The sequence below is a fragment of the Pezoporus occidentalis genome, unplaced genomic scaffold, assembly GCF_034315485.1.
Source record: "Pezoporus occidentalis ecotype Australia unplaced genomic scaffold, CSIRO_AGI_Poc_V1 ctg100, whole genome shotgun sequence".
Classification (NCBI taxonomy): Eukaryota; Metazoa; Chordata; class Aves; order Psittaciformes; family Psittacidae; genus Pezoporus; species Pezoporus occidentalis.
The window spans coordinates 1,922,282-2,205,737 of NW_026912780.1; the positions used below are offsets into that span (position 1 = coordinate 1,922,282).

The 283,456-nt window shown below is 40.5% G+C and overlaps 3 protein-coding genes and 1 long non-coding RNA gene across 4 annotated transcripts; 2 read left to right on the top strand and 2 right to left on the bottom strand.

The window, feature by feature from the left end:
• Positions 1-5,074: 5,074 nt before the first annotated feature.
• On the bottom strand, positions 5,075-160,241 carry NELL2 (neural EGFL like 2). The gene is made up of 20 exons (XM_062612647.1): positions 159,755-160,241; positions 159,451-159,579; positions 137,948-138,098; positions 123,990-124,163; positions 123,791-123,887; positions 119,808-119,880; positions 119,550-119,632; positions 118,400-118,528; positions 117,021-117,123; positions 97,024-97,115; positions 94,122-94,224; positions 91,004-91,132; positions 76,959-77,084; positions 47,989-48,111; positions 45,311-45,406; positions 22,363-22,503; positions 12,289-12,482; positions 11,159-11,335; positions 8,795-9,019; positions 5,075-5,872 (listed from the first exon to the last, which is right to left on the bottom strand). The coding sequence occupies exons 1-20, from the start codon at positions 159,807-159,809 to the stop codon at positions 5,822-5,824; spliced, it is 2,451 nt and encodes an 816-aa protein (XP_062468631.1). The 5' UTR covers positions 159,810-160,241; the 3' UTR covers positions 5,075-5,821.
• Positions 160,242-203,767: 43,526 nt separating this feature from the next.
• LOC134160579 (prolactin-like) lies at positions 203,768-210,386 on the top strand. Its single transcript, XM_062612725.1, is given in 5 exon segments — positions 203,768-203,803; positions 203,911-203,953; positions 203,956-204,017; positions 205,386-205,568; positions 210,011-210,386. Coding segments are annotated over 5 exon segments (519 nt in total). The 3' UTR covers positions 210,206-210,386.
• A 7,670-nt stretch (positions 210,387-218,056) lies between these two features.
• Positions 218,057-239,624, bottom strand: DBX2 (developing brain homeobox 2). The gene is made up of 4 exons (XM_062612557.1): positions 238,736-239,624; positions 225,647-225,742; positions 220,867-221,054; positions 218,057-218,705 (listed from the first exon to the last, which is right to left on the bottom strand). The coding sequence occupies exons 1-4, from the start codon at positions 239,592-239,594 to the stop codon at positions 218,385-218,387; spliced, it is 1,464 nt and encodes a 487-aa protein (XP_062468541.1). The 5' UTR covers positions 239,595-239,624; the 3' UTR covers positions 218,057-218,384.
• On the top strand, positions 238,360-248,578 carry LOC134160492 (uncharacterized). Its single transcript, XR_009963562.1, has 3 exons — positions 238,360-238,847; positions 247,498-247,573; positions 248,493-248,578. It is a non-coding gene; the product is annotated as an uncharacterized LOC134160492 (long non-coding RNA).
• The last annotated feature ends 34,878 nt before the right edge of the window (positions 248,579-283,456 follow it).

Below are 283,456 nucleotides of genomic sequence, written 5' to 3' on the forward strand. Positions count from 1 at the left end.
TCCTGGCCAGGCAGGCATCAGCTGCAAGGCAGTATCTACAGGCATCTCCCAAAAAAGGTCCTGTAGAGGAAAAGCTGGCCATGGGAGAGGGCTTGCTATCAGTTGACTGGGGTAGATTCTGCAGAGCCATATGGCCATGAAACACGAAAGCAGTGGAAGGGCTGCGCACTGAGGGGGCTGTGAGCACTCACATGCTGCCCATGGCCTGTGCAAATGAGGCGAACACTAGATTTTTTCCTTGGAAAGCAAATAAAGGGCTTGGCTTCTTGCCTCTTCCCAGGGAGAAATACTTTTAAGACAACAAGAACTTTTTGTTCCTGACTTGAAGGCAGGTCTTACCTTTCCTGGGCTGTGGCTGCACACGTTGGGGTGATAGCAGAGCTCCTGGGACAGTTCTAATCTTACTCCTGCATCCCTCTGGATGGACAAACCACTTGACTTGCGAAATCCATCTAAGGCAGCCAAAAGATGGGGTTTAGGTTTCCAGAGGAACCAGTTTAAGGTGGGTCATTCTGGTCACAGCTTATGGAAGATCCAGCTACACATAGCTAATACCAGGGCAGGACTGCATAAAGACACTTTTAGCTAGGGTTCTACCACCCACCAGACTGGAGCCTGCAGCTTGTGGTGCAGTGCCTGCCTTCAAAGTGAGCCAGTCCCAACCTTGGGGGAAAAAACAGTTTGCATTGTGGCTGTCCCAAACATTTTTTACATTTTTACCAAAGGCACAAAGAAAATAAATTGTGGCCCACTCAGATGAATGAAATATTCAAAAGCAGCATCAGCTGAGGAGCTTCTTGTTCAGAACTAAGATCACCAGGGTTTACCCCTCTTCTTGTTCAGATCAGCAGCCATTGAAAGAGGGACAGGAATGAGTTGGCATCGCTGGGATCTTCTGCTTTGTTCCCTACTCCCCTCGATGAAATTGTCCTACCTCCCCACCAAAAGTCAGTACTTTGTTTCTGTTATTCTATTTAGGATGCTCTACCTGTGGTGATGCAGTTCTGGTTACTTTGGCTTTCAAATATGACTCAGTCTTAAAATAAGCCCTTAAACAACTTTATTTAATGGTTCCAAGCAACACTGCTGATACAAAAATGACATCCTAGGAGTTACATTTGAAGTCTAAAATGGTAAAGTGAGATTAATGATAAAAGATTTTAAGACGAACGACAGTTATTGAGTTTGGCTCTCATGGATGAAATATTACATGATCAATAGATTATTATGGTTTGTAGTAGTTAAAGTTTCATCTTACAGAAATAATCTATGAACAGATAAGTAGGATATAGGGTTGCAAATCTCTTGTTACTGTAAACAATGCCTATTTGGCATTTTACAGACTGTGTAAACTCTGGCAATAAGAAACTACTGATTAGCGCAGACCTAGATGAGTAATTGATTTTAACAATTGATTTTTTATTTTTATCATTTTGCATTAGCACCATACTGACAAAACCAAAAAACCTGAAATACACTGACATGCTCGTGGCTGTTCACATGGCTGACAAGCAGCCACAGACCTCTGAGTAAAGGGGTTTTTAGCACTGTCTTTTTCATTTCAGACTCTCCCCAAAACACTGCTTCTTACCCAAAAATCCAATGGTAATGCTTTGTCTTTTCTCCCAGGGCAAACACTTGGCAGATAAAGCAAAAAGAAGTTTTAAATTTTTAATTAGAAATTAAAATAGCAGCAAAAGAGATGGCCCGGACTGTGAATTGGCAAATACGGCTGTGACTTGGACAGAAGACATGACTGCAGTGGGCTTTACTGGGGCACTTCTCCACAGGTCACCCGCTCAGGAGATGCCAGAGCTGCTCTAGTTTTCTCATTCATATTACTCTGAAATATTTTCTTTCCATAATTGGCAATAGCTATCTGGTGATCTTTAATTATTAACTGGTTTGGGGACAAGTTAAACTGCACTTGTCTGTAAGTAAGATTCACTGTTAAAAAGAACTTAGCTGAGCCCTACTTTAAAGCTACTGCTATTTTTATCTGAGAAATCAAGGGAGCCCCTGACTGTTGAGAGGCTACGTGAGCTGAGCTCCATCACTGTGCTGCAGTGAGATTCTCTTTCAGTTCGGAAGGGCCCACTGTCCTGGTTTCAGCTGGAACAGAGTTAATTTTCTTCCTAGTAGCTGGTGTAGTGCTGTGTTTAGGCGTTAGTTTGAGAACAATGCAGATAACACACCAATGTTTTAGTTGTTGCTAAGTAGTACTTACCCTAAATCAAAGCCTTTTCAGTGTCCCATGCTCTGCCGGTGAGGCAGACCCATTCAAAGTGAGATTCACCATGTCCATTGAGGAGATGGCACCCATACACATCCTGCATTTGAAGACAGCAGGAAGATCCAGGCTCCGTGGCTCATGAGGTTGTGCTTCTCTGAGGTGCTCCAGGGTGAATCTGCTGTAGCACAACAGCAGTTAATGGCAAGACCCTAGGCTGGCACTGGATGAGGACAGTTTTACAGCACTCCCTGCAGGAACTTCTGCCTTTAGGCATTCTACAAAAAAAGGGAATGGCTAGGATTACAGTTAATGACCATGTTTCACCAGTTGTGCTGTTAAAGGTGGAGCTCCTACAGAAGCAAAGATGTCCTTAGACATAAGGATGACTGAGGCCAGCAAGCTGCTCTTGCCTATGGCATATTTGTAAGGAACTGAATTTGCAGCTGCAGTTAGCTCCCTTTTCAACGTTTTACAATACTGCTGCTTTTTGTCAGCTTGTTTCACTGTAGCATTGAATTCAGCATTGTAACTGAAGACATCTCTGCCTTTCTATCTGTAGCTCTATTAACTTAGGGCAATTATTCTGCAGAGAGGTGACAATTCCTTTATGGAAGTTATTGAATTCTGGTACTGCAAACAGTGCATCAATAATGAAAGGCCAGTAAGAGAGCACAACGTACCTGCATTGTTCAGAAATATGATTTTGTCTTTATGGACTCTATCATCTGACAGATAATTTAGGCCTAGAAATTAGACATCAATTTTTAATAATATTTAAATTTACTTTCCAAGGAAAATTAAAAGCATGAGCTACTAATTACAGGCTTGAACGAACAGGAGGAAGATGGGGAAGAGAGGGTGAAAGGGAATGAAAACAAGGGTCACTGAGATGTCTCACTGGAGTTTGCTGACCTTTAGAACTCCCAACTGATTAAAAACCTTGAACATTGATAAATTAGATAATATTCACTCAACCCATTCTCATGTTTTATTTAGCAGAGACTTTCAGCTTTGTTCAGCAGTATGACTTCTGCTTTTTACATACATGTAACACTGACTGTCTCTCCAAGGACTCGATTCAAGTTTTAACTATTACACTGTGTCTCAATTCCTGGCTTTTTAGCCTGCTGCTTATTGTATTGCACAGTGCTTCACAAACAATAGCAGAAAGATCCTACAAGGTCAGTGTAGGCAACAAAAGGAAAGAGTTGTTTTCCATCTATACACCATTTTATATTTGAATAAAAGCTGGGATTAAATACCAGTATTACTCTGCCTTTGAGAAAGGATTGAGAAATTTTTTTTGTCTATCCATGGATGGACCCAAAACAGGGATGCTTACCACTGTTCTGCGGCTATCTGCCTTCTCTCTAAGTGCTCCATAGCTTTCCCTTAGAGCTTTCAGCAGCCTCTGTCAGAGCCTGAGGATTCTGCCTTTGAGAAATGTTTGCTCTTTTCGAAAAGAGAAGTCTGCTCTTCATGCATGTCCTGTGTCTATCTTATACCTATTCTTGAAAGAAATTGATGTGCAGCTCCTAAATCATAACCCTTTCTGCTAAACTTTCGCTCAGAAACAGGCATGCAGCTGCCCCTGAAATCCACTGAAGATGTGCCTCTGTGCCTGAGAGGAAACCATGACCTCCTGACAATTACTATGCAGGCAAGAAAACACTGTACAGAAAGCAGCTTCTTTTTCAAGGAGCTAACACCCTTCTTTAAAAACTTTGATTGCAGCTTGCCACAAACTGGACAATACAGTAAAACCCTTGAGTATCTGTTATTTATGGACAAGGTGAGGAAAAAGGTGTATTTAGTCTGAAAACCTTCATAACTAATGGTCCAACGTAGACTATCCATTTGGGGCTTCTTTTGCACATTTTCAGTTTCTTGGTTTTGTTTATTTGTATTATTTACATTCAGTGGCCTAGCATCTCTTGTATTCCCAGCTCCAAAAACATACAGTACTCAGCAGACATGAAGGCACAAGGGAATATCTACCAGATACATGCAATTGCATGGCATTCCTTTGATCTTCGGCTGTACTGGAAACACTGTCAAGTAGCATCTGTTTGCAGGAAAAGAATTCTGTTTGGTATAAAACATATACATTCGCTTCTTTGTAACTTAATAATACACAGGGGTAATATTAATGGAAGTTTTGCTTGTCCAGGTTGCATGAAAATCTACTGAACTGGTAAGAGAGATGTTGAAGAGTAGCAAGGCACTTTGAAAAGAACATGACTACTAAAGCAGTATTCAAAGGATGCTGTTATCTTGGGCAGTTTCCTCCTCTCCTGTTTTGCCTCTACTCTTTATAACACGTTCCTTACAAATTCAGCCTTTTCAGCCTGTAATTTGCAAGCACTGCTTTATTCTTTATTTCTCTTCCAGAATAACCAGCTTTGGTCATGTAGCCTCTTTATTGTCCCAAGAGCGCAGAAGCGAAAATAGGGTTGAAGTGAACCCCATGCATTAAGATACTTTACACAAACAACTAAAACGGCTGTGGAGCTTACAGAACTCATGGTAGCTGGAGAAGATCCCCTGTAAATGTGAAGAGATGTAAGTCGCACAAAACCGGTCTGTACCCACGCTGGGTGACAGCATCCCACTGGCACACAGGGTCTGAGCTTTAGGCACATGAATTTGTTGATCAATCCACTGTAATGACTCAGATGCATGAATTTACTTAATGTGTTCTCAGAATAAGAAAGGTAAGACACGACAGGCATAAAGCTGTGCTGGGCAGAAGCTCCCATGCCTAGGCATGCTGGTAAAGAAGAAACAGTAACACACATGAAAATCACATCCTTGAAAAGGAAAAGGAGCCCAAGCAGAAACTTAACATAAGAGAAATATTTATTTAAATTTGCACAATAACGAGCTTATACTGAACAAATTCAATCAAGAAATAATAGTAAGTGCAGTAAAACAAGGAAATATTGATGACTTTTTCCATCAGAAAACATTAAGAAGCCATGCCTGTGCATCACGGGTTTTCTTTTTGATTTTTTTTTAATTTTTTTTTTGTTTTTACAGTAACTTCTTTTTTTTTTCAGCTCACATACTGTACATACCATATCTTAGCTGCTAGGTTCTTTATTCCTGAAGGCTTCGTCCTTTTACTCAAATGCCTGCTAAATTCTGCATTAAGCAATCAAACACATTTGTGCAGTTCCAAATAAGACTAGGTAAAAATCTCTGTATCTGGTCAAGTGTTAAGAGTCTTAAAGCTTTGGAAGACCCTCTAAAAGCTCCTAGTTGCTTTTGGATCTTGACATCGTTATGTACAGCGTCACAATGTGTCACTTCACACTAACCTAAATATTCTGCACAATGATGCCAGACAGACAAATAGCCAGAAGATTTGGGCCTAACCTCATACAAAGGTATACACATCTGAGCTTGTCTTGAGTCCCATAAATTTCACTCTGATTCAGGTAACTGAGTTCATCACATATCTGCACTTTAGACGGACAAACCCAATCTAATTTTAGCTTTAATTTTGAATAATTTTTGGTCTAAAGGTCTTTATTGTGAAGCAAAATTCTTCAACCAGAAACTGCTTGTGAGAGATGGTTGTTGGTGTCACAGTTCCTGAAGGCACTGTGGGTCCACTGAGCAACAGACATGGCCATTCTAAAGGGATGAAAAACAGAGAGAAGAATTGAAACAAGCAGCATTTAGGACAGAACAAGTAAATTTAAGAAGCTCAGCCATTTGAAAACACCCACCGGATTTGAATGTACAGACTTGTAAAATACAAGACATACAGGTTCTGATCAGATTCATGACACTGTTGTCATGTCCTTCCCTTACCCAAGGGAACGGGCTACTATGATTCCATTAATTGCTTGATTTGCTGTGGTCTGTATCCCAGAGATACAACAATCAAACTGAAAGAAGCTGGCATCACTGGAGGAAATGTCCCCAGCATAAAGGTATCAGGCATCTGCTCAAGTACACAAAGCTGTTGAAGACAGGTCACTTGGGAGTTTTATTTAGGTCAGGCAGAAGGGACTCTGGATTTTATTTAGCCCTGAATGCTTCAAGTTAATACATCCTGTCTGTAAAACCAGCAAACAGTAATCCATAATTTTTTCCCTGATACTCCAGATATTCTTCTGAGAATATTAGCAATTAAGGGAACAGATTGCCCGTGGACATCATTCAAGTACCAGAGAAACTGTTTTCTGCATCGCTACTGCTTCTTAAATCTGATTCTTACAATGCAAATAACAGATGCTACAGGACATTAGACAATCCTACTGTCCATCTTCTTTACTTGCGATTTGAAATGGTTTTGTGGCTAAGTCAGCTTTAACTGATGCCCAGGTTTCTGAATTCTTAAGGGATTTGTGCAAACCTATTTTGCTATAGCATGCTTAGAGAGGCTTAGACCAGAACTTTGACCTCCCATGTAATGCTCTGCAAGAAGAGACTGGGGTGACACAAGACGAAGGAAGAGAATGATCCAAAATGGGCACACAATTAACCTGATCTGGAGGGAACAGGCTATTTGCATACAGAACTACAATATTAAAATGCTGCCAATATGAGCAGATAGTGTATTTCAAAAAGACAACTGTTCTATAAAGAGAACTGAATAAGATTTAGCTTGCTGAGAGACAGAGATACATCCACTGTTAAGCAGGTTCACACCTGAGCCAAAAACTGTGTGGTTTGGAAGAGTATCTGTTTTAAACTTACATATGTTCACAATGCAGTGATGGATTTTAGTCTGTGTATGTGTTTACACTGAATACAAATTAGTTAATGCTTAAGGTTAATTCTTTGCTTAAGAGGAAAGGGCAGATGGGAGCAGTACACAGGTGGTCATCAGCAGAACTGATACACAGCTTCTGCATTGCCATTGATTAGCAGTACAACAATGAGAACACACTTCCAATCACTGAATCTCAAAAGCACTTCAGAGAAGAATCACACCTATTTGTTTTACAGATGGGAAAACAGATGCACATCAGCCTCAGCAATTTGCCCAAGCAAAAAGTAACTTCTAGCACTGGAGTTGGTATATGCCACCAGTTATATACCCCAAAAGCATGGGCTTCTGCACATAAGCTTGTTTCAGCATCCTTTGGACAGCAGCTAGCTTTCTAACCATTAGCCACTCTGCCAAATCATAGAATCAGAGAATGGGTTGGCTTGGAAAGGACCTTAAAATCATCTAATTCCAACTCCCTGCCACGGGCAGGGATGCCTCACCCAGACCATGCAACCCAAGGCTCTGTCCAGCCTGGCCTTGAACACTGCCAGGGATCGAGCTTTTACCATTTCTTTGGGCAACCTGTTCCAGTGCCTCACCACCCTTCCAGTAAAGTACTTCTTACATCTAACCTGAACTTCCCCTGTTTAAGTTTGAATTCATTACCCCTTGTCCTATCGCTACAGTTCCTGATGAAGAGTCCCACAGCATTTTCTTCTAATCACCATGCTGTTCTGACACCAAACCAAATGCCTATGCTTACTTGGTGCATAACCCTTCCCTCTTGAAAGGGACTACGCCTCAACAGCAACAATTGCTGTTGCGCACAGTACTGAATCAGGCAAAATGGAAAAAGAAGGTGGCACCTGAAAGCTCTGCTACATTGTCAGTTACTCCCCATCTCTCCCAGAAGGAGCTGTTGCAGTTAGCTTATTTTTTATGAGAAACTTTTCAAAGTAATCAATCGTACAACATACTAGAGTTTGGGAAGTATCTTGCTTGGGAAGGACATAGACTAAGGACCAAAATCAACTGTGAATTTCAGTAATAATTAAAGATCTGTGGATGAATCCTACTGTCTCTCCCTGGCTACTGTGGAAACACTCTTTGTCATTCTTCAGTATTTAATGGTGGAGAAAACAGTTCACCTTGCAGGCTTATTCTGAATGGAAGGATTTATTTTAACCTCCTTTTGCACCTTTAGAAAGAGATGCCAGAATTCACAGCCCATAGCCATTAACTTTTCTCCTCAGACAAGGAATTCCTTTGACTACAAAAACTATAAAGTGTTTTAAACATTGTTATATTATTAATGTTATTATTAATATTAATTTTAAACATTATTAATAATTTTATTAAATTAATATATAGCTAATTTTAAAGCAATAAAGGTATGTAACCATATAACTAGTCCCTTAATTCTCAAAACAATTACTATTCTCAAAATACAATTTGATCACTTCTGGTGATGCTATAGTAAGTATCACGAAGAACAATTTATCGTGTGAAGCCTGGCCTTATATACCTATGCGTTACTGCATATGTTTCCAAGATAGCATGGAGCTATATAGTAAGAACTGCAATCAAACTTGAATTGAGCTATCCTGATGAAAAAGCAAAGCTCACTGCTGTGTCTACAGCGCACTGAACCATGATCTGTTGGCCTGCTTCTGACCTGCTAGCACATTAAACCATCCTTCTAGCACACACAAGAGTAAAGTTGACTAAGCTGAACACTCTTACTCTGCTGCTTTAAAACAAGTGTAGACACCAGCTGGTCACTGACCAGACTTGCTGGGAAGCAAGTATCTCGGCTTAACTTTTATGCTCTTTACCTTGCACTGGCAGAGGGTGCACTCTGTGCCATGCTTAATCCAAGAAGATCCAGTGAAGCGAACAACATTGGTTTCATCCAGGCAGGTTTTAGTGATGTCATTGCGAATCGTGTCTGCTTGGCAGGGGTCACTGACGCAATGCGGGCAGCACTCGTTCTCAGGGAGGACACTGAATTCACAATCCACCTCTGGGCATGGCAAAGGCCAGCAGTCAACTTCGCCTTGCTGTTTACATGTTTTATAAGAACAAGAGAAGATTATTAGCTCTTGTTTTGTTTCATCATCCAGCCATCTGAGTCAGCATTATTTTTCTTAGCCAGCTAATTTTGCCCATCTGGTCCTATTCAGAAGTCAGTGCAGAGAACACTGGTATTTGAGAGACACAGCAAGTTGTGTGCATTTTCTGTGTTCTGTTCAGGAAGTGTATTAGATTTAACTTCCTTCAATACACTCTACATCAAACTGCAGCTGGCAATTCTCCACAAATATCATGCGATGCAGAATATGGACCTGTCCTTGTGAAGTCCTACTTTTGCAAGTGACAGAAGCCTTAACAGGACTGCACTGCAAAACTGCTTCCAAATAGCAGGTTTCACCTTGTTGTTACTTCTATTCTGACTGTTCACCACAAAAAGCCTTCATATTAAGCTCCGGATGGGCTAAAATTGATCTTTCACAGTTACAAATGCATTGGCTGGAATATGTCAAGTATGTCAAGCTGCCAGCAGCTCAGTGTAACAAGAAACACCAGTGTGTTTCCACCGAGAAGACCTCCGCCAACTTACTATCCATTTAGGATGTTACAACCAGAATACCTGAACTTCCAAACTTAATCACACTTCCTGCATGATGGGTTTAGTACAGCCAGGGTATGAAAAGGTCAGAGCAGAGACTTGTGCTGGGCCAGAATATTCTTGGGGGAAGTTACTGTACTCCTGTACATAAATCTACAGATGTCTAACTGTTCACATCAGTTACTAGAACTTGGGGTCAGCTTCTCTTCAACTCTGGTCAAAGGCCAAAGTTTCAGATTTATTGGTCAAAAGAAAGACTTCACAGAAGTCATTAATGAATATTTCTTCTGGAACAGGTCCATCTCTGACCTTCAATTTATTTAGCTCATTTGAGCACAGATTGAGTAGTCTGTATTGAGGTGGGGCAGAGAATTTGTGCCTTGGAAAGAAGTTTACGGATAAAAACTGTACCTAAGGTTTGAGAATGAGGAGTTCAGTATCTCCACAGCAAAAGCTGAAAAAAATTCCCAGGGATTTGCGATAGCTCCAGATTTACTCTTCTTGTTCTAGAAAGTATTGTCAAGTTACTTGTACAAAATTCTCATCTGGGTGAATTTTCCTCTTTTTGAACCACAGGATAGTTAGAATGAAAGCGATCTTTAAATCCATTGATCTTGATATTTCAATTTATGTTTGCAGTGATGGACAGTACAAGGAGTAGACACTCCTGTCACTGTACACTGTCACTAAAAAAAAATCCTTGACAATTGAAAGAAAGCAGGCTTTAGTTACAGATGTAACATCTTGAAAAAAAACCCCATCTATCGAGATCCCAAACTGTAAGTTGTTTTGGTTCGTTTTTAAGACATTTAATGAAGCACTTGGGAATCCATTTCATTGAATTTTAGCAATGGTAACACTGAAAGCACAGTGTCTACAGAAATTGGTTTCTGGCTGTTATTCGTGATACCCTGACAAGGCAAAGCTGCTAGATGGACTAAGATTTACATTTGGAGATGACCTGTGATAAAAGCTAGTTATTTTTATCTTGGGATTTTTTCCATCCTAGAAACTTCCTGAGTGGCATTATTCAGGGTAGTTTTTGCTCAGACTCTGAAACGCAGGCCTAGGAAAAAGATTACAAACTTTAACAGATTTTATTTTTTTCAAACCTCATTTCACTGTTTAGAAAAAGGCATCAAGTTGCATTATTTTTTCTGTTACTAAAAATGCCTGAATGAATAAACAAATTTTAGTCTATCAGCATCTTTGAAATTACCAACTGTGATAACAAATACATATTTAGAATTTCCTTACTCAGCTTCATCGGTCTTTGAATAAGTGAACACATGAGTGCTGCCGTGTAGGTGCTATATCCAAATGACCTCCACTCTTTGCTAAAACAATCTTCATGATTGAATAATTTATATTACTCCTATTGTGTCAAAATGCATTTCTGACTGGAACTTCATAATACTGACTAAAATCCATGAAAAACAGATTTTGATTATACACATACTCCAAGGGAAATTAAATGGATGCTAATGCATGAAAATTAACTATTCACAGATCAGAATATCTCATACCCTTTTCCCCTCACGTCTCTCCTGCTGTAATCAAGGAGCCTTACCAAACAGCGACACTGCTGACAGTTCTGTATCCAGGATTCACCACTGTTATAGGAGAGCTCCCCGCTCTGATGTAAACATTGACTGCTGAGCCTTGGGTCACATTCAGGACAGCAAAAGAGGTCAACAGTGGGATTTTCACAGTCACAGACCATTCGTCGGCACATCACATATCCATTCTGTTGTTGGAAGACAGACATAGAGCGATGGCAAAAATTCACAAAACTCCAGCAGTGCTTGCACCAAAATCTGATTTTTTGGCTTGACTTTAAGCCATCAGCAGCTCACAAGTTTTTCCACTATACCATTTCTTTGTCAAAATACAATTCAAACAGAACAGAAACCACAATGCACACTCAAAAGCTGCCATAAATTTACCTTGTTGTCTTACATATATCCTTCATACAACCAATCTTCAGGCAGCTCTCCCCTAAGGTGATAAAACCCAAGGGTGTCTTCCCCAAGGGTCAAATTTTAATGGATTGCACTAAGTTTATGTCATTCTCATATGGATGATAGTCAATTCTAGCTTTAAACTTCCAGATCAATCCCTCCCTTCTGTAATTATTCACACAAGAAAGATGATAGGTAATCTGAAATTAAATTAATGCTCATGAAACCTGAGCTGCTGAAATGCTCAGGACTTTGTCAGCCATGTATTGGGCATTTATTCTGCATCAGCATTTAGCTTGTGATCAAGCCTCCCACAGCAAACATTTGAGAAAGTTAAGCTGAAATACTCTGCAGATACAGAACCTACTTCTATTTGCAGCCATCTGGTTAAAGATACTGGCATCAGTCACCAGCTCCAATATGTGTCTAGACAGACAGCTTCTTTGCATGAATATGCTGCTACTCCCACCCAGAAAACATGGGTGGCATCTCTGTTAACAAAATAACACTATCGTCTTTCTTCCAGTATCATATAATAAACTTCATGTGGAAGTTCTGCTCATGCAGGTTGGAGAGAGCTCTCCCCAAAAACATATATAATATATAATACCATTTTTCTGTAGCACCAGATGCACACCTGACAAGGCAGCTAGAACAGGAATTTCACTTGAATCACAATGTTCTTCCTTTCATCCCCAGTACCATCTTGCAAGAAGCAGCTCCTTCGATTTCTACTGACCTGGCATGAGCAGACAGAGCACCTGTCATTCTCCAGCACCCAAATCTGACCGTTGTGTTTGATTTTGTTTTCATGGATACAGTCTCCTGTGCAGTTCTTGCCATGGGGACATCGACAGTCGTACCCACCATCCAAGTTAAAGCAAACAGTGTCATTGGCACAGCTATGCCTTCCAGTTCCACATTCATCAATGTCTGCAAAACACACCATGTAATGCTCTTAGACCACATTCAATTAACAAAAATGTTCTTGCAGCGCTCAATATAAATGATTCTTGGCCATTAAGTCTTCAGTGGAAAATTAATTTGCACTTCACCAGAACAGGGAGAAATAACTTACAAGTTCACAAAAAAATATTCGAGTCACATCAACTTTTGAGTTTTCCTGTACACCTTTCTAAGTGAAAGCCATTAGGTAAGGTAGTTAGAATGAAGAAATCACAGGCAACATAAGAACAAAAATAATTCTTAGCTCCCTAAACATTCATGAGACATGTTTAGTGCAACAAGAAAAGCTGCAGAATTTTCTTTTCAAAACCTTTTGCTGGCTTTGGCTGGTACCTTTGAGTTCACTTGCTGAGAAGTTAATGTGAAAGGTGACGTCTGACCTGTAAGCTCATTTAAACTAGCACACCATGCTTTAAGTTGCATCATTTATCAGGGTGCGCAAACTAGAATATTTCAATTATTCAACTTGCAGTGACATCTATAGCCCTTGTGTCTAGCACAAAAAATAAAGAAAAAAAAAGAATGTCTCCAGTGAATACAAGTAAATGACTTCAAAACCATCATATCTCAAAGAATTCAAGAGTACCTTTAAAGGCCTAATTCATCAATTGTGCCCTTGCACGATTATTTTGCAAGGGCAAACTAGCAGCAAACACTGCCTTCTACTTGGATAGTCTTTATTTAGTGTTTTCAACTGTCCATATGGAGAAAAGTCATCTGGGAAAAGAGCTTTGAAAGGGCATGAAGTAAACAGTTATAGGCGATAAAACATGGAAAATACTAGAAAATACTAGATCTATGGTGACTGTAAATATTGATACACTGAGTTCAACTCTAAATACAATTTCACAACAGTCTGGCACAAGCTTTTAATTAGAGTTCATTAAAAAGTAGCACTGTGATATTTAAATGTCCAACAGATCAGCACAAGACAAAATAAGCAATATGGTCTTGCATGTATCTTTCACCATGAAAATATAATAAACCACTCAGCTTTGGGTTCAATAATGGAAGTGAAACCTCCAATTCACTTCAAGCACATTCAGTTTAAAGCAAAACAACTCAATTATCATTTCAATTCCAAGTGTGGCTGCAGTTAAAAAAAAAAAGTAAACAAGTCATTAACATGAATATGAATTGGGATGAAAAACAGCAGGGAAATTATTAGAATTCCAGGGTATAAATAAGCAGCATTGTAGGTTTCCTTCAAACACTGCGTGCAGTAACGGTAGCACCATCTCAAAAAAAAACATATTGCAAAATTACTAGGGCTTATGGGAAGGATGAGGAAAATGTCATTTGAGAAGAACTGAAAAGAAATGGATTGTTCATCTCTAAAAGAACATTAGCAAGAAGGGATATAACCAAAAAAATAATGAATACTCCAGAGGAGACATGTTGAGAGCTTTTGTTCTTCACATTGCCAAATGCAGAAGATAGGGGACAGTGAATGAAACTGAAAGACAACAAATTTAAGCCTGATAAAAGGAAATAGCTTTTCATACAATGCATAAACAAACTATGACACTCACTGCCACAGAATGTTAAGAGGGGAAAAACAATTGCAAAGCCAAGACCCTACAAGGCTAGCAAGAATATTCAATCTGCGATGCTAAATTGCATTGCTAATTGCAAGATTTTGTAAGAGATTACATTTCATTCATTAGGGTCTATGGTGTCCTTATTTACATATGAGATAACCCAGAACAGGCAAATCATCTCAGATCTCCACATCTTCTGCCTCGTTAAAACTCTGAAGCATTTGGAGTCAGCCACTGTCCCAACAGGGCAGAAGATAACTGGGATCAGGAACCTAATTTGGTGTGGCTGTTTGCATGGACCTGAACAGCTGAAATGTCATAGGCACATCAGGCAGGGAAACCCATGCAAACTGTAAGGACACCTAGTTAGTGGAACAGACAGCCCTGTGGAGGCTGTCCAATCTCCAGCCTTGAAGGCTTTTAGACAAGAAGCTAACAGGAATGGTCTGAGTGGTGCTGGTCTGGTCAGTGCAGAGGAATGGACAAGCTGCTCTCTCCTTCATCTTCTCTTAAGTCCATACTGAAAGCAATACAATCTACCAATTTAAAACTAAGATCTTCATATACTCTGTCTAACTGGTTTTAGTTATGCAGTATAGAGAACAAACAAATCCTATTTAAATATAATGATTCAAATTTACAGCAGGATTCTTGGCTATCACTGAAGTAATTTTTAATAAATTACTTCCCTATATTTGCATTCATTTGTTTAAAACACTCTTTTGTATGAAGCTTTCACACAGTCTGTGTCATAAAGGAGTAATACATCACTTCTCAACAACCTGGCCACTTAACTGAAAGCAGCCATACTTGGACAAAGTTCAGCTGTCATGTAAATAAGACCAGTTTCCTTTAAGCAACAAATGGTGACCCTATAAACACAAAGTCTGCATTTGGCATTTATGTACAAGAGCATTTCACAATTTTCCCATGAGAAAAAGGCTTCTGGGGTTCGTTTTCCAACATGGTAGTGGTTAGTGCACTGTTACAGAAAATAATTGCTGAGTTTATTCAACAGCTCACGAAAAATCCCAACCTTGTTTTTTTCATAGAATCATAGAATAGTTAGGGTTGGAAAGGACGTCAAGATCATCAAGTTCCATCCCCCCTGCCACGGGCAGGGGCACCTCCCACTAAACCATATCACCCAAGGCTTCGTCCAACCTGGCCTTGAACACCGCCAGGGATGGAGCATTCACAACCTCCCTGGGCAGCCCATTCCAGTGCTTCACCACCCTCACAGGAAAGAACTTCTTCCTTATATCCAATCTAAATTTTCAATTGTTTGAGCCATGAACATAAATGTTCTGGATAGGGCAATTTAAATATCCCTGGTCAAAGCAGGAGCTATTTACATTTTGAAGCTAACCTAACCAGAAACAGCAGTGTGTTTATAATGCAACAAGAGAAACACAGAATTTGCTTGCACCAAATTCTCATCTGCACTATTTATCCACATCAAACTTCGGGCATTATCTGCAAAGAACATGCACACAAATCATGCATACCAAGCAAAACTTTGCTCAGCTTTTTTACTTTGTATTTGTAATGGATGGTGAATTAACTTACTGATAGCTCTCCAATTTCCATAACCATATGGATAGGGGTACACTAGCCCCTTGGATTACAGGCTGCATATTTCCCATATATCCAGCCACAGAGGCATGTTATCACTCTCATATTTGTTTGGGAGTTTGGGGGGGGGGGGGGGGGGGCTTGTTGTTTTTTTTGTGGTTTTTTTTGTGTTGTTTTTTTTTTTCTTTAAAAAGCACAACAAAAACCCCAACAAATAATTAACTTCAGGCTATTTGCAACACACTGCTTAGGAATCAAGCAGCTTGAATGTTATGACATGAGAACATTAAGTCTCAAAAGACTTGGAGGTTTGCCTCAGAAAGCAACAGAAACAAAATGTAACCAGTTATCTAGTGCTAAATTGAGGATCAGGACTTATTTATCTAACCTACACTAAAAATTACTGCAGATATCATCCGGCACATATTTTAAGGATTTTCCTTTTCTTACCATGATCCCTGGATCAAACTTAATGTCGCAATGAGTGCCATGCGATGAGGAAGCAGTGATACATATTACAGAAAGCTAAGAGTTAATTGCATCTCAAGTAATTTCATGCCTACACAGGAAAAATATTGGGCACTAAAGCCATAAAAAATGGTGACAGTGCCTGGAATGACTAAATTCTATTTGCAGTATCTGAGAGACTGCAAAGGCAGAAAACTCCATAAAATTGGGAATTTCAATTGCCCCACCAGGTTGTGACCCAAGGCTGTATTTAACAGATTTACTGAGTGTTTCTTGGAACAGACAATCAAAGAATCCCAAAGGAGCAAAGCACCATTTGGCTTGGCCCTGTGCAGTGCGAGGGCTCTGATTCAAAATGTCTCTGCTGAGCAACTACTCTGTGTTGGTGACCAGCAGCAACCACAGCGTATGCAAGTTCAACATCCTCAAAGAAATTCAAATGGCTGCAAAAAGGAATCTCTGTGGTGCTTAGTTTCAAAGAGGGTATTATGTTAAAATGATGAAGTTTAAAGATGTATTAAAACTATCAACCAAAAGGAGAATGTTTTCAGAATGAAAGAAGATTGTTTAACAAGACTACATTGTAGGTTCAGAGTAAATGTATACTACATAAAAATAAATTAAATAAAAAATACAAATATATATTTAATATATTAAAGGGGGGATACATTTCATATACTGTAATACTTTTATCCAAAAACTTCATGCACTCCCTTGCATAATACATGCTCTTAAAGGGATTACGTACAATGGAGTAAAACAGGTTGTTGACTCACAGGTTAATTAGTAAGTAATAAAAGGCAGCCACAAATGGTCAGGTTGTCACAATGGGGAGCTATCCCAGGGAAGTTCCCCAAGAATCTGTGTCAGAATGTGTACTGCCAAATATACATAGAGATCTGAGGGAATGGACGAACAGTGGGATGAAAAAGACTGTTGATAAGAAAGTATTAAAACAAAAAAATTGACAGTGAAATATAGAAGCATTTCATTATACTGACTGACTAAACCATATGTCAGATAAGATTCAATTGTAAGGTGCATGGGGAAATACCCATTCAAAAAATCAAATCAGTCTTTTAGATCTGTTCTGGATAGAGATCTTAGAGCTACTGTGGATATCTCTATTAAAATGACAGCTCAATAATGTTTTGGGAATAAAACCCCACAAATACAACATTGATAGCAACAGACAAGAAACCTTGTAATAACTCACAAGGAACATGAACAAGGCACAATTAGAAAAAAAGAAAACAAAACCTGTGTACGCCTTGCTAGGAAGTGACAAAGAGCTCAAAGATCCATTCTAATATAGCTGATGGAAAGCTGCAATTTTCCCTCCTCTGATGAGCTATCCAGACTTACATTCAGGATGTTCAAATAAAGCCCAAAAAGGTTTCCCTCAGACATTATTTTCTACCAGAATCATTCTGGTATCAGTTAGAGTGTCATCTGTGTAAAGAAGAGACGAACAGCTGCATCACTGAGAAATATGCTGCTGGAAGAGACAGGCTGGGAGGGTGGAATATTCCTTTGAAGCAACTGAAGTTTCCCAGTTACCTTAGCTCCGAATCATTAGCTCAGGAAGGTGACAACATCAGGATATCTGAGTACTTTTTGCTTCAGGCAAAGAAGGAAGGAGTGAAATTGACAGTGAACCCAAGATAGTCTGAGCAGAAAGCTTGGTTTCTGTTCTTTTCTGTCCTAAGTAAATCTATTGACTGGTGTAATTATTCTTCAAGGAGAGAATAATTTATTTATGACATCATGCAAGCCAACTGTCAGAGTGCTTAACAGATGTGGAAGATGAAGAGCTGAGACTTCAGACAGCAGTAACACCAGCTTCACAGAAACATAGTTTCCTGATACAACAAATGTGTTCCAATTGCTACCTTACAAAATATAGTGGTCGAGTTTCTGGTTTATTAGTTCTCTTATAAAAGAGGAGAAACTCTGCCAACTTTGTATTCTGCCCATGCTCCAGAATATTTAAATACTAATGTGACTCTGTATGTGTCTTCTGTTTGGCGATGCTTAAGTTGGGTTCCCAAACTCAATAATGAAGCCTTAATGCCTATCACCCTGTTTGGGATGGATGGAAAACAAAAAAGTTAATTTATTTGTTGACCTTTTATGATCATGAATAAAAGCAAAAGGATTTTGATTGAGCTTTTGAGAGCTAGTAAGATTTCCTGCTGGAATAGTGATTATTTCCTGTCTCCTTAAGTGCTGTCAATAACAAAGATTCTGTTAAACATTGCCAACACCACAGAAAGATCTAAGTGTAGGACTATGAACTGACAGCGGTTTTCCAACCACAAGAAATTTCATGCACTAGTTAAAATACTGGATGTTCCGTGACATAAATTCAGATATCCTGACAGTCTGAAATTCCTCTGCTTTCCGGATCCAGAGCCATGGATGCTGAAGTGACTATTTTGGACTTCGTTCATTCATAAAGGCTGTGGAGGACACTGAGGCTTGTAATAGACCTCCATCTTGTGGAAAACATTGCTCAGGTAAAGCCCCAGCACTCTGTATTGTCAGGCAGCCTGTTCTATCACACAGAGAAGGAAGCGATTCTACTTCTGGATGCAAGACAGCAGAAGAAAAGCATAACAAGTCATTTCAGACCAGAAATCCTAAACTGTGAGTTAACCCTTACAAGTAAAAAGATCCAATTTGAACTGGGCATTCTGGATTGATGCTTTCCAAACCTTTCATTTGCACCTGTCTCAATTAAGGAATGTGCTACCTGCTGAGAGTGACTGTATGTTGATCTCATATTCTGTACCAACAACAGCTGGTATCCCCCAGATACTCTTGGTAAGTCCTAAGGCGCTGCATTAATTAGATGAACTATTCTTCAAATGCGGAAGTATGCAAAATGTCCACCAACAGATGATGAGGTATAACCTTCACTATTCTGATACAAACCAATAGAGCCTCCCTTCAACTGATTTTGGAAGCTTTTAGACATTAAAAGGGACAAATTTAAAGGAATCGGGATCTTACACAGCAGCAGAGCAAATATTAACTGGGCCTGAACATTCTTATTTTAGGATTTTGCCCTCAGAGGTTCCAGGTTTTTAACACAATGAAGCATGAGGCTGCAGTATCTACTATCTTAGCTTAGCCCTCTCTTATGGAATGGCACATGAGAGACAACCTTCAGAGCACCAATAAGATCGTGTAAAGAAACTATAAAGAAAAGCTGCAGGGAGCAAAGAGGAAGGTACCAGGTAATATAACATGCTGAATGTTATATTTATATATGTATAAAATTTAAGACTTCCCAAAGCCATGCAATTATGAAAGACTAAGTGGCTGATCTTCACCACTTTTCTGGAAATACGAGGATGTGTAATGCAATTCTATTTCCAAGGGAAAGGCAGCAAGTACTGCATTTCCCATCATTCCTCTTGGTAACTGTTATAGAGACCACAGGTCTACCCAGGTGTACAATGTGAAGCAAAACCCAGCAAAGGAATCTCTAGGTCTTCCATTGCCTGTAGGTACAATAAAATGGGATTATGAATTTTTGCATTCAAGTACATTAGTCAAAATACTCAGTATTCTCAGATGTGGCAAAGAAGCAGCAGTAGCCAAGGTCAATATATGCGTGAAACAGGCAATTCAGCAACTATTATTTCATTATTAAGCACTGGCAAAGTCTAATGCTACCAAGGAGTCCACCTCTAGGAAGGAATATTTAGTACAATGTCCTAATGGGACCATTTTCTGCAAAAGAGGTAGGTGCAGTTTTGGTATTGTTAAAATGAGGTTTCTAAGGAAATGCTCCTGTGCCTCTGTGATCTTAACAGAGGTGTTTCCACCTGAATTTTTAAAATTGGATGCTTTGCTCTAGAAAACAAGAAGCTGACTAACACTGATCACAGAATTGCTCTCTGTAGTACTATCAGCACATGTCCAGGGGACACAAACAGAAAAGGATTTGAGGCAGACCATATAGAAAAGTCAAGAAAGAAAAGATTTGAACCCACACTTCCTTGGCTTTTAAAGGTTTTCATCACTAAAGGAGGGAACTTTCTTCAAAGCAAGCCTTTAAAAAGATGAGTCAAAGACAAGCCTATTATGCACTCTTAACAATACTTTGAAGTAGTCTTCTCAGAAAGCTAAAGGGACGAGCCCTCGAAGAACATTTAGTAATCCTCCTAAGATTTAACTTTTTTGTTCCACCAAGAAATCAAGCTTCTCTTCTGTGCAGTTTTGCACTGCTCCTTCTACAGATGTGCAAGCTGTAGCACTTGCATGATGCAAAAGCTTCAAGAGGACACTGGTCCTGGGTATACCAAGAGGCTCATACAGTACCAAGATTTGAAATCTGAGATTAGTATAGCCTGAAAGCTGCTCCCCCATTACAGTGAGTATCTAAAAGACCATTCAAAACAGCTCAATCTGATCAGGTCTAACTGGGGATACTAAAGAAGTGACAAAAGAAAACCAATTTTCTATGTCTTTAAATCCAGCAGAGGAATCTCTCACAGTGGAAAAGTCTGACAGCAGAATAGCCGACTGCTTTTGTGCTGCTATGCTCTGCTACTGGAAGTTCAACCTTCCTTACTGCAACCTATTTTAGGCTGTATCTTTATACCTTTTAAGGTTTTATTTTGTGTCTGAGACACAATGTCCCAGGCTTCAATCCAATAAAAAGTGATGTAGTAAAACTAATAAACTATCTAACCTTCCTCCCCGTCTCAAGTTGCTACACATTCCAAACTTTGGAGCTGCAATCAATCAGATTGAAAGTACTCTGCTGTTAGTGACTAGGGTTATCAGCAATGCGTATAGTTTCCTGGCATCTGTGATTTAATTCTAATTACTTATTATCCTCGGTGTATGTTTAATAAAGAGCTGTTGGTGCTTTGTCGAAAAGGTCAAAACATTCTAATAATTGCCACTTCTGCATACACATAGCAATCCCAACATTTATTTTTCCTTGGCTTTCCATTTGCTTAGAAATTGCTGCCTAATTGTTACCTGTTTGCACACATCTCAACAGAGTCACTTTGTATCACGTGTATCTCTTGAGATAGCGTGTGCCAAACCATTATCTTCAACTAACAAGACAAATGTTATATTGATACTATAGACAGAACTTGGGGTATTGAGGATATTTCCATAAATGCCTGGGTAGACTGTTACCTGTGCTGCAAGTGACAGAATGGCAACGTTATAATCAGAGGGATCGCAACTTCTTGTTTGCACGTTCTTGCCTAACACCTGGCCAGCGAACAGTGACATTTGGTTAGTTCTTGACAAAGAAAGCTTGACTTATGAAAGCAGTGGCTGACTCAAATTGCTGATTCCTCCTGAGAATACAGGCTTTCAGCTGTGGTGAAAATGTGTTGAAATAAAGTATTGATGATGGGGATACTGAAAAGGTCATCTCACTCCCAGAGAACTGTCTGTGTGTCTGCCTTAGTGAAATTAATTCAATTGCCTTCCCTTTGGGACTGATGCAGCCCACCAACGTGAGTTTGAACAGCAAGGTAGGAAAGATTACACTGTGTGAGCACTGAATATTTCAGCACTGAGAGACAGAGGGGAGAAAAGTGCCACATTCTGCCCTTAGTCCATGGCAAAACAGAATGGTTTGTTCTCATTTAAGAGCAATTTATTGCCTCAGACCTAAGTCCACTGAGCTTCCCAGTCTGCAAGGTTGCTCTTCAAACTGCAAGCTTCTACAAGCAGTTAGCTTATGCACAGGAAGAGCACCACAGTTATTAACATGGGAGGGAGGGGGTGTAAGGGCTTCATAAACATTCTTTGCAATGCAAAATATTTTCATCACAGACTATTCTAATGTACACAAATGAAGTGGAAGAACTGAGGTCTGGATCGAGGCCCATTTCTACATATAAAGAATCTGACATATAAACAGGTTACTGTGGAGTGGCAGATTACAATGAGTCGTATCAGCCCATGGGAAATCACAAGGGTCATGCACAGAAGCAGATGCAGGGCCAGAGAAACTGCATTTTAAGCACCATGCCTGACTTCACATGTTATCTTAGCCAATCATAGAAATGGCCACTAATGCTCCACCTGTGTGTTAGGAATACTCACACTTCATATTCTTTTGCTTTTTGTTACGATGCTTATTTAGACTAATATTGCTTTGGGTCAAGGTTTAACTTCCACTGATACAATGTCCAAGACAATATTTGACCAGCACCGTCAGAGATACTAGACATTACTGTAATGCGAGTCATAACAATACCCCAACTTTAGATACTGACCTTCACAGGATTCTCCACTTGGTGAAAACATCCCATTGTCATGGTAGCCGTCTCTGCATTCACAGTGGTACCAACCAGGCAGGTTAATGCAGTTAGCACGACTGTCACACTGAACAAAGCCATCTGAGCATTCATCAATGTCTGTTTAATAAGAACAACAAAAAAAGAGAAAATTCACACAGAGGAAATTGCTATATTCACCTGATGGAAGAACAATGTCTCTGGTATTTCTGGGTTTCACAGAATACCAACGCTTGAATTTCCAGAATTATTTGCAGTAAGGTTTTGAATCATTTCCATAAAAAACTTGGCTAATAGTGTAGGCCCTGCCAACAGTGGAGGTTCTGCTAATCCCCATTTACTGTTTACATATTAGCAACTCATTTTGTCACAACACATCATAGGTAATCTGACATCTGTGAAAATTGCCCACAGTGTGAAGAAAGGAATTGGATCCCAGTTCAAATAACAAGATGTTAACCCTCTGAGAGGTGCAGGCAGCGCAGCCTGATAAACAAACATCGCTTCTAAGGGCATATCACAACATTAAACACGCTGGTCCGTCCTTATGTTTTTGGTGACACCAACTTTAGATTAGTAGGGCTTTCTTCTCTTGTGGAGTTCCTGTTGACCTACACCAGTGCCTCTGACTCTCAGCATAACTGACTGCAGTCTCTTCTTTTACTATCTAAGAGAAGAGCTGGGATTCCAAACAAATGCTTAGACCCTGAAGATTACATACAAGACTCCTCTTCTTAATAATACTCCTCCTCTTAATAATTCTTTTGGGATGTGTGGTGTTTTTTTCAAATATCGACTTCCACTGACTAAACTTTACAGTAATAATTCACCATAGAATGGATTTCTGGATGCACTTCCTAGATCCAAAATCCACCAAAGCACATCCTGCGGACACCTGAATTTATGGACTTAGCAGAGATGCAGAGAACTCTGGGACATGTTCATTTCCAGTGGCTTCAATTATGCAGTAAGCCATGTTAAGGAACAGGTATGAGTATGAGTGTTTTTAAAAGTTAGGGAATGTGAGGAGTAATGGAGTCAAACAGGAATAAAACTGTGTCCTCCTTTACCAGATTCATCTCACTGTCATTTTGTTTTATACCAGTGGTAGCATACCTACTTGAGCAGCGAGCTGACCAAGAGGTGCTTATAAAACTAGCACAGAGGGATCCACAACACATGCAAACTGCCTTCAGAAACAACAAGCTCTAAACCATCCCACCATGAGTCTGAATAATGAATAAACCCTCAGTGTACTGGCCGTTCTGTCCAAAGTAGGGATATAACCCTTCTTTAAAAGGTTGAATCTTTGAAAACAAGTGGAAACTTTGAAGCTAAGAACAAATTAAGCCTCAAACTCTTAAAAGTACCTCAGCAGTTGATCTAATATCCTCCGGGAAGCAGATATGAAGGAGAGGGAGGTGTGATGTGACTACTGAGATATATGTAAAGTATGTCAAAATTCTGCCCACAGTACTTGTTAGCTCCCATTTATGTCATCTGTTATTTTTGTGAGAGAAAGTGTAAACTGGCTAAGAAAATAATTTGTGAGCTGCAATAAGGTAACAAAACCCTTTTCCGAGGATACTAATGTCTGCATAGATAAAGGTATACTCACTCCAGTCCCTTATGAAGCCTATTCAAACACAAATTTAAACGAAAAAACACTGAAGCCTTCTTTATCCATCATAACCACTTTTATCCACATTTGATGGTAAGAAAATTATTAGCTATGTGGGGGACACCTACACACATCTATAAGGTATCACTCAGTCACCCACATTTGGTTTTGAGTTGCATTTTTCGTATACATGTCGGGGGTAGGTGGTATGGGCTCTGGGTATTTTGTTTACATGCCAAATACCATCTCCCTGGAATTTCTTTGGAATAACTGTACAACCATTTCATGAGTGTATTGGTTCCTAAAAGCTTTACAGATACTTGATGAAATTTCATTAGAAAATTTGATCATTACATCTCAGTCTAATTTTATATCAACAGCATCTCTAAGTAGGTGCACCTGGTCTACACTACCAATATTCTCGATGATGAAATTTGCTACTACTCCTGCTGGAATATTGCACCAACCATATATTTTCCCACTTTCTGTACTGCAAATTAAGTCATCCCTACTGGTTGAAAACAGAGAATTTTCAACTCCACTGTGAATTCCAGGATAATCATCTAAGTAGTCCTGCTGCAGGACTGAGAAATGCCAAACCTTTACAAACCTTCTGCTGTTCAGTGTGTCTTTCTCTAAATCAGTATAAACTCTGGCCTTTTTCTTGTGAGCAGCCAGGAGCCAGTGGGACCTCAGAGGTGCTTGAGAGATCAGAGGAAGATCAATGAAAATTATGTTACTGTAGTGAGAAAAGGTTGGTTTGCAGTCTGTGCTTTATCTACTGCTATTCGCAAATTACTTAAGAAAAAGGATGGGAGAAGAAGGTAGGACTAAGATCCAGGTGTTCCCTTACCACTAGGGAATATGCTGCCTGGGAGACAGCTTGCCTGGCAGAACAGAATCTAGGTGACCGTGCTAAATGCTTGGGATCACCTGGTCAGCACAAGGTAGCTTGTTAAGTTTGCCAAAGATACAAGTCCAGAAAATCAATGAAGCATGTAAACTCAGAGGTTGAAAGGGAAGAGCTGTCGTTCAGACTTGATATGAATCTCCATACAGCCTACTTAATAACATGCATTAAGACACTGGATGGCACAGACTTCTTCCATGGGAAAGTGGAATGCATTTATTGGTGAAGAAAAGAGTGGTCAAAGTAACAGATATGAATTAAAGCCTGTGTTCCTCTCTTCAGAATGTTTCTGAATCTGTAAGCCTTTTAATTATAAGCGCAGTATTGCAGGCACAGGCTGAATGTGTTCTGATGAACTCCCATACTGATTATTCAGGGAAAACAAGCCTTGAATTTCACATCAGTATCGGTAAACTGACAACAAAAGAGGCTTTTCTTGCATTTATTTGCAAACTAGCTGACAAACCTAGATCACAAGAAATATTACTTGGGATGAAATGCTTTTACAGATGCCAATAAACAAAGAAATATATTCTTCTGGTTTTGTTATGGCTGCACGCAAAGTTGAGTGGAGTTATACAAGAAAGCCTACCATAACAAGCATGGGTGGAAGCATGCTGCTGGTCTTGAAGAAACACACTATACTTGGCAGATAGTTTGCCTGAAAGCACTGCATTGGAACCATTGCGGCATTGATGCTGAATAACCCATTTCTCCTCACATGATTTTGCAGCAAACAAAAGAAATCCAAAACAATTCCCATCACCACCTACATTTTAGGCAAGCGGCAATTTATAGCATGTGCTAGTGGGTTTCAGAATATAGACAGATGCTCCTTACGCACAGAATTCTGTTTTAAATCTCCCAGCTAATGCCGATTATTAATTCTAGCACAGCCTTGCTCTGTAATAGGACAAAATGTAACTGCTGCAACATTGTTAAACAGGAAAGCCCAGCAGAAATGTCTTGCAGAGCCAAAGCACTGATTTCATGGAAAATTTTCTTGACATTTGGATAAAAGGATTTCTATTTTCAAATGGGCATAGCATGGCTCAGGAAGTGCTGCAAAAGTATCTACAACTGAAATTATCTTATGAGTATGGGAAAAGCAGCCAGAAATAATTTTTCTCTGTCCTATGGTGAAACCTTCTCTGATGAATCATCTTGCAGCTGCTCAGTAAGAGGTGTGAGCTGACAAAAGAAGGAAAACTGATTGAAGTTTAGCTTGGCTAGTGGCTATGGTATATCAGTGGGCTATATGGAATATTAACAGCACTAATGAAGTCCTGTTTGATGCTGTACTAGAAAGGCATGAAAAACAAAATATTACTCTACAGAAGGATGTTACTTTATATTTTCACTTATGAAAAAAGTTTAAGTACAAGAAAAGAAGGGAAATATATTTTTCAGTAGCAGGTGATGACATTTTTAATGAAATAGACAAAACACATTCTAAGTATGCAAGTTCTGCTCATTAACTGGCTATAAGAAGCTGTGACAAAGTAGGGGAGAAGAAAAAAAAACATGGATGTGGCATTTTTTTCTATTTTTCTCTTTCCCTTTCACCTAAAGAGCACAACTGCACATGGCAAATCGGAAACACTGATATGAGTCTCCAGCTTTGGAACAGAAAGTAATACCAAGACAGCCACTGGCAGGAACCTTCACCCCAAGGTGGAAAGCAGCTACAGAACTGCACCGAAGCACTTCAGCACCGCCTGCTCTGGCTGTGCTTCCACCCTATGGCATCTGCATGGCAGATGATTTGTGATTTTGGTGCTTGAAACACTGTGTCTGGAGAACATCCCCCCCTGGCCCCATGAAACCGGTGAGCCCACAAAACACCAGGAACATGGGGACTCTATTTACCCTATGTAATTCATGGATGCATGGCAATACTGTACATTCCTTACTGCTGCAAAACAACCGATTATTACACAGTTATGTCACACATGATTTGATTTTCAAATATTCAGGTTTTCTCCTGTGCATTTTATTTACACTGAAATCAGTCAACCTGCTTATTTCCATATTTTGCTACTCATTTCCCACCAGAATAAAACTTTTTTGCTACCTGAAGCCCCATCTAACAGACACACAGTCACAGGCACTTTGAAAGTAAGTACTGTATACACTTAGCTCACCTTGCCATGAAACTATCTTGCTCTTCCAAATCACCTTCTTTATACCTCAGAATCATTCATTACCTGAACTGTGGCAACAGTTTTAGCTATTATACCCCTTGCTCTTGGGGAGACTGAGAAAAGTCTGCTCCCTGAAGAGTAAAATAAGATCATTAGCAAATTATCCACTGGTACAGTAAGAAAAAAGGAAAGCCAGCTGTCAGATGAATATTATTAAAGAATTTCTGTATTATAAGAGCTTTTGAAGATTGAAAGTGGTATAAAATTGCCAATTTGAAAGATAGCAGCACTCTTTCATCCAGCAATAGGACCAGGCTCTCTCTAATGTGGTCAAGCTGCACTCAACAAATAACCATGGCGTGGGGGAAAAGAGGGGGTGTGTGTTCTATCATTTTACATTACTCACTTCATGACTGAAATATTAAGCATTAAATCCCCCTCTCAGAAAAGGCTGTATGCCACTATCAAGCACAAAGTTACAGAGACACAGAGCTCCTTTCTTTCATAAACTGCTTGATCCAGGCCAATACAAACCAAAGGCCCAGTAGCCCTTTCCTGTCAAGAAGGCAACACCACAGACTGGCAGCTGTGAATGCTTAGAGTTTAATTATTTCCATCATGGAAGTTTTTCTGGGACAGTATAATACACGGCATTCAGCTAAGACTGCCAATTAATGCAGACTCCCAAATGCAATAGTCTGTCCCAGTGCTAATTGGGTTATTATCACTGGATAGAGTTATAAAGATTAATGAGCAGCCAGCAACCTCCATAATATTCAATCACTACTCGCTAAATTTTAGATCTCATTTCAAAGGCAACAGCCTTTCCAGCCTAACGCTAACCTCCAAAGCCACCTACATCACAGCCCTATCTACAGTATAAATAAAGGGCAAACACTTAAAGAAAAAAAAAATAGAAGTAGATCATTGAAGAAGTGCTTAGGAGACTGAGGCTGTTTAAAAAGATAAACGTGCTTTTTTCATGGGTACATCTGGAACAGTCAGACTGAATGTCTTTGCAAATGTCATGTTTTCAAGGATGTTATGTCTGGCTTGGATATAAAAGACCTTGTCCTAACTATTCAGACTTATGCTCAGATAATGCCCAGTAGGATTAAGATGATGTCTGGGTTACCTGATTTTACTAACTACATATGCAATGGGGAAAAGGCCTTATTCAGTAGGACAAAATGAAAGTTCACTGTACTGTATAATGTATCTGCTGTCAAAACTCAATTTTCTGGAGTGGCTTTGAAAAGGGTTCATTATCTCTACTGCAAGTTCTAGAGTCCCATCTCTCACATTTAACAAAAGTGTTTGTGTTGGTTTCCATGTGACAGCACATTTCTAATGTGATGATACTTGAAAAGACCCTGCTGTTCAATCAGGTCTTTGATTTGTGATCTTATGCAAAAACAGGTATGTAAGAGCCTGAAACTAGCTCAATATGCTGGAGCTATCTTGTTGCTAATACAGAGTATCAGCTTTTGGGATTTCAATCCCACTACATTTGCATATAGCACATGTATATAAATATCATACAGCAAAATAACAAAACCAAGAATACAGAAGCTGAGACGGCTGAAATGATCCAGAAAGATATCAGTTATGCCAGAGAACTGAAGTTGTTTGGAATGTCCTTTAAATCTGCTTTATAAATTCTGATCAGCTCCTTTTTTCTAGACGCTGTCGCCAATTCCCAAAGGAACTTTCTTCCTTGGTCAATAAAAGTCCTAGAGCCTGATTTTGTTTACAATCTCACTATGATTTGTTCAGCTCCCAGTAACTCTTCAAAAATATGGTATTATATTGTGAGTACTGGGACATGCTTTTCACTGTACAGGTTCTCTCATCAAAGTCCCCTTTTAACTATAGAATATCCTTGATTTTAAGTGCGTCTGCATCCCAACGTTTCATTCAGTTACAAGCTTAAATCATGAAGGCCCAGACTACAGCTGGTATGTGGAGCACAGCAAAGAGAAGAGTCACCCACAGTTTTACCCTAGCATAACACGGTTCTGTGAGCAAAAGGACTTCCTCTACACAGCAATTAGAAACATCAGTTACCTTAGATAGACCCTTCAGAGAGGAGTGAAGACCATAGTCTTTCCCCTCCCTACTCTCCTGGATAATTAATTAGGCCTGTGTTGGGAAAAAAATATATTTTAAATGCCTTTGGAGCTGCTGTTTCTATGTCTAAATAGATCCAGTAGAAATTCTGGCTGAGTCACCCTTTAACCATAATCTGGCTCAAACTGCAGGAAACCAGAGCTGGGGCTATAAATGTCGTGTTAAAAATCGCTTCAACAGGTTGAGTCAGTGCTGGAAATATGCTCTTTGCTAAAAATTTCCAACTGTCAGCTGGCATGAAAAAATAACTATTGTTAAAACAGGCTTCTCTTTTTTTTTTTTTTAATCCTAGCAAGACCATGATTGCAATTTTTAAAGTACCCTGTCCATGGAAAACCAATTTAGTTCTATTAATGAAAAGGAAGCAGAATGTGATTGAGGATGTAATACAGAATTATAGTTCATTAATTCCTCAAGTATGTAATTTTCCAGACTCCTGATCCCCCATTGATTTCTTCACACCCCCATAGGTCCTGCTAAATGCCAGCAAAAAGAAATTCAGTCGTGTTGTTATTTCATGTGTGGCAGTAGCGGCACTCCAAAATTAGATAAAAACGTTATGAAAAGGAATTTTCCACTGACTGCTTCACCATGCAGCCCTGTTAATAATTCTTTGTTGTCAAAAATTGATCAATCACAGGCCCCATCTATAACTGAAACTATGACAGTCTCTCATTACACACCCAATATCATCAAAGGATGTGGTATTTGTAACAGTTGAAGACGGTAATTCAGAACATCTAATTAGCCATGGTGATCTAGGCGCATCCATGAACAGTGTTAAAAAATAGAATATAATTTTCAACCAGATTTTGTCAAAACCATTGTACCAATCCCTATTTGAAAGAATAATTGAGATGTATTGGGCCTGTATTTCTAGTCATTGACAAAGATGTGGTTTTGCTTTCACTTTGCTCATCATTCTCAGTACAGTGCCTCATCCTAATTGTAACACATGCTTCTGTTTCCCTGTTACTCCTATGTTGATAAAGAAGTAATGATTTTCTTCCAGATAGCAAAAGAAATTTTATACCTTGAAATACACTAACAAATCCATTTTAGATACTTACTACTGTTTAAAATTACATAGCTCCATTTGCACATGTTAGAAAAATAGGACTAACTAGTGCTACTCACTAAAGGTCTCTGTAAGAATAGCCAAGTCCTAAACAAAAGAGAACAAATTTGTCTGAAAAGAGAAGAGCCAGTTTGGCCAGCTGTTCTCTCTTTTCTCATGGTTGGGAAGGAAGGCTTTACTTGCCTTATACTGACCAAAGATCTTGAGTTTTCTCAAGTAAGAGTCAAGTCGGTTGTAACCATGAATTATGTTTTCTACATATATGAATCAGTGATGCAACTAGCACATTCTCAGCTTAGTTTGGGTTCAGCTTTGCAAAAAGCTGCTTCAGATCAGCTCTGGTATCAACTACAGCAAATTTCTAAGGATTTAGTTCAGAAGCCATTTAAGGAAAACAACCAGAAACACCCACAAAGCACCTCAATGCATATTATATACATGCTGAAGTTTAAAATATTCTTCCCCATATTTTCATACAGTGGCTTCTTACCATGACTCTCGGCCCATAGACCAGTGACCATTAATTTACACTGCTGCTCCTGAAGCGTAAAATCATGTAGAGATTGTACCAAACTGCTGAAGCACAGAACATGAAAAAAACACTGTTCCTTTGCTTGGGCTATAAACATATCATTGGCATATATCTGCAGAGACTGCAGACTCCTGCATGCTGACAGCAAAAGGAAGGACTCCATAGGGACATGGAGCTATGATTGGCAGTGTTATAGATTTTAATTCCACTAATAGTTGAACAGTTCGCAATTCATAAAAGAGAGAGCTTACAGTGAGTGATGAAGGTCATCTCTATCTCCCCTATATAACTGAAGGAAATTCTATTATAATGCTGCCCAACTGCACTATTCACATTCTATTTATAGCCCACTGTATTTTAAGAACCTAATTGAAATTTTAGTTTTCATGTTTAGCAAAGGAAGTTCTTTCCCATAGCAAATAACACTCAAGTAGTGGATGCATTTTGATGATTTTAACAAAAAAAAAAAAAAATCCTGTCTCCTCAAAGCCTTTTTGTAGCTTTCTCTTTTCCCTGGTTTCTTTTTTGTGTTTTTGTTTTTATTTTTAAGCTGCTAAGTATAGGATGTGACTTTGCAACAAGCTGAAGAAAATACAAAGAGAAAAAGATAAGTACTAGTATACGGCTCTTCAGCAGAGAAAAAAATCTTTTGTTGTTTAAAACTGACAGGGACTCTGAAGGAGGAAAGAAGTGAGAAACTGTGTCAGGCAAGAAAAATGAAAGAAGATGCAGAATGTTGAAGTAGCAAAGCATCTTAATCAACCAAACAGAAAAGACGAGGTGAGTAGGATTCATGCCTAAATCCAGAATGTTCATCAAAATCAATATGGAAATTTTTTTCCGTAATTTCTGTCAAATATTTAGTTTGTGAATAAATATAAATTAAAATATAAAGCAAAGTAAAACATCCCAGGCTTCTGAAGTCACCAGCCCTTGTCTCAGTGCTCATTTTTGAGCTTTTTTTACCATATCTGAGAAAAATTCAGGTGATAACGGGATTAGAGTCACCTCCCTTCCAGACACTTGCAGCCAAGCAAAACTCATCCCATTCGCAGGACCCTGGCTTTCCACTTGACTTGCTGCAGATCCCATAGACAACTTTTAAACTTTTTCTGCAATTTAATGAGCTAGCCATTTTAGAATACGGCCTTTTTGAAATTCAAACGAAAAGCATCTTCTCAGGTTTTATGAACTGACTGCCCTTCCCACTCAGAAAAAATATAAACTCCATGTCTTCTCTCAGCTATTGACATATTGAACAGAGGAGCAAGGTGAGCAGAAGTTAGATGGCCTGTATCTTATGGGGACTCCTGCCACTGACTTCTTATGCAAACCCTGTCACCTATTCAACTTTCCCCATGTGTTTTGACTTCCACATCTGTAAAGTAGGGAGGAAATGCTTCTACCAGGTCCTATTTTTTGTACATAAACAACTATGGGTAAAGAAATTTAGGTAACAATGCTGACTTGGCAAATACCCCAAGTGATGATGCCAAGGCATGGTTTGTGGAACAGTAACACACTGGGAATCAGGAACTAGAGAAGAGACCAACATCTTCTGGGGAGAGGTGAGAAGAGCATTAAGCTGTAGAGATGGAGGCTGCACCCCTTGGCCTTTCTCTAGTACTTTATTTGGCAGCACAGACAGAACACAGAGGTCACAAGGAAACTCACTGATAGTAATTTATGTCTCTAATCGTTTCAAACAGATCTCACAATGTAGACCACAACTGCTGCTTTTTAATAGTCTCCTGTGTAGTTCTACTGCACTGTAAGGATCTTTAATTTTTATGGATATCTGAAAGATGTAATTAACTTCATATTATTATACATATTCAGAGAAAATATTTAAAGAGAGGAGCAAGAAACTGTTTTTTTATATCAGCACACTGAATTTCAGAATCTTACTTACAAACAGCTTACCTATGTCATATACGCCATGTTTGCTCCCATGTCCTAGTTGTAAATGTCTGTTTTTCTGTAGGCTGAATTAACACTTAGAGCATTGTTAAAATAGAGCATTCCTTGCAGGAATGGCTCGTTGTCCAGGGGTTAGCTGAACACCTCCCTACTACAGTTTCTTAGACTGTCAATCATATGAAGTCTTGGCTATTACCTGGGCATAATTAGCTGAAGTTTGCTGGCAGGACTGTGGACCCATGGAGAGAGGAGTCCACGCTGGAGCAGGTTTGCTGCAGGACTTGTGACTCCATGGGCGACCCGCACTGGTGCAGTCTGTTCCTGAAGGGCTGCACCCCATGGAAGGGCCCCATGCTGGAGCAGTTCATGAAGAACTGCAGCCTGTGGGAAGGACTGACGTTGGAGAAGTTCATGAAGGAACTTCCTGACAGACCCCACGCTGGAGCAGGGCAAGAGTGTGAGAAGTCCTCTCCTGAGGAATAAGGAGCGGCAGCGACAGCATGGGATGAATTGAACACAACCCCCATTCCCCTTCCCCCTGTGCCACTGAGGAAGAGGAGGCAGAAAAATCAGAAGTAAAGATGGGCCTGGGAAGAAGGCAATGGTGGGGAGAAAGTGTTTTAAAATTTAGTTTTTAGTTCTCATTACCCTACTCTGATTTAATTGGTAATAAATTAAACTAATTTCCCAAACTGATTGTGTTTTACCCATGACAGTAAATGCTGAGTGATCCTTCCCTCTCTGTCTCTCCACCCATGAGACTTTTGTTATGTTTTCTCTCCCTTGTCCAGCTGAGAAGGGCAGTGATAGAGTGGCTTTCATGGGGACCTCGCATCCAGCCAGGGTCAACATACCACACATGTGGTGGCAGCCTGGACAACCTGCAGTTGTAACCTATTTCCTACCAGATTACTCCGCAGACTCTACATAAGGTTTGTAGTTAACAGCTTTGCCAGCTGAGTAAGACCCTCATCAAATCTGTGTTGCTCCTCCTGTTCATTCATGAGCTTTCATCTTGCATCTGGATAAATTGTCCCCTTCCTTCAACCTTCACCTCTTTCTTTGAGCATATTTGTTTTAGACAGAGTGCAGGACATGCCCTTTGCCACCTACAGTCCCTGGGAGCAAAGCTGCTGCTGCATCATGCATTCCACACACTGCTCTCTCTCCTACCTCCAGAGGACTTTGGCATCAAAGGAAATGGCAGTTAAGAGAGGTACGGTCAGAAGAGTTAAAATCTTTGCCTTGAGTTAGCTTCTGACAGTGTTTGTTTCTGCCTATGTTCATAAGCACAACTGAAGCCCAATTTAAAAAGTGGAGATTGCAGTATTTGCCTCTTTATTGTTCATTGTTCCTTAAGACGTTATATTAAACGCTTTACAGTGATTTTAGACTTGGGCGAAGCCAACATATCATTCATTAATCCATTTAAATATCTTGATGCACAATAGATGATGCACTTTCAAGTGCATCACACTTGAGATCTTTCCTGGGTCTAAAGCCTCTTTTGCCATCAATCCTATCTTGACTTTTTTCAAACCACTGTGTGCCTATTATTTCTAACAGTACAAGCACTAGTAGCAAGTTGGTTTACTTTTACAGATGTTGGACTGGAAAGCTCTTCACCTATACTACTAATTAGATATGGGGGAGGCAGATGATTTCTAAAAAAAAGCTATGAACACATTGCACGTTACAGTTACTTCAGCTAGACTCAAACTTCATGGAATTCCTGCTCACCCAAGGCCTGACTTCAGAAATATGTGTAAGAGTGAGCATTACAACAGCTTGCCTTGTGGTCCTTTTATTCCTTAGGATTGGTCAAAGATATCGAAATAGTCCTGACCACCAATGGTAAAGAATCATTTTTGCATCAGCACAAATGGGTATTTTAGAATGACTCATTACAACTTGTTCTTAGCATTCCCTAGTAGAAATAAACAAGAGAAACTAGATCAAATGCGAAGGAAACTCATCAAAAGTCCATAGCTGTGTATATGATGAGAACTATATCAATTTTTATCAGTTGAATACAAGGGCCAGTTTTAGTGAAATGAAAGAATGAGAGGTAGATCAGTTGGGAAAACAGTTGCTGTTTATCACATTTGTTTAGAAACCAAAACAGATGAGAAGTATGGCAAATAAGATGACCACTAATTCTGAATTGAAGAAAAGTGGTTGAAACCCAATAATACTTTATATATTTAATAAAATACCTTTGGCTGACTACCAAAGACCATAACTAAGTAATATAAACCATTTCATCAGCAGAACCCGACAGGACTTTCAGTATCAGTTTTTCAGTAATACCCATACAGCTTCAAGCTGTGAGGTATACAAAAAATCCCCACACACCTCACTCAGTGTCCAGGGTTCAGCTGTAACAGTTATTTTTCTTCTTCCTAGCAGCAGGTGCAGTGCTGTGGTTTTGACTTTAGCCTGAGAGCAACACTGATAACACACTGATGTTTTAGCTGTTGCTAAGTAATACCTACTCCAATCATGGACTTTTCAGTCTTATGCTCTGCCAGCGAGAAGGGGCACAAGAAGCTGGGAGGAAGCAGAGACAGGACTACATCACTTGCATTTATTGGTTTTGGTTTTTTTTCCCTTCCCTTTTTAGTTTTATATTCTCTCCCCTTGTTATTTCCCTTATTATTATTATTATTGGTGGTAGCAGTAGTGATTTGTATTATACCTTAGTTACCGGACTGTTCTTATCCCAACCTGTGGGAGTTACATTCTTTCATTTCTCCTCCCTGTTCTGCCTGGAGTGGGGGGGGGAGTGCTAGTGGCTGCGTGGTTCTGAGTTACCAGTTGGATTTAAACCACAACACTTAGACTTGGGGAGCTGAAAAAGCATGAATTCAAGACCATAATTTGACTCCTTTTTCTCCTCCTCTCTTTCACCAGATGGATCATATGAGCAAAGCTTCTGACCAGAACAGAAGCTGTGAAGATGACAGCTCCTAACCTCATGATTTTATGTAAAGCGTATCAACAGGAACACATAAACAAAAACACAGGAACCAAAAGCTACTTTGCATTCTCTGATCTAGAGCTGCCAAACAAACTTTTCCTGAGACTTTCCAGGAATTTCAGGTTTGACAGTATAAATTAGGCCTGTCTGCCTGGAACAGTCTCTCTTACTGAGGCTATTTCCCCCTATTAATCACCAGTAAGAAGCAGATGCAATACACTGTGCCCTAAGCAGTACATCGGAAAACTGTATTAACCAAACAAAACAATGCAGAAGCATGTAAGCAGTGCAGAGGACCAAATTTCTAGCATTACTGTTCTCAAAAACTATTTATTTAAAATTGAGGCAAGCCAGAAAAAGAAATAAAAAAGAATAGATATGCTTTCCAAGTACTGAAGGGACTTGGAGGCACCATCAAGGTACTGAATTAGATTGTTCACTGGGGCACAGTGGGGACCAGTATGTGAATCACTGCTGTTAGGTACTCTTTGCCTATAGTAGCTCAGAAGGCAAAATATGATAGCTTTCACTCTGGGCACCAGGAAAATTACAGTAAGTTGACCATGCAAATTACTGTGTGGATTTTAACCTATTCCATACTAGTGCTTATTCAAATCTCAAAAGCCACCTTATATTTTGAAAACAGTAAAAAATTTTGCAACTGGAAGCAGTGCACGGATTCTAGCAATCAGATATACTGGTATGGCTTTGTAAGGAAATAACTCATACAGTCATATCCTGCTAACTTCTCCTCAAGCCACCAAAAAAATTCTATGGAAAGACGCTTGTTTCACATTGCATAGTCGTAGTTCAGTGATAGGACTGCAAAATACAAATTATGTATTTCAAAATTCATTATTAGGGTTCTGTATCAATTGAAAAATTATCATAGTGACATATTAGTCTTTTTATGTAGAATTAGCTGTTATGCTTAAAGAATACATAGAAATTGATAATATAGGATGCTTCCCATAAGTTTGCCCATGATTCTACAATTCTGTTTTTCCTGCAGCAAGACAGCATTTAAAATGGAATAACAGAATAAGAGGTGGCATCACTAAACATACTAGTTACTGGCTTTATCTCAATAAACCAAGGCCAGCTCAAGCAACACTGTTCTTGCCTCTGAAATCAGTAACTGACATGCAAAATAGCCATTTTTGAGAAGGCCAAGACTGTAACACAGACCACTCTTTATGAGGTCTGTGCAAGCTGGGCAGTGACTTTATATAACAAAGACACAAGTTATAAAGCAAGATGTTTCAGCATCCTCAGCAAAATCATTACATTATTTTTAGCAGCTAGGTCCCATCTTTTTCTGCTGAAATAGAAACCAGAGAAAATATTAATTAAATGAAGGCGAGTGCAGTAATTCAGAAATGTTTTCCTTTCAGAGATTCAGCTCCTGAGAACAGGAAGTACAATTCAATATTTACTGTTAAAAGTTTAGAAGTTTAAACAGGATACTGAGAACTCTGTCTCCATCTACAATACAGCTATAGCTGGAAAGGACAGACTTACCAACCCAACATGCTACATACCCATATTTCTATAGGACACCTGCCAAGGAAATGGAGAACACTTGGAAGGACTCAAGGAGGAGAAATGGCAGTGGTTCCCCAGGGCTAGGGCACCAAAATCCAGCGACAAGCTGGGTATGTCAGCTCCAGCATCTTCCTCACTCTCTTCCTCCCACCACTGTGTTCTGGGTTACACCAGGACCTGATACCAGCCTCAGCACTGCTGCAGGGCTGTAGCAGCATGCAGCCCAGCATGCAAGCTGGATCTCAACAGTTTACAAGCCATAATCTAGCTTCTCTGGGTTTTGTCCTGGATGACTTTTTTTGCTTGCACCAAGGGAAAAGTTTTGAATAGCCTATGAACTTTGAAAATTACTGACACTGAAATGCCAGACTTGAGTTACTCCAAAAGACCTGCCTTTGAGATGAGTTCCTACTACATACTGGGGCCTACTAAAATGTTTTACACTGCAAATCATGCTCAAATACTATTGGTTTGTAAAAATTGTATCCAGGCCCTAAAGATTAACTCATCATCTTATTGCTTTGAATTGAAGTCAGCCCTTTAATGTAATGAAAACATTTCCTGCCAGAAGTACGTCCTAAGTCTCAAACCTGGGAGCCTCCCCAAAAATGGGAGCCTGAATTCTCAGGACACTAGGATCCAAGCAAGCCAGGTGGGTTATGAAAGCTAATGAACTATGGAAGACAATACCTAGGCATTCCTACAGCTGTTGCTCTTGACAGTCCATGCCTCTGCCGCCTTCAAGTTAGCTTCACTTTGCTCTTGCTGCCTGCTCTTCCTCCATTAAAAGGTCCATGAGCCACTTAAGAATTTCAGAGCATAACATGATTAACCCTGTATACTTTCTACTCAAGGATTTACTGTGTTGTTCTGATTTACCTCAGCATGCAACTGGCTTCCCCTTGTTAGACTATGAACTATTGAAGCTTTGTGCAGGACCTTGCATCCTTGCACTGCAAATTTGAGCCTCTTCGTATAATTGTTGCACATCCCAATCCAACTATCCATAATTTATGTCTTCATTGTGAAAATAAAACCGGACAAAAGCCAGATTCCTGAGTTGTTAGGAAAGTTTTGATACTTTCACATCTTACAGAGAGTTTTCAGTAGACTGGAGCCAAGAAATTTTAAGAATTCTTCCAAAAGTAATTCCAGTTCTTACAGAATCGGTTCAGTGCCCTCTGGGTTTAAACTGCCATTTGGGTCACAGCTTTAGCTTCAGAGCCTACCTGGCCACAAGCCGATTGTGGTTGTTTTAGCTGAACACAACGGATCAAGAGCTTAAATGGAAGCAGTTCTCTTATGATGGTAAAAGTACTAAAATACTTTGGTTTTGCAAAATCAGCAAAGTTAACAAGCTGTCTGGCTACTCTGGCAAAGCCTTCTATTCCAATAGCAGTAAAGTTATTTTCCTAATAACTGGGGTATCAGAATTAAAAGGCTTTCACAAGCTTCCTTTGGCACATGAATAATAATAGTCTTCAATAATCTGAAGCCTGCTATTACCATGGTCAATGCACATGAACAAATTAATTTGGATTTGCTGAAAAGACCAATAGTCACGCATGTTAATTATTTAGCTTATATAGAAAGTGGCACAAAACTCTAGAGATCTGGTGTATAACAATTTTTGCCCAAATTACTTGCCTGAGTTGTGTTTCAGTAATCTGAGCTACAAATGTTAAGCACAAAGTTACAAAAATGTGTTTTAGAAACATCAACACCATTTTCCTTCTCAATGAAGTACTCACAACACCCACACTATTTTTCTTTGAGCTTTCCACACATGGGGAAAAAAAAAGGAGGGAATAAATAGAGAAGAGCCAACTAGTACATTTTCATTAGTTTTGGCTATTTCTGATAAGAGATCTGATACGAGGGGGTGATCTCACATAGCTGGTGCTCATTATTTTTTTCATAAATTCAGTTACCCATTTAATTAAGCTGACTGTTAGTAATAACATATGGCTGAATGAACATAGAATCTGTAAGTTAGGCTTTTTCTCAACAGTTCCCTTCAAAGGTGACAGCTTTGTGTGCCAGTTTATCTTCAGCAGCTTGCCATGGATTGTTGAAGAACAGGTGGACATGATTCCTGTGATATCCAAGGAAAGTTCACTATTAGGAAATGCAAGTTACAGCCATACATCCATAGAAATACCACATACTTCCAACCAACCTGTTAACAAAAACTACACCAAAACACTAGTAGTAGTGAAACTCTGCTATGTGATCACATGCATAATCAAAAGCAGTCCAAGGGAATACTCAAAGCACAAATACTCAAAAGAAGATGACAAGGAGCAAAAATGCAGTAATCGTGTATACATGCACTAGCAGATATGCATATATACTAGGAGAACAAATGCACTCTTAAAGCTCTGTCACCAAATTAAAGGAGAGTTACAGTAACATCAAGCAGATCTAACACAGTCATCTTGTGCTGGATTTTAAAATAACACTTTTCAAATACAATTTAAGACAGCATTGAAAAATGCCATTGCAGAATTAATAACTTTGCATTCAAACAAGGCAGCATTGAGTCAGGTATTTTGAAAAAGTTTAACAGGCACAAATATTTTTAGATTCCCTTGGTAGTCTCAGCTCTTTACAATGCAGAAGGTTGCTCTACTGGGTTAGCCCTTGCTGTGCTTTGTAAGACTTGAAAAACTATTTAACACATAACCCCCACCTCCCTAAGCCAATAGCTGCATTCCCAACATGAACAATGCCCATACCTACATCCATTGGTAACAGAAATAGGATTTCTCCCATATCTCGCTTTTATGTCCTATTACCAATTTAAAAAACAAAAAATCAAAAAACACCAAAAAGTTGCTAGAGGTTGATATATCTGCATGATTCTTTCATCTCCTTCTCATTCCAGTGATCCATTTCCACAGAGCATTGGCCATGATTAATCCAAAAAGCTTCCAAGAGATCATTCTGAGCTGTTGCAATAGCTCTGTTAATTGCAAGGCACTCCACAGTGAATATTTCTTCTCATGGAAGTACCTGACTAGCAGTAGTAGTTGATTCTCCTTCTCATGTTTCTGAGAGACGTGGCTCCTACCGACACTAGAGAGCACTTATTTGAAAGCAAAAAATTTCATGAAACCATTAACATGTTTAAATACACGGGATTTTAACTCCCTTTGCAAAAGCTGCATGAGTTTAAGGAATCTGACATAGCCTTTCTATGGCAGCTGATAGGTGAAAAGAGTTACAGCTGTGCCTGTAAACACAAGCTTTTGGTGATAATCCACCAGAACTGCAAAAGCCGCTCTGAGTTCTGTGTGAATGAGTTTGCCCTGAAACCACATTTCAATCTCAGGATAATTCAATCAAAAGACTTTTGACCTCTCCCATCAGAAGCAGGCTTTCTGCTTCCTACTCAGCGGTGCCCTGTTGATCACTGCTTCCCCTCCTCTCTGCTCCATTAGAAGGCTTGGAGGAGCTCTTAGTCCCATCACATAGCACAGTAAATCTCCCCAGCCAACAAGAGCACCAAGGAAATAGGCCAGGTCTTTGTAGACAGCCTCATCAAAAATGTAGGGAGATGCTCTGAACACCAACAATTTCAGCTATTTCAGATCTGGTTTATTCTTGTTCTTGGTCAATGGCCTGTCTACAACACAAGCCTGGCTCCATAGGCAGAACCTAAGTATGGACAGCATCATCCCTCTCAGGAGTTAGGAGGAACACAGAGACACTAATCAAACGTGCAAGGATCAATTCTGGAAAGCAGATGGAAAACAGTGAGGTATTCAGGGCTTTCTCCATCCTGGTCTTTACTGCCAAGATCTGCCTTCAGGAAACCAAAGTTGCCAAGACCAGTGGGAAAGTCTGGTGCAAGAAAAATTTACCCTTGATGGAAGAGGATCAATATCTAAACAAATTGGAAAAAAAACCAGGTTGATTAAACCTGACAGGATGCACCCAGGAGTACTGAGGGACATGGCTGATGTCATTGTGAGGCCAACCTCAATTATCTTTGAAAGGTCATGGTGTCTGAGAGAAGCTCCTGAGAACTGGAGAAAGTCAACTATCCTTCCTATCTTTCAGCCTCACCTCCACCATGGAAAGCTGATGGTATCCCACTGGGTACCATTTCCAAACACATTAAGGAGATAAGGAGATTTGGAATAGGCAGCATTGACTGAGTTATGAAGAGGAAATCATGCCTTACGAACCTGATAGCCTTCTAAAATAAGGTGACTAGGCTGGGGAATGAGAGCAGTGGATGTTGTTTATTTTAACCTTAGTAAGGCTTTTGATGCTCTCATAATACCCTCAGACAAGCTAAGAAGTGCAGGCTAAATAAATGACATGAGGTGGAGTGAAAACTTGCTGAATGGCTGGGCTCAGAGGGCTGTGATCAGCCATACAATGTCCAGTTGTAGGCTAGTCACTTAGCAGTATACACCTGTGTAAATAGTGCGTACTGGGCCAGCTCCGTTTAACATTTGAACAAGAAAGCAGACTGCTCCCTCAACATGTTTGCAGATGATACAAAATCTGGAGGAGGGCTGGCTACACCAACAGAGCAACCTCAACAGGCTGGAGAAATGGGCCAACAGGAATGTCATCAAGTTCAGTGGATATGCCAAGTCTTACAGCTATTAAGGAACAGCCCCAGATACCAGTACAGGTTGAGGACTGGCCAGTGTGAAAGCAGCTTTGTAGAAAGGATATGGATGTCCTGGTGGACACCAAGTTGAACATGAGCCAGCAAAGTGCCCTTGCAGCAAAGAACAACAGCCTCCTGGGCTGTGTTAAGAAGAACATTGCCAGCAGGTCAAGGGAAGGTGATCCTTCCCCTCTATTTCATGCTGTTGAGGTCACATCTGGGTGCTGGGTCCAGTGCTGAGCTCCCCAGTACAAGAAAGACATGGAGAAATCAGCACTGTGAAGACGATTAAGGGACCAGAGCACCTGTCATACAGAGGCTAATACAGCCGAGCTATTCAGCCTGGAAATGAAAAGCCTGAGGAGGATGTTATCAATATGTATAAATACCTAACAGTGTTGTGGGAAGCCAGATGCTTCTCAGTAATGCTCAGGAAGAGGACTAGGGGGATGGGAAACTGCATTTGAGCATCTTTTTTTTTCACTGTGAAACAGTGAAATCACTGAACAGTGGAATCAGCTGCCCAGAGAGCTTGCGGAATCTCCAACCCTGAAAACACTCCAAATCCAGTTGGGCACAGTTCTGAGAAAGCAGCTCTATTTGACCCTGCTCTGAGCAGGGAGATTAGACAAAATGATCTCCAGACGTTCCTTACAACCTCATCCTTTCTATGACTCTGAGAAAGGATTTAAACAGAGCTATTAAAGGCTTTTACAGAAGGAAACAGTAAGAACTGGTGACTGTATTTTCTAGGTTATTCAAATATAGGGTGTGGATTCAAACTCCTGTTAATTAATTCATAGGCTCAGCAGCTAAATAAAACATATATTTCTATATATGCTTATGGTAAGTTAAAATTGCCAAGATTCTTCAATAAGCAGTTTTTAAATATATGTAACATAAACAGAAGTAAGTAACATGAGATTTAAAAATAGATTTGGCAGCTTTACATCAATCCATAACTAAAGATGTCTGTCTAGAAAAGATTACATCACCTTTGTAGATACAATGACTCTTCAAAAAGTTAAAGCTTCCAGCAGAAATTATTTGTAGTGTGAATGTCTTGAATCACTTCAAGCCTAACAAGAAGTACCTTTGGGAAACTCAGCTGCAGTCACTGGGAGTGATATGTATTATCTGAAGCTTGGGTTTTCTTTTATGGCTGTATACAGCCCCATTTTTTTGACAATGCAGTCTCAGAACAAACCAGCTTTTCCTCTTTGTTGACAGAACAGTCCTTCCATTTGCCACTCTGACAGCATTTCAGACCGTATGTTTCAAAGCCATGTTCAAGTAGATTACAATCCTACTCCTGCACATTAATATCCAAATGAAGTAATCAGGCCCATACCCCTGTGGCTGAAATTATTTCACCCTGTGGCATTAATTATTTCACCCGTAAGAAAAAATACAAAGTTCAGTGGAGGACTACCAGGACAGAGAAACTTCTCCTGCCAAAGCTGATCTACAAAACTGGTTTGGGGCTGGCAAACTGGCTGAAAATCATTATAGGAATATCACTAGCTGTGGACTATCAGGTCACTGCCATACTAACCTTATGTTATACTGAGATCAGATATTCAGAAAAGCATCAGATCTGGTCCAAGTCTCTACCTGCCCTTCTATAAGTTTGTGAGGGGCAGGAAGGGCAGTTAGGCCAGCAGTCCAGCTGCTTGTGAAGGACATTTGGGGCTGAATGCACTTCAGCTAACTTAGAATCATAGAATCATAGAATAGTTAGGGTTGGAAAGGACCTTAAGATCAAGTTCCAACCCCCCTGCCATGGGCAGTGACACCTCACGCTAAACCATGTCACCCAAGGCTCTGTCCAACCTGGCCTTGAACACTGCCAGGGATGGAGCATTCAAAACCTTCCTGGGCAACCCATTCCAGTGCCTCACCACCCTTAAGATAGTTTAAGGTGCCTGAACTTTCTGAATCAGGAACAGTGTCCCTAGATTCTCCTCTAAAGAAGAGAGCAGAGAGAGGACTTCCAAGGACAATTCCAAAAAGCCAGTGAGATCTCTCTTTGAGAGTGGCTGTCAATGTTGACTATACAAGGAGAGTAAAGCAAATATGCTTCTAGTCTACACATTTCGGGCAGGAGTTATAAAGCTGGAAAAGATGAATGTGAGCCTTGAAACTATACACATTATATTTAGTTGACAACAAGAGAATGCTGCAAGGAGCATATAAGACAAATATTACTAAAACAAAGTAACTGTTTTAATACTTGAACATTATCTTAGCACACAATTTTTTCCAAGCAAAAACACAACAGTGTTACATTGAAGAGACCCTGGTATCCTGTACCACATTATTTGCAGTCTGTGAAACAGACAGGAATACTTGAAAACTTGCTTTTTTGACATTATTCAAAAAACAGATGAACAATCAGGATACTGCTTTTCACACAGCATCCCCCTTGTGCACTGTGGTAATATCCGCTCAAATACAGAAGAATGAAAACAATCACATTTCTCACCTCTCGAATGGACAAGATAACACAGAATTCAGATCAGTCTGTGTTTTTCATTAAACTGGACATGTTTACAAGTCAGATGAAAGCAATACTTGCTCAAATGACCTGCTTTCCTCTGTTTGGAAGATTTATTGAAGGCAATATAGAACCGCAACAACAGTCAATCATAGGTGGCAGACTGCCCTTTTATTAGGCATACCGAAGCCAATTAATCTAAGTGAGCTTTCTCTCCCTCCTGGAGGCATGCACAGTTAAAATGCCTTTAAAAATACTGCAACAATAAATAAAGGTGCTGAAAAAATTCATTTGAACTTTGAGAAACTATTTACAGGAACTTAAGATGCTAAGTATTAACATTCTGCATACTCTGCTGGGCAATACAATTTGACTAGATCCAAGACTTAAAAAACAAAGCTCTAAAACAAGACTTTATGGTATTGCCATCCTAAGGGATAGGAGGAAGAGAAAAGAATGCTTGCGAAAGGAGGCAAAAGCAGTAGGAACAATGAAACCTGCCTTAAAACTGAATAAAGAAGGCTGAGTTAATCAGAACTCTTCAAATAAGGTTGAAGGTAAGGTGGGCTACTGAGCCAGTCACAAATTTACAGCATAGAATTAATCAATTATTGGTATTTATTTCTAGATGTCATATTATCAGTGATTTATAGGAGCTACCAAAGGCTATTTGAGGTGAAAAGCAAGTCTATAATAATCTTATCAGTTATGAAACATCAAAACCCAAGATGTTTTAAGTCATGTTCTCATTTTTGCAGTACATGTGCTTCTAATTAGAACTGCTGCGATACATTCTCTTGGGAGGCATATAAGAAAAGTGAGTAACTTTTTAGTAGCAGCTTCCTCTTTCAGGGCACACGTTTAAATAATGTTTTATTCTTGGATTACCTCAAACATCCTCCTTGGATTACCTTCATCATAAATTCAGTTGTCACCTTACCAGTTTCACAGCTGAGCCCAGTGAAGCCTTGTGGGCAGGCACACACATTGGAAGCGATACAGGCTCCTCCATTCCTGCACCCGTCTTTGCAAAATGCTGCAAAATACAAAATAACAATGTATGGGTAACAGAACTACACTCAGCAACCACACAGGTTGCCATGGGCCACTGGCAGGCTGACATGAAATGCGGTCTGTACAGTAATATGTGCAGAGACGGCCTTCTCCTTAAGGATGGAGGTCATTAAGAGATGGTTTATGCCCCCCCCCCCCCCCCCGGCCACACTGACCAGATGGGCTGACAAGCTACAGAAGGAGATTAGCGTAAATCTTCTGAAGACAACATCTTACATATGTGCTCCTTCGCATGCACAGAGAAGCAGTGAAAGGCAGCATCTTCCCTAGGAACAGACACTTCCTAAGGCAGTGCTGGTCTTCTCTGCTGCCCAAATAAAGGCCTGGGCATAATAGACATAACTGAATGCTGGATTGTCTGGGTACCTAACCCCTTGATTAAGCAATTACATTGAAACAATAGTAATTCTGTCTCAAGGGATTCTGAAGAACTTTAAAACTTTTGCTATTTACAGTTTTAAGTCAATCCCTGGATTTTTCTTTGGCACGATGCAACCTGAGAAGCTGTGCTTACATATTCTGGCGCAGCATTCTCCAGATACAGCTGTGAATATGCGTAAGCTTTAAAGAGTCCCCTCAGCAGACAAAGAAATGTAACCATTCTGAGAGAAAACATAGCTGCTGTTAAGTGCTCTGTTTGCATCTACAATACAGAATCAGAAATTCTCTGGTCACAAGAAACTGCAGGTGTAACTACGCAGATGGAGGTCATCACCAACATGAAGAGTTGCTCCAGGGCACTGGTCTAGCCCTGCACTTGTAAACCAGCCACGGGAGGTGCCAGGCTTCAGGTTGAAGCTGCTCTGTGTAACAGCACCACTGATGAGGTCTTAAGGCTCATCTGAGAGAGAATATGAGTGTTATCGATTTGAGCTTTCCGCCTCTCAGTTTCCAGGCACCAGCCTTGTGGCGTGAGATCCCCAGCACTGAGTGAGACATCTAAGCTCCCCAGTGAGGGATGACATGGTACACAGGAGCACAGCTGGCAGCACCATGCATGAAAAGCTGCCAAAGGCATGGGGACAAGAGGCACATCCAGGTCTCTCTGAAGGACACTGGCATCTAAGCAAGGGCTGCAAAGAAGTACATTTCTCAGATTGCCATGAATGGGCTCAGAGCTTTCTCCTGCATACTGTCTTTTCTGTACTGAAAAAGGAGGGGGGGGATGCGCTTTTCTTTCACAGCACAGCCAGGTGCCCTCTGAAATGTCACACCTGCATTCAGAGTGCTTATTCAGGGAACAGAAGAGCTGAACGCACTGCTTTTAAGGTTAGGCACCTTCTCTTTGACCCGAAATCTCAATTACATTTTTGTAAGCTGACACATCTCCAGCAGAAGGATTGAGGAATACTCCCAAGCACAGCACAGGAGTAAGCTGCACTGGCAGAGCTCTCTTCTGAGAGGAGTTGCTCTGGGTTTCAGCCTCCTCAGGCTAAGACATTTTACCTTTCGCAAGAGGAGGGAGCCCAGCATAAAAGGGCATATTTGCAGGCATCTCTCCCTCTACCCATCGGTTTGACTGGAAGCAGACCAGGTTTTGTTTTACAAAGTGCTCATTTATGTTAGGAATATTTAGAAAAATTATGCCGTGACTCAGGTGAGGGAATCTAAGTACTAAGATCTAATCAGGCTTAGCAATTAAAGAAATTGTGGGTTGCTTAGCTTTCATAATACACATCAGCAAAAGGTATTTATGGGATATTACCCATGTTAACTCCATCCCCTTAGGTTTTGACACCTAACAGATCAATAGGACTGAGGCACAATTTCAAGAAACACTGGGTATGCTATTGCTGCAGTTGGACCACTTCTTGCATCTGAGCCCAATGACCTGCAGCTACACTACTTTTATTTTCAAGCATTCTCCAAATCCTATGTTCAGAGCCTGAGGATTTCCGAGGATTTGGGCCCAAGCTAAGCATCACCTCCTCTGATATGAAATGCAATGGAAATAAATGCAGCGCTGTATCTCTGGGTAAACATCTTTCTAAAACTAGAAGTATAACTTTGAACACTTACAGTGAACGAGAACATTAGAAAGCAAGGCACCACCTCACGTGCAGCAAAGGTTTTGTGCATGTATGTCTACTGCTTTTCCCATTTACAGTAAAAAGGCATAGCACACCAAACAAATTTCAATTCATCCAAGAAAAACAGCAAGTGATTGACAACACACAACATAGATATGACAGTGCAGATCTGACAGTGTTTTCACAGCTGTAACTTTGTTGGTAACTTTGGGCTTTCTTGAATAGTGTAGCATGTATAGAAACTGTTAAATTGACACAGAAATTAAACATAATTGCTTCAAATTTTAGAGCATACTATCTATGTATGCATCATTCTCAAATTACCGTGAACACTCCCAAATGCAAAGTCGTTTTATATCTGTCTGTGAAGATCTTCCTCCAGGGGCAGGACCTAAATGCCTAGCCTAGCACTTTGTCTGTCTTCTTCAAGGCATGTGCCCAGATTTGTATCAGCTATGACAAAGCACCTCATGCAGTACAAGACTGCCGAGCCCTGGGGTTTTCAGCAGCTTACCTTTGCAGATGGTACCATTTCCCGTGTAACCTGGCTTGCAGACACAGTTGTGCCCACCGACAGTGTTGAAGCAGAGAGCATTTTCGTCACAGTTGTGCTGGTTTGTTACACACTCATCATGCTCTAGAAAGAAAAAAAAAGAATGGGATGGTCCTGAATTTTTAAAACACAACAAGATAAAAGCTTTGCATAGGCTTCCATATTAAAAAGAGATAAATACAGTAGTAGTTATTGACAACAGGGCTATATGAGCATGCAACCATGGGATAGCCACAGTATGTATTTTTAGCACATACTAGCATGTGATAACTGTGCTGTAGCATAATTCCACTTCCATTAACAGGGAGCCACCATCATTATACTTTCTATGTGGGCTACAGTGTTCTTGTAAACATTTGCCGAAGAGCCAGCCAGCATACTGAAAATCCATATGCTGGTTCTACTATGTAATTTATTCATGCAGGTTTATCTTATGCAGGATTCACGGGGTTTCCTTCAGAAAGCTGACTAATGCTCCAAACTGCAAAAGATACGGTTAGCAGAAGGCAGGACTTCAAAACATAGCCCGTGTTTTCCATCCCTTTGGTGCATATGCAGCACTTTATTTAGATGACCCCCCCCCAAAAAAAAAACCAAAGGTCTGCCTGCTGTTCAAGGGATTTTTGGTATGGCATGTCCCAGCACCAGAGTGCGATGGATGAGACTCCTCACTCAGGTGTCTAGATCTAGACTTAGACACACCAGGAAATACCCCTTTTGGGTAAACGGAAAGTCTGGACAATATGGTGTTGTGTTAATTTGCAATTCACTGCTCAGTCTGAAGCAAACAAACAAAAAAGTGTGTTTAGGTTACTAAACATTTTAATGTTTCCGTTTGTGGTATTTAAGAAATGGAAAATGCGATTTCAAAATAAGATGCCCTAAAATATCATTTCAAAATGCTACATGAAATGCTCTGCTATTTTCAATATGCAGTATCTTAGTCTGTAGTCATCAAAATGAAATGTTTCCATTTTCTGGAAATATTCCTTGCATTTTCTTCAAATCAACAGTATCCATCATTCAGTGCCCTGAAATTTTAATTTCAGGAAAAGCAACTGTTTCTGGAACATAAAGGCACCTAATTTCAATCAGCACACACGGACTAACCTGCATGTGAGGTTTTCATAGTCATCATTTTTCCCAAGATTTAGCAAATTTTATTATTGCAGCTTATGCTGGCTCTGGCTATCTGACACAAATCTGGAGTTGGATCATCTTTCTTCCCCCATTTTGTGTGTGTCATACTGCTCTGAATCCTCCCCTTCATCAATAAAGAGAAGTCTGCACATACCTCACAGACTTGTCAGGAAAATTAATTTCTTAACATTTTCAAATCACTATGGAAGTATTCAACTTGCTGTTTCAATACCGGCCAGAAACTGTAAGAGTATAAAACTGACAGAATGGCACATCTCTAATCCATCCATCCATAAGTTGTCCTCTGGTAATGGCAAGAACCTATTGTTTAAAAGGGGGGGAAATTCACCTCAATGTAGCTAATCAATTTGAAACACTACCTAGATTTAGATGTTTGGGGTTTTTTTTGTGGGTTTGTTCTTGGTGCTGTTGTTGAGTATTTATTTGGTTGGTTTTTAATAATACTAACATAATATTCCCCTTCTAAACAAGTATTTATGTGTCTCTGACATCATCAGCAATGCCCCCTCAATCCTCAATCTGGAGGCACCATTTACTGAGCCGAGTCCCTCACTGGATGCAGCGGAGCACAGGCTTCAGACCTCTGCCCTGAAGCATAAGATTTAATTACTTTGCTCTCAGCATGAATAACTGAAATTGTTATTGTTCACCAAATGATCCATCACTTTTAAAAGCCAATTACAATATTTGACTCCAACCTCCTAATACAGTGAAATCTCTCGCGGTGGCTGAAACAGTACTTATGCTAAATCAGTCCACAGAATAAAAGAAAAATAAAGCAATGACCACACAAAATAGGCAAAAAGTGTTATCTGTACAGTAATATCATCCTGTCTTGCTCAGTTTGTGTTAGTCTTATGATCTTATTTAAATATGGTATGACATTCAAGTATTAAATATATACTACTTTCTCATTTATAAAGTTTCTGCAGTAACATACAACAGGAAAATAACTATGGAAATGTGTGAAACATCATGCACTCAGCAAGGCAAAAAAATCTTGCAAAGCCATTATCTTTGTATGTTAGAAGGAAGAGTCTATACAGCAATACATCACATTGATAAACGCAGCTCAAATCACTGAATTTGACAAACTAAGTGTATTTAGTTTCCTCAATGAGGAAGTGCAGCCATCCACCCCATGCCTTAGGAATTCAAAAGCATCCCTGGCACATATGGCAGCTCTTTACTATAGATAAGGGTATATTAGAGGAAAGCAGGCGATCACAGACTGTCACGCTAAGAGGAACACCTCTATGCACATGGCTGGAACAGCTCTGAAAGCCTATCAAGGCACCCACGGGTAGGGCAAGTGCTCTGGCCTCAATGCCAAGAAAACTTGGCATTGGTATTCTAGTCCAAGGTATTCACCATATTTATAATACCTTGCATTACCAGGGGCCTGAAGACCATTTGCACAGATGTATGTACTTCATATAAAAAGATGAATGTCACACCTGAGTGTGCCCTCCTAACTGTTACTCTGGTATAAAAAAAACTACTGAGTCTTTAAGATGGATTTTTCTTAAAGTGTACAGTATCAACAAAATTAATTTTCCATCAGCTAAGTAATGGGGCTTGAATCAAAGATAATATGCTTGGTTTCCTACTCTACACAAGAACCTTCAGTATCTTATCCTCCTGTAAGAAAAGTTCACAGAAGAGGCTTGCTAACAATTCAGGAGGCTCGAGCACATAATCCAAACTGTATCAAAACAAACAGCACTTCTGCTTCTGTGGTTATCTGCTCAAACTTCAGGTCTATTTTTATTTAAATCAAAGGGTAGCAACTCATTAAAAATTCAGAGATCTGATAAATGATTCTTGGATTGAAGATTACATGTCATTTTTTAGGAGGAAAATGCCTTGGAGGAGGTGGAAATTTTGTGATTCAATGAAGGAAGCAGAGATTTCAAAATTATAGGAATGGAAAAAATCAGCAAAAAAAGAATCAGGATGTTTTACAATACATATGGATTTGTCAATCTATACTATCTGAGCTTAGCTTCAATAACACACTTAAAACCATTTAAACATAACACTTCATATTCATTCCCACAGAGGTGCCAAACAGAGCAGTCACCCTACACTGCAGGCCTGGCTCTTTTATGGACTAATTACAAATGGTTAAACTACACTCAAAAAAATCCTGTACACAAAGCATCTTACTACATTCACTCTTCCAGCATATGGCACACTATCCACACCAATTTAAGGAGACCATCAGAAGTGACTTCTTCTGGAATTCTCTATTAGTAACAAATTGGACTGTCTAGTTTTATTAAAGATAGAAATACTTATTTATAATAAGAAGGGTGGTGCTTCTTTGGTAGTTCTTCCATTAATTCATGCATATCACTTTGGTTGTTTTTTTAGTCAAGCACTTGCTAAGTCACCTTAAATAAGCAACACACTGCAGAGACTGAGTTCAGCAATCTTATATATCAAAATAGGAACTGTAGAAGCAGATAGGACCATGCCTTACAAAGAAGCAAAAAAGCTTAATAGAAGAATCTCTTAAAGAGAACCATTAATATGATTTTTAAGTTCAAAAACCAGTATATAAAAATTATTTGCTTTATTCAGAAGTGTCAGTACTGGCCAAATGTATTTCTTATACTGCAATAAGAACACTGAGGTCATTTTTTTCAAGCATCTTTAGAAATTATGTGAAACACATTTAACAAAAGTTTTATATTATTTCACTGAACACCATAATGAAGATGCAGAGAGACCAATTACAATAGTATTACAGAGGCAAAGAAATAAAAATTACTTTTGCAGAGAGATTTTAATGCTTAACAAACCTGAATTTGCCTAAACATTTCTATAAAGACCAAATGCACTAGATTCAATGATTACTTCTAAAACCTTATTATCTAATATATCTAAATTCCATTTTACACTGTTCAGGACTCTGTGGTCAGCAGTGTTAAAAATTAATAAAATCTCTGTTCTGGGAATCAACCAAAGTTCTAAATACGGTATTTATATTGACTAAGCTATCTCTGCAATAAGGTCTTTCTTGATAGAAAAAAAACTGTCAACTCCAAAATTTGCTCCATGGTAATAACAACAGTAAGTGAATATGAATATTCCATTAAATAGCTGTTACGACATAAATGACTCAGAGATGCAAAAAAATTATGTGGCAACATAATTATTTCACCTATGCACATTTGGGTGTGCAGCAAATCAACTGTTATACATACACATGTATATGCACATACAGTAAGGGTGATGTACTACACTTCAGTTTGTTTGGAAATCGTACTCCAGAATATTCCATATAGTTTGCTTGACAAAAATGTTGTTACTTCAGAAGGGTATCTAGAGTGAACTACTGCATCCTAGGGAAAAAGAATGCTGGCATAAACTGGTAGGAACCCACTAGATCCTGTGATATAGGTCAATGCAGTGACAGCTGCGGATCTATCTTACGAAGTTCATTATCTGTGTAGAGATTCTTCCAGAACTCAGTAAAATTTAATGTGCTGTCCACAAGCTGTGCCACCTGCCTCTCCTTGTTCCCTTAGCACTATGCCACATCCACATCACCCCCTAACCTTCCTGCTGTGTATTTCATGATTAAAAATAAACAACAAAAGTCCATATAGTTCCTACTTGCATATTGCAAGCCTTCCCAATATTTGCCTTGAGCAAATTCTGCAAATATCAAAGAAAAAAAAACAAACAACCAACACAATTCAATCCAACAGCAAAAAGGAACAGTGACTGAGTCGCATCACTTACTTGTGGATAAAGAACATTATGGTGGCAGTTTTTCTGAGCCATTCGTTATCACCATTGGAAAAGAACTGACACACTTAAGGCACAGAAATGCATAAAAGTTCCCCAAAATGAAAATAAAATGCACCCTTCTAGTTGTAATCTTGTAACACAATGCAACAGATACTAATTTCTGAGTGAATCGGGATTAAATTAAAATAATTTAAAATAGAGAATATATTAGCTATTTTCTCCTCTTGAGGTCTTTGCAGTCTTGAACTCCAATTACTTTTGGCCTCCTGTTTCCTCACCACTGATTAGGTATAGATCTGTAGAACAATGGTGCCAATCTGACCATCGGACATGGCAGTGAAAACACGTAAGAGTTACCTGAATTATCAATAGCTGACACACTTAAATGCCCACTTGAGTTTATCTTAATTAAAGCTCATACCATTCATGTACAAGACAAAAATTAGTAGTAATTATATGGGTAGTTTGGAAGATTTATTCCATTAAGATCATTTGGGAAATGACAGATGGTTCATTTCTTTAAGACTTCATATTAACTAGTTTAAACTCTAATTGGCAGGGTTACTTGAAGTCTCAGTATACGCACACCAACTTTAAAGAGCAAATGCTGTAAATTTATTGAATTATGCTATTTGCTGGAGCGCATCCAAAGAGGGGCAACAAGCTGGTGAACGGTGTAGAACACAAGTCTTATGAGAAGCAACTGAGGGAACTGGGGTTGTTTAGCCTGGAGAAAAGGAAGCGCTAGGGTACTTTATCACTCTCTACTACTACTTAATAGGAGGTTACAGCAAGCTGGGTATCAGCCTCTTCTCCCAAGTAACAAGAAATAGGACAAGAGGAAATGGCATCAAGCTACACTAGAGCAGCTTTATATTGGATATTAGATATAATTTCTTCACTGAAATGGCTGTCAAGCACTGAAACAGGCTGCCCAAGGAAGTGGTGGAGTCACCATCCCTGAAGGTATTTAACGGATGCATTGATGTGTTGCTTAGGGACACGGTTTAGTAGTGGACTTGGCAGTGTTAGGTTAGCAGTTGAACTCAATGGTCTTAAAGGTCATTTGCAACCTAAAAAATTCTATGATTCTATGTTTTCCATATATTTATGCTAAATTTTTGGATTAACAGTCCCAATTCAGGTATGCCTCAATTCATTCTTCTATAGATATTCCTTAATTCAAATGCAAAATGGAACCCATGCTTTAATTACTCTTAAGAGTTACCATCACACAGTTTACCCTTAGTTAATGCTGAAGTCATTAATTAATGACCACTAGCAGTTGTCCTCTGTTCAAAGATGGGGATATGAAAGGAGAGATCTTCCTCCAACAGTCTATTCACCACTCACCCTCTTGATTTTCACCTTCATCCACTCCCATATATCCATGCTAATCTTGGTCCTCATTTTTTAATTCTTTCTGCAGTGCAGCCTTAAACAATAATTTCTGTAGATCTATGTCCACAGTTTTCCTACTTTTTTCTCTTAATTATGTTGATAATAAAAATAGTTCTGGCATGTGCATGCTCTATTTTCAAAGTCTGTTTAGAAACCATTCTGCTTGCTGAAATGTTGTTTCTGTCTGTAATTACCAGTCCATTGTTGTTCTTCAGGGAGAACAGCTGCCATCATCTCATCCAGATGCCTAATCCCTTTTATCTATTAGCTTATTTGCTTATTCTATACATGCTGTTAATATGAAAAAAAAAGGAAAAACAAGAAAACATTACAGAAGCCTTAGGAAGAAAATCCTTTTTGGGATACAGCCAAAGTCCAATGTTCCCTTTCATATACATTATGAGAAAGCTCTAGGACTGTACCTTAGTTGTACTACCAGGAAGATATAACAGGGGGACCTGGTTTCAGCTGGAATGCAGTTAATTTTCCTCCTAATATCTGGTACAGTGGTGTGTTTCGGCTTTAGTCTGAGAACAATGCTGGTAACACTGATGTTTTAGTCTCTTCTGAGTAGCACTTACCCTGATCAAGGGCTTTACACTCTCTCATGCTCTGCCAGTGAGAAGGGGCACAAGAAGATGGGAGGGAGCAGAAACTGGACACCTGACCCAAACTAGCCAAAGGGGTATTCCATACCACAGCACGTCATGTCCAGTATAGAAACTGGGGGAGTTTGTCAGGAGGAGCCGATCACTGCTTGGGGACAAGCTGGGCATCAGTCAATGGGTGGTGAGCAATTGTATTGTGTATCCCTTGTGTAATTTTTCTCAGGGGACAGGGTTTACTCCTTCCTCTCTCCCTATTTCATTTTACTATTATTATATATCATTATTATGATTATATTTTAGTTTAATCTCAATTATTAAACTGTTCTTATCTCAACCCACGGGTTTTTACATTTTTTTTCAATTCTCCTCCCCATTCCACTGGGGAGTGGGAGGGAGTGAGCGGCTGTGTGATATTTAGTTGCCAGCTAGGCTTAAACCACAGCACAAGGAATATATATTACTAGCAATTATTGATATAGGATTAAGAGCAGCTGAAAAAACACTTGATCAAGAGAAGGAATGAGCAGTGATTCTGTGCTTGCATCTGCCTGTGAAGGTAGGAGGGCTTTGAAGCAAGCGCCGAGAGAATGCAAGAGAGTGCGCAAGAAAGATCCTGGAACCAGAAATCCCTAGAGAAATACTGCATACCCATATGTAAATGTAATTTAGAAAAAACATGAGCCATTCTAATCATAGTAAATACTAGTTTTTTGAAAACTTATTCTAAGAAGATTTTCAATTTTAGATTTTATTTTACAACAGACTGTCATCTAAAGTAAACTATTTCACTCACCAAAGCATCACACAAGAAGCACATACCTTCTGCCTCTACCCTTTAAGACTTTTTTCTTTGCACAAAGTCTTTTTTCATTTTTTTTTGTTGTTGTTATTCCTGTTCTGGGGTTTCCTTATTGACTGAAGAAATACGTAACTCTTACCTGTAAGTCCCTTCAAATTGTTCACTAGTAATTCTGCATTTTGTAGCTCTAATGGATTTTATGGCTCTAAGCAGGGTATGCTCTCCCCAAGGACTCAACTTGAAAAGTGTAACATATGACTTGAATATTGACCAGTCCACCATTCCTTCGGTACCTGCACACCAAAAAGTCCGTGCCAAGATCTCCTGGAACTCAGGGAAGACAAAAATATTCTCGGTCTCAGCCACAACAGACAGGCTGATGGGTAAAGTACATATTTCAAGGCAGGCCTACCAACACCCCCTTCACCTTCCTCCACACCTGCTCAGAAAATCCTTTCTTAAACCCACCTAAGTGTTATCATCTTCAAAATGTGTCTTGTAATTGAACAATTACATTTCATTGAACAAGACATGTTTTTGCAAAACAGTCACACTCCTCTCGTGGGGGCTTCTATTGTAGTATTAATCAGTGTTACTTCATGTAACATCCTGTGAATTTTTACACTTTTCAACCAGTTAGGCAGAAGAAATATAATGAGGAATATTGAATATGACAGCTAAAGTTAAAAAGCTTTAATTTATCTCCACTTCCCTTCATGTCTGCCATTTCCTATATTCCTTCTTGAACAGAAAAGTTTAAGGAAACATTTTATAAAGCATGTAGCATAGGCCTAACTGTTTCCCCTAAAGGAAAATCTGTAACTCCCACTGATTTTAATGGCAGGACTGTAATGCAAATGCAAAATTATTTTGAAAATCCCACCTTAATAGATTTCAATCTAGACATAAGGTCTGTGACCTTGTCACCCACTTCTTTCTTGCCTTAATTCAAACTGATCTCTTAATATCTTGGCTCTTTTACCACTGACATTTTAAAATAAGGTTTCCATCTTTAAAAAGGTATTTCATCATGTAGACTTTCTCAATGAATTCATCTTCTTCTTTTTTTTTATCGAACCAGATGCATTATTTGTTCCTAGGTAAATCTTTTTTTTAGAATTCCAACTCGTATTTTACGCAAAACCTCCAGGCACTTATGATAAACTGATGCTTTCAAAATCTTCTATTATGTTGTCAGAAGTGACAATGATAGCAAATTCCACATCCATAGCAGTGTTTCCTACTTTATTGCTAGTAGAACAGCCAGACTAGAGCTGTAAATATGCTACTCCAATCTCCTCAGCCAACTGAAAAATGTTTATTTTACTGCTTCTCCTAATGCCAACTCTTTTAATTTACTGTTTCCTTACTAAAAGGCTCCATGTTATAACAGGTCTGCCACCAGCAAGAGACACGTTGGATATTTGGCCTTCGTCCTACACCTATTTCAATTATACAAAGAAAGCAGGAAAGTGGCTACCTGACTGCTGCTGAAGCTCCTAACTTGCTGCCTGTTCTTGTATTTCACTAGTAACTTACAGACCATCTACATAACCAGAGGGCTCCACAAAAGCACCTCTGAACCGTTTTCAGCACAAGAGGTAACAGAAGGGTGAATATACAGCGGGACAGGAGAAAGATGTCTCATTAATCACGTACTAGCCAAAGTTGGTTTGATAAAATACAGGCATACTCAAAGCCCTCTAGACACAGATGGTGCCCTTCTTCTATTTTCTTTGGGATAGCATCATGACCAGGGTTTGCCAACTCATTCCAGGGGCTCCTGGGATAATCACAGTTACAACATACAGCACCATTATCTAGGACAGTGCTTGTCAGGTGAAGAAAATTAGAGGCACCACAGTGGTGGATGCAATGCTGCTGTTGCTTTGATCCTGCTCTTGTCCGCAGAAATCTGGAGCAATTTACTTAACCATAAGTACTGGGCAACAAATGGGGTTTCTGAGCTCTTATGCAGCAGGGAGATTTCCTAATGCATGAGATGGTTCCTCTTATTTCCCTCGCGGTACTGTGACACAGGCACTCAGATGACTCACTGGATATCAACTAGGACAGTACTATTTTTGATAAGACAACTGTAGTGCTTTAGCTCTATAGGGAGAGGAGGCCTTCCTTAATTGTTGCTCACCTGATTTTGAAGAGGGTTCTTTACTTGAAAACTGGGAAGAAGGTATACTTCGGAGATGGTAAAGCAGAAGAATACTGATGTTTTGCCCTTAGGTCAGCCTTGATACCATCTCTAGTGATGCTCCCCATTTTCCCTAAGGCACATCCTCCCTGACAGTTTATGAAGGCACACCAAAACAGCACAAATGTACACTTCACAAACACTGCACCTAAGCCACCTTTCCTGGAAACAAACACACCTGGAGAGAATGGTACAGCCAGTTCTCATCATAGGATAGTGTCAGGGAAAAGCTAACATACATATGCATCCTTGGAAGCCAGGAAGCCCTCCCGGCTTCTGCAGTTTAGATATAGCCCTTGATGCCAGGAGACAACCTGCAGAGCTATCTGTGCTGCTTCTAACAAAAGCCAGCACAGCATAGTAGTGGAGATGCAATGAAACTAGCTTTTATCTTCCTTTCATCACCTGTGTGGTAAGAAACTCAGCATTGGCTGGCTAACTTGTTTCATGGGTAGATTTTCTAGCCCACACCATGCTTCTGCTGCCACAGTTCAACCGCTAATATAAACCAAGCTTACAAATAACTATTTCTGTACTTACATATATGGATACAAATGTGCAATTTTATAGTAACAAATTAATATTTGCAAAAGCACATTTTAGTAAACTTTAAAAATCTAAAAAATTCTTCCATCAAATTAGCTGTCCTGTTTAAAAACACTATGAATTGCTCTAATAAGCAGAACCATGGATGACGTTAAGTCTTCATTATTGTTCAGGTCTCAAATATTCAAAATATGAATATTTGAGAAGAGAAGAAACATACTCATATGAAAAATAGAAAATGGAGAAGAAATATGAGAAAATATGAAAATATAAGAAAATTGAAATACATTCATATGAAAAACAGAATCAAACCACACAGTTAAGAAAAAAAGTAAAATCTAACCAGATATTCCATATTCCTAATGATACTGACATCCAAGGATGATTCCAAATTTGTAATCCTACTTCCTTTATAGAATCATAGAATCACAGAATAGTTTCGGTTGGAAGGGACCCCCAAAGGTCATCTAGTCCAACCCCCCTGCAATGAGTAGGGACATCACCTAGATCAGGTTGTCTAGAACCACATACATCCTGTTCTTAAGTATCTCCAGCAATGGTGCATGCACCATCTCTGGGTAACCTGTGCCAGGATTTCTTCCTCTCATCCAGCCTGAATCCCCCTCTCAGTTTAAAACCATCACTCCTCATTGTATCACAACAGGCCATGCTACAAAGCCTCCCCCCATCTTTCTCATAGGTCCCTTTTAAGAACTGAAAGGCCACAATAAGGTTTTCCCAGAGCCTTCTCTTCTCCAGACTGAATAACCCCAACTCTCTCAGCCTTTCCTCACAGGAGAGGTGCTCCATCCATCTGATCAATTTTGGGGCCTCCTCTAGACCCCCTCCAACAAGTCCACATCTTTTCTTTACTGAGGACTCCAGAGCTGAACACAGTTCTCCAGGTGGGGTCTCACCAGAGCAGAGGGGCAGAATCACCTCCCTGGACCTGCTGGCCTCGCTGCTTTGCACGTAGCCCAAGGTACAGTTGGCTTTCTGGGCTGCAAGTGCACATTGCCTGTTCATGTCCAATCCTTCATCCATCAGTTCCCCCAGTTCCTTCTCCTCAGGTAAACTCTCAATCTGTCCATCCCCCAGCCTGTATTGATACCATGGGTTGTCCTGACCCAACTGCAGCACACTGCCCTTTGCCCCGTTGCACCTCATGTGGTTTGCATGGGCCCACCCCTTGAGCCTGTCCAAGTCCCTCTGGATGGCATCCTGTCCCTTGGGCATGTCAGCTGCACCACTCAGCTTTGTGTCATCTGCAAACTTGTTGATGACACACTCAATCCCACTGTCTATGTCACTGATGAAGATATTAAACAGTACTGGTCCCCTAAGTACTGACTACCCCTATAAGGAACATTTAAAGCAGTGTTCCCAAATCTGACAACTTTTTGGGACATGAATCATCAAGCACCAAAATAGAGCTTCTTTACATGTCTCCTCTTCAAAAAATTCAGGATTTAAACTGAGATGCTGTGAAAAAGTTTGGAAGACTTCAAACTAAGATGAAGCCCACTCCATGGAAGGTGTACTAAGTGAGTAAACACCGGGTATTCAATCAGATTGGAATATCCATTCAGGCTACCACCAACCACAGTGTCTATTTACTTCCCAAACATTAAAATGATGCAGACAGAAGTTAAGTTGAATTCTACATCCATTTTCACTTCTGAAGAGCTAGGAACAAGGTAATAAATTCTTCCTACCAAGCATATGCACACTCTGAACTTATTAAAAACACAGGAAAATATGAAAACAGGTTACTCTTGATGGACCCCCACCTTTCCAGAAATCAATCCTCTTATGTTAAAAATAACTGGCCATTTTTGCCTGCTTTGAACTTTGTGAAACCTTTATCTTCTTTTTTTTAATTGCACCATCATTAAAAGATTCAACTACAGGTTTCCAAACCCTGAACATGAAAGTTAACACTGTGTGACAGCTGGTATGTTCTAAACTCATCGCGTTTACTGTCTGTAACAGGGTAAATGACACAATTACCTGCTGTAATTACTGTTGCTGACAATATATTTTCCCTAGTGATTGGTCTGTGTGACTCAGAGCTGCTTATCTTTGTCAGTCCAGTCTAAATCTCCATTTCTATGTGACTTGGACATTAACTTAGGAAGTATTTACAAATTAGTTTCAGTATCTGCACAGACAGATATTTGGGATAGTATAACTTCATTTTTCACTGCATGATTAAACAGTCTACCACTCTAATATGATTTTGCATTAGAAAATAAGTATTCACAATGAAATTCTGTTCCCCATGTAAATTAAATGCACAGTTCTCTTATTAATATATTGGAAGGCAAACATATTTAAACAGGTAAGTAAAATGAAGGAATAAATTGCAAATAAATAAGTACATTGACATTTCACAGTATGCTCACTCCCAAAGAAAAACATGAGGTAAAAAAATAAGTGATAAAACATTAAGATACTTTATTCTCATTGCATTCTTGTGACAATTTTAAAGAACACCTACAAAAGACAACAGTGATTTTTCATTTGGAGCGGCGCGAGTTACAAGCCAATCAATCCAGTTGACTGCAAGTGTTGACCAGCATACTTTTTACTTTTAAAATATAAAGTAGATACAATTCTTTGAACCATTTTTCCTAAGAATATACTAAGATGATGTGAAAAGACTGCAGCATATAATGACAGTAGGAAACAGATACAGTCTTTTTAAGATGATTTGGAAGCTTTTCAGGAAGAAAAAATACTCCTACAAAAACTCCTACAAACCATTTAGGTAGAGCAGCCTCCTATTTTACTGCTAAACTTGTTAACAGAGCTCCTGGATCTCAAGAGAAATATCAAGAATATCAAAGTTTTTTGTTATTTGATGGGGAGGGCCTCAATTATTGCACATCTGACTACAAAAATTGTAAAGGGAACTGATTTCAGGAGAGTAAATTGATTACACTTTTGAAATAATTTCTGCTTTCAGTTTTCTAGTTCAGTCTTGAAGATGCCTCAAAACCACTGGTGTTTCCTTAAAAAAGAAAAAAAAAAAAGCAAGACAGAACATTTCTGTATATTGAAAATGCCCTCAGGAAAAATATCAAGTATCCTTTACAGAAACAGTACTTTCAGAAACACTGCCTCACAACCTGCAACTACACTCACGAAATGGAAATTTCACCCAAGAACTTTAGGATTATGTTACACAGGAGCGCACTGTAGACAGCAGTGCTTCCCTTTGTATCAATGTGACTTTCCAAATTAAAGATGATGATTTGGCCAGTGTTGCTTGGGGCATCAGCAGAACAAAGCCCTATGGATGGGTTCCAATATATTTTTTCAGTAGGTGCTATTTGTTCCTCCTTGTTGGCCCACTCTTTCTGAGTGCTGTAGAGAGGTCCTGCCAATTACTCTGTCTTTATTTAGTTAGATGAGGAGGCAAGCACAGACAGAGCAAATTCAGGAACCAAAACTAGTTTTAGACAAAATTAGAAGGGCAGAAAAAGCATGAATTTAGCTTCCACGTTATGCATTTGTGCAGGACCAGCCACAGACTGGCTTCAGAATCATCAGCACATTTCACTGTGAATCATAAGTTATATGTGGAACCGAAAAGATAAGCCTTTCTTTGGGATTACGCATAGGAACACAGGCACCAGATGAGACAGTGAAGTGGATAAGCCCATATGTTTACTTTGCACATCAACACATTTCAGGGTAGATTTCAGCATAATTCTATGTGCAGAGAAGGACTACCAAGGATTCAACTCATGGTATGGTCAAGGGGTTTACACCACAATCAAGTCCACTACTCAAACCAGAAGTAAGGCCACTACTCAGGCACACAGCCAGAAGAAAGGGTTGCAACTCATAAAGCTACTTCTGAATTATCCTGGCTGTAGAAATGAATTTCTTATTTGAAGAAGCACTCTGACACAGCAACGTACATCTGGTTTTGTAAGAGTCATCAGTCCAAAAGACTGACAAAAGGGAGTCCTGCTGATAAAGATTTATTGCAGAGACAAACCTAGGAAGGACTTGTCAAAGAAGATGACAAATACTAAATTATAATGATTGACAGCATAAAACATGAGTTAAAGAAACAGTTTGCCATTTAGCATAAAGCAGCTTAATCTCTTATAAACATTTCATGAAAAACAAATGACACTTCTAAGTTGTTTCAGGAGTCAATGACTACTGGACATGCCATGTGGCATGCAGTGAGAATCAAATGATAAAGAATTAAAAGTTTCCATGCTCACAGATTGTCTGAAATTAAATAATTCAGGGATTTGTCAGGATCTGTCCAAACAGGAAACTTTCATATTCATTCAAAGAAAAATCTTGCAGTTAGAATATTAAAAGAGGAGGCTTTGAAGTACTGGGCAAAATTAAAAAATGCTTTGTCTCCTCTTACAAATGAGGACAGTTCTCTCTTTTACCCTCTGCCTTTTCTTACACCCATGTTATGTTAAGTTTGGATTTTTTTTTTTCAACAGTAGAATGCAAAAAAACAGACATTATAACCGTATACTATCAACTGTATCTACCCTTAAAGCCTGTCTAATTTATAACGTGGCTATAGTCACCTTGATTTTATAGAATCATAGAATAGTTAGGGTTGGAAAGCACCTTAAGATCATCTAGTTCCAACCCCCCTGCCATGGCCAGGGACACCTCACACTAAACCATCTCACCCAAGGCTCTGTCCAACCTGGCCTTGAACACTGCCAGGGATGAAGCATTCACAACCTCCCTGGGCAACCCATTCCAGTGCCTCACCACCCTAACAGTAAAAAACTTCCTCCTTCTATCCAGTCTAAACTTCCCCCCATTTAAGATTTAACCTGTTACCCCTTGTCCTATCACTACAGTGCCTAACAAATAGCCCCTCCCCAAAAACCCCATAGCCCCCCTTCAGATACTGGAAGGCTGTGAATGTGTAGAAAACTGCTGACTTCACTACAGCACGACCACATAACCTTAAATAACCCCACTGTTCCTTTTTAAAAACTTGCTTCACACAGTCGCTCCAGTCTCTCACTGACCTTGACTGGAGCCCCTCTGAGAACAGGCTATACTCTCCTCGCATGAGGCAATCACCAGCTGGCTCAGACATGATGGATGAGACATATCCAACTTTCTTCATTTCTGGCTTGCTCAATGAAAGATCAGCCAGAAAGATCCTTACAGCTTCAAAGAAACTGTCCTCAAGGTTACCTACTGTGTTTCCTGATCTTTTCAACCTATCTTTCATAGATTATCCACAGAAAAATGGGCCAGGGAAGGTCCACTTGTGAAAGGTTGTCATGTTGCAGTTAATTAATACCAACCATCTTCTCAGTACCATTCCCACAGTCAACAACTACCGTCCAGCATTGGGATGAACAGATGAAGTTTTAACCAGACAATACCCCACGTAATATTCAGTCTCTTGTACTTAAACTCTTACAAAGAAAAACTGCATCTGTTTGGTTGCTAGTAACTCTGAGTGTAATTCAGCTCCAGATTTAGATATCTAAATGCAGTGTCTACATGTGTGTTACTAGGCAGGATTCCACTGCATAAACATGCACCAAGCTAAGAAGTCACATCTAGCCTGGCACCTCATGGATATTCAAGACATCAGCAAAGGCTCTATGGGAAGAATGTAAAAGCAATTGGAGAGCAAGTAGGACACACCACAGTATCTAAAAAGGCATTACTAAGGTTTATAACTAGGCAACCAGATCTGGCTATAGACATCTAAGTTCCTATTTCGGTCAGTGTAACCTACAGAGCTCAGTAAGTGTAAATTAGATACCTAACATCAGATCGAGTTGCCCACACATAAGGTGCTCAGATCCATGAAAAGAGGTAACTTACTCCACTTGCACCCAGCAAAACTCAAAAAGCTTACCTGTGTTGGATCTGCTAATCCTATGATGACTGCTGCCTAGAACCTGTAAATGGACAGCTGAGTTGGGTCCAGCTGAATCCTTGACCTCTGTTTATTAGTGTGAGCTTACATGAAGACATCTACATTAGGGTGTCTTAAGTTCAAACTGAATTCCACCTCCTGTGTCACCATAAGTAAAATTCTAACTTGATGAGTCAATGTAATTAGCTATAGAAATGAATAATTCATTCAGTGCTGTATGGTCTGATAGATTGTCTATTCTTACAATATACTCTGCTAATTTTTGCTATAACCCTACGTACATCTCTAATTTCTAATCATATTGTACTGACACAGCACATAACTGCATTGTAGAAGCTGTCAAGGGACACAGGGTGCTTGGAAGCTGCAGAAGGGTTCAGAACACTGAGAAATGGGAGGTACACTGTCATAATACTGCAAGATAAATATTAAGCAATGTTAATGTTTGAAAATATTGTCATTTCAGAATTCCTATAAAAGAAAGCTCTCATTCTTTTCTGAGTTACTGTTTCAAACTGAGTATATTCTCATTGATACCTGCACACTTTTATATATTGAAAAACTCCTCATCACGCTAACAATGCAAAACACATTCCTTGTAAAACAAAATAATCAATTCTGATGTCAACTTTTACAGAAGGACAGATTTTAAACAGTATACAGAAACTGCAGAAACACAAAATAGTTAAAGCCTTGGTTTTGATATACCTTTCATCATCCTCTATTATGAAGGCAAATAGGTAATACAGCTCTATAATGCATTGATAGACATATAGATATACACACACATACACCAAATACATATATATTGAGTAAAAGAAATATTTCTGTAAAATAATTAGGCATCCAATACTGAAGATTTTGTCAAAGGAATACATTTGCTTTTTAACAAGTCAAATCATATTCTACCAAGGACCCTTTAAAATGTGTTAGATTTTGATCAGCTCAGAAATCAATCCTGCTATAATTGCATAGCCAGATGAACAGTTGTTATGATCTGGGTCTGTAACCAAGGAGGAAATAGAACCGAAAAAGTATCCTCTAGGAAAAAAAAAAAAAATAAGGTCTCATTCCAAGCTGAAACAGCCTCCAAACTAAGTTGCAACGATAACCTGATTCAATCCAAATAAAGCATAAATGAGTTCCGTTGTGTAAGATATAGCAGATATATAAAAAATGACTTGTGTTGTTATCTTAGTCATGCAGTTGCATAGCAACAAGCTCAGTCTGAATGATCATTCCTTTATTAGCTTTGTGAATTATCTTACAGCTAGAAAGTGGATATTGGAGAGAATTTATCCTGAAAGAGGATTGAGAGCTTCATGTAGGCTGACATACTATAAAGCAGAATGGAAACTGGGCCAAGTAATGGAAATCAAAATCAAAAAGGTTTTAAATTAAAAATGCTCTGTGCATTCAAGCTGGCTTCTGGGGTGTTTATGACTAACACCAACCCTGACAATATAGCTGGACACCATTGCCCCAGTGGAGTTTGGATTACACTGTGTGATAATGCATGTTCATGCATATTACTTCTAATGTAATTGGGGAAGGGGTCACCAAAATCAGGAATGGAAAAGACAGATGGTTCATCTTCCCCACACCATTATAAATCCAGAACTGTATGTTTTCTCTGATGGTTTGCTGACTAAAACATTTCCTTACTCAAGTATGTCACTCCAGCAATGTTAAAACAAGCCCCTGTCAGTACGCTTGTTTATAGCTCTGTCCCTTGCACTATACTGTACAATTATTCTGGCTTTATTTAAGCATAGTCAATGAACTCAGCTGTTGTACCAGCTGAAGAGTTTGAGGAAAACTTGAAATGTTGCTAAATTCATCAAAATAAGTCAAGGGAAATAAAGAGGAAGAAATTAGCTTTTTTTATTGTCATCATGTCTCCCATTGCTGTATTTTCAAGTAACAAAGCTAGTATACTATAAGCATATGACTAATCTGAGGTCACAGACTTTCTTTTTACCTTCTTTGCAGCAGTGAAGGGAAAAGGGTATACAGCAGTGCCGAATAAAGTTGCACCTTGTGCCATATTTAGTCACTTACTAAAGTGGCCTCATTTACCAACGTAAATGAGCGCTATCAGCTCTTATTACCCTCAGGACGACTTGTGGATGCTCTTGTGTGTCTGAAAAAGCAGGACAATTTTATACTGTTAATTAACTGAGGACAAATGTGCAGCTTTAAACACAGAAGCTGGATGACTTCATTTAACTCTGAATTACATCAGTCTTACAGTAGCTTTTCCTCCATGGAATCCAAGGCAACTATACCACTCTTAGAAGAGGCTGGTGCAGGTGCTACAACACAAACCACATTCCTTGCATGTAAACTAGATTTTATTCTTCATTTTAAATAAGGAGAGCCATTCCCTTTCAGTTCTCAGAATGCACTTGTGGGAACTGAAATGTACAGCTGGATCAAAAATAACTAGTAATACGTGACATTGTAAAATATCCACACTTCAAAGCTAGCTGGAATCCTACCAATGTACAGTGATGCAAACCCATTTCCTCCCCCACGTCAGAACCCATCAATTAACTTCTCCTGAATATCTGAATGTACTGCAAATCTGGAATTTTACCTCTCCTGTGTCCTAGGGATTAAAGGTGGATTCTGCCTTCAGCATCCTCACAAGCAATTCAACAAAACTTTTTCTCAAGCATCCCTGCCACTAACTGTCATTTCTGCCACACAGTACAGGAAAAAGAGACTTCTCAGACTGTTGATGTCCCAAACAACTGGCAGATTTAGAAGTCAAAAACAAACCAGTAAAATCTGCACAGAAGCCCACAGGCAAATGAACTTTTATGAACCTGAGTTTCTAGATGCCAAGAGGAATCATTCATCCAAAGTGTGGCAGAGTACTATGTTAATAAAAAACCATGTGTGACAGGGAGTATATCCCCCCTCCCCCCCAAAAAAAAAAAAAAAAAAAATAGCTGTATCTTGCAAGAAGCAGAGAGTAACAACTGGGCAGCAGCAACCCCTCTGATAACCTGGGGATATGAACCATAAAGAGTATATGAGTTGCATTATTTCAACAGATCCCAGTTACTGGTATTTCAAGTCCATCCAGCTACCAGACTGATGGTTCTCATAGTGGGGGCATCTGCACTTTAGGGATAAAGATGGGCTGCATTAGCATTGCAAAGACACTGCCTCTGTTTCCTCAAAAGCATCCTCAGAAGAACTAAGTTGTAAACAAAGCATTAATGAAGGAAAAGGAGGCAAGACCCAACTGTCGCTGTTTGTCTGTCACCATACAAAAACAAAACAAATGAAACCCAAATGGATATGAGTTTATTTCCTGGCTGATAGGATAGTGAAAACTGAGCACTGACACATATAAAGCAGATCTTTTTATCAGATGTACACAACTAATACTGAGACTTTCAAAGATGGGGAGAGAAGAGAAAGAAGCCCATAAAGGTAACCTCAAATTCTACTGAAGAGTATTACCATACTTTTAACACTTCATGTTCCAAAGGAGTGGAGAAAGTTCTAAAATAAAAGTCTCCCACTCTCTGGAGAACATCATTAGCCCATCACCTCCTGACCCAGTGCCAGCATGGGGATAGAAGCGTTCCAGAGATGTTTCTTTAAAATCCTTCTTCATACACAAACACATACTCAAAAATCCTACCATGTATCAATGCTTATCTGAACACCAAACCAACAGGTATTTTTCTTAAGTGGGGACGTTGCAGTAGCATTAGCTAAAATCCAAGCAAATATATAGTTTATTTATAAGCCACAACTATCTACAATGATGAAACCAACCAGAAGAGGACAAAAGTTTGATTGCTGTGGGCAAAGCAAATTTAAAGTAAATCACAATGATGTGGCCTGTTAGAAAATCAAATTGAGAAAACATTTAAGGCTGCATATTTCAAAAAGCCAAGGATAGGTGAGAGACTACCTGGTATATGAGTGTTGAATGGGATAAATGTGACTGTTTTCTATGCATTATGTCGAGGTCAATTTGTTTGTCATCCAACAGTGTCATTAAAGAGCAAAAAATATGGGTTAGACGTGAAAAGCTAATGGCAGAAAGTACTGGCCACTGATCTGCAGCAGTGCAGACCTTTCCCCTGCATTTTCCCCTTTACAATTGAAACTGCCAAGTCATTATTAATTAACATTATTGTAATCATAATTCCTGCCTTTTGCACATTCATCATCATTATGCAGCTAATGTGGAGTTTTCTCCTTAAACCTTTCCCATATGTCAAGTCAATCTCCCCAGACTCTTAATTATTTTAATGTTGATCTCGGAATTCCTTCCAGTTTGCAACAGATTTGTGGTTTAATTTGATTTGAAAAATATTCAGAGCTGCCAGCATTCAAAAGAATTAACATTTCAGGTGTCACTCAACTTGCTACCACCATGCTTCCTGGTAATTGATGTGGAAGTAATTATCAGACTTCAGTTTACAGTGAGACTGTAGACTTCAGAAAGAGAAGAAATTAAATGTTGCTGAATGCATTGACACCATTTTTAGAAAAATGTTAGAAAAAATCTCTGATACTCGTAAAGGCTTAGATGGGCTGGGGCAGAGGAAGAGGGAGGCCTAGCAAGGTCCAGCTAGAAACACCTACTTAAAGCCCAGTGAATTCAGCATATCTTTTGTTGCCTTGAGTAGGCCTTCCACATGGCAAAGTCAAAAAAATAAAGACCAAAGCCATTCATCCGTTCCACTCAGTCGTTTTACTTCTAAAGGAGTACTTCATCCCCCCACCTTTTTAGACTCTGAAGAACAAACCCTGCAAATATTCCCACCACAATCATAGAATGCTATAGAAAAACTCTCCTCAATTTTCTTTAGAAGTCAGAAAACAAACCTAGTAGCACAAACATGATGGTACCAGGTTGTAGCACACAATAACAGCCTCACAGACTTAGATTCTCCACCTATTTTGCCATTTCCTTTGGCTTCTAAGCTATTTCTTTCTAAAAGCAAACAGTAGCAAAAAAAAAAAAACAGCATGAGTTGGCTTAAGTGAAAATAAAAAGAAAGGACAACACTGTCTGGAATAGATTCAGCAAAATGATTATGAAAAAAAGTTACAAAGTCTGATGCAATTAAAATATGTATGTGAGCACCTAGCTCCACACGTGGGGGTGGTCTCAGCACTGCCATGGGAAAGGACATGTCTGCTCACGTGGCTGGGCCATGCTTGGAAGAAGTGGGCCACGATTTGCAACATGCCTGATATGCTTTTAATAATTAATCAGTTAAGAATTCACATGTATTTGCTGCCAAAGTACAGTGCAATTGTAAAACCTCAGTGCTGTCAGGGTACATAGCTGTAGATCACTCCTCCTTCTCAAAATAAAAGATGAGAGAAAAATAATTAAAAAAAGAAATACAGAATAGATAATTTACTAAGCTCCATAGATGACAAAATGTACAAATATTAACTCAAAGAATCTGGTTTATATACTAACACAGTCCATACTTCATATGTCCATTTTACATTCAGTCATTTACCATCCTACCTAGACCACACGCACAGGGAGAGTCAACTGAAGACACCATCCTAGGATACTTATGGAGAGCCCAACACCTCCCTCTCCAGTCCCATTAAATGTGAAACATATAAGAGCCCCTGGGGAGGAATTCTCTGGGTGGTTAACATGAGCTGCGCTAGCTTCCCCACATCACCTTGTGACTCCCACCCACAGGAGAGGCTGAGCACATCACCCACACTTCCATCACTTTTACACTGACTGGAAAGCCAAAACAAAACAAAAGAAAAAAAAAAGAAAAGAAAGTGTCCCATGAGCTTGCATAGAAACAGCTTTAAAAATCATCTGGGGCTCAGAAAATCCATGGCTTCTCCAGCCCACAGCATGCATCTTAATATGATCTACGGAGGATGCACTAAATCTCACAGGGTCTTTCTTCTGTTCCGTTTATGATGGGTTACTTAGACGGGTGAGTGGTCCCGAGGCAGGAAACTTAAAACAGCCTAAATGTGATTTACTCAGCCTAAATGTGATTAACCATCCACTGTGGTAATCAGAATTCCTCACTGTTAGAGCAAGTGTGAGGAAAAAGTGTTCTCATCTCTCATCTTCTAACTTCTCCCTTTTCCATTAAAAAAAAAAACATAATAAAATGGTGCAGGAAAGGGTATGTATTGTGCTGTTCAGAGCTCTGCTACCAGCTGTGGATTACACAGCAGCCTGAAAGACTGGACGTAACACTGGCTACATCCTTGAGTCTAGAAGGAAAACTCTTTTTTCCAGCCAGGAAAACAGCCCATGCATTTTTGTAACCCCAGGCAGAGGAAGCACATAAGTGTTACTATACCAGAAACATACTAAGACATTTAGATTTAATTGTACCTAATAGTGATGGTGTAGCAAACTGCTACACATAGAAAACTACCCCAGCAGAGACTCGTGCCTTTTTCTGCCCCCCTTTCTTCAGCTAAACACCATTACATTTCAGGTTCTGTGAAGCAAAGTGGAAAGGGAATGAGATGATACCAATGCAGGGAAAGCATGGTAGCCCAGGGCATATTTTTTATGCCTTTAATTTGCAGTTTGTGCACCCATCTGGCATATGGGTGCAGATTAGGACTCATCTACCCTTCTCATACCTATGATTGATTTCTGAACATAAAAATCAGTCACGAACAGAATTCTGTGTAAATATGGTTGTGACTAACTCAATCTAACCCTGTGAATCTTGCTTCCAAGATGAATACAAATAACAAAATCTGAAATTGATGTCTTCATTACATCCTTTGTTGTGAAAATAAAAACATCATTCAGATCTATTGTAAACCTTGCAATAAACATGCCAAGAAGAAACAGACTGGAGCTGCTTTGGAAGCAACTACATGCTGTCTAAATCAGTCTTTTGTGCCCAGGACTCTGACACAGATAGATAGCACAGATTTCTTTTGAAATGTCTCATACAAGAGAAAAACTCTTCAATGTCACTGATTTTATGTCTCTTTTCTATTTTGATCAATGACTGATAAATTATATATGTGTGCATAGAATGGAACAATAAGACGTTTTACATTAGTCTGCCAGCAAACTGTGTGGATATCACTCACATCATAACCTGCCTAATCAAGGTTCAGGTATAATTTTTCAACATCTCCTTCTTGTGCTTCAGCTATCCTGTGCAAACAATGACATATTACTGCCAAGCCCCAGAACATTTTTTTGCTGCTTACTAACATTCCCAAGGATGCGCTTCCAGAGCTGCTGGTCTAGCTTACAGTAAGTAAGTCAGCTATTTTATGCACAGCTATGGTTCCATAACTGGACTTGATTACACAGCATAGCAAAGAACAGTGTGACCTGAAATACACTTTAAAAATTTAACATTTAGTAACACACGGGGTCAGTTGGTGCTTATTTGCCTTATTCTTGTTACTCCTGAACTGGATTAAAAATCTTCCTCTTCTTCAGATTCATTGGTATTTCTGCCAGCAAGTTAAACCCAGAACTGTCAATGAGGCAAACAGAGGTTTCCCAAGAACTTTAAATTCTGCAGAAGACAAAAAAAGGGTTGAATAGCTAAATTTAGTTCCAAACACTGGCAAAAACCAAAGTGCATTGGACCTCCTGTACATGAGTACTGAGAGACTTGAACAGAATTGCATACTATATAACCGCAACAACGGAAATTCAGGAGCCTTCGGTTGTTTTTGTGGCATGCTTGCTGTGGCAAAGTGCCCCTAAAATACTCAGGATTGCCTCTGCACACAAGAGATGTCCCTGTGAGGCTTCTGCAGCATGGTTCTCATGAGTAGTTGGCCAGAGGCATCTTTACACAACCCTTCCGCAGAAGCTGAAAACTGATGCTATCAAAGCCGATGCTTCCAGCTACCTTGAGGAAAACAGAAAAGAGCAATGCAACAGTGATGTCCTACAATACCCACTTTTTGAACAAATTACATAAAACAGAATCTGTCCAATGGTATAAATGTAAACATATTTTGCATATCAGTATTTGAATTGGTTTTTAAATACCATTTCTTTTACAGACATCCTTCCCACTTTTCATTTTTGCCAGATGTAAACACCAGTTTTTTCTATGAACTATGGAATACATCAACTATTCTGTGCAGCTTCTACAATAAATCCAATTATTAGGACAAAAAAAAAAAAGAGTATGAAAAGCCCAGAAAATTCTGTTACGGACAGTGCACAGCCTTACTTTCACAGATATGCCAACTTAAACACAGTATTCTTCACAAACCCTTTCAAAAATATCTCCTTAATTTGCAGAGCTCTGTCTCTTTGGTCTATCATGACTGCTTTTCTCCTTACTGTCTTGCTTTTCTGCTAGACAAAAAGGCTTGGTTTATGCCCTTAACTTCAAGAACTAGTACCGTGATAGCAAGAAAATTGAGCTTAACCAAAATAATTCCCAGCTGTAGTGAATACGCTGTGAACTCGCAATGAACAGTGAGGCATGGTGGGCATGCACAAGAGGTATCTTGATTCTCAAAGTGCAAAGATTTCTATTTGCTGCTTTCTAAAATCATAAAAGGCAGATTAAACTGATAGAGCAAATGCAAAGTTGCCTGAGACAGGCTGAGATCCCTAAACACACTTCACTGGCCTTGATTCTGTGTTTGGAAAATACTTTTCTCTCTCAAGTCCTAGGTATCATTTGTTTAGCTGAAAGTCATTAAGGCTCCACTTCAATTAGAAATAAACAAACAAGCAAAAAAAAAAAAGACAATAAAGGGAAGTATAATGTTTTTTTCTTGTAAAAAACTTGCTTTAAAATACCACAGCATGCTGTAAGATAAAAATCATGCATATAAAAAGTCAGCTATACCCAAGTATAACAGCCTAGATTAAACCTCTTGGTCTGACTACAGGACAGGAAAGTACTGTCATTAGCATCATTCTCCCTCCCACTGTTATTTTCTTAGAATCATGGAATGGTTTGGGCTGGAAAGGACCTTAAGATCACCTAGTTCCAACCACCCTGCCATTGGCGGGGACACCTCACATTAGATGATGTCACCCAAGGCTGTGTCCAACCTGGCCTTGAACATTGTCACAAATGGACCATTCACAACTTCCTTGGACAACCCGTTCCATTGCCTCACCACCCTCACAGTAAAGAATTTTTTCCTCATCTCTAACTTGAACTTCCCCTGTTTAAGTTTGAACCCATTACCCCTTGTCTTATAACCACAGCCCCTTGTCCTGGGTTCAGCAGTAGCAGTCATTTTTCTCCTCCTTGGTAGCTGGTGCAGTGCAGTGCTGTGTTTTGACTTTCGGCCTGGGAGCAGAGCTGATAACACTGATGTTTTGGTTTGGCCAAGGACTTTGTGAGCCTCATGCTCTGCCAGGGAGGAGGGGAAGCCGAGAGAAAGCAGAGACAGGACACCTGACCCAAGCTAGCAAAAGAGGAGAGGTATTCCATACCACGTCATGCCCCAGATGTAACTGGGAGTGCCCCAGAAATTCTGGTAGACTGCAGGGTTGGAGGAGGTATCGGTCGGTGCTTGGTTGGGCTGGGGGGGGCGAGTTATCGGTTGGCTGGTGGTGAGGTGTTGTATTCTGTTCCCTTGTTATTTCCTTTATCATTGTTATTATTGGTGGTAGCAGTAGTGATTTGTGTTATACCTTAGTTACTAAACTGTTCTTATCTCAACCCGTGGGAGTTGCATTCTTTTTGATTCTCCTCTCAGTCCCTCCGGGAGTAGGGGGAGGGAAAGAAGGGGGGGGGGTGAGTGAATGAGCTGTCTGGCTGGGTTTAAACCACGAAGAATCCCTCTGTGGCATCTTTTTAGGTTGCCTTAGGATACTGGAGATCTCCATGCAGCCTTCTCTTCTCCATGCTGAGTAGACCCAATTTATTTAGCCTGTCCTTGTATGGGAGGTGTTCCAGCACCCTTATCATCCTCACGGCCCTCCTCTAGACTTGCTCCAACAACTCCATTCTTATTTTGCACTGATTTATTAACATACACATTTTTCAGCAATGTTCTGTAAACATGGTCAGTGTTTCTACTGCACAGAACTTTTCCCTGATTCTCAGAACAGAGCAAGTTTCTTAAACAGAGAGGATGCTAAGCAATCTAGTAGTTCAGAACTTCCATAGACTCCCTGTTAAGAGCCGCACTGACATACCCTCCCTACTGCTGTTCACTTTACCTTTTTGATTTATATCTGGGCAAATGGATGCACATGAAATTTTCCAAGATCAGGAGCCTTAATAGATGGCAAAACCAGCAAAGAGCAAAGCATATGCTGAGGAGTAAAAAACCTATGGCAGTCTTCTATACAGATATATACACTTGCCACCTGCTTTAATACAAGTGCGATAAGGTAAATGCTCTCAGTGTCGCTCAGACAAATTAAAACAAGCACAAAATGCCATTTACTAATCAAAGCACAACTTTAAACGTATACTGTGTTTCCTTCAATCTTTAAAACATAATTGACCTTTCACTCACTAGTTGTTAAATGGAAATATCATACAAGCGTCTCATAAGTCTACTCACACTTCAATAACTGACCAGTGCCTCCACCAGAGGTCCTTACACTAGTCAAGAACCAGAAAAAAAAAAAAAAGCAGTTATTTTGTGACATATACACTGATGTGAGGTTGCCGTTCGTGGAAATGCTACCAACCAATAGGCACTCCATGCCCCTCAGTGTCCAAAATTCACTGTAATTTAACTCCAGAAAAGCTCCATGTCCCAAATGACAGCGAGTGGTCTTGCTCAGACACAGAGAGTGACTGCATAATTTACAGCTCATCTAGCCTAGTTAAGTCTTAAGATTGAAATCTTATGAAACTATTTTGCTGCCTTTTGCATTAACTTTTCCCACCTTGATGAAGGGAAAGCTGGAAAAGAAATCATTTGTTTTGCCACCCATCAGGCTGATTTCACAGGAAACTATTATTTACAAATGTGAAGCCAAACTCAGTTTGCAATGTGATATCTGTAATGGATTTCCAACAAGTTTTACACCAGTTTGACAGTCCAGATATCCTGAACTACACTGAATTTCACAACAGTACCTTCCAGCAACTCCAAGGAATGCAATGTGCAGAGTAGCACGAAATACCTTTATTTATAGGCACCAAATGCCCTCGTGAAGTTGCTTGCCATGGTTTATCATTTCCAGAGTTCAATCAGAACAGCTAGTTAAGGGAAGCAAAGCAGAAAAAGTATCACAGTGATTTAGATAAAGTCAGTCCCAAAATAATCCCAACATTCGCACTCAATAGGTAGTGAAACAACTGCTTTACTCAGCTGAGAGTAAAGTGACCAGAAAGATACTGGTTGCTTCAGAAAGAACATGCTGCAAGCAGCCAATAACTTGCTCCTTCAAGAACTGGACTGCAGGAAAATAGTGCTCACCAGTGTATATGTGGTGAATGTCAAGTACAGGTAACACAGTAGGCACAAAAATCACACATAATGTGGTTTCAAATCCATCTCCCCAAGTGCTGTGCATGTTTGGGCAAGCAAATTGCGCCGGCTTATGAAGAAGCTGTTTCTGTAGCAAGACATACCATTGATGCTCAAAAATGCCAAGACATAATGAACAAAATTCAATAAATTTAGAAATTAACTTCACAGTGCTATCTCCACGTTCTGAATACTCTCATTCATTTATAATCAGCTTCACTGATAATATGAACTCCAAGCAAGTTTTACTGAATAAATATATCCTCTTATGGAAAGAGCTAATGCATTCCCCTGTGCACAGAAATTAGTGGTATTATTTTGTTCACATACATTTTTCTTCACTGAATGTGCCACATCTTTGAATCATATTCGCTTTATCTGTCTAGTAGGAAAAAACACATTCCTGCTAGGAACACATACAGTCAGCCTGGCTCTGATAAGGAAGGCTGCTTTAAATGTCCAGCATTCATTCCATAACCCTACAATATCTTGCAATAAAAGAAGACTAGAAGACAGAAAATCAGTATGAACCCAACACCTCCTCTACAGCATCCACTGGCAGCAGAACAAAAAGGGGAGATCCAGAGATAAGTCTGACCATGTTGTCCAGAGGCTCAAGGCAGGCAGAGCTCCTGCTCTCTGAACTCAGGATTCAGCTGGGGAGCCTCCCCAGTGAGAGACAGTTCAAATGAGGAAACCACCACTTCTAATATGCATCAAATTGAATGCTGTCAAAAGTTTTCAGAAGAGTAATCATATTCCAAGTGAAGTTATACTTGTGTGTCACATGAAAACTCAGTAACCCATTGCATTATTTCTGCTTTCTTATTTTTCCCTTCAGACTCCTCCTCCCTTCACCTTTTCCATCAACAGCCAGAACCATGCAGACATATGAGACCACCCAGACAGCCTTACAATTTCAGGAAAACAATACAACATATTAGCATGTTACAGTGCACTGTATCCTTGTAATTATTTTGGTGTTTATACTGTTTAACATTTCATGTAGACATTCTGTGGCTCTAACAAAGATTAACTTTAGAAGAATCCCACCAGTGCTTGCATATACCATCATCTTGTTGTTTCATTTCACAAATGCGCAGATCTTACCTGTACATGAATAATCATCAATGCGTATATATCCAGTTTTGCAGATGCACATGAAGGATCCTGGAGTATTTACACACATGGTATTCTCACGGCAGTAATGCCGTCCTTCAGCACATTCATCAATATCTGTCAGTAAGGCAAAGAGAAACACGAGTCAAATTCAGCAGCATTCTTCACAGTCTCAATACACTGCTATTCACTTCCGCCAGTAGTGGTTTAGACTAAAAAGTTACTTAAACAGCAATGCATTTTGGCAAATTTCTTTGTTTTCTCCATAGAACCTGTTTGAAGTGTTTAAACAATAGAATTAACATGAGCTTTCTGTGCACAGCTGTGAGTGGAGTTACAAAGAAGATTATATTGGCTTACATCTTTCCTTTTGAAGTGCCTATGATGTTATTTCTATGATTTAAATAAGAACAAAAAAACCTGGGGTCCTGAACAGCAGACCAACTGCCTCAGCACTGCAATGTCATCCATCATTGTACCTGTATAGTCACTGCAGTCATCAGTATACAAACACACTATTATATGCATAGTATATGCCTTTGATCTAACAGGTATCATTTGGGAAGAAACTCTAAGGAACATATTAAAACCTGAAGAGACACCTGAACTTATAATAAGCTTCTCTTGGAACTCTAAAGTAGCAAACTGGTAAATTTACTATATATAAACACATAAATCTATGTCTGTACGTATCAACATACATATGCATATCGGTACATATACACACATATCTGAAAGGAACCTGAAAGAACCTAATTTATATGAAGAACTGCTCTGACAGAAAAAATTGCAGCTTGATAAAATACTCGTTGGGGTGGAACACCTGCTGCAGTACAAAGTCATAGAGCAAACTCCAGACATAAATCACTGTAGGTAAGGAATTCAAAACCTGTTTGGTTCTGTTACTCTCTTGGGCTGCAAAATTAGATGCATTTCCTGTAGCAGGTTATATATCAATGATAAGACAGAGAAAACACCACAAATAACAAAAAAAAAAACAAACAAACCAACAAAACCCCCTGCATATGATTATTATGTTGTAAAGAAGAAAGCTATATCAATTTGGTAGTGCTTAGTAGCAGGCTCTTTCTGTAATACCGATGATAAAGACAGCATTTCTGAGGTGCTCTGCACATCTACTTATATTGTCATGCAGTGTGCCACTGAACCTTGGTACAAAAATATATTAAAAGTCAAAAAGGTGGATTGTTGGCTTCTTTATTTGTCTGGCTTTTTCTTTCCTGCTCATCAGTTTTTATTTCCTCCCTGTTTTCAGTGATGTTTACAGCTTCCAGAGTTGAAAATAAAACACCTGGATGGAAAACTGTTCCAGAGCCTGGTGACTGTTCAAAATAATAGACTGGATGTATAAACTCAAATTAAGGTTGACTTCTTAATGCTGTGATGCTAAATGTCAACAGTGTTAACTCCTGTACTTCTGTTTAGGTCATAAGCTTGTCTGCCATTTCTTCCTCTCTTCCCAATGTCTTTAAATCAATAGCTACTTGACAGCTGTACTCATTGCCTGCTTATCTGCTTTCCTTTATATTTCCAGAATAAAATTTGCCTTTCAGTACAAAACAATGAGATACACTGAATGTTAGCAATTCCACAGAAATTTCCTAATTTCATTCAGTTTTGAAAAAGCTTCTATTTCCCCGGTTTCTCTGTCCAGTGCAACTGTTCTGCTGGATTTTGCTGGAGAAGCTGTGGGCACTTGGCTACGAACAATGAAGGTGTCCACTCACTGAGCGAATGCTCAGGGTGGAGAGCCCAGTCCACTTTGCACAAATTCAGTTCCTTTGAGTTTCAATATACTTCAGCTGGTTTCCTTCCCTTCTTTTCCCTATAAGCTCTGCTGGCATGGAAGAATCATAGCTTTAGCAGGGTGCTGGCTCAGAAAAGTTAATTTTAAAACTTACCTATACCAATAAACGTCTATTTACAGTGGGCACAGTGAGCATACTAAGGCTCAAATCACATTTTGTGAGAGCCATCTCCGAAAGCAAAAAAAAAGTGAAGCTATCACAAGACTACCACAGAGGCAGCTGGTTTTGCACAGAAAGTGGGAAATGGCACAGATCTCCTGATGCACAGATGTTCTGTAGAAACATAAATGCAGAGTTCACAAAAGCAGCCAGCAGTTACAACATACGCCTCAGCTACTAGCACAGACTTGTGTCTTTCATAATTCTAGTTCACAACTCCATATTAAATTAATGGTGTTGATTTGTATTTATATAACAACATCAGTTTTCCAGTAAATTAGAGACCTTATGTTCTCGATGTCAACAGACTGCCTAGGAGCCAGCACTCTCAGAAAATTCTACTTAAAGATCCAAAGCCTCAAAAGCATTAAATAGAACTTTCTGAAAACTATATCAATTATTTGCCTTGGCATGTAAATACCCACAGGAGACCCAAAATGCTAATGGTTTTCATTTTGCAATGAAAAACTTAAAGCCAGAGCCACTTTTATTCAAACCTCCTAATTCAGAAGTGTTCAAAATAAAAGCTTTCATTTTGCCAACATACCACACATTGAGATTTTGCAAAATGTTTTATTTTTAGCTCACTTTATTTCAAACCCTCGCTTTTTCAATTGTTACAAAAAACAACCAACCAGAAACAAAAAAATCCCACAAACAAGACACCGCAACCGATCAGATGACCTTTGAAGTGTTTCATTTGAACAAATCTGATAATATTTTTTCTCAAACTGATTTGCAAAGACATTTTCCACAGTTTTTAAACCCTCACGGGAAATCAGAACTCTTTCCCACCCAGCTCTCTAGAAAGGCTACATAGAATGCAAAGGAAATAAGGTGATTATTACCGCTACTGTCACATTATTATATTACATTGGCACCTAAAGACCTTAATCAAGCATTCAAAACTCCCCTGCTCTACACTGTGGATGCACAGTTGATAAGCTGCTTTTACAAACAGTCTGCAACTTTTGCAATAAATCATATTGCCACTGGACACAAAAGATAATTAATACAAAAAGCGTAAAGTAGCAGTCAAATGACAACTAGTCATACGACATCAAGTACACTATGTGAATCCATTCCCTCCTTAGCACTCCATATGCAAGCTTTGTATACATTATGTTAAGGTATTACACATCAAGGAAGACTGAACTGGGGCAAGGAAAAAGCCCAACATCTGTTCTCTTTCAAAGCTACCAAAACAGAAGCCTTTTCATCCTGCTTACTGGTTGAAACACTGGTGTAGCTTTTTATCCACCTTCAGATACAAACGCACTAACTACAACAGAAAACCTGATGCATTTCAATATCTAAGGAAGACTACAACATTTATCTTCATTTTCTCCTGCCAAAAAGCCTAGTTAGCATATTAATGCACATTAATGTCTTACTGTTTAGTCAGTAAGATGCTAAAATCAGTTCAATAGGATGAATGCACCACTCCAATGGCTCTACGCAGTCAACAATAAAGACTTGTGTGCTTGAAGTTTGTGATGTGATACTGAGCCACCAGCTGTGATGTACAGACAACAATGTAGTCATGGAGATCATCAACCTGCTTTATTCCCAGTGGAACAGACAAAAGAGGCATCTCTGGGAAAATTGGTTAGTGCAAAAGTGTTTGGAATCTGCACTTCAATGATTTATTTATACTTGCAAAAACATCAAAACTGAAAAGTCTTCCTTTATCCCCTCAAGCACTCAAACAAAATTTATGCAAAACATATAACCCAGGAAAAGTTTCCCTCTACCCCTTCCTCCTGCACCTTAGTGAGTTTGCTTCCCTAGAGTGAAATTCACAGTTATGTTTTACAATCCCATTAGTAAGAAAAGATCTTGACCTGCAATCTACACATCATTGTTGACCAAAGCCTCATGCTAACAAAAAAGCTTCTCCTTCAGCCTCACTATCCATCATTGCCTTTATCCACCACAAAAGCCTGCCAGAACAAATGAGTCTGGTACTAAGTCAGTAAATCTGGGCTGTAAAGAAAGGAGGCCGTTTCCAGAACTATATGGATAGTGTCCTGCCTCCATCCATTTCCTTTAAAACTCAATGGTATCTAACATCAGTGATCTCCCTGATCACACTTAACAGTGGCATATGGTGAGCAGGGAGATGCTCTTGCAGGATTTTTGCAATAAATTATATTAAATACCTAAGAAGAGAGCAAACAGGAGCATAAAAAGCTTTATTTATAAATAAATATTTAATAAATGCCTGAACAAACGTAGAGCAGATTAGGCCTACAACTTCAAAACAAAACAAAACATAAAACCCCACATTTTTTATGTTAATGAAAGGTTCTGTCTTCACAGCCTTTAAATATGAAGCCCTATATTTACCCACTGAAGATGTTAATGGTTTTCCACCTGTCCCACACAACATCACCAGCAAACTTCCATCCTGACCCGAGGGCTTTACTGCTAAGAGCAAGGGCTTCATTTACCCATCATTCCTGTGAATCTTGGGCCTCTCTACTGGGAATCCCAAGGATGGATGCCAGTTAACAGTTGCTGTCATAAAGGATCTTCAGGCCCTTATTTTTATTTACTGACCTGACTCACACAGAAATAGACATGCTGGGAAAGGTTGAGACTTTCTCATCTGGTCCCTGATCTGAAGGGCATCACAAAATCAGCAGATGTTGTTCATTCATTAGGGGAATGAAAGAGTCACAAACAGTGACCGATCACAGCAACCAATGCAGTTGAAAAAGGTAAACATGGATTGAAAAGAAACACAACCTGTCCTGGACAGTGTCACAAAGGAAAAGAAGTTCTGTCCTTTTTCTTTCTGTTTTCTCTCTAGTGGCAATAGCCCTTCTTTTCTCACCTTCCTCTGACATCAAGCTTCTCTGCCATTTTCCTTCCTCACCCACTTTCTACCTGAGTAAGTTTGGTCCTCCCTCCAACCTTCCTCACCTTGTCTCTCTACCCGTCTTCAACCCATCTCCTCAACAGCTCCTCCTCCTCAAATAAAAGGGTAGACTATAACATTGATAACCATGATAACTGGCTTACCCATCTGTGAAAGTATTGGGTTTTTTTCCTTTCACCACCAAACACCTTAATTCATCCTCAGATTCTTCCTTCCCAGTTGCTCAAGTGTTTAGCTCATTAAAACTCCCCAGACTATTGGTCCAGTAAGAACGGAGTAAGTAGGCTCTCTCCCACTTCCCTGACCATATTTCCAAGCTCATATTCTCTCCATACTCTTCATTTCCAGCTACAGTGTGGTTTCAGTGCATCAAGTGCTTTAATTTCCACATTATCTTCCTATGCATCTGCTCTTGCCTATACCCTTTCTTATTTCCTAAGAGGATAAAATATGTCCAGGCACTGGCACAGCCCTCACTCCTTCTCTTCCCACTACTATTTCTAGGCTTTCCATCACTAGGCAAGCCTAGGGTTTAACTACTACTGCTACTCCAGTCAGTCACAAACCAGTCACTGCACTTTTGTTTTGCTTTGCTCTCTTAAATCAAGTTCAGCAGTTTTTCCAACCGACGTATTCCACAAAGGATGTTAGCAGCAACTTCACTCAAAATTGTGTATTTGCTCTGAATCTTCTGCACCATTTATTCCAGCTGACTGCACCACCATAGTTGTCAGCATCACTCATACCCTCTATAGATAATCTTTGACTTTCTTCTCTTGATATATATATATAGCCCTGTGCCTTTAGTGCTACCAATTACCAATAGCCAGTAAAAGCCTAGTTCCAACAGTAAAATTACCGAGTGGTCATATGTATATGATCTACTTCTGAAACTGGGGGAGGTTTAGTTGTTTGGGGGTATTATTTTTGCCTACCTTTCTGTAGTTGTGTATCCCTCCTCCCTGAAAAGAGAAAAGCACTAAAGACTAATGAATCATAACATAGCTAACCTTGTGCACCTACAGCAAGAATACACCCCATGTATTGAGTTAAAACATACAAAAATAACCTCAAGCATATACAAAGAGCAAGGAGAAAAAATAAAATAACCTTCAACCATGTGCTCTCAGAAAAGAATTTGGGCCACTAACAACTCACTGTAGCAATGCATAGGGATGGAAGAGAAAATGGGCAGCTACACGTGTCTATTGATTTTTATTGAATTACTAATGGACCTTAAGAAAAACTGGGTGAGTTGCATTATAAGTGTTAGCACCATTGTAGTTGAGATAATAAGAGGTTGTTAGATCTTGACTAGACTCCTAAGCATGAATTAGACTAAAAATAAATTATAATTATTGGATCTTCTCACAAGGTGTGTTTTTTCCTTGCCTATAGCTAAACTGCATAGGTAACACATACACAGATTATACACATCCTGGTGCTTGTCCCTTCACTTTATTTTAAATCTCTGATCTTTGCTTAAGTTTGTGATTTCTCTGTCCATCTCCTGCAGTCTGAGAGGGGGCTACTGGGACACAAAATACTCTTAAAATAAAAGCAAAGTCACTCAAGGTCTACATTCCTTGACAGAAGCTCTATATAGCTTTGAAAGGATGCAATACAACATTACAGCACTTCAAAAATATCATTTTTTAACAGTACAAAGAGCTGTTTTTATTTCAGCTTGCCCCAGTTTTTGGAAAGGAAGACAGATTGTTGAGATAAAACTGTCCTTGTTAAACATGCAGCAGGAGATACTGTTCAACAGCTACCCATGCAAGTGAGACTCTTGGAGGAAAATAAAATCTTCATCTCAGTCTCATGAAAACATCACTGGACACCACATACATTACATAGTTTATATATATATATATATATATATATATATAAAATATAAATATATATATATATATAAAAACTTAGGAAATTTTTGCAAACAAATATTGCTTGCCATCATGTAATGTTTTATTTGGCAAACCGCATCTTCTTACTACTTAATATCTTATAATTAATGCATATGGTAGTGTATACATGATAAAACAAGTAATTATATATAGCTATCTGTCAGACATGAAAGCATCCTGGGGCGCCTTTCCTTAGGCACCAAATAACTAGTGTGATGTACCGGCATACTGAGAATAAAAAGGATGTTGTATATGATTAATTAGTGAATTCTAAAAATCAGGCTTACTGAGACTCCAGTTCATGATCCATCCATCCCCCTTCAGCACAGCACTCAGTTAGAAATAGGTCTTCACATTTGAATTGCAAAATAATCTCTTTTTTTCCCCCCATTTATAACAGCTTCTCATAATTTTGAACTGGGAATGTCAAGGATTTAGAAATACTTGCCACTGTTAGTGTTTTTGTTTTCCCCTATTCTAAAAGGGGAATAAGGAGCATTTATGTTTTTATACAGAAATCAGAAATATGTATCAGATTCTTCTTAGGAAGAGGCAGCACAGATTGTACTGCACATGGGTATTTTAAAAGTCTTTGCTGGAAGACAGATGCACACATAGTACCTGTAAGCTGTGGTAAGACCCCTGTGGGTGGATTAGACTGCATTTGGGGTTTGAGTAGGAGCAGCACATTCCCGCAAGCTATCCATTAGACTACTGCCTATTCTACAGGAACAAGTACCAGTATCACAACTCAGCTGTCTCTCCAATGGTGCCACACTACTTAGAGGAGCATAACAGATACAGTCACTGCGGCTGCTATTGCTCTGCACTCTTCATAAAGGAATATTTATTTTAAGTCTGGTTTGGTTTAATGCGAGGCATTTCTGTGTTGTTGTTACAGCTCTTGGGAGCCAGATTCCACATATTGTTAAGGCGTCGCACTTTTAGACCAAGGTTTTTAAATTATGAAAGAAACTCAACAAACTGCCTGTAAGTACTTTCAGCACAGTGACAGCACCTAGCTCTTTCAGTAACCCCCTCCCAGCTCCTAGTGAAAACCGAAAAGGAAAGAAAACAAGACCAAAATGAAGACTTTAGTTTCTTTTCTTTTTTGCTTTCAGGTTGCTAACTTAAGCAATTTGCATGAAAAAATTCATCTTAATTTCCCATTTTGAACCAAAATGCAACGTATGCTTTTATTGCTGTGGAAAAGGGCTGCTCTTGGTACAATAAAGCATCTCCTGGCAGCACAGAGGAGTTTAAAAGTTTCCAAGAGGAAAATCCCTTTATATGATTAGTTTCAGCTTTTTTTTATCATAGTAACACAACTGTCTGTCCTGGGTATGGGTAGATGACAGAATCAGTGTGAACATACTGCCTGTAGAGGTAATTAATATCAAATAACACTGAATCACATCCTGGAATTTGGACACCTACAAACTATCCCACTGTTACAGGCGGCCGTACTATCTGTACCCCAGTATGCATTGCACTCTATGAAGTGGTGTCAGGGATACTACTTGCACACTTTAAGTTAGGAATATGCTTCAGTATCTTCCTGTGTAAGCACCGTGGCAGAGAAGGCCCACTCTGACACACACATTAGAAGTGGCTTGATAATTCTTCCTATTTAGATTTCTCAGTAACATAATGATGGAAATAAGATGACACTGCCTTTGCTGAGAAAAATTATTAATAATTGATACCATATTAATGCCATTTAATATGAATGGTTAATTTTAATATTAATAATGTTTAATTACTTTTTAATAGAGAATTGGAAATAACATTCTGCCCTCCTGGAGTGAAAGTTTTTCTTTCTGCTTGATTAGTTTTTCAACACAACTCAAAAATGACAAGGTAATGACTCAAACACTGCCAGTTGATGGAGATGGAAATCTTCATTTTCTAGCTATATGTGCTACTATTGGCACACCACACTTACAAAAAAGAATTTATGTATGAAATGAGAAGCTTGGATAACCTTCCCAGTTTCACAAAACTGACAGCACTGCAGAGCTCCTAAGTAGGACTCTCACGCAAATATATGGTGCATAGCTAGCAAATAGCCCAGTACTGGTTATTAAAAACCCAGAGGACTTAATAGAGTAATTTTTAATACTCTGGGATTTATCTCCATTACAGAAGTCTCTATCTCACTTATGCTCTTCTCAATATTACATTTGCTCCAAGAAGAAATATATTGTTGATTACTTGGCCAATATACTGCAACACATATCCTACTGCAATTTGATTATTACTGCTTCTCTTCTGTAAGAGTTTTCTTAACTGCAATCAGTAGAAATCAGACTTATTCCGAAAATATACTTTACTTTTGTAATTCAGTAGTTAAAAACAAGATTAACAGTAAGATTAACAACAGATGGTACTAACTAGGTAAGTGAAGATGTGCAATGTTTTTATTGTTGGGGAAGAAGGCTGAAGAATGCATTAGTATTTTTACCAGAAGGCAGGGATAAATTAGTAAATCTTTCCAAGCAGAATGCGAATGTACAACTCTGAGCTAAGGAAAACCTGATAGGGTCCAATGGAGTGGCACTTCCAGCATGCTTCAGATATCTACTCTGGAAAGAGACAATTCATCCTCTAAGACTGCCTATTTCCTTCTACTGATGATGACTCAAATCAAGCCAGTTTATTCAAAAGCAGATTTATAAACTGTCCCCTCAAGGGACAATCGTCTGCGAAGCTGATGCAATTCTCAAATGTAGATGAAGTCACTCAGTCTTTGGTCTCATTTAAGCTGCTGTGCTTGAAAAGGGACAAACATAGCAACAGCGGAGAAACTAGAAGAGTTAGGAGGAAAAAGGGTATATTGGAACGATAATGGTTTCAGAAAAAACTGTTTAATAATATTATATGGTCCAAAACTGTTAAGATAAGTTAGCTAGGTTGTGTACTGTACAACTAGTATAACTAAATTCCCCAATCAGAAAATAAACATTACGGTCCACACACCATAAGAAATAAATTTGTGATGTGGTTGACCCTGGTCAGCAATTCAGCACCCACCAGTCGCTTACTCACTACCCCCTCCAGTGGGATGGGGAAGAGAATCAAAAGAGCAAAAGTGAGGAAAAACTCATGGGTTGAGATAAAAACTGTTAATAAGTGAAGAGGGAAAGGGGGGGGGGGGAAGTGATTCAAAGGCAATCACTCTCCAGCTCTCAGCAACACAATGTCCAGCAAGTCTTCAAGCAACAGGCACCTTAGAAAGGTACCCTGTTTTTACTGCTGTGCATGATGTTGTATGGTCTGTGATATCCCTTTGCTCAGCTGGGCTCAGTTGTCCCAGCTTTTCCTTCCCAATCTCTTGTCCACCCCCAGCATACTCACTGCAGGGAAGTGAGAAACAGAGATGGCCTTAACACTGTGCAAGCACCGTTCCACAACAGCTAGAACATCCCTGTGTTATCAACATTGTTCTAGTCACAAATCTAAAATATCACAAATCTAAAAATCACAGCACCACACTGGCTGCTATGAAGAAAATTTACTCCACCCCAGCCAAAATCAGTACATGATGTAAAACAGCCTCTGCATCACACAAAACCCTCTTGATAAAGAAACAAATCACCTGTTTTTCTCAGCTCATGTTCAGTCCTGGTGCTTACAAGATTACTGCATTCTTCTGTCTTTTTTCTTGAGCCTACTCTCCTCTCTAATGAGCAATCCTTGGCAACACCTCTGAAGTGAAATCAGAGATAGTCGAGTGCTACTCTTAAATCAGAAAATCAGGCGTCAAACAATCCTTCCAAGTGCAGTCTCCAAAGGGTACAAGTAACACCTCCTTCTCAAACACTTCTTTTGAGGACTGCCAAAAGTGCATGACACTGTGCATGAAAACAGCTTAGGTTCAAGGAACTGAAAAGAACGCCTAAATCTGCCACCAGCAGGCTATTTGGAAACCAACCATATTTTATATATGGGTATATTTCATTCCTCTAGATGTATCAGAATATCTTAGTAGCCAAGAGTAACAAATTCCATCCTTCAAATCTTTTTCAGCATAACTCCACCACAAATGCAGTGGGAGTTGAACACGGTCTGAAATATATCCCAAAGGGTGATAATCAGTTTGTGAGCACTCCAGGTGTTGCTTTGGGCAAAACTGATTACACTTCATCAGAACATCTGGTTTTGTAAAGCGTTGATGTTAGGCTATACACCAAGGATGCTATATTCAAAAGCACCTGCATAATCCATACCTAAATTGCCCACAAGCTATCTCAAACTGCATAATAATCTGAGACAGAAAGTAGGTTTCAAAGTATTTGGAATAAGGCTTACAGCAAATAAACAAAGGAATCCCAATGTTCTAAGTGCTGTTTTTATGCAGTCCTTCAAGGGAAAACTGAAAGTGACATAAATATTAACAAATATTATTATTATGAAACAGAAAGGTATCCATCATAACAGTATCCAGAGACATCACGCAGCTTTGGAAAAGCACCGGTTCTTTCTAAGGCAGAAGCCAAACTCTTCCATCATTCAGATGAAATACATGCAGTTTTTCCAGACCCACACTGAAAGTAGCCTTGAATATTTTTATTTTTGCTCTTCTACCTTATGGAGAAGTTCTGCCAATGGGAGCGTCATTACCTCTGTTTAGTCTTTGAACTCTGACAGTACTGAGGCACAAATTGGGATTGTATTTAGTGAAGTTTGGCTCTAACACAGAATCAAGGCATCCAATTTTGCAGTGCATCTGAAGTTTGTGAAGTGCAAATATCGAAACAGCTATCATACCCACAGGCTCCAGCCATTACAAAAAGCCTTCTCTGAAAGTCTTTGTGTTAACTCGACATTTCTATGCTTGGCATTGCTCATAATTAAAGCCACGATAATGGCACAGTGAAGAACAGGTATGTGCTGAGAAAGGCAGGTAGGGACCATTTCAGCCTTTCATGATGAGAGACAGGACTCTGAAAAGACCTGGTGTTACGCTATTGCTATTGTGCCCTTTGCTACTACATTGTTTAATATTAAGGTAAGAGTGTCTTTCCACAGATAAAAAAAAAACGTCAGTGCTCAAAGAGACATTTGGTCTGGAAACAAGGATATAATACTAAATGCACAACTCTGAGGAAACAAGGATATTTCAAACCCTCCTGCTCCTGTTCCACAAAAAACAATCCCAAATTTTAATCCCTAACCTTATTTATTTCCCCTCCTTCCAGCATGTCACCTACACAGTCAGGGACAGACAGCCAAGGTCATGTTTGGACCTGTGTATCAAGCATACATAGTTCAAGCACAGTGTCTACTAGCAAAGCTAGGCTGTTTTGCCTGCTGAGTTAGCTTTGCCCTTGGCTGGGAGAACTTCATCTGGCTGGGACCCAATCTCATAAGTTCTGCTCACATGGGCACATCTTGCTAATAGGACTTACTTCTGTTGTCTCCAATGTAAGCAACTGCTCTTGGATCAGGCCTCAAATCATACACATTTTTAAGAGATAATTTAAGGCATCCAAGTATAGTAATATATTACATTATTATTTTTATGTAAATAATGCGTTCCCACCTTTTATTCACTTACACGAGTTTATTGAAAGCACTTAAGCAGATTGATAATTACCACCCAGAAACAATGCCATTTGCCCATATAGAAGTAATGGGGCCAAGAAATCTTCTCAAAAAGATCATTATCCTGAATTCAGGTACTGCACAAACTGACAAATCTACTCATAATACAAATACATCAGTCTTACATATGATAATCTACTTTGTCCTCATCTAAGTATTTCCTAAGTATTTCATCACCAATGCCAATCAAAAAGATGTGTCTGGTTTTTGCTTATGACATGCCTGGCAAGTTTCACACATAGCAACAGACTCTAATTTGAGTGACATGTAGAACACTAAGAGAGCATAACTTGGTTTTTCTGCTTTCTTTCAGCCCAGTAACAATAGAGATGAAGAAAAAAACCTTCTTAAAGCACCTGATTTCATCATAAGTCCATTGCTTCTGTGACCCCTTAGAATAGGAAATGGCTGATGAGTTCCCAGAAATGAGATCTGCAACCTAAGTTTTAGCATAGTCTCCAGGAGCTATGGAGTGGCTGATGCTGCAACACAGAACAAGCTATACATCAGGTCCTGATGTCAGATGCCTGCTGGGACATGATGAGGTGCAAGGAATTTGCTTCTGCATGATCTTTAGTTCTCAAAACAGGCTTCCACCAGAAGGCTTGCCACAAAGATTAAGCAGAGATGTAAGTGAATTTGAATTAATTACACACTCCTCTCCTGAAAACAGTCATGAATTCTCAAATCTAAATCTACAGATGATTGTTCTCTCTGACATTAATGTAGCTACTAACTCAAGCCGCAGGTATTAACTTTCATAGAATTCAGCTGCAGGAACAGTCTTGAAATGCCTTGATTCATCCCATTTAATTGTGCATTGCCAGAGAACAATCCACATATAAGACGGAGCTGCAGAGTACCTTAAGACTCTACTCACACATGCTGACTTTTATTTAGCAGGCTAAACCTGAACCAAACTGCTTATTAGTCAAAGGCTATCCTGCTTCCAACACTTAAGCTGCATGGTACGAATGGCCTGATAGTACACTAGTATTACATGTCTGCAGAACCAGGGTTTTCAGGAGGAAGAGCAACAGCTAGCACAAAAGCTAAGAGACTGCACAGAGGACTTTGGTTGTGCTGCTGGAGTGGGGATGTGGGTTTTTTTCCCACAGGATTACGCTAGATTGTAAAGGCACAAACTATAAAGGCTTCTCTTGTGATTAAGTAGCTCGCTGCTCCCTGATACCAAAAGAGCAGCTCAAACAATAAATCATTACTCAGTATGATTAACAACACTAGTGTCTAGTCTATAGCATTTACTTACTTCCTGGGGAGAGAATGGGAAAAGGCAGCCGTGAAAAGAGAAACTAAATGTTATACCTATGTGTTATTCAGATGGTTGACTTTTAGGTTGCCTGAATATCTGAATATTATGAAAAAAAATAAAGGGAAAAAATTTCCTATAGAAGCATGTTTCTAATTCAAGACCTGAGCCACACCAACTTGCCACTTTGACATTGATCAGATTTTTAATTTCTGTTCTTTTAAGAACTAAATTGAAAAGAGAATTCTTTTTGTTTATTAATAAGCTGCATACCTAATTCATTGCATTTAAGAGGTCTATCCCTTTGACAATTTATGAATCAATACATTCATCCCATGGTAATTTATACAGAGGAGTTAAGCATCTATACAAGGTATTACCTTCACAGTAAGCATTGTCTTCTCGAAGGGCTCGAAAGCCATCTCGGCAGCTACAGACAGCTCTGTCATCTAGGTTTCGGCAGACCGAATGCTCCATACAGCTATGTCCTTCAGTGCAAAAGTCATGGCCTGTACAGAAACAAATATGATTGAGAGTTAAAAAGAATCCAGGGATTTTAAAACATCCCTGTCAAAGACAGTCCTATCTTTTTCTCATTAGGTCAAAGAATACCTTTCTATTGTCCATGAGATATAGAAAACTAAATTGTATCAAGCATGAAACAGATGAAAAGAGTAGTAAAGGCCACAAGAACAGACTGTCTCTAGGTCTTCGATTCAATTTCAAGTTATGGCATTGATCTAAGGCAGCTGAATAGGAGGCTTACTTAAATCCCCTTACTGTCTCCTTGTCACTGTAAAGTACTTTTACAGGAAACTTCTTAATATTTTTTATTAATTTTTTTAGGACATTTATAAAAGAGCTCAATAGCTTGGACATTCGGTAGCTCATTTACAAGTGGCATCACTTCTTTTCCTACCACTTTTTGTTCCCAGGTGTATTTATAAAATCCTCCCACATTTAACGGAAAGTCTTTGATTAACATTGCCTTGTTTTGCTTTTCTCTTCCCCTTATCTTTTCCTTTCAAGCTCCACTGACTGAATACTCTTCCCTGATTGCGTCACCCTTTCCATTTCAGAGAAATTTATCTTTAAGATCCCCCCTTATAGCCATCCCTATTTCCTAGTCTCCCCCTTGCATTTTTCATTTGTGTCACCATTTTGAATTGTACCTTAATTACAAATTTTTAAGAATCCAAGTTCTTTTGCAGGCTGGAAAATTTAGATTGAACCTTTCAACTCAGTAGCTGTTCAGGGTTTTTTAATTCCTCCTGTTTGCTCTCATGAGAGCTAATGCTGCTCTGCTGCTGAACACCATTAAATCACCCTTTATTATGCTGAATTCAAGATGGTTGTAGTAACTGACTTGAAGCTTCTGTGATTTCCACATTGGTCTATAAAGTCTCCTTCATTGTTTTCCCAAGAATTTCATTTGTTTAAAGCTTCCTTCTTTAGGTGAAGCATCAGAATTGATCAAGCAGCAGTACTTCACTGTTGTTTTCCAGTAACTATTTTCTTCTCTCAAAACCTCCCACAGGAGAACTGGGGAATGTGGGTCAGGCTTCAGGGGACCATGCCTGGTGTAACAGCAACAGCTCCAGAAGGGAAGCTGGAATAAGAGACCTGTGTTGCAGCCTTACAAAATAAAAAACAAGTATTTGTTGACAGTAAGGATTATTATTTTTATCACTACACCTGGCTTCTGTTTCATGTTTTGCTATGAAAGAGCTTCTATCCCTAACTTCACTGAAGCTATGTTAAATGAGCACGTCAAGGACAACGGCGGAGTCTGCTTGGAGGTCAGGTCAGAGAGATGTTCTGCTCTTGGGCACCTCATGAACAGTACAAAGCAAGATAAACCAAGCAAAACAAGATAAAAGAAACAGAATAGCCCATAAAGGCAGAATGGTTGAGTACTGAGACCCAGAGACAGTCATGATGCAAATGTCAGAGACCTACAATGATATGAGAGGTTGATTTTATTCTTCCCCTCCTTCCTCCCACTGTGCATTGCCTCCCTGTAACCTAGAGATATATTACCTAGGTAATGTTACTTTAACGTTATTCACTGTCACTAACACAATGCTGTTATCTAACATAGGACATCAGGAAGCAAAAAGCTTTGCACTTTCACTAGCGTTAGAGAACCTTCAATACTCACTGATGACAGCAGAAGTGTGTGAGTCAAAAGCAACCTCTGGCCATGGCAACATCTACTCTTTGCTTTTTTATTGTCTTCCTCATTGAAGCCCAAGTTAATAACAAAGCAATAGTCTTATTTTTTGATTTCCTGGCCTGGATTGGTTTGTATCAGATTTTTGCATTAAATAGCTAAGAATATACATGTCATCCAGAAAGGGTTAGGGCATTTTTACTGATTTTTTTTGTTATTCTGAAGATTCTCAGCACTTCTGTTTCAGCTGTATTAATAAACAAAATACATGCTACTGAAGAATAGGATACAGCAGCTGCTTCTTTAAAGAATAAGCTCCATAGCTCATATGAGACCAAGCTAGCATGGTTCAGGGAGGATAAAATTGTTCAGAAAGCCTTCATCCAACATACATTAAAATTTTCCAGCTATACTAAGCACCAGAAACAGAATTCTTTTCTCTAAGCCACTGAAGATTTTATACAAATTATCATTTAAAAAAATCCTTTTTGACTGCAATAGACTTCAAAACCTGTCTTCTCTTAAGTTCTTTTCTTCTACTTTATCAATTTGCTTGATGTCATTAACCATACCCTTCATGTTTGCACTGAGTAGCATGGAATAAACTATAGATGCACTTGTCTTTACACCAAAGTATATCTAAAATCAGCCCAAGAGTCTAAGATCTTTTTTCATGCCAGGTATCGATTTATCTTATTTATCTACAGAAGAAACAGAGGTAGCCACTTGAAGATGCAATTGCTCATAGCTTTGAAGATACCAGTATTAGTCCAGATCAAAAGAGTGGGCTCAAGACACAGAGCCCTTCCTCCACCTCTCTCCTTTCATAAGGATCAGACTAGGTGCAACACAACACACAAAGGTACACAGCATACAAAAACACTCCCCAAAGGTTCTGCTTCTAGATGCAGACTACAACCCCAAAGAGGTGAACAAGTTACTCCAGTCTTGAAATAGCTGCATAGCACCAAGAGCCATCTCAAAGCATTTCAGAAAGATGTTGGTGAGCATGGATATTTCTCCAATATCATTTTGTTTGAACACTGGAATGCATGAAGGGTAAAAATCACTAATTATGTATATGATTTCTTTGAGTTTTCACCCTTTTTTGGCTAAGATGAAACACATTCTCAGAATCTATGCCATTCAACATTTACAAACAATTTTCAGTTGTCACAATGCAGATGTTATCTATTCAGCTTCCCAAAATTTAGTGATCACCATGTGTAGAAGTGTCCTATTCAAAATGATCAGAAAAAAAGTCTATATAATCAGTAAGAACAGAAAATTACAGTGAGTTTATATATATCCTGCTATTACCTTACCTTTACAGATTTTGCAGCAACTGTGAGATAAGGGGATCTGTTGAGATTCTGGGCAGTTCAAAGCTGTACATCTGTCCTTTGGAATACGCTGCATTTTGTGGTTCTGTTAAATTGAGGTAATCAATTAATGTTGTGAAATATGAAAGAAAGATAAATTATAACTTTAATGGAGTTTTAGCATTATAGCGCACAAACAAAAAACTGCCTATGCCAAACTTCAGGTGCCTTTGAAAGCCATTTGACAGGACAATGTCACACAGTAAAAGCATCAGGTACTCTCCTATACTCAAACCTTTTCAAGCAAGCAGAAGTGTGGCAATGGCTCTTGTTTTCTTATCTTAGATGCCAAGCAATTTGCCTCAGAAGTTTCTCTTGAAATTATGCTTGACAGAGTAACTATGGCTTCTAAGAAACTGAAGCAGCAGATTCCACTATCAAGGGTGCTCATAATGAATACTCTAAAGTAGCTGTTATTTATATAGCGAGTAAAATCAATCTTGAATATCTCTGATCTTCACACTGTGGTAGTAACACTGAAGGAAACCAGCACTGATTTCCTGTTAGGAAAGAGAGGGCTTCTCAGCTAAGTTTGGATCAGGCATCTGGAAATGTCCAAGGCCCTGAGAATATCTTCAGGCAGTTGGAGCAGGTCACACACAACCATTTCAGCATGACCACAGGAAATGCCTGCCTTAGCAATCCAGATACTGCAGATGTACCACCTTTAGGCTCCCTTGGGCCTTAATTAATGTGTCTTGCAGTGCTCTAGTCATGCTATGGCAAAGACAGAACACAAGGCAAACAACAACATGCTCCTTAGAGGCATCTGCCTTAAAATCAGAAATCTGGTTACAATATGAGCTCACTGAACTCATGACCCTATTATTTCTGCATGCAAGAAAAGTGCCTAAAATCATGCATATGCCGTTGCATGGGTTATTACTATTATGGAGCTACCATTTAATTTCAAATCCTCTTTTTAAGCATGAAATATAAAGATGAATCACAAACACAATGGCCAGTACCAAAATTACTGCTCAAACTTAACCTTAAACAATTTTGACAAAGAAAGCAACCTTAAACTGGTAATACTGAACCAACCACAGATGTGTTGTACACCAGGACAAGCAAAAGCCAGCAATCCCACAAAATAAATAATTAAAAAAAAATCCTTTGATAGAAATAATATTAATTGTAGTAGTCTAAATTGCATTTAATTCTTTTACACATTCTAATAGATAATTTTTCATTTACTTGTTCAGTAATAGTCAAGCAGAAAAGCGCATGCCTATAGGGAGGCACAACTGCAGCAGTGAAACACAACAAAAATTCTGTTTGGAATTACATGCAGACAAAGAGGAGAAATTCCCTGCACTGCCTTGATAACATCGTTATAAGCCTTCACGCATTAAATCTGTATTTGTGCCTTTCCTATTAAGTTTCTTTTCAGCTGGACTCACTAATTAAATCCTTTTATGGGAACTCCAGCAGTAATAAAATAGTGCCCACCTATGACTTCACTGACCAAACACAGTTTAGAGTATGTGGATTTTCTGCTCTGAATTATCATTCATAATGCTGTGCAGCAGCAATTGTATGTACTTCAGTCCTTGAAAAAGCAGCATTTGAATCTGCCAAAGTTGCTGCTTAATATTTCTACCAGGACAGTCAGCCTGCCCATCAGCAAATTACAATCAACAAAATACAGAGTAGCACAGCCAACAGAGGCAGTTTGTTCATACAGTATTGCACTTGCCAGCCGCAAAAAACACAAGGAAACATCACATAATATTTGATCCCTTCTAATGCAAGCAATTCTGTGATTACATTCATGATTCTATAAGTTCTGATGGTTGTTAATTGTATTTTAATTCATCGTAATTGTTAATCCATTGACTAATCATAGAATTCATGTCCCAGGTGTCATGTTGAAAATACAAGCTCACAGTCCTGGGAAGCATACAACCCAAAGTTATTTCTGGTCATCTTTTCCTTTCTCAAAAGGGTTTTAAAGCACCTACTCCAGGTATAAAGCTCACAAAGATTAAAATCAGCAGCAGTAAGACAACAGTCTACTTTACGTCTATTTTATGAAACACACTTTTTCATAACTGTATGAAAATTTTTTGAGATTTCCAGGAATTGGGAATAGATAGAGGCAGCATGGCCAGAGGAGCCAGCTCTGTCTGTGACCTAGAAATGCACATTCAGGTTTCCAACTCCATATCATGCAGTTCCCTAACCAGAAGGAATTCCTCCCCATCCCTCCACCAGAGGGGCAACATAAGACCCACTGCAACAGTCTGTTTAATTGTCAACCCACAGCCATTCCTGGGGTATATTTTCTCCTTAAAGTGCATTAGTTCCCTGAAACGCAATTTGGGTCATGCAGCTGGACAAGACTGACTCAGCATCAGGCATCTGTCCACAAATAAAACAACAGCCCTTTTCCACTTTCATCACTAGAAATACCAGACACCTGGTGTGCCAGCTCTCTTCCTTCTTTTTCATCTAGCTTTTCCTGTAAGAATTGTCCTGAATTCCAAATTAAGCCCTCATCACATTCATGCTTCTCCCTTATCTAAGCGCTAACATTGCACATGGGTCAATGGAAACATAAGGTAGTCTTCTGACTTTTTTTATTACTGATGATGTAGACAATACCTAAGGAGGAAAGAATGCAGCTTGATTGTCAAGCTGCCTAATCAAAGCTTACAGCTATGCAAAGTAAACTTGGTTGCAAAATCTGATGTGGAACACAGTAAGACAAAATAAACGCAGGACCCCTTAGATGATTTTCTGCTGCCATTTCCTAAGGTAGACCTGTCTGAATTTCAACAGTTTCTTTCAGGGACTTTCTAACATGCAAGACTTTTATTTTCTTTAACATCAACAGTCTTACCTTGCACTCAAACAGAACACAGTCCCCTGAGCTTGAATACACAGTTTCTCTTTGTCCTTCAAAGTACGTTCTGCCTTCAAATATGCACACGGCTTCAGTAAAAAACAAAACAAAACAATTTTGTGAGAAAGTGTTAGCACTCTGCGTATACAACTGATGCATTTTCTTAAAGATAACTGCATTTCAAAATGAAAACATTGAATCAGCTGCAAGAATATTCTAAACCCACCTGCAGGACTCGATGTCACAAGAAAAAAAAGTCAGAGGAGAAAAAAAAAAACCTCAGAAGAACCAAAAAGCACACGTATGGTGTACAGATAGCTACTGAGAGAACAGAAACTGTCCTAGGTCACGCCAAGGAAGCCAAGACTGCCTGCAACACAGCTCAGGGCAAAAAGTCAAATGGAGCTGTGAGAGCAGTGCAAGTGGCATTAATAGATAATCAGTTTCTTGAAGAAGAATGTTGCATGACAACGGGTGCTCACATATTTATTAGTCATCACAGTCCTTTGATGTTTCATCACCCTACACAGTTATTTAAACATTACATGTTTGCATCTTATCCCAGTTATTTACCATTACCTGCTAAAGCATAAAGTTTACAAATTTTATTGTACAGAAACTGACCTTCAGTGACTATCTTCCCCCAACAGAAGTAGTATCAAGTCTCCAATGATCAAATGACACAGTGACCCTCTTAGGATCAGTGTTTGTTATACCACAACCTGGCCTGGTGCCACTCCTGTGCCCTGCCAGTACCAGTCTTTCAGCAGCATGCCAACTCATCTCATATTGGACTGCTCACTGAAGTTCCTATGTGGTATTTAAGGGTTACATAAAATATCTTCCAGCAAACTTTGTTTTAAATGAGTCCGTTACTGCAATTACATTATGCAAAGTATGAAGGCTAAGTAATGTCACTGCTAGGTACAGAAAATCAGATGTCTCTTGCTTAGGACACAGTCAAGGCTCATCAAATAAGCATAATCATGAAACACCAAGAGTAGGTTACCGCTTTTCAAGTTCTAGATTACATGTTAGAGATCTAATTTGCTAATCATTTATTTGGAGATGTAAATCAATTATTCTACAATTCATCCACAGAGAGAGTTCTCGACTCTGCTTAAACAGACTACAATCTGTAGATAATTTTAAAATACCTAAAAGTACAAGAGTTGTCATTGTGTGACCTATATTAATTACCATCGCTGCTCTTATTTTCAATTCTCCTTCACTTTTTAGCATGCAGCATCTTGCTTTTACAAACTCCTTGTTACTTTGTCAGCATGTAAATGTCAACTCTTGGAACTGATGTTGAAAAAGACTTGATGGGCACAGTGACAAAGAAGGTTTTTTTATTCAAATTCCAAATATGAGTTATCATATATTATAAAATAGAAAGTATTTTGTGTGATATAAGGCTGCAGAGCACTTTCAAGCAGTAATATCACAGTACGTTGCAATGCTCCAAAACCTATGAATGTCAGAGTTTGCAGTCAGAGATAATAAAGTACAGAAAAGAGCCACAGAAGAGAGCCCTAGGGCTAACAGAAGGAGGAAGTTTGTACATCATCCACGAAGAAAGGTCAGAAAGAGTCAAAAAAGCTCAATACAGTGACTCTATCCTCTCCCAGAAAACAAGCTCTTCTAGAAGGATGTGAAAAAAAATCCTATATAAATCTTTACTGAGGACCAGCAGATCTGGAATTCACACAGGATGAGACAACCATGCAGTCATATATGTCACCTCCTTTGTATTACAGGCCACAACCCTAAACTGAAATACTCATATATTAAGCCCTTTCTTTTGCCTCATACATTTCAAGCTTCCAAGAACAACTACATGTGACAGGAAAAAATGAAGTATAGCAATGCTTTAGGACACACAATGGCAATGGACTGATAACACATCCTCATGTTTCCAACAGGCAGACCACACCTCTTCACAGGAAAGGCAAAAACCAACAAAATTGCTTTCATCTTGTCTAGGAAGAAAACGCTCTCCTGAAGCAAAACCACTCTTAACATATGAATAAGACCACCTAGGCATCTTAAAAATTATATATAGCTATACTACCTCAAAGCATAATCCACTGAATCCAGTCTGCTCATCAATGGCAACAAACCTCTGATTCTTCAGAGAAACTTAAAAAATAATGTACACAGAAAAAAACATCAAAAGAATACATCCAGCCTAGTGTGAAATCATGCAGTTATTTCTTGATTCCACCAACAGCTTTCGGAAGTCTTGGCATATACAATCCTTGCAACGCGGTGATGCAGTAATGCAGACACTTGCTGTCAGCAAGAAAATCAACTCCTCTCCATGAAGCCTTGGAAACAATAAAAAATTACAGACTCCAGGGCTCTTTGAAATGGCTCTGCCCAGAGAGCCCTTGCCCCTTTCCTGTAGGCCGTCAAGATTGCTTCCTCAAAGGCTAGAAAATGTCAGGAGAGTGCATGTGTCTAGACACTTGCCTGTGTGGGTCCTGGAAATTTCAAGCAGTGCTCACATCCCCATCTCCACAACCACAACACCCGGCCATCAAGCAGCTAAGAAAATTAGATGTCATTCAGTGAATGCCCTTAATAAACACTGGGATTTTGTCAGCAAGGTTATAAAGCTCCCAAGTATCAGGGACCTGCCTATACAGAGTGACCAAACTATGTTTAAGAAAAGAGAAAACCTAATCTAAGAAATGTCCAACTGAAACTAAACTGAAAACCTGTTAGCCTGAACAGTCTGAACACAAGTTTAAACATGTTTTCTTATGGACTGCTGCTCTCACTGACTACATTCAAAGGGACATTTCTCCTCAAAATCATCAAAATTGATGCTACCTGGATCATTTCTTTCCTACTAGCGTTCTCTAAAACATGAAGGATTCTGTATTTGGGCAGTTATGTCCATCAAAAAGCAGCAAGAGCTAAAGTACACTGAAGCTGTAATTCAGAGCACTATCACTTGGTTTTTCTCTCCTCACCTATGCTAATCTAAGCCAAATGAGTTTACAAAAACCAGACAGGCACTTCATATACACCAGTACCACTGGCTCCATGCTTATTTAACAAGAAACATACTAGTGGGTTTAGTGATGGTGTATGTTTGCTAGTACAGACTTTTTCTCCAATACCCCCTTACGTGCCTCTGTCTCTCCTTTTCTCCTGTCAGCCTGATCTTCTACTGCCCACATCCTGTTAGACAGCAAAAGATAAGTTTACGTCAGGCCACCTGAAGGCTTCTAAAAGCCTCACTCTAAGGTTCTCTGGTTAGGTGTGCATTGAACACACTTGGAGAGATTTCTAGAAAGTCAAAGCTACTAACTTTCTTCTGCCCCACTTTTCTCCTACAACAGCAGGGCCCATGTCCCAGGCAGTGTAGAACAGAATGTTTCTCCTGCCCCCTGACAGCAACTGTCACAACCAATACACATCCCATGACGGTGGTGTTTCATGTCTTTATTTTCCTTCAGAAATCAAGATATTTCAACAACATGAACATCTGGACTAGAACTGTGTAATTGGAAAGCCCAGAGAAGATTTAATTTCTGCTTGGCTAGATGCTTCCCATGATACTTTGATTAGTTTGTGATTGGTGTTTCTCCAGGGAAACATATCGTCTTTCATCTTCCTAAGCCCTTTCATTCAACAGACTGAGTCATAGTCAAGAAATTAACCAATGATTAGTTGTTCCAGAATTTGATAGTTATTGCCTACGTTGGATTTCATCTACAGCTGAATTACATCAACCATTTCCTTTTGCAATCACACTTCCACATTCCCCCAGTACCTAAAACAATACATATTATTCAAAGCACAGGTTTCTAAGAAGATGGAACAGGAAATCCACAAATCCTGCTATGAAGTTTGACTACTCTTCATCTATTTGTATACAGAAGTTGCTCAAATATTACATTGGCAGTCATCAGTACAGAGTCTAAAGAATTATTAGCAAGGTCTGCTTATATTTATGCAGGTGAGTGATAACATAACTATTCCCTGTAGTATTACTTAATACATTGTGATGACATGGCATCTTCTCCAAATTCATTCAGCAAAAGGAATACGATGGCCGTATTCACTCAGTGAATTAGCAACAGTTTGTCAAGCTATTACTTCTCTTCCACAGCCCTTGTTTCTTCCTGCTGGCCTCCAAATGACACTTTCCTTGTGTATTTCTTAGAATGGCTATGCAAAATCCATGACCCAGCTAACTCCTTCCTTCCATTCGCTGAGTTCACAGGTTGTCATGTAGTACATTTTCTCATTTATGTATTTATCACCTTTGCTATTTAGATTGCATATGCCTTCCTCTGAGGAAGTACACTTCCCAGTGGTATCAAAGCTGATTTTGATTCAGACTTATCGCCAACAGAAAGCAGGAAGTTTAGCACACTGGTGAACTCTTGAAAGTAGTTTATTTTCTTGTATTCATAGTTGCCGAATGAGTGGCAGATGTGACTTGAAGTTTTGTGAAATTTGTCAGTAATTTTCAATGTACGATATAAATCTGATGATAAAATCTATGTTGCTACATTCTTTGTTCACAAATGCTGAGTTTGGGGGTGGCGGGGGGAAGCATCCAAAAGAAGCATGCAAAAAAATAACCCTGCCTCATTCATTTAATTTTCCAGCCTCCTCCTGGGGCTCTCCTCGGTTATATTTTCTACTATTCAGAGATCAAGCCTTAGGCATTGTGTAAATTCCACTAATCCTACTTTGCAAGCTTACACGTTGCAAGACTGCTGTGTGGCTTTATCCTTTGAAATGCGCACAGAGATAATCATCACCTTTTCTGAACATCTCTCTCTTGACTGCCATGCCATTACTAGCATTGCTCTCACCCATTTCTCATTTATCTTTGCAGGGATTCGGCATTACTTTTTCTATGCTTATCTTCTGGAGAGCACAAACTCCTCTGTTACTGAAGTCAGCGAGGCTGGAGACTTGCTTTGGGTCATGCCATCTCCCTCAACAATGCTAAATTATTCCAGATTCCAAGCTGGAAAATATATTGCTAATTTCTCTAGTCAATCACTGCTCAAAAGCTGCATATATCTGCTTCTGCTTCCTCAGCCAAGAAAGGAAAATCTGATTTGAAACTTCATAATGATTCTGAATCAATTACTATTTGCATCTTATTTCTTGTTAGACAGAAAAGCTACGTATCTCTATCACACTGAAAACATGCAGTCGTTCTACGGTGTTCTTGCAATCATTTAAAAGCATCTGTGTTGTGAGCCACCTCCAAAAACAGTAACATGCTGTTCAATCACATTGGCAAGGAGTCAATCTAAAATTATAAATTCTTTCACCTACCTGTCATGTTTCCTATCTTTACATCAGCTGCCATGGGGGAATGACATAATTCATCTATCCCATGTGCTCTTGCTGGGATATCTTCTTTACAATACATCTGAACCCTAGAATGAGGGCTCCTTGAAGCATCTTTTAAGACTAAAATAAGCAATCTGAACACTGAAAAAGCACATCAAAATATGACTAAAAACTCTGTTGGCAGCAGTTCAGCTGAGGCAAACAGACCTGACAGATGAAGTAAAACTTTTAAAGTAGGCTGCCTGACAGGGAGTATGGGAAAGAGCTTGCAACCAATCAAAGCTAAGCAAAGACCCAATCTGGACAATGTGTTTGATGTCAGCTTCTCTTAAAAATGGAATTATTGCTATCATGGTAGCAGTAGTGCCATTTTTGGCATTTGGCTGCCATATTCAACCAATTCAGCTTGATTGAATATGGCAGCCAAAATATTTCCAATGATAGACATGCACGACTTCAGCTTTAGAGCAAGGGACCATATTCTGCTTATTAAACAGAACTGGAATATTTTCAACTCTAAACATGGGATTCTGAAAACTTGACTAACACAATCAAAATGCCCATCCATTTTATGCCAAATTACCTATGTTGGCCATTCAATACTCAAACAACTGTCACTACAAAATGCCAAACGATACAATGAAATGCCAAGACAAAAGCCTTACATGGTGTCAAGATAAGAAAATCAATTAAGGTTACTATTACATGAACACTGTATTACATTTATAAATAAGAATTAGAAATAGCACAAGTCTGCCAGACCAAAGGAACTCCAATGCAAACATTACATGCCCGCTTAATTCTCATAAAAGTGGGATTAGATATTATCTGGTGGACTCCTTATGTCAGCTATCTGCAATAATAGTGACACAGCTGGATTTAGTGAAGGTGCCAAGAGATATAGTATCAAATGCTGATAGTTACTAATGACGGGGTGCATGTCTGAAAACTTTAAGAGAAAAATGGCACAGTGTAGAAAACTAAGTAGACACCTCCCTAGAATGCCTTGTACTTCGTGACATGATAAAACTCACACATACACCCATCAGAAAGCCTCAAGTCACAGCATTCCATATGCAAGACAAAATCCAATTAATAGATTAGGACTGAGTGTTGAAAGTTTCTGAAAGTAATGAAAAACTGCTAAAGACCTATGCACTTTCGAGTCACTACGTAGAATCTGTGACAGCTGAATAGTTATCACCCATCAGCATCAACTTACTGCATAAAAAGAAGGTTGTGTTCTCCACTGCCATGTTGTAAAACCACCTATGGACATGATAAGGGAAGACACCTACTCCTGCAACAACACTTACACAGGGTAGCTGTTATTCTGCTCCACAGAGACTTCAAACAGGGCAGAGGTAGAAATAAAGCATTTCATTGATTGGGATATTTTGCCCAGATTTGCCATGAAAAAATAGAGTGCACCAATAATGCATTATTGTCAAAGACAATAATTTTCGCACATGACTACTGAGATAGCCGCTTTCTGCAGCCTTGTGGACACAGATCATGAGAGCATTTTCAATAAAAGATAAGTACCTGCATGGCAACACTTTCAATGAAACACTTTGACAGTGTTTCATTCAACAGCATTAAAAAACACCCTATACAAACACCAAAACTATTCAGTTCACCTCAAAATAGTAAATCTGGCATTTATTTGAGTAAAAAGAATTTGGAAGCGACATTTCCACACTCCAAGCATTTATAGCTACTTCCAACAGTGGTGGGAGTTTCTGACCAAACAGCTTGCCATGCTATTCAAGCACCCATAAAATACACCCATATATGAGTGACTGCCATGGACCCTACAGATGCTTCCATTCTCAATCAGACTCTCTTTGACTCAGCACAATTTTCACAGGCTCTTTGGTTAGAAATTCTGCACTGTGACTTTAATGCACATGCCTCCCTGGAGAAGGCATCCTGTGACCTGGCATCTTGTAGCTTCATTTCACCGTATTTAGTTTCCTATCAAATCCAAGTGCTTTCGCTCCCCATACAAATGGCAGCCCCTTGTTAACTTCGCTATTACAGTAATAATCACGTATGCCTTATATGCATAATGGCACAGCCCAGTCTAATGTGTTTGAATATTCCCAGGAGTGGATTAGTGCACAGGTGGAGCACCATATCTATTGCTGTTGTTAGATCTCAGTTCTTTCAAAGCACCTGCATCTAGCTGCATGCAAGGTTTCACACTCCCAACTTGTCTTCCACCCGTCTTTGCTCCCGTGTAATGAAATCTGCCTATCCCCCCTTGTCTCTCCTGGGAGACCCATCATCTTCCTCTTTCATTTCAGTAAGAATGACAGGATTAGCTGGCATAATCACAAACACTCCAGAGAACTCTACTTAACATTCTTAAGCTAAGTCCTTAGCATTAGTTCAGCAAAAGGTTTTCAACACAGACAGCAAGGTAAACACATTTTTTGAAATCTTGATTAAAGTCAATTATGCAAATGGTTTTCCAAATTTGTTATATGCTCACTCTTCACATTCATTATCAAATAGCATTTAATCAAAAAATCTAAAAAAATCTGCTGCTATCAATACTGTTGGAAATCTTCAAGACAACTTTAAATATAAACCTTTGTACATCTAACATCATGACCCTGTTTCTCAAGGCTGCCAGGAGTCGCTGTTCTCCACCGAGCATTCCCAAACAACACAACACTTCGTGCCTAAAGCCAGTTCAGGATTTGAAATAATTAAAATTGTAAAAGTAGCTGGAGCAGATGCTCACAGATTCTCCTTTGTTACAGCTAATTTCTCCAGAGTGCATCAGTTGATGCTCCAACTCAATAAGAAAAACAGTAAGCTGGAGTTCATAGCAACTGTTAATGTGACTATTCTTTTTTATTTGGGAACTACATCAATGAAAGAAATCCTTAGAGTCACTGATAATTAAGAAAAAAGTCATATCTATGCTAGTATTCCTATCATCTTCAAGTGGATCTTTCCAGATGTTAGACTCAGAGTTCACATGCTTGTGTAACCAGGTGTGTTTGTCTAAATGGAGCTGCAGTGTATGCCAGTCTCTAGGAGAGCTGCAATACTTTCATCTTACTGATACATCAGCCAACTCACTTTTTTGCCTCTTCCTTTGTCTACCACTACCACTATATGGAAACCAGTAATCAGAAAGTACAATTTAAAACCAGATTTCACTTTTAATTACTGCTTATTAACATTAAACCTGCATAAGGCCAAGTACAATTCTGCAATTTTAATGGCACAGAAAAGAAAATGGTACAGCTTTAAATGTAATTCCTTTCGTTACCAAGAATCTCAGAAATTACTAGAATAGGTTAAATAGTATTAAGATGAATTTTAAGAAAACCATTCCCAGTGTTTTTCAGTTTTTCAAACTCTTGAAAACACGAGAGAAAACCAGCAGTGTGCATTGATAAATTCTTCAATTTAATATATTTCATTAGCAAAGACCTTGCTTGCATCTATATCCAATACACCTTAACCTCTTAAACTCTAAACTGTCAAATCCTACAGAACAAAGGACAAAGCTACCTTACTACAAGTAATCAATAGAAATAATGAGTACAGCTCCTTAACTGAATTTGCTCACTACACCTCCTGCTTCCAAATCAAACATGGTCTGCTAAGAACTGCACTCAAGAAAAGCAGCATCTGATTTGTTTTGCAATATGACCTTCATGATGGGGGGGGGGAGGAGAGGGAAATATAAGGGCTATCATTCCAAGCGAGAGAGTTTCTTCTGTTCCACAAAACATTTTATTTCAACAGCTCCCTTAGGATTTAACAGACCTTGATATCTGTCCCCATATGTTTAGAAAAGTTAAGAGTTAAAAACATGGAATTTTATTGGAATTAATGAACATGGCTCTTGCTGTATACAATGAATTGTAAGCACAAAAAAAGAATGACTGGGACTTGTTTTAAACAGTACTGGTAAATAGCTTTCTAGATGATGAAAGGCTATTGCAAGGTACACAGAGACTAGTTTTCAGAGCAGAGCAGAGCAGAAGCCAAGGTGAGGATTTTTAATCTGTTTGCTCACAATGTAAGAACCAACCTGTTTATTCCATTGAGTTTTCATGGGACTCAAGAGGTCACACTGGAAAGGTGCAAACGTGTGAATGAAGATAGTTTAACTTTCATAAAAATTAGGATGTGATGCCTTTATTTATATGTCTATTTTAATTTTCTGGTTTTAAATGTATTTATTTATTCCCATATTTCTTCAGCGCAACCCTGCAATAAAGTACTGCAAAATTAGTAAAAGGAAAATGTTGTGGTTAGCTGCTTACACCAGACTACCAACTCTATACATCCAGAGCCACAGAAGACCATGGACAAGATTTAAGCATTCTGAAGTCATATGCAACTACTAATAAGAAACATGAGAACTTCAAAACTACCATATGCAGGATTGTTATCTCTTCTACGCTGTACTCAGATTTGATTTCTCATTTAGGTGTCTTAAGGATCTACAGAGTTTCTGGATATGGCATGAGGAAAACATCTACAAAACAAACTCCCTCTTTACAAGCCTATAAAATTTGCATTGAGAGGATGCTGCACTTCAGTGACCACAAATATAACCTAAAGAGACATCCTAAGGGAATAATACCTGAATTTACATCTCTCTATCAAAGTAATAATGATATAGAGAGAATCCCACCTGTTCAACTTCCCTATATTCAAAGTATTTGAAGCACTCACTCTCAGAAAAAAACAGGTATGTGCCTATTTTCCTGATGAGTTAAGTGTATTTTCTTGTTTTGCCTTCAGGAACTGGGGGAGAGAGGGGAACCCTAATAATTGAAACCAGGTGTATTCTGTGCCAACTTATTACATAAAACAATGATGTTACTGTAATACCATTCTAACTACAATATATAAGTATATACTGGAAATCATAAATGGGCAAGATAAAAATAATGCTGTTCTTCACCATAATAGGTTTTGACAATGCAAAAAAGCAAATCTAATTATATCTTCCAATTTTATTCATCTGTCAGGAAAAGAAAAAAGCAAAACTAGATATCAAACAATTTTAAGGGATTTTAAGCAAATGTCACCAATTTAAAAGAAAATGAAACCTGGGAAAATGGTCAAAATTCTACTTGAAAAAAGTTTGCATAAACGTTTTCCAAAAGCAAGCAGGAGAGTACCAGAATCTTCATTTACAAGCAGAAAGTTAGAGAAATACTCTCAGCAAGTAGAAGGAAAAAATACTAGTCAGCTACTCCGTACAGAAAGGCTTAGAATGGGCAACTACCCTCCCAAACAAATGGGCAGAGCTTTCTCCTTAGTGGAAACTAGTACCAAATAAAACCCTCCAAAAAGACACAAATTAGTAAAAACATTCTCTAAACTGGCAAAGAGGCAGAACAGTGATACATGGGAATCACCACAGATACAGTTCTGTGCCTGGTACTGTGAAAAGAAGTAAATTGTGGGGTTGGAACTAAATGATCTTAAGGTCCTTTCCAACCCTAACTATTCTGACTCTATGATTCTACGATAAATAGCAGAAACTCATCAAATAAAGAGTACTGCAACAATTGTTTTGAAGAGATCATGAAGAAGGTATGAGAAAGGACTGTTACACCATAGCTGATGAGATTTCAAAGTTGTGTCTCACGTGGGACAAAGTAGCTGTTATTTGAAGCCAAACATACTTTATGAGCTGACAGATGTAGAAACAGTGATCAATAACAGCCTGGACATCTATACATCAGGTACCTGCAAGTGATGGCTAAGAGAAGGAAACCATGCAGCTACTTCACTACATGTTCCCACGGAAAAACTTTCAAACTTCAGCAGTCCAAAAGACTGAAAGCCACTGGCCTGAATCATTATTTTTACAAAAAGACAAATAAAGGATAACACTCTCACTGAACCAACTTCATTTATATTTTACATCCCTTCCTTAGATTGGCAAAGAAATAAAGCCACATTATTATTGATGGTTTTGTGGTGGGGGCTTTTTCAGTATTTCATTTATTGACTTTCAGCCTCCACAACCTTCCCATTTTTTTATTTCACATGACAGGCACTGTCAGAAAACTGTACGTGTTGTCTTCTTTTACTCCCATGGCTCCCCTATGCCAGCTTTCCACCCAGATGAGCCTTCTCAACATGGCAATCCTGTTAGGAATGAGAGTATCAGATGCAAACTGCACAGGCCTCAACAAGCCACAAATCTTGGTTGGTTAGTTGTGTTTTGGTGTTTTGCTCTATCCAGCTCCAAGAAGTGCTTTCTATCTCAAACTTGTTGCTTTTCAGTGACCTTGTCCAAAAACTGCAGTTTTGGGGTTTTCAGCTAAGGAAAAGTTCTGCTCTTTCCCGAACATGTGCCTATTAAAGATCATTGTTACTACTACAGAAATTTGCAAGATCTACAGAGGTAAAGCTCCAGGCAGAAACTAGGACACTGGCTACAAGCTGCTGATTTGACAGTGTGCTCCTCATTGTGGGATGAAAGAAACCACACTCCAGTGATGCAGGTGCAGAGTGACAATGGTGCATCACTGGTGAGAGCAAACATACTAAAATCAGCACATAGCCACATGAACACCCACATATCCTAGGTGATTTCTGTAATTATAAATAGAAGCAGAGGGGGGTTTTAAGCTATTATTTCATAGCCACCTGACTAAGCAAATTCTAGTGAAATCAGCATTACTAAAGTCAGAATAGTAACTTACTAGAGACTGGAACACTGCCAGTCTGTCCACTCCCAGCTGCCTGAAAGCAAAAATATTCATACCTAACATATGTGAATGTTTCGGTTTCACTGGAAATAAACTAGAATAATAATGTGCTGCAGGTATTTTGCATTTTTGAACTCCCGAGTAAGAACATAATGAGAAAGAAATGGAAAAGGATAGGTTCTTTTCCCAGACAGCCTTGCCAGAATAGGTTATAAGAAGAGCAGGGAAGAGCACAGCATGGCTTACAGCAAAATTTCCCATGCAAAAAAAAAAAAAGTTTTTAATTCTCTACCACTAAAATTGCTAATATTGTTTCAATTTCTTCAATACAGATTGCTACACGTTCGGTGTAATGTATTTTAATGAATAAGGATTTTCTTAAGCATACTTTATTTTAGAATTCATTCCTCAGGCACCCAGTAAGACTAAAACTAGATGACTTTACCATTAACTGGAATTCTCTTCATACACTAATACATTGCCTCCAGATCTAGAGTCTTCCAGTGGAGTTCCATAATGCACGGGGTCCAGAGAAGCTAAAAAGGCACTCGCCTAGGAGGGAACCGTGCTTTGATGCATGAAAAGTCTGACTGACGCACAGTGCACTGACACCCCCAGTCCTCCTCTGCTAACATGGAACAATGAAACTCAAAGGATGTGGAGGAGGCGGAGGAGGAGGAGGAGGAGGAAAGGTAATGCAGAAGCAGAATATTCTGAGAAGTCCAATTACTGTGAGCTGTATTTCAATTTACAGAGAACGACAGGCATAGGAGGACCGTGTTTCCCGCTCAGCAGGGAACTGCAAGTGAAAAGACTCAGTGTTTCCTGTCTAAATAGAGGTATACTGCCTAACTTACAAAGGACAAAGGTCATTAGACACTACAAGCTCCACACCGAGAAGCCCCTGATAATCCTGCAATTGGATATATAAGAGCCACAAACCAAACATATTGCTACGGTGTAAGACTAGTTTGAAATTTTCTATATCTTTACCATGGAAAATAGAGTAGTGACTGAGCAGCTAGGGTCAAGGGTGAGATTGTCCTTGCCTACCAAAGCCAAGGGGATTCTTTCCACTGTCTTCATCACAGGAAAGGCTTCAGAACATTCTTAAAGCATCTCAATGTTCAGCTTCCCAAGATGTTACCCTTCCCAGAGAAGGCTCTGAGGAGATCCCAATGTGTGCAAACTACTGATGGAAAGGAATGAAGAGAGAGACAGACTGTCCTCAGTCATGCCCAGTGACAGGACAAGAGGTAATGGGCATGACTTAAAACACATGAAAATCCATTTGGACACAAGAAAGCAGGTTGTGTTTTTTTACTGTGAGGGTGACCAAACACATGCACAGGTTGCCCAGAGTGGTTGTGGAGTCTGCATCTGTGTAGATCGTTTAGTCCTGGGCAGCCTGCTGTAGGTGGCCACGCTGGAGTATAAGGGGGTTGGACCAGATGACCTCCAGAGATCCCTTGGTACTTCAACCATTCAGTGGGACACTGAGATTGTAGGAGCTATGCTGGATTCACAGATGATACATGCATCAATTATGCTTTTCCACTATAGCTTTGCAAATCTAAAATAGCATCACTGATTTTATTCAAGGATACTTTTTTTTTCCCTTGAAAAATATTTCTTTAGAAAAAAATGTGTCTAAATGAATATAAATACTGCCTTTCTTTTGAAGACACAGAGTTGCTGGAGAAATAAAAAGGTATAAAACAGGCAGTAAAGTACAGCGTTAACTCATCTCGGTAATACAAGTGTGCATATAATGCTTTTTATCTGTCATTACAATGGGATACTATCATTGTATGTTTTTCAAAAGCATGAGAAATAAGGTTGATGTGAATCATTTCAGCATAGAAAATCCAGAAAGCAGAGGCTAAATGGACACTGTTCTGCTAAATGATAAACAACATTCATAATTTCTGCATGTCGACTACAGCAGATTTTAATAAATAGCATGGCTCCAGGTAATAATCCAGTGCCGGCTACATTTCAGATATCTGCCAGCTCTGTTCTGAACTAAGCTAATTTATCTGATTCTTCCTAATTAAAAAAAAAAATCAAAATAATAGAATTCATGCGTTATTTACATTTGTATCTTGAAAAAGTCACATATAAATATTCATAATCGAAAAGCAACTAAGCTTTTGCATTAGCCAGAATGTGGCTTCTTCTTTATATTCTGAAGTGTGCATTTTTTTAAAAAGCTGTGATAAATGACTAATCATCACTTCACTGCTAAAACCTGCTTCTTCTTCCTCCAGTACCAATGTCTGTTCTGTCGTTCGATTATTCCTCTGCACTGCAGCCTCTTCTCTCTGCCACACTGAATGCAGAAGCTCCTTCAGCACTTGGTTGACCAAGGCAGGGGCTGTTGTGTCACCATGCTACTGATGGACATTACCTAAGCCAAGACAGCACCACTCTTTCTGCCCAGAAAAAAAGCTGACAAATTTGTGAAAAGGTGAAAAACTCAGTGAGCAGCACAGGCTTAAATCCATAATACTTCGAATCCACCTGGATAAATGGTGGATTTCAGAGAAAGGTTAATGAATATTCCTTCAGTTTTTAGGTAAAAATTTTGCACTCTTGCACATGGTCAGTTGCTGTGCAAATGAGAAGGAGATGGGCTTTCACAGCTCCTTCCCTCTGTGTCAATAGGCTACAAGGAGCCTACTTGTAGGAGCTTGCAGAAGAGAGTAGCTTTGGGGTTTAAAATCAAAAACAGTGCATCGAAAAGAATGCAACTCCCATGGGTTGAGATAAGAACAGTTTAGTAACTAAGGTATAACACAAATCACTACTGCTACCACCAATGATAATAATGATAAAGGAAATAACAAGGGAAGAGAATACATCATCTCACCACCAGCCGACCGATAACTCGCCCCCCCAGGCCCAACCAATTTTCCAACCCTGCAGTCCCCGGCCCTTCCGGCTCGGTTACATGGGCATGACGTGCTGTGGTATGGAATAAGGTGTCCTGTCTCTGCTTCCTCCTGGCTTCCCCTCCTCCCTGGCAAGCAAGGCTCACAGTCCTTGGTAAACATCTATGCTGAAAGTCAAAACACTGCACTGCACCAGCTACCAAGAAGGGGAAAAATGAGTGCTACTGCTGAACCCAGGACAGGGGGAAATAAAAACAGTGCATCATGCAGAGCAAGAGGAGAAAAGCCCTTACTTTTAATAAAAACAACAGAAGTTTCTGTAAGCTAACAAGACAGGTCTCTGCATCAGAAACCCATGCATGTTGTAAGAACTACCATGTCCATATTTGCGTCTTAATTGTTTTGTTCAAAAATCCTTTTGGAGTTATAAAACCCCTTTACACACTCTTTCTTCATGCTTGCTAGTAACAGGAGCATGAACCGATCCAGTGCAGTCCAGTGCTTCTCACACTTGCTTAAAATACTTGTGTTAGAGTGCAGATTTGGCTAAAATGCACCAGAAATCCATCAAATGCCCTGTTTAATAAAAAAAATCAAGTACATGGAAAAGTCACACCCTGCAGATTTAAACATAATGGCTCAGACTTTAACCTCCACTGATATCTGTTGGGATAGATTTAAATAGTTTGAGATGAGGTCTGTAAGTATCTATGGTATCATTGGGAGGAGGACAGTGATAATAAGAGAGCAATTTCTTCCTGGAGTACAGTCTTTGGTGATAGGAATTATTACTATAATGTACACCAGATGATGTACAAATATCACTTCATCTTTAAAAAAAAAAAGGTAAATATGAAAATCACCTGTTTTTTAAAAATGCACTGGCTCCATTTAAAATATATATATATATATATTACATAAGCTATTGGAAGCAAGGCCTCAGTGTTAATACACTAATAAAATGTTACTATAAAAATATTTGCTGACCCAGTACCAATTGTCTCAGCTAAGACATTGGCAGTCCTTCCATAGTTCACTTGAAATAAATGAACTTGTCCTTGTACTTCTTAAGCCAATTCTGTGGTCCAAAGCAATACTTTACAGGGTCACTAAGGGAGCTTAATCTCTCCCCGATTCCTATCAGCACCTATCACCACACAATGCATCTTTCTCTTCAGAGGAGAAAAGAATTTAACAATCTCTTGCACATACCTTCTCAGATAGGCTTAAAATTGCATTGGGGGTAGAAAAGAAAGTCGTCTCTGCCTTCCAGCTTCAAACAATTCTTCACAGGAAGTTCCCATTGATCTAAGATGTACGTTCTGATAACTGGACTGATTTCTGAGTTGAATAGCTTGTCTGCAGCTGAAACATATACTCAATACACTGGCCAATTTGTGTCCCTTGAAAAATGTTGCTTTTTTTAGCCCATTACAACTAACAGAAAACACAATTAAAATCTGCATGCATTGCCATTCCTTACACTACCAGCATGGACCTCCATACAAGGCAAAACAGAACAAGCTGTTTGAATACCCTCAAACAAAGGTACAGAGTTAGGGAAGAGCATCAGGGTTTAGGTTGGTTGGTTGGTTGTTTCATTTGGCCCACAAGGGAAAACAATGATGGTTAAAGATAAATCTACAACATTCCTTACCAGATGTTCTTCCCTGAACTAAACGTTTAAGAAAAACAGGAAGAGTCGGTAGGGCTGAAATTTCTCAATCGTTGAACGCCATCAAACAAGACACGTCGGACAGTGCAGCTTTGTTGTAAATGCTGGGCTGAAATTAAATTCCTAGGGCTTGGCAGCTTGGTAGGCTCTCACGAGCCTATTAGCATAAGTGCTAATGTCAGCACCAGGTTTAAAAATCCAGCGCTTTCCATTCCTAGCTGACACACATTACAGTAACTGATGGAAAGATTAACCTCACAACTACCTGTCTAAAAGTTCAGCATCTACTCTAATCGCCTGGGCTCCCTTTACAATTCATGGAAAGAGATATCTACCTCCAAAAGGCAACTCATTCCATCTCTTCCAGCTCCCTCTCAGCACCAAATGTCCTCTTGAGATGCTAATCTCTTTCACTGGTTATCAAGAGAGCTTAACTGATGATGTCCATAACTAACAAAAAAAACACAACAGGTAATGAAAGAGTAAATGACAACAGGCTTAAAAATGCTTGATTACAGTCTGCAATCCTCCATGCAGTCTGAGCATTAGCACAAATCATGGCACCGTTTTGGCCTGTATCAGCCAACATGCTCTGAAGCAATGCCAGGCATGGCTAGGGGGACATCACTGATCGGAGGCCATTTCCAGTCAGCCATCTGGATGCAGATACTTTGTTGGAGGGAAGCAAGTTTAGCCATGTAGGTGTGGGCCACATGTGCCACCTGGCACCACAGCCACAGAACTGTGCCTGCCCTATTCCATTTACCAGTACGAATGAAGCCCCTTCAGACTGTATTCACAAATCCAGTGTGCTTAAAGCCATGCAGAAGGAATCCATCCTCAGTCACTCAGGGGGAAAAAAGAACAAACCAAGTAAATCAAAAACCCTGTGAAGCCTGCTTGCTGGCCACTGTAAAAGCCTTAAACACTCTACACTTTCACTCTGCTATACCAGCTGCCATTAAATCAGATCCTGCTTGTTTCATTTGCGGTGGGTTTGTTTGAACACTACCAGAAGAAAGCAAGTGTGGAGGGAAGCACTCAGCCCCAGGTGAGACAGCCACAAAGCTGCCACAGCTACCACTGCCTGGGCAGTTCACACAAGTTTGGCAGAAACAACTTATCATCTGGTACATGGTACCACAAATACCAGGAAGGAAACAAGAGATATTCATAAGTGTTCTGTCTTGAAACAAATCCTAACCCAGCTAAAGAACAGTGTATTAGACATCACCTTTTCTCAGCAGTTATGACTGAAGTCCAATACTAATAATAGTGGCTCCTTGAGCAGCACAACCCAATTTGCTGCTTTTCCAATTATAAACCATCTGTGTTCACTCTACATAATCCAGTCAGATCCTACATCCCCTGGTACTGTTCTGAGAATTGAAAGAAGTTATTCTCAGAACTTATCCAAATGGAGGAACTCAGCTTTGACCCCTTGAGCAAGAATTGTGACCACTGAGCACACTGACCTCAGTCAAGCTCAGATCTTGAGGCACCAAAAAGACAGGATACAGCTGTCACATATTTACATGAGCTCAGCAACAACTCAGCAGTTCCACCAAACTGGTCTGGAGAAAATGCAAGGGTCCTGCAGTCTCCATGGCCTCTAACTTCCATTCTCAATGCTCTTTTCACTGGAATTTAACTACCTTGTCAATGGGACTCCAATTTATACTCTCCATCCTTTGGTTCCAGGGATTTGGCCACTTTAAAAAGTTGTTTGACTTTTTTAAAGGCACTTTAAATAAGCTAGATGAAATTAGGCATAATTTTGCAAAAGCAATTTTTGTTTATACTTTTTGATCTAGTAATTTTTCTGGTAGTTTCTCAAGAGAGTTTTATGTGCTCATATCAGTTATAAACTGCATTATGCACTGGCATCAAGTTAACAACAGTGGAAGCTAAAAGGCTTTTGGTAATATTAAAAATATCAAAAAGGCAGTATCAGAGTAAACTTCAAAGTGGCTGTACTAGCACTTGCTTTCAATTAATTGAAAGGAGAGTAGCAGTGCTGTATGACAAGGTCAGTGTTCATATGCTCATTCACATTTCTTGACCTTTATCAAGACTTCCAATAAAAGCAACTTCATAATAAGTCATACAATGTGAGCACTTCCCCATTAACATCTGGATGGTGAATTCCCAACTCAATTCACAGGCAGCACATTACAAAAACATACTTCAGAGGATCAGATTTTCAAACTCTGCCAACATGGCCAAAGATCCAAATAGAGGCTTGAACTCCATACATCCCACATCCCTGAAATGCCAATGCCCTGAGCCATCCAATATGCATGGAAATTCTGTGTAGCTGATTAAAAAAATGAAATATTTGAATTCTCATTTCCTCTCAGTTAGAATTAATCTACTTGAGTAAGTTAATAAGGTTTCATAAAATGGGATGGTTTGTGTAACTTCTAACACAATTAAATATTAATAAACTCCTGTGGGAGCAAGATCAATGGAGTACAAAACGCCTTCCTGAATTTTATCTTACAACATGCCATTTTAACCAGTTATATATTTCTCTGTACACTGTAAGAAGTTTTATACAGCAGTAGAACAGTGATGAAACCACAGAGAAAAATCTCAGCATTTACAGAATAAAGTGTGTGCATCTCATGCTCCATTTCAGGAATGGATTCCTCCATAGCCTAAAATAAATAACCATCACATATGGCACACACATCCATAATCAACCTAAAATATTTTATCTAGTCCATCTAGACAGTGATTAACCTAAAATATCCCTTCTCTGGCCCTATTTGAACAAAATCAAAATGATATAAACCCAAAAGGTAATCACCTATCTTAAATGACAAACTCTTTCCAGTTTCCTTATAATTCTGCCTGACCTTTTGTGAAAGAACACTGCTAGGTGTCTGGTTTTTGCTGGCTCTCTTGGGTCTAGTATGCGTTTTCTCTTCCTTTAATTACAGAAGAAGAATCATAAATCTGAACCTCCATTTCTAGCAGTACAACATAAGGTTGAAAGTACATTATTCTTGTGATAGAGGTCTTAGAAACACTGATAAAAACAAACACCAGGCAATTGTTCTTGAATTTCCAGCAGTTTGATCTAAAAGACAGACTATAAAAGCCTGCAGAAAGTTCCTTAATTTATCTTTTTTTCTTAAATATTGATAAGAAATTCCTGTGATTTAAAAACAAGATAAAATTAAATATCCTCACCTGAAAAATTAAGACCTTCTGGTTATCAATTTCCAAAAATATTTCAGAGAAGTCAAAGTTCCCTGATTCCTTAACTCAAACATTTCATTCCCTGACCAGTTCTTTCACTGACATGGTTACAGAAAGGTTCCTTTTCTGTACAGATTCCAAAATATTCATTGAAGGAAGCACCACAGTAAAACTTACATTGACATTCTTTGCAGCACTTGCCATCCACATATGCCAGGGCAAAGTTAAGCGGGCAGTCAGAGAAGGGGCAAATCAAAGCCTCACACTGCACGGTACCATTCTAGAAGAACAAAAGGTGCACAACCAGTAGTTATATTTAGAAAGAGCAGAAAAGTTCTCAAATACAGGAACTTAACGTCTATTTTTAAATGCAATGAACTCTCTAACGCTACCTAAAAATACTTTTTAACATGGTTCTTTTAATAACTACAAGAACAGAAACTATACCTTTAGAATATCATGCATACAATCCTTTAGACATATATGACGTGTTCTTTGAGATGATAATGATCAAATTTATTTTTTTTAGAGGCAAATCTATTTGGAGGTAAAACATTCTGCCAGTCAACAGCAAATTGACAGATCAGTGTGAAATAACAACCTCACAGAACAATACTCTGCCTTCTGATTTTCACATGAGAGACAATACATGCCTAAAAGGTAACAATTTCACAGCTGCAACAAAAATCTGAGACAAAAATACCTAACACATTTAACACTAAATTCAATATCTAAATAGCTATCGGCCAGATTTCATACCATGGACTAAGGCATCTTCTCACCAAACACAAAAAACTGAAAGCAAAATTAATATCCCTATGGAAATATAAAGATCAAAATCATACTGCGCTTAAGGAGAAACATTTAACAAATTACAGATAGCAGCAAATCAATCTAAGATGCAGTACAGACAACAACAGCCTTTTCACTGTTTTCTAATGGCCTTTGGATTAGGCATTTAAGGAGTTCAAGTGAAATTAACAAGTTTTACACAAATGGACAATAACAAAGATTCCATGATCTGGTACCAGACCATGCTATCACTTCTGCAGTTATGATACCGCTGGGAAACTTCCATCCACCTAACAAATCTTTTTCATTTGTGGTATAACAGAGCATGCATATGACCCTGCCTTTTTACTTTGTATTACTTACTGAGATGTAACCAAAGGCAACCAAAGGGAATCAGACGCAAGGGATCAGTTAAATAATTTGCTAAGAAAAAGGCTACCTTTATAGTGACGAAAAGCAGAAAATTAATTATCCAGAGAAACCGTTTGCAACTGAGTGCGTGGGAATAACATGATAGCTAAATATATTGCATAGCATCTGTGTATGGTGACATGAAATATAGGGGAGCTACATATGCTGGCACTGCTGAAATAATAGGAAAATACTTTCATTAATAGTATTCCTTAGATGCAGAATAGGTTTTCTTGCACTTTTTTGTTACTACCAAGGACACACCTGGAAGTTTTCTCATTATTTGCCTCAGTAAAACTGTAACCAGAGGAAACACCAGAGTTCCTGAGTCGCCACTCAAACTATAGCCATACCATGCAAGTGCAGTTCTTACAGCCATCTGTCCAGGATTCAAACTCTCTGTACGTCGTGCCTTTCATTGTGCAGGTCCTTTCACAGTAGCACTGATCCAACTTGTTCATCCTCTGCTCAGCTTGGGACAACTGTATTTATAATTCACAAAGAAGTTTTGAATTTGTAAATGGTTTCCACATTAGTATAAATGTGATCATCAAGCACGTAGACAAAATAATATACATAGGCAAATGCAGACAAAGACAATAAAACACTGCAAAATACACTATGATTAAACCATCAGTCATTCAGAGATGGGAATAAAGAAGCAAGACGCAATGCATTTCATCTTTCTTTAACATCAGGAACATCATGAAACAAAACAAGTAGGTCAAGATGGGTTTTGCCCATGATTTCTCACCTTTGTATGTGTGAACTGACCAAGACTCCTACTCTACATTAACTACTTACAGATATTAGATTATACACAAAAGACCTGAATCTGAAGAGAGGCAAAATTGAACATAAAGCTCAAAACCAACATGTTAGCAATTGTTTCTCTGCTTCAACCAAGGCATTTTTAACACTTCTGTATCAAATCAGGCAGGTAACAGCGTTCCTGCAGACATCCATAGAACTGACAGTTAAAACTAGAATACTTGTCTATGTTCACCAGCAGACGTTAACGGCTTTTGTGGGATATTCTAGGAAAAATAAAAAGAAAATGCTGCTTTGGATTCTTAACTCTTTCTCTTGCATATATTTTGCCTTAACATGCCTTTGGCAGCTCAGGTCTAGAAAAGTCCTGGACCAATAAGTCCTGCTGCAATAAGCATTATGAGCACAGCAACCTATTTCATTCTAGATTCATTGACTTGTTAGCCTAATAAATGTATTTTGAATATCTATGAGCCTTTTCCCTGCTCAGGAGTTTAGATTCTGTTCCCTATTAAAATATATGATTCTATAAATATATGAAAACACCAGAAAGCTTTCTGAACTGGGAATTCATACATCCAGACACTAGGCATAGATACATAAATACAAACATAGAAACATACCATGCAGGGATGTTCCGCACACTCACACACACCTCTCCACACATGCACAAATAATCTAAAAAACCAGAGTCCTCATTTCTCCCATGCTGTGACTCCGAGCAAACATTACCTTAGCTGATGTTTTGGCTAAAATGTCTTGCAGTTCCATAATTTTCTGCACAAGTCCATGGAAGTCATTACAAGTTGGGCATGCTAGAACAACAAAATATGCATATTAATAAAATACAGACTGTATTCACAATAGGCTCAATCATGTCAGAGTTGACAACTAATGCGGTGAAACTCAAGGCTTTAAGAAATCTTGTAGGACAGAAAGTAGGTACAAAGTACACCTCTCATTTTATGGCATAAGAATTAACAGACTTACTGCGATTAAGATCTGGGCATTGAGAAATAAATCCTTGAGGCATGACAAGTAATTGCACATCTTGCATTATGCCCTATGTGTAAGTGGAGAGAAAAAAAGGATACATTATTTATACCTGTCAAAATTAGGTTTTTCATTCACCATGCAAAGCATTAAAGCCCACACAGAAAAACTGCCTGATAAAAACAATATTTCTGAATATACAACTTCTTGCCTTGACCCAATGTAGTGATAGAAGAATAAACACAAAGTAAAATAGAAATACATACAGACATACTGCACTGTTTTTAAAGACATAAGAGTAAATGCCAAGATGTAATTACGTGGCAAGAATTTGGCGGGTTTATTGTTATTTTTAGTTAGCCATTTGAGAAAAACTTGAAAATGACCTTTAAAAGTAATCTGAAAAACAGTTGCAGTTTCAGTTACTTCAAAACACTTTTAAAATGCAAATCTCTTCCTTAACTATAACTGTCAAAAGAAGTGAAGATTAAAGGAACGTGAGTTAGGAAAAACACATTCATGTAAATCCTGTATGGTTTTGTGCTAGTTTTGACTGGGGTAGAGTTAATGCTGAGAAACTACATGTCTGCTACACTGCTGCAAAGTTGTATGTTGGCAAGAACTTGGGGGAAGTTTGGCATGAAATTCAACTATGCCACCCAGAAAGGGCAGGTTTCACCCAACAGAGTAGATCCCATGCTTGCAGGCAGAATTTACATGCACCCTTAACCTATAATTAGTAGACACTTCGCTGCTCTCCAAAAGCAAAGGCCAAATAGCAACTTCGAAGTCAGCCATCCTATCATATCATTCCAGATGTTCCTTTCACCTATGACTTTCTGGATCTCAAAAACTCCTTCTTAGGAAGGAAAGTAAAATAATTACAACACGTTTTAGTGTGCTTCTGAAGAGAATGTTTCATGACACTAAGAACACAATGCAAAAGTCCACGTTTCATCCACATCCACATGGCATTCAATACAGATGTTCCAAAAGTTGCAAAGTCAATAAAAAAACAGCAGAATTTTCACTTCAAGTGAATGACCTGGGGTGACTTAGCAACCTGAGTGACCTACAGAGAAAAGTAGGTGTCACGGGAGGGCAACTAAGAGGATACTTGAGTGCCATGCCTGCCTTTCTCCCTTAACAACACAGCTACAATCTAGGGCGATCAGAGGCTTCCCCTTGCTGCACAAGGAGCTGCAGTGATTTGTCAATTGTGAAAAAAACAGGCATGCCTGAGACAGGGCTCCATGACAGGACCTCCCCACAGTATGCTTTCTGCAAGTCAGAAGCAAAGACCTCTTTGAAGAGTGCATCAAAAAGCTCACTGTATTTATTTCTTCTCCCTTCCATCCCCAGCGTTATCAAGTTCCAACTCATGTCAATCCAAGTTATGGCACTTTCATGAAAAAGAGGTATGGTAGGGTCCAACCCATTCAAGTTTAAAACACTCTTCACTGAACACAGGGCAGTATTCAAACAATTTGGCTATTAACCACCAGTAAAGTTTCTCCAACTATTTGGGAAACTTTATTCATCATGTATCAGCTATTTGATGTGAGCTGGGCTCTGCTACTCACCAAAAATTCAGGAGCCTTCTTATTCTCCCAAAGTAACAAAAAGGAGCTGTGACACCAAGCCCACCTGGGCTCCCAAACCAGAACCTCCTGACAATTCATGAGAGGCTTTGCAAAGGCTCTTAAAAAACCCAGTATTTCAAATTAATACACCATTGCTGGATGCCAGGTACTGAGAGAAGTTACACAGTACCAGAAATCAGATCAGCAGAACTGCTCTCTCAGACTTCAGACCTTAAAGTGAAACGGGTACAAATATATCCTTGTGAATATGCCTGCGGCACATTGGTTTAGTGCAGTAATATAATGGTCAAAATCAAATACAGCCAAATAAAATCTTTTTCAGAGCTCTTAATGATCTTGACTACCTTGATTCCTCTGGACAATCCATTTAATCTGCTCAAAGCAGCCTGATTTTCAGAAATAGCTAAGCACAGGGCCCTCTCAAAATCACACCAGTAGGAGCTGTCCCACAGTGACTGCCTAAAAATACATGCTCTCCAAAACACTAAGAAGCACTGAAAGTCCTCATCTTCTAAACTGATAAAACCCCTGTACAATGAAGTCACATTTTCAGATGCAGTTTGACCACTGGTACTGTACTGTGCTGGAGAAATCACAGCACAGTATATTTTGGCTGTATCAAAGCTCTTTTAACAGCTCTCCATTTCTGTATTTCTGATAAGCTGGTTTACATTTGTAACCAAGGCAAAATTCTCTGTGCATTTTTGTTTAATTTTATCTTTCTTGAAAGGAAAGAAGAAAGGAAAAACAAAATACAGTCCACCACTGGAGTGTTCCTTTTTCTACAACTAATGAGCTTCTTTGCAGTGACTATGATATGGCAAAAAGAAGAATATCAACAAGTCAAAAACTGAGAAAGCACAAGAAAAACAGGAGAATAAAGATTTGAGATAGGTTTAAATAATGCATTAATATCTTCTGCTTTTATTCTTGGAGTCAACTGTTTATTTAAGCCAGAAATAAAATTTTGCAACTTGTTTAGCAGAAATCCTCTTAGTCTTTTGGAGGAAAAGGAAACACACATTGAGTTGAAAAAACAAAAACAAAGTCATGCTCCAGTTTCCAAATCTGAGCATCCCACTGGACCTCTGTACAAGGATATGTATTAGCATGTAAGTATAGGAAACTCTATTTCAACATCCAAAACCTGATTTTAGTACAAAAGCACAGAACTTGCTGTGAAAGCCATAACCAAAGTGGTTTACGCTGGGGAAAAACAAAAAACAAACAAACAAAAACCAAACATTTAACAGGACATATTTTAAAAAGCGATTGTGTCTGTGATCAACGTCATCAATTCTATTTTGCAGCTCAAGTAAAAAGATGCCTACTGGGAGGAAAATGGGACTGCAGTGTGGAAGGTATCCACAGGGATGCCATCATTTGTTAAAGCAGCTCCAGAGAAGACAGGCCAAATGACAGACAGTGGCTATGACCAATGTGTGCTACCTAATTGACTCAGAGGAATCAAAATTTACACTCCATTTCAACATAGCATTCACTTTCTCAATCTTGCTATACACCAGGTGCTTGCTATATATACATCTCTAAAGCAGAAGCAGTAAGCAAAACACATATACAAATATTCTTCCTGAGGGAAAAAGCATTTTCATCATTGATGGTAGTCATTCATTTCTAAGCAGAGAAGATATTGTGATGAAATCTAAATCCTACAGAGGAAATTAAATTGGACTTCCCTAGACTGTAGCGTTCTGTGACACACAGAAAAAAATGCATTTGTCTATGAAATAGACAATAATCTGACCATTTATTTCCTGGAATTCTGTTGCACTCAGCCATTTATATTTGGCTGCAGTTGGCTGTCACTTGGTGACACTGAGCCCTATACATCTGGCTCTGCAACTTTATTTATTGATGGAAACACAGCTCACTGCACCAGATAAGCTGCTACACAACGCACCATAGCCCTAAAAATTGTATTATGATTACAGAAGCACAGAATAGTTGAGATTGGGAGGCACCTACTGAGATCATCTACTTCAGCTCCCTGCTCCAGCAGGATCAGCCACAGCAGGTTGCTCGGGACTCTGTCCAAATGCCTTTTGAATATTTCCACAGTAGTCCTACTTCAACCAGCCCCATAGCAGAATTGTTTTCTTAAGTTCAGATGGAATCTCAGGTGTTTCAGTTTTTTGCCCATTGCTCCTTGGCCTGTAAGTGGCCACCACTGAGTCTGGATCCCTTACCTTCATTCCCCACACACTTTCAGGTATTTAAACATACTGATGAGATCCCTCCTGAGCCCTCTCTTCTCTAGGCTGAACAATCCCACCTCTCTCAGCTGTTCCTCATATGAGATATGCTCCTATCCCTTAATCATTTTCAAGTTCACTCTTCCTTTCAGGGAATGCATACCTTAAAATAACCATGTGCATTATTCCTTTGTCCCAGCCAAAAGGTTGTTCCCAAAGGTAAGTCCATGAAGGGCTTCTCCACAACTCTTTCATAAATTCTGAAAAGGAAGGAAAAATATAGTCCCAAGTTGTTATCATTTAATTTGCTCAGAGCTGGAATGTTCCAAATGTGAAAACTTCTTATAAAACATTTAACTTACTTATTGCAGTCCACATGTAAAATCAAGTGAGAGGCACTGATTGCTAAGGAAAGCCTGTGCCATTTATCATCTGCCAAAATGTATGGGAACACTTCTGTGTGGGAGCGATGACTGCCTGAACGATAATGCAACCTGATTTCATTTCGATGACCACTGCTTTCCAGCTCCAGGTACCTGTACCATAAATGCATCACCATGTCATGAACCATTCTTATCAGCACAGCAACATTTTACATAAGACAACTTCTCATTATCATGTAGGAACTATTTAGAAAAGGGGGAAAGACAAGTGAGGAGATACAAAGATGAAAGTAGATACTTTTCAGAAATACACAGCATCCTTCTCAGCAACACAAAATAGCAGGTTCCAACTTTCATGTAAGTACACAAGATTCAAAGCCAAGTATTTTTTTCCTCTAGCAACACCATTCTCCATAACACGATCTGATTGGAAATATAATTACCCTATTATGAATAATTGCCTCGTATCCTGAGGCACAGTGAGGGTCCTTTGAAGACATGAATGAACAAAAGTTTTGCGATAGGAACATCATTAGCCATTACCAGCCAAGGAAGTAAGCAAGAACTGAGACTGAACACTGCTTTGTTTGGGTTTGGATGTACTGTTAACATCTCCTTTCATTTTTGTAATGAAACTTCTCCAGAGAAATACAAAATCAATAAGAGCTAATTCTTCAGCAGAACTTCTGTATGTATATTTATTTGTTTTGTTAAATAAGTATGTGTATTTGTTGGGTGTATGTGTACATACACACATATGTATACATATGTATACATATATGTATATACATGGTAAAGAAAAACAGCATTGCAGCTGTACAATACACCAGGTTTGCAGATTGCAAAAACAAGCTTTGCTGGTGGAATTCCAGCAGATCCATTTAAAAAGCACCCCAAAACCGAAGTTGGTACTTAGTCTGACATGCCTGTCTCTTGCATATCTGACCTCTTCTGGGAACAAGCTTGACAAACCAAACCATTTGCCTTCCAATTACTAAGTTTCTCATTTTAAAGTTCCCCCTTTAAAAGCTTTTAAAACAAAAAAGAAAAACAGAAATTGAGATTTTCTAATAATCATATGCAACCTACAGCTAAAGTGCAAGGAAATAACGTAGTATGTGAGGAGATGCACAGCTGGGAGAACAGACAACTCATTTTTGTCTATTTTTGCTGCTGCATCTACAACCAGGCATGACTGGTTTATAATCTGAGTGCATGTGTGTTTTAGGGTGAGGCCATTAACTTTAACACTGTCTACATTAAAGAACAGACACGACAATGATTGCCATTTTTAAGGGTGAAGATGAGACTGAATCAAACCATCTTGCACAATCATCATCCCTAGGATGACGTTGGGCTCACTACACCCTCCTTCCTTCACGGCATTTCACAGCGGAACGTACCTAACAAGAGCACAAAACCAACTATCCTTTTGCAAAACTGGCAAAGGGCAATTTCTTCTTTGTCCCCAGTATTAACAAAGCATTTAACTAGAGTCAGCAATAAATTTTATAACCTGAGATAATTTACCTCATCATGGCCTAAAAATAATTTCTGCACTGGCAAGAAATATAAACTAATTGAAAGCCTGGCTGGAAAATAAAAAATGGGTGATACTGGCAAGACATCAGTCAGCTTAATAACCTCCTTCATAACTCAACCTTCAAGGATAAAAATAATGTCACTCTCAACCTAAAAGAGAAAGGGAACATTATGGAACTGGACTCCTCCAGCAACTTTTAAGTGTCTCCAACCAGTTGAAAATACAATTTGGAAGAAGAAAGGCAATGGATATGTTGAAACTTTATCTCCTGGTAACTATTACAAACTACACCAGTAGACACACAGTCAGTACAGAAAGTTTAAAATGAACACTCATGTTGCCCCTTGTGCAGGTAAGACAATGAAAACTCCGAGAATGAAACATGGATTTTGCAATGAAAAGACATTGCTGTAAAAAAGTGATGAATTAAGAACTGCTGAGAGGGGATGCTGACTTTCGATGAGGCTGCAATAAGCAAGGAAACCTTCCCACATGAAGCTAGGCAAAAACTGTGGACACTTGGAGTTTTGTTTTAACTTTATTTAACACACTGTTTCGAGATCCACAGAAAAACTCTTTGCTCTTTCATTTGGTAAACTAACAAATACATCCACCTCCCAAAGGCTTGAGATGATTGTTAGAGAAACACGCATCAAAATGGAAAACAAAATAATAGCCATTAGGAGGATTAAGAGAATAATTCATGTTTTACTGATAACCTGTAGAGACGGCAGCTAAATGCAACTAGAAAAGTGGAACAGGTGACACAATAGTGCCTGCAGCTTGAACTAACACCATGACATTTAAACACAGGGAAGTGAAAGTGAAGCCTTTTCACTTCATTTTTTTTACAAAATATTGTGCTTGCTTTTCCACTTCTCTAAATTTGTTTAACTGCCCGAACCTAAACAGCTCTGGCTCAGCCTTGTGAGTTCCAGAAGACGGCACAAGCCTCAGCAGGGACAAACAGACACAGCTAGAAAAGCAAAGTCTGCCCACAGTGAGGTTTAGTGCGCCATCTGTGAGGCTGTAACACTTGGGTACAAGCTTTCCAAAGGTCTGGAAGAGTCTTTGAGAAAGTAAGCTAAGCATGAACAAACACACCTGGATTTTTAAAATTCATTTATAGTGACAAAAGTACACACTCAGGATTCCTAATCTTTTGAGAGGAAAAGAGGGTGATCTTGGCTCCTAAAGGAAACAGTAACTGCAGAGTATTGCAGTCTTCTCCTAAACAAGAAATCTCATTACTGAAAAGTTTCAGGGGGACCTCATCAGCTGAATCAGTAGTTTCTTGTCCACACCAGCCCAGCCCACGCACTGGAGGGAGAGCAGCAGCCAAAGTTGTCCCATTATTAATGCCACTGCTGGTTCTCCCAACAGCTCCAATGCACTCTTTCCAGCTGCAAAAGGCAAACAGCTCTTAGAGTGAAAAATAAACACAGTACAACAGGAGAACCTGCTTCCCCTCTTACCATGATCTCTGTGGTTGCTTAATCAATACAAACCTACTTGGTTTTAAGCCCCTAAAACCCACACAAATACTTTGGGTCAAACAGATTTAACTTCACAGAGAGATATGTGCTTAAGTTTACTATCTGTGACATAGAGACAAGAAAATACCAACCTGAAAAAAAGGGTTGTTACTCTCTGTAGATCACTTTGTGCATGCAGTCATTGCAAAGGTAAAAGCCAAGGCCACCGTAAGATCAGATGCTCTGCTTGGAAATCAGTAAGCCAGAAACTCCTTATGTACTGACTGTCTGAGCCTATCTTCCTACAAAGAAATTTGTTTCAAGGGCCCCAAAGGAATCAGAGACAGAAAGCAGAGATGTTTTCTCTGCTGCCAGCACTATGGTAACTGCTGGATAAGAGCTGAGAGTCAGCAGGTCAGGATGTACAGTAAAAAGCTGGAGAATTAGGAGTTGAAACACCAGCTGGTCCTAGTGTACCTGGTAGAGGTATCTGAGAAGAGCAAGGTATGGCCCTTGCAGTTCTCAGCCAGTGTTGGTAACCCCAAGCCTTTGATGGCTCACTTGTTCATTTGGCATCCCTGCTCACACAGCAAACCCACGCTGCAGCTGCCCACTCTGACTCCAGGCAACTAATAATTTCAACTTCAATCTACAGCATGTAGACAAATATTTTAGAAGCTAAAGGCAAGATACCATGTTTGCTGCTTATGAATTTATTACAGGGTTTTCTTTAAAATTCTGCTACTCACATTTATAGGTATAGTGTTAAGAGAGTTCTTCATCACTTAGATCTACACTAAGAAAAAACAATAAAATTAAATAGGAGTATAGGAGTATGTACTGAAGAAAAAAAAATAAAATCCTTAAATCCATTACTTATAAAAATCTTTATCAGAAGATTTTTAAGACCAAAGTCCTGGCTTTTTCATTAGGTATAATTACATAAAACATCAAAACAGATCCTACTCAGTAGACCCTATTTATTGCAAACTATGGCTACAATAGCAGTAAGCAGTTCTGCTGGGTGTAGATTATGAAGATGTAAAAGCAATTCACGCAACACAGCCACCACATTACCACATTCAGTAATGTGTTACTTGCTATTTTCCATGGTACAACGACTGGGCTGTCAGCATGAGCCTTATTTTTTGTGTTTAAAAGTAACACTTTAAGTGTTCTGAAACATTAACTAGGAATTTTTACTGCTTGGTGCATTCCTTAGAACAATACAATATCAAAATATTCCCCTATGGATTCTAAATGCTAAGTGGCAACTGCACCATACCTGTGAAAACCTAATTCCCACCTCTTATTTATATTACTGCTTGGCCTTCACTGGCTTTGCCCTTTTCCCTGACTATCTGGAGCTCTACCTAGGCAACAGATGACTGGCAGGTTTGCCAGGGAGTGATAAATAATGGTCTTTACTGTTCAGCTTAAATTAGTAGCACCTACTGCAAATGCAGAGTGGGCAGGAAAGCCACCAATTCAGTTTCTGTCCCTTTCTTTCACAGAGTAGTTTTAGAGACAGAATTTTCTGACATACATTATTTTTGGTTAAAAATGTTCATTCATTAAAACAAAATCTTTTGAGAGAAACAAACATTCTTGCAGCAAGGCTTATGGGGTCCAGGATGAAATGCTTGTTAAAATGAGAGAAAGAGCAAACTTAAGGCATGCTGAAAGACTCTCAAATACTCTTTAATCCTGCAGTTTTTACCTATTTGAAAGCAGAAGCTGCAAGTGAAGACAGGTTGAAATCAGAAGAGAGTATTTCCCATATCAAACCAGAGTGCACATACAATGGAACAGAAAAACCAGTCTCCCAGGTGAACTTGATGAGGTTCTTCCATTACTTAGAAGTAATCCATCCAAAAGATTAAGCTAGGTACAAGAACAACCTGAATTCAGCAAGTTGAGATCAAGTCCTATGCCTCTTCTAATAAAGCCAGCAAGGTCCACTGCCTGGCCTTGAAGACAAATATTAACAGTGGTGCTCCACTTCAACTCACACCCACATGGGTGCTCCCTCCCACTTTTTCCCTGAAATGGGTGGTTTTTTAAATGTCACCTGTTGGAAACAGTTCCTGGCCAGTGCTGCTCCACAAACCGTGCCCTGACATCATCTGCAAAGGTGCTAAAAGCATGCCAAGGAAGATGCTAACAATTATGCAGAATAGACAACAGTAGGCCAGTGCTGCAGTCTGGGCACTGTTTTGTTTACTGGCTTAGCCCCTGCCAGGCACTGCCAACAAAGCTTTTTACTGCACTGAGCAAGGAGGGGAAGAGAGAATGGCACTGCTCAGGACACTTGTCTCAGATGGAAAAGAATCAAGTTCAAGTCCCTCTCCAAATCACGCAGAGCAGAGATTAACACTGCAAGGAAAAAGCCTCTGAAGCACCCCAGGCAGAGAGCTACCGAGCTCTTCTTCCAGCACAAAAGAGGTCAACCACTTCAGCTCTGCTCCCGCACAACACTGCTCATTGCACTGGATAGCTATGGAGGACAAGTGGGGAGGAGGAAGGTGTGTTCCTGATAAGCACGGGAGACAGAGCCCATGCTGGGACATGCATCGAGGAACACCTTCCATGTTGGAATGTTCATGGGAGAGAAAAGCCAGGCAGGAGGTGACTGGAAGGGCAGAGACACACCACCCATGCACATTCACCCACACAAAACCGCACAGTATCGCAGCTTCTCTCCAGCCAGAAAGAAGCCACAGCACAACATAGGTCTGTCACTAGTCTCAATTCAATCTACAGGATCCAGGCTCACAAGACCATTTGCTAAGAAGTTCTTGACCAAATCACCCTGGATTAGCTGGTGCTGCGATGATTTACATCAGCAGACAGGCTGGCATCATTTGATATAACAAAGTTACAGGAAGGGGTTTTTAAGGTGTGTGCATTACAATGATTTACATTCCCATTGGCAATCTTTCCCCCTTTTTTTTTTTTCTGGTCACAAAGCATAAACTAAACTGAAGCAAAAAAGCCCCAGGCAATAGTGACAAGGCATCAATCAATTTAATAATAACCCTTATAAACAACACTTAAAGAAACAGGTGATTGGTGACAGCCAACTAAGGGAAAATTGTGCCTGACAAGTCTGGTGGAGTGACAGCACTGAGGGACAAAGGAAGAGCAACTGACACCATCTACCTGGACTTGTGCAAGACATTTGACACTGTCCCATATGACATCCTCATCTCTGAACTGGAGAGACATAGATTTGATGGATGGAAAAAGGAAGTGGGTGGATGGTTACACTCGAGTTGTGGCCAACAGCTCAATGTCCAAGTGAAAACCAGTGACAAGCAGTGTTCCTCAACGAACTGGCATTGGAACCACTACTGTTCAACATCTTTGTCAGCAATATAGCAAGTTTGCCAATGACACCAACCTGTGTGGTGCAGCCAAAACACTGGAGGGAAAGGAAAGCATCCAGAAGGACACTGACATGCTTGAGAGGTGGGCCAATGCCAACCTCATGAAGTTCAACAAGGCCAAGTGTAAGGCCCTAGAGGTGAGTCGAGGCAAAATACAGGCTGAGCATTGAATGGATTGAGAGCAGCCTTTAGGAGAAGGACTTGGGGGTGTTGGTTGATGAGAAGCCCAACACAGCCCAGCAGTGTGCACTGCCAACCATGTACTGGGCTGCATCAAAAGGAGCATGACCAGCAGGTCAAGGGAGGTGATTCTCCCCCTCTACTCTGCTCTGGTGAGAGCCCACCCTCAGTACTGTGTACAGCTCTGGGGTCCCCAACATAAAAAGGACGTGGACTTGTTGGAGAAAGTTCAGAGGACCACAAACATGATCTGAGGGGTGAAGCAGCTCTCCCGTGAAGACAGGCTGAGAGAAGACAGGCTGAGAGAGCTGGAGGTTTTCAGCCTGGAAAAGAGAAGGCTCCAGGGAGACCACTGAGCAGCCTTCCAGTAACTAAAGGGCACCTACAAGAAAGCTGGAGACAGACTTTTTAGAAAGGCATGTAGTGACAGGACAGGGGGGAATGGCTTTAAACTGACAGAAGGTGGATTTAGATTAGATATAAGGAAGATGTTCTTTACTGTGAGGGAGGTGAGACACTGGAACAGGTTGCCTGGAAAAGTTCAAGGCCAAGTTGGATGGGGCTTTGAGCAACCTGATCTAGTGGAAGGTTTCCTTGCCCATGGCAGGGGGATTGGAACCAGACGATCTTTAAGGTCCCTTCCAACTCTAATCATTCTGTGATTCCCAACATTATCAAAACATTAAACTGAGTATAATATTTCCATTCAACCACACACTCAAGGATAGAAGTTAATCTCCTGAACCAACAGAAACAAGGAAGTTTTCTCTTTTGGGGTTAGAAGAAAGAGCCTAGCCAAGCTGTCAGTACCTACATAGAGAATCCTTCGTCCCATGGAATGAATCTTCTCACACACTAAAAAAGCAGTGAATATTACTTTTCCTTTTTTTGACACCTTTGATGAAAAACAAAAACTGCATGAAAAGAAGGCTGATAGGAAAAGAGTTTTAAATCACTAGAAGAAGTCAGCTCAAAAGCAACTGATAGTTATGAACAAATTTAAGAGGGTTCGTAACTATGGTCAGACCAATAAGAAACAGCAACTAAGACATACTACCAAAAAAAACCCAAAATACAGAATCACAACCCTCCACTCTTCCATCAAAGAACAGCACAGAGTGGTTTAAAAAGCAGAAATAAGCTACTGCTACTTTTGACAGAGGGAACAGCCATGTACACCTTTAACTTCTGAAAATTAATCCCATGTTATTCTTGCCTAACCTCTGCTCTGCAAGTTATTGATGGGAGATTTCCCTCAAACAAACCCAACATAACTCAACAGTATTGGCTTAAGTGGTAAATATTGGAAGTTATTCTCAGTGTAATGCTTTTGCAACAGATTTTGTGGCATCTGAGAGGACACTTCACACTAGCCCAGAATACAGACACTAATACACCAAAAGGCATTCCACCTCTATCTTAACGTAATGGTCAAGTGACAGAACAAACATCTCTGGCAACTTATCTCCTTGTACACTCAAGTCAGTAAGAAAGAAGTTGTTCCAGACAATTTCTTCCTAGATACTGAAAGGGGTCTGAAAGTGCTGTTCAGTGCAGTCCATTTGACAGCAGACAACCACAAGACACCAACAACTGTGAAAGAAAGTGCTAAGTAAGGCAGAAATTGAGTAAATTAGTAGAGATATAGAATTAAGTGTAAGGAATGTCTGTGCATAATATTCTATTGTTTCCAGTATTCTGTTTCAAGATATAAAGAGCATTAACTGAAGGAAAAAAAATGGTTAAACTACAATCCAGTGATTTCATCATTTAAGAGCCCTAATACACAGGATCTCAAGAGATATGAATATAACATTAGTTGCATAAAGCCATCTAACCACAAAGGGAGGAAAAGCTTTTATTACATATCTCCACTGTTGCCAATTAAATGAAAATATACGATGGAATAGTGAGACCTAACATATATTACAACTCCATTGCAGATTAAAATCATCTCTCTGCCGATTCTTCCATCAAAAAGAAAAAAGAGAGACAAATTCAGACGTGAAATGAAGAGGATAATACAGCTTAAACTGAAGGCTGAGAGCAAACACACAGCAAACAGCATTTAACAATGCTTCCACTTGACTTAAGGCATCATTCAAAATACTTATTTTGTAATTGTAAAGAACAATATATTTTAGGCAGGGAACTCTATGCTCTCAAGCTAAGAGAACATTTGTAACTTCTGCCTTTCAGACATATTCCATACATAAATCTGCCTAGAAAGATGTAGAAACTCATCTGAAGGATTACTGATGTGCAATATGGATTCCCTGACACCACAAGAGTTTTCTTGAAAGTATCGCCTCAAAGTATACCAAAAACTACCACTGCCTGAACGCCTTGATTGCTCTAGTCAGTGCAGAAAAAAGCAATCTCTGAAGAAGAATATGAATAAATTAGAAAGGGATAGTAGCAGGTATCATTTCAGATTCATTCACTTTAAGATTCATGGCCACGTTGGACAGAGCCTTGGGTGACATGGTTTAGCGTGACGTGTCCCTGCCCATGACAGGGGGTTGGAACTAGATGATCTTAAGATCCTTTCCAACCCTAACTAATCTATGATTTTAAGATCATTTTTAATAGATCTGATTATATTAAAACTAGAGAAAAACATATTCATCTTAAAAGGGGAAGACACCTTTGATACTCAACTAGGAAAAGGAAAAAAAAAACATTCAATAGAGTAGAAAAAGATTACTATGTCTGCAGAAAATCCTTTCAGGAACTACTTTTTGTGGTGACAGCAACAACTCAGGCTCAGCAAATGCCCAAGCCTCAGATTTCCATGAACAACTTCTGCATCTCTCTGATAGCCTGGGGACAGTTTTCAGTATATGATGTTAGATGGGAAACTTTGGGAGAGCAGTCCTGTCAACTTCTAAGACTCAAAGACTTAAGTAGTTGCATGACCATATCTCAGTGGAAGTATTCATTTTTTACGTTCCCCACAAGGGAACCAGCAAAAAAGAACAAAACAAACACACACAGAGAACAAAAAAAGCCCAGAGAGCTAGACAACACAGATTGAATCAGTAAACTCTGAATCATGTAAAGTATTTTAAGTATACAGTTTTAAAGAGAACCATAGAATTTAAAAAGTACCTGAAATTTAGGAAATGTCCTTAGTTGCTGTAAATTAGTGTATTTGCACCACAGATCCATTGAAAGACAGGATGAGTTTTTACTCTGATTTATCTGCATCAAAAGGAGCGTGACCAGCAGGTCAAAGGAGGTAATCCTGCCCCTCTACTCTGCTCTTGTGAGACCTCACCTGGAGTATTGTGTGCAGTTCTGGTGTCCTCAACATAAAAAGGACATGGAACTGTTGGAACAAGTCCAGAGGAGGGCCACAAGGATGATCAGGGGACTGGAGCACCTCCCGTATGAAGACAGGCTGAGAAAGTTGGGGCTGTTCAGCCTGGAGAAGAGAAGGCTGCGTGGAGACCTCAGAGCAGCCTTCCAGTATCTGAAGGGGGCCTATAGGGATGCTGGGGAGGGACTCTTCATTAGGGACTGCAGTGACAGGACAAGGGGTAACGGGTTAAAACTTAAACAGGGGAAGTTTAGATTGGATATAAAGAAGAAGTTCTTTACTGTAAAGGTGGTGAGGCACTGGAATGGATTGCCCAGGGAGGTTGTGAATGCCCCATCCCTGGCTTTGTTCAAGGCCAGGTTGGATGAAGCCTTGGGTAGCATGGTTTAGTGTGAGGTGCCCCTGTCTATGGCAGGGGGTTTGGAACTAGATGATCTTAAGGTCCTTTCCAACCCTAACTATTCTATGATTCTATTCTATGATTCTGTTTTCAAAAACATGTATTTCCCAAGCCAGTGAATAAGTGAACATACCTTTTTCCACTTTTAAATAAACATTTTGATTTTCTTGTACCCTACAAATTTTTACCCCAGAACCATTAATTGTTATGAAACCTCTGTAAAATAAAACATGTGAAAAGTCACTTGTGTGATAACTGATTATATCCTTCAGTTACTGTCACCTTCAGCCTTCCTTAACACCATACCACTCCTTGTTTCAGAAAACTCAGAGCTAGTACTGACTTCTGTAAGTTAAAGACTACAGCCAGGTGTGATTCTACCCCATAATGCAGCAGTTAATATTAGTAGCACAACTTTTTGACATCAGAGGAGATATACAAGGCTAAAGATGATACAAAAGAATGGAGTCAGCCTGACATTGCTCTTTCCCTTGCAACTATGATGACTGCTGTGACAGGGAAGTGTTTAAGAAGTAAAGGACTGTTACAGGCAAGTCCTCGATCAGAAGTGGGCAAGGTCATAAAGATGGAAATCTAGCACTGAAGAAGCAGTTATTTAATGTAAGGCATTCTAGTGCTTATTTTTAACTACATTCTCTTGTCTTTATTGTCATTCATCATAAAAGAAAATTAAAGACATAGGAGATACTACAGAAGACTCAGAAACGCTAGACTAATTCCAGTATTATCCACACCTAAGTCAGCCCTCATTTTAACAGCATTAAATTGATCAAACACTACTGTGGCACACAGACATCCTTCTGTACATCCTGGCAGAGAATAGACCAGAATGTGCTCATTAAAAGCTTAAAGGCACATCTAATTTAATAGCCACAAGTTCTTTCTGGCCTTACTTTTGTTGAGACTGATTTTACACCTGCTGAAGGTAATGAAGATTTTTCCCTGACTGTAAAGGGATCAGAATAGGCCTAACGTTTTTAAAACAAACTCTTCAAGTTTCTTTTTAAATAGGTTACCTAATATTCCCCCCAAAGAAAGCAATGAAATGTTCACAAGTAGTTTGTTCTTTAGCTGCCTCACCCAAAGCTGACCTAATGAGTGACTATTTGCCCAAATCACCTGGAATTCTTCTTCCTTTTTGATTACCCAAGGGCTTACAAGAAGATCCCTAAAACAACCATAAAGCATACATCCCTATAGAAAAATTGCAAACACTAGGTGTTACTTAAGAGAACACAGTAAGATAAAGAGGTCACATTGGCTAAAGTGGTGGTAGGAGGCTTCTTCCAGCAAGATATGAACTGGGTACTAGCTTCATTTTTCATACCTCTAACATTATAATATTAGAGTACAAAGGGTTTCCACAGTTACAAGAAAAGGGGCCTCAAAAACACTCATCAATGCCACAGTTGTATATTCACAGCTAAAATACCTATACACATAATGGAGACCTTCTGATTTCAGCTATAAACCCTGACAAATGTTTTCCCTTGCAGTTAAACAGTTCAAATTCCAATATGCACATAAACAAAGATGGTGAAAATGTAACAATAAAACCTGCAAATATTTAAGGTATGACAGAAATTTCTTGAAAAAGTATCAATGTTATCAACATATTGTTAAAAAAATCTAATCACCCATCCCTAAGAATATACCAATATAAAATAATGGGGTTTAAAGAGTCCTATTTGTCACCCTTTTACAACCGTATTATATATGGGCATAGACAGATGACATGGATGGACCAGATCCAAATTATATAAGCAGCATTATGTTTGTTTGGCCACTTGACCTGGACACCAGGCACTGTTCTAGCCTTGTCTTTTCTTTGCTGCTGCTGGAGAGAATCAATTTAATGCATTCTTGTTTGTGGAAGACCAATAGTGGGTCTACTTGCCCAGCTTTACTCACATCAGGAATTACTTTCCCAAACAATATCTCAAATTCTTCTGCAACCCTACAATGAAAGTTCATTACACATTATTTTTTGTAATTTTATCACTCTTCATGATCATTAAGCAGCAAGTGTTTTCTCCCAGCTCACCACCCTCCAACTTGATGTCTACTGAGTTTTTCCCAGTTATACACTAGACATTTTTTTGATCTTCTATATCATGTCTCTTTCTATATTCCATTCTGGGGGCCAGGAAAGGTTTCCTAGCTAACACTGCATCCCTTCAAAAGCCTATGGATATTCTCTTCTCCAGAGTCTGAGAGTTTCACATTGGTGACCTATTTGCCGAACCTCTGCAGCTATTTTGGCACATGAAGTTTTCATCTCTAATTTTGGTATTTCAAATATAGTTGCAATAGCCCAACTAATCTATGTTCATCCTTCAAATCCAGGAATAGGCTTTGTCAGGGCACAGGTCTCTGCAGACCTACCCTCTCATTTGAGACAGAATAAACTTTTACATAGGGTGTACACAGGGTGATACAGTCTGAGTTTGAAACTTAATCACAGCCGCCAAATTCTATCCCTTGCAAATTGCTCACTCCTGCAGATGAGAATTAGGTAACAGTTAACAGAAAAGCCCCATGGTGGTTCTATGGTATAACATCTGTAAACACCATCCAACAGACATTCAACTACCCCCTTGCAACACTTAAAGATGTTCTTACAAAGTGGGCATATAATGATCCTTGGGAATGTTTCCCCTTTTCTCTTCTTCTTTTTTGCCTGTTTTGTGTTGTTTGCTTTTTTTAAATAGGTAAATTGCAGAAGATGGGGCCTCTGGGAAACAGAAAATAAAGTAGAATTGGAGCATCTTCCAGCACAAATTAATTGTCACTATGCTGCTAATGACAACTTGTACAGTCATGTGAAAAACAGCCATTTTGCTTTGCTTGAACATCTGTCTTCACCTTTTGTTTCTTTTTTGCTATTTTGTATTGAGACCATCATCAAGAATTATTGGACTGTACATAGGGAAATAAAAAGGACTACGAGTCTCAAGCAGAGGTCATCTGTTGCTCATGCTAATGCCTGCTTAGAAAGTGCACATTTTAAACCCCCTTTTTATTCTGTCACAGAATCATAGGGCAGTTATCTTTAATAGCTGTTACAGACAGACACATAAAGAGTATCTTATTTCTCTAGCAGTTGTTATCCTATCAAAGGGATAATCCTCAAATGCTCCATGTTATTCACTTTAGCTTTTGACAACATTTTGAATAAAGTGCTCTGCCATTCATGGGAGGTGTAAGCCCAGAAATTTAGGATTTTTTGCCTTTTTTTACACTGCTTGCAGTGTTAAATACCAACTGGTGAAGAGGTGGATGTACTGGGCCAGGCTTTGTGAATCAGCATAGCTGTATTGATATGACAGTTTTACACCAGCTAAGCATCTGGTCCTTATGCTTATGAATAACAAGAGAGAACTGGCTTTTCATGCCCTCAGTTGCAAGAGACATTTAAAGTGAACAGCTGTTCCACTATCCCTTCACTGATTTGGACTTGTGAATTTTCATGAATCTGCACAATATGCCTACTATAAATATTTTCAAATGACCTATTACACAACAATTTTGCTCTAATTTATGCTCAATTTTTGACTGTGTTAATATACATTCCTTCATTAACTAGCATACAGATAGCATTACTTACCTGTGATCTAAATGATGAATAGAGAGAATAACTCCTGAATTCAAATGGGCTTGTTTTAAGGTCACCAGGATTGTGAATTCATATTTATTTCTTAACTTCTGAAAAAAGATTTCAGCTGTTTCTGGAGATGCCTTGACACTTCTTGAAGTATCTGGGGGGAAAAAACAAAAGAAACAGAAAAAACACTCATATAAAATCTTGTTTTACTTTACATCCCCAACTCAGAGAGCTTACAAAATAACAAGGCGCTTCTGAGGAGCACAACTGAACAGACAGGAAAAAGCAGGGACCAAGATATTTTAAGCACCAGCTTGTACGATCAATGGGATCCATTTCAGTGGAAGAGAACACATTTTCTAGGGCACCTAGAAAATTCTATGCTGGGTATGGATGGGTTGTTTTGTTTTTAACACAGGGTCGTAACCCTTCTACTTTCTCCGTGGATGGCCAGATGGTACCTTTAATATCTCGTCCAAAATGTGGACTGAGTGACAACACTGGGTATGAACTTAAGCTGTGAAGCATGACCTGGGCAACTTCTTAATGACTTCTACAAAAACATTATGCTTAATAGCTGTGCACAGTTAATTAGGAAAAAAAATAGAATTAAAAAGAGCAGCATCTCTTGGGTGACTCAATTTATTCGGCTTTAAGTAATAGTTATAAATTTACTTAAAACCTCACCATCATTAAAAATACATTGTTGCTAATTAATCACTATACACTCCAGTTGTGCAGCATGTTGCTGCTGCTTCTTGCACAGGATGTCATGAACATTTGTTAGAGTAATTACACGCACACAATTAAGATTTTGCTTATAAAACCCCACACACAACCAAGACGTGAAGCAACGTTTCTGCTGAATTTGCACAGAACATGCATAGAAAATAAAAAGACCCAGCCTTAAGCCCTCTAGAGAGAGAATTTACAAAATAAGATGTCAAATGTTAAAGAAACAATTCCCAAGGTTTTCTACAGTACATTATACTAGAAAAAAAAATAATATATATTTTTAATGCACAAAATCAATTCATTAGCATGTGTAATCAACTGTGTAGGAGCTAAATGAATCCACAAGCTTCTTGTCATTGCAATTTGACCACCCTGCTCTAACTCAGGGACACTAATTCAAGAACAGCAACAGCAGTAGAGAGCTAACTGCAATAGGTTCTCCACAAGGTGATTTTCTTTTGGCAGTGATGGATGCTGAGCTCTCAAGTACGCTTACACCACGGTTCTTAAAAACAGGTTTAGTCTTTAAGCTCTACCTGTGAAGACGCTACTCTGCATTAACAGCAAACAGTTATTGTGGTTCATGGACCAGGAATATCTTTTAATATGCATTGAAGAAACTAAACAACCTGTGCAACCCTGAAGTCCTAACCAAGCTCCTGCACACTGTCACACCAGGCTGAACTCAAGTCATTTTTGATGAAAATTATATCAAACACCTATGATATTCTCATTAGTAACTGATGAAAGAAAGTATATATACCCCTAACATTACACAAGGCCAGTTCCAGTTACACATAATTATCTATCTCCCCCTCCTACATGCACTTTTTTCTAACTGGAACTATTGGGATGCAAACACTGCACTACAGATGCCCAGCTCTTTAGCAAGGAAACAAACCCTTGCCATCATGTGGAGCTCTCCAGAGCCCTCCCAGTCCTCACTGCTCCAGTGGTGCTGGCCGGGGAAACAGAGTTGCCTCTCCACCCTCAAGAGAGGAATCTTTTTTGAGATTTACTCATGTCACCCCTGTGACATAGTAGGATGAGAGTTTTCCATCCTTTTACCTATAAAATCTTCTCCTAATATAATTACCTTATAATTATATTAATCCTATAATTATTCATCATGGCCTTAGACTGTCTTCTTGCGTATAGACAATAGCATCGAGATCTGATTAGATCATGCTGGAAGCCTATATATAAAGATTATTGTCACGTTACTTCTAGAGCATTAAACTGCCTAAACACATGGCCATTCCAGTTTGGTACTGCAAATAAGTCAGTTCACACTTGCTGCACCAAAAAGCTACACAGCCTTTTGAATTACTACTACTCTGATGAAGCACCAACACCATTTGCTCAGGGCAGGCACCAGGTGGATTTCTTAAAGAAAACGACTGAAGGGTCCTTGATCTATTAGATCCATTCTTTTTACACTAAGGCAACACTGCAAATCCTTCATTCCAATTGCCTTTGAACACCAGTGGTAGGTGCTTGACAGACCACCAGCTGTGCTCCATAAATACCGATTCAGGCTTGTTCTTGACATTTGGTTTCTAGTAATCATTTTAAGACCAGAGGAAAACACTTTACTAGAACTGAACTTCTTCCATAATAGCTTGCAAAATCAAACTGGTATATCTCAGATAACAATTTGTGTTTTTCAACAGTTACATAAAAATGTTATACTGTGAACATTTCTAATACACAAAACCAAAGGCATAAATCTTTTCATATTAGAGGCAAAAATAAGGAGAGAACTATTAGCTTGAAAGAGAAATTTGTCTCTAGCCATGATACCTGTGTATTGCATTTCCTTTCCTAGAACACTGTATGTGTTTGGTTTGACCACACCACAACACACAAATCCACAGTGTTAACACTCCATCTTTATAGAAGAATGAAGTTCAAAGTGACAACAAAAGAAACAAAAAAATACAAACTCAAAGCACATTGTGCTCATTGTCCAGGTCGAAGTTTATAGCATGGAAATGCCTATGGAAGGAATAACCCTCACATGGTAACACATGAGGCTGGGCTGAGATATTCAATTTAGCCAAAGTACTGAAAAAAAAAGAATACAACAAACTGAGGGAAAGAGGCTCGAGGAAGAGAGAATTAATTCATGCCATGGTTGGCAATGATAACAATTTACAAGGATACAGACAAACGTAGGTGCTGGTCAGCCTTCGGCTGCAACATCTTGTTATGAGGTGGATCAGCTGGCAACAGGCACAGAAAACCAAGTCTTTTAAGATCTAACATTTCAAAGCAATCTGAAAACTCCATGAAGAAACCCACTGACCATAGGACCTGCAGGAACTCAGCCATTCAGAGGACAAAGTTAGTGTTTGTCTCTACCCTGTGCTTGCAACAGCCCTCACAACTAGGACATCTTCTCCCCTCAGGGACAATCTGCAGTCAGAGCTTTGCAGCAAACACCTAAGAAATGCAAGTGTTCCCTGAAGGTGTCAAGTGAAGATATTTTCACTTCACTCATGCTCATGAGATGATAATTACTGTGCTGTAACCAAGACAGTAAGTCTAACTTTCAAAAGGACTCACTCCACAGCCTAAAAATGCTGCAAAAAGAGGTGGTTCTACCCTTTGTTCTATTACTAGCCTTTAATTGCTTCTCCTCATCCTTATGGTGGTAATTGCACTCATGAAAACATATGAGAGGCCATATGAGGCAACCTAATCCAGCTTTAACTAGCCCAGACACCCCACCTGCCCCCCAAAAAAGGTGTTGGAAGCAGCCATGAACTTCCTGGAGGTAAGCAGGAAGACTCCTATGTGCAGCAGCACTACCTTACTAAATCACACAGAGCAAAGACTACATGCAAATATGGGTTTAGGACAAGCCATTCATTACAGATGTTTTCCAGTTCATAATAAAAACCGTTACAGGTTGGGCAGAGAAGAGATTCAGAGCAGCCCTGCAGGGAAGGACTTGGGGGTGCTGGTTGATGAGAAAACAAACATGAGCCGGCTTCAGTGTGCGCTTGCAGCTCAGAAAGCCAACCGTATCCTGGGCTGCATTGAAAGGAGCGTGACCAGCAGGTCAAAGGAGCTGATCCTGCCCCTCTACTCTGCTCTTGTGAGACCTCACCTGGAGTATTGTGTGCAGTTCTGGTGTCCTCAACATAAAAAGGACATGGAACTGTTGGAACAAGTCCAGAGGAGGGCCACGAGGATGATCAGGGGACTGGAGCACCTCCCGTATGAAGACAGGCTGAGAAAGTTGGGGCTGTTCAGCCTGGAGAAGAGAAGGCTGCGTGGAGACCTCATAGCAGCCTTCCAGTATCTGAAGGGGGCCTATAGGGATGCTGGAGAGGGACTCTTCATTAGGGACTGTAGTGATAGGACAAGGGGTAATGGGTTAAAACTTAAACAGGGGAAGTTTAGATTGGATATAAGGAGGAAATTCTTTCCTGTTAGGGTGGTGAGGCACTGGAATGGGTTGCCCAGGGAGGTTGTGAATGCTCCATCCCTGGCAGTGCTCAAAACCAGGTTGGACGAGGCCTTGGGTGATATGGTTTAGTGTGAGGTGTCCCTGCCCATGGCAGGGGGGTTGGAACTAGATGATCTTAAGGTCCTTTCCAACCCTAACGATTCTATGATTCTATGATTCTACTAAATGGAATGGACAACTTGTCTTAGCAAAGGGTGTGTTCTTGAGTTTCTGAAATGCATCTAAAGCTAAACATACACTGTATGAACTGAATTGTAAAACAAACTCCTGCAGAACAGTCTCTGAAGGAGGCATACTAATTAATTGAGCTTCAGAGTTTGTTTCGTGTGCACATAATCAGCTTTTAATAGCAGCATCCATAAATCAATTCTGCATCTGACCGTAGGTTTCCTGAACTACCCAAATTAAATTTTAGTGGTTTGTGAGAAAAAGAACGGCTACAGGCTAAAAAGGGTCTTAAAAATATAATAAGGCTAGCTTGATTCTGTTTCATTTTCCTACACGTGTTGGGATCAGTGTCACAAGCATACATTCACACCGCATCACCTCCCCATACTAAAATTTTTGACTGGCCTTTTCCTTAACTAGGGATTTCACACAGCCTACAAACAGCAACAAGAGACTGTTTACTTTATAATGTTCTTTTATTTAAATAGCCAACTTGGGCTAAGCTGCTCCCAGCCTAGGGGCAGCAAGCAATGCCAACCCAGAAGCAGAATCTTTAGAAGGTTGAAAGGGCACGGCAGGTTTTTTTAAGTGGAGCACGGTGCATTCAAATTCAGGAGCTGCATTCCTGTAATGAAAACTGAAGAAAGAAAGAAGCAAAACAACCTTTAATAGACTAAACCCTTGTTAGATGTGTTATGCTTTAGGTACTTCAGTGGGAAGGTTGATTGGTTTGCCTGTTTGTTTTTCTTAATACACCTGATTATTTGAACTGATACATAAGATAATGGCTGATAAAACATTCTGAGTTACTTTTCCTGCACATTTGCTCATCCTGTTCTCATGGTTTCCAAATCATTTCAGAGAGAACAGCAAAACAGGAGCAGCTAAATTTTTTCCAAACCCACACAAACCTGATTGATTTCTCCAAGGTTGCATGAAGGAGCTCTGTGGGAGTCTAGGGGAATGTGGTGTACTTCCACATCAAGTTTAAAAGACTACAAGTTATGGGGTAAACGTTGACCCTGTACAGGTCCCATGGGGCCACTCCCAAGGGCCCAGAAGCACTGCCCAGTTCCCAAGTCTGAGTGAATACTAGGACTACAATTCTAATCATATGTCAGGATCCCACTAGATCTAGAACTTTATGCACCCAAGTGTTCCTTACAAACTGGGTATGACCTGGTCACACCAGAACAAAAACTCACAAGTGCTGGGACTCAGCACCTGAGTAAACCTTCCAAGTTGAATGATTAAGACTTTGGGATACCCCAGAGACACCACCACAGTGACCACCAGTCCTGTGTGCCTCCCTTCTTATTTCCATTAAATAAATGCCTCAATGAGTATGCATGCAAACAGAACTGCAGTGGATGGGAAGGAGAAGAGGAGGGCAAAATGCACTTCAGCTGAAATAAAACAATTGAAACAAAAAATGACTTGAAGCCAAATCATTAAATCAAATGAAAACAAGGGGGAAAATGTCACAGTTTGTTCTTGCAGCATTTGGGGAGGTTCCAATTGCCTTTGTTTTGTAGCTTTCTCTATTCTGAATGTCAGCTACAGCTTTGGTGTGTCATCCAGCAAGGGCTGTCGTCCAACTCAAATGATACGCAAAGTCCTACCAGTCACAATGGACTGATGCAGTAGGCTAAAGAAGGACCTTTCTCTAAACAGACACACATATACACATTTTTCCCTCAACTGTATTGACCATTCATACTTGTATCCTCAAAAAACATTAATCATATCACTTCTGGCCAGAACTCTAGCACACAAGCTTGTGTGTTTAAAGTCATCTGGGCACAGCTGAGAACACAAATCCACTGTGGGACAAGAGGGTGAAAAGGTACCGAGAGCTTCAACACACATGCTTGAATACAGCTGCAATGTCTCTGATCTGAAATAACCAAACATTATTAAGGACCTAACTTGCTTGTCTAATTGGGAGTAGTTTGTGCATTTGCGTAAGTAATCATTCATTCAAAGTGCTTTGTTTGTAAAGTTTTCTTCTCCATGGTCAAAAACCCCGGGGAATTTTTGCTTGGTTTGTTAAGCTTGTTTACTTGCTTTTTTAACTTTTGAGGGTTTTTTTAACATAAAGGAACATTAAAAATTGACAACTATGCACATGAAACTAAACCAGAACATAATTAATAGGGGAAAACCTTCTACCCAATGTGATAGAATGAGATAATTGAGTGGTAGCAAGACCTCAACCATTTCTGCCAGCTCCTGGCACTGACTTGGATGACTGTTTAGGAAAGAGCTTGCAAAAATACGACTGAGGCAAGCTACAGCTGTAATATATTATGCATTCACTGTAGATTAAGAATAGTACCACCAAAATCTGTCCAAAAGCATTCTGCAAAAGAGATGACCCAACACTAGCTTGACAGTGATTATACTAGTGGCTGGGTTAAGCCTCTCAATTTATGTACTGGCTTCTTCTAGAAATCAAGGAAAGTCACATCAAGCTGAATCTTTCTGTAATGCTAAGCTTACCTTCCCACAGCCCAGCTACTGACTACCCTTGCTGAAACAGCCTCCTTTGCATCCCTGTGAGACTACAAAACAAATTGTTCAGGTGCTTGCCACCAAAATACAAACAAGCTCTTTCAAAACGTGGACAGCCCCCTGAGATGATCTTGAGACTGGGGCTATGAAATTACTCTTTACGGCTCATACATACTCAACTAGAACATGTGTTGTGTCGAATGGGGAAGGTAGATCTTTCCCTCCAGCCTGGCCACCTAGTACACAAGCAGAATCCAGCTGCTTCGGTGAAGCTGTGAAATGAACAGTGTGGCTGTTCTGCATGATCCCCTGCCTGGATTACAGATCAGGGAAATGTCCTTTCAGTGGTGGTGTGTCTCAGCACATCAGCAGCTCACTGCAAACAGCCATAGAGGGCAGCTTTGCTTGGTTTGTAGATCTGTATGACATAGGTAAATTGACGAAGGGAGAACAAGTGACGGATTTACACCGCTGTAGACACCCCTTTGAGCATCAGGACTAGGTATCACAGCCCTCTCAATCTCAGGGTTAATTTGTCAGAGCACAATGCTAAAACGCTTAGACATCTCTCATCCTCCCTTGGCTGTGGTCCCTTCAGCAAAGGAATTTGCACCAGGATTACAAGTGGGAACCATTCGCTGTGAGGTAAAGCAGCCCAGCTGCACTGCAACAAGTCAAATATGCTCTTCCAAAAGTATGTAGAGTCCATAACAGAGGGTTTCATGACTTTTGGACTCAGTAGACAAAAAATAAAGAAAGACGCAAATAAATACAGTAAAGGTTCTAGTGACTGCATCTACAATAGCATATTCCTGATGATCTTTCAAACCTTTTGCAAATGAAAGGATAAGAAACCTAAAAGGTTCAGGACAACCTGAACTTTGAATGTATAGGTGTCTGGATTAGAAGTCTGTAATCTTATCACAAGAGGTTGAAGCAGCTGATTTGCTGCTTCAATTGTATTGCAAGCAATACAGATCCTAGGACACTAGATCGTTACTAAAACAACTCCCAGCAAACTGCTAAAGAAAACATCTTTGTGTGCTCCCAAACATTTCCAAGAGGAATAATATGGAATGTGCACATCAACACATGCGGAATCACATCAACACAATTAGAAATTTTTAAAGGCATACATGATACAGGAAACCACTCTTCCTTGCCATAAGAAATACTACCCCTTTCACTGTAACTAAGTCAGATACTATCACCAGGAGAGAGGGTGCTAATCATTGGGGACCTATTACATGATAAAGTGATGAAGATAAATTATGACTTCTGTTCTTGTTATAAAAATTCCACTCCTATAAAATTAACATGTGCGATGTATAGTAAGTTCTGCCCCAGGTATTTATTACTGTAATGTCTTCTCGTGATTTATAGGTTCCGGGTTATCAATTATACGATGCAATGACTTTTCTGATTACCAAATTTCTCTAGTCTATATTCCAGTACTATTCTCAGTTCCTCTCAAATTCTGAAGACTCTTTTTATGCGATCCCTCATAGGTAGTATCAAATATTACTTACAATGATGTTGATTAGGCTTTTCATGGCCAATACCACTATAAAACCTATTGTGTTTGAACAAGGACACAGAGGTAACCTAGAGAAGGATTTCTGTCTGCTTCTCCATTTCAAGACAGGTTCCAGCTACATTTTAAAAGGTTGCAGCTACTATAGCTTTATAAAGATGTATCTGCATTTATACATGCACACATTTAGAGCCCTTTAGGCACAAAGTAGTTTTCTAGAAGCTGCTTTGAGAATACCTTGAAAGCTATGGAGAAAATTAAGCCTATCTTGTTTGCCTTGCTACTGCCATCTGCGGCACATGCACCTAAGTTATGCTTGGCTGCATACTGTCATAGGAGCATTTTGTGGCAAACTGACCTAACAACAAACAAAAATATCACACCAAGAAATGCTGTTAACACTGCGACACAGACTGAAGAGCATAAGAAAAACATTGCCTTCCAGCCCTACTGCTACTGTAATAAGGGCATGACACACATGAGAACTGCTAAAAGACTGAACTTACTTTTAGTCCCCAGTCACACAGCATGGTTAAGATGGAAAAAGCTATGCAAGTTGTGACAACGGGGAGGACATGAGGAGGAAACAGTGTTGTCAGCCTTTTCCAAATGAAAAAGCAGGCTACTGAAGGTAAACAAAGCCTTATCAATTAAAAACAATAAAGTACAAACTTTGTGGCAATAATAAACCATACAAGCAGGTTATGCTAGGTGTAGATGCAGCTGGATTACATTAACAACCCTTCTCCAGAAGGATAAAACACAATTCAAGCTTCCCAAAGATACATTCCAGGGGTGAACTGGGTCATGCAATGACACACTGTAAAAGATCAGCACTCACCATGGCACCTCTGGATTAGGATAATGTTTGGTGTAGATACTCCTGTACCCTCTGAGCAACACACCACAGCTCTCCCTCTCTTGTTTCTCACCCTGCAAGTGTCAGCAAGACCTACTCATGCTCTTTGCTCAGTCATTTTCTCTCAAAACCTCCTTTCCCTGTGATCAGTTTGCTGCTCCTGAGGACCTACCACCTGCAGACTGTGTTTCACAGAATCACTTCGGGTAGAGGAAACCTCATGAGATCACCTAGCCCAACCCCAATTGTTTCTGGATGCCCTGGAAGGTTTATGTTTTTTTCCCCCAATAGAACTGGTTTATCCCTCTTTGCAAAGGTTCAGATCTCTCATCCTAGTTGAGAGTCACCTTTGGCTTTGTAGGGTATAACTGTTTTTTACCCACATTAGGGTTAATTACATTTAGCTCTCCAAACTTCTAAGTGTTTAGGCTGATTTATTTTCATACAGCACAATAGTGAGCTTGAAGCACTAGTATAAGATTGTTGTGGTTTAAACCCAGCCAGACAGCTCATTCACTCACTCCCCCACCGCTTCTTGCCCTCCCCCTATTCCTAGAGGGACGGAGAGGAGAATCGAAAAGAATGCAACTCCCACAGGTTGAGATAAGAACAGTTTAGTAACTAAGGTATAACACAAATCACTACTGCTACCACCAATGATAAAGAAAATAACAAGGGAAGAGAATACAACACCTCACCACCCGCCAACCAATAACTCGCCTCCCCAGCCCAACCAAGCACCGACCCATACCTCCTCCAACCCTGCAGTCTCCCAGCCCTTCCAGCTAACTCCCAGTTACCTCCTGGGCATGACGTGCTGTGGTATGGAATACCTCTTTGGTCAGTTTGGGTCAGGTGTCCTGTCTCTGCTTCCTCCTGGCTTCCCCTCCTCCCTGGCAGAGCATGAGGCTCACAAAGTCCTTGGCCAAACCAAAACATCATTATCAGCTCTGTTCCCAGGCCGAAAGTCAAACCACTGCACTGCACCAGCTACCAAGGAGACAAATGACTGCTACTGCTGAACCCAGGACAGAGATCCATCCTAATTTCCCAAATGACCACAGTGATGTGGTTTCCATGCAAGAGTAACTTCCGACACAAGAACGGTCAACAGTCACAACTTAGAGCTCCAGAAAACCCAAACCTTTATTCCCCACAGCAAAAACAGCACAGTGAGGCAGGGAGAAGGAGGCTACCAGCGGAAAAAAATTACATCTGAAGCATGCCAGACACATCCAACAACTCTGCTGCTAGCCACAGGTCTACAGCAGCAGACTGAGCAAACAGCAGCAGATGGCAGGAGAAGGCAGGAGACTGTAAATAGAATTCAGTTACCAGCAGAAATGAGGGGTAAGTGGTAGAGAGACCACACGTAAGAGGAGAAGAGGGACACCCATGCCACCAGCTATACTGACATTCTTGGGAAAATCTCTACTGATGTGATACTTGTTTTGATGCCTGGAATAGGAAAGGTTAGAAGGATTTTGAATCAGGAACATGAAAGAGTAGGGATACCAAGGAATACTATACACACAAACCAGCTATAAGAAGGGCAGACTGACAGAAAGCACATAAAAGGGGAGACAAGCTACTGTTGCCAGAGGTACCAAGGAAGCTGGGGAGGACCAGAGCTCAGGCTCCCCGGCAAGAAGTTTTAAGCCATATATTAATGGCTCTCATACTTCTGTGAATGCGCCTGCTAGCCCCAGTGAATCAGCTACAGGTTCTAAATATATGCCCAATTTATAAACTTGGACGAGTTAAAATTAGAAACGCTTTTAAATCCCATTTCTTTGCTTTTGTAGACTCGTTTTAACTGAGTACCATTAAAAGATACTCAAGTGCCCTAAAGAATAGTTTTAAGGAGAATTCAAAGGCACCAGTTTGATTACTGAGTATCAGGTGTTCGATGCCCCTTTGTGTCATTGAAAATCTCTCCCTATACAACAATTCCACCAATGCTCCACCAATCTCCAGAGTACAGAAAGACTTACACCCATCCCATCCTTAGCACATTAACTCAATATCACACAATGACTACAACATAGCTAATGTTTCATAGTTTTTTTATTTCATGCTGTCTCCTACAAAATCAAAAGTCTGAAGATTTCCATCACTTCCTTTCAGTAGCTATTCCACAATCTAAACTAGTTCATTGTGAAAGTCTCCTTTTATCTTAAATCCTATTTATAACATCATTATGTTACTCTTACCTCTACCTCTTCAAACATTAAATAATTCCTATATAATCTTCTAATAGTAGACACTTATACAACACTTTTGTCATTCTTTGGACAAGCTGTACATGCACAAGCTCTTTCAAAAGCTTTCTTAGTAAACCAGTCCTTTTTGCTGTATAATCAGGTTTGATGTTGTTCTCTTCAGAAAAGTATCAGTAAATTCTAGAGAAACCCAGAGTGAATGCAATAACCCAGACGCAATCTCAGCTTTAAAAAAAACTCAAGCTCCCAGATCTCACTACATTTCCTTATGCTTCAAACACTAACAGTGTATGCAGGGATCCTTAAGAGATCATCACTGAACAGGGTAGACAGGGCTTTCCTCAAGTCCACCCCACTCCTTGAATGGGTTCTGAGCAAACTGCAGACTGTTTCAAGTTCAAAGGATATTAGCCAATGTTACAGGAAATCTTATGAGTGCCTTTGGAACAGCTGTGGCCCAATACACAAATGCGTGCTTAGGGAGTGATTAAAATAGTACTTATTGACTTTGACCACCCAAAAGCTCCTTTGGAACTTTCTGGATCATTACACAACTGTATTTAGAGACTGGTAGACTTCCAGCCATGGAGTCAAAGCTGGCATGTGTCACCTTCTCTTGATAGGATAAACAGTATGGATGTTAACACCCTCTTATTATATTTAAATAACCATTTAAGCTGGGGAAACGATAAACATTGCTCTACCAGAGAGCCCAGCTCTAAAACTGGAGGACTTTTTCTTATTATACTCCCTCTATGTTTTCAGAGAAGTGAAATTGCCACTCAAATTCCACTAAAAGATTTCTCAGTTATGGATCACTGGCAATATTGATTGCAATGGCTCCTTTGGAAATATTACAGTCTATTGTAGCAATGCTGCTGTTGCTGCTGCAAATATGCTAATCTGCTAAAAACCTTATGAACACTTTCTCTTAGTCAACTTTTCCTTTTAGACCATGCCCATTGCTTTAGCACCTTGCAACAACACAGTTGTGAGTAGCATCTGCCAAGATGGCGCAACAAAAACGTCAGTTTTCTAAACTCACACTTCTCTCTGGAGTCATCAGCATCACACACCCCCAAAAAACATAGGAAACACACCCCCAAAAACATATGCACCTAAAAAGGAAAAGCAAACAAAATGTTGCCAAACATAACAAATAATGAGAATTTTTTTGCTGTAAAATTATTCCACGTTGAAAATGGCTACAGCACTTTTTCCCCACCCAAACATGGATGTGGTTCTGGGCAACCTGATCTAGCTGAAGGTGTCCCTTCTCATTGCAGGGGATTGGACTAAATGACCTTTGAAGATCCCTTCCAATCCAAACAATTCTATGATTCTATGGTTTAAAAGGGAAGAAAAAAAAAAGACAAAAAAATACATTTACTCCATAAATGGGGCTATAACTTGAATAACTTATTTGCTACAAGTTTGTTTTAAGTTTTTAAAGTTCAGTAACATCTACCTAGCATACCTGAGTGAACATTCATAGTGGGTATTTATGATGGGAAACACAACCAGGCAAGGAAAAACTAAAACCCCACAAAATTAAAGTATTTCTTCTCAGATTTTCCTGAGAAGAAATCCTTTGGACAAACATGAGGATGGAAAAATTATCAGTTAATAATTATCAGTTCTGAGACAAAATACAGAGGAATTGAGACAAAAGACTGACAGGGAAAAAAAAGTCAGTGCAAAATAATTTTTTTACCGCTTATTCAGCTGTACTGCAGCAGTGCAGGTAGGAGATCTGCACCTTGGCAAACAACCAGATGGGACAATACTCAAGGAATTGAAGAATCACTACATGGAAGTACAGTTTCCCATGACAGCTATATATAACCTCCAGCTCTTACCCACTGGTTTTAAATAACTTATAAACTAAGCTCTGTACCTCCCTTAAGACTCAGTGGAAGCAGAGAAGTTAGCAATTCTTGGAGTTATGTTTCCAAGCCAGCACCTATATGCCCTGGAAGATACAGACTAGAAGAACATATGCAAGGCAGGGGAAAGTAAGAAACCTATTTCCCACATCTTATAAGCAAGCAGTAGGAAAAAAAAAGACATTATGACTGATTTTGATGAAAGGACATGTAGGAAATGCTGTGGTCCTCTGTGAATCTCACTGGAGAACAAGCCACACTGCAGGGAGGGGAAAAACCACAAAAAAACCATTAACCCAGCTAGTCTCAGCCATGCTTCGTGATTACAGAACTATGTCACAGCAAAAGCAATTACATAAGGATAGCAAGACCCCATTTTCCCTTGTCACTACCCTTTGCAAATGCAATCCTCCCCCAGCAATACAGAAAGATGGGCTGTGACAGCTTCCCAGAAAAGTCACCATCCCTCTCTCAGAGTACACAGGCTGTAGGGCCTGGGTTCTCTCTGGCACACAGGACAGAAGCTGTCCTGCTGTCAACATCACATATTTAGCTTCAGACAAGGCCATTGCCAGGAGCAGCTGCCCGGTGAGCTGCCATCTGCACTCAGCTGCTTCTGATGGGAACACCAACTCGGAGAGAGGCATCCTTGGCCCCCAATCCTCCATCCTGACCCTTTTCAGAGCACAAACCAGGGCTCTGCCCTGCACCACCATACTGACACCCTCTTCATGTGTTTGCCTTCCATACAAGCACATCATACTCATCTTCAGTTTTCCAACAAATACACCAGGTCAAGCCCTGAGATAATACTAGGCTCAACAAGGGTTTTGTACTTGCAGCATTTTAGAAGAGGCCTCACTGTGAAGGTAGGAACAATGCAAATGTGATTTTATCTGTTATTCATCAGTATGAACTGTTCTGGGTGATACTGAAAATATGAAGGGATCATGGTTATTTGAATTAACCTGAACAACCAAGTTCTCCTTAAAAAAAAAAACTTTTAGAGAATCAGCATTGTCCCAGTAGAAAACAAACCCCCAGGGACTTCAATTTATTGCAGATATTAGGTACAACCTGGCTGTGAAAAGCCCGGTGTCAAGCCCATGGGAACACAATCACAACAGCCCTCTAAATGGAGTCACACCCTCACCGATCAGTAAACATGGATACTAAATTGCTCCAAAGGTTGGAGTAGCAGAGGCTGGAAATGCCAGCTGTCCCACCAAGCCCAGGCAAAGCCATAGAAGCTACACTGCTTGGCAACATTTCCCTAGCGCATCTGGGCAGGTAAGGGACAATGCCTACATCAGCAAGAAGGCATCATTCCTCTCCCCACACCGAGGCTTCTTCCAGAATTCATGCTCTATAAGAACTTAAGAGACTGAAAGGTGAGTGGAGCCTTGCAGTATCTGAAGGGGGCCTACAGGGATGCTGGAGAGGGACTCTTCATCAGGGACTGTAGCAACAGGACCAGGGGTAATGGGTTTCAACTTAAACAGGGGGGATTTAGGTCAGATATATGGAAGAAGTTCTTTAGGGTGAGGGTGGTGAGGCACTGGAACGGGTTGCCCAAGGAAGTTGTGAATGCTCCATCCCTTGTGGTGTTCAAGGCCAGGCTGGACACAGCCTTGGGCAACATGGTCTAGTGTGAGTCCCTGCCCATGGCATGAGGTTGGAGCTAGATGATCTTAAGGCCCTTTCCAACCCAGACCATTCCGTAATTCTATGACAACAGCCCATATCAAAACATATGGCAAGAGACAGAAGTATTAAAAAAAACTGAGGGAATATTTAATTTCTGCTTACTTCCTTTCCCTCCCCCCAAAAAGCCCACTGTACAAAAACAAAGGAAAGAAATGCATGTGAAATGCCTTTTCTTGTCATAAACAATGACATAACTTTTAAAGCAGTACTTAAAACAGCTTTATTGTTCTACACTTATGCTTTCATGATGTTTTATGTGCCTAATATACACTCTCAGCAACACTCTGAAACTTTCAGCATTAACAGCGGCAATCCCCAAATGCTACAAGCCAAGTTTCCTGTCATTCCTTTAACATTATTTGTATCAACTATGCACTAATGACTACATACAGGGATCACAAGATTTTCTTCTCTGGAAGCCTGCATTTCCTTGTTATCTGCCAAAAATTAGGTTCCCATTCACTTTCTCACCCTCTGTTGCACCATTACAAGCATCAATCACAAGTTTACAACATTTCAGGTTTTTTCTTCCCATAACTTTTTCCACTTCTATTTCACTGATAAGCCAGCATGGCAGTAGTTGCCAAGCAGCACATTCTCCAGTATTAGACATATTCATGACTACTCAGCAGCGTATGGTTACACAGCGGATAAGTGCAGCCTAGTTCTCCATGCTTTGTAACTCAGTATGGTTTAGGATGGGAGCTGAATGCAGGATTCTCATACTACCTCCCCTCCTTTTTTTATGCAAGCTCTTCAGGCAGCAGACACTTCCCAAAGACCTCCTCTTGGCACCACTACTAATTGGAGGAGGAAGAGGATGGCAAATATTCAGTTCTTCTGGAGCAAGGGGATACATCATGGCAGCAATCCCTGCTCTACAAGCCCCAACAGAAGCAGCCCAGCTCTTCAGGGCTCTCCTTCAACATCCAGCTCCATTCCCCAGCAGCATCGATCACCACCCTGGCAGTGCCATACCACAGCAGTTACTGTTTGCATGGGTGCGGAGGCTACTTTGGAACATGCCAGAGGTGGAAGAGGATAGAACCACTGGGAAGAAAACATAAGCTGTTGCTTCAGATACAGCAGACCCTGGATCTCTCTGCCTACCACGTTGTCATAGGGTAATTGCTCACATTAGGCACCTCTAACACTGAGACACATTCCAGTATTTACCAAAATTAAACTCCATTATTTCAGTCTTTCTGAAAACTAAGGGGTGAAGGGCTCTCTTTGTCTCTGAAAAATTCTTGGAGTTATTATCTACAGATGATCGCTATGTTGGAGGTCCCACATTTTGAGGATTCAGTGATTCTGAAAGAAACCAGCTTGCTTCCAAGGCAGAAAAAGCCGCAGATAGGTATTGACTCTGCAGTCAGCCATGCCAGTTGGCAACATTAGCATCCTCTCCCCCCAGCTGTCTGTTACTGCTCCTCTGGGAGACAAGTACAACTAGCAAAAGGGGATTTTACAGGACTCTCTAATCCATGTCACTGCAGTTAGCCAGGTTCACTCCCGACGCTGGCCAACTCTGCCATCAGCAGACATGGGAATGCTCATATGATCTCTTGCTTTCGCAAAGTTGTGGGGACAGTAACCTCTAGTTCCCAGGTGGCAACAAACAGCTGGGAACAGCAATATTTTGAGCAGGCTCAGCTGGAACCTGGAGAAAGCATCTGTCCATAGTTTCAGTGACAGGTGGCAAGGGAAAAAAAAGCATGTGTGAAGCACATAGGCAAGGTAAACCCTATTTCTATGGGAGAAAGTTAATGTGTGTCTAGTTTTAAAGCTTTATTTTTAGCTCCTTTATTTAGTAATATCCAGAGATAATGTCATGGGCCAAAACCTGTCATCCTTCCTAAGGGATACTAGATATATAGTAATATTGTCTCACTAGCATTTTAAAATAATGGACTAATAATCCAGTCATGCAGCAACAGGTAACAAATAATTTACACCAAGAGGACTATTTTAGGGGTTTTCTTTCTGCCAGCAGTTTATGCCAATTCAAACAGGAGTGCTGAGTCCTATCATGCATCCCACTGACAGACTAAGTTGTTTCTTTGGTGTAGCATAACACATCTTGTTCCTTATCAGAATATACCATATCTTGCCTCTAGAACTCTCCCTCCTCATCAGAAATATCAAATATTATTTATAACCATATTGAGTTACATATCCTAACTGGCAGAGGAAAAAGCTTATCCTCTGAATGAGTTCCAAGTTCTGCATTCACATACACAAGCTCCCACATTTTCATGGCTACCATGTACTTTTCATCTTTCCCTTAAATACATGTTCCTGCGCTTGTAACCATCTGACCGCAGCCTTCTGTCCACCCTTCAGCCTCTTCTTTGAGGAGTATATACACCTTTTGATGGGCATATACTTTTTTCATTTCTGGTGCCTCTCATTACTTGATTAGCAGTGTACCTTTCACCATGCTCCACTCCTGCTGGAGATGGTTGGAAAGTGTCTCCATTACTACACCTACACTCTTTGGGCAAAGATAGTCTGACACATAGTATTTGTTCTCAACCGCAAGCAAGATCCAGAAAGACTACCAAAATACTGTTTCTGTAAAATATATACAATACAGAATCTAAAGGGAGGAGGGAAGGTGACAGAATAACAGTGTAGAGGAGTGACAGAGGCAACCAACTTATTCTTGTAGCCCTTTTTTACATTCTCACACCTCAGAAAACCCATTTCCCACTGCAAGCTGAAATGCCTGGCTTCATGGGGACCTTCAATTTGCTTAACATTAAGTCCCCTGAGCATAGACTCAGGTCAGATCAATATGACCCATCCAAAACCTTCAGCACTCTCTGGCCTCTGTTCAATTTTCCCTGCAGTTTCATATGCAACAAGTGCTCTTGCAGCAACATGATTTTCATATTTGCATAGGACAATGGCTACACTGACTTTCATCTCCACCAATCTCCTTAAATTGTGTTAATGCAGTATATTTACAATGAAAGAATGGCAATTGGTACTCTTCCAAGAGCCTTCTTTAAACACATTAATTACACTTCAATCCACCCACCTGATTTGGGCTTTACCTTTAGTATCAACCCCTTTTTGCAAAGGGAAAACAAAGGTATTGAAAATTTCACTGACTTGTGTAAACAGTCACCAACAGAGGGAAGTAGGCGGTACAGATATTCTGACTTCTGTTCTGCTGCTCTGACCAGCAGAGGAATAATTTTCCTCTCAACATATTTTGACATCATAATATCTGCTGTTGGCTAGGAAGTGCTGGCAGATGTTCACATACAGTAACACTAACATTTTGGAAGACTTCTTCCTGTTTTCTATTCGTAAGTCTTTCTTCCCACAAGCTACAATTACTTCGCAAATCACATTTCCAGAAAGAGAAGCCCCTGCAGCTAACTAGAGCCAGATTACGGTGGCATCCCAGTGCTGCCATCCACTACAACCAAGGAACATCAGGCACCTAAACAGCCTTAGAATTCAAGACCACAGTACCTAATCCTGTTAAAGGCAGTGGGAAGAGTTCTGTTTCTCAAATCTTTGGGAAGAAAGAGATACTTTCTTTAAGATTTGTACAGTGACAGAGCACACAGGTACACAAAAAGCAAGTCCAAGTGACTGTAAATTTCAAATGGCCATAATTATTTCTAAATCAGGAACTGTATTAGAAGCAATATAAATGTTCTTGATTGGACTGTAACAGACTAAAACTACCTTTAGAGAGTAATTGCTTACTGTGTAATATACCTTTGAAATATAAATTTCTTTGAAAATCAATTATGCAAAGAAGAATTTGTCAGAACAGCCAGTTAGGTGCTAAACCCCTTGTATTGAAAAATGATGCTACATCTAATTAAGCAGTCAAAACTGACTTTTCACCTAGAAACAGAAAGAAAGAGACTACTCTGCTTCAGCTCTACGTGCAATTTTCCCATCATATACCTTTAATTGGCAGTTCAACCTGCCACTTTCGTAATTTCTTTCCAAAATAAAGAACAGTATTTAGGCTTCTTGTATGTTTTAGCATATGTAAAGTAAGGCTTTTCACCAGTTGAGAATGCTGCCTATCAAAAAAAACAACATACTAAAATGTCGGAAATATGCATATGGTACAACAAAAAAAATTCAGTATGTCAAGAAACCAAAAGGCAAAGGATCACAAGTTAAAGCTTCCAGAGTACGTTCACAGATCATTTGAAGCCATTTGTGTCCTTTTCACAAAATCATTTGTGCCTTGGACTAAAGCTTTAGCTGGAAATAGGGAAAAAACACATAGGCAAAGCCTAAATTTAAAGTCAGCACATCCATACCCTTGAAATTCACACACTGCAAGTACATACATTAAGAGGAATATATTGCAGCAATCTTCCTACAGCGTGAGCTCTAACAGCAGAGCAAAAGTGACTTAAGTGGACCCAGTGGTCTGATCAAGGAAGGAAATGTCTCTATTGCTAAATGTAAGTTTGAAAATGAAAATCTGTCTGCTCAGTAAGGACACCATGTACTATAAGAAAATCAGCAGCCATCATATGCAATAGCAGGAAAAATATCTCCAGTCCTGCAGGGTGCTGAAGACTTCCCAAGGGATACTGAGTGACTTCAACCACCATTTCAACCCAAGTGTTTTTGTTCTTGTTATTCCCCCAGTTGTTCTCAACTAGATAAAAAAAGGTTGGTGTGAAAATGCAAAACTCCCATCTCCTTTGTTACGACTAAACTGCTAAGCCATTCGGGAACTATGCACACTCATAATTACACAGAAAGAGGGAACAACTTGCAGAAAATTCCTTAGTAACCCAATAATTCTTTTATTATTTTTTTTTTTTTTGGAGCTAACACTGAGAAAATATACAATAAAAAGTCTTATTCTTACAAATCTCTTATCCTGTTACCACTGAAGTCAAAGGGTGTTTTACTTCCTCCTCACCCCAACCCATTATAGCACGGTAAGGCCTAAACTCAGAGCCATACCTTAAAAGTCACAGCTATTTTAGGACACAAACCCCAGAGCCCCACACACATGTTGTCTTTCTAAGCAGTCAGAGGGCTCTGCTCTGCAGCCCGAAGCCCCCCACGGACATTTAAAACCGGCATGTGTCAATGTTCCGAACGCATATGCCTATGCACTCCCACATTAATGCTCAGAGTGACACATGCTGGCTGTACCGGGGAAGAGCACCGCTACAGAGGTCACCTCAAAGTGAAAAAAAAAAGAGCCTTTGGCAACTATTAGCTTCTGATAAATTAGCTCATTAATGCAAACATGAGAAAGAAATTCCCTTTCCAGATCTTATCTCGCTTGAGTTACAACTCTTCTGTATGGGAAACACTGCCTCTTGCCTGTTGCGCTGGAAACGCTTTCAGCTCCAAGCTGAAACTCCTGCCATGACACAGAAGCCAGCAATCAAGTCTCTCTATTTTAAAACTACAGGCTGATGCAGAGATTTGCTCTTGTTTCATTCGATATTCAGCCGTACTCTCTATCCTTGTTTTGTTATGTTTCTAAGGGGCATTTCATCATCTTTCAGAAAAGACACTTGCTTCTAAAGGCTATTTTGAGGCTTTTTTTAAATTAAGATGGGGGGGGGGTGTGTTATCCTGAAGATGCTCTTGCCTCCAGCTTCACTTAACTAATAAGTATGTTGTTAAAGTTTAATTCAAAAATACACTTACAAGCAGCAAGTGCATGCAATGTAATATATGCCAATAAATTCAGCTAGCCAGCAAGAGTTATTTTACAGTCCCTTATGAGTTACAATATAAGGAAGTTTAATTCTTTTTTAATAAACCTTCTGAATGTCTCTTTGAAAGATGGAACAAGAATACTATTTTATTTCTATTTCCAAAATGAGAAAAAAAAACAATCCCAAGCACTGAGAGAGCCTAAAACTCAATTCTTTGTTTGTCACGAGGAGTATGACATAGAGGCTCACAAGGGTCACTTTCCCGTGATAAAAAAAAAAAGGGTATTCGGATTTTTAGCCATCTGCCTCTCTCCTCCGGGGCACTTCATTTCAGCGTTTTGCTCGATTCACATGAAACTTTCAGTGAGCAGCTCCTTAGCTGGAACTGGGGTATGTTTAGCGTTTCCCAAGTAAAGCAGTCAAGAGTGGGTGGTGCTATTATTCATCACTGCACCCCACGACTCACAAAATAAGCCATCTGCCATCCCCGTTCCTGCTGTACTTTAATTAAGCGTCTACCAGTCAAAGAAAAAAAAAAAGGGGGGGGGGGGGAAGGGGCTGAGAGAGAAAAAGACCGGGGGGGGAAGAGAGAAGAGGAATGGAAGGGAAGAGGACAGGAGGGGAAAGGGAAAGACGACGGGTGCCTGAGGAGCGGGCAGCTCCCTCGCTGGGGGTGCCGGCGAGCCTTCGGGCGCTGAAGTTGCGCTGTGCCGGGCGGGCCGTACCTGAGAAGAGGAAGGCTTTGCTTCCGTTGTGCAGCCCCGGTACCTGGCGCACGCCCTCCACGGAGCCTCCCAGCTGTAGCTCGGACAACACGTCTATTTGCAGCGAGGGATCCACGCCAAAGCCTGCAACTGACCCAAAAAGTGCCGTCACCCAACCCGCCGACACGGCAACTTTTCGAGCACCCCACTCCTCCCGCCGCCACTCCCCGCACCTGAGGCCGCCCGGGTATCCGAGCATCCCCGCCGCGGAGCTCCCCCGGCCCCGCTTCCCGGTGTTCTCCCGGCGGGTCCGGCATCCGCCTACCTGGCCCCAGGCAGAGAAGAAAGCAGAGCGTGCTCAAGCGGATGCCGGACTCCATGGTACACCGATGCGCTCAGTCCATAGTCCCCGTCCTCCGGCTTCTGCGGGTGAAAAACCTCCGGGGCAGAGGCTGGGTCCCTCCCCGCCTCTCACCGGGAGGAGCGGACCCCCCGCCGCCCCGCAGCGCGCATCCTGGCGGGCGCAGCGCCAACCCGTGCCTGCCGGAGCACACAAAGGCGAGGGGCGGGCGGGCAGCGCAGCCCTCTGCCCGCGGGCAAACAATGGGGAGAGCCCGCTGGACCCTAATGCCGCCGCCGCCGCCGCGCGAGTAAGCGAGGCCGCGGCTACTGGGAGGTGGAGGCGGCGCGCCCGTGCCCCGCAGCTCCCCGCCCCGCCGCCACCAGGCGCAGCCCCTCGGCCGGAGGGGAGCCGCCGCCGCAGCCTCCGCCCGGCTCCCGCGGGATCGCCGCTCTCCTCCCCGCCGTCCAGCGGGGACAGCGGCGGCAGCGGGCGGGGCCGCCGGTTTATGCCGCGGCCGCGGGAGCCGCCCACCGCCTCCGCCGGGCCGGGAGGTGGCACCGCCCCGCCCGGCGAGCAGCGCGGGGCGCAGCGGTCGGGGCACCCGCTGTCCGGGATCCAGGCGGGCTGGGACCGCTGAGCCGGGGGCGCAGCTGGGAGGGGAGCGGGGCCGAGGCCCGGGGAGAGCGGGGCCGACGGGTAGCCCCTCGGGAGGCGGCGGCTGTAGTGGCCGGCGGCGCTTGCAATGAGCCCTCGGGCGCTCCCGGCGATGCGGCCTCGGCGCTTTGTTGCTTGCTCTCCCGTGCTTGAAGTGACCACTTGAACTCCCGTCCTGAGGCAAAGCCGTCCAGGCTCTGGCGAAACCTCAGCTCGATCTTTGAGCACGAATACAAGTGATTCGGGAGGGAAGGAACCGGGACGTTTCTAGTAGTTGACTGAGATGAGAGCGTGCGGAGCTAGTGCAGGGCTGTCGGACGGAGGTTCCCATTTGCCCTGTCGTGAAGGACGATTTTACACAGCAGTCCTGTCCTCGGTTCCTTAACAAACCCTCCTCACCCCCAGCAAGTGACATTTCTGTGCCTTACTTTGCGTGCCTATAACGGGGGCTAAGAATAGCCTTATTCGATTCCTTTTCATAGACTCCCAATGTGCATGGCAGAAATGTCTCGTTGCCAGTTTGTCATGTATGTCATATGAAGGATTATTTTTTTTCTAGTTTCACATGCATGTCAGTAAGACCCTGATGTCAGCTGGTGATCCCAGTGTTGTTTATTGACATCCCCCAAATTCATCCTCTATGATCTTTACAAATAATAAAATCTTTACAATTAACCTTTACAAATCTTTCCCAATCATAAATCCGAAGGCTGGAAGGAAAAGGTGGGTTTTTTTCCCCTGTCTTTTCTTTCAGAGATGAACATGGGAATCAATGGTAAATCTCTTTTCCAGGCCAGATTAACAAACTGAGATCCTAAACAATGTTTTCGAAAAGTGGGAAAATGAAAATGCAACCCATCCTTCAGCCCAAATCCACAGCAGTGCCAGTGTGCTGCACCACCCATGTCAGCCTCAGAAGAGGTACAGGCTGCTCCTGAGGGTGGTGGAGCCAGTACAGCCCCATGAGAGGTGCTTCTCCAGCCACTTCCCATTGCAACTGGTCTAAAAACCAGAAAAGGAATCCAGCTACTGCTACCACCTGTATGACTGGTCGCAGAGTGGCCCTAAACTTACATCTTGCAGGGGCAGAGGAGATAGTGGCATCCTACCCATCCTCATCAGGCTAGCACCTCTTCTATACCACAGCTTTGTCTCCAGCCTGTTAGTGACATGGAACCATGCTTCTGAGCTCACAAAATCTGCTGGCTGCCAGAGTGGTCTAAGGAATGATGTGTTTCCTTTTGGTAGTTAATGGACAGCAGCCACGCTTTGGTGATTGCTTTCATGCTCTTTCAATCACATTGGTTACAGATAACTGAACCAGAAGCAATTAATTTGAGAAGAAATGGTTTCAAAATACAGAGCAATAATGGTGCATAATGAGCCCCGCCACCAGTTGAGTCAGGCACACAAGAGCACAAACCAAGAGGCAAACATTTGCCTTGAATTCTTTGCATCTGCCCGGAACCCCTGACATTTTCCATTAACTGGTGCTGCTGGAGTGGAGGAAGCGTGTAAATCAGGTGGAGACCACCCCTTTGATAATCTATTTCCCTCTCAATAGATCTCCAGGGAGTGGCCACTCATCTTCATGTCACATACATGAAAAACCACTCAAAATGCCATCCAGCCTGCTTTATCTCTTCCCTCTTATCGATATGGAGCCTAGGACAGACATTATACACGTTACATAGGGCTGTGTTTCTGCTATGGGAGATGTCAATAGTGATTCGATTCAGCTAACCAACAAGTAAGTGAACAGCAAAATATAAATTTCTACCAATACATGGAATATGATATGGATGATTAGATCTTTCAAATAGTTGTTTAAACCTAATACATATTTCTACCCATGGAATCACTTCTTGATCACTCTAAAAACAGTTTCACAGTCTTTCTGGGCATGTCCCTTCTTAAATCTGGATATTATGGAAATAGAATCATAGAATCATAGAATAGTCAGGGTTGGAAAGGACCTTAAGATCAAGTTCCAACGCCCCTGCCATGGGCAGGGACACCTCACACTAAACCATATCACCCAAGGCCTCGTCCAACCTGACCTTGAACAAAGCCAGGGATGGAGCATTCACGACCTCCCTGGGCAACCCATTCCAGTGCCTCACCACCCTAACAGGAAAGAATTTCCTCCTTATATCCAATCTAAACTTCCCCTGTTTCAGTTTTAACCCGTTACCCCTTGTCCTGTCACCACAGTGCCTAATGAAGAGTCCTTCCCCAGCATCCCTATAGGCCCCCTTCAGATACTGGAAGGCTGCTCTGAGGTCTCCACGCAGCCTTCTCTTCTCCAGGCTGAACAGCCCCAACTTCCTCAGCCTGTCTTCATACGGGAGGTGCTCCAGTCCCCTCATCATCCTCGTGGCCCTCCTCTGGACTTGTTCCAACAGTTCCATGTCCTTTTTATGTTGAGGACACCAGAACTGCACACAATACTCCAAGTGAGGTCTCACAAGAGCAGAGTAGAGGGGCAGGATACCTAAAAGAAAGTGGGTTTTATGCCTTCATCTGGCTGGAATGCTCTTCCTTTTGATGGAAATTATGTCTTTTAGCCAAGAGATCTACATATACTTCATGCTGATGCTCACAATAACCTACTTCACACATGGCAAAGGGTGACAGACCTAAGAAAATGGTATAGCATATATGTATCTGTAATAACTGCATTGATGAAGCACAATATTGCAGTGCTTTCTATATAAAGCAAAGTCTCTGTCTAAAGAAACCCATTTCGGATATTAGCCTTTACATTGCTCAGAAGATATCTCAATGTTAGCTTATTTTTCTGTTGGTTTCTTTTTTTTTCAGGGGGAGGGGTTGTGGGGAGGGGGTGGGGAGAGCTGAGATAGTTCTGCTCCCTACAAACACAAGAGGTGGGATTACTCAAGGAAACATCTGCAGAATACAAGGCTATCTGGGTGCAGGACTTCTGTGGCTTTTAATAGACTATCCCCTGGTTGTAGGTATTACAACATCTACAGTGAAACAACCTTCTCTTTATGAAACCTCTAAGATGAAATGACATCCCGCAATTCCACAACAATGGACATGTCAAAAGTACCACACTTACAGTTTGTCCAAGTGTAAGTGAAGAGGCTTTCTGAGGAGCTGACATTGGACTTGGCCACCAAATCTCCTGGAAGGGCAAATGGTCAGGGCAGGGATGTCCCTGCTTGACAGGTAAGTGAGCCTGAAGTCCTTCAGTCACATTAGCAGGAGCACACTGGGAACACAGCTTTGATGCTCTGTAATACAAGTGACTTATAAAAAGTCTCCTGATCATCAGTGTTTCAATTTCAGTGAGATTTTTGGATTAAATAGATATCATGATAATGACATCCCGCTCACCAAAACCCCTACTAGATCCTAAAAACAGGTCTTCTGAATAATGGCTAATATTTCACAACAATTTTTTATGTCAAATGAAGAGTTAAGGGATATGTTACAAGCCCCAAATTCATGAATGATTTTATTGCAAAGGGACTCTCATATTAATTATGTTCCTATTAATTATGTGCTAATAAACTGAACTGAATAAAGCTCTTAAAGCATGCAGATGACAATCTTGCACTGGGAAAGCATTACCTCTCTTATTGCAGCTTATCTGGGTCTATTTATTTTTAAAGAAAAACATGAATATTTTATTCACAGTAGTTTTACCCATGTATTCCTATGCCAGAACCTGGAGAGTCCATGTGAATTTAAGAAATACGTAAGGATTGTCACTGACCTACTTATAAAACACTGATGCAACTTTTTTTTTTAGAGAGTATAGGAAAGAGTCTTCCTCATATTGCAAAATACACATAGTTGTTAACATTATTGTGCTTTAATGCAGCATTTATACAGAAAAATATTTGTAAAACATGATGTTCCATAATTAATACTTGTTGAAGTGGAACAAGGAGAATAGTCTGTTGTCATAGAGAAGCAGCATTTTGAGTAAGTTTGATACTGCTAGGGATGAGGGCTTTTATTAGTTACAGTCAGCAAAAATGCAGGCACATTATGCTGCAGCGGTTTCTGTTAATACCCTTCAACATGGACTTCTGTCTGCACTATTATATGATTATGATCCAGATTTTTCATCTACAAAAACAGTGTATAAAAACTGTATAGTTGTTGTATGATGTGTAAAATGCCGTATGGGAGTAAGGTGAGACCACCAAACTCATTTTCACTTGTTTTCTAAATGATGGCTTCAACAGTGAGGAACAAAGCTCAGACACTGCTGTTCCTGAATAAATCTCAGGTGTTTATTATATAGATTTTTCTTGCTAAATTCATGAACAGAGGTAGGAACTTCACCTGTGGCACCCTTTCCCTCCAACACATATGCACATCTACTTGTTTCTATAAAGCAGATGATTTACTTCTGCAGCTTCATTAGCCTCCTCGCAGCTCTCCCCGCCTTGCATAGTCTCCTCTTCCTGATTCCCCAAATGCTTTCTGCCCTTTAACAGCTTTCTCCACCAAAGAGAGGTGCTGCCTCTCTTCTCCCTTTCTCACACAGAAACGTGAATGAAGACCCACTCCCTGGCACATCTTCTCTTTGCAATCTGCCCGTCTTGCAGCCTCCTCTAGGTGAGGGCTGGTACCTGCATTAGCATCCTGCACACTGCAGGTTTCCCATCTCAGAAATGCACTCTGCCTTTCTGACCAGGAAAGCCTCAGAGAACTTGGGATTTAAATGCAGCACTTGGCAAAGACCCAGCAGAGACTGTCAAACTGACTGAGCTACACCCCCAACCACGACAGTACCAGCCCCCTTTAAAAAGCCTTGGCATCAAAAGCATTCCTCTCAAGCACCCATCAGCTGAGGAGACATCACCCATTTTAGTTACAGTTATGAATGTTTCATAAAGATTTGATATTGCCCCACTTGTAATTGTGAAAATTACTTCCCATCAGAAAACAGTGCTGTGAAACAAAGGCTATTGCTATTTAAGGAACACACTTTATGTCTCTTAAAGTTTCATGTCTTCCTGGGTTTTTATACCATCTTTGCTTGAGGGTACATCACATCTTGAGCCTGAGGTTGCAGCTTTGGCAAGTGGACTGGTGCAGTCAGAGTGGAGAATCAGCATCAGGAGTGGTAGAAATTACCAGGTGGTTGTTACGGCCACATTCTTGAGCACAGAAGGAAACAGAGGCAGTTACATTAATGAGAGGTAGAGATGAAAGTACTTTTCAGAAGTTTTCCCAAAGATACTTGTTTGGTTCAAGGGCAAGGAAGCAAGGCTGGAACTGCAGGCTGTGCTCTCGTTTTCCTGAATTTGAACTTAAGACTGTTCGGAATTGCAAGGTGCCCACATTAACCTTTCTTGCTAGAGCCTTGTTTTTCATACCAGCTTTATTTTCTTCATCCAAGAGGGTGCATATCCCTTTGATGTAAGGTAGGAGTGACAGACTGCCCTGCTGGCAGCCTTCACACATTATGATGCCTAAAAATGTCTTTTCACAGAAAATGCCAGCTAGGAGTGCTGGTGGTGTATTTGGTGCGTGGAACCATATGAAGTAAGAAGAGGATAGTTCATGATAAGGATTTAATTATCTCAGTTCTGTCAGCCCAGACTGCAATAACAATTAGGCAATATTAGAGTTAAATTACCTTGACCTGAGTGTGCTCTGAGTTTTGATCATTTTGCTATCTGAAGTATTATCCATTATTAAAAAGTAGATCAGCATATTCATCACAAATATTTATGATAACAAATCTGGCATGATGGGACTTTAGTCTGGTATGTTTTACTCTTGTAATAAAGAAAAATAATCTACACAGCCCTCACTGGAGCCAGATACTGGCTGGAGTATGAGTCCCTGAAAGAAGCTGGGTGCAATATTTTCCTTCTTCCACCACCTAATGTAGTATGGTAATTCCATCTGTGAGTGCCAAAGCAGAGAGAGGATTTCTGACAATAGAAGACACTACTGTAGAAAACAAAGGGAAAACAAAATCTAGAAGCTGAGAATCAAATCAGAACAAATCCATTGCTGACAGGAGAACTTGTTAATGATCACAAGAGGCTTGATGAATTCTCCAGGCTTTATTTTCATTAAAAGAAGATGCCATTTTAGAGAACATGCTGTGCTTACAGGGTAGTCACAGACATTAGGGGATGACATTTACAGCTTACTGTGGTGGCTGGAGTCAAAGGAGAAGTTCCAGGCAGCTTTGGACCAGAGACCAGATCCAGACCCAGTCCCCAGGCCCTGGTCACCCGGAAGGAACAGCAAATACTCGTGGTACTGGGCTCTGCTTTTCTTCTCATGTGCACAAGCTGCCATATCAACATACTTCCCAAATCCAGCTCAGATAATTTAAAAGATATACAATCTGCCTGGTGCATCACTGACATGCACCCATTTAGTTTTCAGTTGAGCAAAGACAGATATCTGGTCTTGCATTGTAGACAGAGGAAAAAAATAGTTTAAAATGTGCTTATGACCTCAAAGTACAAATTTAACAGTTCCTAGTATAGTCTAATTACTTCTGCAACGTTGGGAGAGAAAGTGTCACAGGATCCTTTACGATGCCTGACAAATAGTAGGCTTTTCAAACTTTATCTGTACAGTTTTCATACCCAAAGGCATATTTACTGGGCAAACTAGAATAGTTTCAATGACTCTACCAGTCTATCTGATGATGAAGAAGGCCTTTAAATAGCATCAAGCTCCAATTCTTAAAGGAATTCATGTTTCTACTGCCTAGGGAGGAAAACGTAGAAGAAAGTGAACAGCTTGGGTTGCGATGGTGCAGATACCTAAGCTGTATCAGCCTCTCTTGCTCTGTGAAGACTTGTTAGCTGAGATGTTGTAGTGCTGGGACACCATAGGTGGCTTTTGGACCTGAGGAAGCAACTTTGAACAGCACTGCACCCTGGCATGGCAACGCCTGGGGATTTCTGAACCCTGCTTCACCGCGGAGACCAAACATGCCCAGTGCCAGTCTCACCACACTTTCCTGCAGCTGAAGGGAGACCCAGCTTGCATCATCAGGAAGAGGAAATGCATGCTGAGACTTAGCCTACACTTTGTTAGGGTAGACCTACAGGTGTAATAAAAGAAACCCCAATTCCAAAGAGCCAGAACCAACAGTCTAGTAATGAATTTGATCAGCTATTCCAAAGTGTAAATGTACATTAGGTATTTTAAGTTTTGTGTCATTTTAGCATTGCTTTTTAAGCCACAGAATTTAACTTCTCCATTAATTAATATGGCAAAATCATTATTGAACATGATATCAATACTAATTCCATTAATCAATTTTTTGAACAAACAAAAGAAAGAGAGAGATTTGGGCCCATATTTTCTTAAAAATTATCACCTATTGACTAGTTTTAACACATATTTTAGAACCTGCTCCTTGTTCCCTTAATAGCAGAAATGCACATAGGGCTAGGAGGACTGGGTTCAAGTACCTGCTTCATCATGATTACAACATATGCTTCATCCTGGGTTATCTCTATTGCTACTGAGCACCCAACTCTTGAGTTATTTCTAGCAGAATATTATTTCACTATAAAATGCTTGATTAGTCCCAATCTAAGTGGTCTGTTTTTCAGAAGTCTGAGCACTAGACATTTCTCATGAGCATCACTTGCAGTTTTACTCATTACTTGTTCAAGCACATGTAAAGCTAGAGATTCTGTATTTTAACATAGTTGCTTGGCTATGGGAGTTAAACTAATGGGGATCTGCAGTAGCTTTAATACATAACTATTGATGAAAAAAACAATTTTAGAAGCTGGGAATTCCTTGCATTCTTAATTTTAACAACAGTGTAACCTCAAGAAATAAAACACCTACATTAACATCAGTGGTTTCTTCTTGGATGAGAAGGAGGATTCAGGAGCCAGGCGTGCTAAATCGCAGGTGTGTAAGTAACAGAAAGGTGCAGAGGTACAGGAGGGGAGAGTTACTGATGGTTGAGAAACCAGTACCAGGCTGGGAAGAAATGAAGCAACTGTGAATAAATAACGTTTATTAGAAGGGAAGATCAAAAGACATTCAATGATGATCAGCTTTTTTAGAGGAGGATAAAGGCAGTAGGAGTTAAAGTGTGCAACCTCAGTGGTTTCACTGAGGGGAACTCAGGGTGTGTAGGAGAAACTGACTGTTAGCACAAATTTGAGACCTTAGAAAAACAAATCCACTGCTGTAAACACACCACGTACCTATGGATCAAAATGATTAAGCATGAAGAAATACTATATGCAATAGAGTTCATTAGCTTACTAACAGCAGGGTTCGGTTCAGAAAGTATGGTCCCAAGTGCAATTTACATGAGTATTTCCTTTGAAGCTGAGAGAATTAGACGTATAGGAGAATGGAATCATATTCAGAAAAAAGAAAATTAAGCAAAATATCAGCATTTTTTTTAATGAAAACAGGTCTTTTTCTTCCAGAGAAATAATTATTTTTTTAAATATGATTTATAACTTTAGAGTGGAAGCTATTTATAACCTGTGTTTTAGCAGATCTCCACAGTTCAGAACAAAGAGACAAGGGAAGACGTAGGATAATTAAATGGTAAAATTCAAGGATTAATTTTGATCCCCAAAGCATCTTTCAGGAATGGATACCCAGTTAAAGCAATGCAAATAAAATGGAATATTTGGCAGGCAAAATAAAAACCATACAGTAAGAGGAAGCTCAGAAAATATGCAAAAATAGTCAAATGCATGACAACAAATAAGTGATGCAAGTAAATCACATACAGAAAGCTGACTATTATAGGTAGGCTTGCAAGACTTCTAAGTGTAGAGGAAGAAAGCACAGGGTGAGAAAAATTACAATGAAGATACGTGATTTATTTGGTGTCAGAAAAGAAGGGCGGGGGTTGAGGCTTTACTCTGAAGTTGCATGTAATGATGTGAAAGCCCTTCTAGATAAAAGATATTAAAAATATCAGTGGTATAACAACTCCAGAAATATATGTTCCAATAATTAATGGTACAAAATGGAACTCATCAGAGATTCTGAGGAAACCCTAAGAATGAAGCACAATTTCAGCCTACCATAATTTATCATTAAAGATATGTAATTTGTCATTAAAACAGACACTCTGGTGGATACCTGGAAAATGGCCAACACTGGAGCAATCTTTAAAATCGGTCTTAAGACTGCCCCTCAGAACTGAAATCTAGAGAGTCTTAATTTATTAATGGGGAAAATAGTAGAGAAAGTCATTTAAAATAATTATAAAACACCTACAGGTAAAATGTAGGAGAGAAAAAAATCAGGGTGTATATATATTGCAAGTAGCACAGATCAGCAGAGATGAATTGATATCCTTATCAGTGAGGATAAATTGTGCTTTCCTAACCTGTTCAAATGTTATAAAGACTTAGCAAAATATTGACTAAAAGAGAATCACAGGAGATGCATTTACAGAGACATTTGATAATATCATTCACATGAAGCTTTTAAGGAAACTTGGTAACCCTGGGGTAGGAGATAAGGTCTTTGTTATGGGTTAAAGAGAGAGAAAAGGATGAGGATGAATGGCAGATGATTGGGATGAAAAAGTGCTAAGAGTGTGATGCACAGGGACTGTACCAGAGGACCACTGCTAGGATTAATTCCACTCTTTCTCTGGCCCCATCTATTTACTAATGACCAGGAAGGGAGGGAATACAATGAGATGGCAAAACTGCTGACAACACAAAGCTGTTAAATTAGATAAAACTGAGGTGTCTGTAAATAACTCTTGGGACTTGTTGCAAAGCTAGCAACAGGAAAGGAAATGATGTTCAGCATAAGCAACTGCAGAGATATGGCCATAAAACAAACTGCTTAAACTGCTTATACTCATTAATGGGATCTGAATGAATTACAGGAGAGTAATTTGTATTTGGGACTGATTTGTATTCAGGAGAGGAGAACTACTATGTTTTGTTGCTTATTTACAGCTAGAGGGACTGTTTTAAAATAGCAGATAGTACAATGTACCTTTTTTTTTTAATCTATTTTAATTATTTGGGTTTCATTTTACCTGAACCCTTCCTAATCTCTGCATAGTGCTCAATACCCATAGTGATATACCACCACTGAGAAGGGCAGTGTCTGCCTCTCTCTTCATAGCTGAGAAATCTTGGCAAGCAAATGGCTCTGAACCATGGGGCCAGCTAAGCAGTCTGTCATAGCCTCATTCCTTTGCCCAGTCTCAGAGCCAGAGGACTCCTGCCGTGGGAGCTTTTATATCTTTTCATGAAAAAAGACCGACGACATGCTAAAGATAGACTCTGCTTACATGGGGCGAGCCAAACCACACAGAGAATGAGCAGCCTGTCCTTATTGCAAGGTATTTTTACAGTTTACACTGCTGATGGGAGAGGGTTCACTGAAAGCTCCCATTGCCCAACCCACTGAAAAATTTCCTTCCCTTCTTCTGACCCCAAGTGGGCCAGAAAACGTGAAAGGCAGTAGGAAGAGGAGGAAAATGACAGGAGTGCACTGAAAACCTTATGCTGGGCTCAGCCCTTTTTTTCCTTGCACTGATGTAAAATGTGGAGTAGCTTGGCAAAGACGCTCCTCAACAATAGGGTGAGAGAGAGAGAGAGCAGCATGTGGATGGACCAGCACTTGGGTACCAAGCTGTCATTGCCAGTACCAAGCCCCAAAGTGTGCACACTGCTGGCATCTCCCTCACTCCTGCTCATCCATGTGGGTCAGTTCTGCCCTGATCTGGTGAAGAGGGTACAGCTGACAGGCACAGGCTAATTTCACAGAATGCTACATACTTGCCTTAATATCTTACTGTAGCCAACCTCTAATGAAATTATAAATCAGTGGAAAGGGGAATTCACTTCTTTAACTCTCCAGGTGACTGGAATATCCCTTAGGGGATGGGAATAACTCAATAAGGATAACATACACACACAGCAGCAAATCTTGTATGAAAGCTTGGGATGAGGCACATGACACAGAAATGGTAATATCACTGCTACCCAGCCTGACCTTTCCTACTTGTACTTACCCACCTTGCTCTGCATTTGTTTTAGTTTAAAGAACCTTTCTAACAGGTGAGTAGAAATGCATACGATCTTCTGAGCCCAATGCCTTTTACACTGCTACTGACTCCTTCCCAACTCTGCTACAAATACTCGATAATGGAGCATCATTAAGTGTTTTCACAGCCATATAGAACATGGCCATCCTATGGTCAATCAGTTTGTTCATTTCTCTTTCCTCTGGCTCATGAACCCCTTTCCTATAGCAAAAGTTCTCATGATTAGTCTTCAAGGGCATGATTTTGCACTTTGGATTATTAAATTTCATGCTGTTTCTATTCTGCTGTTCCACAAGGTCATCTAATTTTTCCTGCATAATAATCAAGTCTACCTCTTGCCTGTATTAACTGTACGTACCAGCTTTGTGTCATCTGCAGATTTTGTAAGTGCACATCTAGTTCTTGCACCAAGGTCATGCAAGAAGGCATCAAACCAGACAGGGGCCAAGGCTGCCCTCACAAGGAATGTGACTATTGCTCTCTACTCCTGTAATCCATCAGACTCCTCTGTCCTACAATTTCATAATTAACCTTCTGTCAGCTCTTACTTAAATATTAGTTCCTGTGAGGCACACCCTGTCTCAACACTTTCCTTAAATCTATATAGAATCATAGAATAGTTAGGGTTGGAAAGGACCTTAAGATCACCTAGTTCCAGCTCCCCTGCCATGGGCAGGGACACCTCACACTAAACCGTGTCACCCAGGCTTTGTCCAACCTGGCCTTGAACACCACCCTGGGCAACCCATTCCAGTGCCTCACCACCTTAACAGGAAAGAATTTCTTTCTTATATCCAACCTAAACTTCTCCTGTTTAAGCTTTAACCCATTACCCCTTGTCCTGTCACTACAGTCCCTAATGAAGAGTCCCTCCCCAGCATCCCTATAGACCTCTTCAGATACTGGAAGGCTGCTGTGAGGTCTATATAGATTCAGTCCACTTTTTATTTGCCTTTTCATCCATATTTATTCCCTAAAATCTTTTCTGGGGTTCATACAGGACAACATCAAACTGAGCTGTGATTGTCTTTATCTCCCTCCTCCACTCTGTTGGGTATTTTTCTCCCTTTGCTCATGCCATGAAGCAGCATGTTTCTCACTAGAAATGGCAGGAGGAGAGGTGCCAGCAGAGAACAAGTGCTCTGCCAACATCTCCCAGGGAGAAAAGGAGCTACTGAGCATGTGAAGTGTCAGGATAGAGAAAAGTAATGTTTGGGATATCACCCAGTCCTACTTAGGTGGTGTTTTGGGGTGGTTTTTTTCACTGTATCTTTAAGAGATTTAACAAACATTCAGGTTCAACAGTATTGGGGACATTTCTTTCAAAGACCCTGAGAGACTCTTAATGAAGGGAAAGATTGTTCAGAAAATTCTCCCTGGACTGGCAAGGACTCCATACAGATCCTGGCTGTCCTTGCTGCTTTTCCAAAACAAATGAGTGCTGGAGCACAGAGAGGAGGGTTCCTGGGAAAGGCAGGGCTGAAAGCTTAGGCCATGCCAGAAGCACAGTAAAACTGCAGCCTGAGGACAGGCTTAGGGAGCAGAGAGGGCAGGACTGCTGAGTAATGACAGCAGATATGCTCCTCTACCAGAAAATGAGCAGGAGCAGCTCAAAAGGACCAGCTCCTACATCCAAAGGCTTCTCAGCTGGATGAGGGTGTCAACCAGGTTGCCTTTTAGATACACAGGTAAGGCGCTGACAGTTAAGGGCTTGCAGCTTTTTTTATATATATGCAGCTGCCTTAGTTTCTATAGAGCAGGGAAGCACCAGCTCTCTGGGCCCCTCACTACTCCACTAAATATATCAGCCTGGCAGCCATCAAACACTTCGCACCTCACCCAACACGGCGGTGGAGGAGAAGATGTGGTCAGGATTATTGCCAGTAAATTATGTGAAGTGTTTGCCCTGCTCGTGGCAGACTGCTCAGGTTTCCCCCCTCAATATGTTTAAGCACTACAATAGAGTTTCTGTTTGCCTAAGACCATCTGCCTAACTTGCAGTTTGGGAGCGAAGAAGTGCCACTTGCTGCTTGTCCAGGCTGGAACTGAGTTTCTCACATTTCCAAGTGGGTGATGAAGCCAGCCTTACTTCAGGTTTTCACTAAAGACAGCTCAAAACTGGATGAGACCTTTCGAGCTGCCAATCAGTGCCTGGTGGAAGGGCTGCATGAAAGCTCTGTTTGTGTTTCCACTGTCATATGTGTTAGTTCGCTGCTGCTGCCACACTGGTGCAGCTCAGCAGTGCCTACTGCAACACTACCTCCCAACGGGCCAGGCCACAGCAGCTTCACATCTGAGCACAGCATACTGTGCAAATGGGCCCTCTGTTTTGCTTTTGCCTCTGGAAAGGATGACTTCCATCACCCTGGCATTTGCATTCACATCGCAGCACTATCCCCTTCCAGATCCTTGGAATAGGATTAATTTACTGTTTGGCCTTACCAGGATTAACCTTTCATTTCTATCTGTCAGTCAGCAGTTCCCACACTTCTTGCCTTTTTGTTCACTTTTTATTTCACAGGATATAGTATCTCCTGCTATTTATTTTAATTTTCTTCATGAACTGCACCTCAGCGAGGTTTTTGAACACTCTCAGTTTATCTCTGCATTTTCTGACCTTTGAGACCCAGCTCTCCCAGCTGTCAGTTCCTTTTCCATTAGAGGCAGGTTTCTTCTCACTCCGAAACAGTTTCTGTGGCTGCTTATTTTTGCCAGATGGGTCCAGTTTCCTTTCCTACCATTTTCCCCTTGTGCCTGCAATATACAGGCAAACTCTTAAATAATACACACGTTTGACTTAAATGAACTCCAAGCCTCCTTCACATTAAAATTCTTGAGCTCCTCACTCCACTGAGCCTTATTTCACACACACAAAAATTGCCATTCTGAATCCAAAACTGTAGTTACAGACCTGTCTTAGCTGATTTATAACCACCTAATCAAAGATGACTTTTGACAGCCAGTTCCTTTATAACTCTGTAAGTGTCTGAGTTTAAAGCAGGATCACAGTCTGGTTGATATATTGACCCTATAGCAGAACATGCAGACATTCATATCCAAGAATACCAGGACTTTACAGTTACTGGTAGCATAACTTTCCAATCTATATATACAAGTTAAAAACTCCTACCAGCAGATAATTCCTCCATCACCTTACAGAGATCTCCACCCGTATCCACAGCTGAGCCTGGGGAGATCCACAACAGATGGCTTTGACAGAAACATATTTTCTACTCTCTGCCTTCTGTTCATCAGAAAGCTTCTGTTTCTGTACCTCTTATTCCCACCATAAAGTCCTGCACTACTTACTGACACCTTTACTTGCCCTTCGTAATTATGCAGTTTCCCCATAAAAAGCCTAAAAAGCAGAGAAGTTTTGATGGCTATCTTGGCAGCACTCATATTTTACTTTGACTCTTGGGATGTTTGCTGTTTTCTGAAAGCCAGAGCTAGCAGCAAGCAATTGCATGACTCTATCAGCTTCCATTAAAGAAAAAAAAAATAGAAAAAGAAAAAAGAAGAGCATTCATCACTCATATTCATAGATAAAAGCTTGAAAATATGACTCAGATGCACCTAAATGCTCTAAAGCAAAAAAAAAAGGAAATGAGAAGATATCTGAAATGAGGGTAGGTTTTTTTAAAGCCCTATGTAAGCAATGTCAGGAGTTTTTGAGACTGAGCCATGGTTTTTGAGCATTGAACTTGGTGGTAGTATCAGGATAAATGGAGGGACAGACAACCGGAGCAGGCTTGATGCCTGTGTGCTCTGTGGAAAAGGAAAGGGAACCCACACACAGAATGGACCTGCAGAATCATAATTCTGCTTTAAAACTGCAAATGTCCTTCTATCATTACCTCCATAATGGAGGCACCATAAGGTGAAGCATGTTTCATAAACTAAAAGTTTTCTCAAGCAGCCAGGGAAGTGGTACAGAACATAGTTTCACATGTAATAGACTTTAAAATATTTTATTACAGATGCGATGATGTAGAAAATGGTTCAGTCAACCACTATATGCTCCTTATCTAGGGAATGTTTACCATACTGTTAAGGTACTGCAAATAAGCCACATGGACCATTTCATCCTAATAGTGAAAATGCTGGAATAGTCCAATCCATGAAGCAAATATGTAGCAGAAGGAAAACTTTTCTTCCCTTGATATCAAAGCTCTCTGTGATACACTGTATATGGAGCCAGTAAAGGCAATACAAAATCTGCAGCGTTCATTTTTGCGTGTATTAAATAACTCTGAATAAAATCCTTTAGAAAAAGACACATTAGCATACAGTAGGTGTTACAAGAGAAGCATGTGAACTGACAATTAAATTAATTACACAAATAGATCTTTAAAACCTTGGCAACTAGGAAAGAGCTCATCCAAATACATAGCAGTAACAATCTTCCTTTAATTTTTGACCTAATTTTGGAAACATTTTCTCTCCTTTGTTCCTACTTTTTATTGGTTTTCCCATCCTTGGATGTTAATAATCCACTGGATTCACTTTTCATCTGTATGTAAAGACCATGTGGATGCCATTTCATCTTACTGTTCACAAGGTTACCATAAATAAAACCACATAGAACATTAATAAGGAACAGAATAACACGTATTGTGATTTTGAAGAATTCACACCACTGTTATTCATCTTCTGCGACCATTTAACTGAGCAGGTGTCTGAAAGGACAGATGGGAATTGAAAGCAATGCACTTGGGAAAAAATGGAGATTGCAACTATCCCTCCAATAATTTGAAACTGATTCTCAAGCTTCTTCAAAAATAAATGCAGTGCCCAGGGTCATAAAATACGTTACTTAGAATCAACCATTAGAATGCAGAACAGCCCCATAGCAGATTTTGCAGTCTGCAGATATCCTACATTTGTCTTCATCAGTAGTGGAGTATCCAGGTTACTGCAAGTGTCTCGAAGTACTGGGCTCAAGTAGTTTATTGATTGCAATGTGCAAGGAGCTATGCAATCGTAGCAAAACTGCAAATACCTTGTCCATCACATGCCAGGTCACATGTACCACTGCTGATGGATTCTGTAGGCCTGCCTTGCTGTTTGATAAGCCACATCTGTAAGTGCTGGCCAGTAATACAGTGGGGAAATGTTTCCATGACAATAGGCATCACTCATTTCTCTCCACTCCACTCCTACATCTTCCTACCTCCTCCTGGGTTGTACTCATGATAGATTTCTCTGCAACAAATCAGCAGCATGTTGAAGATACCTTTGGATACTAGCCTATGAGACACAATAACTCTGCCCCCTATGCTCTAGGGGAGGTAGGTGACCATGGAGGATCTCTAGTCATAGAATCATAGAAGGTTTGGGTTGGAAGGGACCTTAAAGATCATCCAGTTCCAACACTCCTGCCATGGGCAGGGACACCTTCCACTAAACTAGGTTGCTCAAAGTCCCATCCAACGTGACCTAGTCCTCTTGGAGAAGGTAGGCAAGATGAAACTACTGTAATGGTTGAGCTCAGAAAAGTGGGGAATAATCTCTCCAACTCATAATTATCCCCTACTTCAATATCAATCAGAATGTAATTTTTGAACAGCTTACTACACAGCCTTACTTTCTCCAGAATCATTATTGCTTTCTGGTTTTAGGAGACAAACTTCTTTTCTTTTGGATTGCTCAGCACATTTGTCTTGTACTCATCTGTCATCTATGGTTTTGACCAGCAGTAGTCTCTTTCTTACATCTCTGTGGAAGCAGATGGCAGATCTAAAGTTTCAGCTGCCCCCAAATTGTATCATCTCCTGTGGGAGAGGGATAGACTGGGAGAGAATTTGCATTGCTGCTGCTGTTGCTTGTACCAGGCTAGCAGCAGCTTCCTTGGCAGATGGTCTCCCCTAGCAGTGAGACACCCTGACACTGAATGTAGAAATGGGGACAGACAGCAGCAGCAGCAGCAGCATCTTTTCTAGCCCTTCTTCTGCCTTTTTAACAAGATACACCACTGCACATTGACCAGATGCATAAGGAAAAGGCAAAATTCAGGGATACGTTTTGCTCTGTGTACATCTCCCCTTGCACACTCCAGCCCAGCTGTAATGTCTTCCCCATCTCCTCTGCTGTGTCACTGCCTCACAGTCCAGTTCCAAGTGGCTTCACTGCTGACTGCAAGGGACATGCAGAAAAGCAGCATCAATACTGGGAGACTTACCACAGCAGCTCCAGGGAATTGTGAAGGGGAGGGAAAGACAGCATAGGGAGACTGATTACGCCCTGTGTCTCTTTCAGCAAGGAGAAGGTGGCAGACCCCATGTGAACCAAAGAACTCAAATAACTACTCTAGGATTAAACAAAGCAACCAGATGGGGTGCCAGGACTCTGCTAGTGCTTGACCCAAAATATCTTTCTGACCCATTTTAGCCTTCTCTCTTGACCTGGGCAGTAGCTGCCTTTACTACTTAGGGTTTTTAAACTTAGGGTTTGGAAAGTGAAAGGTGGCTGGATGCAATGCCTGCTCCATCACTCCTTTCAGTGCTGTTGGTCACAGTTGCATGTCTTGGCCACAGCAGCCTTCTGGGCCATCTAAGTGCAGGAGGACCTCTGCATTAGTAGAGTACACATACAGTTTAGAGTCCAGAGAAATGGTGATTTCCAATAAAAAGACCCAAAAAGGTGAAGTCTTGAGGAACCCAAGTTGTTACAGGGGTATTTAAAATATTTCATGGCTCTAGCCCCAGCTTTCTCCTATGCAACTCCAGGACGTGTTTCCTGTACTCAGGCAGGATGAACACCAAAGGATACAGCTGATGTCCAGCTGTTTTACAGGTCTCTGACATCAGCCATTGTGCAGCAGCTTCTCTGAATATGAAGGATTCCTCCTCCTCACCCCCATCCTCATCTTCTTCATCATCCTCCTCCTCCTGCTCCTCCTCTTCATCCCCCTTCCCCTTCTCCCTCTTCAAGATCATACTTACCTTCTGAGTGAGCTTTAAAATGTCAGCCTCAATCCTCCAATACTTCATCAGAATAGCTCTGTCAATCATGTGTCTTTGCAATCATGCCCGATTGAGAGAGTTCTAGAAACGAGTCAAACCTAGAGCCAGCATATAAAAATCAAAACAAAAAAAGAGAGCCTCAAGAGGTTCTGAGCAGAATAGCAGCAGACCATAATGCTGAGGAAATCAAAACTCAGCTGGGTTTGGAGGGTATGCCTGATTTGCCCATTTCTTGCAACTTTACTGCATAGCTTACACTGTAAGAAACCAAAAATCAAGTTGTTCTCCTAGAAACTTGTGGGTGTGAATAGAAGAGGCCTACTGTCATTCTGTGTAGCAGTTACATTGGAGAAAGCTGTTACTGAAATAAATATGGGACCATGTCCTTCTGGTCTTACCTATTTTGTCACTTACATGAAAGTTGATGGTTCATGTGAAAAAATGAGAAGGATTTAGCTTCAGGTGACAGCAGAAAAACCCTCAAGCAATGAGAGAATGGAAGTGAGACTGCCCAAGATTAGAAATCTAATGCTCTCCTTAGTTAAATCTGAATAGTGAAGACTGAAGCTGTGTGGCGTTCAGCCTACTGTATAGCAATCCATCATTAAAAATAGAAGAGGAGGAAAAGAAACACAAGATGAGGAAAAAGTAAGGTTTCTCTGCAGATAGGTTTCTTAAAGGTACCTTTCTTAAAAAAAAAAGGCTGCAAGGATTGTATTTGCATAGTTAATCATTGCTTTTGAAAGATCTTTCCACTTCTTTGAAATTTCAAAGCATAAGGAATTTATTAGTAAAATGACATTTTGTATTGAGTTGTAATATATTATATCTTTGGTGATAACCTTTATACGACAAGAAAGATTTTTTTCAGATGTACCCTCATTTAAAATAGAAACACATTCTGTGCAGCCAAGTGTTTCATTTGCTACCAAGTATGGCTGCCATTTTTATTTCTTGTAAAAAGTCTTTAGAACTATGCAGATAAATCATGGTCACCTTTGTTACTATTTTCATAAATAAGCAGTCTTGTTTCATGCACATTTGTAAAGGAAATTTGGTTTTGCATTATGAATGTTTGGGAGAAGAGATGGAATCTCACAGACTTCAATGCACTGGTCCACACCAATTCTTCTAAAATAACATGTGAAAATCTGTAGAGAGATTTGCGATTTTCCTGTAATCCCTTCACCTCGTTACAAGTATAACGTTCAGGGATGCTGTTCTATAAAGGGTATGGGAACCAGTTTTAGATACCTTCTGGTACCTTTGTATGGAACAACTGAGCCACCTTGTAGCCTGTCAGGTTCATTTCAAGTGTGCATAGTGTAAATTATACTTCTCCCTTTTGCTATCTATTCCCTATAGTCATGGCAGAAACAGCTTGCACTAAAACTGTCAGTTTTCTAGCAAAAGTCTCTCAACATGTAATGCATATTCTGTGCAAAAATGTCAGGGTGCATTTTCCTGATGTGCATGTCGTGCATCATTTTCATCAAGCTTTTATTTTTAGGAGAGCAAGAAAAAAAGCTCTTTTTTTTTTCTTTGCGGAATAGAAAAAAAAAGCAAGCAAGGACAATTTAGTTAACTTTACACATGATTTCCATTTTCTTCAGGAAGACAAAGCTTTGTTTCATCTTCCAGTATATACTTTACATGCTGTACACTTGTCTCTGAAAGTACTAAGAAAAAACACATCACAGTATCAACTGAATGTCCAGAGTTTTGAATCTTAGGTCTTCTGTCTGGCAGCTAAGTGTCTCTAGAATTATCCGTTGTTTGTGCTGGTTTTCTACCTGCTTAGACTTCTGTGTCATACAAATGCCGCTTGTGAGAAAAAAGAATAAGTATGTGCCTTGAAAAATGGCACAGAACTGATTAAAAACCTAAGGGGAATGTTAATAATTTTGTGGAAGATTGTAATGTTTCCTATCAGATTATAATCACTGCATGCAATAGGGTGATAGGTGCCACAATGGCACATCTAGGAAGCTGCAACAGGTAGCTTGACACTTTATTTGTATGAGTATGGGGTGAACAGATTACATATAAAGACAAGTGGATGAGAGACATTATTCCTTCCCCATTAAAATTGATGTATAGCACACTGTATTTTGATATCAGCTCTCGTTCAAATTGACTTCCCACTGGTGAGAGTAAAGCAGGAATGGATGTGTTGGATAGAGAGAAGGGAAAGTTAAGAAGGGCTGTAACCACTCTACTTCACCATCAGCATGACCTACTACAGCCCATATGTCCCTCATCCCAGGACATAAGATCTTGTGATGTAACACAGTCTTTCTGACTGCACTTGATTGGATTGTGACTTTATCTTCTTATGGAGGAAAGCCTCAAATTTTTCTTCAGTACTTCTCTTGTCATAGACCAGCTGATAAAGGAATATTTTTTTGTTAATATGGACCACCATCAGCAATTCAACAAGGTGTTGTTCAAGATAAACTGTATCATGCTTCTTGCAGAAAATAATTCAAGATATCTGAGCCTTGAGCACTCTAGAGAATTAAGACCTTCTTGTTTTGACAATCAATGATCTCAAACAGACAGTCCAGTAAACACGGCCCAGCAGAACTAAAGTTAGAAGGTAGGGATAGAATTCTTGAGACAGCTTCTCAGTCATCTACAGGACACAATCCAGGAAAGAAAGATGGATAAGTAGATTCATTTCACCTCACCTGAGACATCTGCAATACATGTGCTTCCATCTAAGCTTATTATGCTAAATTCCCTTCATCTGAAGGAGACACTTCTAGGTGTTGACTCATCTCGCCCATTTTAGGTGTTGGATTCAGGGTGAGATAATAGTAGTATAGAAGGCTCTATTTCTCTCTGTAAAGGATGTCTAGATGACCCACTCAGACCTAGATGCATACCAATCCATCATCAGGCAGAGCAACTTTTTCACAGCACAAAGCAAGTTAGAAAATTGATTCAAGTTCTACCACCAGCATAGTCTTATGAAATGAGACATCTGTATATGCCAGAGATGTATGGGTCTGTTCTGAAAGACTTAGTCATTTTAAAGGGCTTAAATGGAACTTCTATCAAGTACACTGAATTGTCTTAAGAAATAGTATTTCCTTACACTGAGATCAATGAGCAGTATAGTACTAAGTTCCAAGAATCAACTTCTGTTCTCTCTGGAATTTGGGTAACAAGTGATAGTTCAAAAAGACCCTGTGTGAGCTTATTCTGTTCTGTTTGGCCCCACGATCTGGACCACTTCTGCAGCCCAGTTACCTTTGTGAAACCATTCTCTATCTTTCTTACCATGAAATCCCCAAAGTTTTACAGACAAATTAAAGGATTAAAGTCCCTGAAGCCCTAGAGAAGACAAAGTGAAACTAGATTTCTTTACACTGAGGACTGTTCAAAAGCTCAGCTTTCCCAATGAAGTCCTCTTATAAATCAGAAATCATGGCTGGCAAAGGGTATGTTCATGGTGTGTCAGTGATGAAATGGCAGGACATTTAGTTGAACCCAAGGCAACGTTAACCTGGCTACACAGAGCATCAGTAGAAGCAAGACTCAGCAAAGAAGGCAAGAAAGTCAAATCCTGAGTAAACTCAAGCACATTCATACTGCATTTCGAGGACCAGTCATTTGAAGACCTCACTTTCCTCTAACCCAACCTGCTAAAGCCTCAGCCAGAGCCTGCAGCTTCTTTTTGCCCCATATGGTGATTTACTGAGGGGCCTTTTGGGCCATAAACCAACAGGGAGGTTGAGCACAATACTGCTGATGGGGAAGGTTTGCTAAAGCATCTTTTAATCCAACTTAAAACCCGCCTCCCACAAACTGTTTGCTTTTCTGGGGGAAGCACAGCATATGTTCACCTTGGAAGGAGGTTGCTGCAGCAGAGAGAACAGCTTCTCAACCAGTCCTTGAGGCTTACACCCACGAGTCCCTGCTTTTTGACACTCTCCGTGATCCCTTCCCCCACACCCGCTATATTTGTTCCACTGGAAATATGAGCTGTGAACTAACTAGGCCCATTTTCAGAAGAGCTCCTTTCCCATAGGAATGACAATAGACACTGTACCCAAACACTTACAATTCATTCCCTGGAGGAAGCTCAGCTGCAATGGTGAAATGACCCGGATGATAAACCACGTCAGCTGAATTCAAGTAATGATTTCTAATACACTCTCTGAATTCTTTTCCTTCTGGTGTATTTACTTTAAATGACTTGCCCTCTTGCAGCTGCCTTTTCTTTCTATACTTGTGCTCATTTCAGTTGTTTTGGGTTTTATGCTTTTATTTTAATGATTTTTTCTAATGTACCCCAAATGGAGATGTGGGAAGAGAGTAATTGAAGAAACAGTGAAGTGGTGCAGAAGATGAAAAGTGAAGTGGCCAGCTTTTGGGTTTTGTCTTAAATCATTCTAAAGTTAACCATAAGCCTAGTTCTGTTCTCTTGTAGATCGGGGATTTGCTTTCTTTTTAAACTGGAGAGGGGTTTTTTACAAGGGCAAGTAGTGATAGAGCAAGAGGGAAGGTTGAGATTAGACTTTAAGAAAACATTCTTTACTATGAGAGTGGTGATACATTGGAACAGGTTGCCCAGAGCAGCTGTGGATGCCCCATCCCTGGCAGCATTCACGGCCAGGCTGGACAGGGACCAGCCTGGTTGAGCAACCTGTCCCTGCCAATGGCAGGAGGGTTGGAACTAGGTGATCTTTAAGGTCCCTTCCAACCCAAACCGTTCTATGATTCTGTGATTCTAACTTCAGCAAAAGCAAAGCAGAAGACAGTATGTGTTTCTCTATTATGCTGGTGAAAAAAACCCTTCTTTACAAACTCCTGTGTGTATAAATTCCTGGTTTCCTATGTATTGTATAACCAACAAGGATTCTGTGGCCGTGTTCTCCAGGCTTTTATTATCAGGGGAGACCACAGTCAGTGTTACAGCAGTGTAATTACACTGGTTCAGGAAAGGAATCTGCAGTTACTTGGAATTTAATTGGCTACACTGAATTAATGACCTTCCTGGACCTAATCTCAAACAATGCAAAGAAAAATTAAAGCAAGAATTATCCATTTCCTACAAAATCTGTCTAAATGATGCAAACACAGCACTTAATTGCTGAAGACATTTTTATGACTGGAGGCACAATAAAACACTATTGCAGTTTTAGAAGCATTTACTCAATGTGTCTGCATGTTCACATCACAGTACCAGAAGCTCCTGGTAGAAAGTTCATCTGCTAGCATGGAAGGTGCTGAGAGAACCAATAACAACCTGACTCTGGTCACCAAGTGTGAATTTTCAGCCTCTAGTCATAATAACCTTGTTTAATATAGGTCATGGGCTGTAGAAACTATGTGGGGTTTTAAGCAGAGGTTGACAAGAAACAAAATGGAACAAGAGCTTTAAAGGTGCCTCAATATGCATGGTTCTGGTGATACAGAACCTTGTTGAAAGAGGGCGATGTTGGATGGGGGGGCATCACAGCTTACAGCCTGGGCTGGCTCGTAAAGGAGAAGACTAGTAAGGTTCATCATATCATATGCATGGGGGTGATCTGGGCCCTGGTGAACTTACTGTTATTGCTTGGTAAATATTTAATAGAAGCATAAAGGAAGAAAAGCCATTAGTGAAAACAAATGCATGTTATTTAAATCCAATGGTTTTCTCTGTGGGTGTTTTCATGCACAGTAAACAGATGTTTTCAAAGCTCAGTAAGTTTTTGAATATAAAAGTTCTTTATACCTGCTTAGAGTCAGGCCTTTGCATATAATGTGTGTACACAGGATTTATGAGAACATCACAGAGCAGTCTGTATTTGGCATGCCTGGATATTTATTTAAGTGCATGACAAGGAACTCTGGGTTGGTTGAAGGGGCGTGAGGCACTGCCAAGTTCATGTGCAGCATGCACTGCTCTGCACGTCCGACAAATCCTGTAGAAGGCAATGTCAGAAAGGGGGACGAGTCTCAGAAAACACAGGTAAAACCATCTTGCAGTGATCTGTAGCAACTACAGGAACAGAAAATTCAGAGTACCTGCTGAGTGGCAGGGAGATCCACAAAGATGAGAGGAGAAAACATGAACAACCTCATACCTGTGTGCCAGGCTCCTGGAGCTTGGATCCAAAATTTTCCTTTTATATCAGGTAAAATGTTGTGTGGGCTTAGCAAAGAGCAAGGTTTCTAGTTCTAGCAGGGAAAGGACTGTGTTTTGTGAAGTGAGCTGGACAAAAATAAGGGTCATTGGGGAACTTCTTGATGCCCCAGCCAGAGCATAAGGCAGATTCTGGAGTGGACACTGACAGAGTGCTATGAAAAGCACTTCTGCTCTGGAAACCTAAACTTCTCAGAACCAGTAGGTACTTTTGTCTTTAAGCTTAAAGTCTTCATCTGAGGAAAATGATCTGTATCACCCCACATGCACATCTCATGGAACTTTCATGAACATCACTTTGCATATATGGGATGTTCTGATGTGATGACAAAAGCCAAAATGGAAATGAATAATTGTTGTCCAAAAAGGGTTCAGAGTATGAAGGAAATCAGGCATTAGACCTCATCTGCATGTACGTGTTTCTCTCTCCCTGACTAATAATTTGTTGTGGTTTAAACTCAGTCAGGTAATTCGTTCGCTCACTTCCCCCCCCTTTCTTGCCCTCCCCCTGCTCTCGGAGGGACGGAGAGGAGAATCGAAAAGAATGCAACTCCCATGGGTTGAGATAAGAACAGTTTAGTAACTAAGGTATAACACAAATCACTACTGCTACCACCAGTGATAATAATGATAAAGGAAATAACAAGGGAAGAGAATACATCATCTCACCACCAGCCGACCGATAACTCGCCCCCCCAGCCCGACCAAGCTCTGACCGATACCTCCTCCAACCCTGCAGTCTCCCAGCCCTTCCGGCTAACTCCCAGTTACATCCTGGGCATGACGTGCTGTGTTATGGAATACCTCCCCGGCTAGCCCGGGTCAGGCGCCCCGTCTCTGCTTCCTCACAGCCTCCCCTCCTCCCTGGCAGAGCATGAGCCTCACAGAGTCCTTGGTCAGGGTAAACATCACTTAGCAACAACCGAGAACATCGGCTTCACCAACACTGTTCTCAAACTGGAAGTCAAAACACAGCACTGTACCAGTTACCAAGAAGGGGAAAAATGACTGCTACTGCTGAACCCAGGACATAATTCCTTCCCTAATCTGAGAAACCTCTCCTTTGGAGTATGGTATATATGTTCTTGTACAGACAAAAGTCTGTACATAAAACTGGAAATAAGTTTCAGGTGACATATATATGTAATCTAAAGGCTTGCTTTTAAACTTAGGGTTCTTCTTCCAGCACAAGGGTTATGTGATCTTCACTGACTGTTTCCTCCAAACTTGCTTCTGAGTGGTTGCTTTCCTATCCTTATCCCTAGACTATTTTTATTCCAGCATTTCACTAATGATTTTTCTACTTCTGTAGCTCTTTATAATTTCCTCCCAAGATTCTTTGTCAGTCTCTTTCCTCTCCATTCAGTACATTCATATTTGCTTTTATAGAAAATCTGTATTTCCACATCTCAAATTTCTCATTTCAGTGCTAATTCTCCTTCCAGAGAGTCCTTTCCTCCCTTCATTTTCTCTCCAGTCTCTGTCTTCCTGCCAAGTAATACCCAGTGTCAGCCTTTACATTAGACTCACACAAACTTATCATGTCCTTGCTTCCTCCCCAGTATCTGGCCTCCTTCCTGAGGCTGCTGGGCAAAACAATCACTTTCTCGACAAATGGATGGGCTGCTTTAGCCAAAACTGTTAAATAATTTTGCTGAGAGGCTATAATCTCAGAATTTAGAGTTTCAAGTAAAACAGGCTTTAGTGTCATCATAAAAATGGTTAAAATTGTCATTTTATTCAGGCAGGCTTAGTGGTACATAGTGCTACGGGCCCAGATATATGGAAGAGTCAGTTCTGTAAGATTACTGAAGCAAAGTAATCTATTAAAAGTGATACACTGCACCAGATACACTTATTCCAATTTATAAAACACAAAGTTCCATGGCCAGTATTAATATTCTTTTGCTACAATACACAGTTTTATTTCATGCTTCATTAACAAGTGTAGGTGTTCTTGACACTAACTCAGCTCTTTCCAACTAGGTCTCGTGCATTCGTGCTCTTCCTTATACAGTGCAAAATGAGGAGGACAAGGTGACTGTTAAGAAAAACATGGCATTAGTTTTTACTTGTAAGCTTGAGAAATTTAGTTTCTATTTACAAACCATTCCCAGCTTGGCAATCTCCTTAAGATGGAGGTGGTCAGCCTGCAACCAACCAGCTCAGCATCCCTCTTACTTCAAGACCCTGCTTGGATGCTCCCCAGCAGCTGCCCCAGAGCAAACACTTTGTTCTGGAAGCAGCACTAAGTCACTGCCCCTCCTGAGGCTGGACTACTCCATGTCCTGTCCCTCTCCTGTAGTGCCATGGGGTTCCCAGAAAGGCACAGTTGAAGCAACTCATCCGGCCTCCAACCTGCCCAAACAGATGGAGTGGGGAAGACTGGGAATTGATTATTCTGCCACTAACAGGATAGGTCACTGCTGTCTGCCTCCTTTGCCAGGGTTGGTCTAGTGGCAGCAGTTACAGTTTATGTGCACATACCCACAGTGAACCCAGAAGCACTGGACGCTGCACTGGGCAGCTGCAAGGGTGTATGGGGAGGAGATGGAGGCAGACCATGGAACAGGGACTGCAGTGTCTGGCCCTTGCCAGGCACTAAAGGAAGCTTTGGGTCTGCTTGCCTGGGAAGGCTTAAACTAGAAAAAAAGTGTCGCTCATGCACCAACAGTGTGTTATTTTTACAAACAAAGATAAATTTTATGAGAGCAGTTCCCCAAAATCTGAACGGTTTTATCGGTTATAGATCATGCAGTACACTGCAATCCTCCATGCACGTCACCGTAGCTCCAGTTGACCTCACTTACTCCTGTACTGACTGTTGATAGTAATTCAGCTAAATAAAAAGCCTGTTTGTAACACTTTATACTGCCAGAGAAATGTGCTGTTGTTAGAGCGAAATGGTAAGATGAAGTATTCTGAGAGGGTGAAAAAAAATCCCCGTATTAGCAAGCACCTAAATAAATACAGTGTATAACACTAGACTGATATAATAAATCCATGAGCAAATGTCTTATCTAATGCAAGATTGCCCAGTCACACTCAAGTTTATTCGTACAATGATAGTGCATTTAATTACTGTGTTAGCAGTATCGCAGCAGTAGCTCAAGTTGCAATTTAGTCAAGCAAATTTTGTAAATGTACAGAAACAGAAGCATCTAAAGTTGAAAATAGATGGGATCTCCAGATGAGAAAGTAGGCGTGAATTGTAATTCTGCTTTCAGAGATAAGGGCTGAGACACCGATGAAAAACTACTCTCCCTGTTCTTTATCCCTTTGACTACAGTGTCACACAGAAGCATGGCAGTGAGCAGAACTGCACAAACCCAGCTTTTAAACATGTTCAACCTGAAGCGGATTTTGCAAGTAAATACAACAACAAAAATGTGACATTTTGACATATCTTACTGTACTTAGGGCAATTTGTGTCTCCCTAATTGCTTTTAATATATTCTGATTATATACTGATGGCAGGCATTGTGTTTTAAATCTTTAACAGCAAAACAGGGTTTTAAGTTAACTTTTCCAAACTATCTTTGAGTGCTTTTGGCTGTACATAAAAAGAATGGAAAACTCATTCAAGGAACTTTACAAATCACACAGCTTACCACAGCCCTGTGAAGGAAGCATTTGGAAGAATCAGCTGTGGTCTTATCTTGTTTTCTTACTTTACTGTCTTTGATTCATTCTCTGAGCTGGGATTCTTCATTTCTTCACCGAATTTTATCCCAGTTGGTACCTAGATGGAAGCTTCTGGGACATTGACAAAAGAAAAATAGATCCCAACAATGCTCTTGCAGCAGGGAGGTTGGGAAACCTGAGGAAGTGCCAGGTGTCAAGCCAGGTAGTAGTCTAGGATCTTGTATTCACAAAGCACTTGGGTACACTCTGACATCCAACTTTCTTCCAAGCAGTAGAAGTTTGCATTCAGGTACGTGCAAAAGAAATGTACTATAATAAGACATCCATATATTGCAGCCACTGGGGATGCATCTAGAGTGCATCACCACAAAATCTCCCACTTGTTGTACAAGCCTACTCAATAGAACTATTTTTATGTGCCAAATAACTAAACAGCAGTTTGCGTGTTCATGCATAGGGTGAATTGTTTTGGCCGTAATTGTGAATAACAACAGTTAAAACAACCATCATGCCCCTTTACCCTAAACTCTCAAAGCTGTTGGAAACAGAGTCTTCAAAGCATTGTTTTGTGTAGATGTTCTGAAAGTTTCTGTCTAGAAAGAGAAAATGAAGTTTACCACAGTCCCTCATTGCTATCTAAAGGATTGCAGTGCCATCATGTGGCAGAAAACCCATTTTAAACTGTCGTTAGGTACCACTTAGTGGCTAAGGAAATAGCCTTAAAAATTGAACAGAGAAACTGATTTAAGGAATAACTACCCTATGCTGGAAGTTTTCTGAAAAGGTGTAAAAGGTATTAATTCTCTCCACTCTTCATCGCATTTCCACTAAGGATTTCCCAAGCGCCTAGTGGTGGCCTCTTCTCGACCAGAGCTTCTTCCATCGTTTGAGTTGCGATGTCAAACCCATCAATAGATGACCTTCAATATTTTAAGCACTGGAAACACACAAACTTCTTGACAATATTGGTATCTTGAGGTTCCATACCCTAAGACAACAGTCCCAACTTCACATCTTCGGGGTGCTTTTTTGGCATCCACAGCACCCTCAGAAAGCCTGGCTGCATTCAGAGCCCCGTAAGCAACCCTGTATGTGTCAAACACCTGATAACTGCCTCTGACACTAGCCAAGAAACTCCTCAGCATTTTATTCTGTGTGATGATCCTGAAACCAGCCTGTTTCCACCTTATCCCTAGCATTTTCACATCTCTTTCTCTCACACATATGCAGATATATGTATTGGTTTAGGTGGGTTATCATAGATATGTTGATGATATGATAAAGTTCCAAGGTATTTCTATAATGTACATCTCCTAGAGTTGCTTGCACGGAATGTTATGTGAAGAACCATGAAAAAATCGCTATTATATTGTAGTTGCATTGAGAGATTTCCTGCTAGTGAGAATTTTTAGTTTTGCTGAATAAGCATGTCATCTGCTTCAGAAATGCTGCTGCAACGGCTACCACTTCAGCCTACTCTGGCACTGTGAAGAAATCGGGAAACCTTCCTCAGCAAACCGTTAGTTTAGAGACCCTCCCACCCCCTTATGAATAGATTCAAGCTCTGGTAAATCCCTGCTGAGCTCCCCTAGCATGTGTTTCCATACCTCATCATAACAGGCTAGAAAAGCTCATATATACTGCTGCTGTGTTGTATCAGTGCTTCAATAAAGTAATCATCATTCTGCAGACATTCTCAATAAGAGTTAGTCTAAATGAGAAAGAAAACAAAATTCACTTATTTGTTTGCAGACTATTAGTTCTGATACATAAAGTGGAAAAAATATTAAGCTGTTGAATCTGTTATTTTAAAGGATCATAATTTTTTTATATATATTCAGTGGCTATTATTCAGGTAGCTGGAGACATTATGCTGGTTTTTAGTGTTCCAGACAGCAAGAATGGCTCAGCCCATTACAGTAAGTAACAATCAATTTTCGAAGGCAGAGACAAAGTATGTGGAGCAGATCAGGTTCAGCTCACACGTGTGATAAGATGAGAACATTTAATTTCTGTCACATGTAATTCCAGCATAATCACAAGTAGATAAAAAGTGTTATACAATATGTTAGTTATTTAGATCAGTCTTAGCTCCTCTTATGTCCTAGAGGCAGAGAAACTTGCAGTACCTGATAATGAAAATGAAAGAAAGGAAAAAGGAAGAGAACAGAAGTAAAAATTGTGGCAAATGTAAAAACTAAGAGTAACACTGCAGGGCTAGACTAACACAGATTGGGCACGAGGCTAAAATTGATGGTACTTTCCAACAGTTATAACCACTGATTTGAGAGATGCAGGCTATATCATCTGGTCATGAAATAGAAGTACACTTGTACTAATAAGAGCCTTGAGTAGATCAGAATGAAAAGATCAGCAATGCAGAAAGTCTGTTTACTGACAAAACATGACTAAGGGGGAAAAAAAAAAAGACATAAAATAGAGTAATACTGAAATTTGGGAAAAGAACCTGTGGATAAACAAGGTAATAACAAGGTTGAGAGTCTTTCCTCAAAAGCTTGCTTTCAGTATAATTTTTCGATAACCAACAGTGATCTAAAGATTCATGCTCCAATATCCAGTTGGTCGAACAAAAACCAAAGATAATGAGCAAAGCTCCAGCCCTTCAAATATTTATGTATATCCCTCACATTTTGCATAACTCAAGGAGACAATTGTCAGACCAAAGTAAATGAAACTGAATGTCCTAATAGAAATGCAACTTCTGCGGGGTAGGGTCGAGGAAAGTGTTCTGATCTAAATTTTCTGGAGATTTTTCCAAATGAAAAATAACTACTCCTTTTCGTTTTTTTAGAAGAGAAAGAGAGAAAAGAGGAATGAAATGCAATCCATACCTCTCAGTGGTCACCTTTCAGTGTTCACCTTTTCCAAAGCAAAAAGCCTCAACCTTAAAGGAAAAAAAGGTTTGCTTGTTGAGGAGGCTGGTTTTTTCCTTTATCTGGTATATATTGTACTTTTACCAGTTCTCCATTAACTATCTATTTATGTCTTAAATAAGGCATTAAATTTGCAGTGAAGCAATTCCTGAAGCCATGACCCTTTCCCCAACAGCCATTTTGCTTTAACTGCTGTAGCTGGGTTTGAATCTCAATTTCTCCTTTATCTTTCTGTCTTTAAAAATGTATTATCAGCAACACGCTAGACATGTAGGTCACATCTCCAAAGGACTCTCACCAGGACCTCTCCGTTCATATCTGAATAAAAAGCAGAGCGCTGACATTTAGGTCCTTGACTGCAAACACAAGTGTTGCCTGTGACCACAATGCAGTTACATATCACAAACGCTGTTTCTTTTGCCATTTGGCTGAGGAGAAACACGAGCACTGAACTGTTTAAGTTTTTTTTTTTCCCTCTAGAAACATTCCAGACAATTTACAGCTTGTAATAATAATGTCTACAAATGTTTTAATATATTTCAGGTTACTTTTCCTATTACAGCTAGAAAGCTGCCCCAAGAAACCTGACATTTTCCAGTGAATGCCAAGTTATAGAATCAATAAGGGAAGAGTGTGAAGTTTTGTGAAGTGTTTTTCTAGGAAGCTGCACAATATTTTCTTCAGTAACTGCCTAATGACTGTAAATATAGTTTTAAATATTTTCCCAATTGAATAAATGCTAAACTCTTCTAACAATAAAAGTGTTTATTTTGAAGTAATTCTTCACCTCCATACTTTCTACATTTCTATGGAAAAAGGGGAATATATATACACATTAAACTAAAACATCTTCTCCAGATGTCATAGAGGCTTGGCATGTTTACATTCAATTGAGGGTCCACTGTTTGAATGGCTTTTTTGCTTTGACTGGATGAATCTTTGGGTGTTTAGAAACCATACTGTTCTATTCATTTCTTTGTATCAGGAAACCACCACATTTATTTGGGTTTAATTTATCTGGGTTCAATTTATTCTTTCCAGAAGGACTGAAAAATGATTTGCTTTCAGCTGTTGAATTCCATGTAATTTCAATTAGCTTTTCACTTGTATTGAAATGTTGTATAACTTCCATCGAAGTGGATGGCTTATTGACTTCAGCAAGCCAAAGCAAGCACTATCTGTCCATCTTTAGTAATTCTGCCACCCTCAGTGACCCGCTCTGCTCCTAAGTGAACCAGCCTGGCACTTTTCTTCTCCATTTCCTCTTTTTATTGTGCTCTTTTCTCCAACCAGGTACACAAATACCATCACAAATTGACTGAATAGCCCCATCTTTCCCCTTGGGCTTCCTTTGAATCATGTCCCCTCCATCCACTTCCCAAAGACCAATGCTGAGGATATCTCCCTGTACTCCTGTCCTGTCTCAGTGCGTCCTGATTGCTAAACAGTGCCACAGGACAGTCACACTATTCCTCAGGCTAGTTACACTTTGTCATTCTCCCTTCCCATTCCCCCTATAGTTTTTTGCATCTCTTTATTACTGTTCTTCCTGATGCTGCCTTTCATCAGCTTTATTATCACTGTATCCACTCTACTGCTCAGTACTAACACCAGATTCATCAGAGACACTTTGTCATCACCTTCAACCTTGCCATCCTGGTCCTTGGTCCTCCTTAAGCTGTTCAAATTGCATGTAAAATGCTATGCCACCACTTTTTGCCCCTGGAGGCAAGGGGCGCAGATAACAGGAGGCTGGTATTTACTTGCTATGTAATACCTAGCCATAGCTCTGTGGAAATATTGCTTCTCCTGTGCAGCACCCGCGTCTGCTTAGTTCACTGATCCTCTTGGTTTTCTCTTTCCAGAAGTGTTACGGAGTATTTATCTGCAGAAGAGAGAAAGAAACTAACCTGCAAGAGCTGGAAGATCTGCTGCTGATAGCAAATACAATCCCATGGAAGTCAGTGATGCTGTGTTAAATAACTATGACAAAAATCTGAACTAACAGTAAAGGCAACACTTACCATGTGCAATAGATATGAAGCATGTTTGCTTTTGTGGGGGAAAAAAATCTAGTTACAACAAAATTAACCACTAATACCATACCGTCTTTGGATTTATTGCTTATGGTTGACTTGAGTTTGGTGGCCTTTGGTCTCTTTTAATTCAAATCAACTTCACTTTGTCACATAACTGACAAATACCATAAATTACAGCAAAAGCAGTAAGACCAACATCCAGCATCAAAGGATGACCAAAAACTAAGTATAAAACTAAAAGTCCCTATTGCCTAACTAGAGGCTACTGCTGCAGGTCAAAATTAAGGTGAATTTACAGAGGAATGGAGAAAAACCTGTGCTGTGACCTCCTCCCCTTCAAGACAGAATAAACCCTAGTAAAGGTCATCTTTATTTAGCCTTGCATTATGAAGTGACTCATTCGATGCCTCCTAATCACCAGTCAAAAATTAGTTCTACACATGTTCATGCTTGAAGCACACTTTTAATGATTTGAATTGTATGAGTCAAATATTTGCTAATGGGCAAAGACAAAATATTAGCTTGTTAAACATTAGACTGAACTTCTCAGATGATATTTACACATTACCTAAAAAACAATTGAAGCAAACATCTTCAAAGACACTGAGTCCAGCTCCCACTGACTTTCCCATCTCTTTGCTGTTCTGTTTTTCTGTCCCCTTGAAAAATCATCTGGTAAATGTCAGACTACTTAAGCAACAATGGGACTCCAAAACACAGATGTCTCCCATTAAAGGGTATATAATCTATGCTCCAGAGAAAATAGCAAATCAGCCTATTCACTAGCACCACAGACTTTCAGAATCCTCATTCTAGTTAATATTATTTGTCACATCACTGGTATTATGAACAGTCATTACTTCAATTGAAGAACTCCTTTAAAATCTCACCTGGGGTTAGTTTTACATTATTTCTGGATTTGAATAAGAAACCCAAGTACGAAGGAAGATCTCAACTGTGAATATTTAATTTCAGCTGCCACATCCTGGAATACCAGAGATGGTTCTTCAGGACTTCCTTGTTGCCATCGGTCCTTCACACCACTGTATTGGGGCTGCGTTCTCCACAGCTGCAGGTCTTACCTGGATCTAAACCTTAAGATTTCAAGCTTCAAATCCAAAAGGTATTCAAGAGGAATTTTGAGTAATCCCGCACCTGTAAGGCTGATCAGTCCAACTAGCATGCATCAGTAGTCAACATACATTTTCCTGTTCTACAGAGCTTATGTCTTCGTATTAATATTCTTTGACAGTTTTTCTCTTCTGAAGACACACTCTGTCACTGATAAAGCAACAGACAACCACACCGTTTTAATTACGTTATTTCAGACCTATCTATACTGCAATTCAAGCAATACTTACTGTAACTCAGTATGGCTACTTAACCTCACACTTAGTGCCTTTCATGTTTACATACATGTGATAGACCTGACAGTGGGAGATAGGAAAGAAATTCTCTCCACATGAGAAAGAGTTATGATGGCATAGCTATAGTTCAAAATCCATACACATTTAAAGAAACTACAGAACTGTTCTTGCTAAGCTTTGGATTTGTAGTATGATGATTAATGGCCCAATTTAAATAAGAAAGCTGGTGTGACAACATACTTCCCTGTAAAAGTCTCCCAGTACTTGGTTCAGTAACTCTAAACCAAATACATTCCTGGCATTTAGGTTTCCCTGTCAACGTATTCTGTCTGTAATTTAAAGAAATGAGCATTTGCTAATGAGTTTGACTGTAATGGTTCCTTCAGGATTCATGTGTTCCACTACGAAGTCTAGGACAATTTTTCACTGATAGGAATTGTCAGTTCTAAAAGACCATTAATAGCTGGTGACACACAGTTATAACTTATTTCTTAATGCCATATACAGTTTTCCATGTGATCTTGTGATGGTTTACTCATTTCTGTACAAACATTAATTAAAATACCTGCATAACTAAGAACAAGTGAAAACTCCAACCACACGTCCATTAGATGACACTGAGAAAACCAGTCTTGCGTTTCCTTCTCTTTTTTCATTTCCTACACGATTTGTTTTCAGCTGACCCTAAAAAATACAAAATCAACACTATGAACTTGGAAAACATAAATCAGAAGGGATGGGAACACAACGGTTTCTCTGGCCTATCTCAGAGCTGGAGAAAACATTGTTCACTCTTCTCACTTGCTGAGTGACAGACCAGTCTACGCAGTGAGCTTGAAATGCTGAACATTTGACCCCCTGGGATCCTCCTCCTTTCACCAGGGTAGCTGGCCCTCAGAATTGCTTCCCTTCATATTTCTGTCATTCCTTCCAGGCTCCACATTTTTCTTTGTCATTGCAGAGAAAAGCAATTAGAGCATTTTAGCAGGAAAGTCCATTAGTTCCTTCCAGCTTGGCCTATGGTTTCTGTAATACTGTTTACTTTTTCCTTCTCAGATTTTCTTTTAGCCCAAGCCAACTTTTTCCAGACCATTTTTTCCGCATTTCTTTCTTTCAAGACCATACACTTGACCGTGCTGGACACCCAATATGAAAATAATTCGATGTTATTCAGATATGCCTTAAGGCTACTGAAGAGACAGTCACCTACACCTTGGGCAGACTTATGAACCCCTCAGAAAGGGATGCGGCTGAATGGGGCAGTCAGACCTCATGCCACACAACACCACAAGACTGGTTTGACTTGGAGTCTTACAACACCATGGAATTAATCAGAAACACAAACCATTACACTCCATAGCAGGCCTTTCCTCAGTTGCTTTGTCTCTGCTCACATCCCTCTTCCTTCTATTTAGTCTTGTGGTCAGGCAGATCAAAGGGTTCTGGAGGAAGAAAAGTCTTATCCATGCCAGTGCTGCACTTGGCTGTGAACTGCCTGAAGCTGCAATTCCCCTTGGGCTGGTCCCAGGAGCTGTGGAGATCTTGGCAAGTGACACCCTGGTCCCTGCAGCTCAGTCCAGAAGAACCCTGCAGTTGCACAGAACCTGTGTTTCCAGAACGGAGACTAGTAAAGATGATTACTCCTTCTCTCAGAAATATGAGAAGATAAAAAAAGGAGACTGGAAGGATCTTGTACTCCTGCCCAGTTATGCTTGGTTCAGGGTAGGAGGGTTTTTACTCTGCACTTCTTTCATGCAAAGTTAGTTATAGCAGATACACAGGGGAAAGCAAATTTTAACTCGCACGACTGCTTCTCCCTCTTGGAAGGATATTCTGGCAACCCATTTTAAATAATTCCTGTCCTCAGAATGCAAAGGATTATTAGGATATTCTGAAAAGAAGCCTTAGGCTACATTAAGTAATTTGGTATTTAATGATTTCCTCTGGCATGAGTTAGATGCAAACATATGAGCATGATAATTATATATATACACAATTACTCATTCCAATTTGTTTTATTATAAGTATGCCATTTTTCATCCTTGTCAACTACAACGCACAACAGGACCAGTGGGTTCTTAACATTTGGTGGTAGGTTTATTTTTTCCAAGGAGTTCTGAGAGAGACACGTGAAAGGCAGAAACACATTCCATGTGACAGTAAACAAAATTAGACACAGCAGCCTCTATAAATAATCTATGTTCGTCAGCTTACATAAGAAAGTGGAAGGTTAGCCACTTATTCCAATCTATTAAACAGTCTGCAGCAGTTTGGTAAGAAAACCTGCAGGCTTTCTCACTATCATTATGCTGTCATGTGGCTGCAGTCAGGGGATGACAGAAGAATAACGCCCATAAGCATGCGAATATAAATGGAAGTACAAGTCAGTGATTTGGAAACACACACACACAAAAAAAAATCAAGAAAACCATGAAGAGACCAAGCAGGAGCAATTTTTCTTTTCTGGTCCTGAATAACTTGTCACTTTATAAAATATTTATTAAAAAGCTACAAGAGTATAATTTGGAACTTCCGGCAGATCCCAGCACATAAATGTCAGAAGCAAATACACCAGTCCTGCCTCAGCAAGGAGCAACCAGTTTGTTCAGGAGAAGAATCCTCTCCTCTGATCTAACCTCACAGAGAGGAACTCTCTCTGTAAGGCAGGGCAGTTAATTCCTAGCCAGGAAAACTTCCAGCACATTGGGTCAGTCACTTTTCCACTCAGTGTTTCTTACACCTGTAAGTAATCAAAAAATACCTCCTACCTCCTAAGTGGAATAGTGCATACTGTTAATACTTCCTAGGAGGAAGAGATCTGGTTCTCTGCCTTCTGTATTCAGAATAGGTTTGAATGGTGCGCAGTAAATAAGGCATTGCAGTACACGGTGAGCAGCAAAAGAAAAATCAAACTCTGGAGCTGCTTATTCAGCTGAACACAGTATACTAAACCAAGAAGAAACTATGTGAAAAAAATACCATTCAGTCATGTCATTAAAGGTATTACACTTGTAGGCACAAGGAGTGTGAAGGAAGATTCCATAGCATGCTTAGTATTTTCAACTGCAGCAAGGAGCATTTTATAATAACAGATTCCTTTACAATACTTGAGAATATGAAAAGCATACAACAGAAATAATGAAGTTATTTTGACAAAATGGAGGACTCAAATATTTGTGTCATTTTGCCCATAAGTCCTGCTATAAAAATAAGCAAAGCTTGAGATCTTGCAAACTATGCTGTAAAACATTATGCCAGTGGGAAAGACACAGCTTGGCAACACCTGACAGTAGCCAGATGTTAAATGAACTGCAGTTAACTTATGTCCACACTGCACTCATAAAAAACTTGGACCTTTGGTACCTCTGACATGCTTCTCTTCTACAATGATGATGATTTCAGTATGGTGGCAGATGGGAAGTCACAATTTAAATGAAGCATCACTTCAAATCTCTGGACAGTCCTGCCGCCAAAAATGTGTATAGGGTAATGCTAGTGTTTGCTTCCCTTCTCCACTAAATGCTCTAAGTAATTTGATTTCTTAAACAGAGGACATACCATGTATTTTATTTCAGAGGGGTATTACAGAACTAACCCTGGGGGTTACAGTTCATTTTCAACTGTGCGTGTTTAACAGTAATATTGACTCAGGACCTAAACCCCATCTCTGTGGCACCAGAGTGAACTAAAAGTAAATTTATTAAAGTGAGTGTAGTAATAAATACTGGACTCTAGTCCAGTATTTATTAAAGTCAGCTGAAGCCTATTAGAGATTTCAGTGGGCACAAGGGCGTCACCTTGAGGTAGCCTCCAGTACATGATGGAGGTATCTTTATTTCCTTAAAATTCTCAGAACTGGGATAATGACTTTGCCTGGTATTTATCTCCACATAATTTCTGATCATGAGCTAAAGAATGCAGTTTTGCTTGATGCACTTACAAACATTACGTGTATAATTTTATCTTTACAACAAAGGTTGCTCCAAATACAAGTCCATCTCCTTTAAAATTTAGCACGTCTCTATTATGCTATTGCTGATCCTGCTGACACAGCAGTGACACTTTTTATAGCAGGAGAAACATGGCTAAGCTTGAAATACTTAGTATTGTTATAGTACATTAGAGGTACTGTACAGACTATCCTATATGGACACTGTAAGGAGTAGAAAGAATGTTGATGCACCTTTATAGTTAAGGTGTAACTTACTTTGAGAAGGCTGGCTTCTTTTATAACAGTTCAGAGGAAAATTCAGTTCCATTGAAAAAAAGCCTCACAAAAATCTGCAGCTGGTAAAATATGACACCTCATATCTCCCTGTCTTTTTTAGGCAATAAGATCATTTGTAAATCTTCAAATAGTAGGATTCAATCTTGCCTTTCTCTTTTTTTAAATCTATTTTTGTATTCTTTTCTTTGTATGTCTTAGAAATGTTTTACATTTGCATGTGAATGCATTCTTCAATGGAATTGTACATCCCAGAGTACAGAGCTTATTTTCTCCTGAACTTTCATTGTTTAAATAATAGTAAATATTTTAATTATTGATTCTACCTTTCATGCTCAAATTCTGCAGTTTATTTCCCCAGGACACTTTCAAGCATTGTAAAGATTAAATATACAAAATCTAATATAAAATATGTAACATATTTGAAAAAATTAAATTTCATAAACAAAAATTGGTGTATAAAAGGATTTAAAATTCAAAGTCAAGAATATGCCTTGTAGGGCATATTACCCTTTCAAGTTTCAAGTGAAGTTCAGCGTTTTCACAGAACCCACCTTTGCCTATGATTGGGTCAGTCCCTCCAAATTATTAATATTAAGTAAATCTCCTATCAAGCAGAGCTAAATTCACATATATAAGCAAACCCACTGAAGTCAACAGAGATGAGAATAGAAATGCTTTTCCCTTAAAAAATTAACTGAAACAACACCCAAAAGAAACATCACTTTGTAAATAAAACATCGAGGCATTGATTTTCCCATTGGACTTGTGTGACACTTATTATGGTGAAAGTCATTGATTTACAGTAATATCTCTTTAACATGGCAAACTTTTTTCACACACATAGACACCAATCCATCTTTACACAATTGGTTCCACCTCTTTAGCAGGATGTATAATGAAGGACTCCAAAATTTAAAGTACCTGAATTTGAATTTGGGTTTTTATCTTCTGTTTTACTTAATCTTTACGTGCATGCATGTCTTCCCTAAAATAGCAGAGCAGATCATTCTGAGGAGTAGTCAGCAGATCAGATAAAGGATTAATTTTCTCCAGATCGTTGGAACAGAGCTGATGTTTTAAAAACATGTTTCTCTCTACTTGTGTGCTAGCATCAGTATCACAAACAGTAAGGAGGATGTTTACCTGGCTGCTAAGGACAATCTTTGTAAAAGTGTGTGACTTGTTCCTTCTTGAGTTGTAGAACATGCTTACTGTTACAGGTAAAGGGCAAATCAGTAGTGAACAGCACTTGGTTGAAACAAACCTTTTCATTTCAGCTTTTACTCTTCTCTGATGTGAACTCAGGAGTGATTTTGAGGACATAATGAACTTCAGGTGGTCTTGCACTATAAAACTCTGGCAGGCTAGACAGGAGACAGGTCGGATATGGCCCACTCACCCTGCTGCCCGTGGCAGGATGAGCATCACTGCTGACTGAAAACTGTTTGAAAGCTTGTAAGAAAGGTTAGATAATGATGGAGCTTTCATGGTGCCCCTGAGCAATCTGTTTCAGTCCTTAACTCTCCTAACCGTTAAGAAGTTTTTTCTAATGTCTAATTTAAATCTCCCTTACTGCAGTTTAATCTTGTTATATCTTGTATCCATGATGAATGTAGTGAATAATTGATTCCCTTCCTCTTTGCTGCTGCCTTCCGCGCATCTGAAAACTGTATCATTGCCTCATCTTTTCCTGCTAGAGAGTAAAAAAACACGCTTCCTTCAGTCTTTCTTTGTAGGCCCTGGTGTGTTTTAACCTGTGATCATTCTTGCTCTTTTCCTCTGGGCTCTTTCAATCTGGCTCATATCTCTGTTGAAATGGAATGTCCAACACTGAACATAGTATTGTAGCAGAGGCCTTACAAACACAAGGTATGGCAGAAGAACTCTTTCGCATGTCTCACAGGCAGCATTTCAAAGGACATAACACAGATTTCAAAACAAAGTAATGAATAAACAACTCAAAGCAACAGTAAGGGATTACTGACTTAGGTTCATTGATGTATCTTTCATTAAGAAAATACCATCCATTTTAGAAAACAGAACCTTAAAAAAAACCGTCATCATTTACTGTGGATTCTTTCTGCTAAAGAAGCAGAAGGAGAAAAGGTAAAGCGTATAATTGCAGAATCCAAGAGAGGACAAGGGAAGCAGGAGGCTTTGCATTTTTTGCTATGCAAGTCATTTACACTTTCCACAGCACAAGCTCACAGCTCCTTCAAAACTCCAAAGTTGTTTTAACATTTTAAGGAACCTTTTCGAGGGTAAGATTTGTATATGTCAGGATTTCTCCACGACACAAGAAAACCAAAAGAAAATGGCTATTGGCCAATAAAAATAAGTAATTTATCCATGTGCTTCCCCTATGCACACTACCAGTGCTTTTCAGATCCCTTCATATGCATGATTGTTCATTTTCTGATAGTTATCAGAAATAATACTGGTGTTCCAAGCCTTCTGTTGGACCATAAGTCAGATCTATTTTGTCAGCTACCAAAGAGCTCAAAGCTATTGCTAAAGCTTACTGTATGATCCCCATTAAGAACGGGCTCAGCAGCTCCAATCACTCAAATTAACCACATCGTTTTATTCATTAGAGATAAAGCAGAGGCAAGAGAATGAGAATAACCTCTGCTGAATAGTGTAGATCATTAATCACATCTTAATTAACTATTTTTTTAAGTAATTTTAGAATTGTATTTTTCTTAAGAGGGATAAAAGGTATTTTATGGACCCATTGCACTATCAGCCTTTAGAAGTGACTGGGGAATTTTAGAGAAGTGACTTTGGTCCCCTGGGTTCAGAAATGCGTTGACTTGAAGGGCTGACTGAGCTAGTAGCTGATAGAGGCTGAGGAGTTGTAGACTAGTCCAGTAGTGAGATTTCCAGTATTTCCTGATATTGATCCAACTCCATCAAGAAAAAAGGTTAAGTCTTTTTGGAGATTGCATTCACTTAACTAAATCAAATCTAGCTAGCTCAGTGCACATCACAGCAAGACAAGGTCCCTGGAAGGACACACAATTTGTGGGTAGCTCTGAGAGAAGTAACCTTCTTTTGAGATGTCTGTATTAATGAAGGCTACGTAGACTGTGAGAAAAGCATCTGAATATTCCTTCTCATGTGCTGTCTGCTCAACCTTCCTTTGGGCGAAAGGAAATCAAAATCTCTTTTTTTTCCTACTCAAAAATCTGACTCATTCCCAAAGAGCCAAATCCAAAGCAGGTGCAAACAAGGAAAACACAATCCATGCAGAAAGCACAAGCACACAAACGGGGGCCTTATTTCGCAGGGACTTCTGCCAGCACTAAAGATCTTCACCTCTCAATGTTTTGAACGTGTTCAAGTCCCAGAATGTGTCAGCTTTGACAGGCTTTGGAGTTCAGTGAACAGCCATGAAGACACTTACGCAGAGTCCAGACATTGACACCTAACTACTTGGAAAAGCCTTTATTTCAAAATGTGAATCCTTTGGAAGTGCCTTTGACTCCATGCAGAATGCAGTGGCGCGACAATTACTTTTAAGATTGGGATATAGAAGTAGCTGCATTTACTTGTTTTCTATCATTTTTTTAGCATCCACACAGAGTATAGGTGACCAAGGTCATTTCCTCCTTGACCAAGAGCTAGTCAAACTCAAGTCTTCCACTTCTAGAAGGTGTCCTAGTCACCCAGCTGTCCTCAAAAGACAGGAGAGAGGGAAGTTATTCATCATTCTAGTGAAGGTATGGTCCTTCCATTTTCCGTAAAGAAAACTGGGATTCAGGGTCTAGAAAACAGGTACATGACTCTAGCACAGCAGCTGGGGTTACTCACAAAAGAAAGATGGCAGTTTCATGTCAGATGTATACTCATTTCTAAATAGACTGCTGCCTTGGTCGTGAAAAACTTCAATATGATGAAGGACAGAGCTGACTCATTCTCCATGTCATAAGAGCCACCAGTTATGGCAGTCCCCCAGCCAACTTCAGCTTGAATAACCCACAGATAGGGAGGGTGCCTGACTCTAGCTCTACAAGACCCTGAGCTCTTCCCACTGGATTTCAAAGGGATAGGGTGGTGCTAAAACCCAGAAAACACAGCAGTGAGACCTTGTTCTGAGGTTTCCCTGTTGGTCAGCTTGAAGCACTCCTCGTTTGACGTGTCAGCAGTCATAAGCCTCATGACAAACATCCTAGCTTTCCTTGTATGTCTTGCAGGATTGCTCAGGACCTCAAACACAGAAATTAAGAACAGCGACTCAGTCCACAGGACTTGCACTCCTTGGGGTCCTTGGGGACCCTCACCTAAGTGTTTTGCTGTGTTACTTCCTCAACCTTTTAGCTATAAGGGCCATCACCAACCACCTTCAAGCACGCTCGCTCCATCAAGTGCGCAGTCACCTGCCATGACACCTACAGTGAATTTACCTCTGACCGCCTGCAAGAGAGCAGAGAAAGCAGGTCTGATCTTAACCGTGTGATTAGGAGATAGTTGAGAGGTGAAGCCATCAGGCCAGGCTTCTCTCCTACCCCTCCTTTTGTCTGTCGCTGTCCTGTGTAAACTCCCCCCCCCCAGTGTATCTGCCGGGTGCAGAAGCCGCCCCGCTCTGCTCGATGTCGGGAGACACGGGACGTGACACGATCCCCCGGGCAGCCCTGGTCCCACGGCGCGGTCAGCAGCAGCAGTACCGCAAAGCCACTGACGCCTATCTATCTCTGCTCCGTCCTCTGGGTTACCGGGGAAAGCTGGTCCCGCCGGTGCGAAGGCGCCCACGTCCGCCCGCCGAGCTGGGAGCCCCGCTCTGGGCTGGGCACGTCACGGAGGGAGCCGTCATGGCCGGGAGATCTCTCACATGCCACGTACAACCCCATCCCGCATATAAATACATGTACCATGGGATATGGGGCAACGCCGTCGCTTGCCGATCCCAGCTGTTCCAAGCCGGGCAGCTGGCTCCGCGCTGCCATGGCCCTCACCCAGGCGGCGGGGCGAGCAGGTGAGGGCGGTGGGGAGCAGAGGGGAGCGGGAGGGCTGTGCTGTGCCGGGCCAAGGAAGGATGCGCAGCCTCTCCACAGCGCTCTACGCGGAGCTGGTGAGTGCCGGGACGGCCCTACCGCTGCGGACCGGGCTGCCACCGCCGTGGGAGCGGCTGCCGGCCGGGCAGGGTGCTCGGTTTCTTTAGGTTTTCTTCCCCCATAGGAAACCCGCTTTCCTCCCCGTGACAACGAGCTGGGGAAGCCCCCTGGAAGTGCCACACTTCGGGCATGCTCACCCCCAACGGCAAGGAGTACACCCAAAAAGTGCCGGTAAGGCGGCGGGTGAAGACGGGGCGGCAGCTGGGTACCACGGCCCCCGAGGGGCTGGGGGGCTGAGAGGGGGCTCAGCGGCTCACACCATCCCCTTTGCGTCCCTAAAGAAAGGTGAAAATATTCCCCGTTCCGTCTGAGCCCCAAAATGTCCCACCCCTCAGGCTGCATTGATTCCCCCCCGGCTCGGGCTAGAGGTAGACAGAGTTTATGCCTCTGGTGCTTCAACAGTAGTTTGGGTTGAAGAAGCTGATAAGTTTTGACCCCAAAGAAGTGCACATCCCAGAGGAATTGCGTAAGAATCCTTAGTTTGCTGTGTTTTAAAAGCTGTATATGGTTACATATGCTCAGATCGTATTTATTATAGGGTATTGCAGTAGTACTTCATCCAAATGACTGACAGACAGACATCCCTTTGATTTTGTTGTGGCAGTCTCTGTGGAACAGAAACTGAGAAACCCGTGAATGTGACAGATAAGTTAAATTAATCAGTGTCACTGCAAAGTACAAAAAGCAACCAGGGAAAAGAAATAACAGTCATTATCTCTGAATGGGTACTTGGGTAAGGGGAAAAGAACAGCAAATTGTTTTAGACAAATGTAATGGCAAAGAGCAAAAAAAGATACTGTTATTAGTTTAGAGAAGATCTGTAGAGTTTATACAGAGAAAGAGCGGATTAAAGTCGAGGATACAGCAGTGGGAGAAACTTTTGCATCTAGGAGACAGATTGAGATGAATGTTAACGTTTTGCTCTTTGGTTGTGATGGAGTGAGGTGCTTCCCCCAAGATGTTTAGAAACTTCTCTGGAAGGGCAATGGGAAACGAGGACCTGACTGCTTTAGAAAGCTTTAATTACCCAACCTTATTTCTGAACTTTCATTGCAAGTGAGGTCTTAGCCATTGAGTCTGTTAGAGGATCATAGAATGGCAGGTTGGAAGGGACCTCCAGGATCATCTGGTCCAACCTTTCCTGGCAAAAAACAACCATCCTGACCACCAGGCACCTTCTGGGAAGCGTGTCTGAAGCAAACCTCTAGCCAACACAGCTACAATCACATCAGGTGTGAGGAAACACCAGCACTTCCATCAGCAGAGATCTCTAGGTGAGGCTTCTTGAGCTCTTGGGACCTCTAGGGGTTCCTGAAAGCTTTTTGAGTACCAAGTTTGACAGGAACACCACCATTTTGCTAATGCTGTATTCACTGTTTAAGGTACAACTGAGATTAGGAGTCTAAGAAAGCTGAAAACAAGACAAATACAAAATTGCTTTTATATAAGCAAATAACCAGAGCGGCCCTTAATATTTGAAAACTACTGACTGAATACTGCAAACTAGCAGAGACATTCTTTACTGTTTTAGTTTATAAGACAGAAGAACTAACTCACTTGATCCTGAGACTTTTGGAAGCCTTGAAGGAACCACTTTCCCACTTTAACCAGCATATTGAGCACCATTGAGAGCTACCTGATGACAGCCTTATCAAAGCTAAGCAAATCAGCAATACAGTACATGAGCTGAAAACTGGGGTTGAGAAAGTAAGAAAACGCAAGGTTTGAATTAGCTTTAATTTATATCAGTCATGTGGTGTGAGTGACTTCGGGATGGGGCAATATCTGCTTTCATGTGGGCTCTAGCTTAATGCCAACAGAGGCTCTAATCCAGCAACACTGGACTTCATTACAGATGCAGGAATTTTTCAAAGGATGTCACTTAGTTTATGGATTAGCAGATACATAGATAGCATTATGAATGTCCATAGGTGTAGAGCAGTATTTATTAATACAAAATATATAAAAGAAAGATACAAGTAGAGAGATTAGAGCTATATGCATCTTCATATATGAGCCAGTAATGACTTGACTTTTCTAGGGCAGTAAGGAGATGTAGACAGACTGACAACACACACATAATTATTGGGTTTAGTTTTACAGGTATTTACATTCTAAGTAATTGAAATATCAATACTGTCTGCTGCAAAGACCTCTTTCTTCAGGCAACAATTTCATGCTGGGATAAGTTCTTCAAGACAACAGTGGCATTGTTTAAGTCAGATGCCAATCAAAAACAATTTCAAAACTCAATTCCAAATCCTGGCAGCTCATATATAAATTATTTGATGTAATTTTTGTTATTTCCATTTCTGTCTTCTCATTACTAGCTAGAAGTCCTGATCTTTGCATTTCTTGTGCATTCATATTCAAATTTATTTGTAATTTTGGCTAAACAAATGGGCTTTGTGTGTCCACTCTGAAATGTTTACACTGCCAAGGTATCTGTTTCACTAAAATGTGAATAATAAACTAATATCTTACACAAGTAGATCACCTCTCAGCTTTATGAACACAGATGGGGAATACAAGTTTCAAAATGATAAGTAGTTCATGACTAGAATAGGAGGAATTGCACCTTGTTCTAAAATGCAGCCCTCATGAGGATCACTCAGAGTTACAAATGGGAAGTCCAAGTGCACCCATGGTTCTGGATTAAAATGGCCTTAAACTTAGAGGTGCTTATCCTCACAACTTGACCTTTCTTTGCTTCTTTCTTTAACTGAAGCAAGCCATCAACTATAAGCTGGCTATGCAATTCTGGTATATTTACCTGATTTTATTTTTCTAACACTGTCGTGGTTTAAACCCAGTCAGGTAATTCGTTCACTCACTTCCCCCCCTTTCTTGCCCTCCCCCTGCTCCTGGAGGGACGGAGAGGAGAATCGAAAAGAATGCAACTCCCATGGGTTGAGATAAGAACAGTTTAGTAACTAAGGTATAACACAAATCACTACTGCTACCACCAATAATAATAATGATGAAGGAAATAACAAGGGAAGAGAATACAACACCTCACCACCAGCCGACCGATAACTCGCCCCCCTCAGCCCGACCAAGCACCGACCGATACCTTCTCCAACCCTGCAGTCTCCCAGCCCTTCCGGCTAACTCCCCAGTTGCATCCTGGGCATGCCGTGCTGTGGTATGGAATACCTCTTTGGTCAGTTTGGGACAGGTGTCCTGTCTCTGCTTCCTGCCGGCTTCCCCTCCTCCCTGGCAGAGCATGAGGCTCACAAAGTCCTTGGCCAAACCAAAACATCAGTGTTATCAGCTCTGTTCCCAGGCCGAAAGTCAAAACACAGCACGGCACCAGCTACCAAGAAGGAGAAAAATGACTGCTACTGCTGAACCCAGGACATTATCCACCCCTTATTCCATACCATTCACGTCATGCTCAGATCCCACATTTTCAATATACCATTACTCTTATCTAAGGGCATGGACCAGTAGCTATAAAGCTGCTGAGTCCATCTGGTCCATGATGTCAGGCTCCATCTCTTGTAACAGTCTTCCAGAGCAGGAGAGACTGTGTGCAGTGTTCACACTCGTGAATAACCTGGGCAATAGTGTCCATTGCTAAGTCCACCCCTCGATCATGAGTCCATCTCTGTGTTGCATCTCTGCTCTGATGGCCTGAAGTGCCATGGGCCCACCAGGCTTAAAATAATTCACTGTCCCCTTTAGCAGTTTCTGCAGCTTGTTGCTGGGGACTCCATACAGCTGCCTTCCATCTCCGATGCTTCCAAAGCACTGGAGGGGCCCAGTGGACTAGATACTTGCCCATACTGTCCCACACACCCTGCCACTCATGACTGTCCAGCCTTGGGGAAAACCTCTTGGTCCCCCTATATTGCCATCTAACCCCAGACAAGACCCAAACCTGACTCTGCTTAACTCTTGAGATCAGACCAAAGGGTCGTGGGTAAAACACAGTCTGTGTGTGTGTCAACATGCTGATCCCCATCACAATCAGCAGGCAGGTCCCAAGGATACCCAAAGGCCATTCAAAACCTCCAGAACTCTCAGTTGATGCTGCTGTACTTGTCACTGGGGCTGGTGTAGCTGCTGTGCTTGTCACTGGGGCTGGTGTAGCTGCTGTGCTTGCCACTGGGGCTGGTGTAGCTGCTGTGCTTGTCACTGGGGCTGGTGTAGCTGCTGTACTTGTCACTGGGGCTGGTGTAGCTGCTGTGCTTGTCACTGGGGCTGGTGTAGCCGCTGTGCTTGCCGGCTCTCCCACCGCCAGCTTCTCTTTTCCTGAGTCCAGCTCTTCCTCCTCTGCCTTGCTGGGAAATGCTGCGTGGTCTCCTGCATCCTCCTGGGGCTCGGCGGGCGGCTTCCCGGAAATGCTCTCAGCCGTCGCAGGGCTGGGCTCGGCCGCGGGGCTCGGCCGCGGGGCTTGGCTCGGCCGCGGGGCTCGGCTCCTCCGCCGCCTTCTCCCGCTGCTCGGCAGCCCCTTCCTTCTGCTCCTCGACCGCCCGACCTCCTCCACCGGCAGCCGTCCCCTCGCGGCCTCCGGCCCCGCTCCCGCCGCCGCTTGGTCCCCAGGGCCGCTCTCCCGGGCCGGTTCGGCTGCCGCCGGCTCCCGAGGCCGCTCCCCCTCGGCTCCCCGCAGCCTCACGAAGATGGAGAGTAGGGTGAGGGCCAGGGCGGTGAAGAGCAGCCGGACGGCCAGGTACAAGTCCAAGGCCACGTCCGTCCCGCCCTGCTGCTGGAGCCCACCCGTATTACAAGCCATTGCCATAAAGCACAGTGAGACAAGAACCTTAGCCCAGGCCCCACACTTGATAAACACTATCACAGCAAATACCGGCTCTACGTAAGTTACAACATTCTGAAGCTGTGAGATCAAGAGGAACAACTCTGAGAGCCAATAAATCAGCATTGTGACGAGTGACTATTAATCCGGTCAGATCTGTTGTTATCTCAACCCTTCGTGCCCCACGTTAGGCGCCAAAAAGAACTGTCGTGGTTTAAACCCAGTCAGGTAACTCGTTCACTCACTCCCCCCCACCCCTTTCGTGCCCTCCCCCTGCTCCCAGAGGGACGGGGAGGAGAATCAGGAAGAATGCAACTCCCACGGGTTGAGATAAGAACAGTTTAGTAACTAAGGTATAACACAAATCACTACTGCTACCGCCAATGATAATAATGATAAAGGAAATAACAAGGGAAGAGAATACAACACCTCAGCACCAGCTGACCGATAACTCGCCCCCCCTCAGCCCGACCAAGCACCGACCGATACCTCCTCCAACCCTGCAGTCTCCCAGCCCTTCCGGCTAACTCCCAGTTACCTCCTGGGCATCACATGCTGTGGTATGGAATACCTCTTTGGTCAGTTTGGGTCAGGTGTCCTGTCTCTGCTTCCTGCCGGCTTCCCCTCCTCCCTGGCAGAGCATGAGGCTCACAAAGTCCTTGGCCAAACCAAAACATCCTTGTTATCAGCTCTGTTCCCAGGCCGAAAGTCAAAACACAGCACTGCACCAGCTACCAAGAAGGAGAAAAATGACTGCTACTGCTGAACCCAGGACAAACACCCCTCTGAAGGAATTCCTAAAAAGGAAAGCTTTGAAGGTTCAACCTCTCTGTACCAAGCACATACCAAAAGGTAGAAATATAATTTAAAAAATGAAGCAAAAATGCAATTGAGTCCCAGCATTTTGCAGGTGTGCTTTTTCCGGGGACACTAATTCTGTGCTTGGTTCTGTCATGAAGCTCCTACTCTGAGAGGTGATAACAGGCTGCAGAGTTCACCAGGTTAAATAGCGCTGGCAAGTGCTCACATAAGAAGCTTCCCTTCACAAAACTTATTAAAATATATGGCTAAAAAGATCTCAAGGCTTCTTTGCTACATTACTTCAAGAGGAAATAACAATTATCAAACAGGGGTTCCTATACTTAAACTCAGATGGAGTTATATCCCAGTAGTCTTGCACTATTAGTATATCAGATCATTTCAGGCTAGTTTAAAGGTTGTGTGGATACCGTTAAGATAAAAAGACAATGTTATTCTATTTATATGTATCTTCAATTAGTTTGTGAAAGGTTTGGAGTAAAACAGCCCAACATAGTGATGACTCACTTGGCTTCTGCACTAGTATTTTAAAGATTTATTATATGCGTTGTTGTAAGTTGTACTTCTTTTCCTGTTCTCAATACAGATGCAGTCGATGGGGATCATCAGCAATTCATTAAATGGAATGGCACCTTCTGAAGTCCCTGGTTTATCAATTAGTAATGGAGCAAACATGATGAGTGACTCAGACTTTATTCACTGCTTCAGGAGAGACTCCAATAAAGTACAAAGCTACTTAAAAATTCTTAAATGTAGGATTATGCCAGAAAATAGTTGTTGAGTTGTAATGTCTTGACAAGTAGTCTTCAGCGTGTTGTTTGTAAAGGTGGAAAAACAGAAGTTAGAAACTATCACATTTGCAGTAATTTTAATAGGAAAGTGGTTTTGGAATTCTTTGGCAGCTGTCTGACACAGCTGCCCTATGCTAAGATGAAATATTAAATAAAGCACCATTATGTGTATGTGGGTTAACGCACCATGTAAAAAGGAGTACTCTAGCAGCAGATAAATAGATGTCCTTGCCCATTACACTGTGACATTATTCACACGGTTTAGATACATATGTAATTGAAAGTTAAACTCAGTTTGTTAAATCTCCAAACAAATGTATCTATATACTATCAATGAAGTATATTTTTATGTAAAAAAAAAAAAATAGTTTTCCCCTATTTCTACATACGCACATACCTGCAGAACATTGCTTAACACTGAAGAGTGGTATTACTGTGGATCACTTTATATAACAGCACTGCCCATGGAGGACTTTTATGTTCACATCATACTTACTAATTTATATGGCTCTCCACAAGCGCCCTATAAGATCTAGTTCCCACCATGTCCATTCATTATGAATGCTCTTCTACACTTCATTGGCTTAAGTGTAAACTCCTAAAGAATTAGTTTTCATAGGAAAGGTAAGTCGGAATTCTAGCCCAAGCACCATTCCAGGCCAAGAGCTGAGCACGGCTGCTGTAGCAGTAAGTCTCTTTCCTGTCACACACTGACACAGGGCTTGGGGCTTGCAGTAATGATGACAAACTCCATAGCAAATACAAATCTGAAAGCTGTCAGATATTTTATCGCAGTCGCATTTTCCTAGCAGCAGGGTAGTGATAATGGCTGTTTATAGAACAAAGCATCTTTGTATTCAGATCCTAAATGAGCCATTTGAGCAGGCATTTATAATCAGCATGGACTTATCTTTAATATTCTTGACTATTTCATCCCTGAATGCTCTTTTCTGGCTTCCCCTGATCTTGATGGTTGTTGACAGTAGTTGAAGCTCAGGCTGCCAAGAATGGAGACTGAAATGCTGATGATTATTTAATAATGATCCTGGATTTGGGCTTGAGAAACTCAGCAGGGAAACAAATTGAAGAAACACTTAGGGAGAACAGAGAAACAACCTTTTCAGTTACATCTCCATAACTACTAATATCCTCAGATATCTGCGATCTAGTAGACAGCTGATGGACTTTCTCAGCTAGAAGCTATGAGCGTTCGCAATTATGGTTCCTGTTTGTGCCAGGTATGGTAGAAATGCGAGGGGTTATGTAGTGCCTACCCTGAAGAAGCTACTAGCTGCATTTCCTTAAGGAGTAAGATACTACCAACAAATAACAAAATAGCAGCATCATGTGCAAATTTTAAAGAAATTCCGGAAACAAAGCAAACAAAACACAGCTCTAAAGAGAGTAAATGGGCAAGCAGAACCAGAGAGGGGACTCTGCCTGCATCTATCCGCAATCACAGATGTACCAGTAATTAGTGGTTTAGCGTTTACCCCGTCCCTTAGGGTAGCCACAGCCCCAGGGTACAGCAGCACGCCGGTGGTGTGTCCCCGCTGTGCCTCTTAGGGATTATTGCTGGCTCTGAAATGCTGAAGCCCGGCAAGTGCGCATTCCTTAAGGACAAAAACTGTGCTGGGTGTAACCCCTCCGCACGCCGGCAAAGCCGGCGACGCGCACAGCAGATCCCCCGCAGCCACCCTGCATCCGACCAGAGGTGACAGACACTGGGGGCGTCACTGGCTCACGCAAGGCTGACGGAAGGACGCTCACTCCGGTACCGGCCGTGACCCGCCCCGTCGCGTCCCGCTCCCCGGGGCCCCGGACCGGGACTGACGCGCTGCGCCCCGCGCTGGCACAAGGGGGCGCCGTGTGGTGCCGCTGAGGGTGTCCGTGTCCCCGCGGACAGGGTCGTGGTGGCTCCCGGCGAGAGTTGCCAGGTGGTTCGGAAGTCAGCCTTAATGGCTACGAGGAATTCCCGCCGCTGGGAAGACACCCCAGGGATTGCGGCTGAGGGTGCGGTGCAAAACACGTTGAAACGGAGCAGGTCACAGGCTGTATCACGGACTGGTTGGGGTTGAGAGGGACCACCGCGGGTCATCCAGTCCAATCGCCCTGCTCAGGCTGGGTCACCTACAGCACATTGCTCAGGATGGTGCCACGGGGATGATCAGGGGTCTGAAGCACCTCTCTTTATAAGGAGAGATTGCAGGAGCTGAGCCTATTTAGACTAGAGAAGACCGAGAGGGGATCTCATTAATGCATATAAGTATCTCAAAGGCAAGTGCCAGGAGTATGATGCCAGGCTCTTTTCAGTGGTGCTCAGTGACAGGATGAGCAGTACCCATAAACTAAAATACAAGAAGTTTCACGTTGCCATGAGGAAGAACTTCTTTACATTGAGGGTGGCAGAGCACTGAACAGGCTGCCCAGGGAGGTTGTGGAGTCTCCCTCTCTGGAGACATTCAAAACCTGCCTGGACACACTCCTGTGTAACCTGCTCTAGGTGGCCCTGCTTTGGCAGGAGGGGTTGGTGGCCATCAACTACAAGAGCAATGCCAGCAATGGTTGCATTTTACACAGGAGAACACTTCATCTCCTGCATGGTTTCTCTCCAAGACAGCAGCAAATCTAGTTAGGAATATGGAAATATACATCGAAAATGTACAATCAAATGCTTTGGAGTCTAAGAATGCATCACTTGCACCTTTTCCCATTACATTAATTTACAAACTTTGTAAATTACTGGAAAATCAGAAACCAGGGATTGGCTTCCAGTTAAATGCTGGGCTCACGTGCAACAACCTGTAACAATGTAATAGGTAAACCATAGCGTAATTTCTGTTTGCGAAACAACCATTAAGTTTCCATTAACTTTCCTTATTTTTCTAAGTAAATTTAAGAATTATAAACATCTTCATTTTTCTTCAGACCTTGTTCCATAAAATGCTGCAGGGTAACCCCATGTTTGCATAGTCCGATTAATTTTTTCAGTTACTGGAAGTTGCTTTTGCACTTTAGCGATTTCGTTGTCATAACTTTTCCAGTTTTTCAGAATGAGGAAGATGCATATGACAGAGACACTCTCAGTGACTGAAAATTCATTTTGTTCCCTTCATAATGTGCTAAATGGTTTCCATAGCCTACATCAAATTTAGACTCAATCTGATATGTGCTGATGTTTTCATGATAGATTAAGTAACAGATGTCACTTGTAGATATAACTCTGAACTAAATCTGTGTGATAGCAAATGGAAATGAACAGTATGAACATGAATGTTCAGCTACTCTGAATTACATTCAAATGTTGACATGCAAAGGAAAACTTACTTGGAAAAACTTAGGAATTCCTCAAGGACTCTATGTTTATAAAAGGTGAGACTTCTGTATGTGTGGAGAATCACTGTTGAGATGTTGCCTTGTGACATTCCCATCCACCCTGCCCAGCTTCATTGCTTAGAATTACAACCAGCCTCTATAGGAAACCAAGGAGTGGGAGTTGCCATTTTCTGGCCATTAATTTAGGTGCAAGCCCGCATGAGGAACACCTCAGATCCAGGTTTACATCCCTCAGTTTATCTTATACAGCAGCAGTTGTTAGAAACATAAATTAGAAGCATGGATATTAAAGACTTCTATGCTCAACGGCAATTCCATCTACCATGAACTTTTCTCTGCAGGGGCTTTTTTTGCTCCCCATGGTACAAAGCCAGGTCTCAAGTTAACTGGACCCTAATTTCTCCCCAGTCCTTTTTTAATTCACTGAATTTACAGCTAACCTGCTTGAAATGGGTTTGTCTTTCCTTCTAGTTTGTGGAAATCAGTAATGGTCTTGTTGGTAGAGGGTGCTGAAGCATGTGAAAGCACTTAATTTATGTCAGTCTTCTGACTGTAGAACATATATTCATCAGAGGAGCTGTGTGGCTACAGTGATGGCAACTGGTATTTAAAACCCAGTAAATCACAGCGGATAAAACAAATCTGATGTATTACTGGCATTTGACCCCAGCACTATTGTTCTGACACTGAAGTTAGTAATGCAGTTCCATGCCTTAAAGCAGTCCTGTTCTCTTCAGCAGATCATAACAAATAATATCTGCTTGGCAAAGAATCAAGAGAATTTGTAGGAAACTATTTCATACTTTAGATCTGTACAACCAGAGTGTAAGTGCTGACACAGGTGTGGTCAGCAAATCAAGCTTTTAGCAGCGCTATATGAGATCCACAGAGGAGTTAGTTGGCCTCTCGTGTTCAGTCTCACAGTTGTTTACGCACAGTAAAACGTGACTGTTGCCATGCCTGATGTAGACTGGCATAATCTGCATCATTTGTGATACCTTTTAAAAGACCAAGAGCCAGATCTAGAGCAGGAAATTGGCACCTTCTTGTTAGGTATCAGAGAAGCTCCTTTGAGGGCCTGACATTAAGAACAGGCTTTCAAGCTCCCCATTCAGACCCGTTTGGAGGATCTCCAACAGGTGGGGTGAAGAAAGTCTCTCCTGCTCCAGAGGCTGCTTGGTTGGGCAAGGAGATCCATGAGTCAGCAGCACAGCCGGAGGGCACAGGAGTCTGCAACTCGGGAAACAAAGCAGGCACTGAGTCTCAGTGCTCAGCCCTCTTTCCCTGTTGTATTCTGTATTACATTAGCATTGATAAGTTGCCAGACTAAACAGAGAGGTGCCCAGCGAATAAAGTATCTGCTTTGTTTGTGGCCTCTGAAGAATTGTGGGTTTTTGACTGCAGTTTGCAATTTGAGGTACCTGAACTCCTCCCAGCCCCAGAATCTCAACAAATGTCCTTCATAATACCCTACAGGCTGGAACTATAGTCTCAAAATGCCACACAAAGGAAATACCTCAGCTACCCTAAACAATGCTGCAAGGTTACCCTCTAGGTTGTATCTTCAAAGTTAAAGTGACACACTGCTGATTTTAACTGTGAAGTACCATTCACATCACTCCATAATACCAGATGCATGCTACACTTAACGCCTCTGCAATGAGCCTGTTGCAAAGCACTTGAAACATCTGCTGGGGATTCTGCACAGAATTTATGCTTGCTTTGTTCTTTTATAACTAGTGTGCATATATTATTTGAAGAAAACAAATACTACTTGATCCTTCACACAGAAAAGACTGGCACTGTAAATATATCATATTTTTGTATTCATAGTGGGTGCTGTTTCGCATTTACCAAGTTTTCACAGTATGGACTGAAGGGAAATTTCTCCTTTTAATAGCTTAAAATGAGAGGAGTCAAGGTTGTATGTGTCATGAGCCTAAATCCTTTCTGACCAATTTAATCAAGATTATTTTAGGTATAATTCAAGATTTATGTCTATAAGGGTTTTTAAGAAAGCTTGATCAGTATTTTCAAGTAAAAAATGTTTTATCTGGCATACTGGAACTTTATTCTAGACAGAGAGTAAGAATACTGATAGTAGGTGTTCAGAGGTTTGGAGAGCCAATTTAAAACACATGTAACTGTGAAACTAATTCTGCATGAGCCTTGCTTGATCTTTGCCTCAGTGAGACATCCTCCAGATGTATTCTGCTTAGCACAACAGCTCTGTTTTGACAGCAGATCACTTTTGGGCCTTGCAAAACCATCAACTGGAAGAATTTCCCAAGGAGCACTCTAAATCCTACCTCCCTTCTCCAGAAGGGCTGCTTCTAATACTGATGCTCAATTAACTTGCAGTAAAAGACTATGAGCAGCTGTGAAGACTTCCTTTCCCTGAAAGGTGAGACTGGAAAACCCCAATCACCCCCACCATAAAATGATTTCCTCCAAAATGGGAAGCACTGATAAATACCCCCCCACACGTGTACCTCCACTTGATCGTTTGACGGTAATCCGCAAATGCCTCTATGCCCTTCACTGTAGGCAGACACTAGCAGATGCCATTTCAGAAGAATCCAGGCTACCTGAAGGTAGAATCCTGGCTGCCTGAAGAAGAATCCGGGCTACTGGGCTCCTACCTGAAGGACCAGCACTTGCTGACCAGAGCTTGCTGGTCCTTCAGGTAGGAGCTAGTCAAACAGCTAGGGCAGGACTAGGATTTCAAGAGGACAATCGGGCAATAAATTAAGGTTGCCCAGAGAAGTTGTGGATGCCCCATGCCTGGAAGTGTTCAAGGACAGGTTGGACGGAGCTTTGAGCTACATGGTCTAGCAGGAGGTGTCCCTGCCTGTGGCAGGGAGGTTGGAACTGGATGACCTCCAAGGTCCCTTACAACTCAAACCATTCTGTGCTTCTATGATTCATCCCCATGTGTATGCAATCTGTTTGTCCCTCCCTAAAGGTTTTAGGCAGAATATTCACATTACTGAATAGCATATAACACATGGCACACTAAATGTCTTCAAGGGCCTTCAACAGGTAGGTATCTAGGCAGCTTACACTCATGAGAGTTTGTAATCACAGGAAAGATGACTTCTTAATTTTTCTGTAATTTCTTTTTTCTTTAAAAACAAGCATAGGAAATCACACACAAAGAACGACATATAATGCAAAACTAGGACTGCACAGCTGATGATTTAGGAGGTGGGACATGCACAAGGCAGGATACAAAACTCACCTGATCATGCATAAAGTTTATGATACAAGTGTCATCACTGCAATCTGAAAGCTTTTAGCTGCAAATGTATCTAAACTTCACTTCCTAGATAATACAACTTAACAAGGGGAACAGTAGATCGTCCACCTAAAGGTAAAATATTAGGTAACAATTGTATGGCTTTTTGAAAGATGTACAATACGGTTCAAAAAGCTTTGGAGCTCAAGGCAAGAATAACTAGAAACATTCACAGCATGCATGATGAGGAAAGCCAGACAGGATTATCACAATCATCTCTTTTGACTATAAAATATATGAATCTGACAGAAATATGTATGAATCTGACAGAAATTAAATTGGCCCTATAAAACTATAATGTTCTCCAAAAGGTTTTGCCTCTAAAATAAAATACCTTTTGTCTTTTTTCTCAACAAATGGTTACATAAATGTATGATAAAGGAAAATAGAAAATGTTCTGCTCCTGTTTTGAGCTATAAAGCCTTGCAAATCAACAAAAAATGATACTTAATTCATGGAGTGATTTTCTTAAAGTGGATGAAGCAAGCAAATCATTTTAAGAAAAGCAGGTTTAATATTATTTGAGGCTACTTGTATTACACAGAATACTGTCCTGTCCTTGATACAGGCTTATGCTAATGTGTACTTACTGGCACCAGTTTAAATAGGAAGAAGTCAGGAATAAGGCTACTACAGTATGCTATGTACTTCTCTGTGGTGGCTGTAGTGGCAGCTTTTCCAGTTATAGTTCTGTTGCCTAGTACATTTGGGCTACAATTCTGCATACTGCCATTACAGTTTTGAAATACAGAACTGGTTACAAGAGATCGCACTAACGATCTGACAAAAGCCAGGGAAATTCAGAGTTAAAAATATTGGAAGGTTCACCTATGGGAGAAAAGACAGGACTCACGGAATTGCTCTTCCCAGTATGCTGAATGCCTATCATCAAAGTGACGTGAATCATCAAAGTGATTTAAACATGGAGTTTTTTATAAGGTTATTGGGTTGGTTTTTAGTATTGCATACTTCACCAGGGTTATCAGTTGACCTGTGACCATGGTATTTAAAACTAATTAAATACTCATAAAGGTGAAGACAGACAGAAAAAAGCATACTAAGAATGTTTATGTTTGTCTAATATGAACCTACTGTGTCATTTAATGAATTGCAAAGAGAACCCAAAGCTCTTGAGGAAAATAGGGTTATTCTTATCTCATGAACAAAAGAAATTAATTGGTCTGACTGCAATGAGAGAGAAAAGTGATTCTCTATCACTGTGTTTTTAATGAATATCATACAGTGCAGATGTATAAATCGGAGCACAACTTCAGCTTCATGCTCTTCACTTCATTTTACTTACCATCAGTTCCTATTTCACTTTTAAGGTCAGTACAAAACTGGAAAAGACACACAAAAAGACTGAGTATTGAAGAATATGTCTTAAATCATTAGTTATTTGTCATTTTAATGGTGTTAGACTTTAGCAAATTTATGAGCATTAACTAGTTACAACGTCCAAATATTGTTAGTCTTAGAAGACTGCTCATTTGAAGCCTGTGCTCTCCACTCAATTTACAAACTGCCCCTGTTCCTTAAGCTGATGATGTAACTGCCTTATTTGCAGTGTCTTGGTCAGGGTACAAATACAGTGGGCTCTGCGACAAATTTGCTCTTGGAGGTGGTTGTGTACTCATCAGTCTTTCAGAATTTCCTGGAGAAGTCTCCCTCCACCTTGGACTTGCTTGCTCCTGGGTCACTTCCCACACAGATGGGCATGGGGAAGCAAAACTCATGGTGGATCGTGAGAGGTAGTTCTCCTGCAGACCTTCTTCTTGGAGGCACCTGTTTGAAAGCACTTCTTTTTCTTTGGAGTTACGCCATTTCATCCTTCGATTCTGAAACCAAATTTTCACCTGTTTGCAAGTGAATGAGAGTCTATTATCATTCTTTTCTTTAAACAACTCTGTCCTAATGTTTTTTTTCTTTCAATCCCCTTAGTTTTATGTTTCTTCCTTATTTGTGTTACAGTACATCCAATGAAACTGACTGATTGATATTATCTGAGGACTTTCCTGTCACTATTTACTGGAACACACTGCCCAGAGAAGTTGTGGATGCCCACCCCTGGATGTATTCAAGGCCAGTTTGGATGGGGTTTTGGTCTAATGGAAGGCGTCCCTGCCCATGGCAAGGGGGTTGGAACTAAATGATCTTTAAGGTCCCTTCTAACCCAAACCATTCTCTGATTCTACGAAATATTCTCTCTCACTTTCACCACCTCAAACAGGTGAATATTTGGCTTAGACTGGAAAAAGCCCAGTGTAGGGATAAAGCAGTTTCATGTAGCAACATGCTTCTAGACAGGAAAGGATTCTCAGAGTAACTTAGAATTGTCATTAACTAAACTAAAGTGATGTTACCAGCGATATGAATCTCTCTAAGAACCATGTCCCGTTCATTAGCATAGCTAAAAACATATTGGCAATACAGCTTCAAAGTGTGTGTTATGATAAAGAGAGGATTTAAAAACATTTTGTCTGCCCAACTACAGTTTTCCAGCAGTTGCCTGGAATCCATTTGCTTTAAAGATAAAATCAGTTTTCAAAAACTTTTGAGTTGCAAAGCTTGATCACAAGTGCTCAAAGACGTTTATGAAATGCTGAGAAAAACTTGAGGAAACATATATCTAGGAACTGGCTTTACATGAAGAGAAGTGGTGGAGGGAATCAATCAACTTATTCAGATTGTATTCTATTTTCCCTTAAATATTTGCATTTAGTTCTAGTATTCAGATACTTCACACGAAAACAAAGGAGCTATGCATTCAAAGGCAGTATCATTGCCTTATATGGCAGGCACTGTTAGTCCAGCACAGCTGGTCAGAAAATTAAAGAAATAAACTTCAGAGTGACTGCTCTTCATGAGGGAAAAAAAATAAAGAAAATAAAGACATAGATATCACCTGGTTTGTCATTATCATTAAATTATTTTCCTATAGGGGTAGCTGTTACCTATGTGTCATTCCATTTCCACCTCCCTCCCCCAGGATCTCTTGAATATCAAGAACACAGAAATAAAACTCAAGAGAATAATTGTAATATTAGGAATTTGCCTACATGTTGGGATATTTTTACGCAGTCCAGTAGTGAGTGCAATTGTGCATTTTCATTGAAATAGTTTATCCTGCAGAGATTACCACTCTGCTCATGATATTGAGAAGTACCACACTCTTCTTCTGTTTACAGCGCTTGCGATGGAGTTGGAGTTGTTCAGGTTGCAAGGAACCACTCCAGACCAGAAGATCTAACCTCTTGCACAAAGTGAAGCCAACTGCAAAGTGCAAATTGCTGAGGGCCTTGTCAAGTTCTGAAAATCTCCAAGATAAAGATGATGAGAATTCCCATTGCCATTCCCAGGGTTTTCTGCCCCCAGACGGCTTCTGCCGTACGTATCTTAAGCAGTTTCACTCCTGATGCATGAAAGAAATAGAATTGTACTGTTCACTCTCTCTTTTTCAGCTGTATACTAGAGATCTGCATCTACTGCAGCACCTTCAGAATCGCTCCTCCTTGCTCCAAGGATTTCTGTCCTTGTGTAGCCAAGTTTCTTTCTGTAGGGATAGGTGCCTGTCTCTTGGGGCAGAACGGTTTCAAAGCAAGTGCTGTTGATTGCACTGTCACTAGCTGTTAATCAGCAAGTGCAAAGGGTGCTCAGAGGAACACAGGAGCTCTATGCTCTGCTGTTTTCTGCCTGGATCACTGCCTATCAAGTAGTGGGATGGAGCATAGCTCCCTACCCCAAAACTCCTGAGGGGGCTCTGTCAGACAGCAAAATGTGAGCTGGAAATGAATGGTCATGTTTCTCCCACTGTGTGAAAATGGAGTGACTGACTTCTGAATATACACCTTTGGGAAATAAATCAGAAAGCTGTTCAAACATTCCTTGGTTAAAACTGCCATTGATTTACTGAGGTCCTTGCTCAGTGAAGGAGTTCAGTTTTCTTCCTTCAAAGCCATTTTTAAGACTTTTTTCCCCAAAATGATAGAAAGTTACAGATATTCTGTCATTTCTTACCTGAGACTCCTTTAGACCCAGGTTAATGGCCAGTTTCTTCCTGTCTGTTTTACTAATATACTTCTGCTTCTGAAACATTTTCTCCAAAGCTTTCCTCTGGTCTTCAGAAAAGACAGCTCTTCTTAATATACCTCTTCGGGATTTGGAATTAGACTCCTGGGTCAGAAGAGGCAGCACACTTTCCTCTCCTAGTGGAAATGGATGAGAGTTTCATGTAATATCTAACACATATCAGAGAAATATTAAGTACTGCTTATTATAATGCTAGCACACTACTACCCTGCTTTTGATTTGTTGGTGTTATAAGTGTGTCGTAATGCTTCAGTCATGTTCATTAAGAACTAAATCCTCACTTGGATCTACAGGTGTTGTCAGTGGTCAAGAGTCTCCCCTTGACATATTAAGAAGTAAATCAGATGAGTTCATACAGAAACACTAACACATGGCCCATGCTACTGCAAAATTCAAACACAGCGAGAGAGAAACTCCACTTTCCTTGCCTGTTGTCATCACCGAGTGAGTTTCCCTATGAGTTTATTTTCTCCTTGGGTGAAATGTAGAACCAGATAAAAGTGTCTGTAATACTGACTCAAGGAAACTAAACAGGCTTTCTTTAGTTTTGTTTGCTAACAACAGGCTTTCAGAGTGCACTGTTCCCTGGCCATTCACTTACTTATTCTGGAAACTGCAGCAATTACTTTATTAGAGGATTTGAGGAGCACTTGGGACTTACTCCTTTCAGCTTGGTTTCTAATCCTTTGACATCTCATAGCAAGTCCTGGGTGGGGGTGTGCAGTTTTCAATTAATCCAATCACATCCGCTTGATCCATGCCTAGAAGGAAGCCTAGCCTGGGAAACAGCCTCAAAGTGGGTGGACAGAGCTGCACCAGAGAAGTGTTTGCATTGGCCCTTCACTGGTCTCACAAAGAGCACAGAAAACCCAAATCCAGATAAATCTCTCGCCTTCCTCACACACAATGAAGGCTAAAGCCATTGTGCTTTCCCATGCTCCCTCTCCCTAGAAGGATGTGGTATACAGGGAGCAGTCCAGGGTGAGGCTTGGCATGCCTCCAGCACACCCAGCTTCCCCAGATGCTCATCCAGGGAGCAGTATCAGAGGTCAGTTGAACAGGGCCTGTCACCAAGCACTGGATGTGATGATTGCATAGGGCAGTTCCAAGCAGGCCAGGAAAGAACTGCTCTTTGACTCCAAAACCTGTGCCATGGCTATATAGACCTACGGCCTTTCTGTAGGAGGGCAGCCACAAAGGTGGCTTTAGTTTGTATGACATGCAGTTCAGACTCTAAGCTGTTCTATTGTGCACCTTTCCACTCACATGGGCCAAGACTGCCACCCTGGCTTGTAGTTACAGCAGCTGCAAAGATGTGCTGCTGTTCCAGCTCTATCAAGGACCTGATCCTTTTCATATTGAAGCTAACGGCAAATTCCTGACATAAAGCTGATTCCCTAAAAGACTGTACATTTTTTTTGTGCAAAAGTCTATCCATTCTAGTGAGCTGTAGTGGTGGGGGTGGATTAAATACATGTGTTCAATAGATATAAGGATCTTAAAATACTAATTAAATCCAGATGCCGCTTCCACTAACTGTTCCTTGGGGCTATACCACATTTCAACTTCTGTATAGTATACATACCTACACATGGGTATGTGTATTTTTAAACACACATATATAATGAGGATATTGTAGAACTGTGTATGTATAATGATGAGAAACTGAAGTGTAGATGTGTATGTCTTGCAAAGTTGGCTAAATACTTTTGTGGTGCATGTGTGACTAGTCTGATATTAACATATATTTCCCCTGTATCCAGCTTCCAGCTTTGACCAGGAGAGGAAGAATATCGAAAGCTGAGCAAGTGTGCAATGATCCTTCCCTAAAATACACTGCCACTGACATGGGGACCATTGCATTCTGCTAGACATGCCTTCTTGAATTTTTCTACACTTTAAGAACCCATCTTTACATTCATCCCTCATAATAGCCCGTGGCAGGAAGTAATTATTATGATTTAAAATGTTGCAGTGTAAATAAGTCTAAATTTTATACAGATGTATTTCAATTTTAAAAATTATATCTGAGACCAGCTACAAAAATCATAACCTACTCATTACTGTCCTGATATTTATTACACAGTGAGACACAGTCAGACTTCATCCAAACCAGAATAAACTATCTGTAGACCAGAAGTCAAAATGCCACACTGGAGGTCTCTGCAAAGGGCAAGCCAGTTTCATATTTCTCTGAGGAGTAAACAGCCCTCTCATGACTCCCACCCCAAGCTCCCCTCCTGCCCATGAGACTGCGGGTGAACACTGGTCCTTCTTCCTCAAGCATGTTTTCTGTCCTTCCTATTAGAATTTGGTGAATTTAGGTACCTTTTCCAGGTAGTCTTTGAGTAGTTCCTGATGAATTGTCAGCCATTCTCAAGTTTACTGGAAGGTACAGTCTGACAGCAGAAAAGAGCTGGTACCTTCTCTCTCATGGGATGAGAGACACCAGCAAGGGAAGAAGTGAAACAGGGCTGGTCCTTGCCTCCTGGCCTCCATTCCACAATGGAGTTGTCAGCCAAGGACACAGGATGCCAGATTATGTGACCCCTTAAAATTTGTCTTGCCTGGCTGGTTGTTAACAGTCAATCAGCAAACAACCTCCTGCTGGAGCCCAGAGGCACCAATTAAGTCCTGTACAGGCAGTATGTAGGATACAGCTTAACACCTGGATTAGACTAATTTAGCAGTGAAGAAACTACACACAGTAATGCACAGCATGTGCCCGATTTTAAAAGATTAACTAAACAAAATTTAATGATAAGCAGAATGCTTACAAGCATTAGCAACTAGCCACTGGGCCAAAATATTTAAAACTCATGTTTGTGATAATGAATATTCACCCCAATTAAGCAGCATAGAGAATTTTTTTAAGAATATCCCATATTCCCACATGAATTCCAGCTGCTCACACAAAAACTAAATTTCAATTTGTGGATTAAAGGATTTTTCAGTACAGTGGCATAGGCAGTCGTTCGTACATTTCAACAATTCCATCAAAATGAAGTAAGTCAGTTTGCAGCCTGTTGCTCTGAACGTGCATCAAAAGGTTTTGTGTTCTGCTGACATCAATGTGAATCTGCTACCAACTAATTCCTATGTTGCTCGTTTGATTTTTGTTTTGCTTCAGGGTTTGTTTTTTTTAAGTCTTTCCTTTGTATCCTAATATATAGTGATAAATGTCCTCTTAATCTGCGGAACAATCTTCATTTGCCTTCATGGCAGAGACCACCTTGAAGGAGCAAGTAAAAGCTTTAGTCATGGTTTCCATTTTTTCATTTGAATTCAATACATTCTAGTTAAATGGACAATTAATAGGTCACTTCCAAAATAGTAGTGTATCAGTCCTGGTTAATAAACAATCCCCACAGTTGATAATGGGCCTATGTATTCAGCAAGTCCCTGTATACACTCAGCTCATCCACTAAATCCCTTTTCAGGTAGACAGGGTTATATGGGAAGATGAGCTAGAATGAGTCTATAAAAGTCAGTTTCATTCACTGCTTTATTTTTCAGTCAAGTGCTTTAAATGGTGTCCAGAAAATCTCTTGGAATGTGAGACAGGAGAAAAGACTGGCACATAGAGTATTGCTTTATGGCCATACAAAAGGGCAACTGACCCTTGCCCAGGCCTTTTCAATGTGAAATGGTTCCTAAAGTTCATCTGCACAGTGAAAAATTGTGGTGAGGTCGCGTGTGGATGAGTAAAGTGAAAGTGGTGATTGGTCATGGTGCTGTCAGCCATTGTGGAAGAGCTGGGGCCATGTAAAACGCTCTGTGGGAAAATGTCAGCCCCCTAAAGAGGTGCTCAGAAACTTGCAGCTCATTAAACTGCCAGCATTTGCTGCCTCACTTGTCAAGAATCATTCAACTTAGCAACTGCCCTTCTGAAACATTCATAAAACACATGCACGTAGTCAGGAAGGGTTTGAATGCAACTGATAAAAAAGTGTATGCTAGAGCATGCATAAGCTCCAATTTTCACTTGGATTTGACATGCGATTTGTGCTTTCTCTCTGTGCTGAAGGATGAGGTAACACTTCTGTTTGTATTCCTGGCCCATAAATGGTAAAATCATGCACATCCATTCTTACACTATGGCATACAAACTTCCCAATCAAGGTTTAATTTAGTTTTGGATTAAATGGAAGTGTTTTTCAGGTCTTAATCCTGAATGTATAGTTTATACTGGCCAAAATTCTCTTCACTTTCTTCAATTTTTCTACATTAGAATTAAAAAAGAAAACCAAATTAAGCATGTGCATGCATTTGATTGCTACAAAAAGAACGTCTGTTTTATTTAAATAATACTAGGGCTTCCTGACTCATAATTTATCCCTAACAGACATTAAAATGCAGCATCCACTTTAAGACCATTCAGCTCTTTTCTTATTTGCAAACGTTTATTGACTGAGATTTTTAAAAGAGTTACTGATTTTAAAGAATCTTTTCTGGCAAACTGAAAACAAGCAGCTTTCCTAGGTTAGCTCTGTCTGGGTGTCTCAATGCCATTAGAAGCCTCTGACAATTGCTCAGTGTACTTAAGTTTGATAAATCTTTGGAAACCCTCTGAATAGGATTGCTGTGATTTTACTAAGGAATTAGCTGCTGCCATTGCATCACCAATTAGTTTTCCAGAACACATTAAATCCTGCTGCTTTGGTTTACAGAATAACTCAAGCATTACTGATGAAGCATAAAAACTTACTTGGAAAAGCAGTGGGGGATGCAGGGTGCTGACAGGACCCACCACAGCATGCTGAGTAGAATGGCGGGGCTCGGAGAAAAAAGTGTTTGGAAAGAGCTGCAAAAAAAGCATAGACCTAATTGATTATCCATTGAGCTTAGGTGATATTCCTAACAACAGTACTCCAAGAAGTCAGTGTGTAAAGTCCTGCCCCACAAGTTCTTTTTCATTTTTTCAAGATGGTGATTTTTTTAAGGCAATGATAAAACAAGTAATTGCTCTTTAATTTAGTAAGGTTGTTTTATGTGTGTGACAACTATAATATGCAAAACTCTCAATATATTGATCATAAGAATGAAACTGCAGATTTGAAATTTACTTCTGTATGTGCTATAATTACGGTGGTGTTTTGGTAAATATTGAGATTGAATGCATTGTTTCAATAATATTGTTGAAATAATGAGCATAAGGCATCTGAAAAAGTAATTTTAAATAATTCTAGCAAGCATGATATCTGAATCCTGTCTCTTCTGCTTGTACTTCAGTGTTGTTCTTAGTACTCAAACCAATAAGGTCTTCAATAAATACGAAACCTTAATGAATAAATTCAGTACAATGCAATAAGATGATCTAGCTGAGCTCTACAGGCACAAACTGCAGGGCCTGATTCTGTTATCCTGACGGTAAACTCATTCTTGCTGGGAAAGCGCAAGAATTTGGAATTTATAGAAATCAAAATTTAGAATTTAAACTCAGAATTTAATAAGCCACTTGCTGAAGAAGACTCTCCTTAATAGAACAAAAAATGGCAAAATCAACTTACAGAACTAGGTAATAATTGGTTAAATTTCTATAGAATTTCTTGAACCAATGAATCAAAAGTCTCTGTTACATCTAAAAAGTGCTTCCAAATCCTGGAAAAGTCTTTGTTATGTAATAATCCTTTTTTTTGTTTCTTCCTATAAACCTCATGGGGTTCTCCATTAATCTTAATTACCTTTTAATTTCTGCTTTTATGAGTCAACTCTGAAACTTGGGATATTTTTTTCTTTTGAAAACAGATACACCATGCTTGCTAGAGCTGTGCACTTGTAAAATGTGATCAGCATGCAAATGTTTATGTCACTTTCCTGGTCTGATTTAAGCAGAAAATAAACAGTTCTAGACCATGTACTATGTGGTTTGTCCAAACCTCTAGAAACAACCTGATCCATTAAAAAATAATCTTCATAAAAAAGAAGTAACTGCACATTTAGATAAGAAACCCAAAATATCAATAATCAGGAGAAAGATAAGAAAACAGGTAAGTGTATCTAACCCATATTGTTAATTTTAAAAGTTTTTTCAATTGGAATTAGAAAGAAAAAAGATCACTCAAAATTAGGTTCCCAAGTACATATTAGGGCATAGGATTATCAGGCATAGTTTTCTGCCTGTTAAATCTGCTGATCTTCCAAAGCAATAAACTATTGCTGTAGAAGCCAAACTCTAAACATTTTTAAAATATTTACCTCTATTTTTTTATCTGAATTCATACCAGCTTCTTCAACTGTAATTACAAATTGATAAGTGTTTTACTGCCAGAGCTTTTCTTTGACACTTTGCTATTTGTAATCAAATATAAATATCCTCCAAGAGGAGCTAATTGCCTATATTTGAAGTGCACGCTTGCCAATCATTTACAAAAAGAAATCAGGCATTAGTATTCTAAAGCTTCTCTTCCACATGAGACCATCAAATGTGGGAACCATGTCCTAAGAAAAGTAAATCGGTCAAGAAGGTGCAGCCAAGTATTACCTATCTGACGTATCCCAGCGGCCTCAATGCAACTGGTGGGGTGTGGAAGCTGGAAAGGGTTTGACTAACTGAAGAAGCACAGCAGACGGATAAGGTAAAGACCCACCAGATAATCTCAGCCATGCTTCTGAATATGAGAACTTGCTTGTGACAGTATCTTTTACCTGCTGTTAACATTTTATCTGTTTCGGTTCTTCAGTTCCCAGCTTCTCTCCTTTCCCTAGCAGCCATATTCTTCATGCCACTATCAGGTTTCCCTTACAGTCAGGTAAAGCTTTCTTTTCTAGTTCTAAAAATACAACTTGGTATATAGAAGGTGCCACATTCAATTCCTTTGCTTCTTTTTCACACTTCCCAAATATTCTTTTGCTACCATAATGCCTCATTCCATTTAATCATTTCTCCAGCACCTTATTCATGGCATATGAAATTTGTCAGACATGTTGGCCTCTCCCTGATTTTCCTTCTTATGGTTTCTTAACTTTCTCCAGTTCCTTGCTCTTTTTTGGTAATGTCCTGCTTATCACAATATGTGATACAGCCAGGAGGTATCTGGATAAACCAAAATTGCACAAACTATTGCTTCAGATAAATAGCCTAATTCTGCAAATACATACAGGAATAAGAAAGCATAGGTTTTCTCCATTCACAAAATCTCTCAACAAGCCAGCTGCAAGCATAAGGGTCAGGAAATGGATCAGAGTGAAAATTTGAGACATTTTTCTTAAGGAAATTCTAAACAAGCCAAACTAGCATGGCACCATGATGCAAACAGTAGAGATCTTGGCACTAATTCTGCTCAAGTCAATGGAAATCCTGCTTCTGGCTTTCCTGAGCATTTTACTTAATTCCCTCAACCAACTGCTGTCTCTTCTGCCTGCATATCCCTTTAAGGCAGAACATTTGCTTGAGAAATAAATGTATCATCTGGAAACCTCATATAACTCTGAACTACGTCATTCCTGAGACCATTTCTCGAAATTGATTTAATCTAGGTCCTGTGGAATAAATAATGGCATTACGTCTCCCTAAGCCTATAGCCAACACCTTTGTCTAATTTATAAACTTCTTTAGTGTACTCCAACTATACTGATACACAAGTGAATTCTATGTTAAATTTATCAAAACACATCCCCAGGTCACATCTACTGAAGCTTCTGCACTCAGACCAATAAGTAGTAGTTACACAGTGACATCAGCAAAATAACCTGCCATAATACAGGGATGCTCAAGATAATAAACGGATGCTCCATGGGAGCTCTATGTAGCAAAAAATGTTAATGCTTCAACCTAGCACATACATTTTTAATCTCTGCATATTTTTAATCTTTGACAGAAAAAACAGAGAATATTCCTTCCATTGAATGGCTTCCACTCTCTGTGTGAAACTGCATCAACAGAATGAAAATTGCTCACAGAAAAATGATACCTTTAACGTATGCATTTCAGAATTATACTGTGACGCATCTGTAGGAATTACAATACCTTCAGTGCTGAGGATGATAGAAAGAATTGCATATGCTTTTATTTTCTGTTCGCATATATCATGGCCACTCTACCAATATTTGATGGTCAAGTGATCTTAAGCAAGCTTTGTTTACTGGTCACATAGAATCATAGAATCATTGAAAGCTGCTGAAATATCAGAATATTAGTTCTGTATTTATTGGCCAGAACGACAGATACATGAACCAAAAGGTAGCTGTTGCTTCCAGCCATGTGGAGTACACATTTACCAGGGCCAAATCCTAATAATTTGTATTTAGGATATTTAATTCTTTTTTCTGCTTTGCATTCCAATTTCATAAAAATGAGATTGTGCAGAACTATGCATTTCCCAAGAGTCAGACCCTACAGTTTTAGCTTCACAGATGCATTAAAATGAAATATCAGAGTAGGGTACAAGTGCCTTTTGGCACTCCAAAAATTGTACTACATGCTTCAAAGGAAAATTTATTTGGTCATAAATATAAAAGATGAAATAGCTAAAATTAAATAATTTATTTTAATTTCTTCACTGAAGATAAATCATTCTGACACTGTTGCTGCATGCAACATTTTAGTAATAATGGTCATTTACATTCAGCTTTGTGAATACAAAGCATTTTACAAACAGACAACAAAATGGTACTAAACATGCAGATGGACTTCAAGCTCATCTGGTGCTAAAACAAAGAGATTGCTGATATTTTCAAATACACTGCTAGCTCTGAAGATATTCTAAATTTGAAAGCCCCCCCATACTAAAAAGTCACGCTGACAGCGGGACCAGTTGAAGTTTTCCTTCCAACTATCTACTATCTTGAGAGTAAGGCTCCTGAGTACAATTCAATTCACACAGACATGTAATTTTGAAATGGCTTCTTAGTAAACTCTTGTTTGCTTTCCCTAATCTTAATGTTGTGAAATGACTCAAGAAATAATGTAGGCCATTATCCAGCAGGAAAGATGGAACGGGTGATGGAAAAAGGACTACTGAGGAAAAGTGAACTGATGGCAGACTTCTGGTATTACCCACATGGGGTTCCTTCACTGCACATGCTGTTAGTTTGTTGGGGTTTTTCAAGCTAGCTGACAAAGATGTGGTATAAGCTGTGAAGAGGGCTGAAACGCCTCCAAAAAATGATTCAGAAAGATGTCCTGAGCCAGCTAACAGGAACAGGAATAGACAGACCTCAAGCTGCATGAACACTTTCATTCTCTAAGTATTGCTAAGCCCACGTGAACCTCTTTCCACAGCAATGCCCAGGCTCCAGCCCTGGCAGGCAAGTTAAAAATATTATCAGTAAAATGATCCCATCTTATCTGATAACACTGGATGGTTTATGCCTACTTCATGGGCACAAGTAAACTGCAACTTCCTACCTACATCCATCCTTGGCAATGATTAAAGAAGACTTTTGCAAGCTGCAGGAAAGTTTCATGTCATGAGCAGCTGCCTGCATAGAGTCTAGCAGCAGCTCTGCCACGTTCAGTGGTCCAACTGAGCCACATGGCACCATTTCTGCTCTTGAACCACAAGCCCTGCGCCTCACAATGAAACATGGCTCTGTCCCCAGCAGTTGCTGTGTTTAGAGTGCAATGTTCCAGCAGCAGTTGTGCACTCTGAAAGCATTCCAGCCAGCTGAATTGGAGCCCCAGGCCATGAGGAGGAAGCACCAGCTGCTGCCATATCCCATCAAAGGCTGTCACAATCACATGGACCTGGCAAAACTTAGTGCAAGAGTCTGTGGTACACCACCCCACAAAGCCATCTATTTCCTTCCCACTCATTGCTGTAAAACATGATGTGCTAGTTTTGGCTGGGGTAGAGTTGATTTTCTTCATAGTAGCTAGTACGGGGCTATAGTTTGGATTTGTGACTAAAACAGTGTTGATAACACAGGGATGCTTTAGTTATTGCTGAGTGGTACTTACACATCCTCAAGGCCTTTTCTATTCCTCAACCCACCCCACCAGTTTTGTGAGCATCTTTTGCTTTACCTTCTAAACTGTCTTTATCTCAAACCATGAGTTTTCTCACTTCTAATTTTCTGATTCTCTTGCTCCCCTCACTGGGTGGGGCTTAGTTGCCAACTGGAGCTAAACCACAACACACAACCTCGTGAACACTCACATAAAGCCCAGCCAAAAGGGCAGATCAGAGTGGCACATGCAGATTAGTTTTAAAACACTGGCAAATATTTCTATTTTATAGAAAGGTTTTGAAGTTCAAAATATCTACGATTCTGTGATTTTTAAATCCTACACAAAAGGTGGATGTGAGAAGTGGGCTTACATTTTTATGTTGGGTCTCAGTGGGGTTTCCAAGAATTAGCTGAGTAATCACACCAAAAAGTGCTTGAAAAGGGCTAAGAGTATAATCATTGTTTTCTTGTATCTGTAGCAATGTATTGGATGACAGTCACGCTGCAGATTAGCTGAGATCATGTGAATCACTGTCAATTTTCATAGGCATTATTCACATGCCTTATTATTATGGCATAGTTTGCTGTACATGTTTTTCTCTGCCTGAGAAAACACAGGTGCTTCAGGGTAGTGACAATGTATGGTCAGATTTCACCTCTGTAACAACCCAAAGGAACAGCCAAACCTCACACCACCTCCGAAAGGCTCCATCAGTCTCCTGGGATCAGCTGTACAGGTGGCTTCTACCCTCTCCATGCCTTGCTATTGAGGAGAAAGCTGGGGATCTGGAAAGCTGTGGTTTACCAGCTTTGTCCTTCTCCTTCAAGATGCCCATGCACTAATGTGCCCCAGCATTTTCTGCTTACCAGTTCTTGTCAAAAGAACTCTGTCACTTTCACTTTTCTATCTAAATGTTCAATGCATTGTCTAAGCTACTTGTCTGGGCCTCCTGTAGAGCCAATGAGGAGAGATAAGTAGCTCTACATAATGATTCATCACCTTAAAACAGATGTCTAAGAGAAGTTGTTTCATCTTCTGGAGGTGTCTCTCTGTAGTAACTATGGATTAGACAAGGTATTCAGACAACTAGATTAGACCAGACACCTATTTTTTATTAAAGAGCTGAATGACTATAACATTCTTCTTATCCATCACAGGTAACATCAAAAGAATACAATCATCTGTGCAACCATAAAGACTTTCTAAAAAAAATTATAAATCTCAACCATAAATGCACTAAAATTATCCTTCTTTGATTTTCAACACATTACGATTTGTTTAGAAATAATTCCCTCAAACAAGGCAAAATCAGGGTCATATGCTGCAAGAGGACAATTCACTGGGTTCTCATTGTTGCAGCTCTATTTCAAAATCTTACAATAGGCCATAATGCCCCACTTATTCCAGGGGCATGCAATGATTAGCTAAAATTTTCTACCTGGACCAGTCTTTATTTGTCGCAGTATTTCCAGATTCAAACAAATAAAAGTCTCAAGATCAGCTAAATATTGTTAGAATGAAAAAATAACAAACAGTGAATCTTTTTCCCTTTCTTTTTTAACGTGCGAGGTTTTTAGTCTTTTTACATTTGTGTAAGGAAATATTTTCTCAAGTTGAAATTCGAAACATTCACATGGTCACAAGATTCCAGGGGAAGGGACTTTGATGAACAACACCAAATTGTCCAAGAGGAGAAGGCAAAATCCTCAACATACAAAATACCTCAACAGAATTATGTGCTGTAACTTCAGGAAAAGGGCAGCCCTTGAGGGAAATTTTCATAAGCTTTTCAGCACAAAGTAAAGGCAACTTCTCCAACAAGACAACTCACCTCAAAGAAAAACAGCCCAGGTTACTGAAAGTATTTAGGTTCCTAACTTTATAAAGATCAGTGTCTACGTATCTGACATTTGAAACAGCCTCCTACTGCTTTACATACCTGCACTTGTTTTCATTTTGAAAAAATTACCTTCCCAATTCTGCTATGGGTCATGACCGACCACAAAAGTACCATTTAGAAAAATGAGAGTAACGAGTTATTTTACAGAGCTACGCTATACAAGATTGAATAAACACCTTCAGAGGGCAATGGAGGCAAAGACCTTGCCTTCCAAAACTCAGGGGAATTTGTCAATGCAAAATATCACAGTACGGTGAAACTTGAAATCTGCACTCCAGAACTTGCCTGATGAGATTAATCTTTATCACATTTATCTGTTTTCTAAAAACATAAAGATATACTACAAGATGTTAGAAGACCAGCTCATTCTGCAATACAGAAGTTAATTTGCTAGCTTTAGGTATGATTTATTCCATGGCTTCCCCTCAATGAAGTGCTTTTCTATAAACCACACTACTAGGGCAGCTCTGAGATCTTCTGGCAGTGCTTAAATCTCACTAAGGACCAAACTTGGGATCCTCTTCCTTTCTTAGCGATGGCACAGCAGGAGTCGCCAGAGGAGTCCAGCCAATGCTTATATCCCCTACTAAGCCCAGACTGCCAGACTGGTGGCTGTGTCGGAGAGTAGCTGGCACTAGTCTAGCTCTGGCAGCCTTACAATAAGGACAAAGACTTGTCCTTTAAAAGCCATTTTGTAGCCACTCTTAAGATATTCTGGGCACCCCAAACTGATTCTATTAAATGGCTCACAAAGTTAACCGCAAGCAGGAAAAGATGCTGCACAGTCTGTGATTTCTGATACTTACAGAAACTTCCCTGCCTCCAAAGACAAACTCTTGAAGCAATGAAGGTGTCTCAGCGATGCTTGGCAGTCACGGCATAAGAAAATATGTCAAATGTATCCCCCCACCCTAAAGAAACTTTCTATTCCCAGAGAACTCCAACAAAACAGGAAAATCCTGAGAACTCTTACTCACTTTGTTGCCTGAGTGAGGGCAGCATTTTCCAGAGGCTGGTACAAGCCTAGAGGGAGCTAAGATGAAACACTCTGGCTGTTATTTTAAGGGAAGTTAGTATTATGTCACTCAAGGACACACTGTGGCTACCAGCTGATCTGAAATCAATAATTAGTAAGAACTTATTCACCAAGAGTGGGTCAAAAAGGAAGGGGAAAAAAAAAAAATCACTTAATTTCAGTAATTCAAGTAGCTCCCAGCTGTTACGAAGAAACACAGGAGATTTTACTAAAAATGAGCAATAAGGTATATTGATTCAAATAAGAGTGTTACAGGATAGAATTGCTGTCCTCACCTGAGGGGAAAAAAGGCTGACACTGGTCCAAAGAGTTAGCGTGCAGAAGAAGGCTTGCTTTTATTCCCCTGCAGTGCTACCAGCTTTCTGGATTACCTTATGCAAGTCACCTCATTTCTTTTTGCTCCAGCGCCTCCTCTACACAGTAGAAATCTCTCCTATTTCACTAGCACACTGCAATGATAAATGCATTAAAATGTAAAGTACTCAAATGTTACAGAAAGAAAAGATATATCTATATCATAGAATGGATGTTTGTAAATTCAATTCATATTTACGATATACTTGTTCTAATGACTTTCTTTAGTGTTATCTGTACTGCACTTTATTTTGCTCTATTTCATTCTGATGCTTTAGGCAAAACTCCCATAAGCTCAATTTTTCATTAACTTTTGCAATGGAATTATTTTATTGTTATGTTTATTTATTTCATTGCACTTTTTAGTTTCATTTCTCTGTTAATCCAGCAAAATGCCAAGATTAAAGCAAAAAGTCAGGTTCTTGCCATATAGAATCGCAGAATCACAGAATGGTTAGAGTTGGAAAGCACCTTAAAATCATCTAGCTCCAACACCCCTGGCATGGACAGAGATGCCTCATGTCACCCAAGGCTCTGTCCATCCAACCTAGTCTGGAAAACTGCCGGGGATGGAGAATTTACCACTTCTTTAAGAAACCTGTTCCAGTGCCTCACCACCCTCACAGTAAAGAATTTCTTCCTTAGATCTATTTATTCAGGGTCATACCACATATGACCATACTCAGGCTGTAAAGCACTCTCTGTCATGCTCCCGCAGGGCAAATTACCTGAGAAAAGCAGAGATTTTCAGAAGATTATTTCAGGTAGCAGAGTGACTTCGCATTTCTCAAGGTCACTCTGACCTGGGGTCAGCCAATACTTCTGGAAACCAAGTCAGGAGGAAAGACATGGAGTGGACCTCTTTAAAGCACCTGTGCTACAACAGACTGGATCTCAGCATCCTCCAGATAATCTTCCTATGTCAGAAAACACAGAAAAACTGTCAAGTCTTCTAACTTATCCAGAAGGTAATAACAGTACTGGAGTACAAAGGAGAGGAACCAAATCCCAGATTAGCAAACAGAAATTGAGGACTTCCTCCATGCTTAAGAATTCTTTAGTTTGCTCAGAACTTATACTTAGAGCTTCCCTCATCCTTTAAGAGGCAGTGCAAGTTTAAGCTGCATAGCTGTAAGATGTTTCACTGGGAAATGCTGCTTTACAACAATGCATCTTTAAAAGTTTTTATCCTTGAACAGGCTGGGCACCCAGTGTTTCAAAAGCAGAACTAGATTCTGCACCGCTCTGCCGAGTCAGGACTATGAATACACACTGTACGCAAATTTCTCACGAAGTAGAAACCCAGCTCTTACCGCACCTGCTAAAGGTGGTGGGCCCGGTTCAGTGTTCCATCATCAGTTCTAGGGCTTCAGAGCAAGGTAGCAAGGTGGAAGAAAGCCTATGGGAATCACAAGCTGGTATAAACTGGCACAGCATCACAAAAGGCAAGTGAGTTTATTCCATAGCAATAATGCTCCTTCTGCTTCTCCTTCTTAGGGTTTTATGAAACATGTTACTTGATCATGTGGTTGTACTCTTAAATCAAAATTCATTTGAAAAACCTATGAACCTGTCCATGGCTGGGGGGGTCGGAACTAGATGATCTTAAGGTCATTTCCAACCTAAACCATTCCATGATTCTATGATTTCATTACATTTTATTTTTAAAAATCAGTGTAATGATCAAAAATTATTATTTTAATATTTTACAGACAACATAAAAATATTTATTTCAAGCCCACTCACTAGATGATGTATCTAGGATGTGACAGTACTTGTTAAGTTTTTCATTTAGGATTATTTTGGATGAGAACTCAAAATACACAGGCAGATAAAACACTTGAAATAGTCAGATTAAATCCTTTAAATCTTGTAAATTACAGGAATGGAAACTTGCTGGTAAAAAAGCTGCTGAGGAGTTACAAATGGAAAAGCTACCATGACCAGATGGACCAGATAGAGTGCCATCCCAATGGTCTCCTGTGCTGCCATGGATAAAAGTCTTCCAGTTTACAGAAAGAACACAGGATTTTCGTTCTTTAGCACTTTCACGGAGTGTTAGAAGTTACCCTAAAATGTCTTTCCTTGGTAGGTGCTGTGGATACATGTTGGTTTTGGAACTGTAAAAACGTTCAGCTTTATTCAGTTGAGTCCCTGGTGTGATTTTACATTCCTTCCTTTCTGAGCACTTTTGGTGACCTCACCAGAATTAGGGACTACATGAGCAATACAGGTTACTGATTCCAAAAAGTCTGGTATTTTTTCAATTCTCTTTTCTCTCTCCCTCTGTATATATATGTATTTTTTTAACTGCTGCATTATGCCAAGCTAGTTTGTACTTTTAATCCCTGCATGATCAATAAAGCACTTGCTTGTTCAGAAAGATTAAAAAAAAATCGCTATATCATGTTCCATAGTCTTCATAAAGACTTCGACCAAGATTTTCTAAAATGCCATGTAATTTGGGGAGTGTAAATAGGAAAGAGTTTATTCCTCAAAAAACAAAGACAAAAATCAGTGAATTAAAGCCTGCTACCTAGTACAAATTCTTTAGTTAAAATACCTTCATCAGTCCATGAAGGCTAAAATTCTTATTCTGGCAAAACTGTTTTGCCCTATCCATAAACAAGAAACGTAACACACAGCCTGACCACCCAAGCCCTACTTACAAAGCAAGTGTCCAGTCTGAACAGTTCCCCCACTGTACGCTTACACTAGAGAGAAGAGACTCCTCAGAAACGAGGAGATCTGCCTCAGCAGGACGGTTCCAATCTAATTTACATTCACCAAAGTTCAGACACCTAAGAGCCCTCATCACTTCAAGACACATAAATCAGATCAGAATCAACAGGCCCCTGTTAGAATATATGAGTTTTTGTTGTACATCTGCAGTCACAGGAGAGGGTTTTTTTCTGAGTGCATAATGCATAAGGAAACCTAGTATTTCTCACTGCTCAAACAGAACAGCCTGCTGCTTTTGCTCAAAGCTTCCTCTGAAATCTCTAGGATATGGGGGATCAAAAGAAACACTGGATCGGACTCCAAATCACTAGGCAGTCCTACCACACTTTGCTGACTTCACAAGTACTGCTCGAGGCCAATCAAAGAGTGAGCTAACCCTGAAAGCAAGGATTTGAAAAACTTGGTAGTCAGGAACTTCTGTAATACTTACAAAAAGTTTACCTATAGCAGTAAGTGCTGAGGGATCTGCTGTCTCCCCTTTAACATGGACTCTGTACACAGAAATTGTAGCATTTTCTTGAGAGTGGGTTTTGGTTTTTTTTAAGGCGGGGGGGAAATACGCACCTAATTCCAGGAAGATGGCACTTGTCCTGTTTCCTGGCCTGTTCTATAGCTGGTTAAAATAAACATGTTTAAATAACTGATGTGCTCAGGATAACACTGCAGCTGAGGTCGGGAATATTCCAAAATGTTAATGTACACTTATCTGACTCTCCTGCCTACCTTTAAAATATATCACGCTAATGGATCAAAAATCGGTTTGGATTTTGCAGAACAGTTTGTAGGATTTAACTTAAGTAAAACTATGCTTGAAAAGAAAACAAGCGTTATTAATTCTGGCTCTTTTAATTCTGTTATTAATTCTGGCCTTTTGGTTTCACACCTTAGAGCCCTACTTCAGTAAATACGATTCTGCTTGACTGATTTTCATTGTAAGTACATTTAAAACAGAATTATCATAAATAAAAACGCTGAAAACACCACACAAAACTGACATAAATTGATACATTACAACGGAAGGGAAAAATATAGATGGTGAGGCTAATACCGAATTTTGTGAATTAACTTCGAATTCAGCTTCCATCGGTTCCATGGCTGACAGAAGTGCACATTCCTAAAAATGCTTTAAAACGTTGTTCATGGCCAGACAAAAATATATGAAACCCGGCGTATTTAATAACCGAAACGTGCTTTGTGAAACTATTTTTCAGTTCAATGATAGAAAGTAGACCCTCCGCGACAGCAACGCCGTGGGCAGTCCGGGTGGCCGTAGAACTGGTCAAACTGGTCCCCAGAAGGGGGACATCTCCCACCACCCCGAAAAGCCCTGGCTTTTACTCCAGCAGCTGACCGAATGGCTAATTACAGACAATTACAGACCTTTTACACAGCTTTAAAGCTTGAATTCATTCTCTTTTGGTGGGAAAAACCCGGTGCCTCACTCATGGCCAGGGATGGGACACCCGAGTTATCGCTACCGAGAGGGACCGCTCTTTCTCACGAAACTAGGCACTTCAGACGTTCCCGAGGCGCCCGTTAGCGACGAAGCTCTTTTACCGTCCCTCCAGGCTATGAAGATCTACTAGACCTGGAAGAGGTGCGGTTGGGGGCACTTAAAAGCACTCTGTTCTCACTACCAGCACAAGTCTTGGCGCACTCGCTGCACCCACAGGTGCGCCGGACCGCGCCGTTCACAGCCGCCCTCATGACCGCCTCGTCGGGGCCCGCCGGCAGCGGCGGGGCAAGCCCCACCGTGGCCAGTGCGCCCCGGCAGCAAGGGCACCCGGCGGGACACGGCCTTCGCCGCTCCCTCGCTAAGCCCCTTCTGTCCCGTCTCCCCGGCGGTGGGACGCGGGAAGGGGCCTGCGCTCACCTGTGGCTGCCGGCGGGAAGACGCCGCCTCTCTCCGCCGCCGGAGCCCTCGCTGGCAGACGGCCGCCTTCCGCCACGGAGGGGTTAAGCACTTGAAAAGCCCATCTTGTCGGGTACGGACCCCCTGAGGGGCTGATTTGTTCCGCCGCGGGGCACAGCTTGAGGGGGACGGGGCTGGCGGGGAGGGGACGGAGCTGGGCAGGGCTCGGAGGCGCCCCGGCCCGCAGCAAGTTCTCGATGAGGAAACTTTTGCCCAGGTTGCCGAAGCCCGGCGCTGCCGGCAGGTTGAGAAGAGCCGAGGAGCCCACTAGGTCCCAGTACAGGGCGCTGGGCAGCATAGCGAGGGCTCTTACCCCCCGTCGCCCTGCCCGGCCCAGCCCAGCCCAGCCGCCGCGGCCCCTCACTGGGCTGGGACGGGGCGCCGGGCTATGGGGCCGGGCGGGCTTGCGGGCCGCCTCCCCGAGGGCTGAGGGGAGCGGAGCGGAGAGTTCAGTGGGGCTGTCCGTGGAGACTCGGCGCGCCTCTTCGCCGGGCTGGAAGGTGTGTCCAAGCTCATTCATTATGTCAGCCGGGGACGGGGAGTGATGGACGCGGCCAACAATGCCGCCTTGCCGGGCAGCCCCCCGGGGGAAGGGGGGTAGGGCGGGGAGCTGAGCGGGCCTGGCGCGGGGTGGCTGTCCCGCTTTGCCGCCCGCCGCCATGTCGGGGGCCCCCCTCAGGAGGTGCCCCCTGCCTCCCGACATGGCCGCGGGCCCGCGCCTCCCGCTGCAGGGCTGCACCTGTGTGTAGAGGAGGGGAAAGGGCCTCTGGCCTCCGTCCCAGCGGGGAGGTGGCTTCAGTGCTGGCCGCGGCGAGATCATGTCGACCTAATGATCCCATGAGGTAATGGGAAGATAGTCATTAGCTCACTCCCTCTGGGCATTTTTATCTGGCCTTTTTTTTTTTTTTCCTCTTTAGTTACCCACACACACTCTGGATTTTCAACGTTTGTCTTAATAAATCTGATTAAGATCAGTGCTGAGCTGTTAATCATGTTTTCCTCGAGTTGTGGGACAATGCTTTCTGAGAGCATAAACATCCTTTGGTAGGGGCGGCTCTGTTTATACTTGCTTGCGTGTATTCTTATTTATTTTCTTAGACACCATGTAATGTGGCAAAGATGCCTCATTTTATGTTCAAACACACATGCAGAAAGTTAAGATTGGATGCCATCCCCAAAGACCTGAAACCATCTCCCTGTTTTGCAGATAAATCCTTTTCTGTCAAAATAGCTGTTCAGCAGTCTAATCTCGGGAATATTCCCTGCAAAATCCTCTGGAGTAGCTGTGTCCCTTACTTTTGTATAGCCCCTTGGACATCAGGGTAGTTCATCACTAAAACCAGCTGAAGTGGAATCATCCGTGTCTTCAGACAGGAAGAATGGAAGGATTGTTTAACTGATGCAGTACCAAATAATACCTTGGGGGATGTGAGTTAAGCTCTCGGATGTCTCAAGCTTTGCTTCATGTCCTTGGGCAGGTTGACCATGTCAGAGTTTGGGCACTTACTCCAAGATGTTATTACCTCTAGTGAACGGGAACCTAAGAGTTGCTAAGGATGCTGTATGCCAGGAGCCCATGTAGTCTGACATTCTGTCTTCAGCAGCGGCTGTAAATACAAGGAAGAGTAAGAGTAAGACCAAGGCAAGTGTATCTAATAGTTTCGCTCTGATACACTCCCATTCTGTTACTATTCTCATCTTATATTTCCATATCTCAAGTACTTGCATTTACAGATCTAAAGGCCTGCATCTTTGTAAGCTCAGGATATTAGTGGAAGTATTTTATCTGTGAGCATTTGGAGACTGGAGTTGCCTCTTGTCATAGGAAAGGACAGAATGGAGACTGGTGTGAGTCCCAGAGAACATCTGAAGGTAATACACATCATTATAATATTAAGATGCAGAAATACGTATTTATCATGTTTCTAAGGGAAAGAAGAGAGTCTTCCCAGGAGGGTTTCATTTTCTCCTAAGCCATTTCTTATGCCTAAGTGGCTACTATTGTGTTAATCTCAGCTTTGTAGTTCAGTAAAGTATGATTAGCAAGTTGCATATTTTTGAGAAATACAAGCCCAACACATGCAGCATTTGACAGTTTGCTCTGCTCCATGGGAGGGAGTGACTGGTTGCCACAGGATGGGTGAACAGTTCATGTGAGGTTTCATCTGTAGTTCCAGGGCTCAACCTATTCATTGCAACATGTACTTAAGCAGTTTGCTGCTGCTTTTCCTTTTTTATTTATCAGTCTCTTCTCACTCATGTTCTGGCTTTGCTCTCATAGTTGTACCAATAAAGTGCTGTGAACCAGACCAGGGAACTCATCCAGGTTTTAAATAAGACAGAAAATAGTATTTTTCAAGAGACCTAAAATGGTTGTGTGAGCTTAAGTGAAGGTAGTAGAGTAGAATAGCTGGATTACTTCATTAAACCAGGGCCACATCTGAGCACCTAGTCTCTGGGACACATGTCCATAGCCCTGCTGAGAAGCAGTTAGCATATTCCATTTATCCTTTGAGCATGTGATAATCAGGTACAGTCAGGCCCAAGAGATGTTACCTGCCAAAAGCCGGAGAGCACAGTAGAGGAAAGTGTAGGTTCCTTATTCAGATCTGGACTCTGAACTGATCTGAGTATAAAAACAAGTGGCATTCTTAAGCCAAGATAATTTCCAGTGAATGAAGCCTGGAGATGTGTGGCAAACAGATCCTGAACCAAGAATCAAGACCTGAACACATACAATAAGTGAACATGGTATTCACATAGTGAATAGCTCTCATTTCATTTGGTTCTGGAAACCTGGAAGGTACTTACTCTGTATTTGGATTTTGCCAATTTATTTATTTACCTTAACCAGACTAAAGGAGAAGAAAGTTTGCCTGTACTTGTTACCTTGGCTTGCGCTGGGAGATTGGAAAACACCAAGATCCACTTCTCAGGTTGCAGAATGCTCTGCACTCTGTTGTGCCTTCCCACTGGGAGTCCTGGGTACAGTTGTACTGCCAAGGCAGACTATTTATTTAACATACCAAGCACAAAATCTGTGCAAATAAATCAAAGTCTCCATAGTGATCCCTCCTCTGCATTAGCTCTGCCCTTTCTTAGATGGCATTTCCATCCCTGAGCTGCGGGATCTCTCCCTTGCAGCTCCTTCCCTGTAGCAATTCACATTAAGCTGAATCCTGTTGTTAGTTCACACTTTCTTCCCATTGCTTTACAGGAAGCATCATATTATCTGTCAGAAGTTCCTCTTAACTTTCTTTCCAGTAGTTTCTCAGTTGTTGATGTTTTACTTACTTTTTTTTAAAGCTGCTAAATACGTGCTGCAGCAGTCAACCACAAAATCCAAATAACAAAAACAATTCTTTATTCCTTTCTTTGTTTTGTACTCTGCCAGATTCAGTCAGCACCTACATTATTTGCCAGATTTACATACATATATTTTTTCTGTTAGCCCGTTCTGATAGGGAGAACCTCCTTGGCTAGGATAGCTGGCTTAAGTTTTAAGCAGCTAAGGTGTACGTCTGCACTCCAGTAAATCCCCATCGCTTACAGAGGAATTTGGTTTACCAGGTATGTGCTGGAAATACAATACAGAAGACAAAAAATGGTCTAGAAGGTTGCTGGAGTGTGTGGCACAACTGGTGAGGGAGCCAACTAGAGAAGGAGCCTGGTTGATAGAGCCCCCTGGGAGAAGGCCTGAAGGGCACAGGAGTCCAGGAAGGCTGGACATTCTGCAAGAAGGAAATCTTCAAGGCACAGGAGCAGCCCATCCCCATGTGCTGAGAGGTGGGCTGGCAGGGATGAAGACTGGCCTGGCTGAACAGAGAGCTTTGGCTGGAACTCAGGACAAAAAGGAGTTTATGACTTTTGGAAGGAGGTGCAGACTGATCAGGGATGCCGTGAAGTTATGCAGCAAGAGAATTAAAAGTGCCAAAGGCCAACTAAGTCTGGCTACTGCCATAAAAGATGCTAAAACATGTTTCTATAAATATGTTAGCATCAAAAGGAGGGCTAAGGAGAATCTTCATCCTTCATTGGATGTGGGGGAAAGAGTATCAAAGGCTGAGGAAAAGGCTGAGATACTTAATGCCTTCTTTTCCTCAGTCTGTAATAGTAAAAACATTTGTTCCCGAGGTACTCAGTCCCCTGAGGTAGAAGACAGGAACTGGAAGCTGAATGAAGCCCCCATAATTCAAGGGGAAATGGTCAGTGACCTGCTACACCATTAAGACACACATGAGTTTGTGGGGCTGGGTGGGATTCACCAATGGGTACTGAGGGAGCTGGTGGCTCACCAAGCCACTTTCCATCATTTGTCAGCCATCCTGGCTAACCAGGGAGGTCCAGTTGACAGGAAGTTGCAAATATGACTCCCTTCTGCAAGAAGGGCTGAAAGGAGGATCCATGGACCTACAGGCCTGTAAGCCTTACCTCAGTGCTATGGGAGGTTATGGGGCAGATCATCTTGAGTGCTATCACCCAGCAGGTACAAGACACCCAGGTGATCAGGCCCAGTCAGCATGGGTTTATGAATGGCAGGTCCTGCTTGACTAACATTATCTCCTTCTGTGACAAGGTGACCCACATACTGGATGAGGGAAAGGCTGTGGATGTTTTCTACCTAGATTTCAGTAAAGACTTTGACACCATTTCCCACAGCATTCTTCTGGAGAAACTGGCTGCTCATGGCTTGAACGGCTGTACTCTGCTAGGTAAAAAAGTGGCTGGATGGCCGGATCCAAAGCGTGGTGGTGAATGAAGTTAAATCCAGTTGGTGATGGGTCACAAGGGGTGTCCTCCATTATTCAGTGTTGGCACCAGCTCTGTTTAATATCTTTATCAATGATCTGGATGAGGGGATCAAGTGCACTTTCAGTCAGTTTGCAGATGAGATAAAGTTGGGTGGGAGTGTTGATCTGTTTCAGGGTAGGAAGGAAGGATCTACAGAGGCGTCTGGACAGGCTGGATAGATGGGCTAAGACAAGGAAGATATTGAAGTGCTGGAGCGTGTCCAAAGAAAGGCAATGAAGTTGGTGAATGATCTGGAGCACAAGTCTTGTGAGGAGTGGCTGAGAGAACTGGGGTTGTTCAGTCTGGAGAAAAGGAGGCACGGGGGACCTTATCACTCTACAGCTACCTGACAGAAGGTTGTATCAAGGTAGCTGTCAGCCTCTTCTCCCAAGTAACAAGCAATAGGACTTGAGGAAACAGCCTCAAGTTGCACCAGGGGAAGTTTAGATTGGATATTAGGAAAATACTCTTCTTGAAAAGGGTTGTCAAACATGGGAACAGGCTGCCATCCCATCCACCATCCCTGGAGGTACTTAAAACACATGTAGATGTGGCGCTTAGGGACATGGTTCAGTTGTGGACTTGCTAGTTTTGGTTAATGGCTGGACTCCATTTTAAAGGTCTTTTCCAACCTAAACAGTTCTATGATTCCATAAAATTACCCAAGGTATCCAAAGGATAATGGGGTGGCTCCTTTATTTTACTGCATAGGCTGGGTTGGAAACTAGGAGCATAGGTAACCCAGGAGAAGATGTATTTTCCAGGACCTTGTAATAGCAGCAGCTGATAAGCTTTGTAATTCAAAAGAAACATGTAAATAGGGAAAAAGTCCTACTTAGCCTGGGGCAAATTCACGTTGTGCTGTTCCTGCCCACAAGTTTTCCCAAAGGCATCTCCAATCAGCATGGGTAAAATGCCTGAAATTGATTTAAGAAGAAAAATTAGTCATTTTAATGCTCTTTAAATTCTATTAAAATCAGATAATGCAAAAACACACCTGCCATTTCTGGGTGTGAAGATCTCACATGGCGTGAGCCGTCTGCCTCCATGCTTCCAATGTTCCTCTTTGGCAGCATGAGGTACTCAAACTATTACTGTTATTTTATTCCATATAGCCAAGGACAAGGATCTTGATACTGAAACAGATGCAAGCTTGCAGGACACGGAGATGAGGTAATTGAACACAGGTCTTTTCTAATGCTCTCTTTGCTTAGGCATGTTAAAGGCAGCTCTACCCAGTCATAATTTTACTGTATTCTGTGTATGACACTTTAGAGACAATCATAGAATAGTTAGGGTTGGAATGGACCTTAAAATCTGTTTGAACTCATTAATTATTTCCAACTTTGCTTTTCCAGCAAAAATAGTGTCATCCATCTTTTCTCTGGTTTTCTGTTTGTAAGCTTTGGAGTGGTACATTCTATCCAAAGGAATAATATATGGATCCTCCCAGAGTGTACATGCACTTCTTGAGACTGATCCTAAAGTTCTCCAGCAAAAAATGCTCTGGACTTGGGCACTAAAGTGCACTTCTGATATACCATCAGTATCTGCCATTTTCTAAGTTAAATTCATTTTCCTTACTCTTGGAGAGAGGTGTCCACACCATTTTGTCTAATCTGAGCATGGTATATAGCAGTCTGAAAAAAACACATTCTTCAAAATGATACCAAGCTTGGCAAGCTCAGACTGGGTGATATTCATCACTGCAGAGCTGCTGTAGACTTTTAGGTAGATCTTCCTCTAAATTTCCCTCCCTACTCAAAAATCACTCCCTTGACACTTTGGTGGTGATCATATATAGGGAGGTTGAGTGTCCTGGCCTGAGAGAGAAACACACGGTCAGGTTGTGCTAACCTGGTTACAGACCTCTCTGGTTATCTCCAACCCAGAGCCACCACAGAATAGCAGTGACAGAAGTAGCACAGGTACTTGGCAAACCAGGAGCAAAGCTCCAGCTCTGCAGGAGGGATTTAAGTTTTGGCTGCAAGTTTATTTCTGTGTTCATGTACCTTTCCCAAACTATTCTGGCTTTCACCTGCTGCTTTATGTACCATGAAGCTTAGGACACAATTCAAATAAAAAGTATTGGCACCTGCATGATGCACAGCATGAACCTGTTATAAGCTGACTTCTTAAGCATAGCTTACACCAAGGAATGTTGCAGTGACTTGCGCTGTGCACATTTTTGCTGGATGAGCATTACCCACACCACTTGGGGGTCTCCCACAGGCAGCCTGCGGAAGCCCTTGATATCTCTTTCCAGGAAAGGGCAGGGTATGGAAGGAGAGGATTTGTGCACTCTGGCCAGGTTCAGGTCCTGCCACAGGTCTGTATTTCCTGCATTTAGTTTGGAACTGTTTTCTGTTCATTGGGAGGCATAGGTAGTGTTCAGAAAACATAGTAGGATACTATGCTGCTGTCTTGCTCTGCGTGCACCAGCAAAGGGCAGCCTCAAGGAGAGCCTGGGTGGGCTTGTGTTGGGTATGGGCTTCTGCTGTAGCTGCTCATAGAAGCCACTTGCAAGCCTCCCAGACCTTGCCAGCCACAGCTGCCTGATGAGGGAGGAACAAGGCTGGCATTCAGCCTACAACGTTAGAAGATTTGGGGCACCCTGTTGTTGCCATTTTCATTTCTGAGGAGGCAGTTTGTCGTGACACTTACTTCTCTTCCTACCTCCTGGTGGTTTTTTTTTCACTGTCCTGACATCCTGAAAGCAATATAAACTTTGCCAGGTTAGTCAGGCTTTTGAGAAGCCTAGATTTAGCTAAAGCATTTCACAGCACTCCCAACTGAACTTAACTATTCACAAGGAAACTCTGCTGTGCTTAGGAATCACCACCATTCTCAACAAACACAGATGGAATTAGCATTCTTTCAATTCAGTTCCATAAAAAGCTTCAAGAGCTCAGTTTCAAATGACTGAAGTCATTTCCGTCAAATCTGGCTTGGCAATAGATCTCGGCAAGTTGCAAAAAAAAATACATAGAAGCGAAATGTTGAAGTGTGAAAAGAAATTGATTCCCTGACAAATTATGTTGCAGATGTGCACAGAATCTTACTGCAGCATGCACCCTGACTTTTGTGCATGATTTTAACACATGTTGAAAGCTAACTATATGGATGTGACTCAGACTTTTAAAACTATGCTTCTCCCTGCAGAAACCACACATGGAAAACTTTGGTCCTACAGGATTTTACTTGAAAATTTCATTTTCATGTTTTGGAATTTTTTTCACCTCTGTGACATATCAGGAATAAAGCAGAGCATGTGAAAGACAGTTTATATAATGGAACTTGTAGTTCACATTTAATTAGATGGTAGCAGGATCTATGCTCCTGTGCTGATCCAAAGGATTCAGAAGGTAGTATATAAAATATACAGTGATTTCTCAGAATATGACTTATATTCCTAAGAATAATATTTACAACTGTGCGGATGTGAAATACAGGGCTTATCCAATAGTCTGTCCAGCATCATCTTCTACACTTTTGTATGCTTTACAGCAGTGTTGATAATTCAGGCATCTGGTGGTACAAAAAATAGAACAAGGTATTTTCTAAATATTTTGGGTATTTCACACAACTTCTGTTGTGTACCTTTATCCTCTTGGGAAAGTGATGGTGTTAGAAACTTGTGTAATTGTTTTAAGGGATGTTTTTTGGATTAACCAGATGAAATCCCTGTAGTGCTTAAAAGCACCAGCTATTTCTATGGTCAGAGCACTGTAATCCTCTCACAGATTGTGGTTTCAGGCTTTATTATTAGCAAAAGGCTAAATTATTAAATTTTCTTCTAACAGTTTATAATTAGTAAGTAGTTTGAAAGAAGGTGAGAGGGTTACAGTTTTCTTTATTTACCCTCCCTTTCCAGGAGGCTTCCTCTATACAGTCTCTCACATGGTCCATCTTCCCGCTATTTCCTATTACAGCTGCTGCCACAGTTACAGAAGCTTTAGTGTCTTCAGGTCAGAGGGTACAGCATGCTGTTGCTCTGCTTGAGCACAGGTGAGTCTGTCTCAAAATAAGTGGGAGAGATGGGGAGTCTTTTCCCTACGTATGTTTCTATTAGCATACTAGTTTCCTTACTTATACGTAGAAGGGCCCTACAATAAGACACATGCAGCTAATGCTATTAAAAGAGAAATCAGTCAGCATCATACTGTAAGAGGGTACATACTCTCTTCATGCTTCTTTTGAAAAGAATGTCAGTTATTTTCTTAAGCATTCTTCCTTAAACACCAGAAATAATCATTTCTCAAAAAATACCAGAGAATCAAGGGGAGGGATGTGTATGAAAAAGAGACTATTTGCCCATTTCTTGACATAATTAATTTATTTTAAACTTTGTAATGTGACTCAGGGGAGCACGTGATGTGGATTATTGCATTCAGAAGCCTTTTACCCTCCAGAGGTGAAGGTTCACAATTTGTTTAGGTCCCAAATGGCTGGCTTGGATGACTCTGGCACTTCCTAACTGAAGTGTTAGGTACTATAATGAAATTTCAAGGCAAAGAAAAACACAAATAGCTTCTACAGTTGTGAAAGAAGTAAAATCTTGACAGCTAGGTCTCAACCCAACATTTACAATACTATTATGTGGTCAAGCAAAAGTCCCACTCAGGTAATAATGAATAGAAACTGGACTGGTTTTACTGTGGCAGTTTCTTTTCACTGCACATCATCATAACATCATGGAGATTTTTATGAAGATTTTTTTTTTTTTTTGAACCAAGAGAAGCAAAACAAAAAGATCTAAATTCAGAGCAAAGAGGACAGTGTGGTCTGAGCTGGACATACTTTGCAAATGGTGCACAAGAAACAGACGTTTGTCCACATTTTCCTTGATAACAAAGAAATAAAACAGCGTTTTTGTTGAATATAGCCATTCATTTATCCAATGACAATATCTTTCCTCTATCTGCAGGTGGAATGACTGTAATCTATTTTCAAAGGAAGGACAGTGTAATTGCCAGTTTGATATTAGTAATTGAGCACTTTGCCTACACAATTTGGGATCATCTTTTGTGTAAGTCTAGCCAAGGTGTTACCAAAGAAAATAGTAGTATTTCTGTGTGGTATTCTTGAAAGGCTCAAGCTTATCTGATCGAGCTAGCTGAAAGGTTACATACCGTCATCACAGCTGAGCATTGCTAAAGTCAAGACCCTTCATGTTAGTCAGGCTATTGGAGAACCAGGCCTTATAATTTCCCAAAGGAAATCTCACTATTTATCAGAGTTTTGCTGTGTTGTGGCAATTTTTTCTGCCTAGAAAGGAACCTTTCATTATTGTGGTAAACAATAACAGATTGCAGCAAAACCCCCAAATATCCTGTCTCTTAGGAAACAAGCATAAATACTTCACCAACAATTGATGGGGTTGGGGGAGAGAAGAAAAGGTTTGTGAAGCTGCAGTAAAGGTTATGGTCCAGCAGGAGAGTAGGTAGGAATCTTACATGGCTGCTGACTGCTGGACAAAGGTTTTATTGCTACAAGCAATATAGGGACTGGGCAGCCTGACCAAGCACACTGAGCCAAAGGAGGCCAGGATTTCTGCAAGCAAAGAGAATAGTGCTCAGATCTATGCACCATAATTTCTCCTAGTGGCTAAAATTGCAGGCTGAGGCAAGGATGCTGCTAAATAATCTCCAAAATGGTATTTTGTGTTTCAGTAGTAATTTCTAGGAAAGTCTGCCCTACAAGATACAAGTCTTTTTTGTTGTTGTGTTTTAATTTTGTTTTTCCCAGAAATAACTCTTTGACGTGTGTAGAGCACCATGCCATGTGTGTCACATCTTTCCTGCATTTATCTTTAGGTCTGTAAAATTCCCATGTTTTTCACAGGAAGGGTGGTAATCCAGTAAAATCCAGTAAAAGCAGGATTAGAAAAATCTGTCAAGATTAAATACTCCTTTGTTGAAAATTAAATAACTTCATTTCTGGAAATTCTTTCTATTTATGAACTAGAGCTATCACATAAAACCATTAGGACTTATAAAATTCCCCTGGAATTCTTTTGTTCACCAGACTACAGAAAAAAATTATTTTTCTGGTTGTTCCTGATATGAATAGCCAGAAAGATGTATTTACTTCTGTGTATCAATTGCTTCCCAACAGTACTCTCAGCCGTTGTTTCCAGAAACCTAGATACCTTAATACTTAAGCGCTTATCTATATGACTTCAGCCTTGTCTTATGTGAACGTCTGCCAGGGAGGAACTGGGCTGTCAGCTTCATCCCATCAAAAAGCCTTCCAGTGCCATGAGCTGAAGGCAGGTTCCAATTGTTAAGTCATTTTGGCCCGGGCTGAATTTAAAGTCAGGCTCCTGTAGCTAGCGGAAGTTGCTGGAGGCAACAGCTCAGCAAAAGGCATTAAAATCATATGCCTCATAATTATTCTTTTGACTCAATTACCCATTTACTCTTTATTTTTATATCCAGTGGAACCTGAGGGCAGCAAATACTGCAAAAGAGGAACAAATCCCGTATAATAGTTCTTGTTTTGGTACATTCACTTAGTGGTGATTTATTAAGGGCTGCTGAATAAGCCTGATTAAAATGCATAAACAGTTCTGAACAGTAAACAACCATGTCTAAGGATGAAAAAATGGGACCCACATGCTGTGCATGGAAATTGCCCTTAACAACATGGCCTATTGTTGAACAGATAGGAAGCCAAAGGTTGCTTGTAATCAAATTTGAAGTTTCCCATCACTTATAAAAGCAACACTTCCTTGTGTAAACGTTTCAATTTGTTGTTGTTAAAAACTGCTTCCTGACTTAATCCCTACAGGAACCCACAATTTCTTTGATTGTCAGGTAGAAAGACAATTTCAGATAAAATAACTTTTAGATTTAGACAAAGTAAAATAAATACGCTTAGCCCAAGCGTTCCCACAGCAATGAAATCTGCATAGTTTCCTAAGATTAATTAGAAGAATGACCCATTGCATCAATTTAATCTCTTCTGAAAATTTCCTCTGTTCTTGTAATTAAAATAATGCAAAATAGCAGAGATACATAGAGCACAGCACACCAGTACTAACCCTCATAGCTTTGCACCTAGGAGCTCCCAGCAGATCTTATCTTTTTCCCTTGATATAACAAGGTTAATTAATTACAGAATTTTTCATACTACATGTCTAATCTAATGTACACTAAAAAATTATAGTCCTTCCACTGTTGGGGGGCTTTGAGTCATGCTTACAACAAACATAGGTGGATTTCAAAAAATAAGAGTTGCTTTCAATTACTTTGACAAATAACAGCTTCAGAGCAAGGGAATCCGAGTCCTAACTGCACTATAAATGCCATTACATTTCCCTCTGGATGCAGCAGGAGCTTTGCCAGAGACTTCCAGAGAACCAAGATTTCACCCACTGCATTTGAGGTATCTGAATAAAGGGATGTCTCTTTAGCATTGTTAAAATTCCTTCTTTTTTTTTTTTCCCTGTAACAAATAGGAGCAAATTGTATTTAACCACGTCCTCATGTATAAAACATGATTCTCCATTATCTGTCGTCTTTGAAAGATCCTAGATACTTAGAGGTCCCAAACAACTGGAGAAAGCCAAATGTTGCACCCATCCCCAAAAAGGACAAGCTGGGGTACTACAAGAACTAAGAGGACCTTGTGAGATTCACCAAGGACAAATGCGAAGTGCTGTCCCCAGGAGGAAAGCACCCCTGCAGCAGCCCAGCTCTGAAGGAACAGCCCACCCTGGGGACCTGGTAGGCAGCTGTGTGCCCTGGCAGCAAGGACAGCTAGCTGCATCATGTATGGACAGGGATGCAGCCTTTGGACTGTGGGAAGGGATCATTTCCTATTTCCCAGCACTCATGAGACTACATCAAGATACTGCATCTGGTTTTGAGCCCACAGATGCAAGAAAGAGATTGACAAATTGGAGTGAGTTCAGCAGCGGCCCCCAAACTGGGTTTGATTAGCCTGAAACAGACAGCTTCAGAGGGCAACCAACAGCCTCCCCCAATACCTATGAGGAAGTTAGCAAGAAGGTGGAATCAGGCAGAGCATGGAGAGAGACAAGAAGCCACAGGCATAAATTGAAACAAGAGGAATTCAGACTGGGTAGAAGGAAAAACATTTTTCCCATGAGGAGAGTCAGGCAGTGGAAGAGGCAGCCCAGAAAGGCTGTGCAGTCTGTCGCTGGAGATTTTCAAGACCCAGCAGGGCAGAGCACTGGGCAGCCTGGTCTGATCTCAGAAATTACTCTGCTTTGAGCAGGAGATTGGACTAAAGACCTCCTGAGGTCTTTGCAGCCTGAATTATCCTAGGAGCTGATTTTAGTATTCAGAACGAAGTTCCTGATTACAGGCCTGGGTAAACTACTCTGCAACATGAAACCAACTTTTAGTTGTAACTGGGAATTGTCCATGTAACAGGCTTTACAATGTATATTGGAACAGCGAGAAACAGCTGCCTGAGCTGAGAGAAGGTGGTATGAAGAAGAATATTCCTAGATCTTTCTAGAGAACCTTACAGCCCTTTCTTATGGGATGTTATACTGGGATAAGACTTGGATCCACAAAACATTGAGTCCTTCTGCATTTACACATCTTATGGGTAGATTATAAACTCCCATTTTTGCAGATACCCTTTTTTGGACCAAAATACTGTTATTTATTTTGTCTATCATGGGCCATGGCACTTAAGCTGAACACAGTGAGGACTAGCAGATCTGTGGGGCAGGAGAAAAGGCATTCAGAATCCCACTCTGTGACCTGGGGAAGAGTCTGCATGTTCTGATGTGGAATTGATCCAGCGAAGGCTTAGGCATGAGATGGACGCTGGAGTGACAACTTCTGCATTGAGAAGTGACTGACGTCCATTGGTCATGGGAGAACTCGGAGCCTGTGGGTCATTTAACTGTTGAAAATACAGGTTTTGTAGTTGTCCAGAAGCTGGCAAGAAGTCTGGCAGGGGCAATGCCATAGATGCAGGAGACTGTAATCATACTTTAGACATTATGTCTGATAAGGATCTGGTTGAAACTGTATGTGGATACCAGTGATGAGTGGCGTTCCTCAGGGGTCAGTATTGGAACAAGCACTGCTTCATGTCTCACTTTTGTTTTGGATCTTACTCAATTTGGGCATTTCACTTAAAAAATCTGTAAGTCAAAAGTAGTGAAAAAAGTATTACCTATTTTAGAAATACTTCTTTTCAAATTAGACTAGTGTTCATTGTCTTGGCATACTGGTGGCTTTTCCTGACATGGAATGTTACTTCAAGCATGTGTTAATGCTGTTAAGCTTTCACTTAAGATTAGAGTTATACCTTAAATATTTTAAGATTGGTGGGATTCAGAGTATCATGGGGTGCAAGTCTGTATGTATAAACTGCTGCGGTGAATATACAGCATTGCATGAAGAAATCCTTTTCTTCTTTTCATACCTTACAGATTGGCATGGAAAGAATTGTTGTTTCTGTAGATTAGAAGCTTCTCAGATGTGATATATGCTTTGTTATTACCCATGCTCATTGTCTTTTGCATTCTACACCTGTCTACTTTTAATGTGAGGCCAAATTAGCACATTAAGCTGTAGATACTAATTTATATTTTACTCTCCAAGCAAATAGCAAAGAAGCTCTTTCATTTCCCAAATTTTTGCAAGTGTCAAGGGATGTATTTGAATTTCTGTTATTACTCTAAAAACCTTTATCTGATTATTTTCACAGAAATGCAAAAATAAATTTTGGTAATAAAGTGTGTATAAGATTCATTACTTTAAAGTATCTTATCTTTTCCAATACTTTCAAACATCCATTTTCCTTCTCTTCACTAAAATTCAACCTTAGCATTTTTTCCTGCTCTGCACAAATGCACGTTACAGAGTGTTTATATATTACTGGAAAGAAATGCTCTACCTAATTACAGTTCTCATGACATCCCTTAATTTATATCCATTTAATACAGCTCTCTTATTCCATTTAAGGAACCATTTTTCTGCTGTGTAAAATGTCACCATCAGTACTGCATTTGATGATGTTAAATATCAATCTTTTATGTGATGCTGAATCAAAAAGCCTCATTGTAGTCAACTTCGGGTGTCTCCTGCTTCACACCTGTCATTTTTCATTGTCTTTCCCATTAAGAAGTTAATCACGTTTGTTAAACAATTTTCTCTTTATATATCCACACTGACTAGCACATAACTATTCATATGTTTCCCAGTTATCTTTCTAAATAATTATTGAAACATTTTTCATTGTCTTTCCCATTAAGAAGTTAATCACGTTTGTTAAACAATTTTCTCTTTATATATCCACACTGACTAGCACATAACTGTTCATATGTTTCCCAGTTATCTTTTTAAATAATTACTGAAAAAAATTGGTTTGTTTGGGTTGTTTTTTTTAATATGACAAATCATACCTAGGTAGCGCATATCATGGAAGAGATAGGTTAACTGAGACACTGGGCCAACAGGGAGAAATTATTTAGGAGATACCCTAATGTTACAAAAGGATGTAATTGCCAGGGAATGGCCCTCTGACATGTTTACTGTGTGTTAACCTATCACTGTTTGTCAGTCTGTCTGTCCTATGTACATAAACTTTGATTCTTCATTAGCCATCTAGAAGCACATAACTGCGCCCAGTAACCCCTGTTTAACCCATCTCAGCTCATTGAAATAGAAGTCAAAAGGATGTGATCAATTACTCAGTTAAGGTAGATTGTAATCTAGCCAGGTATTTGCATAGCACCTACTCCCTTGTATACAATTACTTCCTCTTTCTTCCCCATGTGCTCACGTAATTTAAATGTCCTATTTTTTTACTTTGCACAAGAATGAATAGCATCTCAATGGTACCATGCAAGAACCAGTAATTTTTCATTCTTAAGGTCATTACAGCTAGTCAAATACTTGCTGACAAAATGGTTTTGGTTGGAAAATGCTCATTTGAAAATACCACATCTACACATTTCAGGGGCAACACTTCCCTGAAATTTCCCTTTGTACAAAATTACAATTTCCCAGGTTATTATTCCAGTTAGGAATGCAATTTCAAAAGGTCAGAAGTGATCATGAAATTGATTACTTGCAGGGTTTATAGCTATGTGGTTTTCTGACTGTCTTCATGCTAGCCTTTACAGGAGGGCCATTTTTTATTCTCAAGCTACATGAAATATAATATCGTTGGTCACCACTACAGGATCTTCTCTTTGACACTTACAGCCAATATTTTATCAGCTGATGACAACATGGGGGTTTTTTGTTACTATTGTGTCTAACTTATGAAAATGTTACTCTCTTGAGTCAAGAGTCCAGTTACCTCTGTTTTTTTTCCTAGGTATCAAGCCTACAGCTGTACTTCAGTATAGTTTCATAACTCTGCTAGAAGATGCATTTTTAATATCCTAGTATCATCTGCCCTTATCGGACCCCTGCCCAACCTTTGCACCTTATACAATAAATCTCTCCTTCTTTTCAAATCTCATGCAATCACCCTTTTCTTTGTTCTTAGCTAAACCAACCTTTATGATTTTTTTTTTCTTTTGCCATTTGATACCACTTTAGATGGCCTACTACTCCTTTTCATTTACAAGATCATAACACTGTAAAAGGGTTCTATTGACTTTCATGTATGATCCTTTATAGGTGCTGTGCATCTGTTTTACTTTTTATAAAGGTAAACGGGAAAGCATCTCTTTTACACCCATTCCAGTTGTCCTATTAGTTATCCTAATTATTGTTATTATACTTACTATATTGTTTATATATATTTGAATTGTAATAGAATTGGAAAGGCTGGAGATCATCTATTCATGGTCCATTGTGTAAAGATCTGTATATGCAGATATAAAAATCAGTATGAGTTTTATTTAGCCATAGGTACATTACAGATATTCACTGATAGTACTTAGAAACTTCAATTTCTATTGCGATCTCTATTTCTATTTCAGATAAGTCTGAAGAAAGCTATGAAGTTGAGCAGTGCTGTCAGATAGAGTATGGACCTTTGAAACATGGCCATGAGGGTCCCATGCCATGTGTAAGATTTTAGTACCTTATTTCCTGCATCTGTGGTGCATGTGCAGCAAACAGTTTAGCTTCTCCAGTCTCACCAAGGACTTGTCCCTAGGCACCTGGAAATGAAAGTCTGGTGAACACAATGGAACCCACAGTAAAGATGCAGCTTATTCTAAGTAACTATTTCATCTGATATGAAAATGTTATCCTGAAAAATGTTGGAGGAATAATGTCACACACAGCCTCTGCCTGTTTAAGAGTGCCAATAAATCCAAACAGGAAACACTAAAATAGTCAATGACCTCCTGGTGATTTTTATGCTACAATTTATCTAACAAGCCTTCAAGCCATATAATTTTACTGTTAAAAAGCAATGACTTTTAGTGGGCTCAGTTCAATTAACTGCTGACTTAACTTTTCCTCTGCATTGTAATTAGAAACAACAGCAGCTGGAAGACCAGTTTCTGCATTTGTTTGTTTGCGCTGCGTCTGAGAAAACAAAGTGAAAATCCCAGATTATTGATGTGGTAGCTTCAGGAGCCTTCCTGTTTACAGTGTCTCCACCATGTCTCAGATTAAATATATTTTGAGGCCAAAGGCCAAAATCCTAGGCCACAATCAGACATTCACTGCAGAAATGACAGTATTTGTTTAAATGCCATTGCCCTCCATGTCCTCTTTCTCTGCACCCCCAAAGCAGAGATGCCAAAATAGAAATTTTTTTTAAGCAGCTCTGCATCTTCCTGAATCCAAAAATCAGCAGTATCAGGTAAATTTAATTGGCTGTGAAGTTTTAGGACTTTGCAATGAAGATGGTATGAGTCCTCGCATAGACCATTTTACCAATTTGGACATGCTGCTGTCTGAGGGTATGCTGAAGTTGTTGTTAACAGGTTTCATGCTTCGTCCATTAGCCCTCTCACTTGTGGAAAGTGCTATGAAGTTGTAGGTGGCTGCTATCTTCCAAATTCCCCATTCATACTGCATCTGACCCACATAACCAGTGGTTCCTTCCCTTTTCTAACTCACCCAGTTGCATCATTCTCAGCATCTTCCTTCATCCTTTTAATTGTCTTTGAATGAGGTCCAGAATTTTCCATTGGCTTCCCCCCCCCTTAATTCTTTTCAAAAACTATTTAGCTTAGTTAAAGGTAAACTGAGATGAAACAGTTGGGGGCTAGAGGTAAGGAACTCCAAGAGTTGTAAGGTTATGAGTGGAGGCAATTATACAGGGATGTCAGAGTAACCAAACCAGGTGTGGAAATCACAGGATTCTGCTTTGTAATGGCTCTCAAACAAGCAGGACACAGGCTTTTCTGTGTTAGGCAGTAATGATGAATAAATCACACCTGATTTGCCAGGCAGGGTCCATTGACTATGAACTTAATTGTCAACAAATGTACAGCATTCCTGCACTGTGCCCGTGACTCAGAACCATTTGGGTGAGTCTGAAAGGATATGACATTTCCTTAGCAGACTACTTTGTTTGTATTTATTTTACATTGTATCCACTGGTAGCACTTTCACAGTACTTTCATGAAGTAGAAAAATTCCATGTTGACTAACAAAATACACAGGTGTCATGCAGTGCTACTTTTGTGTTGCTATTGCACTAAAACAGAATAACAAATACTTGTCATGTGTTTCTCCACTGGTTTTATAGCATAATATATATCAACATAAGGAATGAGAGGAATACCCCACCTAGATGCCTTTTATGTGCTAACAACAATATTCTTACTTCAGCTTCCCACACCTGGGCAAACCCAAAGCTGTAGTTTTAAGGTCAGTTGCCCTTTCTTAGAGCAAAACTTTGCACAGCGGGAGGTGGGAAATGGCCAGGAATCTAAATAGGTTCTCCTGTTGAAGAGATACCTTATTGGGTAATATTAAAAGGAATCTTTGCCATGCAATGCTATTTATACAGTTTTCCTTTGTCCCTGGAAAATAAAAAGCCCTTAGGATTTGATGTAAAGTAGGTCCCTTTGGTTTGCAAATCTGTTGTTACTGTCTTTACAGGAAGTGTGGCAGTTTTGAAAATGATACCGAAGGCTGCTGCCTGGCAAGCTGCCTGCTGCTGCCCAAGGCAACGAGCACCAGCTTTCAAAGAAAGAAAAATGATTTAAAAAATAGGACTTTGGGTTTTCATGTCAGAGTCTTAAATAAAAAACAAAAAAACAAAACTAAACCCAAGAACAAAACCAAAAAAAATCCCAAACCAGTTAAAAAAATATGGTTGAGACACTAGCTACATTAGTGTGCTTAGAAGCTCACTGTAAAAGCCTTAATGATCCCATGTCTTATATAGGCAGATGTTTTATACTGAACCCAAAGCTGTAGTGAACTGTGATATCATAGTTATCATTGCTAATGGCACACAGGATATTTGCCAAAGATGCTGACACTTTGTAGAGACAGGTAGACAGATGGACTATGGCCCAAGAAGAGTAAACTTGTTTTGTTAGTGGCAGAAGAGCAGTTCTTTATTCTTATCTTGGTTATGGACAGCCCTCCCAGCTTTTATAGTGCCTTACTCCTTCAGTAACTCAGCTGCAATCCAGGAGAAAAGGAGCATTATTCACAGCAGGTAAACAGAACAGAACCTGGCCCTTGGTCAGTAAGTGATTTGCAGAAAGGTCTATTTAAAAGGCGCTGTGAATGACTGTTTACTTGCCTTGAGGCAGCAAACAAAGACAACCTCCAAACCCCACTATAGCAATTGGCAAATGTAATCCTAGCCAGTGTATTTCAGTTCATTTTGAATACACTGTCCTAAGTGAAACAGGAATTTCAAGGAAGCAAAGTTAAAAGATGCTGGCAAATGAATCTCTGCTACAAAGGCTGAAATGGGGGATTACAAATGAGCGATCCCTTTAGTTAGCCTGCTAAATTGGTGTGCAGGCCTGGAAAAAGAGAACAATGAACACCTCCTGACACCAGGCTGTTTGTCTGGTGAGTACCCCTCAGTGCAAATGTTGGTACTGTGTGAGTATTTTTTGTGTTTCTATAAAGTCCTAATGAGCTCCTTGGGTGAGAGTGAAACCCTTTGCTTTTTCACACTGTGCTCAAGACCCTTAAACTTCATGGGGTCAGGCCTAAAGAAAGGGTAATGGACCATGAGGTCCAGCTTAATAGACCCGATATTAACACAGCAGCAAGAATGTCACCAAATGCAAAGTTTAGGGCAGGCAATGAATGAAGTATTTGTTACACTTAAATAATATACAAAGATTATAACAGAGTAGTAGCACTATATCAATGTCATCATGTGGGACTTTGAAAATCTCCCATGTATGAAATAACTTTGCAATGCATCCTTGTATTATAAACACCACAATTTACCTACATGCCCTAAATGATTAATTACCTTGATGTGTGTTAAATGTCATATACAGCCAATAATATTAATCAGAATATCTCAATAATATTGGACATTGAAAAATCTACATTTAAGAAAATCTCTCTAATCTATCAGATCACGGTTAGAGAATATTTGCATATGAGAAGCAAAGAGTTTATTCATTCAGTGGCTGAGATTCCAGTACTGGCAGAACTGCGATTTTATTGGAAAGTGAATGAAATTTCTCACTTTTAGTTTAGCCCTGAAATGCTTATTTGTACAAATAATGTTTCATCTGACTACTGATGTTAATTGATAACATGCTAAATTATGAATGAGAGTGGGGCCTGAGCCTTCTTGACTCTAACATTCATTTCAATATGAAACAATAAAGTAGCATATGCCAATGAAAGCCCTAATTAAAGCAAAAGAATAAATCGTTATTTAGGGACACCAGAGATCAGCAATTCAACAGCTTATTTAATAATTATTTAACTTCTTTTCATAGGCATACATTTGTAAGCCTAGAACTCTGCATTTAAAATAGCCCTATGTTAAAATTTATTTGTAGATAAGGAACTTTTATTAGTGTCTTCACTTTGTATTGTTAGAAGAATTAAAATGTAGATATAAATAGTGATTTGGTGAGCTTTCTGAAAGGGACAAAAAAGGCATTTCTAAAAAAAAATAATTGGGTAGACTTCACTTTCTCTTTAAATGACTAACAGAGAGCAAAATACTTTCTAATAATAGGACTTCTAATAATAACTTCAAGGAACAGCTACTCTAGGAGGAGTGTGTATTGTCCCTTTGAAATAGGGCCCCACACAGATGACACAGATGTATGGCGCTTGAAATGAGAAACAGAAAAACTAAGCGAAGTAATCTGGTAAAGTTAGGAATTACATTTAATTTGACAAAAATAAAACATTCTTTTTACTTGGAAAAAAAAAGACAATTTCCCATGTGTAGACGCCTGACACCATTCTGAGCTGGCATTCACCAGTGTGTGCTTGCAGGTGGTGGGAACAAATAATGGCCCTGACCTCCCTGGGGACTTCAGAGGGACAGGAGCAAATGGAAATAATGGAGCACCATTGCCTGCTTCTCTGCCATAGGAGAGTTGTAACAGGTTATCTAAAATACAGACTTTTTCTTCCTTCTGAGGTTAATTAAAAGTTGGCATGTTGGTGGAGAGCAGGTCCTGTTTTGGAGGTGCTTTTCTTCCCACAGAGACTTTGTATAGGAACTCACATGCTGCTGAGCCTTCCCTGAGCTGGCCAGGGAGATGGCAGGAGATGCTGAGCTGGGCTTGCCCGATGTCCAGATGTGGCAGCAGAAACTGCACAAAGCTGTGCTTGTCTCACTGGGGGGGGGGGGGGCTCAGGTAGAGACCTGCTGTCCAGCAGAAAAGCTGAGCCCACCACAGCTGTGATTCTAAAGCCAGATGATTAGCTTGTCCACATTTCCAGAACAGCAAGCCAGACTGTATGGTAGAGGAGGAGGCCATGAGAAGCAAAGAGACAATTGCTTCAGTGACTTCTCTCTTGTGACTGATGGAGAAAGATGGGGAATCAAGGTAATTGCCAAGGTGCCCAAAGAGGGTTGATATTACTTACCTCACTATTTGCTGCCCCTCGCAGATGAATTTGGTGCTCATCCTCCATTTTTGAAAGTTAGTGGTTCAACATTTCATTTAATCATTAAAACATGATAAAACATACTAATCCTTTAAATACTAATCATTATTCTTAAATTATTTTGGAAAAAAAAAAATTCTCTGTGTTTTAAATCTTTAAACTCACTATTCATGAATAGGGAAGGAAAGCTTATTGAATTCATGTATTTTAATGCAGTTTGCCAGACTGTGGCATAGCTCAAAGCTTTGCATGGAGAAGCCCTACGTGGTTGAACCTGGCACTTTCCAGTAGCAGCACCACTGGCAAGTTACCTCAAGAGCAAGGCTGCCAAAATTAATAGTCAAGAAGGTGAGGCTCTGCTAGACTACCATGATGGATGGCAATACAGCTCTAGTGCAGGAGTATGCGTGTCTGCATGAATTATGAGCTTAAATTTTGCCAATATTGAGTGAAATTAAAGTAACATCTTCAAAACATCTTCCCTGACCTAGGGCTCTGTTCCATTTTGAATTTTACTCGAGCACTTAACAACTTCCTCAATCTATCAGTGAGGGCATACTCAGAGATCAAGGACAGTGGGTGCCTTTTTCCCCACTGCAATGTCAGCAAAGTGGCCAGAGAGTATCAGATCAGAAGGAGAACAAAGTAACTTGCAAGTTTATCATCTGAGCTTACTTCGCACCATCAACAATTGGTGAACATATGTTGCAGCCTTGAAAGAAAACAACAACTCTGCAGGATTTCAAGACTTTTATTGAAAAATTATGAATCCAGCAATTCAAAGTTAATTAAAATTTGAACCAAACTATTCTAACTTTAGGAAAACTAACTACAATGAAATAACCCAGTTACAAATCAAGCTTAATGAGAATCAAAGTAATTATTGTATAAATAAAATGTATGAGGTTACGAATTATTTTGAGCAATGGGTGAAATCATCAAGGAAACTCTGTGGATTAAATCATGAATTTATGTAAAACAAACTCAGAGGAGGACTTGAAATCTGCTCTCTCAGTTCTTTAACAAGTGGTATGTGAAGTAATCAAATATGAGTATATATAAGCATATGAAATATGCCTTAGCTAAAGAGGTAAGTAGGAGGGTTAGGCTTTTCTGTCATGTGTTTTCCCATGATTAAGTTTAGACAGCTTCTTGCTCATCATTTAGATATAGATCACTCTTCAGGTATGACTTCAGGTGGTGAGTTTGAGATGCACGGATTGAATGGGGACCTATGCTCTTATTTTTGATAGTCTGGCTCAGTCTGCATGTCTCATGAAGTCTGGTGTAGATGATGCAGTAGTTAAGGAAAAAAATAACATCTTCAGGTTGCACAGTCTTTGGAACACAAGGATTAGAGCTGTGGTCAGCCAGATTCATTTCTGTTTGATTTTTCATACTGTGCAGTTTACTTTAATCATGAGGCTCCTTAGGCTAGCATGGTATGTGACTTCTTGCTGTTCCCATTTGGCCTGAAATGTCTCTGTTTTCCAGAGAAAACCATGTGTGCCAGGTATTCTGACTCAGTAAGAGAGTACAGTTGATACTCAGAGGCACACACTCAACTGGACATCAGTCTTGCATGCAGCAAACTTCCACTCGAAATATAACAATCATGAACTCCAAAAGAGGTGGCTTCACACATTGGTTTGTCTGTTTCCCAGCTTCTCTGGAAGGAATAAAAGTCCATCCTAAGGAATAAGAGCAATCTGCACTTCTGTGTGTATATATCTGTAATATACAACATATTCAGAAAAAAAAATGATAAACCTTGAAAAATACAGGAATCTGAAGTTTATACATGATACATATTATTCTAGTCTGTATCTCTCTGCCTAGTTACGAGGGCCTGGCCTGTGTGTCTATGCAAGGTTTGAAAAGGAACTAGTTATTTTGAAAATCTTCTTCATTACCTGCATTATGCAGGGCTCTGAAAGAGCAGGAGTATAAACATACCCAGAGTCTTTTATGGAATGGAAGCAGAACATCGCAGTTGTAGGCAAGGAATGTTCTTTTATAATGCTTTTTCTCTCTCAGGAGCTGTGTAATTTCTGAATTATGTTCTTATATATATACTACTACTTTTAATAGACACTTAGCCACATGCTGCTCTATCTTGATTTCCTGTAAATCAGAAAAACTTGTTTACCTGAGTTTACACTGTTACAAATACATGAGAGTGATCTAGCAAACTGTGCAACTGAAGCAAACTGTGCAGAACATGCATTGCTGCATATCTTGGATCTTGAAGTCTATTTTACTTACATTTTAAGTAATAATTCCAATAATATATTCGGCTTTTTGCTGAAGTCCCTGCCCATGGAAGGGGGGTAGAACTAAATGATCTTTAAGGTCTCTTCCAACTCTAACTATTCTATGATTCACCCTCAGCAGTCAAAGAAGCACTACAGCTGCTCACAGAGTCCAGAACAGATCTTATCAGAGGTGGTATGTCTCACTTCTGGTGATGGGAGGGAACAAAAACAGGATACAAAAGCCAGAAGCACACAAAATTCTAGCTTGTAGGAAGCCTTCCTCTGGAATCATGTAGAGTCTAATACATTGTTCTCATATTAATACACTCAGATTAATAACATGTCATTTTGCAATAGCGTGACAGCAAACATAGTACAGTCTTCGCCCTGACAAAGATGACAGAAATAAAATACAGTGACGACCTGTTACCCTGTTACATTCCTTTGCAAGGACAGAGCTCGGTAAAAGCATTTCCAGGAAAAGCCTTCACACAAGGTAACATGCTAACAGACAAGTCAGCTGGCAAACAGCCGTTCAGGGCTGTGGCAGGTTTCTCACCCATCTGCCGCCAAAATCCTGGACTGCAGCAGCCAGGTGGAGAAGAATGGGTAAGGTAAGGCTACTTTGATTTAGTTCAAACTTGACTCATAAAATAGCCAAGAGTATGAGTAGGTGTGATCCCAAACCAAAAGGTTTGCATCTGCCGAAAGTTACAGTGTAAACCCTGAAATTGGCAATGCCATTCCTTTCCTGGAAATCTAGAGTCTGTTTCTTCATTGTGACTGAAAAATCACTATTTTTCAGTATAGCAGTTATAGCAAGGGCTCTGCCCACAAAGTATTTCCAAGAGTATAGGTAACCTGGGGGTAAGCCTCCCTCTTCAGTACTCAATGTCTTAGGCTTGAGTTGTCTCTCCAGTAACTGTATTTGTTATTTGCTCAGACAGAACTAAAAGCAATGACAAACTGAAGAATAAATAATCCCATCTCAAACTTGGGCAAATCCTCAAAATTTTACACTCAAATGACCAAAATAATGATCATGAAGGTATGAAATGTGTAACAACAAACATTTTCCATGCAGTTAAATATAGAAGGGTCTCTTCTATGCTTGAAGAAGAATCATGTCAATCATCATCTCTGGTTTGTATTGTGTTAGGGGGAAGTCTTGCCAGGACTTTAAGAGACAACATAGGACATTTGAGAACCAGTAACTTTCCTCCTTTTTTTTTTAATAGCCCATGAGACGTCATTTCCCTTGTAGGCAAAATCAAACATCTGAATCACTGCTGCATAATGGTTGCATCCTGTCTGAATTCCTTTTATTTACAAATGGATTTGCAGTCTAGTGAGTCAGATTAGGTACCAGCCTATCACAGTGAGAACAGAGATAATGCATTTTGTGTGTCTGAGAGAAGATGACTATAAAATGCAAACAGTTTGAATCCACTTACTTTAACTTCAGCACACAGAACTGGAGGAGATTATTTTTGCAGAGAAATGGGGTCCTATAGTGAGTCCTTTAGGAATTCCTTTTCTTCTGTTAAGGCAATCACTCCTAGCAAAAGATGGGAATGCTCAATAAGGATAGCCTCCATTTTGGATTATTATTTTCTGGGGAAAAAAAATACTGCCCTTTGTCCTCATTTTGGCTGGGATAGAGCTGATTTTCTGGTGCAGGGCTGTGTTTTGGCTTTAGTCTGAGAACAATGTTGATAACACATCAATGTTGTTGCTATGTAGCATCAAGGACTTTTCAGTCTCATGCTCTGCCAGTGAGGAGGGGCATGGGAAGCCAGGAGACAGCAGAGACAGGACACCTGACCCAAACTAACCACAGGGGTATTCCATAGCACAGCACATCATGCCCAGTATAGAAACTGGGGGGAGTCACCCAGAAGGCTCCGGTTGCTGCTCAGCTCAGGCTGGGTATTGGTCAGCGCTTGGTGAGCAATTGTATTGTGCAGCACTTGAATGTTTTTTTCTTGGGGGTGAGGTTTGTTCCTCTCTATTTCCTATTATTACTATTATGTTGTTGTTATATTGTTATATTTTAAATTTTATTTCAGTTATTAAATTGTTTTTACCTGAACCCACAGATTTTTTACTGTTCTTTATTCAGTTCTCCTCCCCATTCCACTGAGGAGTGAAGGAGGTAGTGAGTGAGCAGTAGTGACTGAGCAGGGGTACTTAGTTGCCAGCTTGGCTTAAACCATGACACCTTGCAGACAGAGGAAAACATGTTAAACTGAAAACGTAGTGAACACACAGCCTCTAAGCACCACTCTCAAAACAAAAGCATGTTACTCAGCACACAGGACTCATGGACAGAACTCAGTTGTTACATTCAAAAGCAAGTAAATGAGCAAAAATGTTATTGCATAGTCCTGCTTCCCTATCTGTTGCTAAAGGGAAATTCCTATAGTTCCTATAGGAAGGTCCTATAATCTGTTCTTAATTTGGTGGCTGTCCATGCTGGAGGTTCCTTCCTTCCCTGTCTGTAAAATCAACCTGCACTGATGTTTCTGGGACAAATACCACTTATTTTGGGGATCAGTTTTCCAAGTCTGTTTCTCCGGTTCTTGTGCAGTGAACAGGAGCTGCTGTCCCATGTCGCACCCCCACGCTGGGTTGGCAAACCTAAATTTTCAGTCCTACAAGTTCATTTGTGCAAATGAAGGCATTTTTACCTTTGAAAAATCATCTGCTAGGCACTGAGATAAGTAACTGGGAGGTAAAATCTGACCAGCACTTGTGTACTTATCCTTTGTGTGGTTAAAAATACAAAGCTATGAGTTAAATCCTGTTTACTTGAGGGACTTACATACCCCTGCCTACCTACAGGGGACATAAATGGGTATATTCAAATACTGAAGAGTATTTGAGTCCACTAAAGAGCACATAAACCATACAAAACATTTTCCTCCTTACATGCGCGTGGTCAAATTTACATCAAAATGCCAACAAATGTCTAATTTTCTGTAATTGTTTAAAGGCCTCCAGAGGTTTAAAATATTAATTAAATGCATTTTTATTTTCCTAGAGAAACATCCCCTAACCTACTCTGTTTAATAATATTTCCAAACAGCAACCTGTTGGTATAAACAAGCCTCCCTGGTTTTCTGCTATTTTCTCTTCTTTTTCTTTCTTCTTTTTTTCTTAGTAATTTTTCTTCTTTTTGTTTTTCTTATATTTTTGTTTCTTCTTTTTTTTTCTCTCTCTTTTTCCTTTTTTTCTCTTTTCCTTTTTTTTCTCCTTTCCTTTTTCTCCTTTCCCTTTTTTTCTCCTTTTCCTTTCCTTTTTTTTTCCTTTCCCTTTTTTTCTCCTTTCTTTTTTTTTCTATTCCCTTTTTTTCGCTTTTCCCTTTTTTCCCCTCTGTTCTTTCCCCTCTTTTTGTTTCCCCGTTCCCCACGCCGCTCCGGTAACAGCCCCCCCCTCCCGGCCGGGCGCCGGAGCTGGGACCGGACGGTATCCGTGTGCGTGCTGCCACCCGGCGGCTACGGCCTGCCCGGCCCTGGCCGTGGCCGTGGCCCGGGGCTGCGCTCCAGCGACTGCTGTGAACGGGCCTCAGCTCTGAGAAAGCCCCCGGGTATAGAAGCAGCAACGAGAGAACTAATGAGCTGCCCTCGGGCTGCATATAAATTATGGTTAGGAATGACGGTAGTTAAGTGGCTATTAGTGCCTGCACCGGGCACGCACGGGTGAGCTTGTGTTTAATTGCACTGATGTGACTGGAACGTACCGCTGAATACAGCGGTGGAGACCACTACGCCAGCACTGACTCTTTCAAACCAGAATCAGGAAGCTGGCAAGTGCCCAGGTGAAATAACTATGTGCTCTTTCTTATAACATGATGACAATTTGATATCATTAATCTTATTAGTAAAACTCTATATTTGTATAAGGATTTGATTTTTTTTCAGTTACTTTCAGCAGCAATTTAAGTATATTTCTAGATTACAGACATGCATACTGGGCAGGTTTAAGTCTCCTAACGCAATTGGAGTCACTGGAGCTAGCTACCTCAGTATGCATCAGTTGAAGAGCTTTCCCTAAGGATTTCTCTCTAAAAAAAAAAAAAACAAAAAACTTCATGCTGCACTCACAGTCTCTGAGAATTTATTTAATGTTATTTGTGGAAAAATTTATACATTGAAAAAATATTTTATCCAAAGCCAATGAGGAGTTTTCTTTATTTCTAGAGACTCAAACTGTCCAATCCTGGACTATTCAGATAACCTCATAAAGATCTATTTTTATAGCCAGGCACACGTATTCTGTAAATAAAACACACTCATCTTTTCTGATCTGTGAGTCTGGATTCTTTCCACTGCTGTTCCTTGGTCTATCAGTGATTTGTCCTTTGATCCTGAGAGGGTTTCCTAGCCTAGCAGTGTCTTGTAATGCTTAGATCAAGATCAACTAAATAATCTTTAAGAATTACTAACCTCTGTGGGACTGGAAAGGAGTTCTGAAGCACAATGGCCTTTTTCTCCAGCTGAAATGCCTAATGGCATCCCTTCCCCTGGAGAGTGCAGTAACATCTGCTGGGGCTTGCTTCCAACAGTGATGAGTGAAATTATAGAGGTGAAGCAGCTTACAAATGCCATTTTCACATGCACTCCTCTCAGTACTATCATTACACACACCATCTTACAGGTCCTAATGAATACTAGCTAATTTATTGCCTACGTTTCTATGAAAAGCCAGCCCACGTATGACTGGGAAAAGGTCTCATCTGTAGGTCTGATTAGCAATATGATTCATCTAGAGCCCTCAAAACACTCAAATATCCATGATATCAGGTAGACAGCTGACCTCTTCACTGACCACTGAGACCATCTGAAGGTGGCTGATGTGGCAGTGGGAAATGGGGACAGCTGCAAAGTGTTCCTATGTGAGCTGCATAGTGTTCCTACATGTTGGCAGGCATGGCTGAAGGGCTCCCAGCTCCCAAAAGCATCCAGAAGCCATGGTTTGCATGGGCCTATAGCTCTGCCTTCCCACAACATTCCCAAAAGCCAGACGGATCCCAGCAGTTTGGCTTTCTTGATGGGCACCTCTCCTGACTCTGGAAGAGACAGCTTCTCACTGTCTAGATATTCAAAGCCCATGGCATTGTCTGGCCATATCTATTTCAAAAGCTAAATAGGAACAGCCAAATTGCATAGGCCACTCTATTTTCTTTAGAACAATCACTTATTTTCCAATTTCATTAGGAGCTAATGGGCAGCCTTTTTTTCTTCTGTACTGGTGGTATTTATTCTGAGACTATTTCCTCTAAGAGAACAGCTTAGCTGTTCTACTCACAAGAGAGAGCAGCTCTCCTTTGAATTTGTGAATGTATTACACCACTGGCCGTAACTGAAGCAGCCAGAACCATCTGGTAATTCATTCTTAATGAAAGCATATGTTTAGAAAGTTATGATTTTGCTTTGTTTTCTGTACCCTCTTCCCATGTTCTGCTCTTCAGAAATGATAAACACATTTTAAATACTAAGCCTAGCCTGAGTTTTCAGGGATGAGCACAACTACAGAAAGTTTCAAAGAGCTCTAGGAAATGGAAATTCACTGAAGAACTAACTAGTCCCACAAGGCTCAGGCTAACGAATGCACAAACAAACTTCACAGGAGCTGCTAGTCTGCTTCCAGGCCTGAGCTTCCTAGCTACTTTCACTTTAATACACAGTTTTCCTTGGTGAATCATTTTGTCTGCACAAACTTCTGAAGCCCTTCTGCTACATCCGCCTTTTCTTTTTTTATACATCACGGTGTACGGAGTCTCTTTGACCGGTTGAGTCAAAGGGATGCTCCACAGGTGCTGACCCTTTAACTTCACCAGAAAGGAAGATTTTTCTCATCTCAGGAAGCTATGAGGAAGCTTTGCAGATTATGTAGGAAAAGGCTTCCTCAAGGAAGTCCAAGGTACTGTACAGGTGAGAAGCCAGCCAAAGAAGGTGAATCTTAAACTCAGTTAAGACCTAGTGGCTGGCCTTCTATGATGCTTCCATGACCCACTGTAGCTCCCTGTGGGATCAGAGAGAAACTCTCTTCCTGGTGTCCAAGGCTCCAAGTGCTACTCGAAGCCACTCAGGCTGAAAGCAGCATTACTGCTCCCAGTAAGGGGCAGAGGAGGTTCCTCCGTGCTGACTGCATACCTGGGTGAGATACCCCGCTCCTGATGGCTGGGGGCAGCACATCCCTGTGAAGAGATGCTGCCCCTGCCCACTTGATCCCTCCTAGCTCCGTGTGAAAGGAAGGAGGAGAGGTGGAGCCACTCTAGCTGAGGTATGAAACAAGCATAGGCTATAACGGTGTTTGCCTGTTGCTCTTGTTACTGTCCTATCAACTATTCATGGCACGGTACACTGAAGGAGTTTCAGATTTTTTAAAATAGTTAATTTAATTTTTTACCCTTTTTTTTTTCAATTTTTACTTTTTTTTAATGGTTACTCTATTTTTTTAATGGTGACAGTTTGAATTCCCCTCTGCCTGGTAGGACTATATCTGTCCCATCCCACTTCCCAGACAGAGCCTGCTGTAACGATGGCAAAGTTCTGAGCAGAGATGCTCTTCCCATTTGGATATGAACTGCTGTTTAGTGTTTGAAGTCTTATTGGAAGTTTCCTTCAGGAAGAAAAACTGACATGAAGTCAGATCTTTTTATGACTTTTGTCTCTTTTACATAGAAAGACTAAACCCAAAGCTATCAAAAAAGGACAAGCACTTTATTCTCAGTTTCAAAATCCTTTCGGCAGAGCTCTCATAGAAAGACGTCTATGGCTATAGACTTTTTATGAGGCCACGTGCCTAATACTTGCTATGGTTGTCTCCTTGCTTTTCTAATATATCTCTGTCGGCCTGTGATAGTTTTGCTGCTTTTCTTCATGTCTAGCTCCATCACACAGTGCCCACAGCTCTTCATTTGTATTCAGCCCAAAGAAAACCTTCTCTTTTATCTGGGAACCTTACAGTGGTGTATGTTGCTGTGTTCTTGGCAATAGCTGGGTTTGTTTCAGATATCTAATTCCACAAAGGAGCTTTACTGTTTCTTACATCGCATTCTGAATGAAAAACAGCTGTTACGACCAACAGCTACAAGGAGATTTTTGTCCCAATGCTCCCTAACCCTCACTGAAACCATCTTTCAGAAGGAAATCATGACTTTGAGATTTGACCCTTAGAAAGGTCTGAGGTTCCTAGAGGAAACTGCTTGCACTAATTAGATATATCAAAGTTGAAAGTTCACACCCTACAGTCAGAAAAGTTCTTCTTCAACTGAAAGAAATATAAAACCAGAACAAAGTACTGCACCATGATACTTACTGCAAGGCAGACATTGCAGCTGGTATGGGAATTCCAGGCATGTAGCTGGGGATAGTTCAGCACCTTAGTTTGTTCCCCTCATGACCACAGGAGACTCTTGTCTCACACTGGGCTCCTTCCTACACCAGCCAACCCATCAGCACTTCAGTCTCCGCTAACAACCAGGAGCTCCTGGCTGTAATTTTAAAGAGCATGATGTCCCTTGCATCTCATCCGCACACTCAGATATCTCTTGCATATCACTGAGCATCACTGTTCCTTATGCCTGGCAGGCCACACCAGGATGATCCCCAGAAACATCTGGGAAAAAGCATGTTTAGGGCCTTCTAAACCAGGCGGACCAGGAGAGGTGTATCTCCAAGGGCAGAAGCACCACAAACATGGGAAAGAGGATCTCCAAGGCTCTAAGCAAAGAGGCATGCATAGAAGAGACGAAATGGGACCAAATTTCCCTCACACCAGCATAGAGGTTACCCCAGCAGGGGCTGCCACCCTCCTCTCCACTCCTTCTAACAGAAATATGGATAGATTCCCATATTCTCCAGGAATGCAGTGGGAAGGTTTAAAATCCTCATCTTCCCTGAAATTTTGGACTGCTGTTCACAGCCCTCCAGACTAGAGCAATGGGGTGTTTTCTTTTCTGTTTTGTGCAACCTCCTGTGTCTTCAACCAAGACCATAAAACGAATCAAAATCTATTTTATCTGTGCTGAGATGGACTGGAAACTGTTTGGGGGTTCAGCAGAAGTCTTGCTGCAAACGCAGAGTAGGCCACTACCAAGGCAGCCCACTGCTGGTCCGTTTGCCTGGCTAAAATGTCATACCCTTCTCTAATGCATGATCTTGTGTTATAAAGCTCTTACCAACCATCAAACATAAATATGCGTTGGCAAATGCACGAGAAGTGAATTGCATCCACAGGTAGCTGCAGCATGTGTATGTTGTTTGATGAGACTGCTCAAGAGCTGTCAGTCACATTTGGAAGCAGAAATATCACTGTGCAGGGGCAGCCGGGTCCAGCATGGATGAATACATCTATAGTCAGTGGCTGAGAATAAAACTGGCTACGGTATATTCTGTGGCATTTCAGTGGTGGCGATCCATCACTCACAGAAGCAATCAGGGGAATTCTTTTATAGAAGTTTCCTTCTCTGTTGTACATGATGCAAATACTGCATGGATAACATCCACTCGTTTGTATTACACACACACAAAGGCTGCTGTTGAAAAAAACTTGGAAGTTGCAAAGTCAGGGATCTCCAGGTTAGAAGAGGCTTTTGCAACTTACATTTTGATACTAACTGCACTTACCTTATAAGGTACTATTTTTGTCAGAGGACCTTTGCTTCACCTATCAGGATGAAAGTGGGACCCCCTTGGAAAAGAAACCATTTGATGCTTTGCTTTAGCCACACTACCCTGCATCTGCCATGGTCCATGTGCAGGGCTATGTTTAACTGATTTTCTGATGGGCTCTGCTCTGATGCCCTTTCTCTGAAGTCACAGGCACTTATTCATAAGACTTCCCCTGGCAGGGCTCTAATATTACCTTATTTTAGCTAGCTACAGCTCCGTTACTGAGAGCACTAGTTATTATGTGGAGGGTTTTTGTCCACATAATAATTATATGTAATTATGCTATTATAATTATTACTGTGGTTGGTTGTTTTTTCCCCGTAAGACTTACAGGAAAGTAGTAACATGATGCTGGTTTATGGAGTGTAAACTAAAGTACATGCACTGGGTAAACCTACTCAGTACGTGCAGACAGCCAGCATTTTGGCATTTCCTAAATTCTTCTCAATTAATATCACCACCATTTCGTGCTGTTTAATTACTTCAATGTCTTTTAGAGAGAGTGACAAATAGAGTAGTTTGACATGCCACATTCCTACAGCCAAGCCGAGCTGCTCCTGCTTAAATAACTGCACCAGAAAATAATGGATTATTGAAAACAATTTTAGCAGAAATTAACAGAATTAATATTAGTCTTGTCCAGTTAAGGGAGCAAAGTTAAGGGCAACCTGATCTAGTTGAACATATCCCTGCTCATTGCAGGGGGGTTGGACTAGATGACCTTTAAAGGTCCCTTCCAACCCAAACTATTCTATGATTCCATGATTCTGTGATTCTATGATACTATGATTAAGAGAAACTGATAGTTGCAAGTTAGGCATGGATAATTAGAAAGTAATCTCCTAGCAAAGAATAAAGGTTAGTGAACCAGGCCTAATATTAGACTTGGCTGGAACAGTTCAAAAATCACTAAAGGTGAACATAACCTCCTGGGAGGTCTGTAGCTGTAGGAAAGGATCCAATTCCCATTGCACCCTACCCACAGTAAGACCAAGGCTGTGCTGCAGTATTTCCACATAATTTACTGTATCTGTTTAGAAACCAAACTTCACAATTGGTGCAATACAAAAATATGGTGGTAAAATTGCAAATAAGTAGGTAGTGAAGGTGCAGACATGTTTCTGAAGTGAACTTGTGAATTAACATAAGCAGGGTTTATTCTTTTCTTGCTTGTTAGCAGTAAAAGGCTGTAACTATCCACGACTCTGCAGGGTATGCACAAAATTGATCAATGCAGAGGTAAACTGCTCACTTGAGCTGTGGTTACTGAAAACCAGCAGTTGGTTTCGGGGAATTCAGAGTTGCTGATGGCAATACAAATACAGTGAAAGCATCCCAAGTGTTCTGAAAGGAATATCACATAACAGAGTACCGACCGATCATTCAACAGTAGCTTCCACAAATGTGTTGCTGTGAGAGTTACTGGGCATCATGGATGAAGCATGCCCCGAACAGCCTGAATTTACTGAACTGATTAAACTGGTTTTAAAAGAGCAACAGCAATCATATCATTTAGTTTCTCCATACTTCAGTATAGTGTGGGAAATTATACGCTGGGCTATTTTGGGTTGCAGGGGCATATTGGCTTAGAGAGATATAGCAACACATTAGGCATGCTACCATGTTTGTGTAGCTTCTGAACTGGCTGGCTGGCATCTAGTCAGCTCTTAGCTTGGGCAAAATAAGCTCAAATCTGTTCACACCTTTCTGTGCATTGGCAGTGATGTGTCTCCACTCCCTCCGTCCCCACACTGAATAATCGAATTTAACCAAAAAATATTATTATGGTATTTGTTTCTTTCAGAAGAGAAGGTTAGGAAAAGTAAGAATGAAGAAGCAGGAGCTGTAGTGATTTGGTGTTTCAGTTCCCACATTTGATAATGGTCACATATGTAACTGCAAGGAAAAATTCTTCCTTTGAAACACTAATTTCCAGTTGCAACAAGCAGAATTACTGTTTACAAAGCAATTACCATGGCTTCAAATTGCAGATCTGGAAAACTACTGCAAAGTGTTTAATAGATCCTCTGTATTTGCTATATTTCCCCTGGCCTGATGACAATACCTGATGTGAGGATTTTTCTGCTGCAGCCTACGTGCTCACAATGGAGAGGAGCTTCAAGTCTTTACACACTAGCCTGAGGTACATTTCTTGTTTTCCTTAGGGAAAATCAACATGTTTCACATCTGCATGGTCTGCATGTTGATCCTACCATGCTTGATCCAACTAGCTGGTTTCAGGAACCTGGGAATCAGGAAAAATGCTATTTCTTGCACTTTTTTCCACAAGCAGCCCCAGGCCATTTGTGAGTACAGGATCCTGGCACAATCATACCTTGAGTTTGACCAGCTACTGCTGGGTTTCACCTCAACTACCAGGTGAATGCTTGCAAAGGCTTTTATTTCTTGTTCGTGGAATGTTATGTGCCTGCAATTGGAGGAGAACAAGGTTCTGTTAATTCCTGTTTATCTTACCCTTGAGTTTCTCTGGGTTGGTAACAAGTCAGGGGCAAGTTGTAAGACATCATTTCACAGCTCAGTTGTGAGCACATCCACGTAAAGCCGCATTCTGTCCTTGTTTACGCTCTGCAGCTCCAGTGGTTTCACTGGGGATTTGATGGAGGAAACAAGGTCGGGATGCAGCTTCTTGAGCCCAATCCCACTGAACTCACTCTTGCAAAAAAAAAAAAAAGCTTGTGGGTTTCCTCCCCCTAAAGCCCAATGCAATGGAAGGAAACACATGCTCCTCCAAGTGACCATGGAAACTGGTGCCTGGGTTTCCAAGGTGATTTTCTGGCAAGTGTCCGAAGAAGGAAGCAGTAACAAAACAGGATCCTGGGCAGCAGAAAGCATCCACATTCCTGGCGATGCAGCAGCCTGCGCTGAGGAGGCCAAACACAGAGACACACAGAGCAAACTCCTTGCTTTAAAATCACCATCCGTGTCAAACACATAGCAAAGGATGGGTAGCTCAGTCAGTGGTCCAAGCTTCCTCACACATCTGTTTCCTTTCCTGCTTCTATCTGGTGAACGATATTTGGTCTTATCCAACTAACATTTTAAGTCTCATATAAACTCACTTTCAATAGAAAATAAAAGAGCAACATGACACAGGGAGATTAAAAAGAAGCTGCTTAAAATCAACTCCCACCCTGAGGTCAGCAAATTCTCACACTTTATATATATATATATATATTTAATGCTTCACAGTAGTAAGTAAGAGTGGTTTTCTAAACTGTATTTTGCAAGGTATGGAAGATATATGAAGAAGGATCAATTTCTCTTTCAAGTGTAATAGGGAGACTTTGCAGAACACATTGGTATTCCTCACTGGGCTTCAAACCAGCACACAGCAGAACCCCTCATTCTGCACCTTTCAGGAGGACCAGCCTGTCCTCCTGTCTGTCAGCCTAATTCTATCTGCCTGTTAGAATAATTCCTTCTCGGAGTAAAGTTGAAATACAGAGGTGCAACATGGCACAATGGAGGGGAAGAGGAAGGACTGGTGACAAGACAGTTTCCTTTTGTAGCAGAAAGATCACACAGACACATGTGCTGCCCTAACTTCTAGACAAGCATTAAAGCCTGTCACAGAGTGCTAACAGATCAAGAATTGTGGAGTCTACTGATGCACATTGGTTATATGACCGCAAGCAAGTACAGACATAGCATTTAACAGCAGAACAACCCAGCAACAGGGATGTTACTGGGGATTTGAGGAGGGACTGTTGCAAATTAAGACCAGCCCCAGCATGAGCACTACCCATCCTCATACAAGTCTGATCTGGAAACAGCAGAAATCCATTTCCTTTTTGCTGGAAGAGGAGCCAAAGGAGCTTGCAGCTTTCCTCTACCTGTCAGGAGGAGCTGCAGAGTTCCAAAAGCACAAACATGCATCAAACTGTTGCTAAGTATTTTCCTTGTGTGTTTATATTCATGTTTTCAGCTCTAAGTAAAGCCTTATGAAGCTTGATTGCCAGGCTTTCCATTAGAGCCAGAAGGTCCTATTCTATCCCTGCAGGACACAATTATTGACAAATTATTTTAAGATTGTTTCATGGCCACAGGATAGAACAAAATTATCCTTAAAAGTGCTGTGAAGTATTTGGTCATTAAGTCTTCACTTACCTAATCGTGGTGTTGATTGCACAATTCCTCTTTCTTCTTCCCTTCTCAACTTTTGATGGAGAATCTGCACTAGCAAGTAGTGAGGGAGTTGTACAACAGCAGTCACTGAAAGCACTTTGTTTACCATAAACCCAAAGGCTTTCTGAAAGCACGTGGAGGAAGCACTTGCTTCTCCTGCTGGAAGTAGGAAGTGAAAATGAACACTTGCTACAGTGTGGGATGCATCGGCCACCACAGTAACAGGGGACAGTGACAATAAGGGGAAGGGACTTAACCCACATGAGTTAGTCTGTGCCAAGGCAACCTTTTCTGACCTTATCATCAATATTCCCATATGCATATTTGTCACAAGTTCAGGTTTTTACTCCAAGAACATATATGCCACTGATAGCACTTCCCTGTGTAGTCCAAACACTCAATTATACCACATGGTTGTCCTTTACTTCCCATCCAGACTGTACCTGCACTTTGACATGGGAATGCTGCACTACGCTGCTCAAATTACTGTAACAATTTCCACTACTACCATGTAGTCATTTGCATCTTCTCAGAGCACTAAGACAAAACTGCTTTGCAGTCTCACATGTGGGACATACCTTCTCCAGCATCTCCATGATGCCCACATACCGCAGCTGATTCGGAGCAGTTTGGGATATCCCCATGCAAAGGGCAGCAGTACTAGCACAGAGGTACTACTAGCATGTAGAGGTGCTAGCATCAGCTTTGAAAGGCCAACCATATCCTGGGCTGCATCAAAAGAAGTGTGACCAACAGGTTGAGGGAGGTGATTCTCCCCCTCTACTCTGCTCATGTGAGACCCCACCTACAGTACTGCATTCAGCTCTGAGGTCTCCAACACAAGAGGAACGTAGACCTGCTCAGGCAAGTCCAGAGGAAGACTATGAAGATGATCAGAGCGATGGAGCACCTCTCCTAGAAAGACATGCTGAGAGAATTGGGCTTGTTCAGCCTGGAGAAGCAAAGGCTCGGGGAAAACCTTAGAGCAGCTTCCAGTACCTAAAGGAGGCCTACAAGAAATCTGGAGAGGACAAGAGCACACAGTGACAGGACAAGGGTGAACGGCTTTAAACTGACAGAGGGGAGATTTAAATGAGATATCAGGAAGAAATTCTTTACTGTGAGGGTGGTGAGACACTGGCATAGGTTGCCCAGAGAAGCTGTGGATGCCTCATGTCCAAGTCCAGGTTGGACAGGGCTTTGAGCAACCTGGTCTAGTGGAAGGTGCCCCTGCCAGTGGCAGAGGGGTCGGGACCAGCTGATCTTTAAGGTCCCTTCCAACCCAAACCGTTCTGTTGTTCTATGATTCCATGACTAGTCATGTTAGTAATGCAGCCTACTTGAACTAACCCACAAGGGTGACTTTGCCTTCCAACCCACCTACGTATAGTAATGTTGCAGTGTATTGTGTGCTTGCAGGGTAAAGCAGGATGACTCAGAACATGCTCTGTTTTGAAGAATGAGTAATATTTGCTACACTCATTTCCTGTGACTGAGGGAGGGATATCCTGACACACATGGGAGTAGTTTGGGATGGGTTTTTTAAAGTACAATTGCAATATCATAGAACTATTACAGCACATTGCAAATAAAATGATTGTATGTGATTGTTCATAATTCACCTGTTAAAGTAACCCCATTAACTCCTTGAATTTAAATATTCTGAACTATCTGAGTTGAGACATTTGTGCTAGAAAAAGTATTTGAACTCTCAGTCCATTATTTTAAGACACATATTGGCCATTATAGACCTTTCCTAAGAATTAAAAGCTCTGTATTAAACAGGTTAGAAATATCAGACAAAAAGTTTTCCATAATTACCATGTCTGCATCCCATACTAAGGACAGCTAGTGAAAGAAGGTAAAATGAACACATGGGTAGGAGCCAGCAGAAGACTTGGCAGCACTTATGAGACCTGTACATAAAGTAATTACACACCCCACTGGTCTGAGATCAATTATTTATAACCTTTTTTATGTATCGGAGCTCACATTTTATTGGCAATTGTTATTACCAATTCACTTCAATAGAGGGCAAAAGAGACTGAAGTTGTCATCTCAGCCAAGAGGTTGCATGCAAGAGTGAGAATTAAGAAATCTGGGAGGATTACATACAACTGGAAACATAACCAAGGTAAAAGAAAAATGCTAGAGCTGTACAGAGTTTGGGTAATTTTAATTCCCCTTCATGCTTCACTGCTCTCCCTACCTGTGAATCACACTGGAATAAACGTAAGAACCTGATGAAACAAAATGATCTCAAAACTCTTCAGTCCTTTTGCTCTATACTTGAACATATTGCAAGCACTAACTTAACAGTACCAGGAAAAATACATGATGTGGTGAACTGAATGTACATTCTCCTGTATTTTCTTTTATTGACTTTTAATGCAGCAAATTCCTGAATAATTTAGTGCACTTAGGGGAATTTCTTCTGGGGAATGACCACTTTATTTGTTTTTATTTTCTCTCTGATTTTAGTCCTCCGTTAGAATAGGGGCTTTGCAGGCTACCTAAAAGAGCATTTCAAAGGGTGTCTTTTCTGTTCCTGAGTTTCAGTTTCAGTAATGCTTTAAAATTCACCCCCTTTCAGACACAGGGACACACTATCCCAGCAGCCATTAAAAAGTCAAATGTTTTATGAAATATGGAGTAATAGACTTTGTTTGGCCCCTGGGGTAATTGCTTCTTTCAGTCCAACTAGGAGTGCAGAATAGAAAGACGCCTATGTTCTCTGCTCTGCAATGAATCCCAAGGTGATAGGCCAATTCGACCTCTGTATCCTTAAAGAATTCATCACACCATGGTACTTGTCTTCTGCTATTCTTCCCAGATTTTGTCTGCACTGATATAATTTGTTGTAGTGGCCTTAATACAGTATCTTTCAATAACTGATAGCTTTCCTTATAAGTTTTTGTTGTGTTTTTGACCTACCAATCCTTCAAACTTGCTGTCTGCTTTCTTGATGCTCATGGTCTTTATTCTGCTGGGACCTTGGTTTAAGCAGTATGGATTTTGACCCCAGCAGTTTGCAAACACTGTGAAAGACAGTAAAATTATCTTGACAAATGAGAAAGAGTTGATCAAATGAGGAAATATAATAAAAACAAGGGCAAAAATGTCCACTTAGGAGCAGAAAATCAACTACAGAACTACAAAATGGGAAATAGGCTGACAAAGAGCCCAAGTACAGAAATTAATCTAAGACTAATCACGGAGTGTAACAGAAATATGAGTTGACAGCTGCTGCTGCAAATGAAGTCACTGACAGTCTGGGATATGTTAGAGGGAGCATCACATTCAAAATGGTACAGGAATTGTATTCACTGTGGCTGAGTTCTTACCTGGAATACAGTATTTGTTGTTGGATGCTGCACCTCAAAATAAAGAACTAGGCAATGGAAGAAGGTGTGAGATACTGACTTGCAATGGAAATAGTAAGATGATAGAAATGAAGCATGAGTGCATAGAGTTGTGTAAGCACGAGGGTAATGTAAAGAATTGACTATATTACTAAACAAGGGCATAGTCCACAACAGTAAGATCAAGGCTTGTTGCCTGTATTAAGCTGAGGACTGCACTCCAGTAGAACAAGACCTCACACTGCCTGTCAGCAGAAGACCCTACCCTCTAACAAGAGGAAGATGGGAGGAAGGTAACAGCATATCATATATACCATTCCTTTTCCTTTCTTCTCAGCTAGAATACAGACTGTGGCCTTAAGGAGCTTGGAGCAGATGTGTCTAAAACTCATGGAGGTTGAAGTAAAATTTCTGATGCAAAGAATCAAGCCATAGTGATTTTTGTCTCTTGAGTATGAAGGACCTGTCCAAAAATCAGTCTGTTGTTGTTTAACATATGATGAGGACCTGATACCTGTCATCCCTTCACAGAATTACAGAGCGGCTGAAGTTAGAAGGACCCTTTGTAAGTCATCTGGTGTGGGGGGGTGGGGGGGTAATCTAGTGCTAGTTGCCCAGTACTGTGTCCAGGCAGCATTTGAATATCTTCAAGGAAGGACCTCCACAGCCCCCTTGTTCTCTGCGTTGGACACAAGTGACCCTGGCCAGACCACCCAAACACTTACATCTTGGCTCTTTCAAGCATGTGGGTGTGAGAGTCCGAGTGAATGAGACCATTGATAAAAGGCCTGTGAGTGAGTAAAGCCAATGTACTTAAGAGATTTTGTAAAATAATATCGCATTCTCCTTTCACAGGGTCTCACACTGAGATTTTTAGACATACATCTTAGCAGAGAGGAAAGTGCAGACAGCAATACATGCTGGAAGGCTAGAAGGCCTGGGTTTGTGTAATCTGGATAAGAAAAGCTTCAGAGGCATTAAGATGATTACTTTCCATATGTAATATGCTATTATTAGGAGGACAACAACCAGCTGTTGTCATGGATGCTGGGAGAAAGACAAGAAGAAAACAGCTTCGACTGCTGCAAAATTACTTTGGCTGTGTATTGACAGGAGTGAGACTCTGGCAAGAATTTACCTGGGGACCTCATGGACTCCTCACCGTGGACTGCGAAGCACATGAGCAGCAAATATTTGTCACCAATGTCTGGATGCATTCAATCCTGCCTTACTGCTAGGGCTTGGACCAGACCAGTGGTCAACAGCGTATTTCTGATGCTTGGTGCCAGATTCATTGTCAAAGGCTCTGTGAGTCAGAGACCCTGGTGCCAGCCCAGATCCATGTCAGTTAAACACTGTGCCAAAGTTCTGTCACCAGTGAACTAAACAATCTCTTTCAGTCTCTTCCTGACCTATGTTGTTAGGGTTGCTATGGAACCCTTACCCATGGAAGCAATTTTTCCACTGGCTCCGTGGACCTCTGCTCTGTTTCTCACTACCAGGAATGTTAAACACTTTTATTTCTTCTTCTATAAAATTGAAACCAGCCACGCTAGAGCTGGGGGGCAGGAGTGGAGGATTTGGTTCAGCCTAACTTCTTCATTTCAGATGGCTTCGGAAAAACTCTGCTTGTCAGCTCGAAGTTACACAACTGCAATTCTTTGAGTGGATCTCTTGTTATTATCCGTCTGACAAGGAGATGGCAGCAGGGTGGTGCTGTTGCGTTTTTCTCTCCGTTTGGTTTCTCTGTTTTTTTCAATCTCTGGTTTTCAGGAGCTACAAAATGAACCTCCTGAAGCTTTGCTGCTGTGGTGCTTTACTGAAAGCACACACGGAAGTAGCTGCGTTAAGTATCAAGGTAAAAAACGAATAGCTATGTGTTTTCAAAAAGTTTACAGGAACGTGAGACAGAGTGCTCCTATCGCCTTTTCAGGTACCTGCAAAACTCACCTCTGATGTAACCTATGAAACTGAGCATTCAGCTTCAAATTCAGGTTCAAAGGCTGAATGAGTCCCTCAATATTCATGTTCTCTAATTGTGGGGAGAAATCCTACAGTGCGAACAGGACTGAAGAGGTAGATCCTCTACCTGTGTTTTTATGATGTTAAAAACGTTAAAAACGCTTTGTGTATAGCCTGCTTTTGAAATGCTTCTCTTTTGCACACATTTATTTTGCACTTTGCAGCTTTTCCATTACCTCTTCATTCATGAAATGTGAAAATGGGAAGTGTGTAACCAAGGTAACAGTGATGTCCCTGGTGTGTATCTGAGAGTGCACAAATCTCTAGTCACGGTCCTAAGCCAAGCTGTACCTTTCTGTAACAGTCCCTGCTCTCCTTCCATCACCTACAAAATGAGACCTCACCATTGGGACCACATTTCAGGGAGGACCCACAGGGAAGGAGGACAGCTGAATATCACACAACACAGACATATAAAGATGTCACTGCATCTGTTTGCTGGCCTCATTGAAACCATGTGGTGTCTGCAGCCTTGTGAACATTTCTGGCAAGCAGCAGTGTGATTCATTCTCTCCATGTCACCTCACTAAGTGTAAAACCTGACAAGTGGTTGTGACAGTGAGTAAGGCACATGCTGAGATGGGCAGAGGCAGGCTGGCTGGGTCACAGGCCAGCACACCAGATTTCTAACTTGGGACATAAGAAAACACATCTTACAAGGCATCATGACCCCCTATCATATTGCTCTCCTCCAGTTCAGGTCTGTGAGGCTTGCTTTATCTAACACAGTGAGAAAAACGTTCAGTATCAGATGGTGCAGATAATGCTCATTTGCTAATACTGGTGCTGGCAGGAACAGGGTAGAGAGAGGTAGTTTCTGTTCTGATGATTTCACTTATGCCCTTGCAGACCACTTCCCTCTTCAAGCAATCAATGTGAGGAGGTCTTTGCTAAGCAGAGTTGCTCCAAAACTTCCCAATTACATTTCCCAACTCATTTTTGTCTGAAAGTGCTTGCACTTCGACTTGTTGTAATGCCAGGCCCTGCTGTGACTCTAACCCACAGCTGCCTGACAACAGATAACAGTATTAGCAAGTGACAGGCTTATCTGACAAATGGCTTTTCGTCCAGATTCCTGTTTGTACACTTCAGACATCCTGGGTCCTGTGGGCCATTTTTGTATCAGCAATGGACTAGAGATTGAAAATAGATTGCTTATACAGTATTTATTGCTTTATTCAGGAAAAAAAAAAATATCTTGCTCTTCTTATCTTCTCCTTTCCTTAAACACAACTCCCTGTTTCTTCAATCCATTTTTCCAGTCTCATTTCCATTTCTTCCCAATATTCAAGCTCCGTCCAGTTCCTCTTTGAGCACTCCTCCAGATATATTCCAGTTTTAGGAACCCTCTACTTTTCCTCTGGGACCAATACATGTGAGTAGACCAGTATATTGCTGAGCTTGAGTGCTCATGTAGCAAATCCCTTCTCATGAGTACGTTTGCCCTCACAGCATTTCTGCATAGTGACAATTCTGCATTCCCTGTGTTGCAAAACTCTATTAGCTTGTATCTGGAGATGGAGATGAGGACAAGCTCTTGGCTATGAAATAGTTAACCATGTTGAATACATCAGTAGGGCTCTAATAATGGGCTTTAAATCCAGTCCTTCATCATTCCCCCCCCCCCCCAACATCTGCTAGTTTCTGTCAATTCTCACTGGGTTAGGGGGTTTTATATACGTGGGCTTCACATTTTCGGAAGTATTTATCAATGGTGAGTTCTTCAGTGCTTGGATGCATCATCTGACTTATTGCAGGGCTTCACTCCTGACCCATTGCCAAAAGGTCATGCCAAAACCTATGAATGAAGCCAGAGACGTCTTTGCATCTGTGATTCTATGATTGTAAAATCTTCACCCTGGATCCTGTTGAAAACCTGTTCCCTAATTAGTTTTAAGATGGTGTTTGATTGGCTTATGATATGATCATGAACACAAATTCTACGATATGCCCAACTGAAAGAAAAATAAAGAAAAAGAAACAAAACGTGCAAAGGAATACCAGGTTCAGGTTTTGTCCCCACTATAAAAAAAGGATGGGACCAGAAAAGAGCCACAAACATGGTCCAAAGACTTGGAAGCCTGCTGTAAGAGGAAAGGCTGAGAAATGGGTTTGTTCAGCCCGGAGAAAAAAAGGCTCAGGGGAGACCTTATCACCTTATCAATGTCCCAGAATTTAAAGGGTGGCTACAAAGAAGACAGAAACTCCCTTTTTACAAGGACTTACATGGAAAAGACAAAGGGCTATGGCACAAGATACTCCTGGGGAGATTCCAGTTGGACATAAGAAGAAAACTTTTCACGCAGCGAACAATCGGCCATTGGAATAATCTCCTCAGGGAAGTGGTGATTCCCCAACACTGGACTTTTCTAATACAGCATGGTGGGACACCTAGTCTAGGTCATGCTTTGCCTAGAAAGGTTGGACCAGATGATCCTTGATGTCTTTT

What these genes read in the sequence shown, in the direction of transcription:
- NELL2 (XM_062612647.1), bottom strand. Translation starts at nt 159,809, where the DNA reads ATGGAGTCCGGCATCCGCTTGAGCACGCTCTGCTTTCTTCTCTGCCTG. An exon ending in ATGCACATGGTTATTTTAAG is followed by an intron (nt 119,881 to 123,790) that starts GTATGCATTCCC and finishes ACTTACACATAG; the next exon opens with GGCATAATGCAAGATGTGCA. An exon ending in TGGGCTCAGCTGTGAAACTG is followed by an intron (nt 22,504 to 45,310) that starts GTAAGGTGACAA and finishes CTTATTAAACAG; the next exon opens with ACATTGATGAATGCTCAGAT.
- DBX2 (XM_062612557.1), bottom strand. Translation starts at nt 239,594, where the DNA reads ATGATCTCGCCGCGGCCAGCACTGAAGCCACCTCCCCGCTGGGACGGA. An exon ending in CTTCCCGCCGGCAGCCACAG is followed by an intron (nt 225,743 to 238,735) that starts GTGAGCGCAGGC and finishes CTTTTTTTGCAG; the next exon opens with CTCTTTCCAAACACTTTTTT. An exon ending in ATCCCCCACTGCTTTTCCAA is followed by an intron (nt 221,055 to 225,646) that starts GTAAGTTTTTAT and finishes CATTTCCACTAG; the next exon opens with GAGAGGAAAGTGTGCTGCCT.